The sequence below is a fragment of the Cygnus olor genome, chromosome 16, assembly GCF_009769625.2.
Source record: "Cygnus olor isolate bCygOlo1 chromosome 16, bCygOlo1.pri.v2, whole genome shotgun sequence".
NCBI classification, from domain to species: Eukaryota; Metazoa; Chordata; class Aves; order Anseriformes; family Anatidae; genus Cygnus; species Cygnus olor.
This window is the reverse complement of record NC_049184.1, coordinates 13,436,535-13,720,518: the sequence shown is the minus strand read 5'-3', so window position 1 is coordinate 13,720,518 and position 283,984 is coordinate 13,436,535. Positions and strand designations below refer to the sequence as shown.

The 283,984-nt window shown below is 48.5% G+C and overlaps 3 protein-coding genes and 3 long non-coding RNA genes across 11 annotated transcripts in view; 4 read left to right on the top strand and 2 right to left on the bottom strand.

Annotated features, from left to right (window-relative positions):
• Positions 1–2,827: 2,827 nt before the first annotated feature.
• NKAIN4 (sodium/potassium transporting ATPase interacting 4) lies at positions 2,828–52,209 on the top strand. 2 transcript variants are annotated; one of them, XR_005824797.1, is made up of 8 exons: positions 2,828–3,262; positions 26,932–27,069; positions 27,567–27,647; positions 35,635–35,832; positions 42,536–42,596; positions 45,808–45,892; positions 50,347–50,443; positions 50,896–52,209. XR_005824797.1 is itself a non-coding variant. In XM_040575635.1 (7 exons), exons 1-7 carry the CDS (start codon positions 3,209–3,211, stop codon positions 50,903–50,905), a joined length of 627 nt encoding a protein of 208 aa, XP_040431569.1. In that variant the 5' UTR covers positions 2,830–3,208; the 3' UTR covers positions 50,906–52,209. The 2 variants fall into 2 exon arrangements, 1 of the variants encoding a protein (XP_040431569.1); XM_040575635.1 differs by lacking the exon at positions 50,347–50,443 and having other exon boundaries at positions 2,830–3,262.
• Positions 52,210–54,525: 2,316 nt separating this feature from the next.
• BIRC7 (baculoviral IAP repeat containing 7) lies at positions 54,526–63,280 on the bottom strand. Of its 4 annotated transcripts, none has more exons than XM_040575630.1 (8): positions 63,112–63,280; positions 61,306–61,834; positions 58,465–58,564; positions 57,784–57,862; positions 57,641–57,686; positions 56,467–56,682; positions 55,500–55,571; positions 54,526–55,006 (listed from the first exon to the last, which is right to left on the bottom strand). In XM_040575630.1, the coding sequence occupies exons 2-8, from the start codon at positions 61,823–61,825 to the stop codon at positions 54,804–54,806; spliced, it is 1,236 nt and encodes a 411-aa protein (XP_040431564.1). In that variant the 5' UTR covers positions 61,826–61,834; positions 63,112–63,280; the 3' UTR covers positions 54,526–54,803. The 4 variants fall into 4 exon arrangements, with proteins under 4 accessions (XP_040431564.1, XP_040431565.1, XP_040431566.1 ...); XM_040575631.1 differs by having other exon boundaries at positions 54,526–55,003; XM_040575632.1 differs by lacking the exon at positions 56,467–56,682.
• A 9,408-nt stretch (positions 63,281–72,688) lies between these two features.
• YTHDF1 (YTH N6-methyladenosine RNA binding protein 1) lies at positions 72,689–87,481 on the top strand. 2 transcript variants are annotated; one of them, XM_040575629.1, is made up of 5 exons: positions 72,690–73,054; positions 73,386–73,410; positions 74,685–74,764; positions 79,008–80,534; positions 85,990–87,481. In XM_040575629.1, exons 1-5 carry the CDS (start codon positions 73,028–73,030, stop codon positions 86,014–86,016), a joined length of 1,686 nt encoding a protein of 561 aa, XP_040431563.1. In that variant the 5' UTR covers positions 72,690–73,027; the 3' UTR covers positions 86,017–87,481. The 2 variants fall into 2 exon arrangements, with proteins under 2 accessions (XP_040431562.1, XP_040431563.1); XM_040575628.1 differs by lacking the exon at positions 85,990–87,481 and having other exon boundaries at positions 72,689–73,054; positions 79,008–80,582.
• Positions 87,482–132,790: 45,309 nt separating this feature from the next.
• On the top strand, positions 132,791–269,296 carry LOC121079113. The gene is made up of 6 exons (XR_005824882.1): positions 132,791–132,882; positions 157,604–157,667; positions 225,842–225,913; positions 260,933–261,070; positions 265,634–265,785; positions 268,996–269,296. It is a non-coding gene; the product is annotated as an uncharacterized LOC121079113 (long non-coding RNA).
• Positions 181,084–184,521, bottom strand: LOC121079114. Its single transcript, XR_005824883.1, has 3 exons — positions 182,665–184,521; positions 181,886–182,210; positions 181,084–181,273 (listed from the first exon to the last, which is right to left on the bottom strand). It is a non-coding gene; the product is annotated as an uncharacterized LOC121079114 (long non-coding RNA).
• Positions 269,297–280,558: 11,262 nt separating the features above from the next.
• The window catches only part of LOC121079232, a 14,019-nt gene continuing 10,593 nt past the window's right edge, over positions 280,559–283,984 (top strand). Inside the window, exons 1-2 of the long non-coding RNA XR_005824947.1 lie at positions 280,559–280,660; positions 281,929–282,042. This is a non-coding gene — a long non-coding RNA (uncharacterized LOC121079232). The remainder of the gene's footprint in view (positions 280,661–281,928; positions 282,043–283,984) is intronic.

The window sequence follows — 283,984 nt, the reverse complement described above, 5'->3', positions numbered from 1 at the left end:
AAGCAGTCACCAGTCCTCTTGTCTCAGGTTAATTACCCCCACTTGGCACAACAAATTTCCCTCTCTGAAGGGATGGGACAGGGTTCCTGATTCAAGCACTGGCTGAGAATGGGGACATTCAGTCTCTGGAGCCTCGCGTGTACCTGGGGATAATTCCCAGCTGGACATCATCCCAGGAGGAGGCTGGAGGAAGACAAAAGGAACAACCAGGATCCCTTACACGTATTTGTGGCACCGCATTTGGAGAGCACTCATGCAGGAACTCAGATGGCTCCAGGGTGCTCACAGCTTTTAGCAGGTGCTGGCAGCTGCTGGGGCCGTGCCCAGCCAGGTGTCCCCGTGCTGTGGCCCATGGCACATCACCGGTGGCACAGCGCACATCAGGGGTGGCACTGTGTTATGTACCCCTCCAACGGCGCCTTGTTAATCCACCCACTAATTAAATATACCCAGTTAAGATCTAAACTCTGTGTGTTTTATTCACTTAGGTCCAAATTCAGCTAAGTTAATGTTTCATCACTGAGGCAAGGGGTTTTCTGGAGCTCTGCAGGAGGCTTTTTAATTGGCTTGCAAAGAATGACCAAAAAACCAGCCCTGTTGTCAGGAGGCTCAAACCTCACTCACCTCCACCGGTGTCCATCATCAGCCGAGGCTGAAGAGCAGCCTCCGACGTGGGAGCAGCCCCGCTAACCCCAACCACTGGGGTACCTGGATGTTTCAGGGCAGATCCCCTCTATGAGAGAGCCTCCTGCCGTACCAATGCCGAGAAATCACAAATGCAGATTGCACCACCAGGCGCTGGGAGCTCCAGGTCTCTCTTTGAGATACCATTACATTGTCACTGCAGTTTTGCCCTGCTTAAGAGGCTAAGATGATTTAGTGTTCGCCTTCAGATGCATGTGGAGTCCCAGCCCACACGTAGTTGCCTTTTCCTTGGCTTATCGAGATGAAAGTGCAGGGGGTGGGGAAATCCTGCTTATTTGTGTCAAACTTATTATTTCAGCAGCAATACCTTTGGCTGTTTCTCACAATGTCTCCTTTGTAGTATGGCTGTGCTGGAAAAGAGCTATGCTTAGGGGAGGTTTTTAGACGCAGGAGACAATAAAAGATGCAGAAAACCTTGACAAATGCCCCGAAGTCCAGGTAGTAACGTGCACAGCTGCAGCCCAGCCTTCTCCGTGCTGCTCCCAGCAGTCTCCAGAGCACATCACACCACTCCTGGAGGCCTTGAGCTCCTGCTCGGATGTCAGGCTGCCTGACCCTACAGTGCAGGGGGACATCCCTATGCAGTTCATAAGGAAAGGTGCACCTACATTCATTAAAAAATAAACTGGTCTTTGTTCCTACTGCCTCTGCCATCCCAAATCCACCTTCCTGGGAGGACAAATGCTGCCACAGCTTCTTCAGTCCACGGTTTTCTGGGGGAAGTAAATTGGTTTCTTCTCCGGGTGTACTCCTTTCACCTACAATAAAGTGTGTTTTATTGTGTCTGACTGCACTAATTGCTGCCCTCGTTATGCTCGGTGCACAGGTCAGATAATCAATTCACTTCACCATTTAAAACCAGTGGGACTTGTGATCATTTCAGAGTCTGTCTCCTAAGCTTAGGTATTCGCAGTTTGCTTGTTTGTTTGTTTTTCTCCCTGTGGCTGATTTGAATCACAATAACGTTGTTAATATCAGCTTTCTGGCATTCACAGCGCCTCAGGACTAACCCTGCGTCCTTCTGTTATAATCAAGCAGTGCTTCCCTCAACCCAGATGATAGAGCCTTTGTCATCTCAGCTGCCGTCTCCTTCTCCCACCACTGCAATAAGCAGCGTGGTGTTTGTTCAGAGGGACGTGGAGCCGATCCCTCCTGGTACCAAAGTCACGCTCTGCTTGGGAGGCAGGAGCAAACCCCGGTCTTGTGTCCGAGGAAGAAGGAGCAGTGGCAGAACAAACTTCATCACACGGCCACCGAAGTCGCTGGAGGCTGCAAAGAGAGCACGTCGCCGTCAGATGAGTCTCCCCCAAAGCTTCTTATCCTGCTGTGGCAGAGCTTAGTGCTAAGCAGGTCCCGCTCACAGCACACGTGTGTGCGCCCTGCTCCTGGGGCTGGCCAGGAGCCCGTGGCAGGAGGTGCCACGAGCCCGTGCCTCCCGGTCCCACTCCTCCTTCTGGGCAGGAGGCAGCGGGGAGGGCTCAGGGGGTGAAGGAGGTGGCTGGGTGCTTGTGGCTTCGCCGTGCCGTTTGCAGGTGAAGCAGACAGCCCTGCTTTTCTGCACTTGGGGCTGAGATGTCCCCGGGGAAGCTCTCCGTGCGGGAGGTGCTCCCCTGCGCACTTCTGCAGCCAGCCAGGTGGGATTCATGCACAAACCTGACTTTAAATACCCATAAATGTGCATTTTAAGGAATTCCTTGCTTTATCCCCCAGCCTGAGTTTGTCTTCCCCGTGCACTTTAGCTGACAAAGTTTATGGTAAGAACCTTTGTATTTTAGCTTAATTCGGGGTTTAATGATGCTGGGGCGAGTAAGCCAGTATCTGCACGGGGCGGAAGATGAGGAGAACACGTAGGAATGGGGGAAAATGTCCTGATTTGCATCTCCTAGGACGCCCTGCAGGCTCTGTGCCCTATACACAGCTCGCCTGCCCAGCACGCCCCCTGCCCCCGCACCCACCGGGCCGCCCTGTGCAGCGGGCTGCCCCACCGGGGCGACCCTGGCAATGATAATTATAATGCAAATAAATCCAGGGGGCACTCGCAAGGGGTCGGGGAGCTGCCGGGCCGCGGCGCTGCCGGGCTCAACCCCGGGGAGGGCTCTGAGGGGGGCGGCAGCAGCCGAAAGGGGGGGGGCTCGGGGGGCGCGTCCCAGCCCCGGCACCCGGCGGGACGGGAGCCTCCGGCGGGGCATCGCCCTTTTAAGCAGTGGTCCCGTTGCCTCCCCCCCTCCCCGGCTCCTGGAGGGGCTCCGGCAGCCTCTGAGACCTCCGTCCGTCTGTCCGTCCGCCCGTCCGTCCGTCCCTCCTCCTCCTCCCCTCCCGCCCTGCCCGGCTGCCAGCGGCGGCTGCGCTCCGTGCTGCGGGCGGGGGCGCGGGGAGCCGCAGGGCGGCGGTGGGGCTCTCCCTGTCCCTCTGTCGCCGTGTCCCCGTGTCCCCGTGTCCCTGTCCGTGTGTCTGTCCCTCTCCCTCTGTCCCTGTCCCTGCCCCGGGGCCGCGCTCCGGGACCATGGGATGCTGCACCGGGCGCTGCACCCTGATTTTCCTCTGCGCTCTGCAGCTGGTAAGTGCCGGAGCTCCGGGGGCTGCCCCAGCCGAGCCCCCACCTCGTGCCGGGACCGAACTTGGGGGATGCCGAGGGCTGCCCGGGCCGGGGAGGGGCCAGCCGGGCCGGGACGAAGCCCCCCGGTGCCCGGGGTCGGCAGGGGAAGGGGCGGCGGGGGCAGCCCGGGGCTCGCTGCGGAGCTTGTTGGTGCTTAAACCTCGGGGAAACGTGGGGTTGTTTGGTTTCTTGTTGGTTGCTTTGGGTTTGGTTGTTTTAGGTTTGGTTGCTTTGGGTTTGGTTGCTTTGGGTTTTTGGTTGCTTTGGGTTTTCGGTTGCTTTGGGTTTGGTTGCTTTGGGTTTGATTGCTTTGGGTTTGGTTGTTTTGGATTTGATTGCTTTAGGTTTGGTTGCTTGTTTGTTTGCTTGCTTGCTTTTTAACTCCTTGATGTGTAAGTTTGTGCTTATCGACTCCAACTACAAAACTCAGGCATCCCGGCGGGCTCGGTGGTGATGCTCAAAGGCAACGCGAACTTCAGCCGTGCCCAGACCCACCGGGACCCTCAGCTGCTGTTGAGGTGCCCGGGTCGCACCCTGCACGGGATGGGGCTGTGCAGGCTGCGAGGGAGCTATTTCAGCCAGCCTCAGGGTGGTGTGCTCATATACGACGTGCTTCAACATCTATTTATTTAGGAATAAGCTGTCCGGTGTGTTCCTAGTGGGGGTCCCCATCCCCGTCCCTCCGCACACGCCGGTGGCAAACAAAGGTCTGGCTGTGCCAAGCCCTGCGCACCCTGCCTGGACCCGAGGGTCCCCTTCTTGTCCATAGCTGAGGGGTTCCAGGGCTCCTCCAGCCTTAAAAAAGAAACGGCAGCGTTCGTGTACTTAATTTCATTTAGATCTCCCGAATTTGCTTGATTTTGGAGCGCTAGGGGTGTGCAGGGAATGGCAATCTTTCTTCTAAGTTGTTGAAGAGTAAGCTAGAGCCAAGGAGCGAATCCAGTTAAAACTCTTTGTGTTGGGATTGCTTGCTGTGACAGCAGCTTGTTTTCTGCCAAGAGGCAGCGAGCAGGCACTTGGCTGAAGGTGGGAGAGCCTCTCATGAGAAAAATGGGAACCTGCTAGTTTTCTGCCTTAAATCAGGGGAGCAGAGTAGGAATATCCCCGTGAACTGTGAGCTGCACAATCGCAAGATGTGGATGGAAGATTTGACTCAGAGTTAAACAAAACGCAGAATAGAAGTTTTTCGCACAAAGCGCCTCACTAGGCGTATTTATGAGCGAGTTGAATGGCCGGGGAGTGTATTTAGTCTCCTGGATTATTTCTTTTGATTTCTCACCCGTGATCACAGAAGAAAGAAGCTGTGCCCTGTATTACGTTAGAAATTGGCATCTCAACCCCGACTGTCTCTTAAACCCATCACTATGCCATCCCGCTTTGAGGCACACACTCGCATACACCGGAGGAAAAAAATGAAAAAGAAAAAGCCACGGGCTGCTGGTGCTGTTCTTATTCCTGACAAGCGTGGGAGTTTTTTCGTATCCAAGATACGGGGACAAAGAACCCCCAGCATTTTATTTTCCTTAAGACCCTCCTCCTGGAAGAAAAGAATCAGTTTGGCTCATTCTTAAGCAAGTTTGGATGCCTCAGCCGTGGCGATTTCCCATGGCACTCGCGGGGTGAATTGGTAGAGCTGGAAAAATGTGAACTATGGGGAGGGAATTCCTGGAGCTCTGCTCCGATGGGGGTGAGGTCGGGAGATCCTGGCTGGTTCCCAGCAAGTGCTTGGGCGAGGGTGAGATCCAGCCTGGTGCCTTTTTTTATTCATTTTATTTTAAGTGATGCTTGTCCGTAAGTCTTCGCATCATTTCCACATCACTACGGCCAAGTGACCTGCAGGACTCACTGCTGCTCAGAGTGGGCTCTGCTGAGACAAAACACTGAAGCAATCAGGCCAAGATCATCAATAAATTATAATGACGTGAACTTCCTTTGTTCCTCTCGTGTCTCTGCTCTGCTTCATTTGATACTTTGAACCCTTCATAGTCTTTCCTGCATGTTGCCAAGCTCTGTGCCTCCCAGGGCCGAAGTCCCGGGGCGAAATCTTGGCTCCTCTCTGGGCAGTAGATGTTTTTGCATCTAACTTAAACGGGCAGAGCATTGCAGCTGTGGCATTTCCCACTTCAGTTTTGCAGCACAGCCTTCGGTTTCTTTACATATTCTCATGTCAGTTCCTCCAGGCTTCACCGGGGCTTTTTATAAACAATGAATGGAAACATGAAATAACACCCCCCTCCTCAAAAATGAAATACAATTGGCTCGTGATGTGTTTTTTTTTTTTTGGCAGTTTGCTGTATTATTAGGTGCAAGTAGCTGAGTTAGCGTGGGGGGAAGTGTTTGCAAACTGCAGTTTCAATGTTTCCCTGGGGAAAAAGAAAAAAAAAAAAAAAAAGCAAAAAGCAGAAAACATGCCGCGTGCGCTCCCAAACAAAAAGTTTGTGATCCAGTGGCAGAGCAGAACAACATGTGAATTCAAGGACCTGCTACACAGCGCGAATACCAACGAGATCCTCAGCCCCCCACGGGCTGCGCGCTCACAGCAGAGAGGCGAGCGGAGCCGAACACGGCCGGCTGCAGAAAATCAGGGCTGGCTCCCCAGCGGTTTGCTAATCAAGAGGGGGAGAGGCGAGGCTGTAGTTTGAATAAATAATCCGCCGTGTTCCAATTTTAGGTTATTGTTTCCTCGCAACGTCCACCTTAGGCTCTTGCTCCTGGCTGGTCTGTGCTGGAGGGAGGCCACGAGGAGGTTGGGGCTCTCCTTCCCGCTGGTCCCGCTGTGCGTTGCTGTCCCAGATCCCACCCTTCTTCCCCATCCATCCCTGTCTTCAGCAGAAGCTGGGGTGAGCGGCCAGGCTGGGGCCACCCTGCAGAGGGGCTTGTCCTCAGCCCCAGCACAGAGGAGGGCCACGAGCACGGTGCGGGGCTGTGGTAGCCCGGAGCTTGAGGAGTAGGTTAATAGCTGCTGCAGCCTCCCACCCCAGTCCCAGCGGCAAAAGGGTAACGAGAAACACATGTCTGACCCCATCGCCGTGCTGGCCGGGCCTGCAGGGGGGTGCTCTGTCCTATTAATTTCCTCCAGTGTTGAAATTCCCAGGGGTTTTGTCACCGCTGGGTTCTAGCACCTCTCTTCCAGGTGCTAATGGCGCCTTCAGCACCTTTGCGCCCTCGCTAATCCTGACCAGCCAGAGCCCCAAGCAAGGCTGAAAAGAGACTGCAGGCCTCCTCATGAACAGAGCAGCACCCGGATCCTGCAAGGGAGCCCCTGCAGGGAGTTCAGGAACGTCCCTCGTAGAAATTAGGGTTGGAAGAGGCTTGTCAAGTGCAGGCTTCGTGTGGTTCGCAGCCAGCAGGGCCACGGGGCTGCAGCCTGGGTCACGGCGAGGAACCACAGCTGGGGCTCAGGCAATGAAATATTTTAAAAAATCCTTGATTTGCTTCTTTCCTCCCCGACAGTCTGAGATTGCACCCAAACAGAGTGTTTTCTAGAGTAATAAGTGATCGTGCGCTGAAGGCACTACGTGAATTTATTTCCACCAAGCTGAGCATGGAAAAATTCCCTCCCTCCCCATGCCCTGTCCCAATAAATCAAACAACTGCAGTTTCTTTACATTCTGTCCATGGATTGAGAGCTCAGATGCCAAGCAAAGCCTGGAGACAATTTTACAGATACATTATAAATCCCCCCAGAATAAGAGCTTCTAATGGAAAAAGTGACTAACACTTCAAATGAGCGCAGAACACGGCGCCCTGGGACGGGCCTGCAGATTGAGACTAACCAAAAGTAACTATATACCTTTATTTATTTATTTTCTTGTGCTCCTTTTCCCTCACTCCCCTCTCGGCAATGCCTTTTTAATCTCTTACAGAAGGGGGTGACCAATGCTGGAAAGTATTTGAAACCAGCACAGATCCTTCCCTAGCTGCTCCCTCGTAGCTGGAGCGGTCGTGGCGGCTTGGGCAAGACACGAGGCGATGGAGAGCACGCGAGGGGTCGGGGCAGAAGGGGAGCAGACGGGCACGTGGGGTTGCACAGAACATCGGGGAAGGCAGGATTTGGGGAAAAAAAAAAAAAAAAAGCTGAGTTAAAATGGGCAGATTCAAGCTGGTCAGTGCCCCTGGGTCTGCAGGAGGGAGGTTGGCAGAGCGTCTTCCTCTCCAAGAGGCAAGCGGGATGACGGTGTTGGCATTTTGGGGCTGCGGAGGTGGTTTTCTCTCCATCCCAGGGAGATTTTGAACGGGAGGCAGGGTGGGGAAAGCGAGGCCCGTCTCTCCCCCTCCGTCAGCTGCCTCCGGAGCCGGGGCAGTTGGATGCATCTCCTGGGGGAGCCCTGAGCCCGGGCAGCTGTGGCACGGCTGAGCACAAAGCGCTGAAGGCGAGAGCAGGTGCAGGGGGAAGCACGGTGTCCCTTTGCTCATCATGCTGATCAGGCCCACTCCAAAATTGCCTCGCGCTCACCCCAGCTGTTTATCTTCTCCAGGTTTTGTGCTTAGATTGTAATCCCTCTGGAGAAGGGACTGTCTTTTGTGCATACGCACAGCACCCAACACCGTGATGGCTTGATCCTTTCCCGAAGTCCTTGAACAATACTCCGGGCTAAATAATAACATAAGTCTAAGGCTATATTTGACAGATGCTGTCTTCTCCGTGTCTGTTCCAGACAAAGGAAAATTAAAGCTGTGCCAATAATAGAGCTCGTCAGCATTTTCCACTGATGCTGACTTTCAGTAGAAACCTGGGGATTTGACTAAATGAATATTTTCATGAGAAGTATCTGCTTTCCATAGACAATTCTGAGTTTTTCTCCAAAGTTTTGGCCAGAATATTTTGGCGAAAAATCAAAAATGTGCTGGCAAAAGCTTGCTGTGCTGGCGAACATTTTTAATTTTGGAGTTGTGGGGCTTTTCTTACAAAAAGTTGAATTTTTGCATGCGGAGATCTTTTTTTTTTTCTTCTTTTTCATGAACAACTGGAGTCAGTAACGCTGCAGCACAGTGGTCTGAGCCCAAAAGCAGCACAAGGCAAGCGGGGTTTGGGGTACACGCAGGGTGTTTGAGGCAGCCCACGTCCGTGTTCCCCATCGTGGTGGCACAGCCTGCACATGACTCACGGGAACCAAGTTTCTCTATGCCCTCCAACCAAACCCATCTAACACTTTCAGACCAGGACTGACATTTGGCAAATACCGAGCCAAAAAGCAGCTGAGGGCAGGGCTGGTGCTGAAGTCAACTCTTCTTGGAGCTGCGGGGCTTTATTTCGGCTGGCGTGCTGTGTTTGCCCGACCACGCTCTGCGGCTTTGCCTCCCCTTTTTTCTCTCCCCGAGCCCCAGGGCCACGCAAGAAGCAAAGGAGCTGGTTTTCCCCCAAAAGGGAGCCTCTCCCCTGCCTGGTGTGGGGCTGAGGGGCCGGGAGCGCTGAGCCTGCCAGGGGCCCTTCCCAGCGCGGAGCTGACGTTGCTCCATTGTGTGCTAATAATATACGGAAACGCGGGTCGTTTTGGCCGGGGTGCAGAATGGAGCCCTTCCAAGAATCTGCTCCAGGGGCCCTCCAGTAGGAACTCTTGGAGAATAAGCTGGATAACAAAGGCCAGATTGTGATCGCTTTTCCTCCAGGAAAACCCTGGAATTGCCTATCGCTTTCTGAGCACTTAAGAAAACGCGTATGATTTCGCGAGGTCTAAGTGCCCCAGCTGGAGCTTTCCCTTCTCCCATTAACAAAGCGTTGGGTTTGAGGTCAGTAGAATCGGACCTTTCCTTTTTATTAAAAAGCAGAGATAATTTGTGATTTAATGTCTTTGTGGTTGTGGGGTTCCCTTTGTCCCCATTCCTCCTGGGTTGGAGTAAATGTGATGAGCAGACCTGGCTGCATTGGTTGTGTCTACATTGAGGCTTGGTAGGAAGAACATTTTCAACAAAGTGGGAACTTTTTTTTTGTCTCAAAGGCAGTGCATTCTTTTTCCATTCCCCATATCTAAAACACGAGGGTTTAAAAAAAAAAAAAAAAAGTACATTTCTGGCCTGCAAACACTCTGGCATTTAGCAATGTTTGCTGAAGATGATGGGAGTTTTATTGTGCCAAACCCCAGCTGTTTTGAACTTTTCAGAAGTGTTTTCAAGCTTCTGTCAAAAAAAAATGAGAAGTCTCACCAAAAAGAAGTTTTGGTTTTGGTGTTTTTTCAGAATTTTGAGGTCTGAACTTTTTTGTCTTCCAAGTATCTCTGATGTCATCATGTTGGGAGCTCCGATGTACTTCCTAAGTACTGGGGCTTAAGGGGAGGACTTCTCAAAAAGAAAGCACAGGCTTTAGGGTTGCTGCAGTGCACTGGCTTGCTGAGTTGATTTGTTACCTGTTTATAGGACAATGTTTTTTGGTGTATTTGTTGTTGAAGGAAACTCGGTGAATAACACCCGGTAGAACTGCCAATCTGAGATATTTCACAGTCATTCAAAAATCATATTATGGCTCTTAAAGTTCACGAGATCTCAAAATAAGAATAAATGGCTCCTGCTTGGCTTGTTTATGGAGCTCTGATAAGGGTCACAATCTTATTTCATCTTCTTCTTGTCAGGGATAACAGTAACGGTTACAAAAGCAAGGATTAACAGCAGTACAAAGTAGAGAAGCAGCGCTAGTAAAGTAATAACAGGAAAGTGGGTATTAGCAGTAGGGATGAGAAAAACTGAAATCACTGAAGCCCCGTTGAGCTGGGGTTTCAGCAAGGCTGCTGCTGTTTCTTGCAGCGTACCAGAACCGATTTCCACGCTGAACGCATTGAAGCCGATGGTGATGTTCTCTGGCTTCTCGCTGGACTAGCTGACTTCTGGAAGTCCTCGTGAAGCGAAGAACAGAAGTTTTATTTCGCTTCGTGTTCCAAGTTTCACAGCCTAGAGAGGAGCGAGCGGCAGTTCTCTGCTGAGGGAAGGTCTGTAGATTGTCTCCTGACTTCCCTGCAGCTCATTAACATCGCGGTCTTTTCCAAGGGATGCTTTCTGGTCTCATTTCCGCACGGATTTAATTGCCATTTTCCTACTGTCTGCGTCTGGTTCTCAGCACAGCTGCTCCTGTGGCAGGACGTTCGACACAAATATGTTGTTTATCGGGGAAGCTCACAGCCCAGATTTTCTCTCAAAGGTGAGGATTTGTGGAAATGAGGAGAGAAGCTTCTCTAATCCCCCTTCCTCCTTCCTCCCGGATGCTGTTCGGGTGAATCTCGCTTTAGTAATTGAGGTGTCAGATTCCCTGACACCTTTGGGCTGAAAGGCTGACGGTGTGGAGGCAGTGACCTCCGCTGCCATCTGCCACAGCTTAATGAAAATATACTGTGGGAATCAAGACAACAGCTTGCCTTCGTCACCTGCTTGGAGGAGGCAGGCGTCAGGAGTCGCCTGTGCCAGCCTCCTCTGACACCTCTCAGCACCTGGCCAGCCCGGCGGGCAGCTGCCCGCCTGCTCCCTGCCCTCTCAGGCCGGCAAAACATCCGCTTTCTTCTGGATATTTTCTTCTCCGGTTCTTTCACGCAATGCTCAAAGCTCTGGAAAACCAGGAGCATCGTCATATTTTTTCTGCCCCAGTGAGGCAGGCACACAGATGCCGGTTTGCACAGGAATTGAATACCACTAAGGAAAGTTTGGTTAAAGTTCTCCTCAGAAGCTAAGTATACTTGATAAAAAATGAATCACAGTGCTCAGATGAATACACCATTACAGTGAATATAGGAAGCCTGGGACATTGCCTGCTGCGACTCCTTTTTGGGGACCAGGGACCTGTCCCTTGTCCCTGGTGGCCCTGACAACAGCCTTGGGCCCATTACAGTGCCTGGTGCTGAATTATATTTTCCAAGTGCTGTTCTCTGGAGACAGTTCATCTGGAAGCACCGTTTCAGCTGAACAGGGAAGGTGAGACAGAGGACACTAAAAGGAGGGGACGGAGTATTTTATTACCCACACAGAACTTATAAAATATTGAGTGTAACCTTGCATGGAGCTCTGTGTGGTGTGTCCATCCATCTCGGATAAACAGCCTCACCACAATTAACAGTTTGTCACTGTCTGTCCTCAGCTCCACCTGAAAATTATCTCCGTGGTAACCAGCGCTCACTCCCAGTACCAGGAAGGTTCACCCACATGGAGATCAGGAGAAACCCAAACCCTGGTCGTACCTGGTTTTGTTCATGCTTGCGAGGTTTGGACGTTATTTCTACAGCACTACAAGTTCAGCAGCGAGATGGTTTTTCTGCAGAGGATATGTGGCAGGGCCTCTCGTTATTGCCACGATGGTCCAGATACTCAGCAGCGCCTTGCTCCATGCCACGGGGCTTGTGAGCATCCTTGCTCCTCTTCAAAGATTCTGTACCCTTGACACAACATCAAGAGGGAAATCGTCCCATTTTTGTTAAGGCGTGAAGTCCAAATGCTCCAAGGAGAAGGACGCAGTCGTGGACACGCAAACCAAAACAAACCAAAACAAACAAGCCTTTGTCTGCTTCCCCAAAGGGAATTATTGAGTGAAGCTGGCTGGAGAAAAACTCCCCCTGAACCAAAGACCCCGTGACCCTCAGCAGGACAAGACAGGGCTGGCCTGGCCTGCCTGTGTGAGCTTTACTTACAGTCCTGGAAAGCAGCAGAGACCATACGTACGTGTTTACCAGCTACCAGGTCCAAAGAGGCAAGTTCATGGTCTTTCAGCTGATTAACCCTGAGAAGAAGGACTGACACATGAGCCCTCGGCCTTGGGTGGGCTGTGGCACTTCCCAGAACCCAAAACATGGGTTCTGGGAAACCCCAAACACCCCTGGTTCAACTGCAGGGCAGAGGAGCAGCTCTCACGGCGCTTCCCTGGGGGACGGCAAGAAGAATGGCGAGATCTCTAGCCAGATTTGGAGGCTCTGAGCGTTTAGATAGCACAAATATCCAAACTATTGGCTACTTACCCAAATCAAACCCAGTTCCTAATTTCCCATGGCTCCTGGTAATCCATCAGCAGCAGATTTCCGTGTGCGAGACGAGAACGGGCTCTGACAGGCGGCTGGCATCCGCACCTCCAGCAGACAACGCGCTTTTTGTGGGATCATTGTGGGAACAGCCATACACCTGCTTATATCGTATACGTACAGAATTAGGGGAGAAATCTGATTATCCTAATTACTCAGAAATGCTAAATATGTGCAGAATACAGTTTGGCTAATTAGGCTAGGAGACTGTTGGCTGTTCGGGTGTTGGGGGAGTGTAGCAGGAGTTCACGGTGGGTCTGTTTTGTGCCCTCTGCTTTCTGAGCACGTGGAGAAAAGAAGTGAGCATGGGGGTTTGGAGATGGCGTTGCCAGTCTTAAAACAAATTGCAAAGCTGGGAAAGGACAATTCTTTTTTTTTTTTTTTTTTAAATGTGTGCCACTTTTTAGGATTCTGGGTCTTTGAGTTTTCCATCTCATTATTTGGAGAGGAAAGATTCAAAGGAAGGATGGGGCTGCCTCACTGTGCCCACAGCTGGGGAGAGCCTGTGCACAGCACCTTCTCAGACGGATCTTTTCTGTGTGCTCTTCTCTCTGCACTTGTGCAGATTCACAAGTGCTCTCAGAAACCTGAGGCGAAAGTGCTGGCAGTTGGTTCTGGGAATGGTGCTGCTTCGTTTGCCTTTCATGGGCTCATTTGCACCACAGGAGCACACATTAGAAGAGGTCTTCTGGCCCCAAATGTGACGTCTCTTCCCAGAGGTGCTAGGCAGGGCAGTGGGAGGCTCTTGCTGAGTACATCCATCACTAAGGTGTCTAGATCCAGACAACCGGGCTGGTTCCTCCACCTCCATGCTGGGCTTACACCCAGGGACACCACGATGATGCACGGGAGGGCTGGTGGGCTGCAGGGTCCTGCAGGACCCGACACACACACCTTGCTGTGCTCCTTGGTCCTCCAGTCCCCACAAATCTCTGCCGTCAGAGCCCAAACCCAGATCTCCTGGATATAATCAGTGCACAAACTACAGGCTCATCCATCCTTGTGACCCACGCATGCTCATGTCTTTAAATAAACCCATGTGGCTTTCATTCCCTACCTAGCCAGAGACTACCATCTACCTTAAGCTTTTCTGGGAAGGTTAACTTTGCTGCTCTTAAGTCACCAGCCATATACTTTGGGTGCTCAGGATCAGTCGTGCTGCCAGATTAAAACAACATCAGCTGCGAAGTTGGCTAAGAGAAGTTACAGGAGTGCTCGAACTTCCAGGGCTGCCACTGAACTAGCTTAAAACTGGGTTGTGTGACAGCCTGAAAGAACAGATAGGGGGACAGAAAAACTCTGCCATGGCTTCAGACAACAAAGCCTGTGTCTCTCTTCTGATGAATAATGGCTCTTTGTTTTATTCCTCAGATGACAGGGCCGTTACAACTGCTGAGAACTATTCCAGCACTAAATATACGGCTGTGTAATAAAGGCTCTGCAATCTATGAACTGCGGCTGAATGGCTACTTGAGTGAATCATTTAAAGTACGATGAATTTCTGAAGCAGCTCATAGTGACAGGAGGCGGAGGGGCAGTAAACTCGTTTGCAGATCGCCCTGCCAGAGGATGCTTTCCTAGCGTGAGACGTAACCCAGGTTTCACGTCTGCCAAGTTTTTCCCTCGTGGTGGCTCCCATGGCCGTGTGAAGTTCCTCACTCGTTTTGGGCACCAACCTACAAAGGGCGTTTCAGATGGAGCCCCAGTGTTAGGCGGTGACACGCTACATGGATTTTCTAGCAGAAATCCTGGAAACCCAGGGCTGGCAGACCAAGTGGGAATGGGAACGCAGCAGCAAGTCCCTCATTCAGCTGTAACCCAGGGCTGAGCGCTCAGTGGGATTTTGTTGGGCCACATCAGAAAGTGATAGTCTAGAGGTGCTATGTTAAGCTGCTTCTTACCCCTGTGGTGTTTGCACGCTGGTAGGAGAGGTGATGCATGGATGCTGTTACCTCTTAAAGCAGTGGATTTCACCTCAGAGCCATGCCAGATTAAACTTCCCTGAAACAACCTAATGTAGCAACGAGGATTTGAATTTCCGTAATGTGGATTAGCACTTTTCTATTTTAGCTAATCCTTGCAGACAGACCTGCAAGCAAGAAGGTGAAAGCACGTGAGCGAGGAGATCGGAAAGTTTGCAGTGGAGGCAAGCCAGAGACGCTGCTGTTCCTGGGATGAGGAACCAGCTCGCACCCCCAAGGGGAGCAATACCGGCAGCAGGGAGGCAGGGCCAAGTGTGGAGGGAGCTTTTGTAAGAGATGTTAATAAAGGGCAAGTCTTTGTCCCCTTTCAGGGCTGGAGGAGGCAGAAGTGCTCACGGGTGCCCTGCTTCAGAGCTGCCGCCCCACGGCGCGGGGCTCAGCCCCGACAAGGTCACCAAACCTGCATGGCCGCGGCACGGCCGAGACTTGCTGCAAAAGAACCGAGCTGCCAAAGTGGCATCTATTGAGGGGGCTCGTTTAAAAGGAGAGGGAGAGAAAAAAAAAGAGAGAGAAGGAAAAGAGAAATTCAGCTCTGCTGTTGAATAAACCATGAGCTCAAGTCGGCAGGGGAGGGTAGGAGTCGCGCCGGGAGAGCAGGGCAGCGATGAGAGGAACGCGAACGTCGCGTGAGGAGCGCAGCCGAGGAGGGGCCTGGCGGTTGTGGGATGCTCCTGGACACTTAATTGGGGAGCGGGCTGGTGGGGGGCCAAAAGATGCCCCCAATAACACGGAGACACTTGGCCAGACTGCAAAAAAACCAAACAAATCGGGTAGCACAACAGACAAGAGAAATTATGCTCGTAAGATAAACCATGGCCGAGTGACGCTGCACAAACGGCCCCGCAGAAGAACGCCGCTGTTGTCTCAGCCGCCCTAATTGGGGGGCCGGGCAGCGGGTGGCGAAAACCCCGCGTTGCACATTTTCCCTTCCTAATGAGGACCATCCGCCCCCTCCCCCAAGAGCAAAATTCCCCCCAGTCCTATTTAGCAGCGGGCTGAAAGGCCTGGTTTCAGTCCGCTTTCCCCCAGCAAACTCATCCTGGCAGGAGCTGCATTAAGGAGGACGACTAGAAAATGATAATAAATTGAGGACTCGCTCCCGTTTCACCTTGTGACGAATCCATCCAGTGGGGGACTCGGGAAGGGTGATAAGAGGATGGATGGGGTTGCTGCTTTCCTTTTGACGCTTGGTCATGTGGAAAATAACCCCATTCCAGGCCTCGCTCAAAAGGGTTTTCCTTTTAAAATAATGCTTTTTAAAAGGCACCGAGTCCTTATTTACACCATTGGAAAGGCGGCAGCAGCTCGCCTCCATCAAAGGGAGTGTCATGGGTCTCATTTTATCATCTGCTTGGACTGAAACACCAAAACAAAGGGAATGCTGCACAAAAAGTAGTATGGTCAATGCCATTACTACACGTCAGAGAACTTGTTAAATCTTGTGGTTTTGTTTTTTAGCACAATGCTGTATTGCCAATAAATCCCCGATAAGGATCTTTTGTCTCATTGAACTCCTCTCAAGTACAGCGTAGCTGACACCTACAGGAACACACGGCATGGGGAATGGTGGGCACGAAAACCACGAGCTGACTGACTTCCACCACGGCTCCTTCTCACATTTTGAACCCAGCGCCCTCCGCCCAAGCACTTACTCCCAGCACTCGATCTGGTCGGCAGCAGAGAAGCACTCGGGCCCTATTTTGACTCCCCGGCAGACTGTGCTTCCCGAGGTGCTCACTCAAACCGTGAGAGAGGGAGGCTGCCCGTCAGCATCTCTTCGCCCAAACTGCCTAAACCTTCCACCATCTCCACTGTCCTTCACCCTCACTCGTTTAATCTATTTGAGCAGTTTATGGGACTCTGTTCTCCTGCTCTTATAGCTTAGAGAAAAGAGAGCTGGATCTCTGCTTCCCAATCCATAATGCCCACGGGGAGGTTGCAGCTGGGGAGGAAACCCAGGGGACCTGGCACCCAGGGAAACTCCAGGACCATGCTGCCGGGGCCGTGCATGGGTTTCAGCAGCGCTGAGACGTCGGTGATACCTCAGGAGTCCCCAGCCCTTGGGCTTTGCCTCCTGGAGTGGCTGGCAAAGCGAAGCATCTCTAGCGTACAGGTCTTGAGGGAGGCGAAGGAAGCTGGGTTTGTTACCTGCGATTACAAAAGTAATTAATCCGTGATTTAAGCAGGATTGATTTCCTCCCAGTGAAGCAATCGGAAGATGAAAGTCAATAGTGATCGATTCATTTTCTAGCTACTCTGTAGAAGTGAAGTTGTTTGTGGGGACTGTGGTTATTGGAAAATTCCTGCAAGACCCCAAAAGCCTCTGCCAGTCCCTATTTGTAGGAAAATGGTCGTTTGCCTGTTTGTTCCAATTTAAAACCCTTCCTATCAAAAGTGTTTTACTGAAACCAGAAGCTGGACTGTTAAATGGTTTTCATTTCCAAAATATTCTTTTCTTCCCGGTGCTTTCTCATTTCGTGCTTTGATGACAGGCCTGGAAGTTTACTAGCACGTTCTTTAGGGGAGAGTTGGTCAGTATGCGCTGATATGGATTTTGGAACTGGAAAATGGCTACATCTTTTCACAATACAATTTTTCAAGGGGAATTTTCCTTGTGTCTGCTTTTTAACTGAAATAAGCACATTTTCATGTTAGCTTTTTTTTTTTTTTTTTTTTTTTGGCAGAGCATAAACAACAGAGTGTTACTAGAGATGATTAAAACTCAGCTGTCTCAGTACGGGTGATTTTATACTGACGACAGCGTGCCTGAAGTGCAAGCGAATCACTTGGCACGCTTGTGGCCATACTCCTAAAACACCTCCAGCTTCTAATCTGTCTGAAAACTTCCTGCATATTGTCATGACGTGCAGAGGGAAAAGTCTCCGGGGTCAGTTTTGATATATAAATCCAATCACTTCTGCAGCATTAGCTCATCTGCTCTGTCCTGACTTCCCAGCTGTTTATTAGACTGAAGTTATATCCTCTGACCGCGGAGGGCAAGGTAAGAGTAATAACTGGAGCAGGCAGCAGTGCGGAGCCTGAACTGCCTCAGCATCCTTTGCTGGGACTTGCTGAGCATCAGGACCCTGCGACAGGGCTGAGTCTGGGGGGACGCAGGCCTGGAAGCGGGGTGAGCGCTCCGCTTTGTGAACTTGATGGTGAGGGGCAGGGTGAGGGTCTGGTGCTGCGACCAGCACAGGGAGGTTCCCAGCCTAAAATGACACCTCTTGTAACCCCTATGGGCATGCTGGCATCCAAGGAAAACCCTGTTACAATGTTGTTATGGTTCCTGCTGTTGCGTTAATATGAAATATTAAAGATTTTGTGCAAAATGAGGGCATTATTTCTAATTGCACTCCATAGGCAGGAAAACAGAAGGTTAACACCTCTGCTGCAGCACTTTGGGGGAGCAGAACGAACCGCAGGAGATGGATCCTGGTTTGTCCTGTTCTCTGTAGGAGCCAGGCTGGGTGTCAGAGCATCTGTACCCGACCTCTGCGTTGTTCCCATGGGCTTTTCCCTCCTGTTCCTTGGGCCCAGATCTCACGGGGCGCTGCCGCACGTGGCTCCAGCTGCACGGACACCACGCCTCGCGTTAGCGGATGCTGCAGCGCTGAACTGAGTGAGGGCTTCTGTCTTTCTCAAGGAGCTGCTGCGTGTGGCATTACAGCGAGGCAACAAGCATCACGTGTAGCTGCTGGCAGGTGGAATGGGAAAGCTGTAAAATCCTGGGAAATCCAGCCCTTTGGCTTCACATGTGTTTCCCCGACCCCACAACTTCACAGCTAGGCATTAGGAAGCAGAAGTGCTAAGAGGACTTCTCTGTGTCCTGGTGGGGGAGATAAAATCTTCATTGCCTCTCTGCTTTCCATGAGAAACAGATGCTCCATGAGAAAGGGTCCGCTTGTGCTGTAATTACCAGTGGAAATTTCTGGGTGGCCGTGCTGTCTCCCCTCCCGCTGCGGGATGACTGCAAATGGGCTTTTCTTCTCGGAGCGGAGTCGCAGCAAGACCATGTCAGCTCCCAATTTCCTAGATTATTAATAATAACAATATCATTTGCTTTCTCCCCTATTTCTCAGCCACCCTGCACTTCCCTTTTAATGAATTCCCTTCCCTGGCTGCAGACTCGGCAGTGACACCAGCCTGATTTGTAATGTAAATAGGCAGCCCAGCGTAAAGGCGACCTGCAAGAGCACTGCAGGGCTCTAATTATAATTTTCATTAAACTCCTTCTGTTTACGAATATCCAAGCAATCTGGCATTGCAGCAAGAGCAAGAGGAAATTAAAGCAACACTACCACTTAGCTACAGTGTCGGGGAGGGGGGGACCCAGCTGTTGAGCAGAAACTGAGACAGGGCGCTGCGCTTTCCTGCGGACAAAGTTGGGAAGAGTTATTCCTGCTCTGGCATCCTTCCCCTCCCGAGCTTTGCCTCGGCTGCAGAGCTAGCATGTGTTTTCCCTTCCGAGGCCCTGGCTGTGTTTTGTGCGTGATCCCTTCGTGACCTAATTAAGGGGCTGAGCTGCTCCAGCCCCCGAGCTGCGTGCAGGGGGACAGCGGCTGCTGGCGCGGCTGGAGCGGGACGGGGAGCGCAGGGAGCTCCGTGCAGCACCGCCGAGGCCCTGCTGGTGCTTTGCTGCCCTACGCGCACACCAGGAAACGTCCTCGTGTTCCCCTGGCTGGGGAAAGCAGCTTGAGGTGCTCCCAGAGAGGCATTTTTTCTTGCTTACAGCCCACACTAAGTTTTATTGAAGGGAAAGTGCTGCGGGTGCCAGGCATGAGTGAGATTTGTGCAGGGGACACCAAATGTGAACAATTTTGTCCCTTTAGCTGAAGGTGGGAGATGTTCTCTGAGTAATTCGGACACAGCGAGTCTTCTTCGGGCTGCATGCGGGCAGGATGGGGAAGAACTGAGCTTGGCTTTTCAAGCCTGAAGCAAGAGTTTCTTCCTCCTCTGGGAAACTGCCCGTACCATATTTAAGGCTATAAATCAACTCTGGGATAACCAGAGGGAAAATAAAATTGCAGTTTGCAATAAATGCCTATAAAATAGCAAGGATAGCAATAATTTTGTCTAAACTGTGTGAGTCCAACTGGTATCTCATGAGCTTTATACACCCTGGGAGTCTTGGTCCAACCCCTGAATGGCTTTGAAACCTTTCTAGTGCACCTGGGGCTCTGCAAGCTGTTCCCAAACCGCTGCTCCCACATCCAGGAGACTCCAGAGAGCTGCACCGTTAGCAGCCAGGCTGGGCAGTCCTGGCCCAAGCTGTGCATCCGAACAGCCTTGTGTCCTGGGCGGGTCCTGGCTATGGGACTGCTCCCTCCCTCCGGCAGCAAGATGCCACAGCAAGTTGAAATCTGTCTCTTTTAGCTGAGCAGACGATGCTTAAGGTAGCAAGTCAGAGGATATAGGGTCAGTCCCTACAGCTAACAGCCCCTTTGCTAATTTTCAAGTATTTGTATTTTTTCCCTCCATCCCTGCCAGGCAAACAAACCCAAACTTTGGGTAGCCTTCCTGGCTGAGCAGAGGCAGAGATCACACACCGTAATGCCCTGTTGGTAGGAAATAAATCTCTCTATTAGAAAATTAAATTCCTGCTGATCTCCAACACTGCTCTGCCTCACAGCCTTTATAGGGTTTAGACGGCTTCGTAAATGGTAGCAGACCTCCTGAGGGAAATGGCTGGGGAGTTAATGGCATGTCTTTAATATACTTCGCTCAACAGTGAAATTCGTGCTACTGGTGGGAGAAGGCTCCCCCCAGGCCCCTGCCCAGGGTTGTTGGTGTGAGGTGGGCTAGGGTGGGACTGCAAGTCCTGCAGCAGGAGAGGGGAACAAGGCTGCCACAAGCACAGAGCCCGGGGTAAGGCTGTGCCTTGCGGAGCAGCTGGCTGATGAAAATGTCAGACACTTGTTGAAGAAACTCATTATTTTTGCGTCTGTTGGAAGCAGTCACATCCCCTTTGTTCCAGTGCCCCCTCTCTGTTGCAAAGCTGGAGAGCCGAAGCAGAGCTCTGAAACTCCGCGAGGAGAAAAAGCTGGGGGCAGGGGGTCTTGTGGGCACAACAGATCAATCTAATTATGTTTGGAAAACTTAGGTTTGAGTGTTGACGTAGGTTACAAACCGAACGAGTTTGTCATTCTTGTCAGAGTGCTTTTTTGCCTGGCTCACAAAGGCACCTGCTTATTAATTTAGGCTGATTGCTAATCTTGGCAATCAGCAATCAGAACAGCGTGCAGTACTTAGATGCTATCGGGAGTCAGGAGCGCAGGGAACAGTGCCGCTCTGGTTTATGATGCTGCTGCTGTGCACAAACCTAGGCTCTAGGTGAAACCAAGAGGCTTCTGCACCGCCTCGGTGCCAGTCTCATCCCTTGTGCTCACCGAGGAGCGAGGATCGTGCCTCTCCTGGAATGCTAAGCAGCATTCAGGCATGCGGGGCTGAATAATCACAGATCTTCACAGCCAGGATATTTGTGAAAGGCATCGGTGCCGGAAAGCCACAGGGATGGAGGTCAGAGCAGTGGCACCCCTGAGCATCGCTGCCTGCTCGAGGAACGATGCTGGGAGGGGACAAAAGGGAGCAGAAAGGTGCCAGGCCGGGAGGAGGCGGGGAGGGCCCACGGCCGGGCTGTGTAGCAGCAGGACCCGACAGCAGGGCAGCTGTGCTGAGCCCTGCCGAGGGTTAAGGCTGCCCGGGCCCTGAGCAGGATGGTGACCCCACTCACAACAACGGTGACTTCTCCAGCCACCTTGCCTCTGGCAGGCATTTGTCTCCCAGGCCCTCAGAGTGACCGGTTCGCCTCGGAAACATAAGTGATTTAAAGATATAAGGTCCACTACCGGGGGGCCTCCCTAAGGTCTGTGTGAATAGAAGGGGTTCAAGGAAGGGGAGGAAACGGACCCAAGCGGGCAGAGAATGGGGCTTATTGTGCCCAGCGGCCAGCGGGACCGACCACGTGTGGGGGACAGAGTGACAAACAGAGACCTCCCGTGCAATTAGTCCCCTGACCTCTGCGCTTCGGCGAGGGATGCCGGGAAGGGAGTTGGGGATCACAAGGCCCCGAGGAAGGTTTCCTTGACAACACTTAGTGAAGAAAAATGAGATTTCGTGAAGGCAGCGTGGATCAGCACGTGAGATGCCGACTTCGGAAGAGACAAGGACGTGGCACCTAGCAAACGAGCCCCTCGGTCAGGGGGATGTGAAGCATCGGCTCAGTGAATTGCTCTTTTTCAGACAAACTCAATTAAACAGCTATTAAGACCATTAATATTTATTTAGAGATGCAGCCACTCTGGTAAAAGCAAGCTTATTGTTTAACTCAATAATTTTTCTACCCACAAAATCTTCACCTTGAATAAGCCCTGGCGTACAGCGGAGAAGTTTCTGCTCACTGCTGCTATTTTCATTGTACTGCAACGTGGGTTTAGGGTTCTTTAGATCTCGTCTTGTTTCACCATTTACAAAAACAAAGCAATTGTACAGAAAGACAATAGTGTAATAAGAATAATAATGCCAACAACAATAATAACAGCAACAACAATAAGCAGGGCAAGTGTCTGGCATTGCCAAACTTCAACTGTTCTGGAAGAACCAGGAAAAAAAAAAGTGTTCAAACCCCAAATAGATGCATTTTAAAATGAGACATTTGAGACTTTCTTAATTTCTTCCTGCTGTCTCAGCTAGCTGGACTCAAGCATTCATCGTTATGTGATGTCTCATAGGGACAGCAGTGCTGTGACTTTGCCCTGAACTCAAGCCATCAACCACTGCGTGGCCAAAATACCGCAGGAAATCAGCGCAAGTTTCCTCCTCAAGAAAAGGCCCGTGACCTTTCTCAGTGAAAGTCTTGGCCGCCCTGGTGGTGTTTGCACAGTAGACAAACAAAGAGCATCTTCTTAAAAAGCAAGGCCGGTTGGCAGGGAACCAAAAGCCAAGTCAACGAGTCGGAACTCAGCCAGGCAGGCCTGAAAATCCGAGGAGCGCGTTGCTGACCGAGGGGTGCAGCTCAGGCACTTTTGCAGTTCGGCTTGGCAAGAGAGCAAATATTGGGGGTTTATATCGCAATTTTGTCTGTGCCAAAGCTGTAGGTCCACACACAGAGATCCAGGGCGGCTGTGTACATCTCTGAACGAGGCAGTGCAGAGTTGGAGCGGTCCGTGAGGCTGTGTCCTTCTTGTGGTGAAAGTTATGGGAAGCACAATAGTTAAAAAGTGGCTTTTTTTATTGACCACATGGCAAATTGGCTGGGTTTCTGGGTAAAACATTCTTTCACATTTTGTATAGGGAATGTCTCCCGATTTTAGGGAAAATTCTGCCTCGTCAAAACCTGAAGCTACCAGGTATCACTCCTAAAAGTCAGCTCCTGAAAAGTCTAAACCTTTTCTGGAAGAGGAGGAGATTTTCTGACCAGCTCAAACCACAGCTATGGGCCCAATACAAAGGCAAACCTCAAACAAACTCCCAAGGCTACACAGCACTGGATTTTGGGAAGGTTTGTCTCCAGTCATGCATTTACAGTACAGAAAACTGAAACTGAGACGATCTGATGAATTTATGGAAGAAATCTTTCCCTTATTAAGACAGTACATAAAAACTTGCCTTGTCCCTGTCTAAGTAAACTGAGAAGAGCAAATCTAGCTGATGGCATTGTCTTGATAGAAGAGTGTAAAGGACAGGGAGTTAAGGGATTACGGGTAACTGACTTGTTCACCAGCACCTCTTTTTCCTTAGCACTATGGAGGCACAAAGGGAACAGGTTGGACTCCCCAGCTAACCAGCATGACAGAAACAACAGACGAAACAAAGATGAGGCAATCAGAAAGATTGGGAGGACCAGAATTTAAACAAGCACCCCCCCAGCCCACGTTAAATCACCCCAGAGCGTCCTGCTGGCAGCAACATCCGCCAGTGACACTGTGCTGCCAGAGCCATCGCAAACACAGCTGGAACAGTCGGAGCCCTCCGACAAGAAACGGTTCCACATTCGGAGATGTTTTCTAAGGCCGTTTTCCTATTCTGCAGGAGGGTCCGTCAGGCGATGCTCCCCTCCAGCTCGGGTACAGCATCTCCTCTCTGGTGAGGCTTTAATGGCTTGAAGCCCTTGAGCACGTCCCATCCTGCTGGCTCACAAAGCCCTTCTGTGTGTGTGAGCCATGTGATAGGACTCTCTGTAAGTTGCAGAACATCTTCTCTGCCTTTCTTATCTTTCCCAGCTGTATAAATGAATGATAGCCTGACAGAGAGCTTGAGCTCATTTTGTTTGCATGGCTAACAGTTGCTTCACGTGCTTATTTGCTGTTCCAGTTTCACTCGGATCAGCAGAAATGTGGTTTATTTCAGCAGAAGAAAGTCTGCCACTATCCTGATTTTAGTACCGCAACACGTAATTTAATTTAAGGAGTGAAAGGTAAAAATGTCTTGTGGTCTAGAAAAGGAAAAAGAGCAGAAGGAATACTATTTTTAATAAGAACAGTCATAAAGAAGAAAAAATTGTTCTCCCTGATGGAAAGGTCCTGTCAGCTTTGAATGGGTTGAAACCTGTTCCACAATCTGTGAAATTTCTCTTTACAACCAATATCTCCAGAATATAATGGGGTTTCTCAATAGAATAGTGTGAATCATCATAAAGAACGCTACAGCAAGGATATTACTCTGCAGAACCTTGGCAGCAGCAGCGAAAGCCGGCATTTCCCCTGCTCAGCAAGAGGATCCAAGAGGGGCTCAGTGGAGGGGTGCAGGTGCATCTGTACCCGTCGGCAGGGGCAAACCCTGGCCCTGCTGTTTCTGCCCAAGCTGAGGGAAGCAGGCGTGAAGGGTACGGCCGCATTCCCTGCATCTGCTGCTTTGTTACCAGCCCCAGACCGAGGCCAGCCTCGCACAAACATCAGCCCTGTTTACCTGCAAATCTCAGCAGCGTTTAACGGGTGTGCTTTGCACACAGAACTGTAGTGTAATGAGTAAAATGCTTGTTTGTCTGTTGGGTTTTAGCAAATGTTTTCTTAATTATCCTAGATTCCTAGGGGGACAGGGACAAGCCCAGGGTAACTTTGGGCTGCATTTCTGACAGCTGGGTTGCAGCCCGGGCTCACTATGTCAGTAATACAGAGCTGAGTTTCATCAGTAACATTTGAGCTTGTCATCAATACACATCTTCCAGAAAATCATTTTGCTTTGTGTAAATGAGGAAGCAGCTTGCCTGAGCGCTCACATCCCCCAGAAGCGTACCGCCCCAGCTCCTGCTCCCCTCAGCTGAACTGACGGGCACAGCAGCTCTCTGCACCGGCTGAATCCCCTCCGCAGCTCCCAGGCACACAAAAACATTTAAAAATGCAGGGTAAGGAGCAAAGGAAGGTAATTTGGGACAGAAACAACCTGGAGATGAGGGCAGTAAGGAGAAAGGAAGTGTGACGTGAAGCCGGTGGGCCAGCAACCTCTCCAGGAGCTGCACCACAACACCAAGTCAGCTGAGCTTGGCACGTCCTGCGAGAGCTCTGCTCACACTGGTTGCAGGGACCCAGCTAAATCATCTCCAGGGCAGTTGGGTACCTCTCAGGCCACGGAGCAGTGTTTTCCCTGGCCCAAACAAGCCAGGAAACATCAAGAAGATGTCGAAGGGCAGGCTGTCCCCTTTCATACAGCCCTAACGGAAAGAAGAAAACACTTCTCTAGAGGTGGATGCCTTGATTCTTGAGTGCGAGAACCCCAGGCAGACAGCACGGGTAGGAAGGATCTATCTTTATCCCCAGCTGAGTGCTGGTGCCCCCAGCAGCAGGGGGATGTTATCTCTGCAGGGCACAGCCCCGCGTGTCCCCGCAGCCAACCGAGGCAGCGCCGTGCCAGCTCCGGGCAGCACACGCTGCTGCACCACCGCACCGCACCAAGCCAATTAAATGCCTGATTGGATGAGGCGCTCACAGACAAGCGACCCGCTGCCAGCCAGTCAGACCTCCAGCTCCCCAAATATCGTTAAGGTATGTGCAGTAATCCCCTCCTCAAAGGTTAAGCTGTTAACCTGTTACAGCTGCTCCTGACGAGCTGCAGGCAATCTGTGCTGGGGTAGACGGGGCTGAGAGCGCCCTGGGCAGCGCCTGCCCTGGTCTGCCCGCGGCCATCCCACAGCACCCTCCAGGGGATTCAGACTGGTCAGAATGGGCCTCTTGCTTCAAAGGGAAGATAATTGTTTTGCAGAAGGCTCAGGAGACTGCCTCCGTTCCCTCCCCAGTCTCCTGCACCCCTTTGCTGATGAAGAGAGATGTCAGTGGGGGAAAGCTGCTCACTGCCACACCGACTCATCCCCCTTACCCAGGACTGATCCCCCTCACGCAGAGTTCTTTGAAAAAGAGATTTGGGTTGAAGTTCCAAGATAGTGTTGAGAACTGCAATACCTTCACAGCCCAGGAGAGACACGAAGGTGGTTTGCCCACTGATTTGGGAAGAAGGAGGAACGATGGTCATTCGGTAGATGTGGCTTCCCTCATCACATGCCTTGGCTGGGTCCTGCAGCCGCTCACATCCTTAAATGCTTTAAACCATTACAAAAGCCCCAGTGCTTGGCCCCCACCTGCCATCTAAAAGCCAAACCAGGAAAAGATTGGTTCACGTTTCATAGCTGATTACACATAGTAGACTAAGATCATCCAAGCTTAATGTCTAATTAGTAGTTAAATTGACTATCAATGGTAAATTGTAATGATTTATTTAAGTGAAAATAAATACGAAATGTCATAACGTAATTGCAGCATACTACGCTAATGAAACACACGTTTGAAATTCACAGGAAAAGATGCTCTTTGAAATCTGCTGGAAAAACCTGCAGGAACCATTTTGCCCCCTCCACTCACTGTTTCCCTTATAATATTTAAAGGCTGTGGGGATGTAAAGGCTAGCGTGCAGTTTTGTGTGTTTATTTTGCTCTTGCAGCTGCATGCCTAACACAGCTGTTCGGATCCAGATGAACAGTTGCTTGCCTGATACAATGGTTACAGAAGAAAAGCACATCTTTATGCAAATATGATATGAAAATCAGACCAAGCACCTCAACAGTAGCGGAGTTTTATTTCCAGAACATAGTACTAGCCTTGAACCAGGCTATTAGTGCTGGAGAGGAACGCTGTGTCCTCCCAAAAGCTGATGTGTTTGCAGAATTTCTTTGCTGGGTGGCAGCATTTTCTGCTGGGGGAAGGCAGAGGAGAGAATTCCCTCCTCCCTCTCACCTTGATGGATGTGTGCTGGAGAGCAGAAATCTGAGAGGTGTCAGGAATGATGGAGCGATGCTGACGGCTCTGATAAATGAGTTCTTGGACGTCCGGCTGCAGCCGTTTAAGGTGCTACTGTCTTGCTGTCACCTCTGCCCTCTGCCAGGGCAGCCTCCCCGTGGCAAAGCACACAGAAGAGAGGCTGTGCCACACGTAGGCACTCAAGCTCGCTGGTCCACATCAGCTTAGCCATCGGAGGGGAAAGGAGAGGCGCAAAGAAGGGCGGTTGTGGATACACGTCCTGTCCTACTGACCTGGTTCATGGGCAGTAAATTGCTTTGGGGTGGGAGTCACCACTTCAGCTGCTGCAGTGATTTGCTCAGGGAGCGCGTCAAAACCTTGACAATGAACTTCATGAGTCCAGAGGCTGTAACTCTCCTTTTTCTTCTCCTTTCCAGCTTGCTGCATTAGAGAGGCAAGTGTTTGATTTCCTGGGATACCAGTGGGCCCCCATCCTAGCCAACTTCCTCCACATCATCATCGTTATCCTTGGCCTGTTTGGCACTATTCAATACAGACCTCGCTACATAGTGGTGGTAAGTAATACCCGCTTTGTTCAGAGCCTTTCAAAGCCCTTCATAGCCTTTGCTCTGGTGGGATGCAGCAAGTGATGAGGAACTGAGGAAAGCCCTTGGGAAGTCAGGCACGAGCACTGCAAACAATTTTAGCAGGAGGTGCCTGGATGTGCGTAGGAACACATTGTTTGGTGTGCCGCACTTTTGTGCTTACTCCAGACTTGGAAGACTTCAGATATTTATTACTAGCACCAAAGTAACACCAGGCCACTGCGCAACAGAGAGGGAGAAAGAGATGTTGGACATAGCAGAAGCTCTTCCACTCGTTCCAAGGCTCTGTCCCTGTGTCTCTAATTAGGCAAGGGACCTTCTGCACATGAGAAACAGAGGGAAAGAAAATTGTTACGGTGCTGACTCAGTGCATTTCACTGTCCCCAGCTGGGTCACATATATATAAAGTAATTCCAGTGACTTCCTCATGTTTATTGCTTCTCTCTCCCCGTCCCGTTCCCTTCTAGTATGCCATCTGGACTGCAATTTGGGTCACCTGGAACATCTTCATCATCTGTTTTTACTTAGAAGTGGGAGGGCTCTCAAAGGTGAGTAGGGGCTCTGGGGGTAAGTGCCCAGGATTTTGCAGCAAAGCGCATGGTGCTTAGGGAGGTAGGAGGGGTGGCAGGCTGCTGTGGGGTTAAGGTGCTGGGAGCTGGCCCTGCCCTCCTGCATACCATGGGACTGCTTTTCTTACGGAGGGAGAAGCAGTGCTTATGGTGTGGAGGGCTAATGTGATTTCTGGAGTCCTTTGCTGGCCAGCTATAAGTGGCTGGGATAAGTCCTTGTCCGGGGGTGTTGTGAGTTAATATCTGTGAAGCTATTTGAGGCTGAAATAAGCTAAGTATTGCTGCCTGCTTATTGAGGACCGAGTCAGAAATAATCAAAATGGGAGGCAAGGCCTAAAATGAGCCTGGGCTGCAAGCAATGAAGTATGTAGTGTTGCTGTAGCTTAGCGGACTAAGAGCGATTATGGGCTGTGGGCTCACTTCAGAGCACTCCACATCTGGCCTAAATTCCCAGGTCATACATCTAAGTTGCAGTCATAATTGGAACCGCGCTATGTTTTTTATTAGGCCTGCAGCGAGTTGTGAGTGATGTTATAAATCCTTTGCAGATAAGAAAATGTAATTTCTTAATTCCTCAATTAATCTCCGTTTCCCCTCACAACTATCTTTAGGAACTTTGAGAGAGCTCTTGCCCAAAACAGCGATTACTCACGGGCTGGAAGCTCAGCCTGAGATGCTTTTGGTCTTGGCTGTGACCAACTGAAAAAAAGAAGCTTATCTAACCATTTTAAAGCTCCCTTCTGAGAAAACATTGGCTTGAAAAACTGCTCTGGGAGCTTCCCTGACAGCCAGTGTTTGCTCCCATCCAGCTGATATTTGCGTTTACTAATCCCAACCTGCCCTGTGTCGGGTGATTGCTGTTCTGCAATTCAAACGGCGTCACAAACTTCGCTTTCTCCACCACAGAGGAGCTTCATCTCGTAACCTTGCTCTGTGCTGGGGTTTGTTTCAGCAAAGCCAGCCCGTAAGGAAGCTTTACTTAGCCTGCGGGATGTCCCCTGTGATAGGGGACTTTTGGTAGGGCTGGGTTTCAGGAGGTACTGTTACCGACTCAGTGGACTTCTCTCTAGAGCTGCAATGAAAATGTCACGCTGCTGCTTTAGTGGCACCTGGGGGGTGGGAACAAAACCAAAGATTACTTGTGCTGGTTTGGTGGTAAAATCCTTTACAGCCTTTCCTCTATTCTTCATGTGTTACTTTCATTTAAAAAGGCTGTCTTGTAAGGAAAACTCGTGGTGCTGCTTTTCCTCCCCCCTCCCTGTATCTGAAGCTATTTGGGTCTTTGCAATGACAAAACAAGACCTCATTTCCACATAAGAAGAAAAGATGCGCTTGGAACAGGAATTAAAGTTTCTGTAGGACGGCGTGATGTTTCACAGGCTGGCTAGACGTGGGCAGCATTGTTCTCCTGCCGCATCTCGGGAAACCTGATCCTACACCAGCTGACATCTGTGGGTCTCATTGATCTCATCAGTCCTGGGATCAGGCCCCAGGAGGACACCCGGGCTGGGCTGGGAATGTGTAGAGCAGGCTCTGGGAGGGGGGCGAGTATCAGCTGGGATGGGGGCACTGGGAGCAGCAGGCGCCTTGGTGCCCTCGGGGCCTTGGCTTCTTGGGAAATCAAAGTTTGTAATGAGGCTGGCAGTAAGCAGGTAGATTCGGGATATTAGAAGAGCTTTGGAGCGATGCTGATGGAGCTGGTCAGGTAAATGCTAACTCGTTACCTGCTAGGCTAAGCATGAATAGGCTAGGGAGTGTTTCAGACAAGCGTTTTCACGCTTGCTGTGTTCCTGTGCAAGTCCCTCAAGGGGCTGGTAGTTCTGAGGGAGGTTTTTGGGTGCTGTTTGCTCCGGGATTCCTGGTGGGGCTGTGGGAGGGAGCAGACGGAGGGGGAGAGCAGCTTTTCTGCCTGCACCGGGCTCGCCCCGCAGTGCTCCTGACAAGGGCAGCCTGCCGGGGAGACCTGTCAGCAGCTGGCTGATTTATAATGATGAAATGCAGAGAGGGCACCGAGATGGAAAGAATGGAGTTTGTTAACTCGGCGGCTAGCAGTGACAGCCCAGCGCGACTGAGACAGGGGATAACTCAGGTGGGGTGAGAAAAGGGAGAAAGGACCCAAGGGTTTCTGCTGCAACAAGTTTAGGATGTGCCTGGAGAATGAGGAAATTATGATGATGGTTAGGTGCACTTATTGCAACTAATCCTCTCTGCTGTGATGCCTCTATCTGAATTCCCTGGTGAGAGAGTACAGGATGCAGGCAGGGGAACGCCAGGCAGTGTAGGGCTGGGGTGGGTGCGGACGCTTGTTTTTGTGCCTGGCTGATTGAATAAACAGAAAGCAGGGACACCGCAGCTGTGGAGTCTGGGAGATAAGGTCCTTTCTCAGCCCATAAACAAGTCAGCACAGGGGTTAAGAGACTGGCACAAACTGTGTCATCCATTGAACATGGGCTGTAGGTGCACAGTTGTTGAACAGCACTTTGTGGGGCTTGCTGTTTGCCTTCCTTTATCAAGCAACTGCTCCTCCACTGCCCCTTTCCTTCTTTGGGTCATCTGTCTGTCTCTTCCCACCCTCTACTTTCTCCTGTCTTTCACAACAATTCCTGAAGTGCTCCTTTGTTCTCCAGGTTCCTCCTGCAGCGCTCGCTCTCTCCTGGCCAAGGAAACCCTGAGGAAGGCTGTTCTGGCCAGCTGTGCTCAGGGTGATTATAACTACTCTGAATTTTTGTAATCCAAAGGGAAAATGTTCTTTCCTGCTCTGTGAATCTGTTCTCTACTTGTTGAAGAGCTGAACTGTCCTGATTTCTATTTTTCTACCCTGTCATTTTTTATTCTGCTATCTCTTCTTAGCAGGAATAAAGGAGTGTGAAAGATGGCACAGCAGAATTTCATTAGGTGGACAGACACAGATAGATCTGCACAAGTGGCTAAGAAAGCACTTCCCTAGCTGCTGGAAAGGCCTCCCTGAGCGTTAGCATATGCTAGCTTGGCTTTAAGTGCTTTGCCAGCGAGCAGGCAAGAGATACAGCAATCTGGATTTGAAAGGTTGCATCTCAGCGCCGGCAGCGAGATGGGGACGTGCTAGGAGAGGCTTCTGGCAGTGCTGCCTTGCTGGCTGTCCCTGCTCGGTTCTGAGCATGCCAGCATCTGGGAGAAACTCTGTCTGAGAGCTCCGTACTGCTCCGTATCACTGTGCTTGGTGGGATGTGTGGCTAGCCCACTCTCCAGACCGCTTGTCCTCCTTTTCTGGTTTGTTCCTCTTTTATCTCTTTTTTTGTTTTTTGGTTTTTTTGTCCATCTGGCCATTTAGTAAGGTGAGCTGCTGGAAGCTACCTCCTGAACATCCAGGCTGTGCTTGAAGTCATGTGTTAAGCTTCTCCCCTTCTCAGAGCAAAGCACACTCTCCTGCAGCACCACAGTATGAATTGTCAGTTGGAGTTAATAATTAAAATCCTGCTGGTAACACATATGTGCATCTGTCTGTCCAGCTGCCATGCTGATTGACTCTTCATCACGTACTTGAGAAGCGTTCGGAGACATCTGAGGAATTGTTGTCTATTCACATTATTCCTTTGTCTCTTCCCCCTGGAATTATTCATCTTGTAAGGGTGATTTTTCACCCCCCACTCCCTTTTTTTTTTCTCCCCACTCTCACCTCTACCCAGTGCTTTGATCTGAATTCAGAGCCATGGTGGTCTAAATTTCCTCAAGAAACATGAGGAAAAGGAAGTCCTTATCAGTCAGATGGGGTACGTGTGTCATTTGTATTCCAGAGACTCTGGGTGGCATCTTTGGGATAACTTTGTACCTGAACAAATAGTTAGGAGGCTGGTTAAATGCATGCCTAATCACAACTGTCCCTCAACTCCACCTGAATTTAGAAGCTGAAAGCCTGGGATTTGCCCTTTAAATGTGGTGGCATTGTCAACAAGTGTGCTGAGAAACGATGGAAGTGCTTCGCTGTGGTCTCAGGGTGATACAGCTATTCAGCACACATGACTAGGAGATAAACATTATATTTCCCATTTTGATAAGAAGTGTTTCCAACTTAAAAGACATTAAATTCTTCTGTCAAGCTCTGGGAGCTCTCATACAGTTTTCAACTCGTTCCCCAAGCTGTTATAATGCTGCCTTGCTTGATAATTAAGGAAATAATGGGGGGGATAATTCAGAAGGATGTTCACAAGAAGAAATCAAGCCACCTCTGATTTGTCCCTTAAAAATAATGTCAGAAAAGCTTTCAGAAAAAAATCTTTTAGAAAAATGAAGCTTTCTAAGCACAGCTGCCTCCCTGGGGGTCAGAGCTAGGTGTGAGTTTCCCCATGGGAAACGGTGGGGTGAGGCTGGGAGCAGAAAATGGACTCTAAGATGTAGGTACGACAGTTTTAGTGCTGTCGTCTTCCTTCTCACGCTGCTGGCAAATAGATAGCAACAAGGTGCTACAGCGGTTCCGAGCGAAGTGTGATTTCTGGCTGGCCTTCAACATCCTCCTGAGGAGGAGCTCGTATCGCTCTTTGCTCGTATTTCTCCAGAGGCTGAAGGTTAAGGAGGAAACGATAGCCCTTCAGCTAGCAGCCTGTCAAGGAACAAGGGGGAGTGTAGTTACACAGCTCGCTCGCTCTCCCGACAGCAGGGCTTGCTCACTTCTGGGACTCATTAGTATCTTTCAACCTGCGTACCACTTCTGAGGGTCTTTCGGTGTGTTTAGACTTCAAATGTTTTACAGAAAGGTCTTGGGAAACAGCTGTTTCCAAAATTTTCTCGTGGCTGATCCTTTTCTGATAGTTTTAGAGCAGTGTTCCTATTTCACAGTTACATTTATCTTCAACCACCTCCTCGCAAATGATGCTGGCAAACCACAGGAGACATCCTGGGATTGTTTTTCTGATCTCCCAGCAAGCACCGAACAACTGGAGGTCAATTAGCTGATTTTCCTGGATGCTCTTTCATTATGCCTCATCCACGCAGGTATCCTCGGAGGACCCCAGCCAGGGAGACGAGCAAAGGGACGGCATCGCTTTGCATGTCGAGAGCCTTTCGTTTGTGCTGCCCTTGTGCCCTGCAGAGCTGCAGCCAGATGTGTGTTCAGAGAGGTGCCTCTGCACTGTGAACCCGAGGGCATCCGCGGCCCCGCTGTGCAATCAGTATTCGTGTTCCGTCTGCGATGGCTGGCTCGTGTGTGCGAGTTGTGGGGGTACCTTCAGAATTCAAATGTGCTCCTTTTCTCCGCTCTGTTCCTAGCCGAGTATAATATTTTTGCGCAGAGCTGGAGTGTGACAATAGGCGAGCAGCAGTCACTGCTGCTCAGGACCTACTGTCCTTCTACCTGCCCACCTCCAGCCCAGCACTCATTCTGCTTTTTCAGGCTTCGTTCACAAACAAGTTCAGCTTCTGTGGTAAAGCTAAGTCAGAACCAATTCTGTAATGACTGATGGATGGTACAGAGGTTGAGGAAGGAGAGCAGCCTGCTCCCTATTTTGCCAAATACACACAGACGCCTCTGGAAGGAGCAGAGAAGAGCACTGGAGGGGCTCTTTGCATCAGCGAGGCAGAAGGTTTGGGAAAGCACCATCTGTGAGCTGGGAAAGGGAAGCCCTGGGGACCGGGGTAAAGAGTAGATCCTGTGGTGCCCCGTGGAATGGCTTTGTTACTGTGCTAACTGGGGAAAGCCCCAGGCAAAGAAAAAGGAATTGAGGTGTTTGGTTTTTTTTGAGATGATTCTTTCCTTCCCTAACTCCAGTGGTCTGTGAGAAGAGCGCAGCAGCTTGGAGGGCTGGCTGGCTGCGGGGGGAAGAGCTTTTGCTGGGGAAAATCCGTGTGTCAGAACACGCAGAGCGGGGAGAGAAAGAGCAAGCTTTGCAGAAAAGGTGCAATTTGGTTGATATATGGGATCTCTGTGGGCCACCGAAGAGCAATGCCCAGCAGAGGGAGCAAGCTCGAGACTCTTCTGGCAAAACTGCAAAAAGCTGCATGAGAAAACTCCAGCAATGTAGATGGCACAGCACCTTGCAGTGTGTTACCCTGGAGCTGCCAACCTAATTATTTCCCTTGGCCTTAAAAATGCAGACAGCTCCCTTTAAATTCCCAACTGTTAATAGTTTTCTCTATTGTCTTTCCTTTGCTATTCAGGCTGCTCTTGCTCTGGTGCCATCCTTCATCTCCATGCCCTCCTCCATCTACTGTAAAACACATCCCATCTGTTGTAGTGATTATGTCGGGAACTTGGCAGCTGCCTCCTCACTTAATTGTCCACATTTCTTAACGTGTGCTTCCTGCAGCATATTTTAATAACAGCTTTGCAAACTGTTTCTGAGTATCCGTGGTGCAGCGGAGGGTACCTACACAATGCGTGCGCTGGGGCGGTCGGTTTCTGTTCACGAGTTATCTGGCTGGCATTCAGATTTTCTGCTCTTGTAACTCAAGTTTGCCCCTGGATACAAATGTGGGTACACAGAAGTGTATCTGCAGGCTTACCTGGCTACGCTCCCTGTACTGGCAGCAGAGACAAGTCCTCTGTGCTGAGGGAAATGCAGAGCAGGAGCCTGGAGTAGCTGCTCTCATCCCGTGCTGCTCTCATCCTGTTGTTCCCTCTGGACTGCGGGGACCTCAGGCAGAGGAGCTGCCACGTTTGGATTCCTGTGTTAGGAGGTGTGAATACCCCAAGCTCTGACTGCTGCTATTCTGGGAGCTGCTTCTTTCCTGCAGGCAGCCTGCATGACCCTGGCGTGACCAGTGCCAAGTAGCACATGGATAGGTGCTAAAAGCTTTAGAACCAGTTGGCTGGGTGTGTGTATCCAATACGTATTTCTACCCTGTAGAGACTCATGGAGACTGTGCCTGATCCACTTTGTAATCTAACCTTCAGAATAAAACTTCCAGTCCCTTGTGGTTGATTCTGCATCAGAGTGACCCGGGAGGCCTGCTGGGGGCACCCAGCATTTAGCACTCCTCTGTGGAGTGGTGTGGCTGATCTTCCCTGACCCACCCTGCCAGCTCTGTTTGTATTTTGCCATCTGCAGGAAGGGCTTTGCCGTGTCCCATAAACTCAAAATCCCAAATCACTCTGGACACTCCAGCAGGTCCCATGCTTTTTTCAAGTGTGTTATTTTGAAAACAGCAGCCGGTTGCACACAATTCCTGCACTACTTGTGTGATGTTTCACCATGTAACCCCCACAATGGCATTATTTTTGAACTAGCAAAGCTAAGACCAAAACAAAAAAAGCCTCTCTTGAGGTAGAGTTCATAAGGAATTGCAGCAAAAGTGTTTATAAGAAGCTGCAGCCATCGCTGAGGTCAGCTCAGCTGGGTAACTTGACCTGAGGCTGTCAGTGCTAAGGTCAACATAAGAAGCAGAAACACCATATGTCGGGAGTGGAAGGAAATGGGACAGTTAGAAACAGTAGGGGAACTTGTTAGGTGGGTTAAAAGCTAGGAACACAGGAAAATCTGCTGGGTTTTGTAATTCACTTGGGGGTTATGAAGTTCACCTCCTTCATTTCTCTGCGTGGTTCCCATGCCTGTAGCACAAGATCCTGTGATGGGGTGCTCTGTGCTCTCGTTTGCCTTTTTCTTCTAGATTTGCAAGATTAATCTCCCAAACCTAAAGCTAGAGGGTGCTTTTGTGAGCACAGGAACCACTAGCAAAATGTTGATCTGCAGCCTAGAACCGCCTTTCTGCTTAGAAGCTGCTCAAACCTGCTTCCAAAATGTGCTCTGCTGTGGTGGAATAGCTTTTTCGGGTGTCGTAGGACTGCCTCAGAAACGGTTCCCACCATGGGAGCCTGTATGCAAAATACTTTTTAATAAAAAAGGTAACATCGATGTATTTTGATCAGTGCTAGCGTTTCTTGAGGGTGGGGATCTCAGAAGCTTTAGGTTTTCCATTGATTTTAATGACCCCCATCTGGCAGCATGTCAGATGCTCTCAGAGTAAGCAGAGATCTCTTTGCGACTCTTCTCTTTAGGACAGCGAACTCTTGACATTTAACATCTCCCGGCACCAGTCGTGGTGGAGTGAAAATGGTCCCGGCTGTGTGAGGAAGGAGGCTTCAATGTCTGGCATCAAAGGACTGGATAGCCATTCGTACGTCTCGGTGATAGGCTGTGCCCTGGAGTACCGGTACATCGAGGTCATGCACAGCTCCTTCCAGATCCTGATCGCGGTGAGTACGCTGCTGAGCCCACGGGGCAGCGACTGCGGAGGAGGTGCTCTTTGTCTTTTGCAGGCACAGAGGCTGGCCTACACTTTCCACCCCAGTTTGTATCATCTGATTGCAAAAGCCTCTGAAAACGTTTTTGTTTGTTTGCTTGTTCTCCTGTTCTTATGAATGGTATTGCTAGAGAGAACTGGAAATGCATAGCAGCAGCCCAACACGTGAGGTAATGCATCACACAACCAGCCAGCAACAAATCATCCTGCACCCCTGCTGGGGTGAGGAAATTCATGTTTTGATAGGGACAGAGACAATTCTGAGGACTTTTTCTGTTCCATGGGACTTCGTGCTGGGTGGGGGAGCATGTATGTGCGCATTTGTTGTGAAGAAACAAAATGGAAAAAATCCTTACCTCCAGAAAATGAAATAAATTTTAAGGAAGGAGAAAGCAGCAGGTTTTATTTCTGCTGACACCTAGGACGTGCACTAAATGGCTTTAAAAAGAAGGGTAACTTGCTTTGAATAAACGTTAAAGGGTTACAAATACAGAGAAATTCCAAGCTTCTGGAGTGCCAAGTACTTCTCTGCACATTTTTGGTACAACTTTCCACCGTCTTGATCCTGCATTTCCTGTTAATGGAGATGATCCATGTCACAGAGTGCAGGGAGCAGCGAGACTCAGGCTCTGCTCTTGCCGTGTCACAAAGCCAGGCAGGTAGAGGGGCTCCTACTTCCCGAGCTGGAAGGGCTCCATGGCCTGCTAATGTTTGAGTTTTCCTTCAGGGAAAAGCATCTGAACTAAAGTGTCTGTGAGTTGCTTCAATGCACGTGTACGAGGAAGGAAGACCAATGTATCCAAAAGATCAGAGCCTGTTTTCTTTTATAAAGAGCTGTTAGCTGGAGCGGGATTGACGCTGATCTGGTGCTGTTCCTGACTTTGGTGAAACAACTGACAGACTCTGAAGGCAGAACAGGTGGACCTGAAGTGCAGAAGTGTGTCACTGTTAGCATCCTTCTACACGTCTGAGCTGCCACAAGCACCAGGTCCCAGGCTCGAGGTCCAGCCAACAACTAGTCCTGACTTGGAGTGGGACAGAGCTTTGTTTCAGGGTGTCTTACTGACTTAGGCAGCTGGTCCCGAGCTCAGTGCTCACACTGCTACTCAGCAGTCTGTGTCCAGGAGTGTTTTCTGCTTCCCCGGGGCACAGGACAGTACTCCCTCTGCACCTGTAAAACACCACAAGGGGCCAGATGGGGACACAGGAGGGAACTATACGATAAAATATGATTTAGGTAAACATTTTCTCTATCCTTTTCCCCAAGACTTAACTCACAGTGGGTTTTTGCATCCTAAACCCTGGAAATGAGGCTAAAATATTTGTATGCAAGGAAGCCATATGGGCTGAGCTGTGCAGAGTGGAGTAAATTTCTACTTGTCCTGTAATAAAAGTAGAATATTGAAGCCCCAGGCCTGTAGCTCCTGCCAGCTCTGAAATGCTGTTGTAATTTTGTCATGTAGTGGGAAAAATAGAGCTTTTCCTCTCTGCTTTGCTGAGGTAAGGCAGAAAGAAGCCTTTTCGTATTCGCACTCAGACCTCGCCTGAAACCAGTCAGCCAGTTCTCTCCCTTCTTAGTCTCTGAGGGTCAAACACTTTGATCCCTGCCAGGATCTTTTTCTGTGCTCTTTATCTCATTTTAAGGCAGATTCTATTACGGGCTGCTGTACTTCCCAGAGCGCCAGGCAGGTACTGAGCAGCAGACTGGCAGAGAGGCCAGATTGATAGTACAAAAACCACGAGGAGGAGCTGAGGGCTCAGGGGATGCAGCCAGGGACATGACCTAGTTCCCTCCCTGTCTCCCACGCATTCGAGACCTCAGTAGTCAGCACCGTTTTAAGGGGGAGGGACAAGCAAAATTGTCCCATTCTGCTGGTTTTGCTTTGTTCAATTGTTTTTACAAGTTGTCGGGTAGTTTTTTTTTTTTCTTTTTTAAAAAAATTCCAGATAGAGTAGTGTGATATCCACGTTCTTTATGCAGTACCCAGCTGAGGAGACTTGTTTTCTGGAGGTTCCAATTCCTCGAGACTCCTGAGGACCTTTAGTGCACCGTGCTGTGTGCTTGGGGAAGGCTGAGCTCATCTCACTGGATTTCGTCATGCATGCCAAAGCAGAGGGAAAGCAAACCTTAGCCCATATGGCAACTGCAGCGCTGGCTGTCATCTTGACTCCTGCTGGCTATGTTATTCCACTCCTGGGCATACATTTGAGGAAGACGCATAAGGTCTCAGTCTGCTTTTGTTCAGAGCTTGTCTGTACCCCTTGAAGGCAAAAGCAGCTCCTTTAATCTGGAGCGGGATCAAACCTGGGTACCTCAGTCACCGCACATGAGACGAGTAGCTGTAGGGCCCAGAATGAAAATCTTGCTCAATGCTTTAGCACCGAAGACAGCGGAGGAAAAGCTCCAATTAGAACAAAACCTCTTAAAGTCTGTACTGGTATGGAAATGTAACTGTAAAACTAATCCTACCAACCTAATCAGGAAATGCAACAGCAGTCAGTGTCAAAAAATCTGCTTTGTTTTTATCTTACCAAGGATTCATCTTGCATCTCCCCAGCTTGCCAGCCAGCAGGGAGAGGAGTGATTTCTGGGTCTGAAATACCTGGCATAGCTCTGGGCCATCCATATGGTAGTTCTGGGAGTGGGGAGGTCTAGGCTTTTCCTCAGGCTCCGTTGAATGGGGTGGAAATTGGAAATATCTTCCCAACCGAGAGCTGCCTGTCTGCTGCTTTCGCTCAGACTGACAGGTTGGAAGGCTCCCAGGAAGGCGGCAGTGCAGGCTTTGACAGCAGATGTTATGTGAGAAGCAAGGCGCAAGAGATGCTTTGCTGTTGGCAGAAGCTAGATTTTCAGTGGTTGTAATTGCATCCAAAGAGTAAAGAAGGTCAGGGAATCAAAGGATTTTGCTCCATTTTGACTATCTGGTCACAATAGCTTTTTCACAGGCTGGCTTTTGCTTTCTTGTAGCTTGGGAATTGGTCAGAAGTCTTTTTATTCCACCCCCCCGTCTCTCAGTGAGAGCGCACATGCTTCATTAGCTCTGATTAGAAGTGAAACCTGGAGTACATCTGCCCTGGAGAAGGAGATTCTGCACATATTCTGTGTGGTGGAAAAAAAGCAATGGCAAGTTTCTCTTTTCCCTGGAGAGAAGAGTTGAAGAGCCCAGAATCTTCACCAGAACAGATGCAGATCAAAGCTAAGATTTTATACAAGCAGCAGTAACACCTTCTAAAATTTGCCTTCCCATCCTTCAAGTATTTTGTACACTTGCAGCCAGCTGGTCCCTTTCATTAGATCTTCCTGTAATTCAGTCTTTGTGCCTCCAGAGCTTTACCTCAGTGCTGCTCTTCCATGAACACTCTTCGACTCAGTATTTAAAAGTTAACTTCAGGTGACGGAGGAACTGGTTTGTTTCCTTGTTCTTTAGGAACACATACTGCCTTTCCTGCCCTGCTGCTCTGCCGGCACAATGCTTGGGACATCCCAGCTCCATCCTCTCGCTCCATCCTCTCCCTTGTTCGGCAGCGTGTGCGTTCCCAGGCTGTCTGACAGGCTGACTTAACACACCTGCCTGCAACATGTGTTCCTAATAAAAAGCTTAATCGGATACTTGCGCAGCCTGGAGGAAGCTGGTACTGAACATGCAGAACAAGTGGAGAAACAGCAGCAGAGGCTAAAGCCCGAGAACATTCTTTGGGGAATTAGAGCAACAGCTTAGTGTCATTTCACATCACTGACTTCTCCCCTCCTCTTCCACCTTTCCTATGTGGTTCACAAAGATCTAGGAATTACTGCTGTTTCCCTCGGATAGAAGAGCTTAAAGTCCTCTTACTGAAATCAGCAATAAAGACCATGTTTTGAGCAAGAGTGAAATTACTTCTGAATTCTTGGTCTTTGAAGCTTTCTGTTCTGTGTTAATGTGCTAACCATGGTGGTGTCTGGGGGCTTGACACATCTTCATCAAGAATGCAGTCAGAAGGGAACCACTGGTGTCTCTTGGAGTCTACTCACCGCGTGCTCCAGCAGACTCTTCCACTGAGAACGACTGGGCGATAGGAACGGCATTTCTCTCTAACTGCTTCATTCACAATTCATGCAGGAAGCAAGACGCAGGGAGTCCCAGGAGAGTTCACATCATCCCTGAGGTTATATGGTTAATTACAGTTTAGGTCAGCCAGCATAAAAATGTGCTCACATTTATCTTGTAGGTCTCTTCCCTCCTTTGCCACAGAAAATCTCCTGTTCTGGGCAGGCTGCAAGACTTGCAGAACTTATTTGAATTAAAAAAAAATATGTTCAATTGAATAAGCAATTTATTATTGATGAAACTCTTGTCAAGAAGGAATGGGTTATAGGGTAAATGCAAAGAAAATTTTAAACATCTGTCAGGTCACTTTGAAAGCTTTATCAGGAGATTAAAAACAAAACTCTCTGCTCCAATGGAGCTGGAATTAGGAGTTCCCTGACCCAGATATCAGGAATGGCAAACTTAGATAGGTTTTGTGTGCATATGTTATAGCATATAATAATAGTGGATGATTCATGCCATTTTGCATGGCTGTTAACCCGAAGTTCTTACTCTGGGGCATGACAGAAAATCTGGGGAAGGAGAAAGCCTTCCTCGAGCTCCTGTGGAATCAGAGCGTGCATTCAAGATGCATCTTCCCTGCTTGGGTATTTGTGTGTGTGTGTCAGCCCTGTGATTTGGCCTTATCTCTTGTGAAATAACCTTCAAACTCAAAAAATGCCAGAGCATTTCCATGCAGCAAAGGATGTGTGTAAGCACACTCCTACTGCGATCCTACAGTGAGGAAGCGGGTCTGCCCGTGGGCAAGTCCCAAAGTGGGCAGGTAAAACTAATTGGCTGCTGCACATGGCCTCGCAGCTTCCATCATGCTCGGAAGGGTTTTCTTCTGAGCGAAGTGCTTGTAGAAACTTTGTGTGAATACTGCTGGTTTTGGGAATGCCCAATGGGGGAAAGAGTGAGCCACGGAACTACCTCTCCTGTGCTGAGGTGCGGGGACATGTTTCCATAGGGCCCACCCAGAGCAAAGGAGGGAGCTGGCTCGTCTCTAGGATGATTACAGGAGATGTAAAGGAAACACAGGGTTTGATGATGCTACAAAAATATTCCATTCCCTTCCAACAAGGTCTCTTTTGTCTGGGAGAGCTGGAGAAATCAAGAATGCCTTATAACTCCCCAGTAGAAATCTCATTATCTTGCCTTTTGTTTTCTGGTGTGATGTATTTTTCTGTCATATTAAAAATGAATGGACTCTACTTTTCGAGCTTCACCATGCATCATTCTGCCTTCCCTTGGAGTGAGTCACTGTATGTTACATTCTAACTCTTGTTCAGGAAAATTGAGTTCACAGTGGAAAACAATTATGTCTCACAATAACTTTACTAATACGGTTACTGTCAACCAAGATCTCACTAAGTGGGGTGCTATGTAAAGATGTAAAATGAAGGATGGAGAGGATATTTGATTACCAGGAAGAAGGCAGAGCAAAATAAAACCTTGCTGAATCTAGAATGCTTAATTCCCATAGTACCAAAAGCTTTTTTCTCTTTTCAGGCTGGGTAACATCTTGCTACTGAAATTGAACACGGCAGTTCTGATACTTCAGAGCTCCTACAAAGCTCTATCAACTAAGCACAGACCCACTGGGCTACCATAAATTGCTTTTTTAACGTTCACTCTAGTTTTCTGCTCCAAACACTGCTCCGAGCAATGGGTTGACATGAGGGCCGTGCCACGCCAGGACGGCTGCTATTTGAGAGGCACCCCGTTGTGTTACTGCTCCTTCCTTGCATCCATCTACTTCCCAGGAGGTGGCAGTTTCCTGCTAGCCTCTGCAGTTTGTGAAGTAAGACCATCGCTACCGTCTTGTTTGTTTTTCACCATGCCCCAGCTCGTTTACTTTGCAGGCCCAATGCTTGATTACTCCATGCAGCAGTGTTTATTCTCCATAGAAAGACCTTTAGAAAATGAGGACCTAGAGTAAGACTGGGATTTCCTTCCAATGAACTTCAGATCTCCAAGCCTACGTTACAAAAGATCTCAGTGGCTCTGAACATTGCTGCAGTGCAGCACTGTTTTTATGGTTAGCTAAGTTTCTATCTCGTCTGCATAAAAACTGCTCACATCTTTTTGATTGCTCCTACACCAGTGTAATTTCTCTCCCCTTGCATTCCCCTTATCACAGGAATACAGAGCTGATGAGCTCTTATCCCTGAACCTCTGATAATTAAACCTATCCCTGCATGTCCTGTATGTAAAGGTCTATCTAAAACGTTCCATTGGGCAGTCTCCTGCAGCCCCATCACTTCTTACAGAGCATAAACTTAGCACAGTAGTTTTAGTATCAACAAAGCCAGCCCTTGTTCTTGCCAACCATCCTAGTGACAGCAGGTTGCAATCTGAAGGTGAGGATGGGTCTTTCAAGTTTTGAGCTTTGAGTCTGCTCCCAGCAGTGCCTTCCTCTAAGACTACACCTGTACTCCCCACCTCACAGCAAATATGACTTGGCTCCACTGTTACAGTAGTGCTGCCAAGTGGAGAATAAATATTGGCTGCTAACGTCATGCCAAGTGGGTTTTGACCGGCCGTGTAAGATTGATGCTGAAATGATTTATTCTCTCTGTTTTCCAGCTGGTGGGCTTTGTCTACGCCTGTTATGTTGTTAGTGTTTTTACAGAAGAAGAAGACAGCTGTAAGTATTTATTAACAGATCCCCTGGAAAGGGTTTATTAAATTTGCTTTCCATCTCAGATGTTCATCTATCAAGAACGAGTTGTCATCAGACTACTTTCCATCTCTCCATTTATGTGATGTGGTACTGCCTACCTTGCAAGGATCGGCTCTTTTTACTGTGTGATATTTCCCCTCAAGTCACTAAGTGTTACGTGCTGTAATCTGGCTACTCTTCCAACACAAAAAAGCTTGGTGTTAGCTACTCACTCAGGCTAGGCTTTAGAGAAACTGGGCAGCTTCTTCTGTTCTCAGGCTTCTATAGCTGAAGAGTAATGGCACTGAAATGTAAGCAGGAGAACCTACAGCAAATACAGCCGGGTACTCAACTGAGCCACCTGCTGAGTATCATGTGCCACAAGCTGAGGATAAAGCAGAGCATGAGATTTCTTGCCAGGAACCATCCTGACTGCTTAATTTAAAAGCAGAGGAAGCACCACATCTGAGTTACGGGAAGGGTGATGGAGCTGACTCTCATGTTTGGTGGACGACTCTCTCAAGTGTCATACATTCACTGTGACGTGTCAGAAAAAAAGCAAAAATTCAGAGAAGTCACAAGGATGGTTGGCTCTGTGGGATCTATCCAGACACCTGTAGCCTGCTCCTGAATTACTGCCCCTCTAAAACTCCCCTTGAGACCAATGCTTTTGCAAACAAAAGAATGCGTGCATAGGGTTCAAATAAATGTGAATTCTGCTTTCTTTGGCAGTGAGTTGCCTTTCTGTTTTTGACTTCTCTGAATGTTTAAATTGGAATATTCTTACTGAAATCAGTGGGTCTAGGCCAGTTTTCTCCAGGTAAGGATCTGATTCAAAGGTTTTATACCCAAATATCAATTCCTTAAGATTTTTGTCAGGTTTGTGCAAGTAGCTCTGTTGTTTTAAAGAGCAGCTGGCATGGATGTTAGCTGAAAAATAACAGCTTTGAGCTGACTATTTGAAAGTATGCGAAGAATGTTGATTTCATACGGGTGAGATGAGATGCATTGCTTATCTGACTTGTCCTCGCGTTTTGCTGTTGTTTCCTGTGCGGCTGAACTCATTCTGCTGGCTTTATTGATTATTTGCTCAGAGCTTGGAATTGCACTTAGTGAAGGTGCTGTATTATAAGTAATATTTTTAAATTACCCTATAGCTCTTCTGTTAGCTAAATAGCTTGAATTCTGAGCCTCTTTTGAATATTGCAAAGTAGTAACTTGACAGAGCTCATTTTTATGGGAGGGATCTGGTAGGAGAGGCAATCACATGGAAGGAAGCACTATCAAGAATCACAGAGCTGTTAATTCCAGGATACTTTTTCTTTTTTTCCTTCCACTGACAAATTCCTTTTTCCTCCCAGTTTCCCAGCTTGGAGTTAAAATGCCAGCTTGAATAATTAACAATGACAAACCATCAATATTTCACACTCACAGTGGTAGATCCTCCCAGTGACCCGAATAAATTTGAGCTGCGTTTTAATTTTCCCTTCCATTTGTGGTTTCTTTTAAATGTTCCTTTGATATGCAGCATGAAGTAGTTATAAGTGCTGAGGCACATTAATCAGGAAGCTCGTGCTAACGTGATTTTCATGAGAAAACACAGCAGTAGGGATCTACTAACACTGAACTGTGGGCAAGAATATTTTAGATGTCCCAATGCACTGAGATGTCTTGGTGGTAGCAACAATGAACAACCACAGTTCAGATTTTCTCTTTAAGAGACTTGGCTTTTGGGTGCTTCCACAGTTGGGTGCTGAGATGAGATGACTCGTTTGTTAAAGGTAATGGACAGTTACTGTAAATTGCATGTCATTAAGGAGGTTTCCTTCTTAACGCTGCACAATTGAGGTAATATAGTTAGCATCTGTTTTTTTAAAACTGCCAACTGTTTCAATTTTAAAATACTTGTTTTTTTTTAAGTGGATAAGTAAAGTTCGGTCTCACTGGTAGTGCTGGGAAGTATCCCCCCAGTTTGCTTAGAATCTCTACAGATTTCACCCGTTAACTCACAGTTGTTCCAGAACCACAGTGTCAGCATGAGGCTATCCATCAAGATGGAATTCGTGAGGGTACGTTGTCCTTGGGTTTCTAAACATATTTTTAGGTGTTTTTTTTTTCCCCACTTCCTATATGTTTAGGAAACATTTTTTCTATTGTTTGTTCATAAAAAAAATATTTAGCTAAAATCTAAAATTATAGTGCCACCTTCAGGAAAGGAAAACGAACAGGCATTTATATAGTTAATAACATTCCAGTTATATTTAAATGGCTTTTGGATGGGATAGCTTTCATACTTCCAAACAAGATGCTCTAACTTGGCACCAAGAGGAGGTCTAAGCTGGATATGTTTTAAAGGTTTTTGCAGGGCCTTCTAGGTTGATCACAAACCGCACCACATCATCCCCCCACTGACCCCGCTATGTTGGCCAAGCTCAGTAACGCAGGCTTGGCCTAATTTCAGGGGAACTAAGAGAGACTTGGAAAACTGTTCCATGGTTACTAAGGGGAATTGTCACTTAAAACATTCCTGGTTTAGTTACATTGCCCTTCTGTGAGTACTGGAGAAGGGAAGCATTGTTCCTACTTGTATACAATTAAAAGAAATGGAGTTGGCAGAGGGGACCTGAAAAATAGCAGAGCTGAAGACAATGGGGTATTTGCAGTTCTCCAAAGCTGCTGTAGTCTGTCTTGCAGGAAAGACAAGTGGGGCAAGAAAATTCCCACTTCAGTATATAACCTTCATGGGGACCGCTGCGCTGCCAAATTCTCTGCTGGCATTTACTCACAAGCCAGCCCCCAGCTTCCTTCTCTCAGCACATCGCTGAATGGCCGAGGCTTTGTCAGCTCCCTTCTCGCGTGAAGTCACGGCGTGGCAGCAATACCCGAGAAGGCTGAGGAAGGTCCTCTCGTTTTTCTGGAGCCTTGTTTGGTTCGGGTCTTTTGTTAGCTCTGTGCTTCGAGTTTTGCGTTAGCTGAATCTCCTCCTTGGCAGGCTTGCCCAGCCTCGGGGATCCATCCAGGAAAAGAGGTCTGTACAGGGAGAACTTCCCACCTGGCAATTCACACCTGAAGAATCATTTTTCTGTTCTCACTGATTTTTGTGTTATGCCATGACATGAACCGACTTTTCCTTTCATTTCCTTCCAACTTTCTGGCCATGTTTGTTTATTTATTTGAGTTCTGATTTTTTTTTCAGTTGATTTCATTGGTGGATTTGATCCATTTCCTCTCTACCATGTCAATGAAAAACCCACCAACCTTTTGTTCAAGCAGACATACCTGTAAGTATCGTCTCCTATGCTAAGAGGCTGTGCATGCCTCTGAGTTTGACGGCTCAGGGTTGCCATTGGTTTGGGGTTTTTCCTCCTCGCAGGTTGATTTCTCCAGCAGGTTTTTCAGGCACAGAAGGAACAAACAAGTTGCAGAACACCAGAAAGACCAGAAAGGGTGAAACTGCCTTTGCTCAGCCCCTGGTTGCCAGGGCAAAGCTTGGCTGATGGCAGTGAGGGTTGATAGGAAGCACTTGGGCCAGCTGTAGGATGCTATTGTATACAAGCTACTGGATGCCTTTCCTTGAAGAAAGCAAAGAGAGGCTTTTCAGCAGTGAATGCTGCCTGAGCAGGTACAGATAGGAGCTGTGAGGAAGCTGAGAATAAGTGTATGTTGAGAATAAGCCATAGGGACAGCAGAATATGATTCTCGATCCTAAAGTTAAATTATGGCACATCAGGCTCAATGACAGATCTCTACTGGGGTAAAATATATGCAGCTTCTAGTTATTTAAACCCTATCTCAGCTTTGTGGGCAGTCACGACTGAACTTAGACCTATGCATCCATGCAGTTTTGATCACTGGCCACGTCCGTGTCATCCTCCTGTAATGGCACCGTGACCTTTGACTCTCTTGTAACAGTCTCCCTCTGCATCTGCCTGTGCTTCTGGAGAGCCTGTAAGGGGCAAAGCTAACACACCAACAAATTAAAATGAGCGTTAATTTGTATGCAGGACAGGGCAAGTTTGCTCTTAAGGTTTCATTTGTGTTGGAATTCTGTTGCCTACAAGAACAGCAGTTTTGTGTGGCATCCCAAGAGCTCAGCTGAGAGGGGGGAGCAGAAAAGGGAGTCATCCTCAGCAGCTCCTCTCATGCCAGTGTAATAGAGACATTGTTGAATTCCAGCTTCTGCCCTCAGCTCCTCTCCTTCCACTGCTGACGGCACAAGAGTGCACTTCTACACAGTCCAGTCTAAAGCTGGTACTTATTGAGAATCTCAAACAAAGGCTAGCATTATCTGTTTAAAGCAGCAATAGGAGTGAATTTTTGGTGCTTCTTGCATCGAGCTGCAAGAAGGCAGTTCAATCTGCAGAAATTTTTAAAAGCAGCCGCCTAGGAAGGTTGTTTTGGGGAATAATATTAGTAGAGAGCTCCGCCAAAAAGAAAGATGTGAAGACAGGGGAGAAAAGTGGGGTTGAGAGAAGAAAAACTACCCCCAGATAAATCTGTAGATGTTGCCCTGTAACGTGGTATGGACTTACTGCGCACTGTCACTGCAGAACACAGCACAAGACCAGAAGAATAAGTCATTGCTGCAAAGCAGTTAAATTCCCTGTAACTTTGGGGGTGCAATAGCATTATTAGAAGGGATGCTACAGGAGATTAAATATTGATTTCCCTCTCATTTTGTCACAGTGGGATGGAACTTCCTATAGTCTGCAGAAGCCATGGAACTTCTGTAGGCAGCTCCCTGATTTATTAGCTTGACACAGCGGTGTGCTTTTACAGTATGGGGCTTGGGCTACTTTTTTTTTTCCTTAAAATGACAATTCTGTTTGTGAAAAAAAGCTAGCAATTATGAAGTTTTCTGTGTGGGGAGATTGTAATCCCCACTGAGAAGCTAGCAATGTAAAACTTCCTTACCAGGGTCTTAACAAGATGGTAAGCTAAAGTGCACAGCTAATTCCGTTCATTTCCATTGTTCAGACCATCATTCACACACTGATAGCTTCTGCCAGCACAATATAATATTTCTTTCCTGACTAACTAGAGGTGAAAACAGCTGCTAAGAACTAGATAAGGTGACCCTCTATAAATTTCACAGCAGCCAAACACTAATTTTTGTTTATTCCAGTCTAGCAATTGCCTCTCTTCCACATGCAGGAGTGGGAGTAGGAGTGGATATTTGGTTCTCAGCTAACGATGTTGTGGAGTTTTATAGTATGGGGCACTGAGGGCCAGATGCCCTTGTCCTGCTATGAAAGTCATTTAACGGTGGCTGAAAACATTTTATATCCTTCCAAGAAGATGCAAAACAACAAATACATCCAACTTGTTTCAAGTTAAATTTTTAGAGCAGCTAGGGGCCAGGAACATGTGCTTTGTTTTACCTCCTTTTTGTTGATGGAAGCCCTGAATGAAACCAAATACGTTTTACAACTGACTCAGAGCTAACTGCAGCTATGAACTTCTATTTTTAATTTTAGGATGGCATCGCCCCATTTGTCAGTAGTCAGTTTGTCCTGATGATGGTCTTGTCCTGTTGCCACAACTGTCTAACAGGATCGCTTTCATTCATTCCCTGTCTAATGGTATTATCCTTTGCACTCCAGTTTTACCTGTCCTTTTCTGATGAGATCACACTCCTTCCTCTCCTCTTGCTGTGTCCTCTCCCTTGTCTTGGCTTGCATATTTCCCTACTTTATCTCTACAAATTAGGGATTTCCATATTCTGAAGGATCCCCAGAACAGTGACATCGACCTAGACTGGTATGCATTGCTTAAGTCTGGGACCAGACCCATAGCTCCTGTATTGACCACCCAGCCTCTGAGTTAAGTAACTTTTAAATACACTGTCAAAATTCAAAGCAGAATATGTTCCTTGGTAATGTACTTCTGTGGTTATCAGCTGCTAAGTTCAGCATTGAAAAGCGTGCAACTTACTTCTGGCCTTCAGCTTCTACCCCCTGCACTGAAAGATGCTCTCACACGCCTTTCACATACCTTTACCTTGAATTAGGTTGAAAAAACATCTCCCAACGCTATTGCTGATAGCAGATACTTCCAGACCTAATCCAGTTATCACCCAGCTTTATCTCAAGCTGATCTCCTTCACTTCATTTGCAAGGAAGTTAACTGAATACCACACAAGTGATCAAAGCCAGGTGTTATTTCTCTTTGAAATAACAGACAGTTTTGTACTGTTGCTTACAACCACATGATTTTAAGTATTCTTCATCCTAATTAGCCTCTCCACCACCCTCACAGCAACACTGTTCTATAAATACAGTTATTTCAGGTTCCACAACTGTTTTCGTTGTGCATGTCATTGAATTTACGGGTGTTTGAATGTGATAACTCCTATTTCAAGTCTCCTATTTTAACTCCTATTTTAAGTCACAGGCTTAAGAAGGCCTCCTGGAAGCTTTTGTGTAGTAGAATACTCTCACCAACATGCTGCACTAATTAATAATGAAATATTAGACTACTTGATAGAAGTTAAATCTTTGATGTACGACTTTCTGGGTGAAAGTACTTAACCACAGGATAATAAACCAGTTATATTAAAGCCAAAGTAATTCCCAAGACCAAAAGAGAACATTCCCAATGAGATTTCAGGAAGGAAAGACTGAGCTCTCACCTTTCCTTGGCTAAAGATCAAATTCAGGCCCCGCCTGTTTCCACCACCATCTCCTCTTAGGCTTCATGGTAAAAGGCATCAGGGCTGCTTTTCTCGTTCATTTGCAGTAACAGAGCTCCCATTTGAAACAAGAGAGCTCTCACATGGTAACCGTGCAAGGGTTAACCACCAGCTTTGAAGTTTGACTAAAGCTGTTATCTCCAAGTACCCTGCAATGCCTGCCAAGACAGTAGGAGGTCCAAATCATTCGATAACTTGTCAGCACTTCCTGCCTGCTGCATCCATTCAGGCTTTTGACATCATTCTCTGAGTGTGTTTCACTACTGGGTGATCTCAGTTACAATACTGAATAGTCTCATAACATGATTCCGCACATAATTTATTGCGAAACCAAGAACTAGCTGGATGATGGGAAGTAGCCTCTACTTAAAATCTAGAGAGATAAGCAATAAATACAGCTCCCTGCCATGGAACACCACACTTACACAACCAGTAATGAATTGCACAGTTGTAAGGCTTCTGTCCACAACATGGGCACAACCTGGCACAACGAATACTCTATTAAAGCTCATAAGTTATTGATGTAACTTTAGTTATGGAGCCAGATTTCACTGACTTTGCTTCCCTTAGATCTACCACTGGAAAGGGCCAGAGAATAACCAAGGGTGTGACTTTTATCAGATGGAGCCACCGGGATTGACAGGGTAGCAACAGGAGGCATTGGTTGATTGAGGGGTCCAAGGCTCCGCATGGTAATTGCTTCCTTTAATATTCCCTCAACAGCTCTTCTGCAGTGCAGCCTGTCTGCTAGCCCCAGGCACGAAGCAGCTGTGAGCATGCTGAATTAGAGGACTAGACCCATACAACAGTCACCCACTTTAACTACATTGAAAGTGGGTTTTTCAGTAGATAAACTTGTACAAGTATGCAAATAGTATTCTTCAAAATCCAAACTGAAACACTGGGGGAGGGAGTGGGAAAAACTAAAACTCCTTTAGGGTTGATTTTTTCCTCTAAACTTTTTTTTAAAATGACCAAGATACCAAGCCCACTTTGGAAAAAGAGACACTACACACATCAAAATCCTTCTGCTTTTCTTTCTAGGTAGACTTCCCCCCCTTCCCCCCAACAAAAAAAAAAGCTGAATATCAACCTGAATTTGCAAACTGTTTTGATCAACCTGAAGCTGCATATTTAAGAGGTGATGTTCCAGCTGAAAGCTTTCACTCATCTTTAATGCTGGCTACAAAAGTAGATATGCTTATGCTGATGCTTCTGCACTGAAATTACAGTGATATGCTTTAAGAAGCTACTTTATTCCAGAGGTGGCCCTTAGCTTTTAAAATTCCTAACCAAGTTTTACACAGCTCCAAAGGCTGAAGATCCATGGATCTAACACTCCAGCTCATATCTACTCCTTTGTCTAACTGCAGTATATTCAGGTCTGGTATTTACATAACATTCCTTCCAGACTTGAAGACTTAATTAACCCTATTACCTCTGATCTCAGTCCTATTCCTCATCTGTAACCCATTATATTTACAATACCACAACAGGAAAAAAAACAAAACAATTTTGTCCTCATCTTTACAGTTTAACTCAAGTTTAATACTTGCTCCATGTTGATGCCCTGCCTCACTTTTTCCTCTACAGGCCTGCGTAAATAAAGAAGAGCCAGAGTATGGATAAATCTCGCACTCCAAAGGTGCTGCAGGAAACAATCCCCTGTGGCCTGGATCTACAGCAGAGGAAATGCAGGATGGAGAACTCCATTCCATTTTTTGTTCCTTGTCTTCTTTTCATATGCAATGAATGTACACCGAAGGATGACCACGCAGTCTGTTCTTAACTCTACAAGTGCCCTGATGAACCATTCCTACCGTAGCCTGGTGGTACTCGCCAACAGATGGCACCGGCCTGAAAACCTCAGGCAGAAGTTCACTAGGAGCCTCTCTCAAGAGATACAGTAGAAGTTGGAGCTGCTTCCTTCTGCCACGGATCCATAGAGAAGGAAACACTATAACACCCTGGGACATCTCATGTTTCGTAGTTAGTTTCTTCCCTTCTCCTTTCCCTTGTTCTGGAAAGAGCCTAAATCCCTTAACACAACCTCAAGTCTTCCCTGCCTGTATAGAACTAGGTAAGGGCTATTTTTATTTGAGTTGTTTAGGCTCCTTGCACACCCTCCACTTTTTTTTTAAGTTATAGATGAGAGGTCTTCCCCTTCTTCCCCTCACCCAGGACTCTCTTCCCCTGCTCTGCTCTTTATCAGTTATTCACTCCTTAGTAGTAAGAACTCGTCCTGATTTCAGTGTTCTGTGACTTAAATGCTATAAGTGCTAAACAGCTAAAAAACTAGTACAAGCACCAAATCTTTACTCAGCACAGAGCTTACCCCATTTCCACATGCCAAGCCATTCTCAGAGCAGCTGTAGCTTACTCTGGGTTTGCCCATCCACATTAAATTAACACTGGTGTAACTGTATGCACAACTGATACCTGCTGCAGGACCCTGGAAAACCCCCCTAATTCCTCCTGGATCACATTTTTGTTCCTGCTTTGTTCACCACACAGCCACGCTTCGGGCACAGGCCCAACAGCTTCCTGCTGGAAGGTATTTCTGTGATAGGATAATTTTGAGGGGAGGGAACAGGGACAAGGAAAGGGGCAATATAACTGTAATTAAGTTGCATTAATGAGTTGCAGCAACTAAAAAACATGTCAGTTTTGTTAACTAAATCTCCCAGCATGTTAAGTGTCAAGCAGAGAGAGTGCTTGTCCAGCCATTCATGGCATTCTTTGGCTGGTACATTCCACATGCTGTTGTAATTCTTTGTCTTGCCTAGTCTAAGGTTCCTTGGGATTTCTGAACAATGCTTCACAGAAGAGTCAAGCCAGAAGCCATGCTAGGGAAGGGAAGTGTGACGGGAGGATGAAAAGAAATAAAAACATTAAGTGCTAAAGTCAGAGACAAAAATGATGCACCTTTATTTGTCCCATTCTGAACAGGTCCAGGAAACAAAATGCTGTTCTATAAAATTAGAAGTGCTAATAGAATATACACAATTTATATGCAACGTGCATTCCAGATGCCCACCGCAACCTCACATTTCACGTTCTGATCAGGTGCAGATACAAGCAAAATTTCCTGAAGCTTTCTAAGGGTATTTTTCCTTCTTCTGGCCAGTACAAGCCACAGCTTCTGACTGAGCAGAACAGACAGCAGACAGTTGCTGCTTTGCCACTAGTTTCATCATCTGAGGAAGAGAAAACTCTGCCTGACAAAACATACTACCTCCACTTTCAGTGCTGTGCCACTGCCAGGTTAAAAAAAAGCAGAACACAAGTTACTACACCATTTAGACAAGTGGCATAGCAGTGTGGGTACACAGTTGCTTAGCACTTTCTCCACCTCTACTTTGACTCAACCCATTCCTGTATCACGCTTCCCTACTTGCCCCACTTGATGTTCCCTGAAGGGGTAATAAAAAAAAGCTCTCATCAAGATTTTTCCATTAAAACTTAAAGAAATGGAAGATGAATTTTAGAGGTCCCAGATAAACAATTAGAAAATACTGAATTTACACTTCCTAGTTTAATAAGAATCTTTTCCTCAGAGATTGTCCATCAGATGCCAGCATTCTTCACTGGCCCTGTTTGAGAACAATCAAACTCAGCACAAATGGTGGAGAAAACAATGTTTCAGCTCTGAAGAACTGAAGTGTTTCACTAGCCATTTAGCGAAGGAATTACTACACACAGGAGTTATTCTAAACGGTAGTGCAAAGTCAAAAAGGAATTCCTCAAGTTATTTTGTTGTCTGTATGTTTAATACTCTCATCTGACCGAGACTTAATGCCACAGTCACTACAAAAACTGAAAACACTTGCTAAATACTTTAACAAGACTAAGCACAGACCTATGCGCTTAATGGCATGCCTCTTGACTTTAAAATAGTGCAGTAAAGATTAATTATATACAAGTGTGATGACTGAATAGCTTCACAACAACTACCCTTTCAATTCTATGATGTACACAGGTAATTAAGTACCTTTTACTAGAAGTAAAACAAAGGTTCAGGTAAGTTTGCAATATTTACTACTGGCAACTGCCATAAAAAAAGTCACTCTGAAAAGACAAAGCAAGACAAGACACTACAGATCATACTCCACACTTAATTACCTCCTCTGGGTTTTGTTAGCAAAGACATTCATCCTTCATACTCACAGCCCTTCCTGCTGGTCTGCTTGCTAGACCTACTACTCTCGGAACTGCAAGACTACGCAACAATTGCATTGTTAGGGCAGAAACTCCCTGTTTGCATCTCCAGCATGCTGTGAGATTAAGGAGCAACTCAAAGTTTTGTTCAAGTGGGTTCTCTTACCAGAGGTTAGGAGTGCCCTCTGTTGGTGACAGGCATCGCTTGGGACTACTGCTAGTCAAACCAACTTGTCCCTTCAGAAACAGGTACATTTCCTCATAGAGCATGGCCCCACACCTGGAAGGGGTGGTAACACTACAATTTTCAAATTCAAATTTAAAAAAGGCCCAGAAATAGCTGGCCGGTTTAGCATCCTCTCATCCTGTTGATGCTCAGGCTAGATTCCAGCCACACTGAGCTGTTTTCCCTTCACAGATTAGCACGCTCACTTAAAACTAAAAACTTTTGCTGCTATTTTTAGTGGCAAAATAAAGCCAATAATAGCTTGAACCCAGATGCAATGCTTAATTTAGCACAGTGGTACAGCTCTGCTCACTACAAAAGCAGCTGGCTGGCAATAGACCCAACAGCTCCTCACAGTTCAAGAGTTTGAACTGCTCAGCTGGTAATTTCTCATCTTTGCCAAGCGCTGCATTAATATTTACCTGACACCTTAAAATGAAGGAGATGAGCCTTTGACCCTGTTCAGTACCCACGGTTGGAACTAAACAAGTGACTCCAGGGCCAGTGCTCCGGTCTCCACAGATGCGTTTAAGAAACAGGTATCAAATCTCAGTCATGTTCAGATGCAGAATTATTCCCACTTACACAGCTTCACATGCTTGGTCCTGATCCTCCCTCATCCTCCTCCCTTCTTGTGCAGTTCAGAGTCTGGAGGTCCCACGCAATATCTTCTGTGAATTCCCAAGGAAACTGGTGGATGGTATAAGGTTGTTTCTCCCACTCATGCTTCTGTAACTTGAATTTCCATTCTTCAGTGTTATCTACAACTTGATTCCACTCTGACATCATAGGACCCCCACCAGCAGGGCACATACTAGAATCAGATACTCAGACCTCTGTAAGATAAGCCTTTTATTCAGTGAAAGAACAGCTAATTTTAAAACATCTTTCCCCTGCAGTTAGCAAGCTATAGTACTGGCAAACCTTTCTTTTTTTGCTACATGATAGAATATTACATTTAAAATAAAAATCACCACTTTAGCCAGTGCCAGGAGGCACATTTAATAAGTTTTAGGCCAGGCTGCCCTGCAAATAAGACAGTACCAAACTACTTCTTTTCTTCCTCTCTTATGAGTGGACTGTATAGATTAGTGTTTCCTCTTTAGCACATCATAGCTCAGGACATGAAAGTCCTCACACTCTCCCGGATGACCGCTCTGCAGATAGGGCACAGTCTCAAGCTGAGGGCACATTCTCCACAAGCTACCAAGTGGCCACATGGAACAAACACAACAGACACATCTCTGTCCATGCACACTTTGCATATCCTTTCCTCTTGCAAGCGGCGGAGCTGTTCTTCTGTGCTCAGTGGAGGTTCTTCTTTACCAAAAAAAGAGAAAAGCCAAAGTGTTAGTATTATGACAGCTCCAGAATGCCAGTCCTGTCACCTTGGGAAGTCACAAAGCAATTTGCTCATCATTTTGTTCAGTGACTGACTGTGAAAGTGTCAGAAGTACCTTTCTCAGGCAAATTTCACTTAAGCTGAAAAGCTACAGCTATTGTAGACTCAATCTTACCTACTTAAGACAGCATATCTAATCATGCTGGACTGAGTAGGGACAGATGTCAGTATCTTTATACTGCAATATGTAACATCCCTGATTAAAAAACTATTTTAAAATAATAGCCTGCTTCACAAAGGAACCCTAATTCCTCAACATGGTCTCTATGTTCTGCCACCATTCAAGCTGCTACACATTCCTTCTCAGGATTAAAACCAACAAATACAACAACCACTGATGCCGTTACTATAAAAACTTATCCTGATTGTATCTAGGCAGTTTCTTCACCCACCACTGTCACCCCAGTGCACCTGATTCCTTTTGTTGCACAGACTGCACTTCTCCTCTTGAACGTGAGGTTTCAGTGTCTCTCTCAACAGCATCTGTATAACCACGAGAGAAGATGGCATTAAATGCTACCCCTTTCTGCCCTCTTCAGAGGGCACTGTTGAAAGAGATGTAACGTCCTTGATGTCAGTACCATTCAGTCAAGTAGTTCTCTACAGAACTGTTAACCTCATGCATTCAGCCTGGTCAAGCCAATGCTCTCTGGTGCTTACGCCACTATTTTTGTAAGGAGGTTAACGCATGCCCACATCTCCTCAGTGGTGGTTTATCTATCAGACAGCGGGAGTCAGCATCTGCTCACTCACTACTATGTAATCACTCACCTTTGAGGCATTTTATTTTTTGCCTTAGCTAAAGGGGTGGCAGACTGATACAGAGACAGGAGCTTTGGAAAGCAGGCTTGTACCAGAAAAAGTCTGTGGGAAAATACATCTTCAAATACACTTCACTTATCAGAGACTCCATAAAACAGGTAACACAAGACAGACAGATGAGAAAAATACGTATTATCCAAACAGAAGTATGGGTATTTTTGATGAAGTCCTTGATTCCATTTTAAATAGACTGAGAGTACACATTCATCCTAAAAGCCTTGCTTCACACAACTGCCTCTGTCCACCCATCTGCATCAACTGATATGAATTTGTGCGGAAACCCTACAACGTACATCTGCCACTGCAGTTACAGGTAGACAGCTTCAATACTTTCTGCTACGCCACAGCCTACTGGAGAGATGCAGTTACTGATACTACAGGAATCACAGCCCCTTATTCTTCAGCCTCTTCAGGCTTAGGTGCATGACTGCTCTTAATTCCAGCCTAGGAAGAGAGGAGGCAGACCCTCAGGACAGTCCCAACAGTGCTCAAGATCAAGTGAACAGGAGGTTAAACTTCCACCAAGACCATGGGTGGGCAAGTCAGTCAGGCATACCTCTGCTTTCCTTTGCATTGCTCTCTTCCCATTCTAGCTGGAGCAGATCAGAAATCAGTTCAGACTCAGAGAGGTAGTAAGTCCCAGTCAGCATGTATTTGTTCTCTACCAGGCTAACCACCCAGAGGGGGTCAAAGCCCATCTCCAGGACATTATGTGCTACGGAAAACTGATCCGGAGAAGGAAGAGACAGCAATTTCCAGTTCCTTAGAAGATCTGTAAAGCAGTGAGCAGATACTTTACCAAAAAAAAAGGGGGGGGAAATAACTGAGCAAAGAGCATGCCACTCTCTGAAGTCATTATACATAAAGTGGCATTAATTTCACAACGTTCCTCAAGTTATCTATATAGACAGACCAACATCAAGATTTACAGCTTTTACTTCCAACCATAACTCACAAGAAAATCATTGAAAGCAATTCCATAAGAGCCAGGAGACTAACTTCAGATGGTTTATTGAACAGTGTCAGTGAATAAAGCCTCCATGTCTGGCCCTAGTCCAGAATCTTGTTTTCATATCCCAGAACAGAAGCCTCAGAACTGCTTTCATGAAGATCAAGAAGAACTTCCAAGTGAAGTCTCTCTTCCCTCATAATCTAGCTCAACCATTCATCAGTTAATACAGAAGTGGGAAATTCAGCTGGCAGCCTGTTCAAAGGCATAAATCTTTCTTAAGCTCACCTAGTGGACAGGCTCTTCAAGAGAATGAGGGAATCAGTTTTCCACAGTTACACAAGCCAATTTCACCTACTTAAATTTTCAGCAGCAAATAACAGATAGTAATAGATCCCCAGAACCAATCTGGGACCTTCTAGCTGTTCTCCGGTCTACTGAGCACACTTCAAATGTTGCAGTCTGAACAACTCCAGACAGAAACAACAGAACCATCAGAGCACAGACAAGTCAAGGTAAGGTTAGGCAAGCAGCCAAAAGTCATGTGATCATCCAGACTAGCTAAATATTTTGTCTTAAGCAGGATAAAAGGTCTCAAGAGCAAGTACATATGCTTCTTGTGCTAGAGACCATTTCCTAAGAATAAAGAGAAACTGCTCCTGGAACATCAAAACACATCTCGAATCACCAAGTCTACAGAGTGCATAGAAACTGGGGTGAGGTGGAAGAAAGAGCAACACTTTTGACAGAAGACAAAACACCATGTAATTACAGCACCGACCTTGGGAAGCAGAGGAATCTTGTTCAGTCTGATCCCTGGAATATCCCTGAAAGTGTCACAAGATGGTCACAGAAGAGAAGCACACGTACCAGACTTCACCTAACAAACTCTCATTCACTACACACAAAATATTCATGACTCACTGGAGGTCGAGTGCTCGCAAAGGACTCCTGAACACTGTTAACAAATTCTCTCCCCCTTGACCGCAACAAAAATTCACACCTATAAGCAGAAAGTTTTGAATACATTAGTACAGGACATCTGAAGAGCTGGCTCTAAGACAACACTTGCAGAGAGACTCCAAACACACAAGCCACATTTTAGGGTGGGCAGAAGGGGAGAAACAGGAGTCAGCAGTTGAGAAGACATGATTAGGTTGGCAGGCCAGCCTTTGGTTCTCCCACACATGAGGAGGATAGCACAGACTAAGTGGCAGACCTAGAAACAAGTCTTCCATCTTGGCCCACTACTAAAGCCTGAAGATGGTCCCTTACCATGGAACTTTGGCCTTAAGGATTTGGAGCCTCCTCAATGTTTCAGAGATTTCCAGATGGTTACAGACTATAGCAACAGTTTATACAGTTAAACATGATGGAGCTTACTCAACTAGCTTCTCACCTGGCTCTAGCTAGGTAGAAAAACCTAGAAACTAAGCTAATAACAGGGCCTGGGAGCAGCACCCATTACTCATACACCTGTGACTGGCTGCCTTGTCCCTCAGCTGGTGGTGCTTCTGTCTTATGGAAGACAAAAAACACACTACAACACACCATGTGTCTTTTGGCCTTGCTACAAGGAAGATTTGTCAGCCAAGACCAAATTACCTTGGATGCCATTTGGCATGTTCCCTCCACGGGTCATGTCCGAAGGCCCAGTTCCTCATACTTCCATTACAGTAAAAACACCTCACCACATCCCCTTGTCCTGAAAGAGACATCAAACAGTGTATGAGATCTCATGCCACCTGATGCTCCCCTGACCCTAGATGAGAAGCTGGGGAGAGATTCAGCATAAAATCCCAGGCTCCAGGACAGACCAGGTGAGCACGTGACAGTTTATCAGCATTGTACAAGTTGTTTAGAGGCAGGAAATCTAAAGACAGTCAGAAATCCCAGAGCTGCAGCTGGTTGAGACGATTCCAGAGCTGGGTCACAAGCTAACAGCCCGCATGTGATCACCTAGCGCGCATGCACACACACCTGCCCAGTCCCCTCTTGCCTACATTTAGAGCACAGCTATAACCAGTTATACCTATAAACACACTATTTCTAACCATGATCTGCTGTAACCAGCAGACATACACAGCTGCTATCCCATAGGCATAAAGTTTTATGGAAATATGGTCCCGAGCTCCCCACCTTGCTACTGCGGGTCTCTTCACAATCTGAGAAGAGAAACCAAAGCCGAGCGCAGTTGAGAACTGCCTACAAATGCACTGCCCTAAGGATGATGAAAGTTTCAGTGGAGCCTGAACAGTTTCGGTAAGTTTGGGTCAGAGACGTGATCTTCCAAACATGAGGGCACCATTTGGCTTATTTTGAGCATTTGGTGTCACAGCTCTCCAGCTCGAGTGGCAGCAGAGGACTGCCGTCGCAGGCTGCTTCCTAACAGTGCCCAGGTGAGCCTTTGCGGGGGGCTCTTAAACAGCAGACCTGCAAGTGACAAATCAAGTCCAGCACAAGACAGGTTTTAGCTGCAGACAGTGCTTTACAGTTTATCCTGTGCTCCTGGCCAAGCTGGTCTCTTCTGTTCCTTGAAACTTAATAAAGATAGAAGCAGCAGCAGGCAAGCTGAAGTAGGCAATGCTCTTTTGCTACAGACATGCATGCTGCTTAGCCCCCACTGCTTCGCCTTGAGCAGACAGGTGCAGATTTTCAGTATTTAACTGCATTTACAGCAAGATTGAGGTTACAAAGCTTCAGTGAAAATCTTGCAGAAGTAGAAATACATTAGTAAACTTGTTTAACTCAAGCTAAACAGAACAGGTCAGTTATTTAGACAGACCTTCCTATGTGTACACCGCAGGTGCAGACTTGAGGTGCAGCCATCACAACATTTAGAGATGAAAGGAAAGGGCAGCCTTGCTAAGAAATAGTACTCAAATGGAGAGAGGCAATTCAGTTTCACTGCAACGATGAGAGCATGAGACATTCATGATAACCAGGATTTTTTTCATCAAAGAGGGAACTTTAGTCTGTAGACCCAGACTGCCACTTCCCTCCACATCTCAGTTACTGATGTGCAGATACGAAACCCATAGATGCCTTCATCACATGGAAGAAGGAACATTTCTAACACGAATATCACTATGTTAGATTGCAAAAAGAAAAGGATTCCCACCCACAGTATTTAATTACAGTCAATCATGAATATACTAGAAGGATTTCCTCCAACTGCCCAATCCAGGAAGCAGTACTTAGACTTGATACCTATTCAGCAAAGCTTGCAAGGAGGAGCAACTGAGGATATATATATATTCACATGGTAACAAGAAACACTGTATATTTTGCTCAAAAAAGCATCTTTTCTAGTTTGGTATTACAAGTCCAGTGTCCCTATGGACATGAGCTACAAATGGGTTATCTACCTACAAGTTTCCTTGAATTGCATTTTTGAGAAGAGAAGGCTGCAGTGCAAGACTGGGCTTACATGAAACACGGCATGCCAAGAAGTGCCTCAAATCCTTCTAAAAGTGCAAGTAATAAATAGGTTCAACACACACTAATTCCAGTAAAACATATGCTTAAAAACATGCCATTCTTCTATTCCTGCCAGTAAGGGGAAAGACAGCCTTACTAGTGGATTCATCAGTACCCGAAACCAGAGTCCAGCATACGAGGGTATTCTGCCCAAGCAGTACATAAAACAGCACGTGCAGAAGGAAGGATGTGGTTTCTAACTATACCAAGTGTACTTGCAAGTATCTGGGCAAGCAATAACATTAGAACAGTGACATCTTCAAAAGCTAACTTGAATAAGAGTTTTTAAAAACATAGCAGATTCCAAAGTCATTCCTTCAGCCAAAAAAAAAAGGCGCTAATTCATCAAGTTTCCTTTGGTGTCTAGGAGCTACAAGCTGGTATAAAGATATCAGCTGACATACACATTCATACCACCAGAACAGAGCCAGAAAACTTTCACCACCAAAACACTGGTAAATACTTCAGCATAAAGCTATGAGCAACATCTAAGGAAGGAACACCAACAGCCAGGCAGGCATTTTAAAGTGCTGCGGGATCCCAAATCAATAGCACCTTCCTGAAGGTGCTGTGTGACAGCAAGATGGAAATGCAACTGATTCAGCTTTACAGGGGACCACGCTTACTCTGCTAAAGCCCTCAGAGAAGCACGCTTTCCTCCCTATGTTAGGTTGACGTGCAGTGTGGATAGAACATTCACACTGTGCTGTTACCAAGCAATCTCAAGTACTCAGCTACAGCCCCTGCAGAGCTTTTGTTGTTTGCTCCTCTGAACGGTTCAGACAGGCAAAACTTGCATGAAACATGGTCAACTCCTCTCTCTAGCCAAGATTTCTGGTTTTGCATTTCCTCCAGCATTTGGTACAGTAAATTAAAATTTAGCTATGGGTTCGCAGGAAGAAATATACACAGCCATGCTTTTACAACACTACACAGACAGAAAGAGACTTTCTTGGGTGTTCCTACCTGTGTAAAAAAATCCTGCTCTAGCCAGTTGCTCAGGATGCATCTCACTACGTTGCGGCCAGTTCCGAAATGTTGACAGTCTCATCTCCTCTGTTACCATTTCTGGGTATGCTGCTTGATTGGGCAGGGCTGTCTCCTCAGTGTCTATCCACTGCAGGAGGCTGAGGATCTGCCCATCCACACAGTCAAATATTCCCTGGAGAGGAAGCAGTTGCTGGTTCTGAACAGCCTCACGGTAAATGAATTTACAGAAAGGGAAGAACTTCAGGTGCTCCACCATCGGGCAATCGCCAGGTTTCCAATCCTTCAGGATACCACCACAACAGAAGCACTGTACATGGTCTCCTGGACCCACAAAGAAAAACCCAGCCTTGGCCAAATCCCAGGCAGACACCGGTGAGCTGTCCAGCCACTGGGAAAAAGTCCTCAGTCTTCTTGCTTCGTCCCTCATGCTGGAATTGAAGAGCTGGAAGTGAGCAGTCCCGAGACAAACCTCCTCTGCTGGTACTGTGTCCGCCATGCCCTCGTTCTGAAAGAGAATGAGATAATCCAGAGCAGTCAGCTGGATTCCCGGGGTCAGGCAGCACTCACCCTGTGTTATTTGTCCTACATCCCCACCGCTCATCCCCACGCATATTCTGGAAAACTCGTGCTCTTGACAAAGCTGAGCTTGTTTCAGAATTGCAGCCTAATCGTAGATCCGGTGCTTGTGTACTTTGCTGCTAGAGTTTTGCTGAGTCCTTGCTAGTGTGCCTGAAGGGAAGAGACCTGCACTTTCTGATCCCCTCTGCCAGTTTATCGGAGAGATGCTTGCGGGAACAGAGAGTGGAGGGGGAGGGCAAAACCTATGCTACCTCCTGCTGAGCCAATCCAGCTTTCAGCCTCAGATCTGTGAGATAAATCCCCAATCATTTTGCTCAGCCTTCAAGCTATCATTCAAAAGACTGCGTTTTTGCCCCCTAAAAAGAAGACAACAGAGCAGAAAACAGCCACACCCAAGCAAACACTGAGACCACGTCCAGTTCACAGAACCAGACTATTCATAACCTTATTATGCCGATTAAACATAACAGAGGAATATCCCTCTTACAGAGTGCTCTCCAGGAAGCAGTCCAAAATAATTAAGTTCAGTTGCTAGGGAAAGGTGTCCTTAAATCAAGGAAAGATAAGGCACTTTCTGCCTGTGCTAGTTCTACACAAGGGGAAGTTAAAGTTAGTGAATGTCCTGTTATCCAAGCCCACATCCTACCTAAGGTAAAAGCCCTTCCCTGCAAAAGCTAGATTGCAACTCAACTACTGCTTCTAGTACTCTCTATACTGACTGTAAATAGACTTTCAAGGGTCATACAGTCACACAATCAAGAATCAGGATCAATTGAACTGATTGACACCTAGAAGGTGACCAACAGAACAGAGCACAGAATAAGCTTCACAGCAAAAGAAAAAGAGAGTTACTCCACCCAAAAACTTAACAGCTGAATCAAGTTGTTGAATCATTTTTTTTTTTTTTAAAGAAAGATGTGACATAGGAGAGAAAAAGATGTATATTTAGTTTTGGCTTACAGGGGAAAAAAACGCTATGGTTTGCCTACTTTAAATCTTCTACAAAGCATATAAATAGCTAATAACTCTCCACACCAACTCAATATATTAAGTAGCTATAGCACAAATAAGAGACAATACTTTCTCATTACCCTCTGCTTACACCTACTTAGCAACATACTTTTGAAGCCACGTTACAGCTAATATCAACAATTCTCTACAATTAGGGAAATAAAAATGCAAAAAAACATACACCTTGCTTACCTGTAGTAAATTATAAACCACTTCCAATAACTAAAGCTCTCCCAACCCAAATTCCAAGCAACACTCTCCTCTCCTCTCCTCTCCTCTGCCCCACAGAGACCTTTCCCCAAGAAAGCAGAAGCCCTTGCACAAGGCAAGTGATGCCACCTGGCACAGCGGCCATTTCTAAAGCATCTTTTTCCCCGATTGGTTGGGTTTGTATTGAAATTCTCTATTGGCCTAATGGCCCAAATTTCCTCAATGCAAGTCATCTGGCAAAGATGTGAAGTTGATTCTGAGGTTCTTCCAGAAAATAACTGCTTGAGCCTAAGAAACAAGTAAGTCTTGTGACCTGGTTAAAACCGAGCACAAAAAACCTAGCATAACAGTGGTCATAGCATCTTGACTTCACATAATGCTTGCAGTCCTGTTTTGCTGTAGTGGCTTTGCCGCTAGATCTGGAGGCTGAGCAGTCAGGGTGCGAGGTTCCTTCTCCTTGGTGCAGGGCTTCACAAGAACACCCAGCCCTTCTGCTCTGTCATCTCCTAGGGAAAACATCTTTTTGTCCTTTTTACATGACTTTTTTTTTTTTTTCCAGTTAGCAGCTATGACTTAGACAATCTTTGTGCTTATGAAGAAACAGAATGTGTTTTAGCACTCCTGGAGATGTACAGATAATCACTGAAATGTACACACACACGGTAATAACAGCAGTGGGTATGGCACTGTGGTGTTAAAAGGCTCTGCACTGCTATGGCTCTATCATACATTTCAAGTACAGCTGCGCTCAGCGTGCTCCTGATTTTGCAGGTATTAAAGCAGCCTTCCAATAGGCAATTAAGTGAAGTAGTTGCTTAGAGACTTGGAAGAGTCAGGCTGTCAAAGACTGTGCCCCGGTTTCCCTGTCCCTCAAATAAGGACTGCTGCATCTCCTACCTCAGAAACGTGGTCTAAGGATTAATTAGTCTGATTCTGATGTCCACTGAAAATCTTTGGACCCTGACAATATAATGGAGTCTAAGTAGACACAAATTACCTCCATAGCAAATGTCTAGCCATGTTAATACAGTTTTCCAAAGCCACATTGAAACAAGAATTTTATTATCAGCTGAATCAAGTGCAAACATCACTCGTGCATTGTGATCCTCTAGGGGAGTTGCTTTCAAACCACAGCAGCTGACACTGATCTGTGCCACGCCAGAAAAGCGTGGGAGCCTTGGGAACATGGATCGCTGCTGGAACTAAAAAGGTTCTCAGTAGGACTACTGATTTTCCTAAATTGCTGATGTTTTGTGCAATTATTTCTTCTTTAATTTTGATTTCATATAACAAACATAATCATATTCTAAAATGAGACTGCCAGAAATAAGTTACGACATACATCAAATACGCTGCGATGTCACACAGGGGCATGACAGCAGCTCCTCACAAAGTGCTTGCAGTAATGCTGTGACTATAATAGCATTACTCTGTCTTCTTCACCTTGCACTCACACACGTTTTGCACCTTACAATTTCCAAGAAAATGTACTATAAAATGAAAGATAATAGCAACAAGAACTTACTCAAGAGTGCTTGAATAGATTATGTTGCCCTTACTTTGGGGATAAGCACTAATTCTTTTGCTACCATCACATCTTTACAACTTGAAATCTTTCTATTCCTTTGCTTTCCTGTGGTCATAATTCAGAAGGAAGGGTTTTAAGGTCAGTTTTGAAAGGTGCAGTTACTTGAAAATGTGTTTGTCTCTACTAACTTCCTGCCTGAGAAGATGCATGCATCTTATTCTAAACTATGTATTTGAGAAAACATAAATTGCTTCTGTTAACATAAGAACACAGGTGTTTTATGCTCATAAAAATGATAAATTGGGAATTTTCTTCTAAGAATCTTCTAAGAAGATCCATGTCCTTTTCTTACAGGCAAGCCTATACAAATATTTTAATTAAACATTCTGTTGTTGAAACTTTTTTTAAATTAAATACACGTTTATGAAAATCCCTCGAGCAGTAGGGGGCAGTGCTTATATATGAAATTTACAGAATCTTTTAACGTGAAGGTGGTTCATTTAATTTGTCCACAATGAATTTATATGTAATTGCACATTATCTTCTGCTCCACATATCCTGTTCTTGAAGAATGTATCCTAAAAATGCAAGATACGGAGTTAAAAAAATGTCCCTCTTACAGAGGCTGTTTGGGGACTATTAATGGCTTATGGCAAATTACCTGGTGATAGACAAGAACGATCAGTTCTCATCTTACGACACATTTTACAAGCAATGAGCTGGTTTTGTACTGCTTGTAACTGCCTTGCTTCTAAAATGTGATCTCAGGAGGTACTGGGAACGTGGCATGCTCCTGGATCTGCTGACTTCACAGTCACACCCACCCGCAGCAGCAGTCTGCGAGTCAGGGATGCTTTCATGGAATGCTTAAAAAGTCTGACCACAGCACAGGGCAGCACCGATGCACCCACTGTCGTGTTGTTGTAGAGGTGTACTGAACTGCCAGGTCTGTTCAATTCCGCTTCTCCTAGGGGGAGCCCCTGGGGTGGCTGGGGCTATGGTTCCACGTTTAGTCTACATCAAGGGCAACTATCTCAAAATACATCACAGATATCCTCTGCCTCTATTTTAAAGATGGTGACATCGAACACAGGGAAGCTGAGTAACTTGTCAGATTTATGAGGTGCCTTGGGCAGTGTCAAGAACAAGTTCTTCATTTTTCTATATTGGCCTTTCCCTATCCTCCAAGCCTGTTAAAGGGGGAGAAGCTGTATATGAGTTCAGAGGAGCTGAAAGACAGCTTCTAAGTTAATTTACAAAATTTGACTGATTCTAGCAGTGATTATCTTTTCTTTTTTTTTTTTTTGGTAGTTGTTAATATAGTGTTCTTTTAACATCATGCAAGCTTCAAGACAGGTTTAAGGCTGGTTTTCTTTGGGGGACACTCACATAACAGATCCTGGAGGGAACATTTCACCAACAAAGGAAAGCTCATAAGGACTACTGACTGTAGAAGAAGAAGATGAAGTGACAGGAAGTATGATGCCGAGAGAAAAATAAGCCAGCATGCTCAAGGACAAGTGATGGGGTTTTATTTTAGCACATCAAAATTTTGAAAGCAAATAACATCTTCAGTAATGTGTTGTATGAAACTAAGACTGATCTTTTTTAGCAATCTGTATATATTTTTAGTTCCTTTTCAGAGGATTAAGATGTCCTACTGAGTTTTTGAGCTTGTCTTAAAATGAAGAGCATAATGAGCTAAAGACAAACAAATGTGGAAAACAGTAAGCATCAACCAGGAGGCCAGGACAGATCAGTGATAATGATCAACAGCATCACCACCATGTCCCTGTACGAGGAAGGCATTAAATTCTATGCTGCTGAGCTTGTTTCGGGGGTAACTGGAAGCCCATGCCAGGCAGTGATTTCAAGCACTCTAGGAAGAAATAAATGTAAACATAATTAATCAAAAATATATTTGCTAATATCAGCCTAATTTGGAAGGAAAGCAATCAAATACAAGGGCCAGAGTATAGCTGAAGACAGTATGAGAAAGAGCTCAGAAGGGCTGAAGTGACAGGAACCCTTGGAAAAACTCCAGCTGAGTTCAGTATCTCTAATCTTAAGGTTCTACACGTATGTAATGGGATAAAGCTGTTCTGCATGGTTTAGCTCAAGGAAGACTATTGTGCTTTCATTGCTCAGCTAAGAGAGAATCAAAAAATCCTGAGGAAGGAGGCTTTTGTAACGGGGAAAAACAGTGTATCAGTTGGCATTATCAAAGAAGCAAGGAGGCTGGGAACGTGAATTGAGATGCCATTGCTTGACATTGCAGCTGATCTGTAAAGGGGCAGGATATCAAGGAAACTTATAATTCCTGTTCTCATTTGTTCAGAACCACCCTTAACTGCTCCATGGAGACAAGCACCCATTTTTCAGAACAAAACAGGGCTCAGTTCAGACCTTGTGATATAACTGCTTTCTGGGCTGAGGCATTAAATTAGTTGCCATAGAAGTAGGTGACTGCTTCTTCTGTTTCTCCATTTAGGGTCTTGCTCTTCATCTTCTGGCTGCCTCTTCCTTATCTATTATCCTTGATCTCCCTTCACACTGAATGGCCAGCTGGAATCATCCTGCAGCAAAACACCTGCACTCTGCTGCTCTCATGAGAGCTGCTGGCAATGTATTTCCTGCACCAGTAAAACCTTTCAGGACGCCCGTCTGTCCAGCTGCTTTCCAGTGCAGCACTGAGGGACCACAGCAGGTTGCTTGCTATCTGTTGACACAAACTCCAAGGCATCCATAAAACAAATCCACTGCGGACAGGCAGCATGATCCAATTCAGTGAATAATGGCAAGGCACAGTGAAAAGTGGCTAGTCACACCAGAGACAAACACAAAGCCATTCCCCTAGGGCAAAGCTTAACAGTCTCCCTTTGCTTCTTCATTCAGCTCAAGGTCCTTTCGTTTGCCAAAAAACAAGTAGTGCCATATATCTAAAGGGATCTTCTCTGCTTATCACTGTCTCCCTTGCTGTGCTTTCCACCCGAAGACTGGTCATTTTTAATTCCTCACTGGATATTTCAACAATAATCAAAAACAAATTTAACACGTTAATAACATAATAAAAGCTTAATCCTTCTCTATGTTAACAAGCGTTAATTCAGGAAAGCTGAAAAAATGTTGCTATAAATACACTTACAATAAACTTACACTGCCAGAACTAATGCACAGGTAACAGATGCATGTTTTAAGTCATTTCCTAAGGATTCCAACCTTTTAATCTCCTCCCTGAATACTTTCTTTCAGCCCTAACTACCACAGCATCTGATTGCTTCAAAACTTTATGTATGGTAATAGTTAGGAACAGCTCAAATGTAGCTTGCAACACTATTCATGAAAAGTGCTTAGAATCAAACGCTATTTATATACCAGCCCACAGGAACAGAACACAGTACATATCAAAAGAAAAATCTGCACAGTACAGCAGATAGTCAAAAAAAATCAATTGAGGAACTGATAGTACTGTGGCTTGAAAGAAAAGCAAATTAACATTAGTGTTTCTGCCACAAGTCATTATTATGTTTTATACTGTTTCCTAAATTCATGATTTCAGTGTCCAGCCTATTACAAAAATATGTTATAGAAGATAGAGTGGGTTGAAAGCTGTTTAACACTTTTTCAAAAGCTATTTGTAGAAAACAATTGCTTTCTTACATTTCTAGATGGCTTTTGGAGATGAAAAAAAAAAGTTTCTTTTTCAGGGACCTCTTTTCCTCTTTTTTTTTTTCCTTTTTAATTGGTTTTCTGCTCCTGCTTGTCTTTGGCAATGAATACAAACATCGTCAAGAAAAAAAAAAAGAAAAAAAGGACAAAACCGGAACTCACCCATTATCACTTAGGGTTTTTTCTGATTCCCACAACATTCTGAAGTCTTACAAAAATCTGTAAGAATTCAACACTGCCTCAAACTGCATGAGCCATTTTATGTTTTCAGCAGAGCAATGCCATATCCAAAGAGCAAGCAGAGTGCTTAGAGGCCTGAGCAGCAGCACAGGGATTAAAAATACAACTTCGTTTCTGGAGAGAACTGGCTGGCTAAAAACAATTCCATGGTGAGCGTGGAAAGCATGAATGATAATCCTTTTCTTCCTTCCTTTCTGAGTAGGATATGGCTGTTTTTCCCAAAGATAGGCTGTGCTGCTTCTTCCTCTCTGCTTCTGCCTCTCCCTACCTCCTATTGTTTCCTGCTTCTTTCTGACTCTTACGCAGAGGAGCTTCACACTTGTGCTGTATTCCCTGGCATTCCATGGCAGGAGGTATAGGAACAAAAGATGTGTAGCCTCATCTAAACTGCATGGCATTGCTACTCCAAATTCTTCACAAAACTAACAAACTAACTAATAAAACTAACAAAACTTTTCAGAAGATATTGCTATCAGCTGGTGACTAATGTATGTTCCACCATTCAGCCATTAATTACCTTTAAAGAAGGATTTGTCAGACATTGTTATGACTTTAATAGAACACATTTTTTAATTGGTGGAAAATTAGCCATTAAGGAATACGGAACATCTAATTTTCCGACTAAATTCTGCTATAGTTTGGAACATGTTTTTATTGCACAGAGATGTGCCTAGCTGCCTATTACTTGGGCAACAGGCAGAAAGGTATATGCTTGAGCTATTCACACTAACAATCACCTATTTCTCCCATGCAAATTGACTCAGAATAGGTTTGCTTTGCCCTGTATCAATAATCAATAGCAAGAATGAAAGATAAGGAAGAAAGATGACAGACCAACGTGAAAGACACCGCAGAAAGATGAAGTGAAAAATGGGTGAGACAATTCAAAGAAGTAAACAAAGACTGACCTTATAAGTTAATGGAAACTACATAACAGCAACAAAGAGTTGCTGATGACAAAGAACGAGAGGGACACTTGTGATCAGTCATTGCTCAGTTGAGGTCCTTGCTACAGCTTTCCAAAGAAGTTGTCTTGCAGTGAACAGCATGTGATGAAGATGTCAGATGATATCTGTTCACAGGACACGCTCTTTGCATATCATTTTCCTTCTCATGTTTTCATAAAGCATGCCAGTGACATGAAAAATAGGAAAGAACAGATAGTACTTCTCTGTGTGACTGCCTTTATTTTACCCTAAAGTGATGGAAATTAAAGCTGGATCCTTGCTTTGGTTACATTCCACAGAGGTGTAGCAGAGAGGGAGATGATTCCAGCATGACAATGCTTGATTTTATCTCCCTGCTCATAGCAGGAAGGGCTGCATAAGATTCCTGTAAAATCCAATTTAAGAAAAAATCACCTTCTGTAATTTATACACCAACTCTTCCAAGATTTCAGAGTGTTAACAAAGGAAGAAAAAGGTATTGTTAAATATGTCTTCTATGAGAAGAACATACCACTGTGTTTGTCTCAACAAAGCCAAAACAAAAAAAAAATTGTGCTAGCCCACAGGTTACACTGCTACTCTCCAAGAGTATTCTGAGAAGAGAGAAAATTCAATTTAGCTGAAACCATTCTGAATATTGCGTCTTACCCATGTGCTTCAATTGAGACTCCTTACTGGTTTGTTTCTAAAAGATTGTGTACTTCTCAATGGACAGGCAAGATCATTCTTAAAGTCACCCGGAAGAAGCAGCAACTCACATTTTCCTAATGCAAAAGAAAAAAAAATCCCACAAACATGGATTTAGACAAACATATACATATATACTTGACATGCTCTGACTTTGAATCTAAAATAACAGGTATAGTCTAATAGCTTTAGTTCCCTATACCTTAGGGTGCTGAAACAAATACAGTTCTAACATTCTGCCTACATACACTCATGGCTAGGATGATTCATAGTCACATAGCTGCTATATCAAGACTAGTGAACATATACAATCACATGGACTTCACAGCAGTGCCCATCACCCAAGTATCCAGGACAAACCTTTTCTTCTTTCTGACAGATGTTCCCCACTCATGCCCTGCTGTTTGATTTTTCTCACGTTTGTTTCTGAAGCAATGTTTCCTGGATGGCCTTTCCAGCTCACCCAGGGACTCCGAAGAGCACACACCTACTAAATGTGTCCATAACATATACCATTTGGCAAACAATTAAAATGAAACATGCCAATTATTACTTTCAAGCTAAGACAAAGAATTCAAAGCATCTCCAGGTGCTGAGCATTAACGCAGTATTCTTTCTTACCTCTGATGACTGATCAGAAAAAGGACAAAAAGTGGACTGTACATTTCAGATATTTTATTGGAATAACAAATACAAACTCAAACTAACAATTCCTGAACTTCTAAAGACAGAGAAAACTTTGGTTTTAACTGTATCTAAAAGAAGGGATGGTTGCATTGTATCATTGTATAGTACCATTCATGAGGACTAAAATTTATCAATTTTACCCCCAAAATTAAGCATGAAAAGGTTACAAGAAAGGTTTGTAATCTCTGGAACTACTGTTTGGTATGTCAGTCTTAACTCTGAGCATTGTACAAGTTGGTACTAGGCCCAGTTTGGGCCTAGTTATTACCTCAAACAAGTACACAATATATTATACACATGTTGAGGACCTAATTCGGATTCATTTTTCTCTTAAATATGTTAATGTTGTGTGTATCTGGTAACCGTATATGGTGCATGTTTGTATGAAGAAACCTACACAAGAAGTATGTTCAAAGGCAAAAGAGACTTACCAAACTAAATCTCTGCAGGTATTTTGATACTTTCAAGAAAAAGTCAGGTTTCTGGACATTTATTTCCGTTCTCCAGATATCAGGCACCTATATAACATGTTACAGGACAGTTTCAGTAATACTGTTAATCAGTGAAAATTCTGTTACAACTCTTATTACTGCAGCAACTTCCAAAGAAGCCAGAATTATATTCTACAAATCTCTAATACCTTATAACATGTTTCCACTGTTCTGCAGAAGTGCTAAGATGAAACTTCTGTTTGTTTGTTTTTTGTGTGTGCATGTGTGGCTTAATAGGCTCCCAGTCCACCAGACTCCAATCAAGCAATGATTGAACTATCACTTACTAAGTTTGTAAGTCAACAGGGCAATAAGGCCTCTGGTCATTACAAAATTATAAACAATAAGATAGCAACACAGTGCTGAGTTCTGTCTCACCACAAAACATTTATGATTTGTTCATCAGAACTCAAATAGATATAAAGTGGATTATCATACAAGTTTCTGTATTATAATAAGTAATCTAACAAACTGCAGGGCCTTGGGGAGGGCATGGGCTGCCTTTTTGTTCTGTGCAGCACCAAAACATTGTATATTGACCAGAGGGTTCTGAGTGGGATCCTAAAAACTAACAAGAAGTTGCAACAGTTGTCATTGCATGTTCCACCCATTTAACAAAAAAAACAAAAACAAAAAGCAAGCAAGCAACCGAAAAAACTACTATGCACAAGCAGCAGCTGAAGTACAGCTGATAATGAGCCAGAACTCAAATACTGGAAGGGCATTGCTTTTATTTCACCTGATTTCTTGTTAAGGAAACACCAGGCCACCCTGAAAACTGCTAAAATCCAGCTTCAGCAGAAGCCAGCGCTGAGCAATTACAACTCAGCAGCCTTATTTGCCACTGTTTCATTTCTCTACCAAGCCCAACAGGGGTGGTGCCTGCCAACATCCCTCAAAAACCACCTGTGTGCTTCTGAACCCTGTGAAACCAGCATCAGCGATGCTAACGGGGGCAACATTTCACTCAGGTTTGGCACAGCAATAGCTGGAAGGGAAATAAAATGCATTGACCTGATAAAAATAAACGGAACGGGACCAGCCGCACCAGCAGCTAGGGTGATCGTGAGGGGCTACGTGAAGGGGATACAAGGTCGTGAGGGGCTACGAGGGGCCGTCTTTGGAGCCCTACACCCACCCATGCAGCCCAGGAGGCGCTCAGAGGCCCCGCCGCCATTTCCTCACGGCCCCAGCGGTGGGCGCGGGTGCCCGGGGGCCTGCGCGTACCGCGCATGCGCGACAGGTGCCGCCGCGCTCTGCGCGCCTTCCCCCCCCCTCCCAACCCGGCCGCGCGCTCCCGGCGTGCCTCGCGCTCTGTGGGCGCTGACGTCACCGCCGCCATTGGAGTCGGCGGCTCCGGCTCCGTGGCTGCAGCGGGGCGGCGGGGGCAGGGCCCGGGGGGATGTGAGGGGACGGGGCCGCCGCGGCACGGCTCGGTGAGGCACGGCACGGCTCGGCGAGGCACGGCTCCCTCCCCGCCGGCCCTTCGTCCGGTCCCTCCGTCCCCTGAGGAACCGCCGAGCGCGGGCCAGCGGCCCCCGTCCCTCCCCCTCGGCCCGCGGCCGCCGCCTGAGGGGAGAGGCCCCGCCGGGCCCTGCCCGCGCCTCCCGCCCGCTCCCGCTGCACCACGGCGGCCCCGTGCATGAATTATGTCTGCCACCAGCGTGGACCCTCAGGTAAGAGCCTCAGGCCCGGCTCGGGAGAGGCTCTCCAGCCGCCTCGTTCCCCCCCCCCCCCGCCCCCGGGCACGGTGCCTCGCCGCCGCCCCGGAGCGGTGGCCATGTCGGGGGGAGGCCCTGAGGCGCCTCAGCCCCAGCTCAGACAAACCCCAGCAGCGCCTGAGCAGGCCCTCAGCCCGCCCCCCTCACCTCGGCCCTCCCCCGTCAGCCCTGGGTTTTGCAGTGACGATGTAACCGTTTGTCTAAAATTAACTTTTTTCTTTCCCTCTCTCTCTCTCTTTTTTTTTTTTTCTTCTTCTTTACCCGATCGTGTGCCGTGGCTTTCCAGAGACCGAAAGGACAGGACAACAAAGGTGAGGATCGCGCGGAGATCTTGCCGTTGGAATTGTTACTGCAAGAGTTGGGTTATTTGCATACCTGTAGGTTAGCAGGAAGGTGTTGCAGTTAGGCTCTGGATAACAAAGGAAGCTGGGCCTTGCTGTAAAAATACATAACGGCTATTCATATGTATTTGCTTGCATCCTACTTGACGGTACAGAATTTACCATGCAAAAAAAATGCATTAGTACTAAGCATGTTTATAATAATGATCCTAATTTTCTTAAAATAACCCAATTCCATGCAAGATTACGAAGGTAAGCCTGTTCAAGATCGTATATATATATGTACTTTACATACTTTTGCTTAGTCTTCCATATGAATACAGTCCTGTTACTGGACTCCAGTTGACTGTGTATGGACTAGATGTCATAAGTAAGGCAAAAAACAACTATTTTTAAAATTTAAAATTTCTTAAATAACTGTTGGAAATGCCTTTTATAATAATAATACCTATGCTTCATTTGAATTTTAATTTCAAAAACAAGTTGTTCAAGAAAATACACTGATTTGTGCTATGATTGCTAGTAAGTGTGTAAATGTTTAGGTTTTAAACTAGCAATGTCTTCCATTTCATAAGTGCTTTTAAATTTATCTTAACTTGCCTTAAAAATCCAGCTGCCTCTACTCACAAGAAGTTTGACACTATTTCCTATGTTTGTATACACTCTTTTGCCTCCACTCTCCCTGGCAAACTTTACAGAAATATTTTTACAAATTCTCAAACTTGCTTGCTAAACACTGTGTTTTGTGTAGTTTTAGTTTAGTTTAGCTGTTCTGTGAAATAGTCGCTATAAGTAGGTGTTTGATAAGGCAAATATCTGTAACTGATGCATTTAGAAGATGAGACTTAAATTTTGCCTGAAAATGTCAGAATATCAGGGCACTAGCAGTCGTTATTTTATAATTAAATGTAACTTCATCTGATTTCATTTTAGCCAACTTAAATGAGAAGTAAACAACACATGCTGGGAAAGCTGTGAATTAGTTTGAGAGTTCTAATTATGTGCCAGAACACCTGATGTTGTTACCTATGTTTTTCGCAAACTTTTTGCGAAGAACTATTATTTCTTGGTTCAGAGGTAGTTCACAGGGGCTGTCTATTCCCTTACCTGTAGGAAAGTTTGGGTTACTAAACTTACTCGAGTTTAGTATGGCTTTTCATAAAATAACATGAAATGAAGCAGTTTACTGCGTTGTTTACTTGCTGCTAAGCAGTATTATAATGTGTTGTAACTTTTTTTCCTAGTACAAAATGGTTCATTACATCAGAAGGATACAGTTCATGACAACGATTTTGAACCTTACCTTTCTGGGCAGTCAAATCAGGTTAGTGGATTTTTAACCTTTTTTTTTTCTTGGGCATGTTCTTGGCACTCAGTTCATAGGATGTGTTAAGGGAGCAAATTCCTTAAATAGAAATGGAAAAAGAAGTGACTGGCATATAGTGTTACTTCGTAATACAAGTGCTTGTGCTCACCCAACTAATACTACTCTGCATATCCAGATGGCCACAAGTGAAAATGAAGTTAATGCTCCAACTAGTGTCTGCTGCTTGCTCCTCGGATTGCAGGTTATTGACATAGCTGAACTGTGACAAACTAGTCGTGCAGTTATCTGAAAGATGAGTTGTATGTGAGAGTCTGGAGGTTCTGCTTTTAGGGTCTCCTGCTTTGTCTTTTTAATTAATCCTGGAGATTGCCCTAGTGGAAATTTGGATATTGCTTTTGAGAAAAGATTGCAGAGAGATCCTGCTTGCTTTATACACTTAAGCAAATATTGCTCGTTTGTGTCCTCTGAAATATCTTAAGACTTAGAAATGTATTGTTTCAAGAATGAGGCCCTAAAATGCAAACTCTGAATATAATTTAGCTCATTATAATGTACATTAAATCAACATCCAGGACTTAAATAGCATTGCAATTGAAAATCTTCTAATACAAGTAATTTTGGACTTAAAATACAAACTTTTTAAAGCGAACAAAATGTTTAGAAAGCTGGAGATGCAAAAAGTTTTTTCACACAAAAATCTGCTTCAGTAAGAGGGAGGCATGGCAGAGGTACGTTATTATTTCTTAGCAGAAAAGATAAGTGGTAGGCTTTACAAAGTAAATCTGTAATTCAGCCTGAAGCTGATAAATGCCACTGTTTATACTGGTGACATCACTGAACTTGCTGGCAAAGGAACATTCATGTACATGCTTAAAAAAAGGAAGAGGATGAAAGAAAACATGTAACGTGCTGTTCTGTTTCATTTGAGAAAATTGTGATTTAATCTTGGCCAGTGGAGCAAACAACTTCAATTCTGGTGCTGCATACCGGGTACCTTCGAGGTGCATTAAGCCTTGCCTTAGGGCAGCCAGAGAAGAAACTGTGTTACAAGTTTTAGATCTTGCAGCTTTCTGAGAGCTGCTAACTGTAGCACAGTATAGGTATTCCTGAGCATATTTCCATCCAGGAAGCAATCTGGATACACCACTGTGGAAGGTGGGACAAATGCATTTAGGACAACATGGGCTGTGTTAGCTCTGCACCGTGTGGACTACCTGGTATGCAGGTTTGGTACGCAACATAGGCACATGCTCCAGACTTGCACGAAGTTAAAATTGTTCAAGAGGAAGCACGTTCTCTTCTCTGGAACTGTGCTGAAGAATGAATGAAGCACGTTCTCTCATGCTGTGGCAGGTATAAAAGCATGAAGTTTGTGGAAAAAATTAAGTAAAACTTCCTTGTGCAAAATTAGTTTTGAAAGAGGTCAAGGTTGTATCCTTTCTCTGATTTCTTGAAATCCCACTTCATTACATTTGCATGTAGTTTTTACTTATTTGAAAACAAGATGTCTTGTAACATGAACTGTACTGAGCATTTAACTCCATAAAAATCAAAGACTGTCTATTACAGTTAATTTCTAGGAAATATATATCTATATTGTTCTAGCTCTTAACAAGCCCAGTTATTAGGTTTAAAATGGAAAAATTACTATGGCATAGAACTTCCATAATTCTAATAAAGTCTAGATACATTAAAGCATAGCTACGTTGACTGGTACTTATGCTGTGACAAGAAGTTGGCATGCCGCAAGAACCGATTGTGTAGGTGGTCTTACAGCTCTAACTGGAAAGCGACGGTAACATTAAATAGGGCTGAGATTTTTGTACTGGACAGCCGTGTTTCTGAACAAAGTCTTATCTAGTTATTTACTCAGACTAATTCAGCCCTTTTAATTACTGTAAAATACAGGTAATGTACAAAAAAGACTCAAAACTGAATTATTTTTTAAAAATACTTTAGAAGTTAAACATTCTCCTGACACAAATGTGTATTTGACATCAAAGTTCAAATGTAGGTTGATAATACTGTGTTAAAATTAATACTTTAAAATTACAAATTAGTCTTTAAAATGAGTACTAAGCATGTTACATAATTAAATAAAATGTAATTGTCCTCCATCTTTCTGTTGGAAACTGCACCTCATTAGCGATGTCTTTTTTCTTTCCACAAAAAGGTCCAGTATCCAAATAGCAGTAGTTAATGCAGAACAAATTCCAGGTGTGATAACTGTTGTTAACTACACTAAAAGTACCTTTGAAGTGAAAAGGTAACTGAGTGTCTGATATTCATATACAAAGCTATGCTCAAAGCAAGGAAGGCATCCCCCATGTACTATCAGCCAGAACCAAAAGATTTTTTGTAAGTGACAGGGTATTACTAGCAGTGTGAGTACTTCAGGAGGAAGGATTCCTGTGCTAATTAATTCAGTGGTTTGTTTCTTTTAATAATAAGAAGGGTGCAGAAAGTTCCAGGACAAATTTGTTGCTTGCATGTACCACTGTGGCAGTGAAGGATTTCTGTCAGGGTTGATCTTACCTGCTCTGGCATAAAGCCAGACAAAGTAGATCGAATGCTTTGTAAAGATGTCTGCTGAAACTTTCCCTTAATCTTGTCAGAATCCTTGCGGAAACTTTGCGGACTGTTTACAGGAGGTGACAGTCTCAGGAATGGTTTAGAATCTTTAACAGAAATATTTTAGGATAAAACACCTGCCTTCTTTAGATTTATTCTTACTGGTCTTAAGAAGTTCTTTGTCTGTGGAATATGGAAAGATAAGTATCTCCTAAGAACAACTTATGTCTCCTCTTCCCTCCAACAACATGTTTTTACTTTTTAATTATATTAATAATTTCAGAATTAATACATTGATGTCAATCACAATGTAAATTCTCCCGGAAGAAGAATCATACGTCAAATATTGATTCTTTTGGTTTGGGAATCGTAGAGAATGTAATGTGTTTTAAAGGATCTTGTCGTGGGAAGGCAGATAGTATTCCTCTTGATAATGATGGATATAATTTGCACATAATGGGATCGTGAGCAGTGGCAGAAATGATGTCTTTTGAATCAGTAACATTGGATTCAGGCTGTTGAAATCTCAGTAGTGATTGCAGTAGCGTACGTAAGTCGTGGTGGCATTTTATGGTATCATTCTCTATATGGAAAGTAAGGATATTGCTTTGGGTGTCATGGAAGGGAGTCAATGAAAAATGAGGAATAAAACTGACTCTTTAATTTATCAATTGGGTATTATGCTCATCTACAGCAAGGAGTCTTCTTACTTCATTTTCTGAACAAGCTAAGAAATAATTGTATGTTTGGAAGAATGGAGGAGGCTTCTGAATCTAGTAATAAAAAATAGTTGAGAGGGAGAAAGGAAGGAAAAGCTAGAACTTTGGAGAAGGATTTGCTCATTTATAACAAGTCAGTCTTTTATTTCGTTTTATTTTATTTCATTTTTATTTGCCTGTTCGGAAGGGCAGTCTGAAGCAGTCTTGTACATTTGTAACTTTACTACTGAGGGAGGAAGAGACTTTCAGAAGCAGTTTGATAGGGTTTGTCACAAACACTTTGGGTGGCTTACTGGAATATGTCACGTGCTGTATCTGTACGTAGTCTCTAGCACGTCGTCTTAATCTCAGTTTCTAGTCATTAGGTCTACTTAAGTCAAACTTGGCACACTTCTTAGAATGTGATCTCACTCTGATCCTTTGTGTGTCAGAAGTAGCCTTTGCGTGTTTTACCACTTCAGGTATGGTTTGCTTGTTAGGAACTGTTGGCTCTTCAAAACAATCCCATAATAAGGACTGTGACTGTATTTTCTGTGTGCTGCCATATTAAAGCAATTTAATCTAAAACTTCTCCCATGCAGCTCTTTCTGGTAATCAAGATAAACTAAATATCCTTAATGGTATGAGACTCAAAATGTGTTGGTACATAAGTTTCTTTAAATATTTTGGAGTATTGGCAGATTAAGTAATTCTAGAAGAGGCCACAAAAGACCCCATAATAACGTAACTAAGATTATACAATTTCAGGTACTAACGTCACTGTGGAAAAACAGCACTGCAGCGTATTGTGAATGTCCAGATACTGACTCTTGGAGTGTGAACTGAGATCTTTAATTAGACGTTAATTACCTTGTCCCTATTGTTCTCTTCTGTTTGGTGATGTACAGTGTTGTGGCTATTTATAAACGAAGTTTTAGATATCTGAAGTTACCTTTTTTTTCCTTTAACAGAACAGTAGCTATCCATCAATGACTGATCCTTATCTGTCCAGTTATTATCCACCGTCGATTGGGTTTCCCTACTCTCTCAGTGAAGCACCATGGTCTACGGGAGGAGATCCTCCAATCCCATATCTTACCACCTATGGACAGCTCAGTAACGGAGATCATCATTTTATGCATGATGCTGTTTTTGGACAGCCTGGGGGTCTGGGAAATAATATCTATCAACACCGTTTTAACTTTTTCCCTGAAAATCCTGCCTTCTCAGCTTGGGGAACAAGTGGATCCCAAGGACAGCAGACTCAAAGTTCAGCATATGGGAGCAGTTACAGCTACCCGCCTAGTTCACTGGGTGGTACCATCGTGGACGGACAAACAGGATTTCATAATGACACATTAAATAAAGCTCCTGGAATGAACAGCATTGAGCAGGGAATGGTTGGACTTAAGATTGGCGGAGATGTTACAACTTCTGCTGTGAAAACAGTGGGTTCCGTTGTCAACAGTGCTGGGATGACAGGTGCTCTCTCTGGTAACGGTGGATCTAATGTAAACTTGCCAGTATCTAAACCAACCTCGTGGGCTGCTATAGCTAGCAAGCCTGCAAAACCACAGCCTAAAATGAAAACAAAAACTGGACCTGTGATTGGAGGAGCATTGCCTCCTCCGCCTATAAAGCATAATATGGACATAGGTACTTGGGACAATAAGGGTCCTGTGGCAAAAGTTCCTGCCCCCCAACAGATACCTTCTCCTCAGTCTGTTCCACAGCCACAGCAACAAATTGTTCAGCCTGTTCCAGCTCAACCTCCTCCATTGACTCAACCGCAGTATCAGAGCCCTCAGCAGCCGCCCCAAAATCGCTGGGTAGCGCCTCGCAACAGAAATGCAGCTTTTGGCCAAAGTGGAGGAACTGGTAACGACAGCAACTCAGCTGGCAGCACCCAGCCTAACCCTGTTCCCAGTGGTGAGTCCCATCCTGTTCTCGAAAAACTGAAAGCTGCTCACAGCTATAACCCTAAAGATTTTGAATGGAACCTTAAAAATGGACGTGTGTTCATAATAAAGAGTTATTCTGAGGATGATATTCATCGTTCCATTAAATATTCTATTTGGTGTAGTACGGAGCACGGCAACAAACGGCTGGACAGTGCTTTTCGGTCCATGAATAGTAAGGGCCCAGTCTACTTGCTATTCAGTGTCAACGGTAGTGGACACTTCTGTGGAGTTGCGGAGATGAAATCACCTGTGGACTACGGCACCAGTGCAGGTGTCTGGTCTCAGGACAAGTGGAAGGGGAAGTTTGATGTCAAGTGGATCTTTGTGAAGGATGTGCCCAACAACCAGCTCCGACACATCAGGCTGGAGAACAATGACAACAAACCTGTTACAAACTCCCGTGATACACAGGAGGTGCCCTTAGAAAAAGCAAAACAAGTGCTTAAAATTATTGCTACTTACAAGCACACGACCTCCATCTTTGATGACTTTTCTCATTATGAAAAGCGCCAAGAAGAGGAGGAGGTGGTGCGGAAGGTAAACTTATTAAAAAATTTATTTTATACACAGATATGGGGAAAATGAAATGTGAAGGCTGCTTTGGTGGAAAAAATGTAAGTAGGAATTCAAAATGTTTTTAATATATCTCAACTTGGTGATTTTATTTGTGTTTAACAACACCGAAAACAAACTGATGCTTATTTGTCTGTGACATGATTTCGTAGCAAATGCGTTTCAGAACAAAAGGTCAAGCAGTGGTGCAGGTAAAGGACGTCAATGTCCATGTTTTTAGTTATTTTTCTCTTAAAATGGTTAATAGATTAGGAACTAGTTTCTGTTTCAGAGTGCAGTTCTGTCAAAGGTGGCCACGCAAGCTTTTTGCCTTATAAATATGAGGTGTTTTAGTACTGCTTGACTGGAACCAGTCTATCAAAATCGATAAATGTGGCATTTGAAGTTTGTATATTACCTCTGAGAGCAAGAAGAGTCTAGTCTCATGTTGTTTGTTCAGTTGATCTCTGGAAAAGGAGTTGCATAAAATCGTTGGAGTAGTGCTGGAAAGGTTGTTTCTGCTGCTGAAGTCACATGTATTATTTGGGTAATTAAAGGCTTTTGGTTCCCAGGTCTAATCTGTCTACTAATTCTTGAAAAGAAATCTTGAGTGAGGATGTATGAAAAACTGGGGCAGTAACTGGGAAAGTGTGGTAAACTTTTTATATATGCTTTTATGGCCCCAAGTGTCAGCTGTCCTATGACCTCAGTTCCAAGAACGCATTTCTCCAGTTAGGCAGTCTGGAAGTAAAGGACTGACAAAATAATCGGTGTTGGGACAAAATATTTATGTAGTTACTAGTTGTGTAGTGCTTCAAGTTGTTTGATAGCGTTTCATACGCCTCTTTTGTATGGCATTTGAAATAAAGCATGGATTTGACAGGCTGGTTTAATGCAGCTCACTTGCTTCAACATCTTTTTGAAGCAAAAACTGACAACAGAATATGTATTTCTGGGCCTGAAAAGGAAGTTGCTGTTCTAAAGGTTTTATTGGCATTTAAAAATGGAGATAAAATTGCTTTAAACTGTGTTCTTAGAATGTACTCTTACATTTTGAGAGAGAAGGTGATCAGTGTATCAAGAACTTTCAGCTCAACCTTTCCTAGCCATCTGATACAACATGCCTGGCATATTTCAACACAGCAGGGGAGGAGAGCATAAGATTTGAAGTCTTTCTTCAGTACTCTCCACGGGCTTCCACAAGCTAAAACCTGAAAGCCGTTACCTCAACGCTTCATTTGTTCCGTAGACAATTAGCAATTCAATATTCAATGCAATGTGTATGTCGAAGAGCTGTTCCCATATGTGGGAGAGAATCCGAAGTGATCAGAGAGTGGTTGGAGTTGGAAGGGGCCTTCAAAGATACCTGGTTTCAACCCCATCTCCCGTGGCAGGGACCCCTTTGGGCAGCCTGGGCCAGAGCCTCACCACCCTCAAAGGGAAGAATTTCTAACTTGTATCTCCTCTGAATCTCTTTCAGTTTAGAGCCGTTGCCCTTGTCTTGTCACAACGGAGTGTGGTCTCTTATTCCAGACAATAAAAATTGTCTTGGAAAGTTGATCCCCGCCCTCCACCCCCTTGAATAAATGATTTTTAGAAGTCCGGTTGATTACTAGAAGAGTTTCTTTGCAGGATACACACACAATTAAACTTATTGTTTTGAAGTTCCTGCTATTGAAGTTGAATCCTCCCTAGTATGCCAAAATTATCCTTCCTATGAGATTTTTTGAAGAATCTTATTGCCAGTTAAGGTAACCCTTATGGCTCAAATGGCTTTTTCAAATGGTTGTCTGCATGTGTACCGTCTTAATTGGTTTACAAGTCGCCGTGTTTTTTATTCATCGTACTCTGTTTAGCAGTAAAATTGATAAACATTTGTGCTTCTGTTTCACCACTGTCATGCTTACAAAAGGCTAGACTTCTTAAAAAGCTGTTAATGGAGAGCTTGAACGTTTACTTCATTTATGCACAAATATTCAGAAGGGAAGAAGAACTTGATGTAATGTATTCAATGCGAGCCGCTAGCGTTCCAGGGTTTGGGTTTTTTGATGTCTGTGGTTTGTTGCTAGCCACTATTTCCTGAAGTAAATAAGGGGTGCAGTGTAAAGCTGTGCTGTGTGCTCTCTGAGTTTAACTCATCTAGGAACACCTGTGTTCCTTGAAATCATCAAATGAGGATTAGTTGGGTGTAATGTAATGCTGAATGAAAATCTCTGAAGTGCCAAGGAAACAACACTGGTCGTGCTGGTGAACAAGGGCTGTATCATGTAGATCGAAGTCCAGCTTCTGATTTGCCGTAGTAATAAGCTATTTTCTCCCAGTCCGATCTGGAACCTGAGAAATGAGGAAGCCAAAGAACTAGTGGTATGAAGTTTCTTCTGGCCCCTGCTTGTTTTCTCAGTCAGTTCCCTAGGCCACTACAGCATGACTGTGTCCGCAGGGAGCAACTTCCCTGGTCAAAGCTGGTGTTCTTAAGACGTAACGTTGCAACAAGTGAGAAAATCTTTAAAAGGAAAATCGGGTCTGATGTAGTCGTAAGGAACACTGCCTAGAAACAAGCTTGCATAGTCTTTACAAAACTGTCCTGCAGAGTTAAAAAGCTTGTAAAGAAAATAAACTTGTTGCAGATTTTTGGATAGTCACGGGCAACTCACGGTAGGACGGGATTGATTGAGTGTAAAACGCAGCTGTTCGGCCTCACCGCTGTGTGTTTCGCTAGATGGTCCCACATATTGTGCTAGGGCTGCTGTGCTCTCGCCTCTGATCTGTGTCACGGCAGTCAGCTAGTCCAAGGTCTGTCCCTTCGTGTTGTGTGGAAGAGCTCAGTAGCTTTATCTCAGAAAGTTCTTGGATCAACAACGTAGTGTTTCTTCTTTTGTGTGAGTACATACTGTAAAGTGTACGCTGGTGCACACTGACAGAAATACTCCTTGTCTTCTAGCACTGTGTAAAGATTTCCTTTCAGTATGCTTTCTGTGAACATGTTCATTGGCATAGAACTTTTAAGGATTGAATATTGTCCTTCCTCTGAAACTAGTTAAAAACATGGCTATTTTACAGTTGATACTAATTATTTTCTGACACAAAAATCGTGAATGCATTCATCCAACTGACCTGAACAAGTACAGCTTAGCAGGAAGATTACCAGCCACTTTATACTGGGGCGCAGGGAACAGAAGTTTGACGGGGTGGGTGTCTCCAGAATGGAAGTTACTGCAAGTTTGGTGGAAACCAGTCTTCCCTGTGCCTGATGCCAGTATGTATTAATGTCACCAATGAGAAGCAGCGTGCAACAGGAGCTCCCTTGTGAGATATCAGAACTCCCCTGGAGAAGAGAAATTATGAAGGCTCTGAATGGATCTTAGGAGCCAAAAGGAACAAAGCTTTTTTAGTACCTTACAAAGCTGCTTGTGCTTGCTTGCAGTAGTGCCAAATAGCAATGCAGGAGAGAACTTGAGTTAGATCTTCCAGAGATCTTCCAAAAAGCAGCCATGTTCAAGAGCATGAAGAATTGTTACATCAGGCTCCTCCCTGTCAATCTGTATGGATTCAGACCTTTTTAAAAAGGAAGACTCAGAGTAGCCCCTGAGAGGGGGAAAAAAAAGAGCAGCAAGGGAGCAGCAAGGTAGGAAGAACTGCTTAATAAATTTGCTCAATAGATAGTTCTCTTTGCTAAATTATAAAGCCTGAGCTGAGTGTCTGAGTAGATTGTGAAAGACGTATTTCTTTAAAAGTGGAATTATAAGAGTCTCTGGTTAGATACCCAAAAAAAGTTGCCAGAGATGACAGTGAGAATGGTTTACAGGGCACGGTAGGGCAATGAGGTTTAGTAAAGGTTATTTGCCACCTTAAGAGCGGAAGCGGGATAGAACTGCTTTCGTGGAAGTCTGAAAATGGCATTGATTTGGTTCAGCTTTAAATTCTCTTTCCAACCAGCTTTTGTTTGAAATGGCAGGCAGCAATCAGTTCTTTTCATCGAGAACATACTACACAGTTTGTTTTGCTGATTTGGTAAAACAACTTTCGTTAAGGTCTTAAATCTTAGGTTAAGAACTTATTCAAGGTTTTAGTTTACTTAATTTTTTTTTTTTGAAATTGAAGTATTATTCTGCCTGGATGCAGAAACCGGTATATTCCATTCATAAATGTAACAAATTGTATTGGCTACCTCAGCTGGTCACAGCAAAAAATCAGAAAACTTCCTTAAGGACTGGCACACTTGCAAATAATGTTTACACTGCAACAAGCGATTTGGAGGTAAACTTTATACAGAAAGATTCCACAGAACAAGTAAAATCTGAAATTCGGGAGTTGACACTTGTTTATGCTTAGGCAGTTTTACAGTTGTTTGTCTTGGCCTAGGATTTGGTGCTATACCAGCATATTAAAGTACAGTACACAGTGTCTTTATGTGCTTGTTTTGAAGTTTGCAGTCTATTTTAAACACCAGTAGGATGAAGCAGAAAGCAGTAAGACTGCACCTTTTCTGTTCATTCTGCATGGTGTCTTAGCTGGAAAAAATGCACTAGCTTCAAAATACAGCAGCTTATTCTGTCCGTTTTTTTTTTCTTGCAGTCATTTTGCTGTTCTGCACCTTCAGGGGCTCCTGAAGCAATTATTGAAGCTGTCCTCCCTACTTACTGCTGGGAGAACACAAGTTAGCTAGATGAAGACTTAAAATAATTGAGGCATTCCTGCAGATACCCCTTAGATTGTCTGTTTTCTGTATTTGTGGCTGGCAGAAACTTTTGAGACTTCAGACAGCTGCTTACTTCTGTACTACAATGTTTTCATAAGTTTTTTGGGTGGCTCTGTCTAGCTGTGCTGTTTTTTATCAGACCATGCAAAAAGCATGTAACTTTTCTTCCACAAAATGAATTTTTCCCCAATTCGTCAGGTATTTTACGGTGCCTTCCAGAATAGTTGAACAGGTAAAAAGACTGAGGAACAGAATTTCTGTAGAGATCACATCCTAGTCGTATTGAACATGACTAAACTCTTAAGTTTAGTCTTAACTCGTAAGTGCTTCAAAATTATACTGGTTCTGTGGAGTTCATTAATCTGCCATCTCCTTTCTGTTCTCGAATTGGCCGTGCTGTTATTGCAGTAGCTAAATTAATCCAGAAACCAGAACGTTGTAGGTCCTGTTTCTAGTTGGGAATGTTGCTATTCCGTACCTTCCTTGCTGTGACCTTCATCTGCTGTCAGCTTGAAGTGACTGTACAGGTATTCAGCTGTTCCACTTGAAGCTGTACTCTAAATTCTTACCGAATCCTTGGGTTTATCAGGTGTATATATATTTATAAAATGTAGTGGCAATTTTTTTGACAAAGCATGTCATTGTCTGGGATCACATCAGTGCTATTATACTACTGAAAATGCTTTTCCTTGTTCATTTCACTAAAATCTTTAACTATTTTCAACTTTTTTCTCTTTACAGGAACGTCAGAATCGAAACAAACAATAAGAATATACGTATACAGTTTGATATATATACTAGAACTGATATTAAATTCGACTGAGAAACAAAATTTATGTATTCTGGTGCTTTATCGTGGCATCAGGATAAACTAAAGCTTTCAGCTCCAATATATCTTCTCGTGCAGGGGAAATTAAGTTGTTGCATCTTTGTAGTTTATTTTTGCCCAAGTGGATCTGCATTAATTTGTATCTTTTTTCTATGTAAAATTCTGTAGAAATCATTAATAAAAGTGTGTCTCTTTTTATTTTTTTAAGTTGGTAAACAGTTATATTAACCTAATGTGGACCTATACACGAGCATACTAAAGTGTTAGTGCTTCCCAAAGACTTCATTTTGGCACAAATTATGTTCCTAGCCAGATATAGAGATTATGGAGAATACATGACAAATCTTCCTTTATCCTCTTCCCAAACCATGTTTCTTCATGGCAGATGTAAGAAACCATGCATTGATTTTTTTGTCATTTAAGAAAAAAAAAACAAAACAAAACTTCTTAGATACTGCACTTCGGAATTTTGAAATGAAAAATCTAAATTTCAGATCACTTTGTGCAGCTGCTATGCCTCTTTATTTAACTGTACAATTACACTTTTAAAATTGCTAATGCGCCATTGTTGTTTTTTTCTGTCTAGTAGAAGATCAAATTGTCAGTGAAGCTGTTTCTCTGGAAAATATTTCCCTTTCACATTCTGTTAACCAGTGCTTCAGTGTGCATTTGTTATACCATATCCTGCTGAGGGTGAGCGAGATGCTTTCTCTCAGCCATAATTCTGCTTTATGGTTTTTGTAGCTTAATAATTAATAATGTGATGCTATCAACATTGCAGGGGTTTTGGACAATGTGTTTAAACCTGTTTCAGCTTCAGGTGTTATTAGTTAATTGCAGATCATTTTTAATCCTTCCCTTCATTACTCCCTCCCACCCCCCAAGTCCTAATGCCATTTAAAGTTTTTATACCAATAATGCTGAGCTTTAACGTAGGAACTAATAGTATGGATAATATGATGGGTTATGCCTCAGATGTTTAAAATTGACAGTGTGTATGTCTAACTTTTTTCTGTTGGATGAGTAAAAAAACCTGTTTTAAGAAACTGAATTTGCTGTCATGTTTTTGTGGAGTGAGGGGACCGTCGGAGAACCTGTCACCAACTGGAGTTCCAATTAAGCATGGAAATGGTGCTCATGTCCGCTGCTCTAGCACACTGAATCTGCACGTGTTTATTGTAGAGGATCTTTTACTATATTAGAAAGCAAGTATCTTCTGAATACTATTTACTCCAAAAGGACCTCCAATTTAAATAAAGTTTAATCTGTATCATTTAGACTTGTATTTAGAACATATAACTCTGTCTCTGGACTGTTACTGCCTGTAAGGGGTAATGGACAGCATCGGATTAACTTTTTCCTCTAGGAGAATACAAGCCTTAATAAACAATACATATTTAGCAAGCTTGATGTCATTTTCGTTTTTTCCCTACTTTCAGTTGTTTTCCTATGTTAAAACAGCCCATTATGCAAGCTCGTGAATTGAATCTAATTGGAGAAGTGTTTTGCTCGTAATAACTCGGATGTTCGCTACCAGCACGCTTGATATTTGCAGAAGGGTTTCCTGGGACTCTGCAGAAGACACCTAAGCTGCTTTGAATGTTACTGTTCCTCAGAGGAAGTACGTGCACAAACGATGTTTGCTACTTGTGTTTTTCTTTCTCCTTGCATGGTAGAGGAGCTGAAGCAACAACTGGAAGTTGTCCTGTAGCCTTCAGGAGGTGTTATTGCGGACACGGGTCACTGGGATGAGAAAAGAACCTTCCAAATAGAGCTAAAGCTCTCTGAACTGTTCCTTTTGCAACAGTAGGCTGTATTTCACAACTCTAACTTCTGTAATTTGACTTTTTTTTTTAAAGATGCCTTTTTGAAGGAATTCTGCATTTTATAGACATGTTATCGCCTAATAAAAGGGCATGCTCTTAGTTTCTGCTGTGAAAGGAAAGATGTTTACAAGTGGTGATTCCAGAGCTAAAAGGAACGTTCAGCTCCATCTAGGCACTGAAGAGAAAAGTTAGTCACGCAACTTTCTTTTATGTCTTTAATTAGATATGAAAAAAATGTGTCTTTGCTCTGATTTAATACAGAGGGTGTAAATATTTTCTACCAGAGAGAGAACCTTGAGCTCAAACTGGTTTGGCGGTATTGTTAAGGAAAGTTGTGATGTGTCTCAACCTGCTGTCTGGCTTTGTGGTTAGCAGAAAAAATTTGTATCGGCTTCAGCACGCAGAGATTTCCCTTCCAGATACTGCAGCGTTGTGGCTGGGTTGTACAGCAATATCTTGAGTTAAAGTGGGGAGAAAATATTTCACCATGGATAAAATTCAGTGCTAGGAGATCTGAGCCACAGACTGCTAGTCGCGCTCATTTTCAATCAACTGTCCTTGCAGTTTAATGAGATACCTGACTTTTTGTTTGAGTGTTCAAATTATGCTGGGAGGGGAGGAAATCGTTCTTCTAGTGTTTGTTCTAAATAATGTCATAGTTCTGACTTATTCTTTCTTTAATCCAAGTAGTGTTTTTTACAAAAATTTGCCATTGTGTTTTTGGAATTTGTGCTTAAATTCTCTCCTTAAATGAGTACTTTTCTTTGATGTTTTTAGAATGTATGTGTGACGGTATCCCTGCTGCCTACCACTTTTAAGCCAAATGCAGCTGGTAGAAGCAGGTACCGATAGGTGAAATAATTCTTCCCTTCGGGTACCGGTCAGTGACTGCAGCACGTCCTACTGACATCCCACTGCCCTGAGGTGTACCTGTTCTATAGCTGTGTACGTTACATCACTAGGAAAAAGTTATTTTTCACAGGTAGTCACGCCAGAAGTGAGAGTACTGAGTACCTGGTCTTTGTGGGGATCCCCACAAAGTGGTTCTGAGTTGTGCTGGTAGAGAAAATGACCCCGTTAAAGTTACGCTGAGAGGCAGGGACGGAAACAGGCGGACAAAAGTAAACAAACTCAGCTTCAAGATTGCTCTGCCACAACACCACGTGCTTGTGAATTAAGGGCGGGGTTTGGTTTTTACTTCACTCGTTCTTGGGAGATGAAATAGAGGAATATAAAATTTAAACCCCACAATTTTTGCTTTCATCCTTTAAGGAACTGTTGATGTTAAAGAATGGGAGCAATTCTTCACAAGATACTTGATTTTTGTTTGGGGAACTTGCTCAACGATACTAATGGATTTACTTAAAGATGTCAGTGCGATCTCAGAGAAAAAGTTGTATTTATTTCTGAGCGTTAGACTGACCACAGAACACAGACAGGTTGTGCAAAGGACCCGTCTTTGCTTTTTCCACGTTACTAATAAAAAGTTAGCCAGGGAAGAGAGAAAATTCCAGTAAATGTGAGCATTAAAAAAAACTTACATCAAAGGAAAAATAACCTTTGTGATGTTACTGCCCTTTTCTTGTACACCTGTTGAGAATAGTAGTTGGGAGGAGTGAGGGAGGCTCACGTAATGCAGCAGATAAATGCAAAAACGGAGCACAAATAATATTGGGGTGGGAGGCGGGGGGTGTTTTGGTCTGATACTCCTTTTCCTTGTCTCTCAGCTACTCTGAACTCAGAATGTTGAACAATCTGTTTCACTTGGAAAAATCTCTGACTTTTTCCGATAGCAGAGCTCAGCATCTGCTCCTTCAAGGAGAAAGCTGTTTGCTATTTTGGGAAAAATGGGGGGTTTTCATTTGACTTTGCGATGCTGTCCGAGAATAACGCGAGTGTAGCCGTGGCTTTTCTGCGATAACCACTTGGTCAGCAGCCTGCCTCGTCCACAATTCTTTTGAGCAGTGACAGCTCTTTCTTGCCTATTTTAGAAGTGAGGGAATTGAGTCAAAACGTTGTCGTCTTGGTGTGCAACTTGCCAGAGAGATCCTGGATTTCCTGAGTTAGGTGCTTCAGTCCCGTGGACCGTTTGGCAGCTGCCGTCGGTGGCGCAGTACTGCTTCCGTTCACATCCGCTGGCACTAGGGTGAATGAAACTGCGTATTAATATTACTGACAGCGTTCCTGTCTTCAGAAAACTTCTGTGGGGAAAAAAAAAACCAAACAACTTCAAAATTGACTTGCATATTGCACTCGGATTGTTCCTGTGGTGGGTAATAGTTCTCATTTCCTAGCAAAAGAATAAGCAGGGCAGGGCTTTAGGAATTACAAGCGAGGCTTTAGTTCCCGGGTGTGCTGCTGGATTAATTTCCCTTTTTATGTAGGATCATTATTTCAGGGCACGTTTGTAATCCCTTGGGAATCCTCCATGAAAGCGTGCTGACTTGGCTTCCCTGTCATCTGAGTGCTTCCTGTAACGCCCCTGATCGGCCTTTTGTGAAGTTCCTTAGGTGAGCTACCAGCACTATGAAGATGACCTTGGAGAAGTGGTTTCTTCAACAAGCAGAACTTCACAGAGCTGGCACGTAAACTGCCTTTTAGTGACTCCTTTAATTTGGAGAGTGTAGGAGGCTTTATGCCATCTGTCTGTTTATAAGTTATTCAAGAAATTATTTTTACCTGCAAAGTTTCCATGACAACAGACGGTTGGCAAAGTCTTCACCAAATGCGTTTCTAATGTCCAACTGCTGCTACATCAGCAGGGTATGGCGTTTTGCTGTGCCTTCGGCACCGAAGGTAACGTGAAAGAGGTGTAAATGCTTGTTTTGCCAAAGCTGCGCTCCAGGTATTTTTAGAATACGAATGCAATGCGTTGGGCAGTAATACACAGCGCGAGCAACCTTGATTCTTCCCCTCCTTGAGTATATTGTGGGATGGGAGAATAGAAAGCAAGTGTTACCAGTAAATGACGTTGCCAATCTGTATGTACGTTATTAGAGGGCTTTTGCATCGTATGCGTCTTCTGTCCAGTCCCCCCGTTGAAGAATTACTGCATCGCTGTGCCCAGTTTCACAGCGCTGCTGTAACCCGCAGCACGGGAGCTTTGATTTCCGTGCCTTGCAGGGCAGTGAGCCTCTTGTGGATCTACGGGTCATAACGTGGCAATTCTGCCGGTGGTCATGCCTCAGTCTCTGCATCTCCCTGAAAGTTAGGGGTCTGCAAGCCCTCTGGAGAAGTTCAAAACCACTGATGCAGGGAGTGTTCTTGCTGCTGTTGGCTCGCCTGTAGCAACACGGTGCAGTTAGCTGAAAACATGGTGAAGGCAGAGATACAGAGCGCGATCTTGCAACTGTGCACTGCTGAAAAAGTCTTTAGCCTGCTTCTGATCAGAAGTGGGAGGTGGGGGTCATTAGGCTAGGGAGAAATAGAACAGATCAGTGGCTACACCGTGCTGAAGGTGCACTTTCTAATTAAAGACCACGTGCAGGGTAAGGGGACTGGCTAATCTGTCTTGGCTGCGGACAATCACGTGCCGGGCAGCAGGCCACTTGCCACGCCTGAAGTCAGCCTTCCAGCCGGGGATAAGGCGGCTCTCTGGGCAGAGCAGCTTCCTTTTCACCCCTACTGGGGTGAGATTTCTGGTTAAAAAGCACATTTTGAATTTAAGAAGATCTGGGGATTTATGGAGACTATTTGGCAATCTTATCCCTTCGGTGTGTATGGAAATCCTTTTCTCGTATAAATCTGTTCCATGTAAGTTTGTACAATACTGGCAGAATACAATTATGTGACTGCGCTTAGCCTAATTTTGAGGGGGAAGAACTCTTCACCGCTCTGTAACAAGCTGCTGCTTTTGTAACCTTGAAAACTGTCAGCAGAGGCTTTCGGCAACTTTAGATAAGCTGAATAACAGCAGCCCCAAAAACACTTCTGTGGGAGGGCAAGATACTTCGACGTTTTGGCCTGTGATAAATATGTCAGTGGCATTTATCCTTTAGCTGGTATGAAAAATTAGAAATCCGTAAGTGCAACTGTCTCGAGTAAATTTTCTAGACCCCTGATGCTGCCCTCCTACGAAGTCTCTCCGGTGCTGTGGGATGGAGGAAAGCTGCGATTTCCCATTCCTGCTGCTCAGCTCTGAGCCCGGACAAAGCCCCGAGGGCAGGGGCAGGTTGGGGCAGGTAGCAGAGCACTGCCGTCACGGAGGTTTTGGAGCTGTTCTGCTCAAAGGTTGCACAACTCACCCCTAAAGGAGGCACTGCGTTCTTCCCCGTAGGTGCGTGGGGAAGGGGGAAGCAGCCTGGGGGGCACTCGCAGAGGAGGGGAGGTGTTACAAAGGCACAAGTTACCCCTAGGGACCCCCTTTATGGGACGTTGTCAGTCTGAGATACCAAAGGGATCGTGTTCAAGGTTAGAAGCGTGGTGGGTTTTGCCTTTGATCCAAAAGGCGCTTTCTAAAAATGCCCCTTCAGATCTGGAAGGTGTGTGAGAGGGAGTTAGGGAACGGGGGGAGCACCGAGTCACGAGCAGAAGCACAAAGCCCTTTTTGGCAGCTGGGAGTGAAGAGAACTCCAAAAGATTTCCTGATGCTGAGCAAAGAGCAGCAGTAATGAGCTCCTATGGGAAATGTAATTTGCCCGCGGTGAGTAAAGTGCGAGCTGGGGAAGAAGAGTGGTTTTATGAGCCAGGTATCAAAACACTGGCTGTTGCTAATTCGGTTATTTCAGAACGTGTGATAGCGGAAGGTGAATATTAGGAGGAGGGTGTTCATAAAAGGCCGGCAGGGGGATTTTCAGACAGTTCTTTTAAAATTACAATTAATTGATTTGGATTAATTTGAAGTAATAAATACAGCCGGGGTGTGAACCTGCAGAAGATCACAAACAGCACAGGGGCTCCTCCGGAGAAGTTTCAAAGCCTCGCAGTGAAACGAGAGTGGTCAGGGAGACGCTGCCACCCCCAGAAACACGCAGGTGTCATCTGCTCCTGTGAATGTCACCTGGGGGGTGACCTGGGGGGGCACCCAGCTCCTCCTCAGCACCTCCTCCCGGGGCCCTAGAAGGCAGGAGGTGTTGAAGAGGGCAAGGGACAAGAAATAAAGTAGCTCTGAAGCACTGTTTTTCAGTTGTTTACAATGTGTGGGAGCGGTTACGTTAGGGACGAAGGGGCAAATTGCAGGAGGGGAGGGAAAAGAGGTGCTGTGCAGCGTGTAAGGTCATGGGCTTCACCAGCACGGCCGCAGTGAGGAGCCCACACGTGTTTTGCTGAGAGGCTCGTGGCTTTAACGCGTTGCCTCGGCTGGCGCTGGTACAAGGATAACGAAGGCGTTGGAATTACTCGCAGGGCCCCAGCTGTGCCCTTAGTCAGCCTGGTAAGGTTTGTCCAGAGGCAACACGCATCTGTCACGGGAACTGCAGCGAGCGCTGGGTCCGTTTAAAGGGTTAGTTACAGGAGCCATCGCATCACGGGGAAGGGGAACTGGTAGGCAGTGCCGCTGCCTCCGCTGTCCGCAGCTCCTGGAGGCATCCAGGGAACAACGAATGCTCTACAGACGGGGACCCTGCAGTCCTGGCCGGCTGAAACGGATCTTCTTGGTGAGCTGGTTTCATCATTTGCAGTGCAGTTAGTTTGCAGCTTTCTCAGGCTTAGCCCTTACAAGGCGCTTTTGCTTCCTCAGTAGAATAAGAAAATTCTGTACATAATAAGCTGGTTTTTTCCTTAAACAAAAAAAAAAATCAGACTCTGGAATAGATACTGAGATTTCTCCCACAATATGGTAGTTTTTATGTACATGGGCGTGTACATTATATGCCTATGCATGTATGTATCCTTGGAATAGAGGTACGATAATAATAATACTGGTGTTTTCTTTGTGTAAGTGAGAGGGCAGTAACTCAGCCCGTCTGTGAGCTGCAGGGTCGCAATGCCCCGGACACTGTGCTCGTTTCCACTAGCTGGCAGCCTCACCCCGCTGCTTACGAGCAGTGCATTTTTCAGCCAGGTCCCTCGCTGTCGGTCCTAAGGAAGCAGTGATAATAGAGAGAAATGTGGAATGATTAAAAAGGAAATAAAATTGCAGAGGAGGGAGGAGGCCTGGGAGGCACGGTGTGGTTTTTGGAGGTACAAAGCCAGGAAACCAGACCCTTTTTCACATTTTTAGAAAACTTCCATCGGTGAAGAGGTTCGGGGTGGTGCTCAGATATCTGTGGGGTGACGGCACATCCAGCGGTGGGTGACTACAGCCTGCCCGTGAGAATGGGATTTTGCAAGGCGCCTTTTCTGTCCTGGGTTTGCAAAACCGCGTCTTTTTACAATGTAAAAGCACTGATGAGGTTGGAAGGGTTTAATCCGATATTATCTTTTCTCTAGTAGTACAGCTGGCCGAAGACACTTCGGCTGTCACTGAGCTCTGTTCCTATCCCCGTTACAGTCCTGTCCATACATTTTTTGAGTGCATCACAAAGTCTTTTGGTGACCTCCCACGGAGCTCTGCGTCCTTCCCTGACAAGTAGGTTCGTTAACCTGTGTGCGCGCGTGCCCTCTGCTGCCTGGGGTCACTGTGGGTTTCTTTTTCCCTTGCGCCGATAATAGTAGGCTTGGTAATAGTAGCTCACAGATTTATGAACTTAAATCTTGGCTGTTCCAGTACAACGTGACTCTCAGAAAGCCTGGAACCCCTCTTTTAGGGCGTTAAAATCAACGTACCTAGAGCAGAGAGGCTTGGGAGGGTAACGACCAGACACTGAATTCGAGGAGTACAGCTAAAACCCTCGTCTCTAGCCCAACGCAACTAAGACTAGTCGTGAGAAAGCTAAACAAGCAGAGAAAGAAGAACAAACAGAACAACATGCTGAAGGTCTTACAGCACTCGTGGTGCATGGTGCTGCGTGCGCTCGCCTGCAGCTGTCCTGCTCTACCAGCACCCCCCCGCCTCGAGCTGTAGCCCGACTGCACGCGTTGGGTGGCAGTCAGACCTGTGCTTAGGGCACCGATTCAGTTACTGCGAGTCCGGCAAAACCAAAGCGGTGGTAAAGAAATGAATATCCCATTCCTCCCTCCCCTGAGCACAGCCCAGTGCATCCCACAGCTCCGACTCGGGATGTGAAGGCGGCGACTGGCTCCTTCAGGCAGACGCGGAGAAGAGATTTGCCTTTGTTTTCCGGTTACAGAGCCCTGCGAGGTTAGATGCTGTTCACCTGGAATTTTTTCCCATGTGCGTCATTTCCCGAACTCCCCCAAAGATCACAGGAGCACAGCGAGGTCCTTCCAGCCCTTGCCTACCGCTGCCGTTCACGTGCAGAGCGCCCGGAGGGCCTGGCGAGGGGAGTGCAGCTCCCAGCTAGCACCGGCTGGTGTAGCTCTTGCTCCAGCTTCCCACGGCGTGATCGCAGCCCTGCGACTGCTCCGGCCCCACGTCCGTGGGCTCTGCACGCACTGCTGGAGCCGCTTGTTCTCAAAGGGGCTTCTGCTTTTGTCAAAACACACAACAACCAAACGAGAGCACGACCGCAAGTACGAAAAACCACAACAACACTGGAGCAGGAAAATGAGGAAGAGAACAACAAGAAGCAGACTTGCAGCAGCTCCGTTAGGAAAAAGGAGAGAGTTGTTTGTCTGGGGGGTGAGGCATCGAGGAACGTGGTGTTCAGAGCCAAATTACAGCTCCTTGCCCTCGGGAGCTCTCCGTCTTACCCCGCTGCCTTTTGTTGTGCTCCAGCCGAGCTGGCCGTCCTGCTCCGTCCCAGGAACCGTTCCCTTCTGACACCGAAGGTTCCCATTAATACCTTCCCGCTCGCGTCTTTGTTTCTGGGCAATTTCCAGAGCATTAAGCCGCGGCACAGCCACTTATTCTGGGACTCCCCATCTCAGTCATTAGCTTCTTTTGCAAAGCCTTGCCCAGTGCATGCCGTAAGCCTAATTGTGCTCTGCCTGCGCCCTCCGCTTTGACTGCTGTAGCAGGTACAGCCTCAAAGCGCTCCATCAGGCTAACCACAAACGTGCCTAGCTGAAACCACCTCGGTCCCTATTACTCAAGCTGTGCTTTTGCATTTGATCTTTTAAATGCTTTGTAATGCGTACCCCTCCGTTGACGTGAAGCTAATTAGAATGTAACTTCCTGCAGCACTTCTACATCTTTCCCTGTAACGGTGCCAAAAGCTTGCCCGTCTCTGGGGTCCGCACCTGAATTTTGCCTGGAAGTGATGGTCTTCAAGGAGGTAGAGATTTGCACGGGGATTTTGGCAGCGTATGGTCCAGGCTTTGTCTAGCCGCTGCTTGCTGGCTGCGCTGGGAGCAGGGGGAGCTTCAGCTGGAAGGGGTTTGTGAGCCGAGGACCTGTGAGAGCTCCCCAGCAAAGCACAGGGCGAAGCGCGTACCCTGCAGGGGTTTTTTTTGTACAAAACACGTACACCTCTCTGTCAGCTAGCGTTTCCATACGGGAAGGAGTATAAGCTTTCCTGGAATCAGGTGGTGGGGGTGATTTGGGGGGTGCCACAGTGCAGGAGGGGGTCACAGAGCAGCCGGGGGCTGGGTACCGCACTTAGCCTGGGCTCGGCTGCGCACGGGGCAGCTCGGGCGGCCTCAGGGGCTGGCGGGTGGGGGGGACCAGGGAGCTCTGTACACAGGCACGGTGTGGCTGGGGCGTAAATGAGTGCTAGGAGGCAGAGCTCGTTGCTCAGCTGCGGATGAGCTCGGTGAAGCCAGTCGCGTTGTAACCTTCCACCCTTACAGGGGGGAAAGGGCTGCAGAAGGTCTGTTGTAGCGCGGCGCTAACTTGCAGAGCGGCAGGAAAGGTTATCCTCCTGACGTGCTTCCAGCCTTGTCTCAGGCACGAGATTTTGGGTCTCAGTCACGAGATTTTGGGTCTCAGACACGAGATTTTGGGTCTCAGACACGAGATTTTGGGTCTCAGGCATGAGCTTTTGGGTCTCAGACACGAGCTTTTGGGTCTCAGACACGGGTTCTTGGCTCTCAGACACGAGTTCTTGGCTAACACCAGTGCACCCGTGCAAGCGCTGGCCCTGGCACCCAGCCTGTACGACACAGGGCAGCACACGAGCAGGTCGTCCGGCGTTTTAGTACCCAGAGAGGGGTCAGGGCACGCAGGAAAGGCACGGGAGCTCCTACCTGCTGGCACGGAGGAGCCAGCCACCGCCTGCTGTGCATCTTGCTGCAGCAGCTCGCTGCCTGCGGATCCTGCAGCCCCTCGCGGGGGTGCGGAGCTGGTGCCGTGCCCGCTGCCCACCCCCGCCCCTCGCAGCCCCTTGCGCGCCGCCAGGTGGGCAGCAGGCACGGGTACAGAAGTGATGGGCAGCAGGCGGGGTGCCCAGCCCCAAGGCCCGAAGGATTTCGGCTGGGCTGAGCTGGCAAAGGTGGCTGGGAACAGGGAGGGTGGAGGGGAAAAGAGCCTGGGTTAGCGTCGCGGCTGTTTGTCTCTGGAAATGACAACGCAGAGAGGTGGATCTCACCTCCGAGAAACCAGGGACTGGAGGAAGCGGGCAGAATTCCCTCCCCGGTTCCCAGTGAAATTCAGTTCGAGCCCCAGCCTTGAAGCCAAATTTGTAGCTCGGTGCCTGGATAGATCCGGGATGGGGAATCGCTCACCGGCAGCCAAGTGGCAGCACCGGGAGCCTAAAGCAAACCCCGGGCACTTCACCCCTCTGCTCCCTGCCTCAGCCCCTGGCCCCGGCTCTGGTGCCCCCGGAGGACAAGTGGCAGTGGTGCCATCCTGCGGTCACCGGGGCCCCTGCAGGAACGCGAGCGGCTTCGTCCCGCTCTTGGGCAGGAGCTGGTTTGTCTCGGCTCTCTCACTGTAAAAGGGGTGAGGAAACCTGAGGAAGGCCTTGCCTGCTCAGGCCGGGCACCAGCTGCCTCTGGGGCAACTCAGAGGGGTCTGAGAGCATCGTGTGGAAGCAGCCCTGTGCTCCAGGAGTCCTACAGCCGAGGGCAAACAGCACGGGGAGAGCCGAGCTGTGCCGCGGGGGGCCGTCTTGCTAACGGAGGCACGGACGGGTTCCCTTGCCCTGCGGTGCCAAAGCTCTGACAGCCTGCACTGGGAAAGCACGCCCAGGAAGGTGTGCAGCTCGTGGAAAGGGGCCTATGAGCAGGTCAAAGGAAATAGCGGTCCCTCCGGGACGTCGCCTGGGGGTATCAGACCTCAGTAACGCTGTCGCTTGGATTTCAGCTGCCTTGGGACAAACCAGTAAGGAAATAATCCAAAGCAGGATCATTTCCATAGGCTCGATCTGAAGGTACAGCCAGGTCAGCACTCTGGAGCTGCCCCATCTTTCTGGCAAGCCCGGATCTTTCTGGCAAAACCCCCACGCCCTTGAATCTGACCACTTCTGCCGGGATGCCTCAGCCCTGTGCTCTGGGCAGGGCGGCGAGCCCGGCTTTCGTAGGCACCGCCTTCCGACACCGCCTCTCGAGCAGCGGTGCCTCTCCCGGCCTCTGCGGCGGCGCAGAAAACCCCCTTGGGCCTAGGACAGGGCATGGTGAGCGCTGGGTTTTAGTTCTTTGGCGGGCAGCAGACGCACGATGCCAGCTGGGTGCTCACCCTGCGCTTGGGACACCTGCGTAAGGCTGGGGCCCGGTGCTGCCATGGAAGTCCTGCCAGGTCCTTCCCCAGCGCCTCCCCCAGGCAGGGATTTCTCCTCCTTCCCAGGCTATTCAATGCTCCCCCGACCTTCCCTCTCTCTTCCTAGCACCTGAATCATTTCTGCTGGCTGAGCCCGTCCCTACGTGCACAGCTATGGAAAATGGGCCGTTCTCTCCCCTTCCAGCAGCCTTTTGGGCACTTGGCTGTTAATTTATTTCCCTTAACCTCCTTCTTCCTAGGCTTACCCACGCGTATCATCAACCTTCCCCTGGAGATGGGGCCTCTGCCTGTGGTTGTTTCTCTTTGTCCTATTTGCACCCGGTCCGTGTACCCCAAACCTCCTGGCTGGCAGCATAGGTCCCTCTGCCACGCGGCGACCCGAGAGCAGACGCGTGTGTTTTAATCTCTCTTTACTGACCGATGGCAGGACTCGTGTAGGATGAGGCACTCGTAAAGCTGTTCCCTGAGCAGTTGGCCTGCAGATAAGGATGGAGCTGGGTGCTTTGCGTGCGTCCGCAAGGAAGGGGTGCCTGGGGCGTGGAGGTAAATCTTCCTTCTCACCCCCGGCTCGCGTCCCGCTGTGCTTCCCCCTCGGGAGGGAACTGTGGCTCTCCTGGGTGTGGGGGAACCGTGTAGGGGAAATAAGATGGTGATTTGTGCCCGGTGGCGACTGTCATGTAATGGCCTGACCCAGCCCCGCGGTGCAAAGAGCAGCTCCTCTCCCCCGGGGCTTTTCCGTCAGGAAACCGGACTTGACTCGGCTAAAGCCACGGCTGCTCGGGGGCGCGTCTCGGGAAAATCCTCCTCTGAGTGAGGGCCTGGTGCCCGAGGGGACCCGCTGTCAGGGCCGCGTGACTGACCGTGGTGCTCTGGGGACCTTTCTCATCTCAGCGGCCTGCGGGGTGTGTGACCCCCCGCAGGAGGTGCCCCCAAGCCTCCGAGCCAGCGGGGGAATCGCCGCGGGATCACCGGCAGCCACGGCTCCCGAGCTGGCTTTGACACACGGAGGTGGGACCACATCCCTGAGACCGCGGGATCCCAGCTCTGAGCACAAAACGTGACGGAGGAGGCAGGGCAGGGGCGTTTTTACGGACACACGTGGGCTTCTGCGAAACAACCCCCTGCTCCCGGGCATTCGAGCCCTGGCGTGCCTGAACGAGGGGGTCAGTACACGAGGAGGAGACGAGCGAAGAGAGACCGTGGCCCGCTCCATGCCCAGCTGCAGCTGCTGGCACTTGCTGCCTTTGTGCTCCCATCTCCTGCGGTTCCAGGCCGTCGGGAGCGGCTCACTGCAGCACAGCGGCCTCCGAGCCCGTGGGGCCGTGGCCGTGGGGGGGGGGGGGGTGGGAAGCAGCCCCCCTTTGGCGTGCGGCAGCCCGTGGGGGCACGGCGGGGAGCGCGCTGGGGGCAGCTCTCCTGCGGAGCCTTGGGCAGCATTGGAGGGGGCTTTGTGTGCGCAGAAGAGGATCGAGCCTGCCACAGGGGATCTTGAATCCCCTCCGGGGTAAGAAGCAGGGGACCCGTAGGAAGCCCGGGGCAGTGGCGGCGTTTGAGCACGGAGCCGGTCCTGCTTGCCGAGGAGCCCCTCCGCAAAGCCGGAGAGGCCTCGGGTCCGGGAGGAGCAGCTGGCACCGGCTCAGCGCGATCAGGCTTTCCTCCGTCCCCTTGGCCCCCCAGTTTTGGGGACCAGGCCCGCTCTGCCCCGGCAGCTCCCCGCTACCTGCGTTCCTCCGGAGCTGTCCTCGGCTTCTCGGCGGCCCCTGGAGGGAGCCAGCAGCTCTCCTGCCGCACTGCAGACTGCCTCGGGGCGCCTCGCTCCCTCCTGTCTTTAACGGCAGCCGAGGCCGCTTTGGGTTTACTGGGCTCTGGCTGCCCGCCCTCGGCTTCTTACCCCTCGCCACCTGCTCTGCAAAGAACCGGGGGCTCGTTCCGGAGCAGGACTGCCCCGTGGCTGGCAACTCGCCCCAAGGGTGCGCGGAAGAGGCCGGGGCGGTGCAGGTGTCCCGTCCCCCAGCGGTGAACACATCACCACATCGCCCCTGGCTTAGGGTGGGGCGAAATGAGGTCAGAACGGTCCTGGGACCTCGCCGTGCTTGATGGACGAGGGAGCAAGGCGGCCTCCGACACCTTGGTACTTGCGCTGCTCTACCGGGGAAGAGGGAGGGGGGCAAATCCAGCGTCTCTTAAAGATCTCTGTGTCTCTAGAGCCCTCCTGATGGAGCTGGGGCTGCCTGCGCCTCGCAGCCTCTCGCCCTCCGAGCTTCTGCAGCGACGCAGGACCTGGCCTCGCTGGAGCAGCGCTCGGGATCGGGTCCGCGGGAGAGGAGCGGGTCGCTGCACCGCTGGAAGGAGCCGTATGGGCATCGTGTGCTTCCTCCCTCCTGCCTCTTCCCGGGGCCGGAGGCGAGCCCCATCCTCAACTGCTTGCTTGTGCGACGGATCTGCTGCAGGGCGGCCCCGCGAGCCGGGGGCAGCTACCTTCCTCACCGCCACGCAGCCGTCCCCGAGGCCCGCGTCCTCTGCTTCTTCCCTTTCCTCGTCCCGCTTCCCCCGGGGGCCCTCCCTAAAAGCGCCCGGATTTTACAGGCGAGCGTGAAATCAGGCGATCCCGCAAGGTGCGGCGAGGCTTTTCTCGCCCCTCTCCTAAACAAGGAAAACGCTCTGCTAGCGGCACCTCCGTCGCAGGCAAGGTCGCGTGTCCCACGTCAAACACTGCAGGGATGGAGGATGGAGCTGGCTACGGGCTCGCTTCCTTGGACAGACGCAGTGCTGATAAAAGCGGAGCAGAGATGAGGAGGGGAGGGGGCGCGGAGAGTTGGGGGTGTGCGGCTGAATCCGGCTACGCGGCTTTTCGCAGCCCAGAAATTAAAATCTTCCCTTGCCCAAGTCCGGCTCTCGGGAGGCTCGGGGCTCGGGGCTCGGCGTGGCTTTAGGAAGCTGAAAACAACGAGTCTTACAACAGAGATTTATTGAGGTCTGAAGCCTAACCTAGGAGCCGTCGGGGGCTCTTGCGGCCCCCCGAAACCGCCGAAGGGGACGCGCCCCGCCTTGCGGGCTGCGGTGACAGAGCCGGGGGGGGGGCACCGGAGGCGGCTGTGATGCTGCAGCCCCCCCGCCTCGCCGGACCTGGCTGCTTTTGGGAGAAAGCAGGCTCGAGACGTAGCTCTGCGAGGCGCTGAGCTGCACCGGGGCTGTTGGGGAGGTCGGGCAGGCCGGGCCCACGGCCCCGTGCTGCGGCCCCGCAGCGTGCGGCGAGCCCCCCCCCCCCCCCCCCTCCCCGCCCCGTTGCGGGGCTGCGGGGAACGATTGCGAAACAGCGGGGCAAATGTAAAATAAAGCAACCCCCCCCCCCCCCCCCCGCCACTGCAAAAAACGATGGGAATACCCATAAAAAAAAAAAAAAAAGCAACCTCCGGAGGGGGCGGCTTATTCGGGGAGCTCGGGGACCACGGTGCTGGCCCTTTGGGGGGGGGGGGGGTCCCGCAGCACAGGAGCGGGCCCCTCGCTGTGCAGCCGGGGGTTGTTGGGTGTCCCCCCCCCCCCCGGGACCTCAGCCCCCGCCTCTGCCCGCCGGGTCCCGCGGCTGCTGCTGCCCTTTGTGCTCCGGGGCCGAGCGGAGCGGGGCCCCCCCCCCCCCCCCCCCCCCCGTGCCCTCCCCGCCGCCCCCCGGCCGCAGCTGCCGGGCATTGTTCGCGCCGCTCGTCCGGGGGGCGAGGATGCTCCCGGGAGCGCATTGGGTGTAATTAGGGATGGGGGGGGGGTTGGGGGGGTTGGGGTTGGGGGGGGGGGGGGGTTTATGTCCCCGATTTCCATGAAAATGAAGCTGTGAGGCTCCTCTCTTGGCATTCACCGCGTGCCTTAATTGTATGGACATTAAATCAAGGTCCGCTGTGAACACGCAGAGAGGGGCTCGGGCTCGGCCCCAGCTCGGAGCAGGGCGGGCGGAGGCTGGGGGGGGGGGCTGGGGGGGGCAGGAGGAGGCTGGGGGGTGCTGGGGGGGCAGGAGGAGGCTGGGGGGGGGGGGGGGGCTGGGGGGCAGGCGGAGGCTGGGGGCAGGCGGAGGCTGGCGGTGCAGAGGCCGCCCCGGTGGGCTCCCCATCCACCGGAGGGGGATGCGGGGATGTTGGGGGGTTGGGGGGGGCGGGGGCAGCAGGAAGCATGGCCCCCCCCCTTCCCTCCCCAAAACCCCGGGGCTCGGCGGCCCCGCGGAGGCTCCCCCCGGGGGTTCCCGCAGCTGCGGCGCGGCCCCGCGGGCGGGCGGACGGACGGACAGACGGCCGCATCCCCGGCTCCGAGCCCTCCCAGCCGAACCCAGCAAACGCCCCCCCCCCCCCCCCCCGCCTCCAAACCCTCCGCCGTGCCCCCCCCCCCCTCCTCCCCCCGGGGGTTGCTGCTCCCACCGGGCCGCCGCCGTCCCTTGCCCCGGCAGCCCCCCGGGTCGGAGGGGGGGGTGTGGGGGGGGTGGGGGGTCCCGGCTGTGTGTCGGGGGAGCCCGCAGCCCCCCCCCCCGCCTCCCGGGGTCGGGAGGGGGAAAGGCAAAGCCCCCCCCGGCCCGCGCTGCCTCCGCTCGGCCGGCGGAGGGGGCCGAGAGCATCCCCCCCCCCCCCCCCCCCCCCCCGCCCCAGCTCCGCCGGGGGTTGGTGCAAGCATCGCTCCACTTCGGCAAAAATACGAATGCGGGAAAAAAATGGAAAAAAAAAATTTAAAAGGATAAAAAAAAAAAAAAAAGAAAGAAAGGAAGAAAATTGAGAAGGATCGGGAGCAATTGGAGCGGGTTCGGTGGTCGCTGCCGGACTCGGAGGCGTTTTAGGAATTCAGGACGGTTTCCCTCTAGATACCGCGTCTGAAAATCCTCACCCCCTCCCCTGCCTCCCCTTCCTTTTTGTCCAAAAGAAATAAGAAATAAAAAATAATAAAAAAAATCACGAGCCCGTTAAGGTCGCTTGCAAAAGGGGCGGAAAAAAAAAAAAATAAAAAAAATCCTGCTGCTCTTCCAAGTTAGCAGCGGAGCCGGGGCCGCTCTCCCCCCGCTGCCGCCCCAGCCCCGTCGCTGCAGCTCGGCACGGCCAGCCCGGGGCAGATTTACCCGCTCCGCTGGAAGCAGCGCTCGGTGGCTCCGGCGGCACAAACTCTGCTGCCTCGCTCAGATCCAGTGCAAACGCCCTCCCGTGGCTCAGGATGCTTGTTTTTGTGTAGGCAAGCCGGAGATGAATGAGAAAGGCGCCTAGGCTCTCGTTAGCTTTGGATTTCAGACTTTCTTTTCTCTTTCTCTCTCTCCTTTTTTTTTTTTTTCCTTTTCTCTCTCTCTTTTTTTTTTTTTTTCCTCTCTCTCCTCCTGCCCTGGAACAATGCAGAAGGACCCCATCAGAGTGAAAACCAGGCTCCCGCTAGGCTTTAAAAGCAAGATGAACTTGGCGCACCACCCATCTTTCTCTTCTCTTCTCTTCTCCAAAGCTCTTTAAAGGGGTTTTGAGGCGTCTCTCTCAATTTATCCCTTTTCTCTTGATCTTCCTAGCAGAGGGGTTTGGGGTCTAGTCCTGGCTGTTTCAGCTGATCTCATCCAGGCTAAGGGATTAGAGCTTCTTCTCCGCATCCCGGCTCTCAGCACATCTGCTGATTGGGTTCAGCACAAGAGGATTACATTGGGACCCAATGACGTCACCGCCAGGACATAAGTTCTCCTCCATTAACCAAATCCTCATCAGCAAGATGTCCTTGAAACTGGAGGAGGAACATTCAGGACTCCATCGCCAGCCCGTCCCCACCTTCCTCCCGGGCGGGCTGCCGGGCTTTTCGGAAAATATTGTTTAAGCTTTGAGCACTTGCAGCTGCATCAATAACGTGCTGCTCCGGGCTGGCGGACCGAGGCGGTGTAGCAGAGCGCGCACCCTATAAATAGGGTTCTGCACCTAAACTGTTAATCAGAGGAGCTTTATATATTCCGTTGCTTTTTCTTTTTTTCTCTTTTTTTTTTTTTTTTTTTTTTTGTTGGGAAGGGAGGGGGTGGAGGGGCAGAGGGGGAGGGGAAAGCTGCATCCTACAGTTGTATTTCCAAGCTCAGAAAGACATCAGTGATAATTCTCTGTAAAGCTGACACGGATGTGATTTTAAATCGTGGTTTTTTCTTTTCCTTTTTTTCCCCCATTTTTTCATTTTTCATTTTTTCATTTTTTTTTTTTTTAGAAATGTGTAGGATTTCGGCCCCGTTCTCTCGGAGAAGAGACAATGTGCCCCGCGTTATATAAAGCAAGAGGTTCCCCGTAAGCACACAATGCGAATTTTACATCTGCACTTTTAACGCCAGCTTGCTCCTAACGCTGCACGAGCGCGGCCCCACGGCGACGAGGACCTGCCTAGCCGAAAGGAAACGCTTCCCACTTCCAAACGGCGAACTGCGGGAGCGTTTTTGGAGTTAAGCCCTTCCACCCTGGCCGTCGTAGCAGCGCCTCCGGCCCGGGGCCTGCCCCAGGCCCCGCGGCCCCGCTGCGAGCCCCCGCCGCATCGCGCCCGTCCCGCCGGGTGGGGGGCACGCGGCCCTGGGTTGGCTGCGGCTCTTGTTGGCTCAGCTCACAGACCTCGTCACCTTACAATGCAAAGGGGCAGCGGGATTTGTTTATTTATCTGGGGTCGCCGAATTTCATCTCTGGGGAGAGAAAAAGGGGCTGGCGAGCAGCAGGCTGGGTCCCGCTAGCAGGTTTTGCTCGGAAGCCTCGCGCGTGTTTCATTTTCCAGCAGCAAGCCGCTGCCTCGCTGCTCATTTTCCGTCCCCCCCTCCAAACACGCGCACCCCGAAAATGCGGCCGCGCGCACGCACGCACTCACACCGATTTGGGGATGGAGGCTGCAGGGCTGGGGCTTTCCGCACGCCCCTGCTCCTTGCCCAGAGTAACTTTTATGGCCAGCGGCGCGAGGCGCATTTGCTGGCAGAGCTTTCAGGCGAGGATTTATTCGCGTCTGTGCAGTCCCACAGCCCCTGGCACTTCCCTCCTCAGGCAGGGGCAAGGCGGGGGGAGGCAGGAGGCGATCTTGGTGGCGGGCGCCTTGTCGTGGCCCTGGAAATCTCCCCCAGCCCCAGAAACAATTGTTTTCTGGATGGCGTCTCCCTTCCCCAGAGCCACCCCAGGCTCCCGGGAGGGGAAAGCGGCCTCCAAACAACATCTCCTGAGGAGCAGCCGGTGGGCCGTGTTTGGGTAGCGGCGAGCAAGCAGCAATGCTCTGCAGCGAGGTGCACCATCACCTCCCCAGCTCAAGAGCCATGTTTAGCAGGCAGCCTCGGCGCCGCGAGCCTTCGCCCTGTCTGCGTGCGGTTTTCGCCTTCCCTTTCGTAGCGCCGCAGTGCCCGCCACAGGCACCGAGCAGGGGGGAATGGGGATTTGGCGTTGCGCAGCGAGGGGAATTTTCCCCTCGCTTTCCCTCTTCCGAAACGCCTTCGTTTTGTTTTATTGTTTCAAACCTGCTTCGTTAGAGCCCGTTCCATATTGACCTATTTACCCCGACAGACCGCCACTCCCGACCCGGTATCGATCGAATGGAAAACAAGGCGACCGAGTGCAGCCTCCCGAGGGCCCCCCGCCCTGCTCCGCACCCCCCGGGGACCCCTGGGCCTCCTTTTCCCCCAGCCTCCAGCCCGGACAGCTCTTGAGGCCGGCCCCAAATGGGGCTCGGTCCCCGTGGGGTGCCCCTGCCCGGACCGGGGATGTGCGGGGACGCGAAGCAGCCTCACCCTTGGCCTCTCCATCGGCCTCCCCTTGGCCTCCCCCCCCGGCCTCCCCCTCTCCCTGCCCCGCTGCCTCCGCCGCCTCCCGGCCTTCGCTGTCCATGGTATTGAAGGCGCCGAAGGGAGGCTCGGCTCCGGCCTCCTCGGGGCAGGAGGTGCCGGGGGGGTCCCTCCAGCCCCCCGCAGCCCCCCGGAGGCTCGGGGACTTTCGGCTGCGGTTCAACCCCGCTCCCCTCTGGCCTCCCCCCGGGGGGCCGCGCGGTGCTCCCGGGGCTGAGCGGGGACCGAGCGGCGTCGGGGGGGCCGCGGTGCTGCTCGGCGGGGCGTCAGCTCTGCTGGAGAGAGCCCCCAGCCCTGGCTCAGCCCCGAGAAAGTTCGCAGGACAATAAATTCCCCCGACGGCTCCCCCCTGGCCCCGCAGCCTCCTCCGGGGTCGCCGGCTCTACAAGCGGGCTGCCCCTCGGCCTCTGCGCTGCCAGCGAGACATTTTGTGCGGAGCTCGGCCCTTCCTTAGTCTCCAACGCAGCATTTCCACGGCCCGGAAGAAAACAGTCAGATGGTTTGCAAAGGGCCCTTTCCTTTTTTTTTTTTTTTTTTTTTTTTTTTTTGGCTTTTTCGTTTCTTTCTTCTTCTCCCCCTTCCTTCGCTCTCTGCCTTTTTAAACCTACCACCTACCGTTCCCTGAACAAAGGGATCCCGGAGACAAGCAACATGCCTCCACTTTCCTGCCATTTCCAAGCCCCGGCCCCGCCATGCGTAGACGACCGCGTTACAGAAATACACGAGACTGAACCCAAAATCGACTGCGGCGCAACAAAACCGCCGCAAACGCAGGGCCCCGGCCTGGCCCCCGTGCCACGCGCGCACGCACCGCTCGCGCAGCACCCCTTCGCCTCCCCAAAAATGCCCCCCCCCCCCCCCCCCATCGCTGCCGTATCGGGGCCGCCTTTGTCTCTTCGGCACCGGGCTGCGGCCCAGGTAGCGGGGCAGCACCCAGCACCAGCCCCAGCGCCGCCTCCGAGCCGACCCGCGGCCGGGCAGAAAGCGAAATCTCCTTAAAACGAGGCCCAGCTCTGCCTCCGCATCCCCCCGAGAGGGTTTTTTTTTATAGGCTCTGGGCCTCCGCTTTCTGCCCCAGAAATCCCAGAAAGGGACCGGCGGAGTTTGGTCCCTGCCACGATTTCAGGCATTCTTCTACAGTTCTCCCATTTCTCCTTTTTTTTCTTTTTTTTTTTTCCTTGGAAAGCAAATCATTTTCTTAGAAAGTAATTACACTTACAAGAGGTTTGGGAACGAGATCTTTCTATCACGTCTCCTCTCCCTCTTTTTCTCTCTCTCTGTCTCCTTTTGGTCTTCTCGGCTGCTGCAGGGTGGTGGTGGTGGCGTGTTATTTTTTTTTTCTTTTTTTTTTTTTTGCGGATCTGTAATAAAAAAAATAAATAAATAACTCGCCTCCCTCCCCTCTTCCCCGAGAAGTACACAATTTGCTGATTTGCAAAGCCTCTCCCCATGTGTAAGAAAGCCGCCTGCTCTCCCCACGACTCGCTTTCCTGGCCTCCCAGCTCCTTGAGAAAGGAGGAGGGCCTTGTGCATTACAATTCCATTCAGCCTCATTCATTCTGCCTCTTTCTAACGGTCTTTGGGCAGCAAATCCACACCGACGGGGGGTCAGAGCCCCCTCCTCGCGCCCCCCCCGGCCGCAAGCGCACACAATAGCCGTCAGCTAACGGCACAGCAGCAACTTTGAAACATTCAGCCTTCTGAAGCGAAGAATGCCCGCGGCTCCCCAGCCCCCACCCCTGCCACTTGTTCCTGGGCTTGACATTTAAAAAACGTATAATGATCTTAATTTAAAAAAAAAAAAAAAAAAAATGAAGAAGGAGACGGAAAAAAAAAATAAATACCGGCACATGGTTTCACAGGGCAGAATCGTGGTGTCGGGAATTTCCCGGGTTGCTCCGTCCCGTAGCTGATTACCTGCTGCCCCTCTCCTTGCTGGAACAAGGCTTTTTTTTGGATTTCCTTTTTGCTTTCCCCGGAGGTGGTTGGTTGGTTGGATCAACCGGCGGCACGGATTCCAGCCTGGTTTTGCCCAGCCGCGAAGGCACGGCCGAGGGCCGGGAGCTGCCGGGGGGGGGGGGGGTCCCGGTGGCTGCGTGGGTGCGCAGCACACGGCCCCATGTCCCGCTCTGTCCCCGTGCCTGGCCGTGCTGCCCTAGGGACTTGGCGATGGTTTTTCTGGGGGTCTGAGACCCACAGGGCTCTGTTCTTCCCCAGGATGAGGGGCGCAGCGGGGAGCAGCGAGCAAGCAGCAGCCAGGGTGAGGGGCGAGGGCCGAGCTGGTGTCCCCAGCCTGCCGGGCGCAGTTGCAGTTCCTCCTCTGCTTTTTGCTGTGAGGCTCGTCTGCTTTCTCCTCTTCCCGCCTGCCGAGCGGCGAGGCCCTGCTCAGCATCCCGAAGCCTCTCCTCACCCCCTTCCCTTCCCTTCCCTTCCCTTCCCTTCCCTTCCCTTCCCTTCCCTTCCCTTCCCTTCCCTTCCCTTCCCTTCCCTTCCCTTCCCTTCCCTTCCCTTCCCTTCCCTTCCCTTCCCTTCCCTTCCCTTCCCTTCCCTTCCCTTCCCTTCCCTTCCCTTCCCTTCCCTTCCCTTCCCTTCCCTTCCCTTCCCTTCCCGGGGAGCCCCCCAGCTCCCAGCAGTGCTCCCCCAAACCCCAGGACGTTGTGCAGGGAGGGTTTTGTCTGCGGGTGGGAGGAGGGATGGCCCCGTGGCACCGAGTCCCCACCGCTGTCCCCGCTGGGATCACGGTGTCCCCGGTTTAGGGCTTCAGCAGTGACAGAGGGGGGTCAGCGGGATCAGTGCCCTCCATGTCCCCCGCTCCCCACCAGCTCCCTGCGACCCCAGGCCCTGCTGAGTCCCGGGGCCAAGGCTGGGGACCCGTCCCCTCCCTGGTGGACTGGGACAAACCTGGGGCTGCTCCATCCCTCAGGGGCCAGCCTGGCTCTGCTCCTGAGAGGGAAAGGTCCCGGGAGGAGCGGGCAGGCACCTCTGGACCTGCTTTGGGCTCGGGTTTGGGTTTGGGTTTTGGGAAGACGTGTGCCGTCGGGTCAGGGCTCCGCCATCCCCCCTCGCTCCCACCCTGGGATTTAGCCGAGCTGGTAGCAGGAGGGGAAGGCCACAGCTTCCCTCCACGTATTTCAGGGAAAAGGCCGGTCCTAGAGGCAGCCTGTGGCTACTGCAATCCTTTTAATACAATTAAAAATCAATGACACTCGGTGCACGCCCGCAAATAAACATCGCCCCTCTGCCTCCCTGCTCCCCTGCCCACCCCCTCCACCGGCCGGTGGGGAAGGCATCTCCTCCAGAGCCTGTTCATTACTGCTCTACTTAGGTGGGGAATTGCTTAACCGCTCTCTCTCCAGTAAATCATATTAACTCCAAGCACAGCTATTTATAAAATGTTCCGCAGCCCAAGAGGACGGCATCCAGATCACTCGAAGAAAATTAGGCGATTAGGCGTGCATAATCCCAGCCCGGCGCGGCTCCGTACAAAGCCTCGCCAGCCTCCTGCCTCCAGCCAGCCCCCGGCATTCAAGAAATCACCGGGTTTGTCGAAGGCCCGGCCCGGGCCCGATCCCAGGCAGGGACGGGGAAATGACCTTCCGCCGGGCAGAGCGCTCCCCGCCGGCTTCTGATGGCAGCGAGACGAAGGCCGGCTCGGGGAGGGCTCCTCTCGCGGCCCCGCTGCTGCACGAGGGCCCCTCCGAGCACCTGAAGCTCTCCGGGCCGAGCTTCTCCCCCCTCCTCCTTTTGCGACCCATTAAACGTCTTCCATACGTTTCCTCTTCACCTTGTCAAGGCCAGTTGCTCTACGACTGCTGGTTTCCCAGGCAAATCACACCAATTTCGGAGCTGATGTTGAAGGTCCGCATCGGCTCAGCAGGGGTCCCAGCGAAGCACTCATCCGTGGAGCCGGAGGTCAGGCTCTGTCCTGCCTCGCCAGCTGAATTATTATGATTTTTTTATTTTTAAGGCCGTGTCGCTCTTTGACCATTTACAGATCTGCTGGCGACGAGGATAACAACCACCACCAAAGGCAGGGCGTCCTCGCTGCGAACGCGCTTCTCGAGCCTGCCCGGGGCTGAACGGATGCTGAATCGTTGCGGCTCTTCGTTTCCCCCTAAACCCTCCAAGCGAGAGGTTTTTAGCGGGGCGCACGTGTGCAGCACCCCATTACCCCCGAGAGCCTCGCCCTCAGCACCGGGAGCTGCGGGCACCCGCTGCACAGCGCCTCGGGGTCTGTCCGTGCACGTCCAAGTTTGCACTCCCGTTTCCAAAACCTTGTTTGCTAAAGGATACCTGGGTGCCACGTCTGTGCCTTGGCCCGGGAGCGCGGGCACACCTACACGCGTGCACCAGGCGCGTTCGTGCACGGGCAGGCGTGCAAGTGCACTTCCCTGCAGCCCCGGGGACTCCACCGTGGAGGTTAGAAATAAAATAAACCGGGCTCCCGCTTTTCCCCTCTCAGGCTCTTTTTCCCTTTTCCCATTTCCCCTCTGCCAGCTTCAGCATTTTTAATTAAATTAGGAGCCTCAATGATGTTTTGCTAACTGCAGCTCCCCGCTTCCTCGTGGAGTAGCTGGCGGAAAGGTATAATTTTGCAAACAGTTTCTTTAAGAGCTGGGCCTGAAGTGCCATCAGCGGCGTGTGTGAATGGAAAAAGAAACACCTCCACAAAAGAGGGGATTGTTCGCGGAGGACAATCCGAAGGGGGCCCGCTAAGGCCTGTCCTTTACAATAACGACGGAGGGCGATGATTTGAATGCAGGGGGCCCTACTTTCAAATCTGGACAAAACCAAAATGGTAATAAGGGTTGAATCCCTCACTGGTCAAAGCAGTGGGCAGCAACTGGTCTCTTTAACTCCCCCCACCCCCTCCTTCCCCCGAAGCGGACCCCAAACGAGAGGAACTCTCCTCCTCTGTAACTTTATTTCCTTGATTAGCTCTAAAAAAAAAAAAAAAAAAAAAAAAAAATTAAATAAATAATCGCCCGGGCGGGCTCGGGGGAAGTTTTTTCGGGCGGTTTGAAGGGCGAGGAGGGCTCCTCTTCTGCAGGTGCCGTGGGGACGCGCCTGGCGGCGGGCAGGTAAGCGCCGGGGGGGCTTCTCTTCTCCTACCATCCTCGGGGGCTTCCGAGGGCTTCCGAGGGCTGCCGAGGCAGGGGCTGGGAGGAATTGGGGTACGGCCCTTGCCGGGCAGGGGCTGGGCGCACGGCGGCTCCGCGGGGACGTTGTGGTGGTGGCTGCGGCCGCCCTGCCTCCAGATGTTGCCTCGTTTCGCGGGGCCACTTCGTCTGCTGGCACCGCTCGCAGCTTCCTCGCCGCCGAGCCAATTAAACCCTCGCGTTCGAGGGGGGCGCGGGGGGGAATTAATAATTACAGGGCGATGTTTAAATACCGCTCGCCGCTTCTTTGATGGGATTTCTGCGAAACGTTGGGAAAGGGGCTCTGCAAAACCGGGCGCAGGCTCTGGCCGCACCGAGGGCTGCGGGAGGCGGGGGGGGGGTCTGGCCGCTGACCGGCCTTGCCCGCCGGGCGGAGGGCACGAAGGCTGTCCCCTCGCCGGGGACACCGCCAGCTGCTGCCACACCCAAGCCCCCCACCCCATCCCTCCGGCTTTGCTCCCCGCGCAGCCCCCAGCTCAGCCCAGCCAGGGCTCCTTATCCCATCCGCGGGGCGTACAGGAGCTGCCCCCCAGCACAGCACCCGCACCCCCACGGCCCTGTGCACCCTATTGCCCTGCATGGACCTCGCAGCCCCCCACTGCTCCCCACCTCCTGCTTGGGGCAGCCCCAGCCCGCTCGGAGCCCCCACGGGGGATGCAGAAAGGGGGCAGCCCCCCACATACCCGCAGCCCCGCTCCCACTCGTGCCACGCTGCCCGCTCCCCAGGGACAGCTTTTTAGCTCCACTCGCGTGGCGTTGCCGAACGCGCCGGGCTCCCCTTGTGCGTGGGTGTGATGCGTGTGTGTAAACGGGGCGGCACCTCCGTCGACACAGCCCGGCCGCACGCCCGCTTGTGCCCTGCCTGCCCGCGGCGCCCCGCGCGCTCCAGACCTTCCCAGCCGCGTCCGTACAGCCTGCGGGGTCTGCTCACTTCGATGCGCGTGGAGCGTGCGTCTGCTTTACGGAGACGTTTCGCGGAACAGGTTTTGAGGCTGACATAGCTCCCGTGAGCAGCGAGGACATCCCCGCTGCCGGCTGGCTGGCCGGCCACATGCGCTCTGCACCCGCCTGTGTGTCTCCGTGGCAGCCCCAGCTCCAGTTTTGGCCGGGTACCCCTTACTTTCCCCCGTGGGAGTTGAGCAGCATTTGTGCTGGCTCCTTCCCCTGCTGCGGAGCCGTGAGCGACCCGGGGAGAGCCGGGGCTGGGGCTGCGGCACCGCTCCGGCACCCGCTGCGGCCGGGCAGGGGCTGCCCAGTGCCCCCCGCCCGCCAAACCCGCGCCCCCCCAAGGTTTGTAACCTCAGCACGTGTAAGCAGTCCTGCCCTTGCTGGGAGGCCAGCATAGCGTTGGGCAGTGCCACCAGGCATACTATAGCAAGTCCCTTTTCATTGAAAAAAATGCACAGAATTGCTTAAATTTTCGCTAGTGGGGAATGTGCTTATCCCCAGCCTTCCCTAGGAAAGCAATCCGCCGTGTGGGTGCTTCGGGGAGATTGTTTTACTCTAAGGAAAGGGAAAAAAAAAAGGTATTGTCGTCATGCGTTTACCACCATCCTTTAAAAAATCCGCCCGTCTCTCTAAGGAAGGTCCCAGTGAAGGCAGAAGGCACCTTCCCGCCTGCCTCCTGCAGGTGCTCTGCTCACCAAGCCACCGCTGAAGGGACAAGCACACGTTTTTGCGTGCTGGATGTCACTGCCGTCCCCTTTCCCTCTTCCTTTATTTACCAGAAGTGCTTTGAGAAGGAAAAAAAGATTTCCCTCCTCCCCTCACCCCGCGAGTTTCACCTCTCCTTAAATATTTGCCCTAAAAATATTGCTCTCTAATAGAGGAAGGAGCCTGTTTGCCTAAAGGAGGCTTTCCAAACAATTTCAGCAGCGTGTAAACAGCCGGGCAGCATCCGTGCCGGGTCCAGGCACCGCTCCGAGCCGCTGCCGCAGCCGCTGCGCCGCAGCATCCTCGGCGAGCCCCCGCGCTGCGGCTTCAGCGGGGAGAGACCGAGTGCAGATACCTGCAAAGAGCACTCGGGCAGACATCCCTGCCCTCGATTCCTCTGTGCCAAACGTGACGTCCACCGAGACGAAGGCAGCTCGGAGTTCATTACGGGGGGGGGAAGCTGCTGCATCTTTGCTGCTGCAGCATCGGATCCTTGCTTTCCGCAGCGGAGTTTTGGGGGGGATGCGTGCGCTCGGCGTGCGTCGCACCGGCGCTCCGGCACGGCTCTGCCAGGCTATCCCAGAGCATCGGTCCCGTCCTTTTGGGATTCTGGTAGTGCTTTCAATCTCGGAGCCTTATTGCACGAAGTTTGGTGCAGTAGTTGCTAGAGGGAAGAGCGTGTTTGTGCGCACAAGGCTGCTGGGGTAACGCTGCGTGAGCTGCGGTTACGGGGTTCTGTCGGTCCTGCTCGCCCCCTGAAACGTGCTGATATCTCGCTTTAACGCCGAGATTTAAGGCGGGGGAATAATGCAAAATAATCCCTTGCACGGGGAGAGTCGGTACAATGAAAAACGCAACCCCAAATATTCCTAGTTGAGACAAAACAAGAGCATACTCAACAACGTCTAGTTAAAAATAAAGAGGAAATCTGCTAATGCAATGACTGAGTTGCTGTTGTAGGCATCGAAGCACCCCCATGCTTTGAGGTAACTTTATTTCCGTCAGTCTTTTTAAAGAGCACAACATAAAAAAAAAAATCCCTTACCATCCCGCCTCCCTGAAACCCTGCCATTTTCCTCATTAATTTTGTAATTAATCGGTTAAGAAGTTCTGACTTCTTGGATTAAAGGGACGGGGAAATGCAATTCCGCCCAGCCCGATTTTAATGCGCGGTTGTGAAATTGCTCTTTGGAGCCTCCTGCCCCAGCTCCGTGCCCACGCCGAGGTGAGCGGGCGGCGGGCACGGGAACCCCCCCGGGACCCACACAGGGACCCACAGCCAGGAGGTGAAGGCATTTTCTCCCCCTTTTACCACTCAAGAACATCAGGACTGGGGGGTCCGAAGGGGTCTCCCACCCCCGGGGCTCCCCTTGCCTCCCTGGGGCCGCCCCCATCCCTTCCTGCTGCCTCGGGGCTCAAGGAGGATCCCCCCACCCGCTCCCACCGCCTGGTTCTCCCCGACTCAGGGCGCGGCCAGTCTGCCAAAATAGAGGGAGAGGGCCCCCCCTGCTCCCTGAGCGCCCCCTCTGCCTGTCCCGTCCCCTCCTGTCCTGTCCCCAGCTTGCACAGCTCCCCTCCAGCTGGCGGTCCCTGCCACCGCTCCCCGGCACTTGGCAGCTGGGGCCTGCGGATGGAGAAGGGCTGCAGCCCGGGACGGAGGCACCGCAGAGCCCACCCACCGCCAGGCGTCCGGGGACAGGAGGAGGTGAAGTGGCAGAGCGTGGGGTCCCGAGGAGAGCCAGCTTCTCCCCGCCACCCATAAAGAGGCACGAGGGCGCTGGCACCCCAGCGGCTTTTTCCTCCGGGTGAGCCCCGAGTGCCAGCCAGCTGCCGTGTCCCCAGCGTGGCAGCCAGCGGCCTGGTGACCTGCTCCAAGCCCTCTCCTCTAAAGGCTCTCACCGTCTGTCCTTCCCCTGGGCCACGCACGTCCGCAGGACAGGCAGCGCGGGGCAGGGAGCAGCGCAGAGCCCGCCGCAGCGTTCCCCCGGGACGCAGCTCCGGGGAGGCAGGAAGCAAGTGAAACGGCGCGAGCCGATTTTGGGCAATGCTCACTTTGCAATTAGACACGTCCGATGGAATATTTTTCTACCTCTGCCTTTGATCTTTTGAAAACTCGACAGCTCTCTAAATGCCGTTCCTCTATTTGCAGCCATTTTGCATTTCTGGTGCAATTAATGTGCAGCAGCGTTCCCTTCCCTTCTCCTTCTCCTTCCAGTTCTTCCCCGAACAAACGGGCACACTCTGTCTACACCGTCCCCCTAAGATTAATTTCTTCTTTCTCCTCGTGTCATCACTGACACACCAGAATTAAATAAAAGAAGGTATTTTGTTGGTCATTTGAGGACATTCTGTAAACCCGATGCCCTGAACCTACCGCTCAAGATCTGTTACTAATCTGTAAAACTGGCAAAACTTGCACACAGAAGTGGATGCTTTATGCTAATTATTTAGTAAAGATTTTTTTTTTCAGTAGTGCAGCAAATCTCCGGAGTTTCTGCATTTGGTTTGCACTTAAAGGGCTCGGTGTAAATGTAGGCAGCACATTAAAGCGCATCTCCTCGGAGGACGGGGAGCGGGATGGGGTCTGTCCCTCCCACCTCCGTGCCAGGTACCGGTGACCTTGGAGCAAACCAAGGCTCCTTCACGTGGCGTTGGGTGTTTGGGTGGTGCTGTTACTGCTCGTGGTTCAGCGTGGTGCCTCCGTGCACCCGTCTGTCCCCAGGCCCCTTGGTGTCGATGTGGTAAAAGACGGCACCGGGCATGGGGCAGGGAGCATTTGCCCAGCTCTCAGAAGAGCAAGCAGACCATCGAATTTCCCTTTCAACGACTCGTCTCAAGGCTTTTCTGTCGCTGGGTTTGTTTGCACCAGCGTGCAACCTCACCCCTTCCCTCCTCCTGTTGCCCCAAAGCCTCTGCCAAGGCACCTGGGGACATCCACAGCCCTGCCAGGCTTCCCAGAGCATCACTCCCTTCTCCCTCCGAGAAGGATGAGCAGAGACCTCGCCCTGCTTCATTCCCTCCCTGCGTTCTCTTTCCATTGCCCCGATCTCTGCTCGTCCTTTCCTGTCCCCTGGCAGTCCCAGCCCTCCCTTGGCAAATCCCCCCTGGGAGCAAGCTGTTCTCGGGGGCATGGAGGTGAAAATCCACCCGGAGACCGTAACACCCACCGTCAGCTATTTCTTCTCCCAAAGACGCTCTGCTCCATAAGACACAGGAGGTAGAGACGGGCATGGCAAAGGCATTTTCTCACTCGGGGTAAGTCCCTGTCCTACTCCTCAGGACAGAGACTGTTTCATACGGTGCATGTTTGCATAGACAAGGCATGGGCCATGCTGCTTTTTCCCCCATATTTCCACTTTTCTGTCTCCTGCTGTGCCACGGTATCACCCGTACTAGGGACACGTAGAGTTTCATATACCTTTTTTTCCTTCCCGTGCATGTCTGACTTGCTTTCGGGGGGTTACGGTTTTAGACTTATTGTTTATTATTCATAGCATTAATAATAGGTGTCAGCTTGCTATAGTAATTAAATAATTAAGAAACTCATTCCGTTTGGTCAGCCAGAATGCCTCATATGGCAGAAATATGCTTTATAATGCAACGAACTAAATATGTACGTAGCTGGGAACTAACTGTTAGGTTTAGCTACCCATAAAGTTAAATATGTGCATTTCTTACCCAGCCAGATCCTCCACAGACTCATAAAACAAGTGATACAGTGATCTGCTCTTAAGATGCTCTAAAAGCTTGGAGGAATTTGTTAAGAGTGCTCCTTCTGCAGGCTCTTGTTCCCGTGAATCAGCGCTGAGATTCGTTGTTTGCCTTTCCGTCCTCTGCTCTGGGCTTTTCCAAGCCTGGCGTCGCCTCCTGTTGGGAACTGGGCACCCGTTTGCGACGCTGCTTTGTGGGAGACGCTGCTTTTTGGAAAAAGGATCGTTGCCCTCATGCTGTAACAATTTGGGCATTGCCAAATGCTCCTCGTGCTGCCATGACCCACCCCATCAGCTCCACGGGGGTCACTCTGCCCGGGCAGGTGACCGGACCAGCACCGCCCCCCCCGTGGCTCAGCACCTTCCACTTTGGAAGCAGCCGAGCCCAGCCTGGCTGAGGGAGCATCTCCCCGCTCACCCGTCCCTCCCTGGCTCCCCCCTGGGGAGCAGACGCGGTTTCACTATGGCACCGCGAGTTCCCGAGGCTGGCAGCAGTAGAGGCCCTTCCTGCACTGAGTCACGGCCAATGCCCGAGGGATTTCTGCCCCTCGGATAAAGAGCAGAGGATGAAGACTGTGCGAATAAAACCAAAGGTGCTGGAGGTCCGGTGGCCGCCTTCTGTGCCTCCAGGTCAGGTGTAGCTGAGGAAGCCAGAGCTCTGCACCCCTGCACGTCCCCGCTGCCCTTCTGAGGAAGAAGGGAGCTGAGCTGAATTCGTGGCCTCTTCAGTTTGCTCCTTTACCATTACCCGACAGTAGCAGGCCAGCACAAAGTTCATGATTTTATTGCCTGATTTCATTCCTGGACTTCTTTCCATCAGCTCCCGTTGCTCCCGGCATGTATGATCGTTTGCTTGTGCATTGGCAGAGCCAAATCCCGAGCGGTGCAGAGCTGGCCGTGGCCGTCACTCACCCACTCGCTCTCAGCCCAACACGGTGGCCGGGTAAAACAGCAGCAATCGCTTCTCCGACCTCAGTGAAATTCAGCTCCTTCGGTAGTTATGGCACACCTGAGGACAAGATCCAAAACCCCCTAAGTAAACGTAGATACCCTGGAAATCTGCAGGGCGAAACCAGAAGGTGCTGAGCAGGACACAAGTGGTGGAGGGCCAGGTATCCGTGCAGCTAATGCCTTCTTCCACCTCGATGATACAAACTCCTAAAAGGTCAAGAAATAAGTGATTGATTGGAGGCAAAGTAAATAGCAAAGGAAAGTAAAAGTTCGATCACACAGAGGTGAGCTTATTTGTTTCTTTGTCTTTTCTCTCTCCCCTCTGTGCCTGAAGGACAAACTTTGGCCACACACCGGCGTTCGGTACAGGTGGGCTGAAAGCCTGTGGAAGGGAACCGCGAAACCATAAGAACAGAGCCAGCAACATTTCGCCAACTACTCCTTTGTTTAAAAAAGGGGGAGAGCGTTACTTTATTGTGTGTGATTTCAACAAACCTCATTTCTGTACTTAAATATACAAACCCGGTGAGACGTCTGCGCCCAGGAAAGGTCAGGCCTGGAAGATTTTTCTAAATTCCTCGGTAGAAATTTGTGTGACCCGGTCCAGTAGTTTTAAAAGCCAGCAATAGGAAAATGAAAACAAACTGTTGATGTCCTAGAACACGTATGTATAAGGGATCTGATGATATAGCTCCAAGGTCATAAATGCTTGGAATATTAAAATAAACAGCAGAGCTCTCGAGTTAATGAAAAGCCGGTTAGGCCAATAAAAATCTAAAAGAACACATATGAGCAAACATCCATCTTTTCAGTCCATCGAGTGAGTGCTGTTTACAGTTTTAACAGATTTTAGGGCCGGTTCCTGTTGGAGTGGGCAGTAAACAAGTGAATCAGATGGTCGCGGCCCAGGCTGGATTCCTAAGTCACGCAGAGCAGCCTCCAACAGCCCTGGCTAACTGCTGGGCATCCTCGGGAACGTGGAGGTGCTGTGAGTGCACGGGGATGTGGGGCGTACGGGGATTTGGGATGTACGTGGCTCTATTCACACGCCTTGCACCCTCTGCACAGCCCGGGCAAAGGGCTGGTTGCACACAAAGGAAATACAAATATATAACAAAGAGAGCCCAGCACCAGCTCTGAAGGTAGAGCTCCAAATCCCCTCGGTGCGGTCAGTATCCAGCACTGGCCGGGGGCTGGAGCCTCCCTGCACGGCCTAGGTCCGAGCCCATGTGCTGAGATGATTGCAGGCCAGTTAACGTTATCCCCTGCCCCTTCTTTTATTTTGCTCCGTCAGAAGACATGCTCTGAGCACGTCTTTTATCCGACAAAGAGCTTGTGCCCAGGTTCAGTGTTCACCTCTGCGGTGTTTCGTCCATCTCGCCCGCTTCGCGCTCCACCCCTCGCCGACCCGTGAGCTGCCGAGAGCGTTGAGTTTCACCCTGAGCATACACGGGGAAGGGAGGAAGGCTGCACTTTGCATTTTAAATCCCGAAAACATATTTTAAGGGCTCTGCTTCTGTCTGTTCTCCAGTTCTTGAGAAAAAACTCAGCTAAGGAAAGATTTTGGTAGGAACCCAAAAGTGACATTCGCCTGCCTTTTCCAGGTAATGCATATGCATGCATGCAAAACTCAGGCATTGGTTGTTTCTGCCTCAGGATTAAAAGCTATGGCATGAACAGAAATAGAAGCCCATCTTTACAAAATTGCTTTTAAAAATCCCATATGCCGGTTGCATACCCTGCAAAGATGTAGAGCCCGGGTGGTGGTGAGGAGATGGGGCTGCCAGCCAGGAGCATGAGCAACCAGCTCGGCTTCCCTTTGTCCTCGGGTCAGTTCTGCTTCCCCGCTCTGATTTCCCATCCCTAGGAGCAGGGAGGTTAATCTTAGGTGTCTCTGGTGTCTCAGAATAATCCTCAACAGGGACAACTCTGACTGGGGGTTGACCCCAGGTTTGCCCCAGCGTCCTGAATTCCTGCAAACGCCCCTTTATGTTTGGCATCACAGGAAACAGCGGGAGAGCCCTGCAAACTGACCCTAAACCCAGGGTTAGGTTTAAAGGTGTGGGCAGCCCATCAGCAGCAGGAATTGGGTCTGAAGAAGACATGCAGGATGGCTTCTTGCGATAGAGAAGAGGTTCAGGCTGCTTTGGAAGAGCACTGCCCTACGACTGCCGTAAAGTGGCCGACACAGCACCGACTTGTGCTGGTAGGGAAGCAGCAGCTCAGAGCTGGCTGCTCTCGGCCCCGCTCCGAGCGACTTCTGGGGAGAATAAATCTCTTATCCTTTCAAAATAAACGAGAGAGCTTCACAACGCCAGGGCCGCTTAAATTTACGGCGAAATATCGCCGGGAAGCGATTCGCCCTCCGATTTGTGTTCCCAGGCTTCTCCCCGTGGCGTGGCGCCGAGTCCGGCCCCGGCGAGGCTGAGCTCACGAGCAGAAAACGAACACGGCGTCCAGAGCCGAGGACTCAGCCTTGCTTTGCCCAAAGCCTCAAGCTGTGCCTTCGGTGGGGTCGGGCCCTACGAGACCTCTCCCTTCGCTGCACGCCGGGGCTGGGGCTGGGCTGCTCCGTCTGCCACTGGGGACCCTTTGTTCGCCACAAAAGAGGAACCGGGAGCGCCGCGAGCAGCGCTGCGCTGCAGGACGGTCGCAGCAGCTGAGGGGGTTCTCGTTTTGGTCAAGTGCAATTGAAAAAAAAAAAAAAACACAAAAAAAACCAACCACGAGGGCTAAACGAACCGCGGGAACCTCGTGGATGAAATACGGAAATAATTCCGGGGGGAAGCAGGTAGAATTTGTAGTCGGGAGATGGGCAGTAGCAGGGTGGTTTGCTCTCGCCCTTGCCCGGATGATGCTGCAGCATTTTGGGGCGTGTTTTCCCCTTTCAGGGCAGCAAGGAAAGAATTTTTGTGGGTTGTTTTGGGAGGTCTGGGGACTGCCATTTTCCTTCCCTTCAAAGATCCCATTGGAAATGACAGGAGCCTTCCCGATGATTTTCCTAGCCCTGCATTAATCTATCTGATTTGGTTTTGCCTGAATGAAAAACGAGGCGTTCCCTGCTTGTTTCTAGCAAAATTCTCCAGTCTGCCTTTGTAGCTATATTTTTGAAAAATCAGCTTTTAATCTGAGAAAACGTTTCAGTGGGATGCTTTCACTATGGAAATCTGCATTGCCTTTAAAGGTGTTAGTAGGATTCTTAATAGCAGAAGTTTTTTATTTCCCCAAACTTTCACAATATTTAAAGCCAATCAGAGGACGTGGGACTGGGGAGGGGTAATTGCAAAGGTCCTCTGCGCAAACAATTTGAAACAGGCTCATGATTTGGTGAGGATCTCAGCTCTCCGAGGTGCGGGCTGGAGCCTCCTTCCCCTGGGATTAGCCGGGGCGTCGCTGCTGCCTCGGTGGCGATGTGAACCAGCGCCTTTCTGCCTCGCTTTTGAAGGCAGTTTGGAGGACGAGTGCCCGGACCCAAAATGTGTGAAGCTGCACAGCCCTGGAAAAATTAGGAATGACGTTAGCAGCAGCTAAGAGAGTGAGCGCCTGTCTGTGATCCTCTGGTGAAAGCCAGGCGAGGGGAGCACAAATGGGACCGCACAGAAAGTGAGCAGGAGGCTGCGGCGTTTTCTCTATATTTTTATTTTCAGACTCGGAGATCTAAAATGGTTTGAAGTTTTTCCTGTAATTGTGAGCAGGCTCAAAGGATCCCGAGGCTCCAGCAGAAGGTGGTCCTTTCCTTGGGGTAGATCGAGGGGCAGACAGAAAGCAGCGGCTAAGGAAGTTTTGCAGCATGAGAGCCTGAAAGGAAGATGCACGTGAAAAAGGCTTCGCACTCTCTTCCCTCTCTCCTTCCTTTCATTGGGATGATTTCTATTTTATTTGTGGATGTTGAAGAAAATAGCTTACTATTTTTCTGGAGCAAAAAAATAAACAAACAGAAATTAGAGCTGATTTGAGCTAAGAAATCAACATTTGAAAACTCAGCTGAACTTGCCCATTCCCCCTCCTGTTATTCTGCATAAGCCGGATCCATTTTTCCCCCTGAAATCAGCTGTGAAGGAGAACTTCCGCTGATTTCAATAGGAACAAGCTAGAACATGTTATATTTAAATATTTGAATCCTCAGCTGTGCTACCAAGGCATGTCAATCTGTCTTAATACTTTATTTCAGGTCATTATATTAACAAAACTCAATGACATGCTGTAACAAAATTGCATTACATGCTATCTCTGTGTTTTGAGCTATCGTACTCTGCACTGGCGTTCCTTCTCCGTAAGTGAATGACTGTATGTGATCTATTTGTCTAACCCCATTTTGAATACGTTACAGTTTTTATCCTTAAAGGGAAAAGAAAACCACAACCTGGAACAACAAAAACAAACACGTTTCTTAGTGCGTGAGTCCAGATTCTCTCAGATCTGTCCTCAAATCATGCAGAGAGAAAGAGCAAACGCTCTTGGGTTGGATATAGGCTGCCAGACGTGATAGCACACAGCACCAAGGGCTAGTTCAGCCAAAAGGGAGCCCAAATTAGTGACTGGTATTAGGAATAAGCTGGTCATGCGGCACAAACATGATCCTGTAATTATATCCCTTCCTGCTTCGGGCGCGATTGATGCACAGTGTATATGTGGAGGCACACAAAGCAAAACAACCTCGCTCGCAGAGTTAACTTTGTAAATCTAGCTGTGGTGGGGCACTGAGCACGCAGGCTGCAGTCCGTGGGGCAGCAGCAGCTCTTCGTAGCGCTGGGATGCCCGAATGGGACGCCCGCACGGCTGCAAGGAGGGCAAAGCCACCAAGGGAACAAATAAAAACCCTACCCAAGTGCGGAGCTCAGTCCCTCCCTTATTTAGAGACAGAGGGTCGGCTTCCAGCGCCGGAGCTGCTCCGACACCGGGCGTCTGCTGAGTCAGGTCCTGCTGCACGCCCGGCCCACGGCACGCTGCGGCTGCTGCCAAAAGTGCATGGGAACTGTTTCGGGCACGAGGGCATAATCTGCAGTGACGGGACCGGGGCTGCTGGCTGCGTATCGGGGCGCGGGGGCTCTGCGGAGCGGGCTCCGCGGAGCCTTTTTCTTCTCTACCGGATGACTTAACCCTTCCAGCTTTCTGACAGCTGAATAAATAGGGAAATGAAGCGGGGCTTAATCTAGTGTCCACCCCCCCCCCCCCCCACTCCCCGCAAAGGCCCTGTATTAAAGAACTTAAGGAACTAATTGCTTCTGTAGTGTTATTGCTGCCCTGCGACTGCTGACAGGCTCCCGGAGGTTTGCGCTCAGCCTCGCTTCCTTATTTTGTTAGCATTTGCTATATTTCCATATTAAAACAGCCAGGCTGGGGGGAAAAAAAAATGGAAAAAGAAAAGGAAAAGAAAAAGAGCGACTCATTAAAACTGCATCATGTCACCCCGCTGAACTTCCCATCCCTCCACTTCGCCCTTCAATCAGCGGCAGGGATAACAACTAGATGTGAGAGCTACTCCGAACGGGCGGCGGGTAGCGCTGCCTAAAGCAGCCGAGCCCCGGCTCAGCCGCTGCACGTTGGTAATCGATGAGGCTCGGATCGCCAAATAAAGCTCTCCTAGCAGGGCAGGAATTGTGGGGCTGTGCCCCTTCTGTTTTTCTGGTTCTGATTTTTTTTTTTTTGGTGCCTTCCCATCTAGCACGGCTGCATCAGTGAGTGGCGCATCCCAAACCTGCTGCCATCCCTGCCCCTTGGTCCCGGCACATCCCAGCCCCGCTGCCATCCCTGCCCCTTGGTCCCGGCACATCCCGGCCCCGCTGCCATCCCTGCCCCTTGGTCCTGGCACATCCCAAACGTGCTGCCATCCCTGCCCCTTGGTCCTGGCACATCCCGGCCCCGCTGCCATCCCTGCCCCTTGGTCCTGGCACATCCCAGCCCCGCTGCCATCCCTGCCCCTTGGTCCCGGCACATCCCGGCCCCGCTGCCATCCCTGCCCCTTGGTCCTGGCACATCCCAGCCCCGCTGCCATCCCTGTCCCTTGGTCCCGGCACATCCCGGCCCCGCTGCCATCCCTGCCCCTTGGTCCTGGCACATCCCAGCCCCGCTGCCATCCCTGTCCCTTGGTCCTGGCACATCCCGGCCCCGCTGCCATCCCTGCCCCTTGGTCCTGGCACATCCCAGCCCCGCTGCCATCCCTGCCCCTTGGTCCCGGCACATCCCGGCCCCGCTGCCATCCCTGCCCCTTCGGGCCACCGAGGAGGGGCTCTCGGCCAGGGCAGCAGCAACGCTCGGCTTCACTCAGCCAGAAAATTTGGTATTAGGACTGGGAGAAAAGGTCACCTTGGAGGATCAGAGATGGAGAGTTAAAAGAAAGGGGATGGGAGTGGGAGAGAGGGAGGAGGAATGGGGGGAGGCTGAGAAGGGAAGGGGGAAGGGGACGTAGGATTTCTAAGCAGGCCTGACCCGGGAGGATAAAATATCCTGTTTTCATTGGTTCAAATGAACCATTAGGGAGAGAGTAATTTGTTGACCTTTTTGCTGCCTTATCATGAGATGAACAGCCTTAACATGGGCTTCACGTTTGCCTTAACCCTACCGTAAATCATAGAAGAATCGATTTTTTTCCCCCAAATAAATAACTAAATAAAAACCAGCCTGTATTTGGAGATGATTTAGCAGAGCAAGCCCAGGTGGATATGCACATTGGTTAGACTCTGCAGACGGCATCCGCCGCCTTTCTTATTTGCTTTTGTTCCCTTTTGGGCAAGCGAGGGGGAACTGGGGTGTGCAAAGGCTCCGTTTCCTTCGGGAATTAATAGCGGAGGGCAGTGATTTTCCTCTTATTTCCATCAGGCCGGGTCGTCAGCGGGTCCAGTGGGGTCAGTTCACATTCCCCTAAAGCCCATCTCCTTCCCCAGCTCCCGCAGACGGTCTGGCATGATTTTGGCCTAAGAAAGGCCAAGTCCTCCGGGCTCCGTTCATCCCTCCCTGGCCCATCTCTGCGCCGGGGAAGGCAGCAGGAGGAGCAAAGCACTGCCCGAGCGTTCCCTTTGGCGCCTGGTGCTTTGGAGCAGGTTGGTGCTGCAGTGAAGTTCACACCTGGGGAAGCCTGCACGCTGAACAGCACCAAGAGAAACGCCCAATATATTGCAGCAGAGCCAAGCGTTGTCAGGAAAAAAGCTTTCCCTATGCACAGGTTGGGTTGAGAAGATCGGTCCGAGGGCTTCTTGCGGTTGCGGTCGGGGGTGAGGGGAGATCCTGCCAGACAGTTCCTGTGCTTCGAGGAAATTCAGGCTCAGCCTCAGTCCTTAGCCTCAGCTCACGTCCAGCTGGGCAGCTCAATGGCTCCGATCTGCCTGTAGAGTTTTGTTCAACTTCCCTCGTCGTATTTTGCTGTCTCTCCCTGGCGCACCAGGGAAAACGTGACACACGCTGCAAAAATTGACCAACTCCAACTAGAAAATGACTTTAAATTGTAGCGTAGCTGGGATTTTTCACTTTGCAACACAGGTGTGTTTTGTGCTTCCATCGAATCCCTTATTATGGGAAATTTAGGTACGGAGCAGAAGCATCTGGCCTTCAAAGAACTCCCAAATTGCCACGGGATGTTATGATAAAGCTGCTTTTATGTGACTGATCTTCTCCATTCGTCCTTTGCTCTCCAGGTAACAGCTTGGAAAATGTCACCTTTCCGTAGGTAAAGAGAATGCCGTTCTGTGTAGGGCTTGTGATAGGGACTTTTATTATAATCACCCTACACGAGATGCAGATCTCTAAGTAGCCAGCAAATTCTTGTCGAACGAACCCAAATCAGGGAGGTCAAATGTTCTCGTGGAGGAGGAGAGAGAAAGACGACTTCTGCGCCTCTTCTTGAATACAGCATCTTCTGCGATTGTTCAGGAAGATATTTAACATGACTTCTAGCGGCAGGCTGGGTAACAATACACCCGCCTGTGCCAGGCTAAAAATAAGCGCCGGAGCTGCGTTTGTACTACGCTGTGAAGTATGGGATCGCTGGGAGAGATTTCAAACTCACTTTCTTGCTTTATGGCTCGCATTAATTACACTTTTCCTACAACTCTCTAACATATTGGATGTCAGGTTTTCTTCCTCGGTTGCATGTTCACCTTGGTGTTTGGAAGGTCTTGCTGGATTTTCAGCGTCAGTGCCGCTATTATGAAGGGGGATTTTTTTTACATTAAGTGTTTAAAGGAGTTACCTTCACGATAAATTATAAACCAAAGAATAAATATACGGAAAAGGGTTTCATAAAACCCGATGGCAATGCTGCATATTCCGTAATTTAGGCAAAACCGGTAAAAAATCATTTATAGAGCTTTATTTTAAAGTTGCTCCAATGCAGTGCTTGAAAAATAAACGTTACAACATGCTGCTGTATGAAAGTAAAAATGTATTAGTTAACCCAGCTTCTAAACCGGAGTGCAATTTCTTTACAGAACGTGAAGGAAACGTGTGTTTAAAGTGGGAAAAAAGAAAGAAATCCCAGAGGAAATTAGGGGGAGAAAAATCCCTTCTAACAAGCTTTGCTTTCTGTTTGGGTTTTAAGCTGATAGCGTCCTCGTGTCGGACTTCAAAGTGAGCGTGTGTGTGCGTGCGAGATACGTGTGTTAGCGAAATCCTGCTCGGGCATCACCCAAAACATCGGTTTGTAGGAATCGCTGTGTTTCTCCCCATTTTTCAGCCTGGAAGCCTTACCTGCCCTAACTGACTCCCCCAGAGCCGGGCACTGAGCTGGACTTGCACCCACAGCAGCACCTTCTGCTGCCCCCCTCTAGCCCCACCACCCCGCAAGCCCCCCAGCTGGTTTGGGGATGTTCCTTGTGGGTTATTCCCTGCTGGGAGCCAGCAAACCTGACATGTCTGCTGGTGCTGGTGGGGCTGCAGAGCGCTTCTGGGGTGAAATCTGTGCCTTTCTGACACCTCAAGGGGGCTTTCAGCCCTCCTCATGCAGCCCTGGTGCCCCAGGACACTGGCCAAGGGACAGGGACAGCCAGGGCTCAAGCTGCTGCTGGGGTGCAAGCCAGCAAAGGTACCCAAACCCCCTAGGCTGTAGGATCAAGGTTCTGGCCAAGCTTCTGCTAGCAATGCAGATGTAGTCGGAGGGACTCAGGAGCTGTACAAATCTGGGGTAGGGTGGGGAGGAGAAGCTGCAGCTCCTGGATCCCAGGGCGTTGCCCACCCACGGTCTCCGTAACGTACCGGTGCAGAGGATTTCCTCTCCAGACAGTTGTGAAATTCACTGCTGAGAATTTTTTATTAAGCACCTTGAAATTTATGCAGCAAATACCCATTGCTAGCGGTGAAAAGGAAGTGAGACACCTTGCACGTGTGGCCACTGGTGGCCTGGGAGCACTGGTGGAGGAGAGGAGGCGATGCTGATGACAGAACTGAGGCATCAGTGGTGGGGACATGGGGTAAAATCCCCAGTTCGGACTTTGTGATCCCTCCCAGGCTCACCTCGGCTGCTGCTCCTCAGGCACCAGCCAGGGGCAGCCCCTGGCTGCTGGAAACCGTGCCAGAAAAATCCCAGGTCTCACAAAACCCAACAGGGCTGGGGGCATCCACCGCCCCTTTCCCGCTCCCTCCGTTATCTGCCCATGGAAGATGCTCGGGGTTGGCTGGCAGAAGCTATATTTCGATAACAAGAACGAAACGAACATGTGTACACAGTTGTTTTCCCTGCCTGGGGTCCGTGTAGTTCTTCTGGAAGGTTAATAAATGGTATGCAAATCCTCTTAAATGGCCGTGTTTACACCAGAGCTTAGTGGCTCCAGCCATGTCCTCTACTTTTAACTCCCAAAGTTTTACTGCAAAAAGAATTTGCTTCCCCACGCTCTTTAGAGCTCTCCCAGGTTTTGTTCTCGCTTTTCTTCAGCGGTCTGCTCTTGTGAACGTAAAGGACATCACCGGAGGAAAAAAAATAAAATAAAAAATTTGCCTGTTGAAAAAAAAAAAAAGAAAAAAAGATGTTTTGCTTAAAGACAGGAGGCTACTGTAGTGTAAAATGAATGATTAATAAGGATGAGAAAAACCTAGTTCAACAGGGCAAATGCTCAATAACAGCTCGTTTAATCACTGGCAGATTAGCTGCAAATGCGAAGTGCCTGCTGCAGCACTGTGCTAACTGCTCTGGGAAGTGTTGGCTATTCCTTTAATGACAGCATAACCTTTCATTGTGCATTTATTTTAAAAAAGCCCGGCCTTAAATATCTGAGCGTTTGATTTCTTTCTTTCTCCTCCTTTTTTTATTTTTTTTTTTTTTATTTTTTGGCTTCTCCTGCCCTCGATGAATTTTCCAATGCGGGGACAGGCTGTGAGTTGTGTCACCTCTGCAAATATCGCCGGGCTGGAGCCGTGTCTTTGGGGGAGAATCCGATTTCAGAAGGTACAGGCTCTGGCAACCACTGACTTCTCTCTCTTGATTTCATTTTCTGGCAGCATCGATGCTGTCCTTGCGTAATTGTCCTTACGAGAACCAAGAACACCAAAGCAAGTGCATTTATTTGCCACCACGAGGAGAGCTGTCTAGCTTGGAGAGAGGCATTGATGGAGGATGTTCCCTTGATCGATATATTCATTATAAACAGAGGACCGGATTCATTAAGGGCGCCTTTAAAAAAATGTAATTATTTCTCTTGCTAATTGTCCAAGGGATCACTGGCTGTATGCAGATTGTCTCTCCTGTTTGTGCCGAGGAGGGAGGCAGCAGCCGTGCTGGCGGGCAGCGGGGGGACGGAGGCAGGGGCAGGCAGGAGCCCCCCTCGCTGCCCTCCACGAGCGGGTCCCCGCGCCCCCAGCACCCCCCCGGCTGCCCACGTGCAGGTGAGTTTTGTCATTACAGGATAAGCGAGAGGCGATTTCCTTGATAACCCGTTAATTGTGGAGTTTCCGCTCAAACCCACAACACAAAGAAAAACAGAGTTTGAAAAAGGGCTGAGAGAGCAGCGGGGGGAAATATAAACCCCAGCCCGCAGTAAGGGTCAGAATCCTTCCCCTTTGCCTTCATCTTTTTGTTAGCTGGCATCACCGCGCAGTGTTCTCAAGTAGCAGGGCTGTTTACCAAGGAAGCGTACTCCTCAGCCGTGCTCATCAGTCTGTCCCTCCCGGCACACGTTTGACCAGCTCTCCTGGCAATGGTGCCTTCTGCCACGGTGGAGTTCTGCAGATCACCTCTCACGTCGCCGAAGAGATGGAAACAAAGTCGCGTGTGCAGGAATTGGATCGTTTGAGCCGGTTTTAAGCTCATTTCAATTAACTTGGTAAACTGTGGGCGGTAAGCTGCCCCTGTCTGGAGTCACCTTTGCTGCCAGGAAGGGATGCGGGACGCACGAAGTCCACCAGAGCTTCAGCTGTACCCCGATAACCGTACGGCGATGAGAGGCTGGTAACGCACACTGTCATTATCTTTAGCACTTTATATATATATTTGGCTTTCGTGGCAGAAATGTTCCCGTGGCTGTTGTAAGCGAGGCATCACCTGAGTAACAGATTTTCTGACGCTTCCTCTTGCTTCTCGAATTCGGAGCGCGAGGTGTGAGCGCGCTGGGCTCCGGGAGGCGCTGGGAAGGCTGCGGGAGGCACGGGAGAATCGCAGCAGCTATCAGGAGGTCTCACAGGCACCGGGAGCTTTGGTCTTCCCCACTTGCAGGTGGGACAGCATCACAAAGTCAGCTCGTAGATGTGTGGCAGCGTTGGTCCCCGGCAGGACAAGGCTTTCCAAAGCAGGTGGTGGCCCTCGGAGCACACGTACGTGGTCTGCAGCCTCCTGGATCTGCAGAAGCCATCAAACCAGCTCCTCAGCGGTGCAATTCTTTTTTTATTATTATTATTTTTTCTGGCACAACCCTTTTTTTTTCCTTAATTTTTAATTTGAAAGGGGATGTGAAAATCGGGGTACATGCTCTTTGCTTTCCCTGGGACTGCCCTTTGTTCCAGCGGGAGGTGTCACAGACACATGGCTTGGGTGGCCTTGTACAAGAAGTAGTAGCAGGGCTGTCAGGAGCAGGAGGCAAGGAGCGCTGCTGGGCACGAGGACGCGCAGCTTCAGGTTCCGCCTGGCTGATGGCTCTCTGCGGGGAATGTACAGAAACTACAAAAAAAAAAAAAAAAAAAGCCTAGGGATGATGCCATTGAGTTTTTGACGCACAGTCACTGAGCTTTTTGCTGGACACACAGACCTCATTGCCCCTTTTTCTAGCATCTGTGCGTGCTTTCGGTGCCCCTCCACCAGCAGAGCTGTGCTATTAACTGCTGGGTCTGCCCGGGTGAGGAGCGGGGAGGGCGATCGATAACCGATATGTATTTCGTAAACCCTTAGCCAAGGTCAGCAAACGAACGCGGGGACGGACACAGAGTGCCCTCCTGCTGAGTCCCGGGGTCTCGGGGGGATACTCATTGCTATTGGGGTGCAGGTGGTATTTCTGCTTCTCTGTTTTAATTCAGTTGCTCCCTGAAGAATCCTTATGGGCTTTGGAGCCCTTCTGGCCGCACCTTTTATCAGCTCACACTATCCATCTGTGGCACTGCGCTGGCCTTTCGCGCGACCTTGATCTTGCCCTACCACTAATCTGTGCAGGCGATTCCAGCCCCGCAGCCATTTATCCCTTCAGCATTGTGGAGGTGATTGTGCTTGCACCAAGACGGGAGCAGCACGAGCAGCTCCTGCTGCTACAGGGATGTCCATGGCAGAGGGAGGCAGGTGGGCACGTTTAACTAATGAATTTCGGCGGAGTCTTTTAGCCAGGCATCGAGAACCAACGTTGGAGGTCATCTGAAATGCGTGGCTGCGGTGCTGGGTGCCTTATGCAGGTGAGGCCATTCAAGCTAAAGTGGTGCAGCCAAGTTTATAAAGTCACTAAGAGGAGCTGCTGGTCCTTGAGCCACCCAGGTCTTTGTGCCCCTGAAGCTAAAAGGTAATAGTTCTGACTTCAATTCTTTTCTTTTCTTTTTTTTTTTAATCCTAAACTCTTGTTTAGGGGAATTGCTCGTTGGGCTAATTCAGCAGGTGCTGGAGCGGCCAAAACGTGGATTGCGTAGTTGGATTAGTTTGGTTATTTGAGAAACTGCCACCCTAAATAAGAGATCACCACCGTGCACTGGTGATTAGGCCCTCGTGCTGCTCTGCTCAGATTAAAAGCCCTGTTTCTCTCCCTGTCAAACGCTGTAAGGAAGGAACTTCATCTCTGTAAACCAGCCAGTTTAAGTATTTGAACACTAAGTGGAAGTTTCTGGTGATCAAAGTAATTTCCTTGAATAATGTATTCATACATAAACCTGAAAGAAATGTCATAATTGCAATAAGGTGTCTCTGGGGAGTTTGGTTATCATGATATAATCACATCCCTGGAGAGCGAGAGGCACGAGGCATAGCCTTGTGCTTAATAACACCCCAAGGGTGTGATTATCTCATAGCAATCGCACCCTCATTGTGCCATGTGGCCTCGAGAGCTGCAATGGGGATGGAAATGCACAAAAATTCAGTAGAGACAACAAAAACATGGAAACCTTGGCTATTTGGACACAAGTTTCTACATTTTTTTTTTTTTTAGATGAAAAGAAAAAAGCTAGGAGCAGCATGACAAACAGCAGAGAGTGAAGCTGTTTTCTTGCAGAGCAAGGAAGAATGGGCTGCAGTATCTGTCCTCAGCCATCTGCTGCGCCTTGTCCTGCCTTCCCTTTATTTTTTTTTTTTAATTCCACCAAGTTGAATTAATGTGGTAGGGCTCGTTCTGACGCGGCGCGGATCTGACAGTGCGTTGGCAAAGTGGCACGCTGCCTGCGGTACCTGGGCACGGGAGGCAGATTGCTTCCTCGCGGGGAGGATGGGAGCGGAGCAGCTCCCTGCCACCCAGCCTCTCCCAGCCTCCTTCCTCCCAGAAGGGAGGGCGCGAGGCTCGTGCTTTGGTGGGAGAGAAAATGGGATGCTGCTTTCGATCCTATTTGAGATCCAGATTTAGGGCCCTGCTGTCCCTGGAGGATGCCCTGAAGCCAGGGACCTCGCTGCTTGGTGTGGTTCTGCTGGAGCATCTCACAGAGAGAGGAGAGGTTTCCTTACAACGGCCAAGCCTTAAAGCTGCATTATTTTTTGTGCGGTCTCTGTTGGTTTCCACGGGGCTGGGGTGCAAAGGGACGATGCTAACGGGGTTTCAGGTCCTTGCCCTGCTGTTGTTCCCCGTTTGCACACGTGGTGTGGGCAGCACAACCCTGAGCCTGTTCAGAAGGCAGGGGAGGGCTGCTGGGTGTGGGTGGGACAGTTGGGTGCAATATTAAAGGAGAATCACCGAGCTTTGGCTGCGTTGAACAGTGAGGGCAAGAGGAGAAGGTAACAAATTCCCTGCTCCGCCCTGCCCTTTGGCTTCGGAGGGAGTCTGCTCATGCAGCTCCTGGGCGTGATTCCTGGGATCTGCTCCCGCATCTTGCCCTGAGGCTGAGCTGTGCCCCTCAGGACAGGGGGCAGCAGTGAAAGTGGAGAAATTAGGGTTAGGTGCTGCCCCTCATGCTCAGGCACCATCCGTCTGAAATACAGCCCTAAGGGCCTGCTGCTCTAGGGTTTGATTAGAGGCATGCGTATTCACTAGGGACAGGCAACATCTAGCTTGCCTTTTTTTGTCCCTTTGATTAAAAGAGAGCCACAATTCGACTTTTTTTGGATAACGTCGGGGTAAAGCAGTCACCCAGAAAAAGGGGGCTTATAGCTTTCCTCCCCAGCTCAACGTGCTAAACCTTTGTGTGCACAGAAGAGGCACCTCCTATGTTCACAGCGTGCTGCAGGAAATATATCATGTTTATAGCTGTAACAACAAAAAAAAAAAGGCTGTTTAAATCTAGCGTCTGCTCTCCAAGGTTTGCAAAATCAGACTTCTTTGGGAGGCAAATTGTTAATATTTTAATGAAAGCTGGGTGGTCGTTACGTAAGTGTGGGGAAAAAATGATATTTTATCGCGTTCTTTGTAGTTTGCGATGACTTGCATGTATGGCTGGGAGGATAAGGCCCAAAATTCCAGCCGAGCCCCCATGAAGCAGTTTCAGGCTGTTCTGACTGTGGTCTAACAAAATCCCGACTGTTTTGTAGCACAGACCCTCCCGGCTGTAGTGCCCCCCATCATGGCTTCCTTCAGCTCTCAATGGCTGCAGCGGATGAGGCAGGTGAGCAGGCAGAGATGGCATCTCCCTTCTGAACAGTTACTTCTGCAGCTTGCCTCCTCAGGAGCCTTTTCTAGAGACTTTTAATTTGGCTTCGGGAAAAACACTCCGCAAGCGTGTCCAGAGAAAAATCCTGGAGTGAGATGAGACTAAAACGAATTTGGGAGGTTGGGTGCTCATTGCCTAGGCTGCTGATTAGATTTCTACAACGCTTTCTTAAATCCAACAGCCCCCAAGGTGCAACTAGCATGCTTTATGTTTTTATGGAGGCTCGGCAATTTCCACAAATTGAAAAATTATTTTAAGCTCTCAGAACACGCTGGGATGATGAAATGAGTAAATTCTGTGCATTTCCGATGGCACTTTTTCATTCTTGCACATGGTAGGCTTATTTTTGTTTACTGTTAGCTGATGTCAATGAGTTCCGAGATGGGTTGTTCATTGTTAAACTAACAAAAAGTATATTTGATCTGAGGGGAAAATGCCTGTGAATGCAGATCTAGTACACAGGAAGGCAGGGGAGCAGCCGGTCAGGCTGACCGCTCTCGACAATGTCTCTTTAAGAAAGCTCTGTACTCTCTTGCAATATTAAAGTTGCTAAGGTAACTGTGCATTTTTTTAGAGCACAGCAAAGTAAATAGGTACATGACCTGTATAAATTCTCAGTGCATAAATTACTAGAGCCCTCGAGCTAGAGTAACTTATACGCTTCCTTATTTCCAAACGATGTTTTAGCTTCTCTGCATGTCTAATGCACAAGAATTTGATGTGCACAGTTCATGCTGCAGAACATCCTCCAGAAATCCCAAGGCATGGGTTTTGGTGCAACGAGGGGCCAACAGAGCTTAGCGGGACCTCAAGGAGAGAAGTGGCCGAGTGGTCTTCAGCTCTCCGGGCTTGCAGTCCAGAAGGTCTCACCAGCTCATCTGTGTGCAAGAGTTGGCGTGATCCACATCCACACGTGGGCTCTTGCTGGAAACCTGGGTCTTCTGCCTGCAGCTTTGCCTGACCACGTCCCTGGGTGCAATTCCTGGAGCTGGTTGACATAGGCCGGCTGGTCCAGAAACAGCAAGCCCTTAGTGAGTCCTCCAGCGTGTGCACAGACATGGTTTACATCACCCAAAGCAGCGCTGTTCAGCGGCAGCTCCGCACAGCACCTCTCGTGCACCGCTCGGGTTGTGAGAGCCCAAATGATCTCAGGAAAACTGAGGTTGAACAGCTTCTGCTTTGATGCCAAATCCTGCAGCCCACATCCTTGCCCTTCATCCGTCCTCTTTTGCTCAGTGTGTTTTTGCAGCATCCCCGAGTGCGGCGTGGCTGGAGGGGATAGCGCAGCCTGGCTGGCTTCGTGCAGACCGTACGCGTGGCGTCGGAGCGGTGCTGGATGTTTGGGTCCTGCTGTCTTATGACAAAAGGAGTCGTGCTCCTGACTGAGGTTTCTTGCACAGAAATACGTGCGTGTACATCACGTAACACGTGTACAGTGACTTTTCAAGCTGTGTCAGCCCTGCTGCACAGATGCTGCAGGAATAGCTTGACTGCTTGCAGCAGACCCAGTTGCTGCGTGCGGTGCGCTGAGATGGTCAGTGTGCACGGGGGTCACTGCTCTGGGATTTTTGGGAAAATCCCAGAGCAGTGGGGGGAAAAAATCCCCCACAGGGAAGGCAGGGCTGGCAGCACCAGGGCCATGGGCTCCTGGTCAACAATCCCATCTGCTGGGGGATCGCTGCTCGGAAAGGGCTGGGAGGATGTGGCATCCGACTGCGGTGTGCAAGGCAGTGTTTTCGTGCTTACCTGTGGACGTGGATGGGTCTCTGAGTAAAGAAAGGCTTCTGCAAGGTAGCAGCTTACCTCCCCCTTACACACACCTTAATTTCTATTTCTGATGCCAGTTACTCGGGGCCTGGCTGAGCTCTGAAGCTGAATCAGCTCCTGTTGAAACAGTCCCCGTGGATGTGAGCTCGGAAGAAGAATTTAACTTCCTCCCTTCCTTTGGTTCCTGGGTCTGTTCTTCTCTCTCAGCCAGAGACATGCATCTCTGGAGACTTCTCACACGGAGTAGGAGGATGTGAGCAGCCTGGCGCTCACAGACCTGAGCGGTGGCTGGGGGCAGGGGAGCGGAGGCCAATTTGGAGGGCTGCTGCTCCCCGGGCACCGGGGCTCGGTGCTCAGGGAGGCTCAGTTGTGCTGAGGACACAGGTCCCAGACCAGGTCTGCCATCCCCTGCCTGTTGGCTCTTCCTCGTGTGCTGCAGCTTTACAAGATCAGCAGGAGCTCACCGGCGGCTGGGCGAAATGATCTGAGCACAAGTCCCACCAGAAAAATGGGGAGCTCGGTTTCAGGCACTGGGAAGGGCTGGGCATTTAAGTAGGGACCATTTTAGGAGCAGGAGGCTGACGGAAGCGCCGTGGGGAGAAGTCCGATACCGTGGCTGGATCGCTATGGCCTTCGCCCGAATTGCCTGCCCTTGTCTTATCTTTAAGACAGAAAGGAGCTGATCTGGAAAAGTTCCCTCTGCTCCAGCAGGGACGGAGCCGGTGGGTTCTGGTACGGTCACACTGCGACTCAGTGGGAGACGCTGGGGAAGTTATGCAGCGATTTTTTTTTTTCTCCAGCAAAGCGCCAGGAGGTGGGAGCGCTCCTTCCCTCAGCCTTCAAGGAGAGCGAGCTGCTGGCTTGTGACTCCTCGCCGCAGTGCAGAGCCCTCTCCTTTCCTCAGGGCAGGAGCCCCGCAAGCAGCCGACTTGGGATCGAGCAGGGGGTCTGAGCAGCGGCTGCTCTGCTTTGTCCCCAACCCCGGGGGCTGGATCCTGGCCGTGGGGCTCCCAAATGCTGCGGTGCGCGGTCCCGCTGGCCCCTTGCTCTCTGCAAGCCGGGGTTGTGCCTTGAGCGGCTTTTTTTTTTTTTTTTTTTCCTTCATGCACTATATTCAGGAGGAGATGGACTGCGCTGGCACAGCTCCAGAGGCAATCCTCTCCTTGCCAGGAAGCCAGATGCATGGTCACATTGCCTGCCTCTCCCTGGCAAGGCTGGGAGAGCTTCAGCAGGTGTGAGCGAACAGCATGCGGGAGCCGCAGGTTGGGCGCAGGCTGCCTCGGAGGGGCCGCCAGAGCCGCGCCGTGCCGCGGAGCCCCCGGCCGGGCACTGCTGCAACAAACCAAACCCCTGGTGGGGGATCCTCCCCAGCCCTGTCCTCCCTGGGCTTTAACCGGAGCAAGGAGGCAGCAGGATGGAGAGGTTTTCCCCCGCCTTCCTCCCCCCCCCCCACCCCGAGCCTTCCACCTCCTCAGCAATGTTGCGGCGAGAGCGGGGACTCGCAGTCAGCAGACTGCAGTGACAGATGGCAGGTCATAAGCCCTCGCGCTAATCTAACACCGCAAAAGGAAATAGGGCTGGGGGTGATTCAGCTGCTAGGCCTCAAAGCGAGAGCATGCCGGGATAGCGCGCTCCTCTGACACGTCCTTGAAGGATGCTGCGTCCCCCAGGACCGCGGGGGACAGAAGCAAAGCGGCGACGAAGCACAAATCCGTTTGCAGAATGAGGGGAATGCCGCAAAACCTGGGCGATGTGCTCGTAGTCGTTCGGAGTAACTGGATTTCTGGCAGCAAGATGCAAGTGTCACTAGTAGAAAGCTCTGTGAGGAACGATTTGGGATCCAGAGCTGAAGCTACCTGGGCACGGTCATCGTCCCAACCTCGGTTGTCCCCTGGCCAGAGCTGCCAGCACCCGTAAACGTTTCTGCCAAGCTGTCTCTGCGTGGATCTGAAAGGAAGCTGAATCCATGCAGTTCAGCGCAGCGCTCTGGAAGCACTCACGTGGCAGGAGGAATTTCCTGGCGTTTATAAGCTGCAAGTTGCATTTAGAGCTGATGTGTTTTGTTGAAGGAAGAGCACAGGCTGCAGCCCCAGCCGCCTGTATGCTACAGATGCTCCTGGGCTGCATAGTCCTGGTGGAGCCAGTGCGGCTCTTGTCTACAGGATGTCATTTATTGATTAAGGAGGGGACAAATGAGACCTTGGAATGCCTCAGGTTAGGACCCACGGGCCAAGTTTGCTGCGAAAAAGTCTTAGCTCAGCTGACATGGGTGGAGCTATGGGCGTTGTGGTCCCGTCTCCTGGGTCTGCGTGGGAAGACCTGGTTCATGCACAGCTGGTAGCTGTTGGGGCAGCTCCTGTTAGCCTCGCTCAGCCACTGCTGATGTCACCCTAAAAAAGAGGGGGAAAATCAGTTTATTATGAAAACAGGTTCCTGTAGAGGGAGTTTTGGGGACTTTTAAAATGCAAATGCACCGGGAAGATGGGTGCTGCTGTCTGTGGCGTGGAACGCAAAAGCTGATAGGAGAGTTTGCGTGGGATGAAAGAAAAGCCATGTGGGGTGCAGAACAGCCCATTGGGAGGCCAAGGGAGTAGAGAAGAGCTGGCTCATTGGTTTGGCCTCGAGGTGGAGCTCTCTGGAGACTTCACACGGCCACAACTGACGGAAGGAGTTGGTGTGCCGAGGAGCAGCTTCCCTCCCCTTCAGGTGCCGAGGGAATGGTGTGGCCACGGTGACAAAAAGCAGCGTGTGGCTGGGGCACAGCGAAAGGTCTGGGGGGACCAAGAGGCTTCTCCCAGCCCCAGGGAGGTCTGTGAGCTGTGCGGCCCCATTTCACATCGCTCCCTCCCAAGGGGCCCTGCGGCATCGCTAATGACCTGCTGGTCGATCCGGTGGGAGAGGGCCACTTAAAGTGTAAAACCCCCAAGGGATGACTAAATGGGCTTATGACAGCCTCCTGGAGAAGAGCTACCCTTCCTGAAATCCAGCGTAGAGCAACCTTCACACCCGAGAGCTACGTCCGGAGGGCGGGTTTCAGTTACGGCTCGGTTTGTTCTGGGGAAATCAGGTGCTCCCCAGCGGTCACCTCCTGAGAAATAAAGGGGTGCACGAGGAGGTGCTCGGTGCCCTCCAGCACGCCCACTCCACTGCTGGAATACCGAAATAAATAGCATAAATCTGTATAGTTATACTGGAAAACCAAGGTAGAAGGGAGATAGGTGAAAAAACGTCGAGTGCGGGGTCCTGTTTTTAGAGTCCTTCCCATGTAAGTGCACCCAAGGCGCTGGAGGTGAAGGAGCTGCTCGCTTCAGCCGTGTGATGATGATAATAAGCGGGAGAGGTAGTGGCGAAGCCGGAGGAACGAGCCTGGGCGAGGGAGCTCCCACTGTGTAAGTCGCTCTGTGCAATTCCCCCGGCTCTCCTTATCTCCCCGTGCCTCTGGTTGGCACGTCAGCCAGACAAAGGGCTTGCCGCAACTTGGCCTAGCGGCTGGGGAAATGGTTTAAAAATTTCCAGCAACTGCAACAATTAAGGGAGCTTTCGAGCCAGGGAGAATAGCCGTCCCCTTAGGATTCCTATCACCGAAGGATAACATTTCCAGGCTTTGTCCAGCAAGAGATGTCACTTCATTTACAGAGATCCCCACAATGTCGAGGTATATTGGATATTGCTTATTATATGCGAAAGACTATCGGGAGTCATCTCGGCCGGGCTAATTGTTCCTGGGATCGGGGCCGGTGGCATTTTAATTTCGGTAGTGGTGGTGGCTGGAGAAGTTTCCCAGAATTGTAAAAGATGAAAGGGTGAGGTTTTTAGAAACAGTAATTGCCCTGATTCAGGGGGTTTATGAAGTCGACCGCATCCCTGAGAAAGAGGGCATCGTGGGCTGGGACTGGCTGCTGCCAGCTGCCCTTCTTGGGATGGAGATGGGATGGGAACCAGCAACTTCGACAAGAAATGGATGGGTTCCCCGACAGCCACGTTGACGTTATCACATTCTTCGATGTTTGTTTATACGGCTGGCAAAAAAAAAAAAAAAAAAAAAAACATTGCCCAATTTTGTGTCACTGCTGACCTTCCAGTCTTCCTAGGGTGCTTCCCTTCCCCTCCTGCTCTAGGTTGAGCTGCACGGAGGGCGCCGCGCCTTCAGCTCGTGTCCTTTGGCTGGGGGAAAGGGGAAGGGGTGGGGGGAGAGGCAGCGAAATGGCTCCGCCGTGCTGTATAAATAGTTGCTTTATTACCATAAAAAAAAAAATGCACTCTAAAGATTTTTAGGATCAAAACATACCAAAGAAAATGTAAAACAAAATTAAAATGAAGCCAAGTATTCACATTGTCAGCAGTTATTTTGTCACTGCAAAGCATCTCCTCAAAGGAATATTGTGCGGCGCAGCAGCAGCTGAATGAAGCACGCGGCTCCGGCGCTCGCTTGAAAGGGAAGAGCGGGGACATCTTCAAACCCCGGTAATGGATCCCTGGGGCTCCTCGCCAGTCTCGTGGTGGCACTGACATTCCCTGTGAAGTCAGAGGCTGGCAGGTTGTTAAAACTTCCTGGTTTTAACTGCATCAAGTGTTGCTGCGGTTTGTTGGACGTATAAAATCGCTTCTCCACCTCCTTTTTTTTTTTTTGAAAAAAAATAATCCAGATATCAATAAGGAACTTGAGAGAGGAAAACACTATAATTATAGCCAAAAAGCTGGCACGGTGCCTGCTGTATAAACCCGTTATTTTGGTAGCATAGAACTCGGTACTGGAATAATTCTCTGGGTGGAAACTTGGCAAACATGATCTCAGCCTGTGAGCTAATCTTTTCTTTTTCCTCCTGTAATAACATTTTTTTCCTTCTCCGCAGATTTAGCCGTTTGAAAATTGTGCATCCTATTACCGAGATTGTGTATGCACAAATGACCTATGTTATGGGCCTCTGGGGTGATGTGAATGGAGACAAGAGATCTGCATGTTAGATTAAAATCCCTTTGCTGGAAAATTGGTGCCCTGTAGATTCAAATACAATTAGCCTCGATCTGAACCGCTGCCGTGGTGGGGACTGGCTGTGGTGGAGGGCGATGGGGGGACTGGGCTCCAGGGGACCCCAGGAAGGGTTTGGGGATCAGGTGTGTAGCGTGGTGGGGAACGTTTCTGGTTCAGTTCCTCACTGCTAGGTGCAGCTGCCTGGCAGCTCTTGGTGTCCTAGAGCAAACTGGTCTCGTGAAATAACCGCCCCAATGCTTGCATAGATGGGAGGATCGGGCCCCTTTGTGACATGGAGGCAGTTATACCTGCCTATTGTAAAAGGCTTCACGAGCCACGCACGAACCCCAGGCTTTATTATTAGCCCCTGTTTTAAGAGGGACGAGACAGCAGAGCACCTCTGTGAAAGTGCAAAGAGCTCAGATGATGCCGGAGAAACAAATTTCTCATTTTGGCCTACACCTGTGCTGAAGGAACAGCTCGCCTCTGCTCGCAGGTCCTGGGAGCTGCGGATGCTGTGGGAAGAGAGCTGGGCATGCATTGAAATTCCCGTCAGCCTGCCATAAACATCTTTCTAAATGAATACAAAAAGGTCAAATCTCTTCCTGCTGCTCTCGCTGCACCCAGAGCGCCTCGCGGCCCTGGCAGCAGGGGCCAGTCCCGAAGTGCTGCGGCAGCCCGGGGGGCACGGCCGGCCCAGCGGGGCTTCGAAACCGCCCCGTCATTAGTTCCACTTCCCTGCAGCAGAAAGGGGACTGCGGCCGCCTTTGAAATCTTCTCACCAGAAAGTGGGATGTGCGGTTTGCTGATGCGCTAATTTTCAGAGAGCGGTCCCTCGATGGGGGATTTTGTTTGTGGGCTTGGAAAAGGCACTCAAAGAGTCGGAGCAGGCTGAGGCCAGAGTTGCTCTGCGAATGCTGGCGTTCACTTAGGGCGGCCTGCAAACCTGCCTGTGGCTCCCGGCCTTTTACATGGCTGCAGAGAGGCAAAAGTTCCTCCAGGTCACGCAGGTGCTTGAATTCCGCCCCCGCTCCCGAGGCTGTGCCGGACGCAGGCTGCAGCGGTGTGCACGAGGCAGGGTGGCTTGGTGGGCAGGTGTGAGCAGCGTTGGTGCTGGCAATCAAATCCTTTTGATACCTTGTTCTGTATTGTTAAAGCTGTGGTTTGAGGTGAAGAGCCTTACCTTGGAGGCACCTGCCTGCTCGCAGGACGTGTGAAGGGGTGATTATTTTTAGCCGGTGTTGATTGCTGCTGGAGTGAGCGAGCCCTCGGTGTTCTGTACCAGAGATCGTCCCCTGGGGTGGCCGCTTACATTTTGCTGACTGCTGAGAGCAGCTCCTGCTCCTTTTGGGGACTTGGGATCAGAGACTTGGATCCTGCTCCCAAGACGACGTGCCTGCGGTCACACTCCGCTCTTCTCTGCGGTGATGCTGAAGTGGCAGCGACCGGTGGGCACCCGAGCAGCGACCTGTACCTGAGCAGCGACCTGTCCTCGTGTTTCTTTGGCAGAGCTGCCGGGACAGCAGCCAGCTTGGACCCTCACCACGTAGCGGTGTTTTCATGGCTCGGTCGAAGCGGATGTGCCCCGCTGATGCCTCCTCTGCCGCAGCTCTCAGCGGGCTCCTTGGCTCCGTCCCAGCACCACGTGAAGGTGGCTGCAGAGCTGCTGGATGAGCGCAGGCTCCCATCTGGCCGGTCTGGCATGGGGCAGAGCGCAGGTTTTGCCCTTTGTCTTTGTGGGTGGGGGGCAGCGTGCAGGGCTTCCCCCTGATCCTCCTCCACCTGCAGGAATAAGCTCAGAGAGTCTGGAAGAGATGGTCTCACGGTGGGGAGACCTAAAACGATGGTGCTGCTGTTCAGCAGCTTGATGTTGTTCTGCCCCACCTTAAAAACCCACTGTTTACCTTCCTTTGGTACAAACCCATGGGGTTTGTAACCAATTTTCAGTGCGGGTCTTGGGAATGACAGCTTGAGATGGGTTTGGTCCTTGAGAGCAGGTCCTTGAGAAATGACCCTGACCCTCTCCATCACACTCCAGCTGTGAGCAGCGATGGAGAGGCCCGAGCTCAGCCTGGCCCCAAGGCAGCTGCCAGCAAAAGGCCTTTAAAAGCCTGAGGCTGGGCTGATGGTTGTGCACGGTGACACCTGGATGGGACGCCCCCTGCATGTGGTCATGGATCGTGGTCATCAGAAATGGGCCTCCGAGCTCCTGCTCAAAAATCACAAGGGCCCAAGAGGAAGGGAACTCAGTGTGCTGTGCTCTCTTTTTTCAGCGCTTGTTTTTAACCTTTGGAAATTACGGTTTGTGCCATGAAACTTCTTAGGAACAGAGGGAAGAACATCCTGGAAACAAAACTTGGATGTTAACCTAAGAAACCCAGGTGTTTCTGCTGCGAGGGGAAGGTGTCGTGGTGGGGTCTCCATCCATGGAAACGGGTCTGCATCTTTCATCTCTGCTACCTCCAAGGGACTAAAAAAATAAAAAGCCACAACCCTGGAATATTTTATCTTGTTCCACAGGACCCTAGCAGATCTCTCCCCTGGGCCCATAAATCCTTTCCTGACTGTCACTGCTGCTCCCGAGCTCCGGCGCGGCGCACGGGGAGAGCGAGCTTTGTTCCTCCGCCACGCAGAGGACGTGCCGCAAATAATTTAAGGGGCCGTTTTTCTTTTTCGATGACATTAAATATTCTTTACTTTAAGGAAAAAAAAAAAATCATCCACACCACTTGGTGTAAAGCAATATATCCAGAAGAAGGGCAGATGCTGCTTAATAAAAGGCACGGCGCTCGCGTCTGCCCTCCTGAACCTCCTCGCGGCGAGGCTGCTGCAGGGTGGCTCCTTGACCAGCAGCGAGCTCCTCGACGGGCCAGAGCTCCTAAGGATGTGCTTCGTACCTGCAACTCCACTGCGGGGAAAGGGAAATTCTGAGTTGACCGAAACCTTCTGGAATTTGGGGTTTTGCCCGACCTATTCTGGCGTCTTCCTGTCCGCTGCGTAAATCTTGCGCTTGTGGCCCGGGCTGAGGTTGTGGGAGGCTGGGAGCAGCCCGGGGAAGGGTGGGGTCCCTTGGGGCTTGCTCTGCTTTGGTTGGGGGCAATGGCTGAGCCCGAGGAGGGGATTTCAGTAGCAGTGGATGAGAAGCTCCTGAGAAGGGAGTGTTCAAGGCTGGGGGAGAAGTCCTCCTGCTCTTACAGTAACCAGATTTGACCAGGAAAGCAGTGGAAGAAAACTCTGATGGAAGATTTTATCAGGCCTCTCTCAATGTAGAGGCACGCAATAAGCTGTCTGCAATAAACTCACAGCAGTGAAAAGTAAGAGGAATATGCAACGGGGAAAAATCTGATTTCTGACCCACTTCACCCCCCTCTCCTCTGTTTCTTCCTTTTGCTTTCCCTGCTACAAAACCAAAATTAGAAAAAATAATATATAGGGAAATGGCATCCAGAAAAATGTTATGGGAAGGAAAAGAGTGAGTCAGGAATGGAGTAACACCACTCAAATTGATTTTCAAAGACCCTAAAAATATTCTCGTGATTCAAGCAGCTGAAACTTAAGGACACCGTGGACTCAGGAGCAGGTTATTTTCCAGTCCCTCACTCTGTCAGACCCCAAACGACCCTTCTCAAAAACCTATTCCTCTAACCTTTCCGTGCCTTTAATGGAAAGTTTGCCACTTGCTTATCTCATTCCTCCTTTGAGCTGTCAAAGGCACCTTGACTTGCTTCTAAAACTTCCTGCCAGTGCTCAGGTATACGTGTGCCTCTTACTGCACGTGTCGAGAGTTTGGAAACGAGTCTGGAGAGTGGAGAAATCTTGTGATTTCTAACTAAATGTAATGGTTGCTTACAAATCCAGCTACAGCATTGAGCCTTCTGTTTTTATTTTTTTTTTTTCATTTGTATTCTGGGAGTTTTGTTATTGCCTAACACCTTATTTATAATTTGTAAGCAATTAATTTTGGGGTATCTGAACACTTGCATTTCTGGTGTAGGTGGGATGAGGATGACTTGCAGATCCCAGCTTTTATTTGGCAGCTTCTTGTTCCCTGTAAGAGTTTGACCTCAAACAGCCAGGAAGCTGATTTTAGAGCAGCAGAGAAAGAATTTCAGAGCTAACCTGAACTCGGTCAATGCAAAATTATACATGCCTCTGCAATGTAAAGACTGCAGCGTGCCCTCAAGTTTAACTGTGCCTGTTCCAAAGAGGTGCTCGTGGCAACTTGGTACGGCGAGGAGCTGAAAGTTGTCAGCTTGCTGCTTTGGTCTTTGCCACTTTTGTACGAATTTTCCTGAATGGCATCATGTGTTTGTGTGTTTTTGTAGGTGCGTCGCAGCGTGTTTGATGTGGGCGCATCACGCATCTGCCTCGTGTAGCTCCCGTCTATCCCTTGTTAATTACATCGCTCTGGTGACATAATAAACACCGAGCGAGTTGTGAATAGATTATTTATGATGCCACCTGAACTCTAAGTAATTATAGCTGTGTAATTTAGCTTCCCCCTATTTCATTTTATATATAATGTAATATTTCAAAATATTCCCGTGCACATCTATCTTTAGCGCTGTGTTTGAATGAACAAATTGTGATTCTCTTTCAAAGGTAATATATCAGCAGTGCCCTTAAGGGAGGGCGCTGTAGCTCTGTCAAGAACGATCCATAAACTAATTTGCACATAAACAGGGACAATGGATACTTACACCTAACACACACCTTCGTTCACAGCAGATAATACCCTACTTACCTGCCTGGGTGTATTTAAGTCTAATGTTCCGCTGTCAAAGCGCTGAAGGAAGGCGTGCAATAAGTCTCAGCCTAGTGGTTTTTAATACGGGACCTTTCCCGTAATTTTAGCTGTTGGGGTAAAATTAGTATTGGGCAACAAATATCTTGTGGTAAATGGGATGGAAGTGCTAATGCTTACAGTTGTGGGGGTAACGTTGCTTCGGGGGGAGTGTTGTTTGCTGGTTGTTGGTGTTTGCTTACGGGCTGCAAGGATCCGGCTTCCAAACCTGCAGCAGCCTGGTGCTTTGGGGACGGGACCTTTGAATGTCACAGCAGCTCGTCGAGGAGGCTGAGGTGGTGCTGACAGATCAGGAGAGGCCCCTGCCCAGCCCGTGTGTCCCCCTGCTGCAGGGGCTGCCCCCTCTGCCCTCACTGATGGGCCCCGAATGCTCACCGTGGGCTCTCCCCACCCCACTCCCACCTCTTTCCCCTCGTGCTTGCTTGCCCCTGGACAGGTGGCCCCGACTGCCCCTTGCCTCAGTTTCCCCAGCTGTAGATGCGCTAAAACAGCGCTTTGTAAACTGAGGGGGGTTACGTGATTCGGTACGGGGACGGGTTGCTGCTCAAAGGTGCTAAGCAGGAAGCTACAGACTTGACTCAGCGTGAGAACATCGATTAGGAGTCAGGAAATCGGCCAAAAATATTTGTGGGTTGGTTTCTCCAAGTGCTTTGAGATCTTCATACGAGAGACCGCGTAAATGCACTGTATCATTACATTATATCCTTGAAAAACCCATCTGGTATGATTTCGCCCTCTTTTTTGTTCCTTTGAGCCCTGCGGGCTCATTCTTCGTCCTCCCTGCCCCAAAGCCGTGGCTGATGGCAGTGCCCTTGAGCGGTGAGCAGCGCCGCTGGCCGCCCTGCTGCGAAACCCGTCGCACCCAGGGCTTCCCCAGCACCGAGGGCGTGCGCAGGTTTATGGCGATCAAAAGGTACTTAAGAGAGTCAGAATCTTCTTTTTTTTTTTTTCTTTTTCTTTTTTTTCTTCTTTTTAATTAAAAATGTCGGGATTCAAACTTTACACGGGATTTGCACTGGCTCCGGTCCCCAGTTGGCATGTGTGAGGCGGCACCCGGGAGATTCGAGGTTTCCATGACATCATCCGGTAACTGTGAGCCTATCAGTTAATTAAATACTATATCCATGTATTCTAGTTAATTGATGCTTCCTTTACATGGTTTATTGTGCTGCAAACTGGTATTGCTTCTGTCTCACTGAGCAAACACAGAGAGGGAGAGAGAGCAAGAGCCGCCGGGATGCTCCAGCTCGCCGCGCAGCCGGGGGAGCGGGGGATGCTGGCACGCCGTGCCCGCCGCGTCCTGCAGCATCCCCGGGGGCCACCCATCCATGGGGCTTCGTGGTGGCACTATGGGTGCCGTGGGCATCTCTTATGGACGAGCCGAGCCGGGCAAGGCTTGCAGTTTCCCCCGTCCAGGTTTGCGTTGAGCTGCTGAGGGCAGGGTCCTGCAGGTGGGTGCGCAGAGGAGGGATTTTGGTGGGACCTGCTGCGTTTCTGCAGTGCAGAAGTGCGGTGTCCTGCAGGAACGTGGCTGAGCCCAGGGCAGGCTCTGGGATGTGGCTGCACCTCCTGCCTTAGGGGAGGGGAAAAGACATCACCTCCGTGGTTTTAGCACATGGAAATATCTTAAGTCAGGAAATCCAGCGTGGCTGGGAGTTGGTAACGTGACGTGGTCTGGCAGCAGGAGCTGACTGCTGCCCTCCAGCATCACACCTCGGGCTCCTGCAGCTTTCCCCAGGGGTTCAGTCCCGGGGGTAACAGCAAGCCCGCGTTGCCTGCTGTGGTCAGCCCAGCTGCAGACCAGGGCACGGCACCAGGCTTGCCTAAAAGATGAGCACTGAGCTAAGCGGTGTGCCCAGAGCCAGCGTGACCTTCTGCACCCACTGTGTTAGAGCGGGGAGACAAAGCTTCACGGTCCCCACAGAACCAGCACCTGATGGCTGCCTCTTCCCCCTGGCCCAGCCAGCTCCTGGGGGCAAAATCCAGTCCTCGTCCCTCGGCCGTGGCCCAGGGCACGCACACACCTTCTCGTTCTTCTCAAGCTTGACTCCACTGCAGCTGCTAGGAGGAAGGACGATATTTTCGGTTAAGGGATTGCAATCCAGAATGCAATTTCTGCAGCTTCTTCCTAGGAGTGTGGTTGTCTCATAGTCTGGGACTGACAGATCTCTGGTCTCCTGCTCTGACCTTCTGCTGTCCGGGGGCGATGTGTGTGCTGGTGGGGGGGGAAGGGGTGAAGCAGGACTTGAGGGAGCTTAATTCACAGAAGATTTGACAAACCCCAATTTCAGCTCGGGCTCCACATGTGGAACTTCAAGACACATCTGCATGCTGCTGTGGGGATGTGTCCGTGCTGATAGAGGAGATCCTAAAATGCAAGACAGTCCAGTTGGCAGGAGGAGCGTTTCTTCCCTTTAACTCCCAAGGAAATGCTATTCCAGAGGCTTCAGAGGAGCATATTCAAAGAGGAAGGAGTGGTATCCTATACAGACTGACCACTGGCTATCTTCTCTCCCTCCTTTTTTTATGCCCTTTCGCTCTCTTCCCTCTTCTTTCTCACCAAATGTAAAAATTCTCCCAAGAGAAGCTGGGATGCTGCACGTGTGCTGAGAACCTTTCCCAAGGGTGACCTTGTAGGGTTTCCACCCTCTCTCAGCAGCTTCCAGGCTGTCCTTTGTCAAGCAGGCAGTTCTTGTCCTCCTGCAGCTCCACGCTTCTGCAGGGGGGAGGAAACACCACGAGATTTGCCCTCTCCAAAAGCTTTGCTTCTCAGCGCTGCTCTGGCCTTCTTCCAAAAGGCGGAGTGGCCCCGGCGCTCCGAGCAGCCGCTGCAGGTGGAGTCGGGTCCAGACGAGGGGGTCAAGGCAACAAATTTGCATCCCATTGCGGTAATCCCCCTCCGAATGATCACCTCTGATCCTGCCACCCTGCTAAGTGCTGTGGTGGTGGTGCACTTTGGAAAATGGTGCTGTCTTCTGTTAAAGGCAGGTATTTTTTTCTGTAATTCTCTTTAGTGTTGCCTTTCGAGGCCCCTCTATGTGGCTCCTTTCACTTCTAATTACTGCACTAGGAGATTACAGTGTGGTGCTGGCGACAGAGAGAGAGGAAGGGGGAGGAATGGGATGGTGGAGAGGGAAAGATTTCTGCGGTAATTTGCATTTAAAGCTGGCACTCAGCATTATATCTCCCTGTTCACCCATTGTCTATAAACATTTTAGCTCTTCCTTCTGCCTCATCAGAATGAATTAAGCATTTTCATTGCACCACCAGCCTAATTAGAGTCATTTACTATGTTGACACAAAGGGTTTTTTTTATGAGCATCTCAGCTTTAATACACTACAGCAACATTGGAAACCTCCGATCAAAAGGTAAATGTTTGGGGGTCAGAGATATTTTTCAACATTCTCCCAAGAATACAAACAAGTTCCCGGGGAGGTGACGCGCGCGCTCGCGGCCCCGCTGGGACGCCGGCGAGTTTGCACGGGGAAGGAGGGTGCTCGTGCGCTCCTCCTGCCTCCTGGTTGCACTTGTTGAAGGGGGATGGCTCAGTGCAGGGCTGGCTTTGTGCTCTGCAGGCGCTGAGCGGCGCGGAGCATTCGTTGGGTGGCATCGAAGGGCGGAGGGGGAGGACTCGGTGTGGCCCGTCAGCTCAGAGCTGGGCTGCTCGGGTTCTGGTGGGTCTGAGGGTGTGGAGCCCGTTCGATCTGTGGCACACCTCGGTGCTGGGTGCTCCACGTGGGCATCCTGCAGCCTGGGACGTGGAGGTTTCGGGTGGCTCTGGGTGCTCTGCTTTATTATTAAAAATTATTACTGCCCTGTAGTTATTAACCCAGAAGAGAGCGTTCCCTCCTGTGCCCCGATAGTTCGGTGTCTTTAAGAGGTTTTAGAGAGGGAAGCGGCCAGAAGCTTCGCAGAGATCCGAGCGCGGTCACAACATCGGCACCTTTGTGCTGGATGAATGTCACGCCTCCCAAATCTGCCCCAGTTCTTAGGGATCTGTACATATACAGAATTGCAAATATTTTTTGCTAGCTTACAAGAGCCACGTGCACAGGTCTGTACTCCTTGGTTCGGCTTTGGAGCCCTTTTGAAAATGGCTGTGACATTTCACGCCTTTATGGTGGCTGATTTCTGCCTGGGTTCCTCCTACAGAGCTGTGCTTGCCCAAGGCAAGGAGGCGCCCTCCTGGTACAGGAACCTGGATGTGCACAGGAATCTTTGCAAGAGGCTCGATCCTCAAAGTTTTGAACAAGGAATGTCCCCGGGTGATCTGCTTGTTCGCGTTTCTCACAGTCAGCAGTGCTGCTATTGCGAGGAAACCTGAATTGCCTTTTTACCAGAAATTTTGTGGATCAGGAAAGCTGTTTGTGGTCTCTACTCAATAAAAGCAATGGTTTATGGAGCCACGTTCAAAATATTTTGATGTCCACTTTTCAATGTCTATATTTCGTAATGAAGATTAAAGGAAATTTGTTGTCAAAATACCCCATAATCTTTCCAATTGTTTGTTATTCCTCAGGAAAGAGATGCAAATGGAAGTTTCTCCTATTCAGAAATTTCACAGGTTTCTTTGAGTGGACCACACTGACCTTAGGAGCCTCGTGACACTTTGTCCTTCTCTTTAAGGCTCTCATCTCACACCCCGTGCCTAAACCAGTATTCCGGCTTTGTTATACAATCGTCGTCTTCCTTCACGGGTCTCAAGAAAAGCCTCAAAACATCCTGTGAGCGTTATGTCGGGAGGTCAACGCGGTAATTTTTTAATACTCTTGACCTGATGAGGGCCAAACTCCTCATTAGTAGTAGCAGACAATGTGATGCGCGGCATATTTGTGTTTGAGATTTTTCAGTAAGATTTGTGAGAAATGGGGCAATAGTCACTAGCTGTGCATGTTTTGATGAGGTTGAGTGTTCTGGAAGAGCATGGGACTACATGCAACATACATACAACTACAAGGAACTTTAAACCTAAAATGTAGCAAGTCAAAGGCTAGGCTATTCTAAAATAACTTCTGGGGGGGAGGACTTGGAAGGGCTTGAACAATTTTTTTTCCCTTATGCTATTACATCAAAGATTTTTGCACTGCAGCAGATAAAATGCAGCTCACTCCAGGCCATTTCAGATCACAAAGTCTCTTAAGTAATCTGGTTTTTAAATATGTAGGGCAAACACGGCCAAGTGTTGTGCCTACACTTGTACCAACTCCTATTTATTAATCATTTATAAAAAAAAAAAAGTTCACATGTGCAGAAAAAATATATAAAATGAGGTGAAGAGGTTTGGTCTTCTGCATCTTTAATTTTCTTCCGAGCATTTTTATTCTTCCTGCAGATGAATAAAATAAAAGCGGAAGCTGTGCTGGGTGTCTTCAGCCTCTAGGTGCAGCCTTGACCTAGCAAGATGCAGAAGGTGGGGAGGGATGAGCTGAGGCCGTGCAGAACCAGCAAGCCCAGGTCGGGAACAAGAACTTCATTCATGCCTTCTGGACTTTTAAGGAGCTTTGGTTTTTTTTTCCCCTATGTAAAAGCAGCCTTAAAAGCAGATTTTGCTCGGCCTGCAGGAACGGCAGACATTTCTTGCTGATTTTACTGTTTGCTGTTTGCGGCAGCACACATTTTCGTAGCTGTAGGTGCTCTTATGCTCAGGAAAAGGGAGCAGACCATCATAACCTTCTGGGCTCCCCATGCTGCCGGATCCTAGCCCAGCCCCTGCCCTGCCTCCCCTGTCCCATGCAGGTCTCACTGCTGCTGCCCCAAAGCGTGGGGAGAGAGGAGGGGACCCATAAACTGGGCACACCGCGTAGAAAAGCAGGAACTTATAAATACGTTTATCTTTCTCTCCTCTTTGTGAGAACTGTTGTTACCGTACACAGTGAGTAAACGCCACCACCCCACCTTTCCCCCTCCTTTCATGCCGTGGAAGAGCTTTTGGCGCATCCCCGTGCACGCGTGTGTCCGCGCATAGGCTCACAGAGGCTGGCCGCAAGCTCGTTCTCTTCTGGGAAATTAAATACTTATTTCCATAATCCTGCCAGGCCTGGCTAAAGCCTCGTGCTTCCCCTGAACTCCTTAACCCCCTTGCTGGGCTAGATGTGGCTGTGGCCTGCGTTTTCCAACTCCTGGCCTGGTCGGGGCCAAATTGCAGCCAGAGCAAATAGTTCCTGCGACGTGGAAGAGCAGCAGGATGGGCTTAGAGGGAGGGCTGGATCGTAAAAATACATCCCTGAGATCACCAAAGCCTCAGGCATCTCCAGCTACATATGCACCCAGTAATTATTCCACAGACTGCAAGAACAGTGAAGTGTTGCTTCAATTTACGCATTCGCTGGCCTCTCTGCATTTGTTTCGTAGTCAGAGACTAATGGCTCGGGCACCGGACTGGAACCCAGGAGACCTAATTTATTTCAGGCTACGCTACCAGCCTGCTGGGGAGCTCTGACCGAGCCTTTCTCCTCCCTCTGCTGTTCCTTCCCCTCTGTAAATCAGAGCTGGCGACGGCCAACTTGTTTGTAAAGTTTCCGATAAAAGGCACCGAGCGAGATTTGAGTATTAATAACGTAGCCTAGCGCTATGAAAAATTGATTTTAGCCACCGGATCATTAGCAGAGCCGGTTGCTCACTGTGATATTTAAGTGCTAGTTGTAGGGAGAAGAATTGCCGTTTCCTTTTCTTTCTCTTTTAACCGGCCTAAGTGCTCTGAACGGCCACCGAGCCAAAATCCGGATGCCATCGCAGCGCGCCCGAGGAGGGGGAAGATCGAGGGAGCAAGGCCGGGGGCTGCAGGGGAGGGGAAGGTGTTGGAGGGGGAATGTTGGATGGGAAAATAGAGCAGAGTGGGCAGATTGGAGAGCGACAGATTGTGAAAGCGGGGGAGAGGGAGGGAGGTGGGGGAAGCGATCCTATTAGAAATACCATGTGTGTGCGCGGGGAGGAAGGGCCGCGGCGTGCGCTGTAATATTATTCAAGCAATCACATGTATCGTGTGTTAGATAACTCTTCTGGTTGGTTAGCACCGCCAGGGCTGTAAACGTATGTGCTTTAATCCCAGACGCATCCCGGTTCAATCCCAAACGCACCGGGCTTTTCCTGAACCGCTCGGAGGGAGCGAGGAGAGGGAAAGTTGGGGCTCGCCGCTGCTCCCGGCTCGGCCGGGCTGGAAGCAAAGGGCGAGGAATTTATCTGCTGCTGCCCAGGGAAAATGGCTCCTGCCTTGACACGAGGAGCATGGGGGCGGCCCGGGGGGAGCTGGGTGCGAAATAGCCTCCGAGAAACCGCGGCACGTCTGCAGCGGATTAGGGACCCCCAAACACTCTGCCTAAAGGGGTGGGAATCAAACCGAAAGGGTCTGAATTAAGCAGGCCGAGCACGAGAAATGTCGAAATGGGGCTCCAAACCCTGTGCTGACACCATCGGCCTTAATTTCCCCCCGAGTGCAGGAATAAAAATTCATAGAGACATGATGAAAGGCTGGGAGTATCAGACGGGAACCCGGAGACTTAACCCTGAATTCACTGCGAGGGGCTTGTGGTCGGGATATTTACATTGTGCAGAAGCGAATTTTGGGTTTCTGTTTTCACATTTATTTTTTTTAAAGTTGACAGAATGTTTCTTGAGTCTTAGACGTGAGCTAAGTGCTGTTTATTAGCATTTATCCCTGTGTGTATGCATGCGCACACATGCGCATCCTTGAGGATTTTTTCGCAGCATCATTCAGATACGAGCGCGGTAATTGTGTAGTTCTTACGCCTGTGTAGATTCTGAGATAAAATGCTTTTCGCAGCTCAGGGATGCAAATTTGACCCAGAATTAAATTATTTTTAAAATCTTCCTCTGAGTAGAAAAGAGAATTAGATTCGCAGGGAAGGGAGATGGGGAGAATTGGCAAATTGCGGGCAGGTGCTGGGCAAGCTCCCTCCCTCCGAATCTGTTAATGCATCTTAATCCTGACCTGCATGCCCTGCCCGGCTGGTGCTGTGGCCTCTCCTGACCAGGAATTGCAAAGGCTGCTGAGGCGCGTGGCAGCTTGCGTGGGGGTTTTTTGTCGCCGTTCATTTTTCCTGTACTCTAGGCAAACCTCAGCGAGGTTGCTGACTGTGTTTCATTTGTGACCCAGTTACAATCTGAATCCGATTCTCTGTTTTTTTAAACAAAATCATTCTCCTTTTGTTTGTGTGCGCACCTCTGCGTTTGCATGTTGCCCCCAGTTAAACTGCGAAGGAGATTTTGAGTGCGCACAGACGAAAATGTCTGATTTTGAAAAAGAGCCCACGATGTATTTTGTTTTGATTAAACGTGGCAGCTGAACACGGTCCCCTTCCCCTTCTTTTGCCGTTCTTTTAATTTGTAAACAGGTGATTATTTGTTGTGGCGTTCCTCAGATTTGGGGGAGTTACACGTGAACCCTGTGGAGCTCGGTGTTGCTATGCACAGTGCTGATTTCGATGGCAGAAACGCAAAGCCCTGAAAGGAAGGCAGCATCTCCGCGAGCCGGGCACACGCACACCGAGTCCTGCCTGCACTTTTCATCCTCCGTCAGCATTATCCGGCGCGGGGGGAAATCGGAACGACGTGCAGGGTCCGAGCAGGTGCAAAACACTGGGCTGCAAATGCAAAGATTAAAAGTTGGGGTAATGGTGTTAATGGGAGGAGGATGTACGTGCAGCGAGGTTGCAGAGGAACTGTTTGTAATGCTCCCCCAGTACAGCTTCCAGAGGAAAGTATTGCAATTCTCAGTTTTCCACGTTTTAGTGGTGTGCTGGAAAAGCAACTCTGTGCTTTTAAAAGTATCTAAATATAAAAACCTAAATAAGTGCATCCTCTAGCCAAATAACAGAGAAATCTGGGTGTCTGCGGAGCTTATAGAATGAGATTTGGTTATATATTTTTGGCTTGCAGTTCAAAATAATTCAGTTCCTCATTCGGTTATGCTCTGCCTCACTCCATGCCTCTTCTGCTTCCTTTTTCCCCCTCTAATCTTTTTGGTTCAAACCCACCCTTCCCTCCCCAGTTTGGCCAGCACGTATTTGGGTCGCTAGCCTCGAATTGTGACTTTTGCTCCTGAGAAGAGAGGAGCAGGACTGCCAGTTCGGGTTTGCCTGGATGTAACTGAATTTACCGGGTACTGAACGTGCAATGTTGGAAGCCAGCTCCGTGCCTTCCCTCTGTAGGCTCTGCCTGCCTCGGCACCTTTTTATTTCAATTGCTGACAAAGATACAAGCCCAAGTGCTGGGTGATTACGTTCAGGTTTTCCACTCTACCCATCGGGGTATTACTTACAGCTCCTAATGACTCCCCTCCAGGAGATTCCTCGCTATCACAGAAATGCATCTTTCTCTGAAAGTCCTGTATACATAATACAAGAACCGGAGAAATTTGAACGTGATGAAAATGAATGTATTTTCCCAGGTCAGGTTGTAAGTGCTGAGCTCACAAATGTTGATTTTTGGCCTACAATTTTTCATTTATTTTTAATTTAATCACATGTTTTAGTTTGCAGGCACATTCTGAAAAATGGTCTTTATAAAATATGCAGTCCCCATCACAGCCTTATTACATCACTACTGCGCTGGGAGAAAGACATCTCTCGGAATTGAAAACCATTTTAATGAATTGTTGTTTTATTTTAGGATCCCTTTAGGTTTCCTAGAACATTCGGTCTGAGTCGTCCATCTGAAGAAATCCCGCTCTAACAAATCAGAATAAAAAAATATTCCCCAGCCCTTGGCCAGGCTCGCAGCAGCCCTCTGTTATAAAACAAAGGGCTGCGCTGATGGGGGGGAATCCCACTGTGAAGTAGAAAATCAGCATTATTGCTTAGCCGTGGATTTTGAATTACATCGCACGTGAGATTTAAAAACTTGATGGGAATCTGTGACCTTCTGGCTTACCTACCGCTGCAGCGGAAGACGGTGACCCTAGAAGAGCATGATTTACTGGGGAAATAAAGGAAGCCGTAAAATCTGAATAGGACGGGTTATTGTCAGTAAAAGGCACAAAGACCAAAAAAAAAAAAATCTGAACCCTAATTGCCAGCGTAAGAAAATATAGAGGAGGAAAGAGGGAGATGAAGGGCAGAACAAGAGCATCCCCAGTGGCAAAATGGTTAAAAGAGAAGACTGAAACCCAGGAAAAAATCAAGCAGTCAAGTAGTTAATTGACTTTGCTTTAATCAGCCCAATGAATATTCATTAGTGTGCTGGTCCTAATCATGGGGGCCATGTTGTCCGCATTTAGCAAGCGCACGCTCAGCATCATGCATGCCTCAACAGCTTCCCTTCCTCTCGGCGCTGACATTAAATTTCGGGGCTTTGCGCCTTCCCAGCTCGCAGCGAGCGGGGATTGGCCCAGCTGCTCGCCTCCGAAATGCCATAGCAACCCCTGGCCCGTCGCCTTGGCAACGTGGGGTTTTTTTTTCTGTAAGGGCCTGAGCCAGTAATCCATAGGCTTAATGTAGAAAATATGCCTTTGTGGGGCATGTGGATATAGATATAGGGACGCGAGGGAGAGATTGAATGGGCGGCAGGCGTGCGTGCCTTCCATTGTGTGCCCCTGCCGCGGCCGTGGGGCACGGGACCTCCTCCTCCTCCTCGAGCTCTGCTTTGGGTTATGGATTTTGCACTTTTTTCCCTTAAAAAAAAAAAAAAAAAAAAAAAGCTACAACAAAGCCAGCAAAACGCACCGGCTCTCCGGCTGTGTTCGTTTGCAGCCCCATCCGAAGGGAGGAGAAATGTTGCCCTTCGCCATAATTCCCCCCTCGGAAGGACGCGGCGAGTGCTTTAAGAGATATAGGAGCCGGTTATTCACATCGAGCGAGGTTCCTCCTCCTGGAGGAGGTGGGTCTGGAAATGAGCTGCCCCATAAATCAATGGAGAATTGCAGGCAGGGAACCGGAGTCCCGCAGCGCTGAGCGCGGCTGCGGCCGCTCTTTGCTCCCGGCGGGGTCGGGTGCCCCGAGAGCGGCTCCCAACACCCCTGGGTGCTGCGGGGCAGAAGGTGCTGGGCCGGTCCTGTGCTCCTGGGGCAGCCCACGCTTCTGTAATCCTCACAGCAAGGTGCTCAGCAGTGTTGGACTCTGTTCTCAGCTTTAAAAATAAAATTAAAACCAACCAACCAAAGAAAAAAAAACCAACCCGCTACATTCCGAAAGCCAGCAAAGAGTTTTGGGGCTGGGAAATCCAAACAGTTAATGCTAGCTTGTAAATAAAGCGCAGAAATTAAAAAAAAATAAAGTAATGCTGACCTCGTGTGACATCGTCTCCAGCGGAACAAAACAAAACAGCTGCAGGGGAAAAGGCCCAAAATAGCCCGTCCTCGGCGGGCTCGGCTGCAGCATGCGAGGGGCTCCGCGAGGCTCTCGGTGTGCAGATGGAAGCTGCACAGGAACCCAGGAATAGAACTGCAGAAGGTTAAGCAATGGGTACTTTAAAAAAAAAAAAAAGCATTAATAATTTTTAATACTCCCTTCTATCGCGCTTTTTTATAGCTCTTAAGATAGAACAGAAGTGGCTACAAGTGAAAAACTAATTCAGAAGCTGTGAAAGGAATCGGGTTTGGTCTCTACAAGAGTTTTTTTTAATGCTTCTATTATCGTTATCTTAAATTATTCAGAAGTGTCATTTTGAGCTCACGGTGCAGGCACATGGTTTCACAGAAGCACGTGCAGAAGGATCCTCTTCATTTCACAGGCCAAGGCAGAGCAGGGGAGAGGTGGCCGTGCTCCTGCCCCGTGGCAGCAGGTCTCGCACCCCAGGAGCACGGTGGGCAGCAGCACCTGGGTTTGTAGGATCAGCAGGATCCTACGCAATTTTCACAATCCTACGCAAGTTTCACGACGATGCTAAAAACAGGAATATTTAGGGCTGGTTTCCAGGGCAGTTGTAGGGCAGCACAGGAGGGAGCGAACTTCATTTTTCCCAATTCTCCTGGGCTGAACAGCACCAAAAGCGCGTTAGGTGTGAGAGCTCAGGGCTGGGTTGACCGATGGTCCAAAGGCCGGCTGCGGCCACGGTGGGTGGGAAAGTGCTCCTCTGCATCTGCACGTCCCGAGAGGAGGTTAACCAGCCACCCCTTCCCCGTCGAGCAGAACTACTGCGCTTTTCACCATTTTCAGTGTGAAAGGCAGAAATCTGCCGCCCACAACCACATGTGGAAGTTGAAGGCTGGGGGCTTGGGCTCCGAGGTCTTCAGCAGCTCCCACCCCGCTCGAGCACCCTGGGGCAGCTCTGGCAGGGAGAGACGGGGCTGGGATGGGGTTTTAGTTTTTTTTTTTTTTTTTTTTTAATAAGATGAAATCCACACAGAACTGTAGCTGCAAGAGCAGAGAGGAGAGAGGGGAATGGTGCAATACGTGAATTGAGGAAGGCTGCTTTAAATCAGCTCCATCGGCGGGTGGGTGAAGATCATTTCAGCCCGTGAAGCATCGAGGCAGAAGGGCTCGTAGGATCCAAGGGCGGCAGAGCGCTGGTGTGAGACAAAGAGCTGCTGGGGAGGGAGGGAGGGGGCAGGAGAAGCAGGTTAACAAATATTTACAGTGGTATTTTCAAACAAATTAATTTGGGGAATTCTGTCTTTCTTAGAAGAGGTGTTTTGGGAAACCCCTCAAAAAGGAAGGTCAGAACTCTGCAGCTCCTTCACTGTGCGTTTGACATTGGGTTGAGTAGTTGAGAACTGGAGACGTTTGCCCTGACTGGTACGGGCAATTGTCCTAGAAGTTGGGCTGATGGTACCTGGAAATTCATCTTCTGTTAATCCCAAGTTGTTTTATTGTCCTGTCGGGGAGCGTAAAGCATGCCCTGAGTTTGGTGATAAACTAAGCAGGTGAACGTGATGGGTTATCAAGGAGCAGCTCCGGGACCACCCTCAGTTTCCAATATGGTAAATGGGGAGGAAGGAAGGGGGCTGGAGGAGAGGAACAACCCTACAAGTGGCTTCGCATTAGAGCTTGAACAATTTCCATCAAAAATGAGGATAGACTTAGAAAGATTTCGTTTTCAGAGATTAATCTGATCAGTTGTAATGCTAAGCAAAAATCAAAATAATCCTTAAAACAAGTAGAGCTTTTTAAAAACGGCATGCTAATGTAATTTCTTCTTTTCATTCATTCTTACAATACCTTTTTTTTTTTTTTCCTAGCTACAAAAATCCCCGTGAAGCAGCCCCTGTTGGGAAAAAGAACCCCCCCAAGCCAAAATCCAAGGTAAGCGTTGATTAATATGTTTTCTTCATTCTGAAGTTGTCAGTGAGGCAGGTTGCTTTAAATGGATTCTAACACCGGCCTGCAACAGCACTGCATCCGCTGGGCCACGGAGCCAGTGTCTGCACAGAAACATGCTTTTTTTTTATCAGTGGTGCAAAACCAGGAAATATTCCCCTCTAGGTACACCCGTTAAAGGTAGGCACACCACGCGGGGCACAGATTTGGTCTGACTACTCCTTCGGCACAAAGGCTGCTCAGAAAAGCGCAAGGCGTCGGTGCTGGCACCATTTCACATCCGGTGCCTTCAGTGAAGCCAGGAGCAGAGCAGGCAGGGAGCTGGGGTGAAGGGGCAGCTCGGCTCGCTGCCTCGCACAGCCTCCATCCAACCCTTACCCACGCAACCTGCCACACTTCTGCATCAGGGCAGCGTGCAGGCTGATGATGGAAAAATCCCTTCTCTTGTGCAATTGTGTATTTTCTCATCTGTATTTTTGTTACTGGCAGATAGGGTGGGAAGAGGAAAGGATGGGGAGGAAAATTAGCACAAGATCATGCAAACAAAATGAGGAGGGATGGAGAAGAAGAAAACAGATGCTAATTCCTGAAGCTGCCCCTTGCAAGCAGAGGTCAGGAGCCCTTAGGAGGCTTGAGCGTGGCAAGTCCACGTCAGGATCCTAAAGCCCAAACTCGAGCAGGTTTCTCCTCCAAGGAGGGCTCATCCCCTGACTTGATTCATCAATATCCAGCGACGTGCTTCTGCAAGCAGAGCGCTGCTGCAGCGGCCGTTGCGCCTCTGGGTGTTTTGCTCTCAAATCCTGGGGGCATCAGCCAGACGGGCAGCTGATGCTGTTCTTCCTGAGCAGTGCCGGTACCAGTTGCAGTCAGAGCCCAGTTTGGGAATGGGCAATGGTTTAGTCTGTCCCAAATTCAGCCGTAGCATGCTCTGAGCAGAGGCAGAACCAAAGGAGTTCTCTTCTGCTTGCAAACCGTGGCAGTGCTTCAACAACCTTGTGTTTGGTGGCTTCCTGCTGGAACTGGAAGGAGGCCAGGCACTTGTCTTACATTTACTAATTTAGGAAGTTCTCCAGAGGCTGAGGTTTTGGAGAGGTTTGGGTTTGGGTTTTGGTTTAGAGGGATTGACTTTTTAATGAGGACCCAGCTACTATGCAGCTAGCTGCGAAATCTTGAATCGGGAAGAATAGGTTTTGTTACACTGTTCGGCAGAACAATGATTTTGGAAAACAAAACCGCAGCAAAGAGAAAGAAAACCGCAACAAACAAAATAATATTTATTTCTGCCATGGCAGCTCTGTGAACTGAAAATGGGATGTTTTGTTTTGCTGGGCTCGTACGCAGAACGTGATTGTACCCAGTTCCAGACAAAAATGTGCCTGGGCTTTGGAAAGGGGAAGAGGAGGGTGGGAAGCTCCATGTCTGCGGAATCACTGATGCAGGAAGATGCAAGTGCTGTGTTGTGTCTAGTTGCATCATGTGTGAATCCATCAGCGACTTAAAGAAACAGCAAACGCAGTGCAACCTCTGACTGTGGTTTTTCCATCTGCTTGCTGATCCGCCGGTGATGAGCATTCAGTTTTGCCATCTCGTACCTTCAAGAAGTCCGTGTGGGAGCTCACAGTGATTTATTTTAGCTGAAAAAATACCCAGCAGTATCTGCAAACTTTTGTGAAAAAGCCTTGATTACGTTGTTACACCGGCACGCTGGCATCCTCGTATCATGAGAAGTGATGTTTAGATTTGGGGGTGACTTTCTTAGCAGAGAGCGTTTTAAAGATGCTGCTGTATCTGACATTAGGTTCATCTGACATGAATCTGGCATTATCTGACATTAGGTCAGATAATAACTACGGGTGGAAAAGTAGGGGCTTCAGCTTCTCACGTGGATCTCGGCTGTCGGTTTCTGGTGTGGGACCTGGGTCCATAAGGTGCTGATTGCGAGGTCAAAGCTACTCTGAAACTGTTGTCTGAGGTCAGTGCTAGCACGAGCTGTCCTCCTAAATCCTCATACATGGGCTCAGTGTTTTACTCTAACCAACTCCTTCTCTCTTGCGTTGCTAATTGAATCTCAGGAGAGCTTCTGCCTCCACAAGGAGCCTGCCAGCCCCGTACCAGCTCTCACAAACACGTCCTGACCCGCTCAGGGACTGGCCGGTTTCATTTTTAGCCTAGTTTAAGGCAAGCAGCTCTGGGCCACCCCATGCAGCGTGTAGGTGTGTCTGTCTGTCAGCTCCCATAATATTTGTCTAGGCTGTCAGCTAATTTCTACCAGTTGTAACAGAGGCAGAAGCCTTGGCTATATTTAATCCCTACCAGTTTCCCAGCACGGGCAGTGCGGGAGAGGAGACCCCATCACTGCTCCCCCCGCGGGGACGGGAACTGCACAGCTCCTGTAAGACCCCAGAGCCCCCAAAGTGCTGCCTGCCTCAGCAGGATGGGGTTGGAAAAATGGAGCAGGAGCACCACCAGTTCTTTTGTTCATCATTCGTTCGCTCGGTCACCGAAGGATTTATTTTTTCAGACGAGCCACGGAGAGGTGGAAACCAACGAGGTGTTTCTGGGAGCTGTGGCTCGTGTCATGCAGGGTGGGTTTTGGCAGGTGGAGGCTCCGTGCACGTGTGCTGGAAGTCGGGTCCTTCTTTTCTGACCTGTCTCATGATCACCTTTCCCAGGCAATGCAGCACGTTCGTTTGTAATGATTATAACATTCCTTTTAAAATGAAACGCAGCCTTAATCACGGTGGGTGGTTTCAGTGGCCGTGCAGGAACACCCATGGTTCCACTGACCCCAGCGAGGGAAGGGGCAGCGCCGCAGCAGCCCTGAGTGTGCTGCAGTGACTAGGGCCTGTACTCGGCAGCGATGGCAGGACCACGAACACGAGGCAGCAGCATTGCAATGCCAGGAGGCGCTGATGCCTGCACGGACGAGGGCTTGGGCAAGGCAAGAAAGAAGCCGCAGAACTGCACCGCTACCCCAGCGGTCCCACAGCAGCTACACATCCACTCCTTTGTGCTACCATTTGTGCGCACGAGTTTATTACTAGAGCAGGACTGTTGTGCTCGCAAAGGCTACCCTCAATGGCAGTAATTTGGTTTTGTCATGGTAATACAACGCCGATACACTGCAGACACAAAAGTGAGTTCTGCATGGCTTGGCAAAGAGGTTTTCACATAGCTGCTGGGTGAGTCCATTGGTTTCTCAATGTTCCTAAACAGGAATGGGTCAATGGTAATTTTTAGGAAGGCAGATGCCCCTTGCTGAGCTTGTCTGACTATAAAGTGCTGCACAAGACATGCAACGTACATAGCATCCTCAGCCCTCAGTGTAACTTGCAGGCTGTTAAAACTGCACAGCAGGAACGAGGGCTCTTTTAATCCGCTGAATTTGTTGTTTAGCATGACCTGAATAATCCAGTAGGGCTAACGTGATCTTCAGCACTTGTACTCAACTGCCTGTTATCCTTCTTGAAGCTGCAGGACATCAAAAATATCTGACTGGTTTGGACCGAAGGCAGTTGCTTGGATAGTGTCTGTGTGCAATTTGTTTTTCAGAGCCATTGTTCCAGGCTGTGCTATTCCCGATGCCACTAAGTCTCTGTTTCTGTGTCAACTTTTGGGTAGGATCTGCCTCGAACATGCTGCTCCTTCTGTTGACCACATCGTTACTTCCTTTATTTTTTTTTTCTTTGGTGGGAAATTAAAAAGCAGAGGAGGGCAGAGCCTGAGCCCTGTGGAAAGTTAAAAAAGTGTCAGAGAGTGCCTAGCAGGAGGCAGACTCTTTCCTCCAGATTGCAGGGCATGTGAGGGCAGAGCCTTGATCGGTGTAAAGTGCATAGATGAGAAACTGTTCTCATTCACCCAAATTTACAGCAGCTATAGGGACGTTTAAATTCTTCCCCCAGGTCAGCAGCCGCATGGCAGCAGCAGCACAGGACTGGTGGGGTCATGGACATGAAGCACGGGACCAAACCACCAAAACCCCCTTCCCTGGGGCTGGTGGTCTTGGTGGGCAGGCTCTGGTTATGTCTTTCCCCATGAGATAAGCAGCCGAGGCGTGTGTTCTTCCTCCCAGCCTGCCTCTAGAAGTGATGGCGTGGGAAGGGGAGGTGTGGTGTGGGGAAGAGGCTCCCGTTACTCTGGGTCTGCGTGGTTGTCTGTCATGTTGCCTTCCTGGCCCTTTCTGTCACTAATGTTAAGAGCTTGTCTGGGGTTATGAGAAAAAATGATGTTGATAAGGGAAACTTTCAAACCCGGCATCCTTAAGAGGGCATCCAAATGCTACACCGTACAAAGGGATAGAAATTAGCTCTAAATGCAGCTGCCTTTACCTGCTTTATGGAAGAGAAACATATTTTAAAAGGATATATTTTTTTTGTAATCATGCTGGCTTTATCATTTGCAGAAGGATGTCTCCGAACAATACCCTGGAAAATTACAATTGTCAGGCAGAGCAGAGGTCCTGTTCTCGCCTCCCACCCCTGCCGCTCCGCTTTTCCTGGGCATAGCAGCACTGAACAAGGCAGAGGATAAAGCACTATTTAACCATCAAAAGGCAGTGCCAGCCAACCATGGCACCGACTTTCGGCTCCCGAGCGTGCCAATAATGAAGTTTTTAAAGGGAGGACCGTGCACAAAAGCCGGAGCGGAAACCATCCTGTGTGGTCCGGCGAACGTACACGCTCTCCTCCCGGGGCTTCTCAATGGCACGAGGGCTGCCGCCGAGCGGGCAAAGCCCTTCTCGAAGCTTGAAGGGCTCCCGGAGCTTTTCAGCTCGTTGCAGGATCCTCTGAAACCCTCCGCATCCTCCTCCCCTTGGCACGGCGGAGTCGATAAAATCAGATCAAGGCTTAGCGTTCCTAAACAAAAGGGAGTGGTTAAATGGGCTTTTAAGCACTGGAACCTGTCCAGCTCGTTGGGAGGCCGGAGAGGCGGGGGCGCGGGGGGCCACGGGAGATGCCAAGCCGGGAGTGGAGTGCCACTTGTGAGCAAAGTTGTCGGGAAGTCATTTGGTTGCCCGCGCGTTGCGCGCTCGCGTGCGTGTGCCGAGCAGCTTGGCAGGCGCCTGTGCCCACGAAGGCGGGCTGGGGGCCGGGGGGAGGCTGCTCTGGAGAGGCGCCAGTTGTTCCATGGGCTTTCTGCCATCGGGATTTTTTTTTTTTTCCCTCCCCCTCCCCGTTTCCCCATCCCAGCCCCCAAACGCACGCGAACAGGCTGGCAGGAAGAGCATGCTGAAAAGGATCTGACAGTTTGAACAACACTCGATGACTTAGTTTGTTTTCCCTGACTTTGCGCCAGCAAGCAGGTCTGCGGATGAAAGGCTTTATTAGGCTTTTAAAGCCACTGCCACCGGTCTTTCTTTGACCTGAGGTACTTGAGTAGAAATGAAAACAACGTGTAACTTTCACGGAGTTGAAAGACTGCCCAAATGGAAGAATAACGGTTTACAAGAGACCCAAAGCATCACAAAACGCTTCCCAGGGGGAAGCGCGGCGGAGCGGAGCAGGGGGAGAACCCGTCCCGGGCAGAGGGAGAGGATGCTTGGTCCTGCTGATCCAGCTCATTAGGACGTTACGAAACGATTGCATCCAGCAGGTGTCAGAGCCAGGCATCAGCTTTCTGGGTGTCCAGTGGAGGAAAGTGCTGAAAATTTACATTTCCTGCCCAGAGGCCATAAAAACACAGGTGGTTCCCCAGCTTCCATGCAGCGTTTGGACCTGCCGGCAGCGCCGTGCATGCAGAGGCAGGCGGTGGTGGCATCGACAGGGAGAAATAGGGCAGCTGGGTCCTCCTCCTCCTCCCGCGCTGGGTGCCGGAGAGTCTAAAAAGGGTCAGAGCTGGTTCCGAGTATTACCTAAATTATCCCCTCCTCGGTCCTCAGGGGTGGAGTGAGAATTTCTCATTAACTTTCCGTATGACTGCTTTGCTCCTCAAGGAGCTCGGCTGAGGGGTTTTAGCAAGGAAACCGAGAATTAGGCTTTGCCTATGATATAAATAAATAAAAATAAACAAGCCCCTCGGTGAGGGAAGAGAAAGCATCAAAGACACTGCAGGTGCCAGCAGGCGTGGTGCGATGGATGCTAGAAATACGTAGCCGTGTGTGAAGGAGCCCCCCACTCGGAAAAGTAATAATAAAAAAAAAAAAAAAAAAAGGTGTTGAATCATCCTTTTTCCTTCCAAAACCTCATAGAAGGAAAGAGATGGCAAGCCAGGTTTGTAGAACTGAAATAGTTTCTCAAAACTGGAGACCAGATGACTGAGAAACAACTAGTGCGGATGCTGGCTTATCAGCCTTGGAAAAGACTCACCGAAAGTGCAACTGCAGCTGGTTGAGCCTCGGTAGGCTGGGGAAGGAGGCTTCGTGCTCACAAGCCATGGCCAAGAAGTTTTTCTGGAGCTCTCTACAGGCCTGACCCTTCCTCAGACCGACAATAAATGCTGTGGTCAGCAGAGACCATGAGTCCAGCAGCTCTGGGACAGGATGGGGCGGTCACAGGAGGACATCTCCTAGGGAAAATCCCTGGGAACCACCGGGACTCACCGCGCTTCTGCTCTATAAAAACCTTGCTCTGCTGATAGCACGGACAGACGAGGGCTTTGGCGAGGCCCCGTTGAGCTGTCACCGAGGTGAGTGTGACAACAGCCACTTCTGCTGAGCCACCCCAGTGCAGCTTTGCTTCCCTTGCCTGCAGGCAGGGTTCCCGGCGGGCTGGAGCTGAGCGCTGGTGCCACAGGAGCGAGACGAGCCACGGACCGACCAGCAATGAGCAGCAAAACGCACCCGGGGAGCTGGTGCGATGTCTCCCTCGTGTCTGCTATGGGTCATCCCTGTAGGTGTGCCTCGGCAGGGCCTGGGGGCTTGGTGGGACCGGCACCGGTTGGAACCGACATGGGAACCCCAAGGGTCTGGAGGGCAGAGGGGGCTTCGGGGCAGGACGGTGGGGGAAAGCTGAATTTCCTCCTGTCCCTTTCGCATCGGGTCCCGGCATGATGTGGAGGAGCGCGGACACGTCTGCGCTTCTTGTTCCCTTCCTATAGGACTGCATGTTCTGAATGATCCTGTTACTGTACGTGTCTGCTGAGCCATATGGAGGCTGCGAGGCTTCAGGAGTGTTTGGGGAATATAACGTCAGGAACTGATCATCTCGGCAGCTCTTCCTTCTTATTATCACATCGCTTTTGCTGCCATCCCCACTTAGTCCCTCGAAGCTATTCCCTGGGAAGCCGGTGTTTCCCCTCTGCCTTTGGATACGTTCTTCATGGGGTAGGAAGGCTTTGGAGGCGCTGTCTGAGGCTGGTTGTGATCAGGTAACGCTTTGTAGAGCCCGTTCTGCTGTCAGGCTGCCTGCGAGGCTCTGTAGCACTGAATAACTCGGCCTCTGTGGCCAGAAAGATTCATTTTTTGCCCGCAGACAAAGGTGAGATAACCCCACTGTGAGAAGCGGCTCCGGCGTGGGGTGGTGCTGCTCAGCCACCAGCATTATTTTGCAAATTGCTTTTCTAGCCTTTGATTCCAGCAAGGCAACTTGCAGAACACGCAGGGGGCAGATCGGATCTCCAAGCACTAGCCGGCGCCTCCTTCCGTCGGGACACGGGTGGCTGCTGTTTGCTTTCTTTCTACACCTCTGCTTCTCCTGACCTCCTTCCAGAAAGCCCACTGGCAGTTGTTTGACAGTTTCGCCGGCGAGCCGGGCAGCGGGCACTTTTCCATACTGTGTGTTTTTCTTCTCCCGTGCTCCAAGAGCCTGTTCTTCCCCTGCACCTGTGGAGCTCGTTAATCTCCGCGGAAGATTCAGTTCCTTGACTGCAATCCAAGCCTGCACCATCTGAGGCAAATTGCCTCCTCCTGCCCTTGGGATGATCCTGATCGTATCCTTCGGGCTGGCTCAGCCCTGCACAAGCAAGGATTGCTCACAAAGCTGGCCGTGGATCGCAAACGGGGGGGGGTCATCTTGAAAATTTTTAATTTTTCCAATGCCCGAGGGGTGAAGTCGGGGCTCCACGCACCTCCTCCCTCCTCACACAGGACCCGTAACATGCAGAGCCTCCTAGGACCAAAAATGAGGATCCCCCCTGTTGGCTGACACAGAATTAGGGTACCACAGGGATAACACCACCACCAAGGGTCTTTATTGACATTGGGGTTTGCAGCTTCGATGCTGGACCAGGCCATCTCGGCTGGGTGGCTGGATGCCCACCTCCCTGCAGCCTCCATCCAGCCTGCAGCAGGTTAGGACAGTTTCTGTTCATGGAGTGGCTTTTTTACGCACAAAGCAAGAAGCACAAGGCCCACGTTAAGGGTTTGTGTCCCCGTGACGGGGTGAATGCGACGTAACTCGCTGGGAAGCCTTTACGGCCCAGCTCCTGCAGCCTGGAGCATGGCCGGCCTGCCTTCAGTGCCCTTTGAATCTTTTTTAGCCCCTGGAGTTTTCTCAAGCCCTGTGATATATTCCGTGATCCACCAGCCCCTGTGCGCTGTGCCGAGGGTAAATGCCAGCAGTTTTAGCATTATGCATGGTGTGCACCCAGCTCGTCCCTCCGTGGGCTGGTCATTTGCATATGAAATCTCGCTTTAAACAGCAGCAATCTCAGGGGCTGATTTTATTGTCCTTGCTGCCTGGTCTCAGGCACGGTGCCCTTTGGGACAGCCGGACTTGCTGCTTATTTCTGGTGATCTCTGGGGCCCCGTCATCACTCCTCACCTACCTGTGTCTCACACCAGCAGTCTGTCTGGGCCCCGACCCCACCTCTAGGAGGACCAGGAGACACTGCTCTTTGCCATCTTTTCCAACCGTATCTATTTCTCTGGCCCGATGTTGGGGTTCTCTGATGGGGCAGGGAAGGGAAACCACGTCCCAGGGCGCGAGGCTGACCCCTGCAAGTCCTTGGCATGCTGGGGACCAAACCAAGGGTGGCGCTGGGGAAAGAACGGGACTTTCGGAAGCAGCGCCAGCCTCGCACCTCCAAAGCAAGAGAGACCAGCCAGTGAAGTGGGTATTTTGTTGGAGTGCTTCTTGGTGTTTCTAAGAGGATTGCTTTTAAATAAAAAGGTTTGTAAACAAACAGGTTTGCTTTTGCAGCAAGTCCCTTTGAACGTACAGCTTTTTTTTTGATAATGAAACCGCTTTGTGCACGTCCCCCTCCCATAGCACGGCTTCGATTTTCTTTTAAATTTAAATTTCCCTTCCAGGAAATAAATGTACCTGATTATTTCCAAGTAGCTTTTCTGCTAGTCCTTGCAAAGTTGTCTGTATGCGTACATCTATTTTTTTTTTAAGTCTCTCTTCTTTTCCCCAAATATGTGCGCTGATCTTCTGTGTTCTTTTAATGTCCTCCAGGAGATTTCCATTCCTCGCATCAAGTCTTCCTAAATTGTCTCTTTAATCCCCAGGTTCTTAGTGCTTGGCAATGCTACTTGTTCTGAAGTGCCGTGATGGGAAGGTGGAGAGTTTTTTTTCCCCCTCATTAGCTGCTTTTAACATTCACCTCCTTTGTTTGTGTATCTTCTTTAGATTCCCTTCCCTTTGTGGGCAGGGCTTTGCTCTTCTGAGGTGTTAATAAGCCTCTGGCAGAGACGACATCTGTGGCAGAGGACATTAAGTTCTGAAAAACATACTTCTTGTGTTATGAGGCCTGTTACCTCATCTGAGCAGCAACTACGGCTTTTAAAGAGCAAGGACAAAGGAAACACTGGCTTAGGGCTGCTCCGTGGTGGGTGTGTTTTTTTCAGTATCAAGACTCGAGCTCAAAGTGTTTGTATGGGAGAGGGGGGAAAGAGACAGCCGAGGGGAGGAACACAGAGGAAAACTTGTGAAGGGGAAAAGGAAAAAGAGAAGAGGCTATTTAAAAATACTGTGCATCGCTAAAACCAACACCTAGTGAAGGATAAAGGCTTTGCAGTGCGTACACGCGAGCCATCCATCTGTTCCTCCCTTTCATCCGATCCTATAGTCATGGGTATCAGAAGGAGGAATAAGAGCGGGTAAAGCCTCCCCATCAGAGGCATGTCAGATGTTCCACGCTGAACGAGATCAAACCGGGGATTTGCAGCCTGTGGGATGCAAAAAGATGTCACGGAGGGATGAGTGCTCTTCCCTTCCCATCCCGGCAAACGGGAGGCGAGCGCTTTGGGCAGCACGGAGAGCGCCGGCGTTGCCCGTGTGACGGGACGCGAATGTCTCCCCTTCCCATTCTGCCCTCCTTTAAATTTCTCATGATTTACCCGGGGACGTTATTTTTGCAATATTTTCTTTACTTTCATGTTGTTCCACGGGATGTTGTAGCGGGAACACAACCATGTGCTTTCTGGCCTGTGAAAGCCGGCCTGACGTGCCACACGAGGTGACAGCCTATTTTTAAATGACGGGATCAATTACATGCCAGCCCGCTGAGCACCTCCTTGGCTATCAAATAGTTCTGCGGCAGCGTTTTCATAGTCATCAGCATCTCAAGAGCTGAATGAAGCAAAAAGCTTCATTGCACAGCGTGCAGATCTTGATCTCCCCACCTCCAGGTGCCGGTGCGTGGACGAGAAGTCCTTGCCACAGCCCGGGGGACCGACTGATGGCAGCCAGGTGACAGACGGGGGTCTGTGGCGGCACGCAGCTCTCGGCAGCAGTGGGGGGCTCGGAGGGGGCCTCCTTGCTGCTGCTGCTGCTTCTGCTCATCAAAATCCATCCCCTGCCCGTGGGACCGACCTCGAGGAGCCCGGGGTCTGTCCTCAAGCAGCGCCCGCCCTTCGCCTGGGGGCTGCCGCCTGCTCCCCAAGGACACCTTCCCTGCAGTTTCCTTTCGGAACAGCTGAAAGGCATCCAAACCTCTGTGTGGAAGCTGAAATGAAAAACTGGCTGGCACACGTTTTCGCCGTGGAACTAGGTGACTTCTGCGCCTGCAGATTGACGGCATCGCTGCTGCTGGCATGACAAGTCTCTGCGTGCTGTAACCCTGGCACCAATCAGTGCCACGGCTGCAAGGTAGCCTCCTCTTTCACTGCTCTCACTAGCTCCTTCCCTTGCCTGCTTGGGAAGAGGAGCTATTTATGGACCCGGACAAGGTGACCTCCATATGGCAGATTCTGCCACTCACCGTGGGGACTCGAGCTAGGCACATGCTCCTCGGGCAAGGCAGAGGCGCACACTCAAGCGGCGGCCGCCCGCAAATGTGTGTTGCTTTCAGAGCAGCAGAGCGCTGTTGGCTTTTGTCGTGTCTGTTTGTTTGTTTGTTTGTTTTCTTAAAGAGGAAGTAAACAATCAAAAAGCAAAGATTTCTGCCCTGTCCTGTGCATTTAGGGAAAATGAATGCATTCATGCGGGCTGCATCTCTGTAATGTTCTAAACTTTAATTTGGAATACTGCGAAAAGAAAGAGTATAAATATTTGTTCATATAATCCCCATCACTACGCACCCCTGGAAGGGAAGAGCTTAATTCCTGTGCAGCGGTAACTCTTTCTGTAGCACCAATCCCCAATTTGTTCGCACTCGGGGGGATTGTACAAAAGCTCTGCGTCGGGCACAGCAGCGCGGGAGTGAGGATGGTGACCCAAATCCTTACAGAAAAGGAGAGGCTGACGGGGAGCTGAGGAAGGACGAGGAGCAGGAGGAAAGATGGGGAAAGCCCCGGGATGGAGCAGACGTGCCAGGGGGAGGCTGCTCTATGCCCGCAGCCCCCAGCTGATGCAGGTTCCCCGAGGCTGCTGCGGGCCGGTTTCAGCTGTGCAGGCAGCAGTGAAGTCACTCGGTGGCCAAAGTCAGAGGAGCTCTGCTCCCCGCAGCCCCAGCCAAATAAAAGAGCAGGTTATCACTATCCTTTGCACACAGTGTCCTAGAAAACGTAGGCGAGTCCGAGCGCTGCCATCTTCGTGCCAGTTTCTGCTGTGCAGCTTGCGTGGTGCAGCCCTCGTGGCATGAAGACACTTGCACAGGTGTAGCCAGCCGCCAGCACTCTTTTCCACATGCATCTCAATAATTGTCACTATCACAGTAACAAAATTGTGATCTGAGTGAAGAATTGGTATTAATTATATCAGAGCTGGAAGGGAGTGTGTGCTCCCAGCCCTCGTTTCTAATTTTGGGGCCCTGACTTCCCATGAGCTGCGGCGTTCGCTGCGCAGCCCTCGGGTGCAGGTTTTGACCAGAGGCAGCACGTGCTGAAGGGTCGCAGTGGCACAGAATGGCTTTAAAGCATATGTATGTAACCTGTGAGGTGAAGAAGAACAAATTGTGCCCCGCGTGCCATTGCCCCCCCGTTGGATTTCCTCAAGGCAGTGCAGTTCATGCACAGCTTCCCCAGTGCGAAAACGTGTGGTCTGGGTTGGGGCAGGACAGGGGCAGCACACAGAAAGGCGAGGCGTTGTCCCACTACTTGTGGCAAGTCATATTTGGAGCTGCTTGAATAATTCATGGCAGACCTTAACTATTTCTTTTTACCTGATACTTATTTAAAGGCAATTTTTCTCATTTTGTGACAATATTTGCTTATGCACTTTGGTATATGACAATAGAGGTAAAGCATAAGAAGAATCACCTCCTTTTAATACCGATCATGGAACTTTATTGAAACAAGCAAAACCGTAAAGGCTCAACAGTTCCTGTTTTATTGGACGTCTGCGGAGATGAGCGCTAACATCGTCTCCAGCCTGTTCTGCTCAGCTCCTCGCTCGTATGCTCGTCACAAGCAGGTATCATCCTCATAAATCCCCTCCTCAGGCAGCGATGAGAGTAAACACAGCGGATGTGTATTTTGCAGTCAGCAGGAATCTGCTGCTAGAGATCTGCAGAGTTTCACAAGGAGCATACATTAAAATATTGAAGAGTTTGTTTTAAAGGATATGCTGAAATCCACCTTTCTGGCGCTGCATAAGTTAATACCATCAATATTCTAAATGTGTTTGTGACTCTGAATGCCTTATTTCGAATGGGAGGGATGTCTCAGGCTGGGTTTTCAGCTCTCTGATGGTGCGGATGCAGGTGAAAATCCATGTTTCACTAATCCTGGCCATCGTCGGTGCCGCGAGGCAGCGAACCAGGCACAGTCCCTGCCTGGGGAGGCTGCAGCCCCCGCGACCTCCCAGCTCCCAGCGCAGGCTGTAGGTGCCTCATTACAGCAGCCGTGTTCAGAAACTCTGCTCTGGGCCACGATCCAATGTCTACTGGAAGGAGGAAAACAAAAACCTCCTGTTGACATCACTTTCAGTAGGTTTTACATCGGCCCTGACATGTTTTTCTATTCAGCATATTTTTTTTTTTCCTCCTGAATTCCCTTTCCCCCCCCTCTGTCTTTCCCTCATCCTCTTTCAAACTGGGAGTCACCTTCGGTCCTGCCTTCCAAGCTCTGCGTTTCGCTGAATTTCTCACAGAGCACAAATAGATCTGGAGGATGAGGTCCTGCTGTGTGACCTGCTGGTGGTTACTTCCTTACGTAATTTATTTTAGTCGTTTTTATATTTTTGCATTGGGATTTGTGTCTAAAAGCAACTCTCCTAAGCTCTAGATGCTCGCTAGCCCTGCCCGGCAGCCTGCCAGTTCCAACCAGCCCAAAATATATCACCTTACTTGGCTTGGGGGCATTTTTGTATCTTTAAAAGTTAATCCAGCTCTAAGCTGGATTAACCATGGAACATCCCTTTAACCAAAGGCACGTAAGGTCAGGGCAGAGCTATGTGGATATCCCAGGCTGGTAACCACAGGAGTCGTTTTTTGTCCTAAATAGGACCAGGGGTGATTTATTTCAGTGGGTTTTTTTCCTGCTGGGCTGAGGGAGGAGCAGGTGAGTGGGAAAAGGGCTAGACTCAAGGAGACAACATGAGATCTGGCTAGGGTATTGCACGAGCAGGAGCTTTCAGTTCAGAGCCTGTAAAAAAATTAAATAAAGAAGCAGAGGGCCTGGGGTTGCTGTTTCCGTCAGCGGGATCTTGGCTGGACTTGGTCGAAATGCTGCGGGCTGGAGATGGGCTGGGAGCAGCGCAGGGGGTTGTGGCACCATCCAGCAGAACACACATAGGAAATTCAGGCAGCTCGAAATCTGCGGTTTGGGGGCTGTTATTTTTCTTTCGAAACATTTTTCTCTTCCTTTTCCTCTCTTGAAGACCAGAAATCAATGCCTTTAAAGGATCCCCGATGGATAGGCTGCTGCAGTGCTCTCTTTATTTGTCTCTTTCGGAGCTTTCCACCGTTCCTCCCGCTCCGAGGTGGCTGGAGCAGAGAGGTGCGGGGCCAACCTTCGCCACTCCTGCCCCAGCCTGCCCCTACGTGGGTGTTTGCATGGTCCAAGGCTAAGGGCTCCTACCAGGACAGGGTGTTTTAGGGATCTGGATGGATGGGGGACTTCAGCTCAACCGGCAGGTGTAAAGCAATGCTTGGTTAGCCTCTGTCTTTGGAGAAAAAGACGGATTTGGTCTCCCTTTCTCCACCAAAAACCATTTCATACATTCCCTCTGAGTCTCCCTGGCCAAGCCTTTTGGCTGCTTGGTGCTTTAATAAGGCTATAAAAAGCAAATAATATAACAGAAACACTGTAAATTTCTTACAGTGGGGGATTTATCTTTGTCTTTCTGATGCTCCCCAAATGCGGGACAGCGAGGCTGGCTGAGATCCGGCTGCACACTGCAGCTCCATCCAGGCAGTCAGACCCTTCAGTTTTATAGATTGTGTGCTGTAAATTGTCGTGGTATGGAACTTGGGTTTGAGCGTAAAACACCTTACAGCTTGGGCTGTTCTGTAGGAATTATATCTGAAACACATGGAGATAAATTCAGCTATCTATATGTACCTCGCGATAGTTACTGCTGCTGAAGCGTCTGTATCGAGCATCTCAGCATGTTTATCAATGATGGATGAATCACTGATATTTTTAATACCAGTTCCCCAAAATACTGAACCGAATGTGTTAGGCAGCCAGATCATCAACGTCAGGACAAGTGCTTCTTTGTTACCTATAAAAACCCATGCTACAAGATACGTTAGCTGTAAATTCTTAACAGATGGGGCTGTAACAGGCTGCTAGAGAGCATCTCCTCTGCTGTGGGGACACACTGCTGAAATACCGCCACGTGGCTGTCTGAGCCCCAGCAAAAAGCAGGCGAGCTGCTGGAGGAGGCTGTCGTCTGTCCTGCTGCTGGTGTCCTGCTTGTCACCGAGAGGTGCTGGCAAGCGGCTGCCCCCTGCTACACTTCCCCGGCTCCTCAGCATGATTACAGAGGTACGGGCACCGTGATGAGAGTTTCCTCTTGTTGAACATGCGCCTTTGGTGTCCCAAGCATTTTACGAGTGATTTGGGGTTGTGAGCACCACGTAGAAGAGGCTTTCATTCAGGTCATGGGCATCCGTGGTACATTAAGGACACCATTCTGTGTATTTTTCCCCTCTCTTCCACATTTTCAAATGATGGAGCCCTGGTGAGAGTGAATGAGTCTTTATGCAGGCCATGGCTGTGACTGCAGCTCTGTTTGCGCTATCGTACCTTTTGTAGGCATATACCGACCAGTGGCATAGAGCATGCAGGGTTAGATGAATGTATATAAACCCCCAAACATACACAAATATCCATAGGTGCACTCATATACTTGTATAATGAGCAAACCTATTTAACTGTAGGAGGAATTTGGGGGTGGCTCAGTTTCCCAGAAAAAGATCTAAAACTTTTAAACATGGCAAAATAATTACAAAATCAAGCCGTAGAACTGCTTTTACACAGAGGTGGTGTGTTTCATTAACCCCGCATACCCCCTTGGAACAACCCCATATTCCCCTTGAATTAAGAATGGGCTCCCACCCGCATCATGTTTGATAAGTCAACAAATGTTTATTCCTGTTTCTGTTTTGGTTTTAAATGCTTTAGTCTTAATCTTGTGTCCATCCCCTCCCACCGAACGACTGGAGGTCTCCTGAAGCCTTGTAATCATTGCTCCGTAATCCCATAATGAAAAGCAGGATTACCTGCAGTCTTACACGTGCAGGACCTATCTTTGCCTGATGTTACCCGTGTGGAGGTGTCAGCTCACCTACGCAGGAGGGACACGGACGCTGTCCTGGTTTCCTACAGTGCCTTCACCCCATGTCAGTTGCCCTGCCGTGGCAGTCCGAAGGATTTCAGCCTATGGTTTTATCAGATAATTTGCCCTCAAGCTGAATAATAAGGACCATAAGGAGAAGTTTTAAAATGCTGATCAAAATCAATTAATAATAAAAAAAGAATTGACAGTGTATTTTTCCCCAAACCCATGGGACTAGCATCCACAGGTCAGCTGTGCATCAACCTTTAAAGGAGAGGATTTCGTATTTAGGGCTCACCCCAAGCACTGGGTTTGGGCCCTGCTGTAGGTGCAGATTGAACTTGCTCCTAGCTGCACTCCTCGTGCCGGCAGAGAAGCAGCAGGATGAGAGATGGGCCCCCTGTGCGCCTTGTGAATAATTCAGGTGCCTCCAAACTGCACGAGGGAATATCATGTTGGGCTTTTTACATAACACCTAATCAACCCTCGGCACGCAGTGCCACGGGAGTTTAATGAGATTCCGAAAAGAGCCATCTCCAAACATTTGTGGATTGAGCCCGTGTGTGTAAAATAAGTAATTTTGTGTAGGGGTGTGTTGGTGTGTACATACAAATGCAGAAACGTAATAAAATAGTTGGGGAAGGTATGTTCGTGAGCACTGTAAGAGAATAGGGATTCAATGAATTCAGGACGACCTGGCTGCTCTGCTTTTTTTTTTTTTTTTTTTTTTTAAAGTGATCTTCTGAATCTTCAGGATGTCCTTGTTTATTTTCTTTGATTGTGCTTTGATTTAAACTTCTGGGCTCATTAAATGCCATAAAAAGAAACATTTACATAATTTACAAGCTCTTTATATGAACATTTTAATAAAAGAATACACCTTTAAATCAAATCACAAAGGCATATGACATCTTTGAAGGAGAAACTTATATTCCCAAACACAATAAACATTCTTCTATTACTATGTTAATTTGGAAAACAGGTCATGGGAAATTAAATTGCTTAAAATAGGTCACCAATTATAACTCTGCATTCTATTTAAGCAAATGCATCTCTGAAATCTTTATTAGTTTATTTTAATTAAAGGCAGAAAAATATTCAGTGTTAAATTATTGCCATTTGTATGTTTTTACATTGATATGGACACACATTTATTATGCAGTGTAAAATGCTGCACATCTTTTTCATTATGATGCCCGTATTGTTCTTAGTTACTTTACCCATAATGTAAGCCTCTAATAATGCTGTGGTTTAAACATAAAAGGAAGGGAGCCCAAATGAAGTAATGGTGCAAATTTAATTTGGCCATTTATAAAAGGAAAAGCAAAAGCAAATGCTGTTTGTATCTGAAAAAAAAAATAATAATATTGACCTCCTCCCAACTGTTAGGCCGTACAAAAGGCCTGACTTCCATTTGCATCAGGTGTTTGTGGGCAGCATTGCGGCTCATATTATGGTCCCAAATTAAATAGGGCAGGGTGCAGGCCCCCTCCATGTTCTCTCACAACGTTCATTAATACTAATGGCTGTAATTGTATGAGCCTGGAGCGAGTTGGCTGTCCGCCAGTCGCTTCCTCTGAAAAGTTCAAGGCAGGGAAGGGACACCGTCCCCAAATCGCAGGGGGCCTGATGCGGCACCAGCATCTGCAGCCCTGTGCCAGCGGGACTTGGGCAGGTGGACTTGTTATGTGTATAAGAAAGGGGATTTTGGACGTCTGCTAACCAGTGGGGTGTTGGCGGTGGTTTTTGTGGAACAGCAGGAGCGGCTGTGCGGGGTTTTGGGGTGACATTAAGGAACTGGTCACAAGCTTGAATTCAGGGCCTGTTCGCCTGCTGAACGTGGTTGCCCAGCCCGGCTGGAGAAGGCCTCTCAGCTTCATGGAGCTGAGTGGGATGGTTCGCCCAGGCGCCCCAGGGGAAGTTTATTCTCTAATCCTTCCCAACGAGGATGGTGAGGGGCTTGGGCACTCCTAAGAGCTGGCAAAGAAATATAAATATGCTTTTACCTTTAAGCTGTTGGCTCAAATTCTGCTTCTGTCCATTCTCAGTGGTCTCTGGACCCCAAAATCTCACCCCTACTTATGGGGCCATTTGCCAGCCCTTCTGCAAGCCCTGGCCCAGCAGCAGCTGGATGAGGCCCTCCTGAAGGTGAGGCCAGACCAGCGCCTCCACCCTTAGCTCCAGACCACCCTGCTCAGTCGTCTGCAACAGAGACCTGCCAGGGCCATGCAGACCAGGATTGTGGTTTGGGTTTCTTGGCATAGATAGAGTCATCTATAGATTTCTCGTGCACAATTGCTTTTCTTCTCTTAGCTGCTCAAAGCACGTCCTTAAAAGAGGCTCAGGAGATCTTTAAGTCTAAACAATGAAAGACCTGTAACTTACCCAGGAGACCGACAACAGCTCTCAAGGGTAAGCCACATTAATTATGTATTTGAGCATTTGTACTGTATGCATTTAGACAGCATCCGTGGTATTTACTGAACGGCTTGTAATGGCTGCGAAGCGGTTGTGATGATCTAGGGTAAACAGGAGGACTGGAGGTGAGACGGGCGGACGCAGCGGCGGTGGCAGCACCAGGCATCACCTCCCTCACCAGGCCGAACGGTGCCCACCGCACGCAGCTTGGTGGTCTCGGGATGGTGTAAACTCCAATGATGGCAGCAGAAAGCCATGTAATTCTGCTGTTAAGGTCCTCGGGTTGTTTTGTAGCCACAATCTACCCTTTCAAACCCAGTAAGCGGTGTTGAGTCTGGTGGCTGCAAAGAAAGGAGTGCTTATGTGTGCCGGTGTTGTCAAGACGTGGGTCATTTTGCCTTCCGTGCCACAGTGCTTTCCCTGCAGAAACACGAGCGTTTCACAGAGGACTGCTGCCAAACCCCTCTGTCTCCTTCAGCAGGAGCAGGCAGAGCAGCACGGGGGAGGCAGCGCCCCGCAGGCCCCGCAGGCCCAGCACCCTGAGCCCACCCCAGCTGGGTGCCAGCAGCTCCGTGGCCGCTCCCAGACCGGGGCCGGGGGCTCTGCGGGACTCAGGACAAAGCCACCCCCCTCCAGCCCCTCTGTGTCACAGGAGGAGAGGTATGTTTTTGGCTCCTCCCTGCCTTTTTGCACTATGTGGTGTTTCCAAAAGAGATGCCTGCCTCCTACACGCCTCTAATATTCATTGAGATGCAGTGCTGTAAATATGAACTGGAAGGGTTTATGAGGTAACTTTTATTAGTGACTATGTAGCTATTATATCAGGGAGCAGTAAAATAGAACAAGTGAATTTTAAAAAAAAAAGGAGATCCATCAAGCACTTTTGTTGATTCTCTTCTGGAATCAGATTTGCTGAAGCTACATAAAAGTGCGTTATTACCTCTCCAGAATGGTGTGTATGCATTTCCCCCTCCCTCGTACAGCTGGAAGCTCTTCCTGGTTTGCAATAAAGCTATAACTTAGCAAGTTGCAGGCGTTATTGATCACGTTTATCATCTCCATTTCTCTCTGCGGACCTGATCCTCCTCCCGTTAGAGCCAGGGAGCGCTTTCAATTTGTCTGCAGCTTTGATTCTGGTACCTGAGGTATTTGCACAGGTGGAAGGGGTCCCCTGTCACAGGGGTTGCCGGTGAAAGTTAAGAGTAATGGGTTGCAGGATTGGGTCCAAAGACAAGAATCGTTCTCTGAAGTCCTGAATCAAGCAAATATTTCTTTCAAACCAGCGACGAAACACACGTCAACATGTCACCATGGTCACTGGGATTTAAGCATGTGCTTAAAATTAAGAATTATCTCAAAAATGGATAGTTTCCACTGTGTTCTTACATGCTTTCTTGAAATGCTGTTGGATCTGTTAAATTTTACACTGAAATCATAAAAAATTCTTTTGATATATTTAACACAAAATACAATTAACTGAACATGTTCACCAAGTCCACCGCTTCAAATCAGTGCTTCTGTGGAAAGGGTATTTGGTTTGTTTTAACTCCGGAGGTATCAGATCTGGTTTGGGGTTTGGATCTTATTGTAGGCGCTTCAAAATGAAAAAGTTCAAATTATACAACTGTGCAAACAGCATTACTATAATCTGCATAAAGATGGGTCCGGAAGAGCTGTGGTATTAGCAATTCATTAATATGCAATGAAAAGCTTATTTGCACTTTGTCTAAAAGTAACAGTAACTTCGGTTTGCCTCTCATTTGCATAAATGATACAGCACAAGACTAAACCACTCCAATGATCGCCCCTAATAGGATAATCATTTACAGATTTTATGTATAGGCTACTGAACTGTCCATTTAGGCACATTTAAGTGAACATACAATATACAGCGAGCAGGATCATGCTAAGGAATGTGCTAATTTACTGATTCGAGTTTCCCCGGCAGCGTTTACAGGGGTCGTTTTTCATGAACTACTGTAGTCACTTAAATCATAATATTTCATAATAAACATCAGAGCCTACTGTACGGTGGGGATCATAAAAAAGCAACAAAGCTGCCCCATACTCACATTTGCCTTCAGCTTGGACCGCTGCCTGGCTGGAGGAGCGCTCTCCCTGATTTTCCGTCGTGAGAATTTTAAACATATTTACAGCTTCATACCAGCAAAGCTCGGCATAAAATGGAGCCCGCGAAACCCACGTTAATGACCAAAATGGTCTTCCCTAGAGGTGCACTTGCCCTCTAGAAAATAAATCCTAGCCTCTAGTAGATAAACAGCCCCGGCTGCTCACAGCAACCCTGCTGCTGAGCGCGGCAGCGCGGTTCTGGGGAAAGCAGCCTCCTAAAGCTGCCCCCGGCGCGCTGCTCCGAAGAGGTTGTGTTAAGCTCTGCTCCTAATCCTTCTGCTCCGGGGGATTGGACCCACTGGGCTGCCAGCCCTGCCAGAACGGATCCTCTTCACCCAAAACATTAAATCGTTAGGTTTTTAAGCTAAATGTGCTTAATTTTTATTCTAACTCTGTTCTTAAGCCCAGCCAGCTTCCCCGGGGCTGTGCGTCTGCTGAAAGCAGAGCCTGTCCCTGACATGTGCTGGATGGGAGAGGATGCTCGGGCCTGAAGCGGGCTTTAGGTGTAGGCAGCAGCTGTAGGGAGATGAACTGAGGGCCTTCCCTTTCTCTTTTGTAACAGAAATACCATTATGGTTGAAGGCACAAACCAACCCAGATGGGTTTGGCAGCTTAGCCTGTGAAGTGCCCGTTGGCAAGATCCCGGCCTTCTCCTCGGGTGCTGGTCCCGGCGCTGGTTGCACCCCTGCATCCCAGCCCTTCTGCGCTTCCTCTCCCAGCAAGGATCCTTTCAAATGAGAGGTAGTCTTCTAAACGAGCCAAGATCCTTTTAAAACAAAGCGCCTTTTAAAGGAGACATCAGAAACAAGAGAAATCCCACTGATCTTTCTCAGTGCAGTTTCCCATGTGTGTTTGTAGAGTGAAGCTTCAAGGGCTGTGAAAAGCCAGCTCCAAACACCTGAAGGTAGCGGCTCCATCTTCCCTCCTCGCCTTCCCTCCCCTCGCTCCAGCAATATTGCAGCTTCTGAGCTCGATCCCGAGCAGCGCTTGCCACCCGTCAATGCTGGGGGCTCCAGAGCTGCTGATGGGGCCAACTGCCTCCTTTTGAGCCAGGTTGTCCTTCCCGAGAGGGTTTTTACTGATGCAGATCCACTGATTTGTGGGGGTTTGACTGCTGAGTTGCACGCGAGAGCCTAATCAAGCCTAAATGTCTCTAACTTTTATAACACTGGCAACCTCTCTGCAGATGAACTCTGATCTGAAATATTCATTTTGGTGGCACGTCTTAATTGCGTTGCAATTATTTCTGAAGTTACTGTGAGTGCTTTTCCTTTGCTGCCTCTACATTTTCCATAGACTCTTACAGCATTCTTTAAATCAAATGGTGCTCAGATACCATGGTGATGGTTGACCTTGTTATTATGGGTGACCTCTTTCTTTTGGCATCGGACAGCAATGGCTGACAATAGAGAAGAGCATTTGCTGCTTCTGTGTCAGGATATACTGGGGTGTTTTACAGTCCGCATGCGAGATGTTGGGTGCAGATTAAACTGCGGATTTTAAATCATAAAGCACGAAGAATAAAAAAGTCAAACGTGTAAATGCCATTATCAGAGGCTCAGCTGATTTCTTGACACTGCCATCAGCATCCCTGACATCATGAATTCCAGTTACAGGGAAAACAGATTACACCATTTTTGCAGGGGTGGAATATGTAACTGCTGAGAAAGCAATGTGATTTCCTGCCTAGGCTTTGTGTGTGCAGGCACGTTCTGGGTGGGGAAGGGTTAGAGATTCACATCTTTTGCCTCGGTTGCATAAATGTCTTGATTTAGTCTTGTAGGGAAAAAAAAAAAAAAAAAAGGTAGGAAATGCAGCCTGCAAACATGATCTCATAGGGGTGCCTGTCAATTCATTTTTCAAAATAATGTATGTACATGTGCGCACACACAAACACACGGAGAGATGCTTCCCTTCGGACTCCAAGATTTTCATTACTTTATGCACAACAGCCCCGGTCAAGCTCAGGAGAATAACTTGTCAAAAGCTATGGTATGGATGGAGCTATAAACCCCTAAAAATCTACATTAAAAACAAAACAAACAAACAAAAAAACCAACAAAAACGAAATTATAGTCCAATTTCTGGTGATTTTATTTGACCGTGAAGAGGGTTTGGAATTTGCAGCCTGAACCTCGGCAACTGTGAGCTGGAGAGCAACTGTCAGGCTGGCTCCCCAGCAGCAGTGCCACTCCCGCCCTGAATGTTTAAACATCCTCAAAACCAAATGAATTTTTCATCTATCACTTCGGCAAACAATCTGGCTCCTGTGTGCTGAGGGGATGAATAGCCACGCGTGTGGGATCTTAATGGAAGAAGACAAGAAGGCATGGAGCAATGCTTTTTAAAGAGCACGAGAGGAGCCCACCTCGCCGGCGTTTCAGGAGTTAGATGTCAAGAATCACGTTCTGCAGCAGCATGACTTAATAAATGCCCCTTTGCCTTCTCCTGCGATGCCGTCTCCTCCGCTGACAAAGGGTTTTTCACTCGGCATCGTTGTTAGATGCAGGTTGAGGCTGCAGGAGGCTGCTCTGGGCTTTGGGAAGAGATGGAAGGAGGCTGTGCTGAAGCCTGCTGGGCTGCTGCGGCTCTGCCCGTGGCCCGTGCGGCACGAGGGGCTCAGGCTGAGCACGCCAACACCCAGCTCACCTGGCGAAGGTGCCTGGGAGATGGACCAGCTCCCAGCACTCTTCTGCTGCTCAGACACGGGCAGACGAGGACATTTAGAGAAATGAAAGCGACCCTTTGCAGTCCTTACTGCACCCATCGCTTTGCTCTCCGTCGTGGTGGCTAAGCGCCTGCTTGGCCAGCTATTGGACTGCTTGTAAAAACAGCAGTTTTCCCATCTAATTTCTTTTATTTTTCTATTTCTTTATTCTGTTGTTTTTTTTCCTGATCCCCACTCCCCCACTCAGCACACCGTATGTATTTAAAGACAAGTTGCTGGGTCGGTGTGACTCTTCAGACCTGATCCAGTTGTTGGCCTGATTCGGAAGTCCTGCACGCTCACAGTGGTTGTCCGCCTGCGGTCAGCTCCTTTGCTGTGATTCCAGGGTCCTGTTATGAGATCAGGTATTGAGACTAAACTTAACGAAGCTCCTGATAGCTGATGATGCATTTAGAGGTAGGACAAATGTGGCATTCAAGTAATAATAATGTATTATCCAGGGAAAAAAAACGTGGGTTAGAATTAAATGAAAACGAGTCATTTTTACATTAAATTTTAGGAAAATAAATCACTTTTTAAAAAGTTCTGCAAAAAGATTTCAACTTTTTGGAGTTTTTTTTTCTCCCCTTTTGCTCTTCATGCCAAGAGGGGTTCAGAGGAAAAAGAGGATGCGGAGTGAAAAATTTAGAAAGTGAAATATTGTAGAAATTTTTAATTCAAAACTTATTTTGGGGAAAGATTGTTTCCTTTTGAAAAGGCTTGCAGGAGATGTTTTAATTTACGCCATCCCACACGGAAACAGATGCTGGGCTGATTCATCCCTGGTCAGCGGCGCCAGAGCTGGCAGTATGCAAGTGCTGGAGGTCCCAGTGATGCTGTCAAGGAGTTTTGAGGGGTTTACTCTGTAAAACAGGTCAAAATACAACTTAGTAATTACAAGCTTTCAACTCCCCGAAGCCCCAGTGTCCCCTTCTCCCAAATATTTATCAATATCTCAGCACCCGGGGCAACCTTGGACGTTGTTATCCCACCGTGAGGCTTCTAAAGGTGATGAGGAGCAATGGCTATGCTTGCTGCTATTTCCTTGAGTGTTTTCCTTCGCCAAGGAGGACAGGAGAAGCTCATGAAGTTTGAAGATGATGGAGATGTAGTGATGGATGTGTCTCTGGCTTGCCCGATCTGCAGAAGGCGCTCGGATGCTGTGCGTGGGGTTAAGCCCAGCTGATGTAGGCGAGGTTTGGGTCCAGGGAGGCCACTGGGCTGAGCTGGCCCCACAAAGAGTTTGCCTCAATGCTTGGGAAACCATCTGTGTATTAAAGACGCACACTGCAAAAAAAAAAAACACCTGAAAATCCGAGTGTGTGACATTAATATCCACTTGTAATTTTGTTTTTATGGTTTCACAACCAGATGCTACCTGTCTGTAACTGCAGACAGCGCGTTGCAGAGCAAGGAGGGATCTCCTTGGTATGTAATAGCTGGCCAGAATTAGGCAATAGCTTTGCCCCACCCGCAGCACCCTCAGTGGTTTCCTACAGTACTCAGTACAGTCATCGGTATGTGCGGTGCATTAGTTAAGTTAATTACAACAGCACAGAGATTCATTGCAAATTGTTCCTAGTTAAAACTGAAAATTCACTGGAACAAGGAGTGCTAATTATATTCCACTTGTTACTGCTGTGTCTAGTTAATATTCCAACAGCTGCTTTGGCAAGATAATGATGGCTCCAGCAGAAATTACTGAACAAATAGATTTTTAAATCAGTAACAACATATTTACCAGGATTTTTTTTTCCCTCTTCATACACAAAGTTAAGCCCTGCCAGAGTTGAGCATTCATATTCACTGAAAAGTAGAGATAAAAAAAAAAAATCAACATTGCCATTCTTGTGTTAATTTGGCACACTTCAAAAAAAAAAAAAAAAAAGCTAAGCAAAAAAATATTATCGATAAATAAATGTTTCCGTCCTCTTCCAGGGATATAGTGCTCTTCTCAGGCTCACAAAATCCAGCGTAGCTTTTGGTTGGCCGTGCTCAGCTCATTGCATGGTGGTGAGGGACCACGAGGAGCGTTTTGGGAGCTGGTGCCCATCGCTGGGCTGTTTCTGCGGGCGTGCTGGAGGCTGGGCGGCTGCTCTCCCCGAGCTGCTCCCCGGCTGTCGCTGCTGAGTGTGTGAGTGGATTTGTAGCTTGCAGGAGTGCCAGCACGGCTCTCCCCTCCTACCCTTACTAATGGTGTTTAGGCGTTCACTGGGGGCTTGGGAGGGGTGGTTTCCAGTGGCAGCTTCTAGCACAAGGCTCCGGAGTAACCTGGAGCGAAACCTTTCCTTGCCCATGGACCTTCAAGGAGTGAACCCACCTGCTGCACAAGCCATCACGCAGATCTTGCTCTTCCTCTGCAGCCTGAAAAATGAAGTTAGAGGTTCGTCAGGGCCTGTGAGGCAGAGCAGTGGCCCCATTAGCACCGCAGCCCCGCGGCAGGGTAAGGCAGGAGCCTCCTTCTCTGCTGCTTGGGCTCTGCTTTGGCACCGCCGTGGTAACCGCAGCACCCGCAGCACGGGGACACTTCTACGCAACGCTTCGGGTGGCATCCAGCACCCCAGCACCTGTGGCCTGAAGCAAATCATTTCTGTCTGAGAGAGCAGCAGGAGACCCGGGGCTTTCTCATGCGGACATCTCTGCCCATGCAGGAGCTCAGAGTCTCCAGCAACCGGACTCGGAGAAGTTCATCAGCTGCAGCTCAGGCCAGGGCTGCAGCCACGCAGCGATGCACAGCCGCTTCCCAGTCGTTCGCAGAGGTTCGGGACGTGCACACCTTCAGCCAGCATCTGTGGTTGGCTCTACCCAAGTCAACTCAGCTCAAAACTGTGCAGATTTCTGCCAGCAGAAAAGCCTGGCCTTACAGCAGCCTGCAGGACACCAGCACCCCCCTGCCCTCTGAGCAGCGGGGACACAGCGAGGTGGAGCGAACCACCTCGTGTCACACTAAGGAGGTGACCTAAGCGAGGCGAGAGCTCACTTTTGTCCCCTCTCCCATCTCGTGCTCTTATCTCTGGGGACGCACAGTAACCCATGTGTGTGAGAAGATCCAGGACATTTTTAATGAATTGTGAACAAGAAGTTCAGCTGGTGCTGGATGTTTAAAATCAGAGGCAAAACAAACATGTGAGAGTGTCTGGGGTTCTTTTTAATGGATAGCACAGCTTCTGGTTTATTATTACTGCTATTACAGTTTGCAGCTGCAAAATGATCTGAAATTTCAATAGCAGCATGCCTCTTCATGCTGCTCCAGGAACGTATAGGCTCAGTTGTACAAATCGACGTGCACCTCTCATCCAACCAGGCTGGAGCTCTGGATCACACCATTTTATAATTCATCTCCCGAAAAGGGGAAGAGATACACTTTAACACCTCATCTAGCAAGGGGGAATGTTTAGCAGTGCTACCACTGAGCGAGCCTCTACTTTTCAAGGCAGGGCGTACCGCAGGGCTGTCCTGCTGGAATCACTTACATTTTCAATTAGTTTTCTTCAGAGAGAGGATTTTCTTCCCACTTAGTCATAACACCGGGATGTGTTAAATAAATTCACTCTGGGTTGTTCCCTGTCTGGCAAAATAATTTGCGAATCAAGGTGGGGGAAAAAAAATCTAGTTAGCAGCAATTGAACAGACAAAGTGGGGTGACCAGGAACTCCGGGCTGCGGAGCCAACGTTGATATATGTCCTATGGTGTCTTATGGGAGGTTTCTAATTGCAATATGAGTTTTGTGCAGTAACCTACTGGGAGAAGGGGAGAACGCAATTGCTTATCAGTTTATCATTACAACCTTTTATTAAGTTTTTTTTTTTTTAATTAAAATGGAGCGACAAATGTACACTCTTATCCCTATAAGCAATCTTATCTAGTGTGACTGCTGCTATATTAGTGAACTAAATCCTCTTGATTACATTGGATGTGATCTTATGAAGTATGACAGCTTTACATATTAATAATAGGAACCGTCTGAATAGGCTGTCGCATGACCCTCTTCTCCGTGACTCTCCACCAGCACAGCTTTAATCTATTTATCTCAGTCGCTTTCCAAGATAAGCTGTTGTGCTCTCAGGAAGTGCAGTTGCCCCCATTTCGCAGCTGGGGAGCAGAAACACAGAGGCCAGGAAAGAGCTTGGACCAAAACGCCAGCTCCAGCGCTTTGCCCTCGGCCCCTTTTTGTCCTCCTGAGCTCAGGCCGAATCTCCCGGTGCTCCTGGCACCAAATTTCTGCTTGCACGAATCGAGCACCCGCTGTGTCTGGCAGCTGTGCAGCACCAGGGGCGAGGGGCTCGTCCTTCGGGTGCCTCGCCTGGACGAGGGGGTGCCCAAAATGGGTGAGCGCCTCTGTGCACCTGGGCAGCTACTTCCAGACAGCTGGGATGACCAAATAGGAAAGTGGGCCTGAATAATAGGTCTGAAAGGGGACAGCGTACATCCAACATTACCGTCACCAAAGTGGGCTTTACATGATGTAGCTGCAAGCTTTTCCATTGGAATATTTTTGACTGCCGTTGCTTTAACTGAAAAGAAAATGAAGCTCGGTGGCATGATGAGAGTGATGAAGGATGGAGAGGGCTCTTGTCTGTCAGCTCGCTTCTCTCCTACTTTCCCCAACTCTGAATTAGGATCCCCTTTAGGCCAAGGGAAAGCAGGGTTACTCTGCAGCCCCTCAGCTGCTGTAAATCTCTGCAACTGCACCGAGGTGCGGAGGTGCAGGAACCATCCCCTTCCAGCTTAGCCCTACAGCAAAACCCACACACACCGCCCTGCGGTTCCCATCAGTGGCCCAAATTCTGACACCCTAGGGTTTGCTCCGATAATCACCCCCCTATTAGCACTAGCCCTATTCTCATCATGCCCTCGAGTCATAACCGCGGCTAGAAGCAGCCTCTGAAATCATCATGCCCTCGAATCGTAACCATGGCTAGCAGCAGTCCGAAACCCTGCACACCGACATCAAGCCAAAGATGTTGTTACAGCTTCCAGGGCTGCGCCAAAGCCTCTGCCCGCTCAGCTTCATGTGGCAGCGTTGTGCCCCTAATGCCTGATTTTCATTTCGTTGGAAGTTTGGGGAGGTTGCGCTCTGTTTTATCCCTGCAGGTAGTGGTGCCGTGCTTCACAACTTCCATTCGCTGCTCTTCATGGCGTTTTTGAAGGGGACCTAATTACTACTTCTGTATTAATTTGGTTTTGTTACTTCTAAGTTCACCTCCTTAACAGGAGGGTTCTGCTGTAATAATAATATTTTATTAACTGGGGGCAGGCAACTAAAAGAAATAGTGTTATTTCCCTAGAAATTCCTTTGCTGTTACGGTGGTATTCCACTGATGTTTTTATAATTTTTATGAATCCTTTCAACTGGGCTAGTTCAGTGGACCCGCGGAGTACCTGGAGGATCAGACTGGTCTTTGTAGGCTAAAACACGTGAGCAGCGAGGTTTGTTTTCTGTGCAAGGAAGAAGATGCTCTAGAAAATGTGCCAGACAGTCCAGAGAAGAAAAAAATAACTCAGTCCTGCAGTACCCAGGGAAACGGGAAATACTGATGCCCAGTGGCTCACGTGGGTCTTGGTGGATAAATTCATTTAAGGAAAAGTGGGCGTTAAATAAATATAACAGTAAGTCTATTGTACGCAGATTTGAAAATATCTCTCTGTCTGCGTTAAAAAAACATTATCAAAATGGGAAGGTCATTGTAAACGAACAAGTCCAAAGAAATGTTTTTAATACTTGGCATAAAGTTGCTTCAGAACGGAGGCTGTTTCCTTCGCTGACACTTGCTCAGCTGTAACAAATAACAGCCCCACTGTTAATCTAAAGGGCCTCAGATGCCCCAGCCAAACGGTTGACGTGAGTAATGGTTATGGCCCCACGTAATACACCAGGATCATAAACAGTTAATCTTCACCAAAAGGGAGAGTGAAATATTGTTTGATATCATTTTTAATAAAGAGAATAAATTAGGCTTTAAATATCATAGCACATCTTTAAACGCTGGTTACAGCTCGTGCACGCAGAGCGAATTAGCAACTGAATAAGTGTGGCAGGGGTTATCGGCTGAATTATTACCTCCCGGTCCACTTTGCATTATCCTGGCCGCTGTGTCCATGGCAGCTAGCAAGCTGGCCACCTGCTTTCGATGGCTGTACAGATACCCAGCTTTGTCTGACGCATTAAAATGGTGGTTTTAATCTTGTAGTTAATTCCTAATTCCACCAGTAACGTCGGTCACGTGCGGGAGGAGTGCATTGTTCCCGTCTGTTTACTTATTGATATTTGAGGTTTTGATGATGTCCAATCTCCCTGCGATGGCAAATTTAACTCTTCGGCTCTGGCCTGGAAATGCAACACCCGCGGGGGTTCGTTATTCGCCGTAACCCAACATTGGCAAACAAAAAAGGAAGGGGTTAAAATGAAATGCAGTGCGCACGTCCCTTCCCTCTGGCTGTGCATCAGATTGAATTCCAAGAAAGATTGATGGTGGGCTTTAAAATTAATTGCAAGTACAATTGTTATTATTAATACACTTGCGTATAGATCTAATAGAGCTGCGCAAGTCCTAGGAATAACTGTGCTATGAGAAGGGAAATCAGATGTAAATGCCTAGCTTGGTTCTATTTACCAAATAATGCCCACCTTTGTTGTAATGCCGCCTTCGAGAGCAAGAAATAGTCATTAGATGCAATGAGGCTGATTACGGTGGGGTTTAAGGCAATCCACGAGAAACAACCACTGGCAGCCCCCACGGCAGCACTGGAGGGAAGGGCTGCTGCTGCTCCTTGCACTGGGGCGCGATTTGTTGCTCCCTGCTCTGTCCCTGGCTTTAAGATCCCCAAAGTCCCGGTGGGCGACCGCTGTCAGCGCCTCCCTCTGTAGGGCAGCGAGCACTTGGTGACCTCGCCTTGCAGAGCATGGCCAACAAGCCAGCGTGCAAACTAATACAGAACTCCAGTATTAAAGCCATCAAGGTATGTTCCCCTTTCTTTTCTAAACCGAGGGACAAACACTGCTGGGTAAACCCAAGACATCCCCCTGGAAGCCGCAGCTAGCCCAGCACGAGGACAGGATCCTGCCCTGCGCCCCCTGCTCCCGCTCGTCCCCCGGCACAAGCCCGTCGGCGAGGAGCAGCTCCACCACCACCCAGCCTGTGCTGGCATCGAGGGCAAAGCACTGCCTCCTTTCCTAACTCCTGCTCTTCGCACGCCCCGTTAATTGCGCCATCCGAAGCGTATTTCCCGAAATATGCACATTTCTGCTGAAGAGAATCCTACATTTTGCTCTGTATGGTTATAAAAGGGGCAGAACGTGAGAAGATCGGGAAAAAATAGAACCGTACCAGTTTTCTTTGTCAGGAGTTATTTGGTCTTTTTATATTTGAGGGGGAGGGGGAAACCCTAAACTTTGCATTTCAATGGATTTTTTTTTATTATTATAAATCCATCTGTGCGCGCACACACACACACACAAAGTCTTTTCTGTTCCGTGCAAGGCACAATTTAAGGCAGCGCTCAGAAAGAAAAGGCAGAACAAATGTTATTGTTATTCCCAATATACAGATGTTTATTCTTATCTTTCCCCCCCCTTTTCTTTCTTTATTTCTACCACTGTCTTTTCGGTGACATCATAAGTAGGACTTGTCTCTTTATCGCCTTGCAGAGACTTTTGTTTCCTGGGACAGGAGCCTATTATGTCGTCACACGCTGGAACAGAATAATCTCCCCCCTCGCTTGGAAGTCTTAATAGAAGACAATGAAAGGAACCATATTGTTTTCTGCTGGCACCAAATAAAGGAAGCAAGGGAATCTGAAGCGGGGAAAAATTACACGAGAGAAGCAGTCACTCTGACATTTGGCTTTCTAAATTAATGTTTGGGGTAACGAGGGAGAGGGTTTCCACACTTAACAGGCAGGGAAGGACGTTTTAGTTACCAGGTCAGGCACCGGGCTGTGGCACGGCAGGTGAAAGGCCCTGGCTCTGGAAGGAGCCGGGCACGCTGCGGGAGCGCTCTGCTCCATGCACTGCCGTACCCAGCCTCCGGTGCCTACCCTCAGCATGAGGTGCCCCTTTGCGGGCTGAGGTTGCCCAGCCCCAGCCACCAGACAGAGCCCCCTGGGCTGCTCCAGTGCTGGTGCGAGCTCTCCAGCTGTGCTGTGGCTCCTCGTGGCTGGAGGAGTGGGATTTTGGAGACGTGGGGACCCTTCTTGCTTCCAGGTCCTTCCCTGGAGCGCAAGAGCTGGCACAGCCTTACCTCAAGGGAACATCTGAAAAACCTGGAATTATTTTGACTGCGCCTGTCTCTTTCACACAGATACAAACCTCCATCTGAATCTAACTGTATTCCTGCTGCAGGACACAACCATCCCCTCCAGCTTTGGGGATGCTCTCTTCTTTGACTTTCCAGGAGGGCTCAGACCCTCGGGGTGGGAACAAGCCCTGGAAGATGCTCCAGCTCCAAAGGGCAATGCCCACCTACAGGCTGGGTGCCCGGTGAAGGAGAAGTTTGTGTAAGCTGTGATGATGAATCTGCTTTATCTCCTAGCTCACTCCACCTTCTCTCTCCCTTTGGTTAGACAGAGATGCTTTCTTGTGAGAGGAGGGTGATGCTTCAGGACAGGGTTTTGGGTAGGCAGGATTTTGTCTTCCTGTGTGCACATAGACTAGAACTGCTGAAACAAAACCAATTCTTTCTTTTTTTTTTCTTTTTACACCTTATCTATATATAGGAGACAAGTACATAATCCCCTTACTTACTGTAACACTGTGCAGCAAAGAAGGCAATGTAATAATATCTTATTGGGAATTCAGTGCTCTTCCTGCCGGGGCTGCCTCTTTGGGAGTTACCGTATCTAATGAGTTATCTCTTTTTATCTCCGATTCTCAGGCACGGTGAAGTGCTTGAAAGGAAAGATAATGTATACAAAATAAATTTACATTGAACTAATACTGTGACACGAGAGTGAGCCTCGAATCCCTTTTAGGAACCAAAACCCATAGGAAGAATGTCAGCGAGCACAGGGCCAAATTTTCTAGGATAGGCTTTGCCACAGCTGGAGGGACCTTGCTGTGAGCAGGGCATCAGCTGGGAAGGAGAGAGACCCGTGTGCTGCTCCTGCTCCTGCCATCGACCCGCTCACCGACCTTACCTTCCTGCCTTGTTTCATCTCTCTAGCTAAAAATACCAGCTCACCTAAATTGCCGCTTTTGCCGCTTGCTCTCTTGAAGCAGGGTGGTTCTTCGGCACTCAGAGATCTCAGCTCTCACACAGACCCCCAGCTCCCAAAGCTCCCAAAGTGGGGGTTCTGCATTTTCCTTTGCTTTCTTTCTTTTAAATTGTAAGGAATTGCTCATATTTACAGATTGCATTGAAAATCTCCTCCTAGGCAGCCCCATCAACACTGAAACTCATCCCTTTAAGAAAAGCGATCCCCGAGGAATTTTAAGGTTCTGTCTAAAGCAGCAGAGCACTCCGATACAGGAGCAGATTCATGTTTTCCATTGAGGTAAACATTTTCCAGCAAGCTGTGTACACTCCTGGATCAAATAATGTGTTCATGCATAGCTCTTAGAGAAAGCGGAGTCTTTTATCTTAGGTAATCTCTCCTAAATTGGCCTTAGCTCTGCTACAACTGTGAATGATGGCAGAAGCAAGCCGGATGACTTGGAGCAGGTTGTGTGCCTTGCATGCATTCAGTGCACATTTCTGGCCTGCAGAAGATGGCCACAGATGCTTTTCCAGAGGCAAAGCTTCAAGGAACAAGGCCTCTCTCTTTAACCACAAGTTTTGTTTCTCTCGTCTCCCCACCCTGCCCTAACAAGTGACGTTTTTCATCCCCTTCATGCCTCCAGCCTGAGTTCTGAACATGTTTCCCATGGGGGCAGCTTCCACTTGCTGGGACGTGCACCTGTGTGATGCCATTGCTTCCATCTGGTGCCTGCCCCACTGCTCGGGAACTCTCCTTGCCCTTGTAATGGTGCAGTAAAATCTGTTCTCAGAATGCCAGAAAGGCAGAAATCCTTGTGATGCTTCAGTAAAGCCCTCCCCGAGGGCGTGCTAGAGCAGGACTGTCCAGTTCTGCCATCTCAGAAGCTGAGAAGCTGTTGAATAGGTGGTAAACCTTACACAGGGAGGAAAAGGCGTGCTGAGACTGGACAATTTCTCTCAAGGTGCAGTGATGTAAAAGCATGGATGCACGTTGTAATCTCCATGTGGTGTGTTCCTCGGACATCTCCAGCAGTGCCCGCCACAGGCCTGTCCCTTTTGCATGTAAAGCCCGCTCGTTATTTTGTACATGCACACACGTTACAAGTAGTGACAGCAGAAGTGACCTGAATCCCTCTTAAAACAAGTCCTTCATAGTTGGGGGCATAAATACAAATGTCCTTCACTGATTTTTGGACAGGTTTCTCATAAAAGAAGCCCGCATGCCCTGTCTGAACACCTCCCTGTCTTATTCATTCTCTGCAATATCCGTACAGGATTGTGATTTCCAGCACTTGTGGTCTAGGTCGGACTAGCAGGAAGCCCAGCTCCAGATCTGATACATTCGTTATAATCTGATTTTTCCAGAAGTGTTCCTGGCATCTCACATAATCCTAGGGAAGTGCCACTGTGTAACCCACACCCAGCCTGCCGAGTGCTGCTGAAAATCTGGCTCTGCTGATACACACGTTTATTTGAACACCTGGTGGTCTTTGACTCTTAATTTTTATAAAGACTCTGGGGGACTCCCTCAGTGTCCCCATCCTTTTTCTCCTTCAGTTTACTAACCATGAATCTCTGCCTCCATCCTCTTTCCATCTACAAAGCCTGCCCCTCTGAGAGAGGTTCTTATAGACAAGAAGGTCCTGGGTCAGAACACCCTGAAATAATATACCTTGGCCAGACAGAAAGTTTAAAAAAAAAAAAAAAGAAGCAGAAAAAAAGGCAATTTGGACTCCGAGTAGATAGAAGGTGTTTTACTGGGCGTTCGCAGAAAGTGTCCTCTTTAGCCTGACCGAGGTTGAGATGTATTTGCCTTTTCTGAAGTGGTTCACTCACTCCTTTGTATCAACTACCAACTGTGTCCTTAATTTCACTGAAGTAGAAAAGATGTTGCTAAGATCAGCTTTTGGTCTGTATCATTAAAGCTTTTTAAAAAGCAATTAAATTGCATGCTATTGTGAGGAAAGGTGTAGAGCAGAAATCACCCTGTAGTGTTGTCGTGCCATAATGATTAATGAGTGGCTTTTTCTTCCCTCTGCCTCTTTAAAGTGGTGCTGACTCCTGAAAGGGTGGGTTTTAGGCTGAGAAAAATATTGACAATGGTCTGTGCTCTGGCAGTGGCATTAGCATGTTGTTAGACTGCCGATAACGTCCCAGCCAGGCTCCTCTTTCGCATTTTTGGCCCGTGGAGAAGCAAGCGCACGGTGCGGCTCTGGAGATGTCACTGCCGGGAGATGTGTGCCAGAGCCCCTGTGTCCATACCAGCACGTCCCAGTGCTCACTGCCACCCCACAGCCCTGGTGTTGGGGCTCACCAGAAAGCTGAAATGTGGGTGAGAGCAGGATCGCTGCTTTTCCCCCAAAGATGCACAGTTTCAGTTAAAATTAGCAGATATGGGCTAGCTACTCAAGTTACGCAAGTCAAAATATTGGTGATAAGAATTAAGCCATAGATGAGGGAGACCAAGGTTAAACTATATGGACTCCCAACCTCACTTCTAATGTGCTGCCTTGACTTCATTAGTTTCACCTTAGAAAACCCAAACTTGCCTTTCTTGCACACTCTGTATTCCAGACTCACGTTTGGATCCAGGGCTGAACCGAGATCCGAGCCCAAACAAATCATCTCCACTCTTGTTGATTCGATCCAGTGGAGACTGTGACATTTAACTTTTCCTTATGGTAGCTGAGGAAACTCCCACAAGCTGATGTCCTACCAACTGCCTTTTGTGCTCGCGCCGCGACAGGCTTGGCTCGGGGATAAGAACATTCCACCCTCGTCTTCAACTGCAGAGCCAGTTTGGGTTGTTTTCAGGGCAAAGTGTGGTCTCCAGATGCGCCTGTTCTAATCTGAACAGCTAGCGGGGACTGGCAGTTGGTTTTACGTTGGGTGTTCCTGGAAATGAAGAGCAGGAAGCGCTGTCCAGATCTAGCTCTGGAGTAGAGTTGCCACCTTCTTATATCTCAGCTCAATCTGCCTGAAAACTGCCGTGTTCTTCTGCTCCTGCCTCTTTCCAGAAAGCCAATTCGTGGATAAATTATGCACCGTGATTGGGACATAACCCTTGGCTACTGCTTCAGACATTTATCCTCTCGCAGACCGAGTGATGCTACTCGCAGACATTAACTTCCCCGGCTGTCTGGTGCCACCCCGCGGGTCGGAGCGACGATACGAGCGCTCCCTGATCCACCCTGGACCAAACCATCCAGGTGAGCTCACGCTGCAGGTGGGAGATGGAGATGGATGAGCGCACAGAGCTGCTTAGGGAGCACTCACACGCGGCCGGTGTCGGCTGAAAGGAAAGCTGGAGGCTGGTAACATCTTCACTCAGGGCTGTGATTCGCAAAAAGGAATATCGTTTTGTACTCGATCTTGCGCTCTCAGCTACTTTGAGAATGTTACTGCACGAGGACAAGCCGGTGCATCACACAAGGTGTGGGGATGAAGCCCAATACCAACGGCACAAACACTGCCTTGCGATAGTGAGCGTCCGTAAATCCGTGGATGTGGCTTTCCAGGAAAGTGCCCCGCAGCGAGTGCTTCTCAGAATCACTTTGCCTCCTCTCTCTTTTGATTTTGTTCTTGAAATTAGAGAGATTATCTCAAGGATGGTGTCTGAAAGGAGAACGAGGTGGGATTGTTTTTGTACAGGGAGTGTGGAGGGAGCTATCAGGAGGATGATATCGGGGTTTAAAGGGGGGTTAATGACGGTAAAAAAAGGGGGGTTAATGACGGTATTTTGCTGTGGATGGTGGTGGCTGAGAAGAGCTATTCATGGAAGAGCAAAGACTCGAAATATCTAACTGTTGGTGAAAGACCAGAAGAAAACAAAGAGCTTTGAGAGGAAAATCTTTGTCTGGAAATGATATATGGGCCTGTGGAGGAAGGCCGGCCTCCAGAAGAACCGATGGGGATTATCAAAACCAGGGGAAAGATATCACAAAAGGTGGAGAAAAGCATTGCCAGCTCATGGTAGAGATTTATGGATCTGTTATGAATCACATTGACCTTATGAACCACCTTTCTCTCTTCCCGGCACCTCCTCTGCCCTTCCCCTCGATGTCCTTTCGTTATTAAAAATGCATGTTTCCGTCCTCAATTTCATACATGGGAACACAGTGACAATCAGTCCCATTAGTCTTGGGAGCTCCCAAGACATCGGAAGCGGGTTCGAACGATGAACAGAGGACACCAGAGGGATTTCTTTGTGCCAACTGCAGCTGTCCATGCTCCTAGAAGCGCAGTCCTTGAGCAGCAGCTCTTCCCTGCCTCTGCTCGGGGTCTTGCCTTGCTCTTGGCCCCGAGGAAGATAAAATCCCCCGGTCTTGGACAGCAGGCATTGCTGTGGCTGTGCAGGGAGCCCAGCCTGGGATTAGTTATCCATTTGGGATGCCCTTCCCAAATGTCAGGTTGGCAGTCCACGTCGGCAGTCCTGGAGGACAGGGGAGGTCTCTCCTGCCTGAAAAAGGGAGTACAGAAAATGTGAGAACAAGTTAACATTGGCAAGAGTTAGGAGGAAGGCAGGAGTGGGGGAATGCCTAGGATCTCTCAGAGACACTCAGAAGAAAACTCATTTCCAGCTGCTTTCCTTCAGGCAGGTAAAATATGGGGAATCTCCTCTTTCTAGCACATTTTTGAATTGCCTGTTGAGGAAATTGTGGTTTTCCACCCCCATTACTTTACTGGTAACTATCACTCATAACACAAATATACAAAATAAATTAATTAAGAAAAAACTTGTAATGATTTTTTCCCTGCTTAAGTTTTCAATTACAGCAGCTATCTCATACTCATTAGAAAGACATGAGCCCATATTCATTAAATGCAAAACTAACTTTCCAACAGCAAAAAGGCTTGGGTGAAGAGGGTAATGATTTAATTTTCTTCATTTCAGAGAATTACGTCTCTTATCCTGGGGCAATACGTCTGTAAATGCAGACAAAGTGCTGTTTCAGACTCAGTTTAAATTACTAATTTGGTGCAGCTACTTGGTAGGAAAGCCTGAGTAAGGGCCAGGCCACCATTTTGTCTTTTACACTCAACTATTGCAAGCTAAAGTCTAAAAATATTGAGAAGTCCAGATAATATTTTCAAAAGTGGCCATCTTCAGAATAATATTTAAATATATCCTTCTCTACTCATCCATACAAATCTTAGCCCATAAAGACACTTCTCTACCCGAAATTTCACATGGATGTCTGGTGCGACGTTCAAAGCTTTGGGCATTTAGCTGCTGCTAAAGATGTTCAAGAGCTTTCAGAATCCCCAGGGTGGCCATATCCACCTTCAGGTACACAAATATTTTTAGAATTGCTGTAAAAATTCACTTCTGAGTGCGTAGATGTGGCCAGTCCTTCGCTGTTGAAGAATAAATTGCTTCAGTGGCAAACAAACCTTTTTTAATTGTAGTAAGGAATTCTTGCACTCGCCTAAGTACAGCTGGAATTTAGTTCTGTTATTTTTTAGTGGGAACTGTGCATCTAGATTTGTTAGGCTTTTTTTTTTTTTTTTTTTAATCTCAGTACTAGGGGACCAAAAAAGAACTATTTTTTCTTCTAAAATTCTGCAAAATCATATACTATGTTCTGCATGTAAGCAATGGAAATGGAAAGTTTGCAGCAGGCAGAATTTCGCCCACGAGAAAAAAATAAAAACACAAGTCAGAATCTCCTGAAGGCACCTTGTTTTGTTGTTTTCATAAGCACAGACTGGGTGAGAAGACGCACTTCCATTTTGTGTGCAAAGTTGGCTGTGAAAGTGAGGTTCACTGAAACAGCAATATCAAAATATAACAACAAATTCCAGAAATGTACATCTCTACCATTATGGCAAGATAATATTTTAAAACAAAAGATTATTAGCTATGTACTTGGTATCTCACCTAGTGTACGTGAGGAAACGTGTCCCCTTTCCTCCCTTGTTCTGAACCATCCTAAGCAGAGCAAAGAGGGCGGCTGTTTCCAGCTCAGGGCAGTGGCTTTGCAGCGCCCGTCGGTATTGTTCATTAAGAGGTGAAAGTCGTCATGCAGTGCACCAAGGAGAAATGTCAAAAAAAATCTACTCGTTTTGCCTTTGATAGGTCTTGCCCCAAGTCTTGAGCATGAATTTCTGTCTTCTGGATGACTGAGGAGCAAAGTACCTTAGACTTGATGTAGGAAATGATTTTAAAACAAAGAAACCAAAGAAATCTCAGATATACACATCTCTAGTACAACTAATGTGCTAAAAAACTAATTTGTTTGTTTAAAAAAAATAAATATACATTGAATTGTGTGGGTGACGTGTTTACCATCATGATTATTCAGGGTACAGGGAGGTACTGCTGGAAGAGCTGCCCAGAAGCTGGGGCTGTTGGCCTGGAGTGCTCTCCTCATGCATTACAGTCTCGCAGGGAGGCTGAACAATTGCATTTCTGGAAAACACATTTTTATCAGTAGCCACTGCAGATGCAGAAAACACTGATTGAAGCGTGGGCCATGCCCCAGGGTCCCAGAACTGGTAACCTGCACAGAGTGTATGCCTCCTCTGTATTTAGCCATGAGATACCTCTGATAACTCAACACCAGGGGATACAGGTTTGTTGTCTGCTCGGTAGCCCTCTTTTCTAGCACAACTTACACGCACACGCATCTTTGACACAGTACGGATCAGATTTGCCCCATCCTCCAGAAGCTGTGATGAGGAAGGTTACCAGTTGATGTGGCCAAGCCTATAGGCGCTGCCTGAGCTGGTGCCTGCCTACCTGCAGGTCCTCAGGGACACGTCCGAGGTATGGCTATTTCCCTGTCCTTACCCCGGGTTTAGATTCATCCCCCATGGTCAGCAGTAGTAGCTGCTCAAGTTACTTGGAAAATGAAGAATTTCAAAACTCTTTTTCACGAGATGTTTTTGGAAGGCTGGTTTTATAAACTGAATCAATCACGAGTTGAAGTTTTAATGGAAATGTCACAATTATTTCTGCAAGAAAACGGTGCCCAGTGTCACAAACTCCTGCTAAGAACCCATTTGCGTTCAGACAAAACCTTTCCTGAGAGCGTCCTGGGCAGCTCCCCAGATCAGATTCTTCCCACCCTGTAACGCTCTATTTTTATCCATTCCCTGTCCAAACTAATGAAACAGCTGCATTTTTAGCAACCGCTCTCTCCACCCCAGAGACAGCCGCATTGCATGGGAGGGAGCAGCGATTTGTACAGGCAGTGCCACTTACACAGCCTCGCTGCAGCCTTTGATGGGGGCACGCCTGAATGCCAGCTCAGGACAGCAGCACAAGCAGCGTTTTGACAAGCCTCTATATTGAACAACACCTGAGCAGATATTGCTTTCAAGCTAAGTTTTTCCTCGCCTGAAGTTTCCCACTCTGTTTAATAAAGGAGAGAAGCGCCGGGTTGCTCTTTGGCTGGCGGTGACTGCAGGGCTCTGCAGAGCGCGGCGCAGCGCGAGAGCAAAATGTTCTGAGCCGCAGCTCAAAAGCTGCTCGAGTTCCCTTTGGAAAGCTGGGTACAGGCGTGACGGGCGGCTCAGGCTCCAAAATAACTGCACTTTGAGCCAGTCTGCAAGCCCTGGCTGTGAAGTCAGCCACCCAGCAGGGACCGGGTCCGAGCGGGGCAGGGGCAGCGTTAGATCATTTGCACTTTTCCTTCTGTAGCCGCCGAGATAAAGTACCCTCACGCCGCTCTAAGCCTCTCGCAGGCCAGCTGAGCCAGGCAGCCGGGGCAGGATTTGCTTCAGTTTGCAGAAACCTTTGCAAACAATAGAATTAAAGCCTCGTCCACATCCCAGGCGCGTGGCCCGGGCTTCATCTGTTCCACGCCATTAAGCTGGCACCTCGCAGTTCGAACGAGGCCGTTCTGTGCAGAGGAGGCTTCCTCGAAGCACACCAGGATGCTTCTCGGGGACCACGATTTCCCAAATAAAATTTTCAGGTTGGATTTAGGCAGGATCACATTCACATTTAAAGGCCAGTGCCTGAGTTGCAGCAAAATGCCTGGGTTTGGTTCCCTGGGGAGGAAGGTGCCCAGTGGAGGATGTTGTCCCCTGCAAGGATGAGCATGAAGGATGTCGTGGGGGCAGAGGGAGAGCTCGAGGGACTGCACGGCTCAGCTCCCTGCTCTCTCACAGCCTCCCCATGGCCTCAGCTTCCCCGTGGAGGTCCAGATCACAGCTGTCGCTTGCTGTGTTGGAAAACACCTCCCCAAAAAGCTTTTTTAGAGGAAGCACAGCTAAATTTTCAGGCTGTCTGCTCCTCCCAGCAAAATGAGAATAGTGAGGGGTCAGAGCACCGTCCATCCAAAAGGCTGCCAAGGAGCCGTGCCTGAAGGATGTGGGAGTGCAGGGGACTGGGTTTGGGGGAGATGATGCAAGGAGCGGGGCACCTCCATCCAGCCTGAAAGAATAGACCCGTGCAGGTCTCGAGGAGGCAGTAACTGCAGCGCACAGCACCTGCTCCCTGCTCGCAGCAGGCACAGGACCATCCTGCGCCCACGTTTCTAGCAGGAATTACAGCAGCAGCTTTCCCAGCTTTCCCTTCCTGAATAGGAGCCACTCTCCCAGCCCAGTTTGCAAATCCCCCCTTGTACTTGAAGGGCTTTAGCCAGCACCGAGCCTGCAGGCTTTGTGGCTCCAGGAGCATCTCCTGATTTCTGCAGAGGGGACGGAGCCCAGCGGGGAAGGAGGCAGGCAGGGAGAGCCACCAGCCGCAGCTCCAGCCTCATTTCCAGCCTCTTGCTGGCAGCTTCCCGTCACTTCCCAATCACAGCAATCTCGACATAACCTTGGAGAAGAGTCAAGCGAGAAATCCCGAGGCAGCCCGCAAACACACGGGGAGAAGGAAGGGGTGGAGGGGAGGAAGGAATCCGCTCAGCACCTTTCCTGCTCGTCCTGGGCTGCAGCAACGAAGCGGTGCTGGGAGGAGGGGCAGCACCCAGAACTTCCTTAGAAGTTATTTTGTATGATTCAGGGTAGTCAGCTGGCATTTATTGTAGCCTAAAGCGTGAAATAAATTCTGGCCTATAGGCCGGTGACTAGAGGATGGGTGATTTCTCCTTGTTAGAAACGTGCCCTCGTGCCTGCAGTAACGCGGTTTTCTCTGAGGGCTGTGTGCCTGTCGTAAATCTCAGCAGCAGCAGTGCAAGAGCAGCAGCAAGTACACTTTTTTTCCTTTTTTTTGCTGCATTTTTGGAATTGAGATCAAATTTCAGCTGTGCTTGTTATGGATTATTACTGTGCCATGGGGGGTGGGGGGGTTGGGATTTACAGGGAAGTCCTGCAGGACCAAACCAAAGCAGCACCTGAAAGGCTGCCAGAGTCTGAACCACACTATTTAATTCCAGGTATCTCTGTTCCCATCACCAGATCGACTCCTGAGCTAACTTCTAATTAACACCTGAGAATATTTAAGAGTATAAATGGTGAGTCCCGGATCTTGCAATTGATACAAACAGGAGAGCTGCTACCCGAGGCTGGAAACCCAAAGGGTATCCCCAGGTGTCAGCCGGACCCCACGCTGCTGCACTTGCCAGGAGCCACAGGGTGTCCCAAATTAATTCTGTAACACAAGCACAGGAGCTACACGGACGTGTTGCCTTGTCACGTTGGGCTGGTTCTGCACTAACATCTTTCTTTCAGGCTCGTCCGAAGCCTCAACGCTCCGCATGATTTTAAGTGCAATGATTTTTCTGTCAAAAAAAATAAACTTTGCTCTCAAAATAATTAGCACATCATCACAAGCCTCATCTTGAGTGAAAGAATGGAGTTATCTGGGTTATTTTTAAATAGCACAACAATATATGCTGGGGAAAAAAAATCGCGTAAATTATTTATGCTATTTACACCATTCTGCTGAACAGAGTCTTCAAAAACATGTTTTTAAAAAATGGCATTATTAATTGAACGGGTTTTGAAGAGGGTTTTTTGAAGTTTCTGGTGAGCTGGTTAAATACTGAAAATGACCCCAAAACACATCACGGAGCTCCTTGTTGTCTCCCTGGGTGTTGGGTCTCGTGCAGGGTTTGGACCTTTCAGAGAGCGGATCCAGGGCAGTCAGACTTCAATAATGCGGGGAACCAGCCATCTGGCCCCAAACAAATGGCCTTCCAGCCTGGTCCTCCGATTTTCTCCTGCGAGCAGCCCAAACGGACCTAGCCATGCGTGGAGGAAGATGCCCCGCATGTGACCGGCACCCTGGAAAACCTCGTGCCGGGAGGTGACAGCCCCGTGGGCTGGGGAACGGGCTTAACCCCGTCAGTGGGGTCTGGAGGCTTCGGCACGAGGTTTCCTGGCGAAAACACTCATTTCAAAACTCAAAGCTCGTCCCTTGGGTTCGCAAAGCGAAGCTGCTCCGTGCGTCCCGGGGGACGGGCGCGGGGGCACCTCCGTCCGTGCCAGCCCGCGCGCTGCCCGCCGCCGCCGCGCCCCGGCTCGGGGTGAGATCAGGCCCCAGCTCTGCGACGGAGCCTGACCCTTTGTTTCGGCGGTGTCTCTGTTGGTGACAGATGGTGATGCTGTCCTGGTGAATTTGTTACCTTCTCGATGACATGCAATATGTCTGCATCCTGACAGTGAGAGGAGAGACTCCAGCTGTCCCTCCAGTAATTGACAGCAAGGAGCTGTTTTCACTTCTGACAGAGCTAAGAAGCATTAGCATCATATTGGCTACTAGGAGGAGTTTTATTATTATGTTTATCATCTGAGCAAAGTCATTGTGATGTGGGTTTTTTTACAACTTCACTCCTGCACCCGCCTGGGCTTCCCTTCGCAAACCGTCACATGCTCCAGCGGAACAGAAAGGGAAGAAACGCCGCCCGAGCCTCCCCGCTCCCACGAGCTCCTCTCCCGCTGATCCCCACGGCACAATCCCACCTCCTTCCTTCAGGAGCCGTGGGGGAGGCAGGGAAAAGGCAGGATTATTTTAGGATAATGAAAGTGCAGAAACTAGGTCACCGGGGTTGGTCGGAAAGAGACGCTGCACCGCGTCCTGCATCCCCGAGTTGCCGCTCGCTGTCGGAGCATGGATCAGATCCTGTGCAATTTGGGAGAAAGAAAGAAAACGGTTGTGTTTTTCCGTGGGTTTTAGTTTCTGCTGGCTGGCATTCTGGATGATTTATGTCTGGTTTGCTTCCCTTCCACGCTTCCTCTCTCACACACGCACCCCTCGCTAGCAATAAAGGGCACCTCGCCCGCACCCTCATGGATTCGGCAGCAGCGCTCACTCTATAATAAGTCCGTAATAAGATTGGGGGAGTAAAATCAACTCCGAGCCCATAAGTCACAAAGACATCCCTACAACCAAGATTCCTCCCTAAATTAGATTTGAGCTGACCTAAAACAAAGGTTGGGGCTCATTCCAGATCTAACAATAGCCAAGCTACCGAGACAAGCAGTCGCTTCCTAAGGAGCCGAGCATTTCCCATTAGTCCTACGAGCTGCAGTTCCCTGCACGAAAACCACGCACCGGCACACGGCTGAAATGCTATCAGAGGAAATAAGCCATCGCCATGAAATTCATTCAGGGTTTTTACATGACCGTATCCATTGTCCTCTGCGTGTCACCCAGCCGCAGAGGGACGGGGCGCGCCTGCTCGTGGGCCGCTTTTATGTTTGCCCGGCACCTGCAGCCGCGGGTTGCTGCTCCTGTTCCGCGGGGTGCTGATAGCAGAGACGGGCATTTCATGCCGGATTAAGGCAAATCTAAGCATGAGAATTCAAATACGGCCCGGCAGAGCAATTTGCTAAGGAAGATTTCACCTGGCAGGGTAACCGGCCCAGCGCTGCACACTTCTGTGGTTTCTGGTCGGCTGTGGGCACGGCCGCAGCGCTCGCCCAGCACCTGGAGCAAGGCAGGCGGGAGCAATGAATGGTGCATGCTGCACCGGCAGCTTTACCTCTGCAGGGGGAACCTGAACTTCAGCTAGTTCTGCCCACAGATCGCTTGTTCAGCTCTCATTTCAAACTATTTCAAAACCAGGTGTCATATTTGAATACTCTAATCCCACTGTTTTCACTGTTTGTGAGACTTTAGAAACTTCCCATGAATTTTTCAAATCTCCAAAGAGACTTCTGTGGATTCCTAAAGAAAAATAATCTGAACGAATAAAATACAGGGGTTCTGCCGAGTTTGCCAGAAGTCCTTCAAAGTTTATTCGATGGTAATTCTGGATCTTGCTTTAAAGAAACTTGTCTTCAACTCTTGTGTCCACAACCAGCTGCTCAGTGAAATCAAATCCACAAATTTTTAAATGCAGGAAGTATTTTTCAACTCTGATTTATGATTAATCCAGGCACTTTAACAATGGCTGCTACAATATTTTGCCAGCATTCAAATCAGAATTGATTTTTAAGTCTCACTGAATAACTTTGGTGAAGGGTCCTCTTCCCAGGTAGCTTTATATATGCAAGGATAGCACTCTGTTGCGAGGCTGTTTGTGCTGACTAAATTCTGAACGTATCGATCCAAACACATAGCACCGACCTCAGAAATTAGCTAGCTCGGGAGCAGCATCAAACTCCCAAACTCTTATCAGTGTTGACACAAGCGTGTGCCAAAAGCCAAGCGGAGCTGGTGCTGCTCCTGGTGTGGGGCCAAGAGCTTGACTCATACCTTGGCCCGGAGTCTGGAGGAGGGCAAATTTTACTTCCCGTTTGTTTCATTCAGTAATTCCCTAGATCCAAAGCTTTCTGCAAAAGAGAGGCCCATCCCCGTATCTGCGTGCGCTGCTGCGAGTTCACAGCGCGTCAGCGAGCACTGCTGCAGAAGTGGTGCAGGGGCCAGGAGTGGGATCCGCCAGGGATGGAGAGCCCCTAGAAAACCTTCTGTCCTGTGTAGGGGGGAAGTAGGGAGATGCCAGCAACACACCTACCGTGCCATGGGAAGCGCTGAGGGGTGTGCCTGGCCCTGTGTGGTGACTGCAGATCGGTGCCGTGGAGCCCAGCAAACCCCGTGGCTCTCCTCTCCCTTTTGGAGCACCCCAAGAAGCCACGTGCTGTTATGTCCCAGTATTACCACCATTAAATTATTCCTGTTCCCTTCTATGTGTGATACGCACTGCATGTCCCCAATTCTGAAAGAGAGTGAGGGAGAGGGCACGGGACCGCGAGCAAGGGGGAATCCTCTGCGTAACCAGTATTTGTCAGAAACAGGAGTAATTGCTGCTCTTTGGTGTGATTTATTGAGGTACCAAAGGTTAATAACAATGCCACTCAGTCAGTTTATTCTATTCATTTTCATGTCATTACAACGTATCAGGCACAGTGCGTGTTGCAGCTGGGGTAAGGGCTGGGGCTCCCCGGAGCGAGGCGTCCACCGCGGCCCCTTGCTGGGGAGGGAGGGGGCTTGGAGCTGCGAGCGTCTTCCGCGGGCTGTCGCAGGAATATCTCAAGTCTCAGAGGCCTGAGATTTTAGGCAAACAGAGAAGGAGGTAGCGTGAGCAGGAGTTAAGATGGGCCCAACGTAGCGGAGCCGTGCTTTGCCGGAAGCACGTAGGAGTGAGGGCAAGGGTGGGCAGAGAGGGGGTGGAAAGCAGCCTGCGACAGCAGCTATCCCCACGGGATGCCCGAGGGACAGGGCTTGATGTGGGAAGAGGTGGATAATGCAAAGGAGCCGTCTGTCATGCAAATGTGGTGGTGAGAGAAGAAATCCTGGGTGAGCTCCCCTGCTCTCCAGCACCATGCTGCTGCCCCGGCCCGGGGGCAGCCTCCTGCAGGGGCAGAAGCAGGGGCAGGTTGGGTTATTTTGTTGTTTTCTTCAGGATTTGGCAAAAGCCAAAAACCACAACTAAAAATTCTGAAAATCAAAGAGGCTGGTGCTACCAATTAACGAGGCTCTGTCCGTTAATTAGGCTGTGGCAACCCAAACCCTCACCCCGCCTCCGTGGATTTGAAACACATTCAGTGAGCCTTCGTTTACCAGCAGCATTCCCTGAAACCTTCCTGCCCCTGCCATCATCTTTTACTGCAAACAGTTATTTAGGTGATTACGGTATCTTTCCTGGGCTTGCAGAAAGAACTTGGGAACGTAATGGTAGTGTGATTCCCCACTTCTCGGGGCTCGGCGTTGCTGCTCCGCTGTGCGCGAGGTGCTGCAGGAGGCGCAAAGTGCCTGCATTTCCAGAGGAAAACCGAGCACAGCTTCCAGCAAACTCGGCCATTTCCAGAAAGCACGTGATATAAGAAATAGAGCAGACCCTTTTCCCCCACACTGAGCATCAGTGGCTGCATGGGGCTTGGCCCCTCACAGCTCTCCTGCCCCCTCCATGGGCTCAGCTCCATCCTTCTGTTCACTTCCACCCAAGCACCTGGAGTCTGCAAATCTCCATGGCTCCAAGTCTTCACAGGCTGCTCTTTGTATGAGAGAGGGTTAAAGAAAACCCAACATCTTGCTACAGATCATCCCTCCCTTCCACCCACTTCGGCGCTGGCAGTCTCACTCTGTTCTTTCATCCAAGTGGGCATCAGCACCAGCCCCACATTCAGAAGTGTCAAGAGGTGTTGATGCACACCGCATACGGCAGTCGGCTGCTTTTGCCCACCCCGGAGACTAAATGCCTCGCACCTCCGCTCGGCTGCTGGGACTTGGCTGGCTTTCAGATTTTAATTTTTAGAAGGACTTTGAATTTTTTCCAGCTTGCTCTCTGCTGCTTTTCACTGCTCGCTCAGTCAGGTACCTGGGCTGCTTTGTTCTCGGAAGCGCGCTGATAAATTAGCAGTCGCCAGCTATGGTGAGCGGCGCTTTTCTACGGTGTTTCACCCAATCTCGGTTCTTGTTTTAAGGCATGAGATGGATGGCGAAGGACAGCAATGCCTCAAAGTGCTAGATTAACAGGAGTCTCTGTCTAATTGCTCCTGCTGTAGGTTTGGGGAGAGGAGGAGAAGTGCTGGAAAGCAGGGAAGGGAAAGGCAAGCCTTCACCCAAGGCAGTCAAAACCCTAATGCCGGGGGGCAGCATCAGCTGCGTCGTCACACCCCCCAGCTGCCCAAGCGAGGTGGTCTCGTTCAGAAATCTGCCTGCTGCACGTTCCCCCAGAGCCCTGCAGCAACTTTTGGTCTCAAAAGACTTTTTGGTGTGGGTGAAAGTTTCTTCAGATATTTTTGGACTACCTTGAAAGTCCTTGAGCATCTTCTTGAGGTTTTCTAACCCTCTGGGGACGGGCCATCAGGGTGCGTGCTTATTGATGTCTCACAGACGTGACAGCAGCCCAGGAGGGATACTGGAGCTAGTTAGTGCCCGGCTTGGGACTGAGAGCTGTGTGCAGACCCAAAACGCAGCCAGGAGTGGTCAGTATATGGCCCAGGAAAGGGATCTGTGTTATTACAGGTATATAAGCTAGCTCATTTAAATCATCTCTAAGTCTTTGCTTCTTTGAGGCAGTGGCAGCACTTCAGGACCAGATCCATGACACACCGGTAGGATTCGGCTGCCTGAACATGGGTGTCTCATGTTCAGAGGGGTGGATGAAGGAGCATAGAGAGCACGGATCCTTGAGCTGGGCCAGCAGAGCTCGGTTTGCTCCCACACCCTGAGAGAAGGAGAATAACCCGTCTGCTTCTGGCTCTCCTGCCCTCCAAAGCTGGCCAGAAACGCCTGCCCCCAGCCCCAGACCTTCTTCTTCTCTTCGATGCGTGCACCTTGCTCACCGGGGCTAAACGCCTGATTTTGTTTCCAGAGGATGTTGGGAGTATATGGATATACAGGGGTGGGGGGGGGGGGATGTTTCTGGGGAAATATCCTTGAAAAGGAATACATCTGGGTGAAAAGGGGAGAAGCACAAACGGAGGGTGGGGTTTCTGAGTCGTTTGACTGCCTGTGGCACCATGAAGCTTCCCCCTTGGGCTTCTCCCCACCTCTCCAGAGGAAGGAGACCTCCTTTTCCTTTAACCTCACAGCAACTCGCATCCTCCAAAACCTACCCGTGGGCATACGTCTGCCTTTCCCTCAGCGGGGAAGTAAACCACCTCCCTCCTCCCCTCCAACCCCGCAGGCCTCGCCTTGGAACAGGACCCGGGCCTGGAGCAGGCCGCATCCCGCTGACCCCAGCCCCGCTCGCGCATGGCTGGCTTCCCCCCGGGGCCTCCCCCCTTGTGCACCATCAAGGTCTTTCTTCTCCGTAGCAAGGTTAGGCTCTATATGTCTTAACCATATGCCCCGAGTGAGGAATTCATTAGCATTCATTACGCATTCATAAGAAACAAATGGGCAGGGGAGTGGGAGGTATTGCAATTCGTCTCAGCTGCTCCTTCACACCCGGCCTGCCGGGGGGGGGGTGAGGCCCCCGCCAAGCGCCCGCGCTGGGCCCCCGCCAGCCCCTGCCGCCCCCCCGGCGGCCCTCGCCCGGCCGCCGCACGCCTTGCACGCGCGTTGCACGCCGTCGCCTGATTTACAAGTTCGCCGCCGCCTGCACGAGCTCCCCGTCGGTTCATTTAACTCTACAACATAAGCTGATTACAGAGGGAAATGGCTGGAGCATAAATCTGGCTTCTTTCTTTCCTTTTTTTTTTTTTTTTTCTGGCTTCTTTTTTTTTTTTTTTCTCTCCCCCAACCCCAGTGTGACACCTCGCTCCCCTCCCCTGCCTCACGTCCCATTTGTTCCGCACGCGGCGAGGCCAAGGCAGGCGGCTACGGGCACCGGCGTCCTCTGGGTCCTGAGATCCCTGCAAGGAAAGGGGAAAAGGAAATCAGGATGGTTTTAAAGCTCAGCGAGGAGGGTTTGCTATTTCAGAGGCACGGGAAGCGAGTCGGCTCAGTCTTAGCTGTAATTAGTATCGGGGTGAGAGTCTGGGTCAAAATGAAGTCAGACAATCAGTGTTTTTAAGACATTGTCGTAGGCTAAAGTCCTACGGCACGGGGCAGGAGAGCCCCTGGCCCAGCTCTTGGCTCCCCCTGGCACTAGAAAGCCCTGGCTTCAGAGGCACCAGCACTACAGCAATAGTAATTATTGGCTATTTTTTATTTGACCCCTTGAGAGCACATCTGGAGGACGCCGGCTGCAGGCAGGACAATGGCGATACGGGCTCTGCTTTGTGATACAGGAGGTCCAGGCCTGGGGCCAGCATCCCCCCGGCAGGTGACCCTTAAAAGTGGTGGGGACCATCAGGGACAGGCCGTCTGGAGGGAGAGATGATGTCTAAAAATCTCCTGAAGAGACAGAAACACAATGTGCTTAGGGTCTCTCTGGGATTTGGGGTCCAGGTGCTCTTGGGAGGAGGTTCTCAACCCCCCTAGTTTTTCAGCTTGTCATTTCGGAACAGCCTGGACCCATTTTGGTCTCCTTTGACAAAGCCCAGCCCCTGGAGCAGGAGCACGCTGCTAGCACTGCCACCTGCTATACTGTCATTTTTTTCCTTAAATCGATTGATAAGTCTAAAAAACCAACCCAGGGAAAATTTTATGTCTCATCTAAAATGTTCAGTGATAAATTCCTGGTGTCTTTGGCATCCGAGCATCATCTGGGACCCCTGCAAGGTGAAAGACAGCTCTTGGCTGGGGCCGTTTCCGCTCGTTGCTGTGCTGGTGTGAAGCCCAACTTGCCTCCTGGTGGAAGGTCTCATTACAGCAAGGAGCTATCAGAAAAAGCAGGGCACGAGCTGCAAACACCATCAGACAAGCCTGACGGGGTGAGGGGTGCCTGGCGTGGTGTTAAACCCGAGCCAAGAAGCCACTGCATGGCCCAGCAAACCCCTAAAACCAAAGCAAGCAAAATAAAAGAGCCCATGGCCCTGTGAACCTGTGCATGTCTGCTAAGGACTCCTCCAGGCAGTAAGTCGTGTGATGTAGGATGCCTCGTTATATTAGCAAAAATATCCCGATGGGTTTTTATCCTGCAGAAGGAGGGCTGTAGCCAAGCACGCAGAGGAAGACTTCTTCCCTTGTCACCCAGATGTATTTCTTTTCAAGGGTATTTCCCCCAGAACATCCCCCCCACACCTGAGGAAGACTGTGCGTGCAGCTCAGGGCCCCGGTGGGTTACAGGGCCCTCCTGCAAAGCTCCAAGAGGTGTTCGAGTGGGTGAGAAGACCCAGGGCAGAGGTTTTCCTCACAGAACCGCTGCAGCACGGGCACAGCCATGTAGCGTTCCCTGTTCCTGTCCCCCTGCCCTCCTCATTGGTGATTCCTCTCCGTTTTTGCTAATCACCTGCCTTGGCCACGGCTGCCCACGACAGAGGTGGGGAGCATTTGTGCTCCCCTTGAGCACTGGCATCTTCCGACCTAGGAGCTGCCATTGAGGCAAGATCCTGGAGGGCTCCACAAGCACGGGTAGTGAGCAGAAATTCCAGGCTATGAAAATTCAGCCTAAGAAAAATTCAGCGTAGGAACAGCCGTATCCCAGACGCTCTTCCCTTGAAGTCAGGGCTTCTCTTGCTTGCCCTTCTTTTGCATAAAACAAACTTCATCTGTGGCCTGGAGGGAACGGGAAAGGGCTGGTGACTTCACAAACCTACAAACCTCCAAGCAGTGCTCAGCTCGGGAGCACCACTGCTACCCAAAAGGGCAGCGAGGCAGGGAGCAGGCGTCTCCTCTGCAACCAGCACAGCCACTCGCCAACCACACGGCGACTCCGAGCCGTGTGGCCCCCTCATTAGCAGGCTAACATCAAGGACTTCCATGCAGCAAAATTAACTATTTTTCGTAGGATGTTCAACAAAAGAAGAGATACTAATGAGGTTAGTTAAAGGGTGGCCCTCTTTCATTAGCTCTGCTGGGCTAAGTCTGCCAGTGAGGAACTATCAAGAAGATTGCTTTTTTTAATTACTCTGTTAATTGATATAAAACAAAAAGGACGCAGATTAGTTGCATGCAATTAGCAAATTAATTCTTGGCAATTACAGACTTAATAATGGAGTACTTTTGCTGCTGCATGTTGGATTCCGTGGCCTATATTCATTGCCTGTATGAGCTGAATAATTTATTTTTTTATTTATTTTCGGAAAAGAACAAGAGTTAAATATAGGCATGCACATGTTTCTTTGGAATCCTCTCCATGGCACGACGGGGAAGGTAAGGTGCCTTTTTCACCTTTGGCACAGCGGTGCCTCGTAGCTTCTGTACCATCTTTTTAACACCAAAACCTAAGGGAGGGGAGGCAGCGCTGCCAGGCAGATGCCCTCCTGCCCAGCTCTGCCTCCTGTGCTCACCATTTCAGTGAGACAAGAAGTTAGGCACAAGTTTCCGTTTCTTTCCAAATGGGGCCGATGGGCAGGAATATTGGAAATCAGGTCCTTAGGGTCTAACCTCGATCTGGGCCTCTTCCCAGGCTGCAGCACTCTGGCAGAGCGAGCAAGCTGAAAAATACCCCAATTATCCTTGGAAAGTCACCATTTTGGGGTGGTCGCTATTAAGTGATTAAGCAGAATAATGACAAATTCCCTTTGTGATATAGAGCCATGAGACGGCAGCCAGGTGATGCTCTTCTCTTCCCTGGGCACTGCAGGAGGAGGAGGAGAAGGAGGAGGAGGAAGGAAGGCAGACAGCAGGACATCTGTCTGACCTGTCTGTTGTCCTCGGGTGGGCAGGATGGAGGGGTGCAGACAGCGGTGTGTCCCCACAATCAGCACTGACACTGAATAAATCACTGTGTTTGACTCCGGAATGGGTAAATTTTAAGTTATTTAGCACTCAGATTGAGTGTCACCAGGATGACCGCTCTGCAAAACCACCCGTTGGGTTACGGCATTTGGGGAGAGAAGGAGAGATCCAGGCAGGTGGAAATTCTCCCTCTGAAATCAGATTCTGATCCTTTCTGGGTGTGCAACGTGGCAGAGCCCCTCTGCTCTGCAGTCGGGCCCCCAAACATGTCCCCTCGAGCAGCTGAGAGACCGTACTCTGCTGGAAAATTGCAGTGACTCCATACATGAAAATAGTATGGTGTGGACACTCCGTAAGGGACTGTCAGGCAGGCGAGATCATCCGCTGTGCCCGGCTCTCTGCTTCACGTGAGTTCTCGGTATTGACAGGGAGGAAGACACCTGCAAAGGGAACAGATCAGACTTGCTTTTAACGGACTCTTAAACAAGGAAATAATCCAACAGCCGATAATTAGATAGTTTTCTTGCAACTTTCCAAGCGCAGAGCTCATTTCCAAAGCCTCCTTTGGTTTCCCCACAAGCTGGGGCTTTGCACTGGGGTGAGGACCGTGGGGCTCCCCACGCCCAGTAGCACCCAGTAAGGTTGTCCTCTCTCCCCCATCCAAAGCAGGGCAAGGAGAGCTGGCTGAAATCTCTGTTTTCCCCTCTGCAAGGAAATTTGGACCTGGGAGGCTGCTTGATGGAGGGTTTTGGAGAAGGGAAGGCAGTTTGCTGCATTGTGCTGTAATTTTGCCGTGTTTTCCCTTTCCTCCTCTCACTTGTCTCTAGTGCATGGCAAAGCCCAGCTAGTGTTTAGAATCTATTCCTTTCCATTTATAAAGCTTTTTGAGGGGAATTATTCCATGTAACTGTCCTCTTTTCACTCACGATTGCTTTCCTGCAAAAACATGTGCCTTGCTTTAAATTCTCTCTCTCTTTTTTTTTTTTTTTTCAAATGAGACATCTTGTTTATTTTTTCCCCTGTCTTTTCTCCCCCCTTACTGCGGCTGCTTCTCCTGCTGGTGCTGCATTGCTGGTTGCCAGAGAAATGTTTTTCTTTCACTTTTATTGTAATTTATTGATTTTTTTTTCCCCCTTATGGGCTCAGAACCTTTTGCTTCTACCAAGCGAGGCAGTAGGCATTATCAGCCCTACCATATACAGTTTATCCATACATTACATTAATGAGGGCATGTGCATGTCAAATGCAGTCAGTAAGACCATGAGAAAACCCGAACCATGAAGCAGAAACCAGCACCGTTGCCTGTCTGACCTCTCCCTCTCTTCCCACACATGCCGACTGCTTTTCTCACTCCTCGGAGGGGTTCTGCAGCCCCAGCCCTGCCTGCCGCCCTCTCTGGGTGCTCAGGGTGGAAATGGGTGGAAATCTGCTGGGTTCACTCACTGCTTCCTCCCCCAAGGCTCTGGGGAGGAAAGCTGTGTGCATTCACTCTGAGCAGCCTTTCTTCCCAGAGTTTGCACCATCTCCTCTGTTTCTGATGTGCCTTGTCCCCAGAAAACACTCATGGGCCTTCAGAAGAACGTCAGTTATTATTTTGGGTGAACTTCCATGGAACTGGAGGAATTCATTTCTTCCCCAGCCCTTCCTCAGTGTGCCATGGAGCTCTGCCCTCCTTTCCACTTCAGTTTCCACTCCCTTTTGCACAGGGCAATCCCCCCACACAAAGATCTCCGTGTGATGATCTGGGCGGGTACGATCTTCCCCCTTACAATCATTTCAGTCCTGATTATTGCATGTAAAGTTATCTCACAGGTGCCATTGGCTCCAGAGTTGCACGGGCCGAGCTCTTACACAATCCAGATTTTGGGGGACTGACTTCTGCTAAATCCATCCCGTAGTACCCATCTCTTCTGAACTGACTCGCAGCTTTTGGAGGCCTCTGTTTGGCCTCCAAAATGTAATGGCTAACTCATCTCAGCCTGCTTTTTTCCCGGTGTTCACTGAAGTGAGAAATGCAAAGCTTGGTCAAAGGTTCCTATGGAGGGGTCGCCTCTCTGCCCAGGTCCCCCCTGCTGCCCGTCCCTGTCACCTCCGGTCTCTTGGCACAACGTCGGCGGTGGTGTTGGGGTTGTGTTGTATCTGTTCGTGCTAATGTTTAGGACAAAACTCTTCCATGAGTAGGTTTTGACTTTTTAAGCTGAGAAAAGTATTTGTGGAGCAGAGGGGTGCTCCAGGCCTGGGTCTCCTTGGCACAGTCATAGTAACAATTACATACATATGTTGTTTTTTTCCGGACTTTTTTCTACGCTGATTGCAGCAGGACTAAAGGAAAAAGCAAAAACAAACCAAAACAAAAGCCAATGTTCTAAGTATCATCATTTTTGTTCCAGTTTTTTTCCCCTACACAGACCTTCAGGGACAGAATTTACTAATTCATCAAGACACACATTAGTCTTCATGAGTAGAGGTTCAAGAAGCTGTGTCGAATCCTCCAAGTTTTTCTTACACCTACAACCACATTTCGTCGATAAATTCATTATCTAGACAGTACACAGAACTAAAATTGGACCGGCAGCTGACAGCCTGGGGACTGAGCTGGGACTGCCGGAGCTGGCAGCATTTGCTAACGGACTTAAAGACAGACACCCTCCTCTGAACCGGGAGAGCCTGGCACGTTTTGTGGGGTCAGGCGAAACAGGACCAACCCCAAATGCTTCCCAAAGGGTTTCCTTTGAAACGGCAAGATGCCTTGGGTTCAGGTGTCTGAAAGCTTGCACAGCTCAGGCTGTGTTGTTTGCTTTTTCACAGTCAATAGGCAATCGTACATGACAACAAAATATTGGATCTCGCCTGCAGCGCTGCGTAGCCTTTTTCTTTAATGTGCTGGCACCGAGAAAGAAACTTCCCCAAGTTGTGCGAATCGCTGCTGGTCAAACGAGAACCTCGCTGTAGCATGAAATGCGAAGTGGCACCTCGGGTACAGCTAATGGAGCCATCGCAGTCCTCAAAGTTACTTAAGGCACCGTAAAGGGATGCGTTCCTTCGCGTTCAGCCTCTCAGGGACGTGTTTCATTGCTTGTCCCTTTGGGCTCGTTGTTAATCGTCGGGCACTGGGGCTGCAGGCACGTACGAGCACGCTCGGAGGAAGCCCGGACAATGCATCACGTCAGGTGGGGCTAATGCTGAGCTCGCTGTGACCTTGAACACCGCAGATGTACACAGAGCAGGATCTCAGGGATCAGCTGGCAGGGCAAGGGTTCAGCTCAGGCCAGGCGCCGGAGCACTGCTGGAGCAGGATTGGTGCTGGTGAACCCCACACCGCTTCTTGGTGCGCGCGGGTGCGGCAGAACCAGCCGCCGCAGGGTGCAGGGGGACGAGGGAGGGGTAAGCCCAACGCAGGCAGCCTCTGCCCCCAGCCTGGTGCAGAGCTCGGCCCCAAGCCTGGCTTGGGCAGCCAGTGCTGAGGATGGAGTCCAGGCACAGTCCCAGAGTGAGATCCAGGCTGAGCCAGCAGCAGTGGGCTTGGGTTGGCTTCTTCAGAGCCCACCTGTGGAATAACGAGAAGGGTTTAATGGTGGAAATGAAGGCAGAAACATCACCACACTTTCAAGGTAATGAGTTAGGACCCCACCCCTGGAGCTAATTAAAACAGCGGAAGCCTTGTTTTAGTAATAATCTAAATCTTAGATACCATAGCAAATGTGTGCCTATATATAATTATTATTATTATTATTATTATTATTATTATTGGTGTGTGTGGCTTTGCTTTTAAGTTCTGTGAGTGAGCAGGGAGGAGACGAGTGTGCGTGTTCCCCCGTGGTGGAAGAAGCTGCTCCCAGCTTTTTCCTTGACTGTGCAGATGGGGCAGTTCCTACAGGAGCCAGCACAATCCTGCTGTTCCCTAGGTACAGCCACCAGACATGGAGATAGCTCAGAGCTCTGGGTTTTTAGCCTGGTCCATGATGGGCAGATACTTTAAAAATAGTCATCAAACTAAGAGGAGAAGAATAAGTAGCTCATCTCTCTCGAGAAAGGGGTTGGCTCCCACTCCAGGTAGGTTGCTTCTAACCTCATCTGTGCTGCTCATTCTCCCCAGCTGAGCCAGAGATTTCCTTTCCCGTATTTCTAAATGGATTGAGGAACCTCCTGAGGCACGTGTGAGGTGAAGATGTGTAAGAAAAACCTCAATTTAGTATTCTAATAAGAATTAGGTATCCAGATCTCTCAGACAGCTTTGCAAATATCAGCCTTGAGGCACAAAGGGATCTTCCCCTTAACTCAGGGGCACGGCACGCCCCGTGGATCAGGCACAGAAATGCTCCAGCATTCCCCGCTCCCAGAAAATTTTGGTTTTCTCCCTCCAAGGCTTTTCATTTTGTTTATGCCATGAAATATGGAGCTCTGAAAAAAATCGTGGTCCTTTAGAAAGCTGAAAAATACTGGCAGAAAGGTAGATGTTATGTGTCCTAATAGGGGAAAGGAAGAGACCTTTCTCTGCTGGCTTTTTTTTTTGGGGGGGGGGGAAGTATGCTCAAATACTGAGCACGGAAAGATGTGCACATGCAAACCCTCTAGCCTCCTCACATGTATTCACAAGGGGTTCAAATTAAACTCCAAATCGTGCTACTGTGATCTGTACAGATTAGAAGCGGACTTAGATTGCAATTAAGTCAAGGGAAGTCAAGAGCTTAGATAGCAATTATCATTTTTTCCTATTTGGAAGAACCAAATGGAAAAAAAAAAAAAAAGGAAAAGAAAATACATTATATCTGTGCATAAGCACTAATAAATTGTCATTAAACAGTTCCGTCCTTATTGTACAAAGGGAGATAAATATGAAATATTTGTATTTAGCAACACAATTTATAAAAGCTGCGCTATCTTGCCTTGGTGCTGTTGCACAATCAAATGCAGTTAGGGATTTTGCAGCCAACCATTTTTTTAATCACTGAAGCACTTCATTTTTAGTAAATCCAACCCTAATTTTTGTTATCCCCTGCTGGGCTTTACTTGGGGGAAAAAAAAAAAAAAGTTTAATTTCATTGAGATCCCCTCTAAATCATCTCTGCTCTTAATGCCTTCCAGCCTTCTGCAGCCTGCCTGCCTGCTTTGCACGGAGCATACAGCAAGCAGTAATCAGCAGCTCTACCCGAGTCTTGCATTAAATGTCATCTTTGTGCCTTGAGATTTTTCTTGTGCTTCTGCAAAGTGTGTAACAGGATGCAGCCCACATAGGAACAGAGATGCAGCAGCAAAATAGCGTTCATTATCGGAGGGAAGTAGGTAAATGATAAGAGATGATTTAGAGATCCTGAATGTAAAATGTATGATCCAGACGCGCAGAAATGGACTGCTCCTAGACTATCAGGAGTTGAAGGTCACACCACATGTCATTGCAAAGGTAATTTTCTCTAGATTTTGAAATAGGATCTCAGATTTGACCTATGCCCTCTGTGTCAAGAACATCTGGGCATCCTTAATACATCTATTCCTTTTCCTTTTTTTCCTTTTTCTTTTGTTCCCGGTGCTATAGGACAGAGTCTGGTTTTGAGGACAGAAAAAGACCTACCGATTTTCAGTATTTGCATTGCCATGCACTCGCCTGCGACCCTGGATCAGTCATTTCATGCCTTTTAGTCCTTCCTTGTCAGGAAGAGGGGTTTGGTATAGAAATGCCTAGATATCGCATGTGTAGGTCTCAGTACTTAATTAATTAATGCTTGCAAGTTATTTTGTGATCCTCACATGAAGAAAGTTACTCACAGCGCATTCAAAAGTACTTCCATTGGTTTAACAGGTTTGGGATTGAGAGTTGTTTCCCATAAATAAAACGACTTTTTATGTATCTGTAGGAATTGAAGTGCGATCCCACTGCGTACAGAATGGCATGAATAATTCTGAATGCCTTTATTGGATACTTTTCGCTGCCTTTGGAAATCAGAATTAAAATGTCCATCTCTTAACTTCTGCTCTGGTTGAGCTCAGCGAGAAATTCAGGTGTTTAGTGCATCTGCAAGCCAGACCATCATTTGCTGAGGCCAAGCATCCAAAAGCATAGTTCTCTTTGAAACATATTTGCCTATCTGTTTTATTTTCGCTCATCTTTAGACTGGAAAAAAGCGAGACATATCTATACAGACTAAAGGGAAAAAGGAGGAATGGAAAGCAGAAAAACAGCTGCCAGGCTGTTCCTGCACAAGTTTTCTGGGTACTATAAGGCACCCTCTCTTTGTGACTTACGTCCCAATATCTGTTTCTGTGCAGAAGTCCAGCTCTTCAGAATACTCTGGTTCCTTACTTCCCAGGAAATCTTTAAGAACAAGAGGCCAGGGTTGTTGTAAGTTTTCCCAGAGCTCCAAAGGTCTCTGTGTATGAAGAAGCACTAAAAATCTGCAGGCACAAGATGGTCGTTGGGCAGCGTTTGTCCCCCTCAAGTTCTCTCACCCCCTTCAGACCCCTTCCCAGGGCAGGAGGACTTCATGTGTAATGGCATAAAATGGCTTTTAAGATTCTCCAGTGGCCATCAGAGGATGATGATCTTGTTTCCCTGTGCCCAACTTGCAAACGGGGGCTTTGCTTGCAGTGTGCATTTCACAGCATTTGCAGTGCTGCGGGGCAAAGAGGGTGACTGTCCCTAAAAAGTGTTCTCCCTAAGGCAACAGCGGCGTTTTGGGAGCAGGAAGCTCACTGAACTATTGTTGTTTCAGACTGAAAATAGCACTTCATTTCTGCTTTCGCATCAGCCTTACCTGGGTCCTACCCAAACAAGCACAAGCCTGGAGAAGCTCCGGAGCAGCTTGTGTGCTGCTCTGGGGATGCTCCTCCTGTCATCCCATGGCCATCCCTCTCCTTCCAGCTCCTGGTTATCTCCTCCTCGTGACCGGAGCTAATCAGCTGGACGGCCAGGATGCGAGTCGGAAGCACAAAAGGATTGAAATCCCTTTCCCTCCTTCAGGAAAGCCTTTCCTGGGTGCTTCTGTGTGCCCCGGGGCAGAGCGTAGCGGGTTGTGCCTGGTACCAGGGGCACAGCAGCGATTTACAGGCAGGGACTTGGGGCTCACGTCACACTCGTGGCTAAACCTCCTGTCTAAGGTGAACTTAAAAACAAAGTCGTCTTGCAAATGGTTCCCCCAGCAGGTTGAGACACGCTGTTGAGGATAATGTTAACTCCCTGCAGTCTCAGAGAGACAGGGAGAAAGCAGCTTATTTCCATATCTTAATTAAAATTTCCATTAATCCCATCTGAGGCCTCCTAACTTCAAAAACTTGGACAAAAAAAACCAACACTTACTTCTGATAAATATTTTAGACTAATTGTTCTGAGGTAGCAGACATCTCTTGCTGGTGAATATCAACTAGCTGTGGGTCTCGCACACGACTTAAGGCGAACCGCCAGGGTTTTGTTTGTTTGTCCTCCCCAAATTACCGAGCGCATTAAATGCCAGAGATAGGCAGCACATCGAGCAAATGTGCTGGGCTGAGCCCACGTATGATTGCTGTGATTGCACAGAAACGCGGCTGTGCAGTTTTGAGGCTGCTTTTGTGCCTTGCACGTGCCTCGCTGTGGGTTCACAGCCCTGGGGCCTCCTGGACACTCGGGCCTGTCCTGCACAGGAGCTGCTGGGCAAAGGAGCTGATAAATCAGGACAAGGCCTCTGAATGATGCTGTGCAATGTTGCTGTTGTCTATGACAGTGGGTGGTTGTGTAAAAAAACAGGTGAAAAGCAGGGAAGCAAAACTCACCAGTGCATTTCCCCAGGCATTCAGCTCCCAAACCACCAGCCTGGAGGTTATGATCTTTGAAGGGAGCTGTGGGATTTGTGATGTGCTTAAGGATGGAGATGCTCAGGTTATGGAGTAGTGGAGCACTCAGGATAGGACCTAGCATTGCCTGGCCCTTCTGCCCCATCCCAGGAGCCAAGGGCTCCTGTTTTCCTCATGTGCAAAGCCTCTGTGTGGGTTGGAAAAGCCACTGCTCCCTTGGGCATTTTTTCAGGAACCCAGATGAGTTCAGGACTTTTCCCTCTGTGGAGGAAGTAAAGGTTTCTGCTCTTTTAACCCTAGACCACCAGCAATACCTAAACACCCTCCCTTAATCCCACAGCAGAAAAGCACAGTTAGTGGCAGCTGCAGTCACCTATCTGGTCACAGGAGGTGGCTGAGAAAAGCAGCAAGATTTAGAATAGGTAAAAGAAAAAAAAAAAAAGAAAAAAAAAACAGATAAAGGATTTGGGTTTGCCATTTAAAATTCTGCCTCTGCCCCATTCCCAACCAACAGTGTTTTGGTCTGGGTTGGGGAGGCTGGAGCAGCATTGTCTGTGCTTATGGCCAAAATAAAATTTACTATTTTGAATAGTTTATTATTATTATTATTATTATTATTATTATTATTATTATACTGAGCACCCAAGCAAAGAATTGACAACAGGACTTGGGGACCACTTGAGAGCAGGATTCCGCAGCCGCTACCCTTCAGCCACTCTCTCTCCTCAAAAAAACTCTCTCTCTCTGCCCAAAAGTGGACTGATTTGGGATAAGAAAATACCGATTTAGGTCCTGCAGAATGTGGATGTGTTTGGGAATTGCACTAAAGTGGGCATCAGGGGGTCAGCCAGAGCACGGGTCAGCCAGGTCTTCTGATGGGGCGAGGCTGGGAATTTGCCTGCAGCCTCCCGTAGTGGGGACGCGAAGGGGACGAGCTCCTCTCCAGCCCTGCACTCGTGTAAGGGGCAGCCAAGGAGATGAGCAGCCGTAATTAACCCGTGGTGCCGAGCCCTCGTGCCCCGGAGGTAACATCCTCGAAATGAACTGAACATCGAGAGCGGCAAGCGGCGAGGGATGGCGTGACAGATCCTCGGTGGCCGCAGATCTCCTCGGAGTGACAGAAAACGAGACGCAGATCACGGGGAAGGGAGGAGGGAGAGCTGGGGAGGTGGGGGAGGAAGGGGCGAAAACAAACGCTCCGAAAATGAGCCTAAAATCTGCCTGGTTGCTAGGGAAGTGGGACTCCTGGTAGGTAATTTCCATCCGTACCTGTATTTATAACAGTATGAAGATACGCTTTATAATCTGTGTAATAAAGAACCTCATCAGCAACTTCTCAAAGAAACTTGTTATTACGGAGAATGACACTCTAATTGCCTCCAGACATTTAGCTTGTCTAGTGAGTGAAGTAACCTGATAAGCTATTGAGCTATTAAGTGATGTAGAATCAATTAATGTAGTTAGATAAGAAAGTAATACCCTACCTGGGTAAACTAAGTAATATGTGTCAAAGTAGTCACTATTTATTCAGGTCCAGAAAAGCAGGCTAGACCCGTGTAATCCCCAGTAACTTTCTGACCAAAGAAAAGTAGTTTTCAAAAGATTGTTTGTGAAAGGAATAAGGACAAATACAGAATTCATTATAACGTTCATTTTCTGAAGAATGTTTTTCATGACAACAGCTGAACTGCAACACTGCAGAGATGTTTGGTTGTGGACACTAACTTCGTGGGTCTTGGAAAAGAAGAGATGAGGGGAAAATGCTTCTTGAGTTGCCAGGCACGGATGGGACTGCTGTAGGACTCAGATAACTGGGTGTAACTGCTGGCATCACCTCTTGCACATGCAGGCTTGCACACACAGCAGCAAACAACGTGCACATCGCTGCTGATGTCCCAGTAACAGGCTCATACAGCGTGGTGACACCGGGCTCTTAGCTAGGGCGGCTGATGTGGGGACAAGGGGCAGGCGGGGACGGGTCGCGGTGCCGTGTGTAGGTACACGCAAGAAATGCGTGAGGTCTGGTTCCAGCTCCAGTTCATTTTGTCCCTGTCTGACCCAGCTTCGGGTGTGATTATCCGCAGTGTGTTACAGCACGGGAAGGTGGGGTGGGTAAGGCATTCTCCCTGTCCGTCTCGCTGCTGCGGCAGGTTCCCTGTCCCGATGCTTTGTCTCTCCGGTCGGGGAGCGCGGGGGAAGGTTAATGAATCTTAAACCGTCTGCAAGTGGCACCGTGTAGCTCCAAGAAAGCAACTTGTAGTCTGATCGGGGTCTTCCTGCAGGAGCTTGCTCTCACCCAGGCCTCCAGCCCGTGCAGTTCCGCGCAGGATTGCGCACCCCACTGCAGTGCTAGGAGTGCATGGTGCAGGGATTAGGACAGAGCCTAGGACCATCCTAGACTTTCTCCCAGGATCAGATCCATCATGGAAAGAGTGTCGTTATGGGCCTATGAGACTTCTTGCTCGGGTGAGGGTCCCACAGTGCTGTGCCAGGGGTGGCACACACCTCCAGGTCCCGCTGGGATGGTTGGCAGCATGACAGCCTGCCGTGCTTAGGTAGCAAACCTCCTTAAAGTGCTTCCAAAAATCCTCAGCATGGCTATTTGTGACTTTGGAAACAATCCTTCAGAAATTTGGGTCTAAAACTGTGGGGGAAATGTCAAATTCCTGCTGGAAGCTTCATGGTGTATAACATTATGGATGATCTTGTTACAGAAGGATACTTGGGAAAAAAGCTAAATGTTTACATCCCTAAAATGTCTTCCTTCCAGCCCATTACACGAGGTGTAACCACCTGGTAAACCTGATATTCTTTCCGTTTGAAAAGATCTGCAAAGGACCACAGCAGCTCCCTCTGGACCACAGGACAGCAGTAAAAAAGACCCATCAGCTGTGTTAAATTCAGTAAAACCAAAATAACAGCAGTGCCTATTTCAGTGCGTCAGCTCTGGCATTCAGATGTGGTAGAGGAGTTGAAATTTTGTTTCTGATCTCCTTTAAACAAGAACAACTTCCAGCCATCTGAACTGATTTGCTTAATGCGCTGCTCAGCATTCACAGCGCAAATTGAATTGTTAGCCTCTCTGTCTTTGCATTTGAATGTTTTGATTCCAATATTGCCAGCGGAGCCACCTTCCCTAACTGAATTGTTCTCACCGGTAATGTTGATGCTTCGCACTCCCACTCAATTGATGTCATTGTGGCTACCGACAAGAAGGTGCCTGTTAGAGCAAGCGGGTTGAGACCGGATAAGAGGGGAGAATGACAAATCAGAAATATCTCATTTTTCTTATTCCACAAAATCCTTTTCGCCAATTTCCCGTTATTCGCTCCCTGCATTTATGACAGCACCGGGCTCGCAGTTGCTTTGCACAACTTCTGGGCTGCCTCTCACTGAAGCCGTACAGGGGTTAACCCACTTGGCTCCAGCACCCCAAGGCTTTGGCTACAGCCCCCCAAGGGTCGGGCTGTGCTCGCCCCGGAGCTGCCCACACCGAGCTGCGTGCTACCAGGGCTGAGGCTGCTCAGGACTCAGCTTGGACGTGTCTGCGCCTTTGCATACAGCAGGGAAACATCCATCAGGAACGTTTCATCAGCCTCGTGATACTTGTGTGCCTGCACAGGCTTCGTGCACGGTGCTGGGAGAGGATCTGCACCCCAGGGGCAGACTGGCCCCGCTGCTGGAAGGCAGCACCCTGGTGTGGCTGAGCTTCTCCCGGGTCATCTCTGGGCCCTTATGGTGCCACGGTAGCTCCAATATATATATCTATTTATATACATTGTTTTGCAGTAAATGGACCTGAAACAGCAGAGGAATGTGCAGCAGCCTGGCAGCTAAGGACTTCCAGAGAGCAGATAAAGGCCTGGGCTGTGGGGGGAGATGGAGGCTGCGAGATCTCCCGGTGGTTTAGGGCTGCTCTGCATGGTGGGATTTCAACGTGCATCTCTGGTGCAGATGTTGGCTGTGCCTGGGCCTCTGTGAGCTGGACCTTGCTAGGAAACCAGCGGAGACCGTGGGGGCCAGAGCCTCGGGGTGCAGGAGGGGGCAGCCCAAGTGCCACCGCAGGCAGAGCCATGGAGAGGCGAGAAGCAGCAGGAGGGGCTTTGCGAGGGAAATCTAAGCGCTGTACAGACAGCATGGACGACTGAGAAAGGGATTTGGGCTCTAACAGAAGCGAATTCATCACTAGATCTCAGCAAAGTTTCGGAGACCTGTTATTAGAGCAAGGGAAATGCAAGGCTCCTCTCCGGGACCCTTCGTGTGTAGCGGCTGTGACCGACACGGTGCGCAGCCCTTCCCGGAGTCTGATGTTTCCTACATAGACAGTTGCCAGGGGAAATTTTGCTTACACCATAATTTTCCATTTGCTGCCAGCCTTCAGACAGATGAGTGCAAACTGTTCTTTCTGCAACTCAGGAGATAATTTTGCAGTCAGTGTGAACACTGTGAACCTTCTAATTTTTTTTTCTTTAATAACAGTTTGGCAAATCAAAGTGTCTGTTCAGTTAGTCAGTAAAAACACCTAGGAACCATGGAAAAAAATTCACAGGCATAGAGATGAACTCTGAGCTGGCTGTGGCTCGGATTAGATATCCTCAGAGATTAGGGGTATTGACCATTTTTTAGTTTAACTGGTCTGCATTGAAAAAGAAGTGCCAAAGATGACTATGGAGGGAAGAAATTAACACACACATACGTCTTCTGAGTACTCTTATTTACAGAAATCCCTTTGTTACATTTTCCAATGTTATGTAAAGAATGATCATCAAGATAAATTCAGTAATCTAGCTAAATACTTTCTACTGGGAGGAGGTCAAATAGAGAGAAAAGGAAAAAAAAAATCAGGACAGAGAATATTTGTGCTTTCTAGGGTGGAAGATGGGGAGACACGATTTCCTTTTTAGTTTTTTAAATAATTTCCATCTTAACCCAGCGAAGATGTTGGTGGGACAGCATGTAGGAGGTAAGGATTTCACCAGAGAATGATTTTTAATTAGTTTAAAAAAAAAAAAAAGAAAAGGTAAATTTTGAGACATTCACCCAGCCTGGTGTATAATCAATAAATAACAGCAATAAACTCTCCCCCTCTACTCCTGCCTTACACATAGAGAAGTACATACAAGCCCAGGTTAGGAAAACCACACTTCCTTTTGTTCTCTTTGTTCCCTTTGTTCACCATGCGGTAATGAAAAACGACAGCCATATTTATCGTAACGTTCCTCCAGGAATGCAGAGATAATTACCTGCCCTTAGCACGGGAGAGGAAAACGAGGGCGAGCCACGGCCCCGTCCAGCTCGCCGCAACCCACCCGAGCGCTTGCGGGAACGGCGAGGTGGAGGAGCTGGGAGCAGAGGAGCTCTGCTGCATGGCGAGGGTGTCTGGAGGGCTCAGATTTTTGTTGCTCGCAAAATAACACTTCTGGAGAGCTCACATGCCTCTGTTAAAGGGAGATCGTTTTGAATTCCTCTCCCATTTCTAAAGAAAAGGCTTCTGCATGTTCAGTTGAGGTAGGCTTTACTTTATCAGTGATATCCCTGTTCTCAGGTGGGCTCTGGCAGGGTCTGCCCAGACAGACCTGACTTCAGCCCTGGCCGTTTTAGCAGCCAGCGAGTCATTCTTTTCCCATTGCAGGAAACTCAGCCTTCATCCTATGTGTTATTAAGAGGGGACATGGTGTTTCTGAAAAGTACTGGATTAATAGCCACTGCGACTGAAAACCGCTAATCTGCACCAACACAGGAACCTTGCTGGTGCCAAAGGAGTGCGTGAGACCTCCTCCTGCTCACCTTGCTCGTGTGAACGGTCCCAGCGAGCTCAACTGCATGCTCCAGCCTGGGCAAGGAGAAGGGGGACGCGAGCGTGCATCAGTTCCCACCGTGCTGATATCCCCATGGTGGGACCCCCCTGCGAGGAGAGCTCCTGCTTTCCTCTGCTTTTTGGGGGAACCCCCTGGCTGAGCACGTCCCCATTTCAAAGACCCAGTGCAGAATACCGGGGGGCTCTGCAGCTTTTACTCTTTTTTCATCCCAATAGGAGCAAGGACAATCTGTCCCAGCAAGGGCCTCTCACGTAACTAGGTGCCTCCCTACGGTTTTTTATGATTATTTTATAATACATGTTTCTCTTTAATGGGAATTTAAAAACAAAACCTATTTAGCCTTTAATAAGAAAAATCTTTCCATATCTTAATATTTTTGTCCTCTGCATTTATTTCCTCAAGTAGCTGGGATTTTTCAGGCTGATTATTTTTTAAGGTATTAAAAATATAATCCACACAATATATTAAAATATAATTAAAAGTGTTATCATATTTTCAGCAGCATGCTATGCCTAGGGAGATTTTACAAGTGCAAATAATGTTTCTGCCTCGCCCACGCTAGAGAGGGGGAGCAACTGACCACTGGTAACCCTTTTACTGATAGGAAAATGGAAACAAAAAGAGAAGGAGAGGGTTTTGATGCTTCCAGGTGTTTCGGTGACCTCCCAACTATTTTCTTTCTGATCCAGAAAGTCTCCCAGCAGTGCAGCAAAAGGAGATAAGAATTAAGTTCATAACCTGGGTTGCCACGGTCTTCGGACTGTGATGAAGAAGCTGCGTGATGGGGATGCAGGCGGTGGAGCTGCTCGCGGGAGAGCCGTGCAGCTTGTCCAGGGCACAGCAGCTTCTGCTGGGGGCTTCTGGGGCTGGGAAAGGGGGGCAAAGCAGCCCTGCCAGGGGGAATGCACGGCTTTGTGAGGCTGTGCATCCGGGGGAGTCCTTCTGGAGACCTCTCTGTGCTCACAAGGGCTCCCTCACCACTGCTACGTGACCCAGCACTTAACTTTCCCAAAGCGGGGTGGCCAGTTGCTGGAGAAACCCTGATATTGCGGGCTGTGGTTGTGCCAGCTGTACATCTGGATGGCTTCACAGCAGGAACCAACACTAGGAGCTGACATCCTGGCTCCTTTTCCATGCTCCAGAGCCCGATGGTTTGCAGGAACACAGCATAAGGCAGGCAGAATGGATGTGAATTGGGGGCTTGAACCCCCAACCCCCCTGGCCACCCCCCTTCTACATCTCCTGGCTCTCCAGCAATGGGAAAGCAATTGAAAATAAATACAAGCAAAGCGCCCAAGTGTTTTAGGAACCCATTTCTCTTTATTCCTCCTTTCCTCTTTTTCTCTGTAGCCCCAGGAACTACTTATGATTCTAGAGCTCATTTTTCAACAGGCCTTAAATAAGTGTTTAATGGGATTTATAAAACACCTGAGCAGGTTAGGCAGGTTATAATTCCCACTGATTTCACTGACCTCTCTGTAGATGGGACACAGGATCTGTATCGCACGGACTTCCTTGAAAACATTATTCAAAGCATGCCGGAAAATGCTGGTTGTGTTAGGTTGGTGGGTTTAGTCCTGGGAGGTGCCAGCAGTGGGACTGGTGCACAGAAATATAAATAAATATTAGGGTGTCTTAGTGCCTGCCTGTGTGTCTGTGTGCATAGTCTTTATTGGCGACTGGAAACCTACTGCCCGCTCTTCGGTTTTCCATTTTAGCTGGCCTATTATCAGAGATTTCTGGAGTGTGAGTTTCATAAGTAGAGGTTATCATACATTGCAGGCCATCTCTCCTGCTGGGGAGCAAAATGAAGGTTTGATAATGAGATCGCCCAAAGGCAGATAAGAGCTCTAGCTTGCTGAACAGTCCCTCAAGGTTTCCTGTGATGGCAAGAAGGAGGGAATGCAATTTATTATCCTTCCCTCCTTGTACCTTCCCATTGTCTGAGAAGTCAAAGCAACGAACTATGCACGTTCAAAATAAATAAATTAATAATTAGAGTGGGCGAGCCGGTTTGCCGTTATTTTGCTCTGAAGAAGGAGGTCTGTGATTTGCTCTTACACCATGAACAAAGTCTCTGAACTCCAAATCCTGAAATCCCACTTAAAGGACTGGCTCTCCCCCCCTCTCCCCACCAGGATGGATATTCTAAAATTGAGTCAAGTGCTTTATCTCAATAGACGTGGGAGGATGGCTCTGTAACCGCTGCCGATAACCTCCCCATCTCCGATACGGTTTGCTTTCCTTTCATGCTAAACACTACAAAGTGCATTGCAGTAAAGCGAAAGGTCAGGCTTAAGCCATAAAACATGGAAGAATCCGAGCTGAAGTTGCCACATCATTAAGTCGCAGCGTCTTCATGCTTATGTCTCCTAGCACATATGGTATATAAAATCACCTAGTGTTTCACAACCCTCTTAAATAATTAGGCACAACAGGGTTTGCTGGGTGACCACCTGGATAAAGTCAAAACAGTGGCATCTGCATCAGCCAGATGGGAGTCTGCTGCCATCAGGAAATGGACAGCCGACTGCCACTCGAGTGAACCAAAACCGCCAACTTCCAGATAAGAAAGCGAAAGGACAGGTCAGGAGACAGCGATAAATGTGTCTTCTTTCAATTTTCAGGTTACCGAGTCCCTGCTGAAGCCGAAGGGGATGGATGCTGTTCGCCCCAGCCTGAGAAGCAGCAGGGAGGAGGTAAGGTGAATCTGTACGTGATCAGCAAGCCGTGCACCTGGCAGAGATATCCCGAGCGCTGGTTGAACAAAGGCTTATATTTTTATTTGTTTCTGTCATTTGAAAGAAAAGAGCCGGGAGAGAGAGAATATTAGCAATTTAGTGTGAGGCTCCGTTAGATCAAATCAGCGCCGATGATAGTCACTTATTTCCTCCATTTCATAATGATTTACTCTATAAATTAACGTACGCCTATTGAAACACCCTCGGCGATTCAGTTCTGGGTGCCACGGCGATGTGTGATGGGAAAGAGGCCTGAACCCCCCATCGGGTGGCTCTCGGTGCTGTCCGTGTGCTGCGTGTGTGCCAACACTACGGGAACGGGGGGCCACATGAGAACGCAGGCAGATATTATGCAAACATATACCGGCTTAAGTATCAATCTGTCACCGGCGTAACTCATGTAATGGCCTCACCGAAGTCATCACGGAGCAGTATGCATCACGGCGTGTTAAACATCCATCACGGGTGGAGGTTTGGAGAAGCCAGGAGGAAGCCGTAAGAAGCTCCCAACATCCAGAGCTGGAAGATGCTCACACGTAAGGTTTTCGCTCCAGCAAGTCCCTAGCAGAGGGTTCCTTTTTCTCACTCCTTCCACTCCAAAAAAAGATGATTCTGAAATAAATTGCTCACAGCTTTAAGAAGAAAGGGAAGAAAATCCACTTGAGCTTGTATGTATGAAGCAACAGGAAAGCTAACTGCAGCAATTAAACTAAACTAAAATCTCTCTCATAAACATCCACACAGACACAAATACTGCTTGTGGGGGGGAAGCTGTAGCCTGCCTGTGCTACACCGTGGTGATGGGGTGTGATCCCTTCTCTTTACCTTCAGAGGTCACTTGGCATGATTTTATGGTACAAAAGTGGAGGGGGATGTAGCCTAGAGCATGTAGTACACACCTGGGAAAGGCGCATTGCTGTTTCCTGGGAGGTTAATTCTGTCCAGAGCCAGATGAGTGAATCTGAATCCGTGTCCAACTTCAGCTGATCCTCATCTGGGTTGTGTATTAGCCTGTCCGTAGCCCAGCTCAGTTCTTCCTCCAGCACAAACTTATCCCAGGTAATAATAACCAGGATTCTTCTGTCCCTGCTTTTGTAGGGGGTCATTCCTCTTTGTGACCAGCAAGGCCCCGTTCAGGACAGGGTGAGATACCTGTGGGACAAGTTACTGAGGTTAAGATCTTCCCCTGCTCTGCATTTTTTGGTTACTTTTCAGAGAGCGATGGCTTAGCCATCTCAGGCCGAGTGTCTGGCATGGGCAGGTGGGGATATTTCATTGTTCACTGCAGACTTGGCTATTTTGTACATTTTGCAGCCAATCCAATGGATTGGAAAAGGACTCTGTTTAAGGGTTAAGCAGTTGGTGCTCCATAACAGGTACGGGAGGTGACACAAATCTGAAGTAATCCAAAGCGATTGGCTTGGTCTCCGGTCAGCTCGGTGCTGTAGCCAGGGATAAATGCAAGTGCACAGATTTCTGAAGGGAGTTTACCCACTGCTTGCTGCTCAGCCTGAGCACTCAGCAGTGCATTTACTCACTTTTTTGTGTACTAAAGCAGTACTGATACAGCTCACAGCATCCTCAAGCTGTTGTACAGAGGGTCAGGAAAGAGGCTTAATAGACTGAAGGTGCCTGAATGCAGCGTTACAGTAAGTAACCGACTCTTTAAAAGGAGAGACTGGTAAAAGAAAAAGCTCAGGGAACAAACACTGGATCTGTTGTGCTGTTACCATTTAACCTGCATTCACTGCCAATTGAAATGCACTTTACATTACTTCAGTCAGATACTTCAAGGGAAATCCTGGAGATGGGAGCACTTAAGCAAGAGCACTTCTGGTGGTAATGTGTGTATTTGAAAGCCTGGCAATTGGGAAGGTTGTGAATGCAGCAGTGTATCCAAATATAGCTGTAGATTGTTATATGTAAACGGCAAGACTCATTCTGATATTCCTGCTCCTATCCTGCCCTTCTTTCCTGCAAAATGGTGTGATTCCTCCATCTGTCAGCATCTCCAGTATGTGTCTTTGCATGTAACAATGTTCGCCTGTGCACATTATCCCACTTGGCAGCTCAGTGAGAATGGCAGGTGTAGTATCAGGTTATAAAAAGCCCAAAGGAGACGTTAGGGAAAGGGTCTTTGAGGAAAGCGTTGCTGCTTCTGCAGAACTGCCTGCTCCACACAGGCCCACGGAGGAAGCCAGAAGTGTCAGATAAAGCCATGTGTGCCGCCGAGGGCAGGCAGAGGGTGTGCAAGGCTGGTGTCTGCTTCGGGTTTGTCGGGTCACGCATCATCAAGAGGATTAGCGGGTGAAGGTGTAAAGGTAGAGCAGCTGCAGCCCTTGCGTGGGGGCTTTCAGTCTGTGCAGAGACATGAGGCTAGGTGAAGGTGCAAGAGAACACCAGTGAGGGGCAAAGAATGCAGGTGAGACCCCACAGGTACTTAATGTTGTTTAGGGTCGATCTTCTGCAGCTCACCGTGTCCCATAACAGGCCCAGGACCAAGTGGGACATGTAAAGTGCACCATATGGCAGGGGCAGTCTGGAAGGAAGGGGCAGCATGTGGCAAATCCCAGTGACCTGAGGAAAAAGATAGCATCCAAAATTTCCTGGTTAACTTTCTCAGACAAATGATGCTGCTGCCTTGGCTTCTGTGTTTGGGTACAACCCAGTCTCTGACTTCATCGTCACAGGGGCCAAAAGTTTAAAAGAAAGAATCCTTCTGGTTCTTGGCAAGAAACTTCTCTTTATGGGTGGGTTCATAAAAAGAAACAGAGAATATCTGGCTAGAGAAGTGAGCATGATGTCTTGGAGCCAGGAAGAGGAACCACAGTCACTCTTCCCTAGACACAAATGGGAAGGCTGTGAGAACACACTGACCTTTATTCAGCGCAATTAAATGCTGTACAAATAAATAGCTAATTCTGTTTAGCAGTGTTGCTGCTTTTATCTCCCTGTGACATTAACCAGGTAAAATTCCCCTTTGTTGATCTGACCATGTGTTGACACATTTAGGACTTCAGCAGGCAAAGGAAATGTCCTCTTTGCTCTTCCCCTGAATGTCTCCTCCTTGGTTTAAATGCTCACGTAGGATTTGGAAAGGCAGCCACAGGGCAGGGACTGCTCCCTTTCCAAAATGCAGGGAGTGGGGTGAATCAGAGGGCAGGCTGAGCACTGCTGGGTCCAAGCACCCCAGCATCTGGGATGGTTCCTGCTTCGCAGGTGGAAAGTCAGAGCAGTGGCTGCCCCGACAGCGCACATGATGAACCTCCTCCAAATAAGAGACATGTTCAGGGAGTAGCATCTCTTCAAATGTATTACAAGCAGGCTGGTAGCTCTACCTCCTATTAATTTTGCTTGACTGGTAAAAACCATTGTTAAGAGTCCGGTTCACTATATACAGATTGTATCTGTGGGTTTTGAAAGTATAAAGGGGTCTTTGTGCCATTCACTTGTCTAACCATGGGGCTGAATTCTTCCTCTTTTTCAAAGAGCCCACCCCAACCTGCATGGCACGCTGATGTCCAGGCTGGAGCACGCTCAGCCCCTGGTAATGGCACAGCTCCAAGCTACTCAGGTGATTCTCTCAAGATCTGAGCTGCTAAAAATCAAAAAATCAAAAATAAAAAATAAAAAATAAATCTCTACTGAGCATGTGCAAATAGTAATTCCTCTTATGTGTATAACATGGCCAAATTTGAACAGATTTTCACAGGAACTTCAAAAGGCAAAAGGCATATTCCCAGCATAAAATTCTTCCTCATCCCCCTGTAATAGTCAGAAATGTAACAGAGCAGATTGTTATTAATTTTTTAATATGGGAAAAACTGCTTGGTTGTTTTTTTTTCTCCTCAGAAATCTCTAATCTGCGTTAATTGATTTTTTTTTCAGCATTCACCCTCATGAAATTTCAGGCCAAATCATAAAATCCCAACAAAATGGGCATGGCAGCAGCCCTGTACTACAGGCAGTTGTCTCTGAAGACCCAGATCAGTTTATAGCCATTTCTACCTTCACCACAGAGATCCTACATGAAGTGCTTACATTTCTGGGGTAATTAATAGATGCAAGCTGCTCATTTTGGGGTGCCAGGGACACTTTGGGGTATCAGCTGCTCTTAGTGGGGTGCTGAGCTCCCTCAGCCGCCCAGGCAGTGTGACAGAGCAAGCACCTTGGGATGGAAAATATCCAGTTCTGCATCATCAAAAATTGTGTACAGCAAATTAGCGCGTTTTGGTGAACTTTCTGCTTGTGACTCAGCACTTTCATCTGTAAAATGGCAATAATGTCACCCTTCTCCTAAATTAATGCTAAACTGATGAATGCCATAGGCAAGGCTGAGGAGAAATTAGTCATTGCCCCCAGAGCAGAGTTTGAGTAGTTTGCTGGAAATAAAATATTGAATAGGTGCTCTTTAAAGCTGCTCCATACTCGTGCAGATGGAAATTTTGGAAAATAAATGGCAAAGCATAAAGATCATGTGGTCGTGTATACGCCCAAAGGAATCAAGTTGAGATCATTCAGGTAAATGTAATTTGACATTTCCAGTCTATGTATTACACAAAGATTGTGCATATACCATCTTTATGCTTCATGGTCCCCCTGAATTCCTCATTTTAGTACCATAAGCTCAGCAAGAACAGCCTCTGGTGGAACAGTATTGCTCCTGGGCCTTCCTTGTTCGGGACTTCCCCCCTCTTCCTCCTCAGACCAAGCTGCTGGCTGGAGCCTGAGCTTGGGAGAGTTTTGTAATAAAACTAATGAAAGGGACACCCTCGACTTTCAGATCTTATGACAAGCACTAGGCACATTCAGCAGATTTATAATTTTCCCCTCCTTCCATAATCTCAGCTTCAAAGACTCAGCTTATCCTTATCTCGGCCCAGAGGCCTGCATTAAGCCTGGTGTGCTCCCAGAGCCAGCCCAGCCGTGAGTTCCTCCTTCAAGCTGCCCCAAAGGGCCATGGTTTGCATGTGGCCACTGTAGGAGATGTCAGAGGTGCTCACTGCACTTCCAGCAACCCTTTTTTCTTTTTTCCTCTGCATTTCTGCACCCCTCTGCACCACGCCGGGGCTGGACGTGCGCTCCCTGTCAGACGACGCTGGGAAGGCCTCAATGCCGGCACTCGTTCAGTGCTCAGCAACTTCCCACTGCCTGCCATGAACAGTTGTTATTGGTGCTAATTAATCTACAGAGGTATTAATTGCAAAAGGAAACGCTTGCTGGAAAGGCACGCCTGTCTCCTACCCTTTCCAGGAGGAGCGTCCTGAGATCCTGACGCGGGCCCTGTGAATAGCCACCAGGAATGAGCAGCTGGAGAAAAGAGTTTAATAACTCCTCTGCAAAGCTGATAAATAGCCCAGAATTAACGTCACATCTGATAAACACATCCATGTATATTTATAGATGCACATGCATAAATATATATGAGCCCTATGATCAGATGTGTCCCAGCTTTTGGGTCCTTCCACACCCCCAAGGAGTCCAGGTCTGTATTGCTAACATCTCCCTGGCTTCGCCCACCCCCGTGTTTTTTCACCCTGAAATGGAAACCTGGCTATTTCTTGCTCTTCGGGGTGGCATCCCCCAGCCACTCCAGTTTTCTGCCTGTCCCACATGCAGCTCCTGATCCAGCACAGCCAGCCAGCCCCACCTGGCTGATAAAGGTGAAAACTATCATGAAAATCATCATAGGGTTATGATTCAAGTTCGCATTTTAAAGTTGAACTTACGGTGTAAAAATGCTGGCCCAGTGACCAAGGAGAACTCAGGAAACAATAGGTATTTTTGGTAACTGCAGCATATTGGAAAAAGACATGCAAATTCCCTAGTAGAAGCTTGTTGCTGCTGCACAAGCAAAGTAGCTTTGTTACCATTTTATTTATAATTTCAACCAGATACAACCTATTAATTATTTGTAGCATGTTCAAGAGTAAACACGCACTCCAGGGGGAAGTGAATGCTGTTTAAAGTTCATCTCTTTCTGGCTCCCTTTCCCTGTACACAAATGTCCTCCCTGCTTCTCCTGCTGCCTGGGAGCCCAGCAAGGCCATGGTGCAAACAGGAATCTGCCTTCGTTTGCTCTTTTATCTGCAGCTCAAAGGTAAAAATATTTTTCCTGTTTGTAGTCTGATGTTCCTTGCTTAAAACAAGAAAAGCAAGAGTATGTTGCTACCTTGGCAGCAGTCTCTCCATGCGGGTCTCTCAAATATGCTAGCAATCAGATGGGCAAATCTGTGGGCAGGATTCCTCCTTATTCACATCCCCAAAGCTGCAAAACTTTGGAATTAATTTTATTTTTAATTTCGTAAAATAAAATTAAGACTTCAAGTAGGAAACATTTGAGGACAAGTTTCAGCTCGGAGCACTTTATTATGGCTGATTTCTAATCCTCGGTGCATAAGAAGGATTAGGCTGAGAACACTGACATCACCTTAAATATAGCAGCACGAACATGCCGCTGTAATAAATCTTTTCAGCCTTTAATTTCAATTCGGGAAAAACGTTGGTCGAAAATATCTTTTTTCCCAGTAACCTTCCCCTGGCTCAGATGTGCCCATGCCCCCGGATACCATCTGCCGCTGCCTTGATAGTCATCAGCGTGCCGAGGTGCTCGCCCCACCGACACAGCACGCCTCGACAACACTTTCTGCTGGTCCAAAAAGAGTGGCAAAATGGTGGTTTTACCTGTTGCAGTCACCATATAGGGATAATGGGTAAGGAAGTGTCTGATTAAGCTGTCACAAAAAATAAAACTGATTTATAAAACCTGGACTTGGGCTAGGAAAATTCCCCCCTTGCACTTTTTGAGAAGGCATCGCGAAGGTGAAGTCTCGGTGCACTGCTCCAGGCTGTGCGCGGCAGGAGGATGGGGCACCAGCCAAGTAGCCAGGAAGGGCAGATTTGATTTATAAGTGAAGCATCAGCAGATGTCTTAAAAGGTCCCCGGAGGGTTTGCAATACTCTGGAAGAGCTGAGAGTAATAAAATGGAATAAAATCGATTGCAGAGGAAAGTTTCTATCCTGCCTGCCACACCTAGAGGAGAACGTGCACGGCTGCTTGCGGGCAGAAGTGGCTGCAGCCAGGGTCTGGGTGCTCTCCTCCCCAAAAAGCAGCAAGCTGGGGCTGATCCAGCCCAAGCTGAGGTCTGATTACCTTCACAGGGAGGGCACCTGCTTCTCTGGATATCAGAAACCTCTTTCCTGGCATTCCAGTATCGCTCCGCACTGCTGTGATTGCACAGGGAGGTTAATTGTAGCTCTTTTGTCTGGGAGATACCATGGGACTGCAGAAATGCTCAGAGGCTCGCACAGTGACTAGAGCAAAGATAATATCCAGGTTCCTTGCAGAAATGTCAGGAGTTGAGAAATCGGTCTATGAATAAAACAATTATGTGTTTGCAGGATATTTGATGGTTATTTTTTATGAATTACCATAATAGGTGTCATAAATGGAGTGCTACAGAGCCAGCTCCTACAGGCCCTAGATAGCACCAGTTCTGGCCTGCAAGTGACGTGCCAGTAGCATCGTCTCTGGCAAGAGATGTGAAATGTTAAAGCACCCGTTTCGCTAGCAAAAAAAATCCCAGCTCCAATATCAGCCATCTTTTACCACATATGGAGTATTATCACCAAGCGTGGCTGGGAGCACCCGAAGATTCGAGGCTGCCCTGATAACACACCTAACATCCAAGATATGTGCAAGACAAACGTGTAACGGCACCGCTGATCGCCGCTTTGGCAGCCAGCGTTAATGGTACGGTTTCGTGGAAAAGCGCAATTCACAGCATTTGTGGGTGAACATATGCAAATCAGCATATAAATCAGGCTGATGAAGCTGCAGCAGCCACCACAAACCCAAAATAAGTGTCTCTTTCTCCCTTTAGGCTAACACTCGCGCTAGCTGCAGTAACAGCTGCACGAGCCTGATGGGACCCAAGAAGGCCATTAGAGCGCGGCGCTGTGGTTTCCAGCACAGTGGACTGAATGCAAAACCCTCCTTGCAAATTTGTGGTCTTGCTAATTTTTTTTTGGTGGTGGTGGTTTGATCAGCGTTGTGCTGTTGCATATGTTTTCCCAAAAGGGTCCGTACTGGGCTGTTACCTACACGGAGGGGGAAATATGACTTTTTGTCTTGTAATTCCTAGCTTGAAATTAACACTGCAGCCATTTTAAACAGACTCCGATTAGAGCTGGTAAAACCTTTGGCTCAGCCTGATCGGTCTCAAAGGCTGTCGAGCTGAAAGGAATTACAATGCAGAGAAAATTATTTAGAAAAGAAATTGCTACTTTGCAATTTAACTTTGCTACAGGGATAAAGTTTTAAGAAAAGATTAGCAGCTTGGGTGTCTTTTGTCTTGGGAGCCTGAGGTCCAACTCATTAGAGAGAAACGATTTCCAGAAAATATCGAACACCCACCTTTGGAAAATCTGCTCTCTGCAGGTAGCTCAAGATGGGCCAGTCTGTTTGAAAGGCTCAGCTTAGCCTTTAAGATAGATAGATAGACAAAATAAGTAGATAAATAACTAAATAAATAAAAGACTAAACCATGTATAAGGGAATAACTGTGATGCTCCACATGCAGGAAGGTAAAAAGATGCTTGAACAAAGGGAAGTCACTGGTGTAAAAGCAGTGATGATGCTGATGTTAGAAGGAAATAAAGTGGAAATAAATATTATTGTGGGCTAATAACAGAAAGCACTGGGTTGTGGTAAAACAAGGGGTGAGGGTGGCTGACATTCATCAGCTATGTAGACGGAGACAAGCAGGTCTCCGTGATGTTGGGATCTGTTGCTGCTGGTGCTGAAATCACACAAGTTTGGTGATCTCTCTTTGTGCTCTAAACCCAGCTGGCTTCCTTGTGAGATGATCGCTTTGATGCAGTTGGGATTCTGTCGCTTTAAGAAGGAGAAGTTAACGAATGTAAAGTCTTAGGTGGGCATTTCATCTTTTAATGTAAATTTAACTAAATAAATAGTCAGGAATAAAAACAGGGACTTGGTGCCACTTCAAGAGCTGAATAAAATGCTGAACCTAACTAAAACCCACCAATGGTGAAAAATAAGCTAGGATTTAAAAATTAATCCCATTATTGTGCTCTAAAACATTATTAATAGGTGTAGGGGTTTTGGCAAATCCAGTTATTTTAATACTATCTTTTCTCCTAAATATTTCATAGCCAGTTTTTATTTCCTTTATTCAATAGTCATTTCAGAAGACAGATAAACTCCCTATTAGCGGGGTTCAGAAGCAGACGACCTGCCAGGTCTGGCGATGGAGATTTAAAAAAGCATCTGTGGGAATTAGCAGCCATGGCAAGGAGTAGAGAGCACCTTCAGGTTGGGCACCTCTGCGCCATCCCATGTCTGCCGTCCCCAGCACACGGCTCTGCATTACGGCACTACGATAACATGGCATTTGCAGGATGATAATATCATGCTGATCAATTCATAACCACAGAAGGCCGGATTCTGTAATCCCCATGCGCGCGGAATAATAACCGCACTTTGCAAGTAGTCCCATTCATTCCAGCGGGACTCTCTTGTAATCAATATATTTGTTTCCAAATTATAGTGCTATTGGTCCAACTTGATCTTTATTCCCGTTAACCAGTAACATGTGCAGAAGGCCTGGAAACGATGCCACGGCGATGGCTGCTCTAGTCCCAGTCCCATTGTTCGAAGGCTCCAGCCCTCGGCGGCATTGTTCAAGCTGCCAATTCTCTCCGAGCGCTCCCAGCAGATGTTGGGGGGAGGGAGCAATTTATTTATTTTTTTAAGAAGTTCGCCTCTTTAAGGACCAGCCCAGATGAGAGATTAATTCTGTTTGCTCTCCCCTGCACTGTGTTTTGTCTATTTAAGTTGGAAAATATTTAGAGAGGAAAATGTGTTTTCTTGCTGTTCGAAATAATAATAATTTGCCAGTGGAAATTTATTGCTGACTTCAAAGGGAGCCCTAAATTTGCTGATAGTAAATTAAGGGCAATCCTGCTTTCACTACAGTCAGCGCTGCTATTCTTGTGGGGTTTCATGGCTGCTGATTTGAATGCAGAGCTGTCCGTAATGTGACATTTCCATTCTGCAAGCATCCCCTGAAGTTCAGGATTTGTTTTGTCAGCAGTGGAACAAAAATAAAAGAATTTTTGGCCAGTTATTGAAGACATACATTTGTATCAAAATACTAGCTTTCAACTCAAAACCTAGCTAATGTAAGAAGGTTTCTTAGATTTGGGACTGTTGAATCCCCTAAATAACTAGCAGAGTGCCTCAGGCCGTAACCTGGTCATGGGGCAGTGGTCTCCCTCTTGTGAAAGGTTCAAGCTCCTTCTCAAGAACAGTTCTGCCCTCAGATCTCCTGTTTGATGATCTGCTGGACTCCAAATCAAGTGATGGAGTGCGACACTTCTCTCTTTTCCGTTCTCTCACATGTACATCAGAAATAAATTGGGATCTCCCCAAAAGTCTGGTAGATATGGATTTATCTCTATGGAACATTTTTACCGTAACTGTCCATCCTGTTTTGGTGATGTTTCATGAAGACGATGATGTCCCAGGCATTTCAGCTTCAGTGAAGGTGAAGGTGTGGAGCACCTCAAGGAATGAAGCCTACGAGGTCACCATGGGGAGCTCATCTCCTGCACCTGGAGCTTCACATCCCATCCAAAGGGACCTTCTTGGCTTAGCTCCCTCCCTAACACTAACCTTATAGCTGAACATTTAACCAGAAAGAAAACAAAAAAATTAATCCGTGCCATGTCTTGATTAGGGATTAGAAATGTTAACCGGCCAGTGCCTTTTTCTGCAGGGGTATGCAGCCCTATACCTTTAATTAGAGTAGCCTGTGGTACTTGCCATAAAGCTGATAAGTAATAAATAGCTGCCTTTGTCACATGCAAGTTCAGCATTGTGAAACGGCACACGGACGGCTTTAAAAAGCCTTTGATTAAACCCAGCACTACAGTAAATCTACAAACACAGAGGAAAGAAAAGAAGCTATTTAGTCTGTGCCAGTTCCCGGCATTAAGTATGCAAATTTCTCGGTGTCTTCAGCTCCCAAGAACAGCAGGCGCTGAATGCAGCAGCAGCAGCAAGCGGCACGACATCATTCATTTCAATCATTAAAACAAAAGCGGGATAAATCGCTACCTAATTTGTAAAATATGCTTATCATATAGGCTCTTTGGTCTTTAAGAAAAGCACCAGCTGAATGAGAATCACTGAATTATTCTGGAGAAAAAAAATGCTTGAATCAATTCAGGTTTTCCCCCTTCTCCCATTGATTGTTCTTTTCTTTCTCCTTTCCTTTCCTTTCCTTTCCTTGCCTTGCCTTGCCTTGCCTTGCCTCTCCTTGCCTTGCCTCTCCTTGCCTTGCCTTGCCTTGCCTTGCCTTGCCTTGCCTTGCCTTCCTTTTTCCTATTTCCCTTTCCCTTTCCCTCTCCCTTTCCCTTTTCCTTTCCCATTTTTGCTCTAACCAACCTGTAGCCTTCCCTCAAGCTCCCCAAGCCACTGGCAACCACTGGCAACCGCCACCCCCCAGCTCAAGGGTGTTCACCTGCCCCGTGATGGTGCACGAGGCTTTATCTCCATCCCCAGTGCTCAGACACCATCACTCTTTTCTCAACAGCGAGGATTACTGGTACAAGGGGAGCATCATCATTGAAACCCTAAGCAGGTTAAACTCTACCACACCTGCATGCAGAGTGCCCTGTGGATAACTTATTTTCCCAATCAGGCTGCTCTTTTAGCATGAACCACTCCAGCTCCTCCTTGCCTTGTGCCTTTTGGGGTGCAGGGGACGGGGCGCTGTCGCTGAGGCTGCCCCTTTAACCTGTCCTCGCCTCCGTGCACGCTCTGCCTCCTCTCCCCAATGCGTGTACGAAGGGAAGCAGGGCCAACAACCCTGCTCTTCTCTGGAAAGTGCCCTTCGATGCTTTACCAGCTGTTCAGCCATTCAGCGGCTGCAGGAGTGCCTCTGGCAGTGCAGCTCCCCACTGTTGTTCTGCTGGGGTGTCAGCAGATGGAGCAGACCGCGGTTATTGGAGCCGGGTGCGGAGGCTGTCAGAAGCCGTACGCTGCCTGGCATATGCGAATAGATCCCAGGCATCTGGTTGTGCCTTGCTCTGGCCACGTTAAAAAATATTCAGAGAAAGCCATCGGTGAGGGAGAGCCACTGGTTGGAGCTCGGGTGTCACTGTGCCGCAGGTGCCACGCGGTTCCCAATTTGGGAGATCAGCCAGGGCAAGGGATTTCCCCCAGAAGCGGCTGTAGGGTGGCAAAAAATGCCCAGGGTCAGGCGTGGCTGTGAAATGCCACCAGGGCTGGGGGCACGGCGTTGTCACCAGAGCCGTGGCAGTGCTGCTGCTGCTGGGAGAAGCAGGGACAAAACGAGACACCTGAGGCGCTGCATGCCTTTTTGGTTCATTTTCAGCCTCAGCTCAGTTTGTTGCAGGCAGGACACTCCAGAAAGGGACATTCAGTGTTAGCACATCTCCAGCATCCGTCAGGGCAGCCGCTTGGCACGTGCTCTGTGAGCAGATGAACAAGCCAAGTGCATGAAGGACCCGGCCCATATCAGTGGGGTTGGCTTTTGGGAGTAAAGCCTGTAGGTAACCCATGAGCTGGCCGATGCAGCGCAGAACAACCCCACTCTTCTTCTATGGGGCAAGCTGAGAAAATTTTCTTTCCCTCACCAACAATGCCTCACACTGCAGAACAGCCACCCCAAGAGCTTTCCTTGCTTCCCTGCTGGAGATGAGATGGGTTCTTCTCTCCTCCCCTCTGCTCTGCTTCTCTCTGGCTCTTTGGAGTGGGACCACAGCATGCTCGGTGGCACAGCGAGGGGATGGTGCAGCAAGCCTCCTGCCCTTGGCCCAGCAGCCCTCCGGCATGCCGGCCACGTCAGCACCTTCCCTCGCTCCTGCCTGCTCCTGCACCTCATCCTTGGCTCCTTTTCCAACATCAGAAGGAATTAAGATGGGAGGAGGGAGACAAATAACATCCTGAATTTTGTGCCTTCTACTGAGGCTGGCAGTGAGCGAACAGCTTTTTGGGAGCACGCTGCATCAGGCGTGCTGGCACTGGGCTTCCCAGCCACGCTGGTTATTTCTAACCAGCAAAGCGCATCCTCGCGGAAGCTCTCGTGCTCCCCAGGGTCACAGAGCAGCTTTTGACGTCCAGAAGGACCTGGAGAAAGAAGCTGAAACCCAGATTCCTTCCCCGCCTTTGGTTGTGGTGTCCTCACCGCTTAGGGCCTTGCAGAAACTTCGGCAGCGCAAGCTGTTCGCACGACGTTGTTGTATAAATATGTTTTATGTATAAATATGCATTTGAATCCATGTTTGGACTCAAACCTGTCTGTTCATCCAGCTGTCGAGTCACCTCTGCAAACAGCAGGGTCCTTCATGACAGATTGAAACCAAGAAAACCGCTGCCTGTTCCGCAAAACACAGTTAATTTGTTAAAGAGATGGGGACTTGGCGGAATTAATAAGATGTGCTGGGGAAGAGAGCCGCTCGCTGAAGATGCTGGGTCCCAGTTACGAGTGCAGTTTGCAGCTTGCTGCTAATCCTGCAATTAAAGCTACAGTAGCAGCATATCACAAAAATGGGATTTGCATAATTTGAAATTTGAGGAAAATCTCTAAATACTTTAATTTTGATAGAAACTGTTTCCACTGCTGACATGTGTCTACACCTATAATTTCAGTTGATAAATTGCTGTAATTTCTCCTCCATTTCATGTTCTTTCTAACATTAATTGTCAGTTGTAGAGTAAAACAGTAGAAAGAGGGAGAGGGAGACGGAGAGGGAGAGAGAGGGAGAGAATAGTGTCATTGTGCTTTTGTGGTGTGAATAGCCCTCTGAGGACTGATTATCTTCCACACAGATGCAAATAAAAAAACAAGGGAGAGGGAGACCTCTTGGCTTGCACAAAACTACCGCGATGGGCACCTCCATCCCAGGGTGAGATAGAGAAGCAAGGAGCTAAAGCCCCACGCAGGGACCCCAGAGTGGAGGTTGCTGGAAGGATGGACAGACAGACAGGGAGCTGCAAGGCCCAGGGGTTGCACGCTGTGCTCCTGCTCCTGTCCCAGGCCAGGTCCCCATGTCACAGCAACAAGGGACCCCGGGCAGGTTTTTGGGCCAGGTGACGAGGAGGAGGGTGCCCACGTCCATGGGGATAACGTTGAGCATTGAGTCCCGCAGCACCAGCACCATCCGGGCTCTGCTTCCCGTCCCACCTCCCCAAACACCACTTTTCAAGCCACCTTTTAAATAAAAGACCCTTTCAAACAGAGGAGTAGCGATACTAAATTATTCTATTAATTTATTATTCATGATGAAAAATTATTCTAATAAACTGTGAAAAATTATTCTAATAACATTCCAGCCTATTAATATTCTGCAGACGAGCAGTTAAACTCACTTCCTGTGGCTGCTCCCCTCCTTAGCGCTGATCTATTTCTTGCAGAGTTTATTGAAATTAAAATCTGCTTCTTTGGAAATGTGCTGCATTTAACAAAGCCGGCAGGGGGTGGGGGGAAGAGCTGCGAGCTGGGAGAGGGAAGGGGGCACCCGCTTCTGCTGCTGCCAGAGCAAGGGGGAGCCCGAGGCGGGGAGAGAAGAGCGTGCATGGCGTGGTCTGGGGGGTTGTAGCTCTGGGGGCTGGTCCCCCTTAAACTTTTGCAGCCAGTGTATTGTCCCAAAATCTTTCAGTGTGGGGAGAAGGCTCCTTGCTTGTCCTCATCCCTCGGCTGGTGTCCTGCAGGCTTCACACCTGCACCTACCTGCAAACCCTGAGCTGGAGTCTCTTCTTGCGCCTGTTCCTCGTTGCAAAAAAAAACAAAACCCAAGGAGCTGCCCTGCCATAACCCAAACGTGACCCTCCGTGGGGACAAACAGAGCTCGCAGCCAAATGAGGGACGAGGCTGGGGACCCGGCTGCCACCCGCACCTCGGGGCCGGCATCCTGCCTCCCCTCCTCCCGCAGCCGCCCCGCGCGCTGGCACCACGCGCTCGCCAGGCTTCGTGCCAGAGATATTTTCCTAATGGTTCCTCTGCCTGCTCCGCTCGCTGCTCTGCTCGCCTGCCAGCTGGCTGCTGTGGGCCCCCGCGCCTGCAGGCAGCTGGGGAGGGGTTTCATGGGTATGCGGGGCTTGGGAGCGCTGCGTACAGGTGGCAGGGCATCCCTGGCACCCGCTGCGGGCCTCCCAGTGGGGTCTAGGGTGCTTTTGCGGTCCCCACACAGGATCCAGCATGAAGAGATGCTGGAGGCTGTGATGGGGGAGTTTCTGGTCCCCAGAGCTTGCTCCTGGGGAAAAAAAAAAATATATATATATATATATATATAATATATATATATATATGTCCATGGATGTTGCTTTTCCCAGAGCTTCTCTGATCATCCTTGGGTTCAGTCTGTGCAATATCTGTTCCGTACCACAGCCAGGTCTTCTTCTGACCTTTTCTTTTTCTCATCTTTTTTCCGACTGCCTCTACAAACCCAACAATTCCTTGCACAAATATATGGGCTTCCACCCGCACCTCCCCATCTGGCACGTGTCGTTATGCCAATTGCATGGCAAATTAGATGCACAAGTGTGCGTTAAATGTTTCCGTGACTCCAAGTCCTAATAAAAAAGCTAACCTCCAGGTGACATTATTATAGCTTTAACAAGTAGAGTGCCTAAGTAAAAGGACTTCATCTCAAAGGACTTTGACTGAAGCCATCTCCTTCTTTGTGTGTTCCTCCCTCGCAGCATGGGTAATTAAAGGACCAGCTCCAGCTCAGAAGATTCCTCAGCTTTTGCGTTTGAGGATAGCTCTCACTCTATTTTTTCCCTCTTCTCTGATGGCATATATTAGATCAAGCCATTAAGCAACATCCTCTGTTTCTCCTGAGAATATTCATCAATAATTATGAAAAGGACTTCCTCCGGGGTGCCCCCACCTTGCCCAGGAATATCACCACATGGCACCGCCCTGTTGGAATAATTCTGGCATTGGTTTTTATTTCTGAAATTCATTTAATGCAGTTTTTCTCTCTCTCTGGGATCGTGGAGGCCCTGCATTGTTCTGGGTTTAGAAGCAGACAGTTGGCCAAAGCTGAGGTTTTATCTGCTCCAGAGGGGAAAAGCATTTACATCAAATAAAGCACAAGTGGAAACTCCTTAATACAGATTGACTGCAGTGGTGTACAACCAACTTACCTCAATTACACAGCTGAATTGATGCATGTTTCTTTTTGCCCCAGTACAATATACTTATTTAACAGGTTTGCATGAAGGCAACTGAAATACTCTAAACAAAGCTTCTTAATAATGGGCTCCTTGGCCAAAACACACCCAGCACAGCCTATGAAGGGGCACTGCAAGTACGAGCAGCTTCTCTGAGCGACTGTCCTGCTCTTGTTGAACAGGCGATGGACAAAACCTCCAAAAAATAATTCAGCAAATAAAGGATTGGATGCGGGCGATGTGGTCAGAACTGCAGGATTAGGATAGGGGCCCACGTGTACAACCTTGCTGAGGCTGAAAGGAATTGGTGCTGGCCTAACTCTATTTGTACACACCAATCTTCTTTGCCCTGACAGTTTTCTAGATTTTATCAGGCTATCAGCGTTGTAAACCTTGCCTTGCCCCCTCGCAGCATGCCTTGTTGCAAGGGGATTTTCGGGAAAGTCACTCCGTCAATTACACCCAGGGAAATTAAGGTAGACACTACCTTAAGCTCCATTCGCCTCCTACAGCTTATTTCTTCCTTCTCTGAGAAGTTAATCAAGAGGTTTAATTCATTCACATTGGTAAAGGCTTTGCAGACAGCCTGGAACATGTACAGGCACCCAGTCCTGCCCCACACGGCCACAGCTTCGGTCCGCCCTGCGGCTGGGCTTGAGGCAAGAGGGGTGCAAGAACTAATAAGCTCTCATCCCTCAGTTCCTGTATCTATCCCCATCTAATAAGCCCTCGTTACTCAGTTCCCATCCCTCATTGCCCGTGGTACTGCCCAAGCCACTGTTCCACAGCCGTCCCCATCTCTCACCCACTGCGAAACATATCCCACGGGTCCCACCTCCTCCCTGCATCAGGATCAGGCACATTCATCTCTGCATTTTTGTGAGGCTGTTGCTTTGGTGTTACTTTTTCCAAGCGTGCTTTTAGCTATTGCAAGGTGAGCGTCAGCCCCCGGGACGATTATGGCAGCGGCGAAGGGCAGAACCCCGCTTTGGTGCCCGTCACTTCCCTCTTGGTGTCTGATGGTTATCTCCTCCCTGTTCCTACCCATCGGTGCATCCCTCAGCTAAAGTGCTGTTCCTCACATCACAAAACCCACTGTAGTCCTGTCTTTGTTAGGAAGATAAGCTACAGCAGGAAGGCAGCAAAAAAAAAATATTCCTCTAGCGAGTTATATCTTTTTCTCCCAAGGAATATCACACAGCTTGGACAGCTACTGTAATGCTAATGTACAAATCAAAACTCTGAGGAGTGAAATAGAAACATCCAACCATATTAAATAAGTTTGTGTGTTTGAAAGCTTGCAAAAATCTAGATATTAAATTGATGTCCTGGCACTTGTGCAGTGTAACAGGCAGATTCAATTAAAAGAAGAAAATATGTCCAGCCTGTAGTGTGGGCTAAGCAGCAATAAAAAAGCAAATCAATTTTGCAGGAGTTTCAAAGCCTGGTGCAGATTTCCAGAAGGCAGAAGCCAAAAATATATTTATTAAAAAAGACCCTAGGGGCTCAACAGTGTCATTTTAACCAAACTACTGCACCCTCAATATGATGAACTGTCACTATATTTTGAGAAAGACTTTGTAAATAATCCATTTATATGTATAGATATAGCATGTTATTTATGTATAGATAAATGCATAGGTTTATGTTGCACATATTCAATGTCATTAATTATTTGATAGAGATGCAATAGAATACTGCAAAAAATGTGGATTGTGCCAACTTTTAGTCATTGTGTTCTCAGATATGTAAACTAACATTAGCATGTGGATTTCTATGCAGTATTAAATTAGGGTGTTGCATTTATATATGTACATATACATGCTTTTATGAGCGTGCGTGCATATAGTATATGTATGTGTATGTTGGTAAGCTTACACACATTGCCATGCATATGTTGATGGATTATTTGCAAAATATTTCGGGCACAGGTATATCAAAACTGCTGGTTCGGGGTTCTGAAGTTGATCCTTGCTGTTGCTTTCTCTAAGTGAAAGCTCAAATGTGTAAGATGTTGATGAGAGTTTCTCCAGCCAGCCCAACACAGAACCAAGATGGGCAGCCCCAGCTTCCCGGCCTTCCTCCAGCAGCACACAGCAGCCTGCAGAAATCAAAGGCTGGGTGAGTCCCCACCACCATTTAACCTCCTTGTCCTATCCCAGCAAAAATTCCAGGCTTGAAGCACAGTTGTGACCCCACTGAAATCACCTGCCAAGCTCCTGGATCAATCAAAGAAGGATTTCCTCCTATATATATATGTATATTTATATATAAATATATATATGTGTGAAGGGACCCATTAGGCCTTTGGATCACTAGTTAGCAGGACCAAATCTTAAAATCAAGAACAGCAAATCCCACTGCTAGCCGTGGAGGTAGCCTGCGCCAGGTTAATCCCCGACAACTTCTGACTCTTCATCTACTTCTTGCGACAGCAGGGAGGCTCCGCCACCCAGCGAGCTTCGTGTGCTTGCGTGGGGGATTTTTGCTGTCTCTTTTCTTGCCCCTGCTTTCTTTTTGTTGCAGTTGGTGCTAGAAACAGGTGATCATAAAGCGTTACACCGCGTTCAGCAGCAAACTGAGAAAAAATCATTTTCTCTTGTTACACTGAGCCGCAGATTTATTTCCCTGAAGAAACCCAAGTGTGACTGCAAAGGTAAAAAGGTGGGGGAGCAGCATGGTGGTGATGATTAAGGTGTCCTCCCACAAAATAAGTAACTCATCCCAACCTGCCGACACCTTCCTGGGGTCTGCATCGTGCCCTGAGCCACGGCAGCATCTCTGTGTGTGACCACGGGGAAGGGGCTCGGCAGAGCAGACCCCGAGTGCTGGGGACAACGTGGGCCCAGTGGGCACGAGGGCTGTGGGTTTTGTTCAAAACACAGACAAACGCAAACAGGGAAAAGAAGCCCTGCAAAGCCAAATTTGTTTCCAAATCTATTTACGTTTTGCAAGGCTCAAGATCACCTTGAACCATCTTTAGTGTTTCCTTGCCTTTTTCCTTTGAAGTTGCAGGTTCTACATAAGCACATAAGCCTTTCAGGAAAATTTAAAAAAAAAAAAAAAGAGGAAAAAAGGAGGTGTATGAAGAAGCTATTTGTGATATGTATTTTTTAATACTGACATTTTAAAAGGTTGAAATGTTATGGCGTCTTTTGCAAAGTTATGCCATTTAAACAAGATAACATGGCATTTTACCATTAAAGAAAAGACCTTCTTTTTTACTAGTACCTTTGAACAGTTTATCATTTTGCAATTATATCCTTCAGCTATGTAGCTCTCTGTTCATTTTCAAATGGACGACAACTTCTCTTCTAATTGTGCTTATGATGCCAATTAGCATTGGGTTTTTCTGCTTTTATTAATAAACAGCCTTTCTAAGAGCACTGTGGCTGTCCTAAATATTTTTTCTCCTATATGGGATTCAGGAAGAAATTGTAATTAATTCCTCTTTCAGTGAAAAAGCAAAGCTATTTTTAAATTGCATGCCTGATTGAATTAACAAACTGTTAGACAATTAACAGTCTTTATTTTTTTTTATTTTTGTGTTCTTTAAAATGCAGATTCAATTTAATACTGTTTTTGCCTTCATCCTTTTCATGTGTCCTAATTGTTAGCTAAGTAGCAACAGGACTGTGTGTTATCGGCCAAGGCAGGTGTCAGGTTTAATATTATTAAAGATGCAATTATTCCTTTCTCAAGCACAGCTTGTCAGTTTAGCTCATCAACGTATATATCAATACATTTTTAAAAGAAAAAAAATGTATATCTCTGTTTCCCATCCATAATTACCTCCCTGGGTTCTTGCCCCTTGTTTTGGAGCTGTGTCTCTAACCTCAGTACATGAGTCCTAGAGAATATAATGAGGTCTGGCAGATAGTCCAGCTGCAGAGCCAAATTCTCCAACTTGGGAGCGGATGTCCAAAAATTCAGCCTGCAGGAATCACAGGAGCTCTCCTGTGTCATCTCCTGGAGCTGCTGCTGGACATGAGGGCACTGGGAAAGTTGTAAGAGAAAATGTTTGTGACGCCCACACCCGTGGAAGGGACGACGCCACCTTCCCGGCTTGCGACTTTCACTTTTGGGCTTTTCTCCAAACACCATCACGACTAAATTGCCTGGAGAAAGCACAGGATGGAGACACCAATCACTAAGAACATGGTTCAAAGTTAACCAAAATTGTTCACTGAGTATGGCTGGAATTCATAAACTGTTTTAGCAGGCAAAGGTGAAAACACCAAAACGGGGTATTTTCCAGAAATTTCCTAAATGATACACTTTCAGAGTTTCAAAGTGATGTTGTCTTTTCAACTGTGCCTGGTTTTATTTTAAGGGAAGGTTTGGGAATTGGATGTCTCACTTTGCATTGAACAAAGTGTTCTATTTGACCCACGGTGAAGTACACGTGCACACATCCCTGCAATTTGTCCAGTGTTCAAAAAATCAATTATTTCAGAGCTTGCACAGTGCCCCTTGAGGGAAATTGTTCCCTGACCATTCCTGGTCAGATGAACCACGTCCTGAAGGTATATAAGACACGAACAGACAACAGTTTAACAGCTCAGGTTATGGTTTGTTCACACATCTTCTTCCAGCATCAGCACACCAAAGGCATTTTTGCTGACACTTTCCTTCCCTATCAGTCTCCAACAAGCTCCCTCTCGAGGCAGGTGCCCAGAGGATCCACAGCCCGCATTTACTGCCACCAGGCCTGCGTCTTGCAGTTCAGCATGAGCCTGATGCATGCTGCCAAGCCAGCTTCCATTTCCCCTGGAAATTTGCAGATTTGCTTTGCTGTGGGACCTAACTTTCAGCCAAAGAGCTTCAGAGCAGACCAAGGGGAGTTTTTTGGGTTTAGAAACATGTATAAATCAAAACGTGCCGTTTCACTGAAATTGGAATATTTATGGGAAGTACAGTTTCTTCAGTTTTCTTTCAGAATGGCGGGACTAAAAACTGTTTTCAGCAAGTAAAAATTCAATTCAAAAAAAAGTCCAAGAGCCCCTGCAGCCCACCACCATGCCGTGCTGCACACCCGCTGCGAGCAGAGCCATGAGAGAGGGGCTCAGGGCTCGGGGCTGGGGGCTTGAGCTCAGCTCTGCAGGTGCGGGTGTCCTGGTGTAACAACAACCGACCCAGGGTCCTCGTCCTGCCTGCCCACGTCCTGTGAGCACCCCAGGGACCATGCTCATGGGGCATAACATGAGGGGGAAGAGAGGGTAGGGAAAGGCATGGGAAGGAAGGGGAACGGCTGGAGATTTCCATTTAATTTTTATTTGGTTCAATATCAATTCTCAACAAGAGGTTTTTTAATGGGGAATTTCACCCAGCTTTCATGTGGGATCAGGATCTGGCGGGGTGGTAGAAACTATGACTGTAATTAGGAGGGCCACACATTCATCTCAAGCTTAAATTCTGGCTTAATTCGCTTCTCAATCCAGGACAAATCAGAAATAATTTAATCTCTATTAATACATTTCACAGGCCTGTGAATCTGATGGAATAGCACAGCCCTTCCAGCCGTCCATCCCCTGTTAAATAGGAGATGTTACTTGTGCCGTGGCAGTGCTGAGGATGGGAAATGGGAGCTCATGAGATCAAAGTGACGGAGCTGTGCGCTTTAATTTTTTTGAGAGAATAAGGAAAGAAGAAAGAGAGCAACTTCTTTAGTGAGAGCCTTTTAATATCGGCATGGCAACTTGGGAAAATTCACCTTAGTGCAAGAAGAAACCTTTGTTGGTCCCACTATCATTATAGACCAGGAGGAAGATAAGTGCCCGGCAGGAGCATGCTGAGGGGAAGGCTCCAGGGCTCCCCCCACGTGCTGCCCAGGCTGGGGACATTTCTATGCGCTGGCCGGCTGGCCAAATCCTTCACCTCTGCCACCTAGCACCCCTGCTCTCCACCTGTGCAAGGAGCGAGGAACACCCCTGAAGCCTAGAAGTGGCTCAGTTTTATCACGTAAGTCACTTCAGCAGGTGGAACAAGGGGACCCATGTCTGGTAACAGAGTCTGTGTCCTGGGAGAGAAGTGGAGAGGTCACAAAGGAGGGGACCTGCTGCCTGCTGACCCGCTGAGCTCGCTGAGACCTCTGCAAGTGCCTCTGAGAAAGAACTTGGATGAGCTGGAGCCCCTGAGACACGGACAGCATTCATTCCTGTGGGAGTTATGCAGCTAAATCCTTTCCTCCCCTTTGAAAATCTCCACCTGTGAACTTTGGGTCTGAAATTTGCTGTCACGAGGCGGTCGTGTTCCTGTTCTGCTCTGAGAGCCATTGCATTATATTAGCAATAGCATTTGATTGTTGCACTTTGATATAACTGAATAGGTAATCAGACCACTCTTTATTTTAGCCTGAGGATATGCCTTTGATTTGTAGAGGTTGGCCATTTCTTATCTGAGTTTGAAAATGGGATTATTTAAATGTGTATTGATGTTTTTCATGTGGTCTAACTGTGCGGTTCAACATGGTAATTCAACTCATAGCTCTACCAGATTGTTATCTAATCTGATAAGATATGAACAGCACAAAGCCGAGATGATGAAACAATCAGGATTGTTGACTCACTGGGGTCCTGCTAAATCCAGTCTGCTTTCATACTTAATTATCCTGTCAAGTTCCTCGAATCTTCGCTACTCCAGCACTGTGATGGTGAGAACAGTGGTAGTGACACCACTTGGTGAATACATAACTTGATCAAAATAATTTCAGCAGATACAATGGCTATTTATGCCTCAACCACAATATGAAAAGCTGCTGATTCAAATACCCTAGACTGCAAAATTGGCCCTCTTAGCATTTCTGAGATCACTGAAGGCCATTATTAGAGGCTCCAGAAGTTAATGTTTTGCTAACATGAGCTGCCACCAGACTGCTTCATCCCAGAGGGGAAAGAGGAGTGAGAGGAAATTCTGCCTTCCTGGGTGCAAGGCTACACAGGCTCGTGTGGCTGCTTGCAGCCAGCCCGTACACTGACCCTGAAAACTTTGCTAGAATCTATAGCCCACTCCTCCCAGCGCCGCCTATGGCATATTTTATTGCTCCTATTACTGCTACTTTTATTAAAAGATAATTAAGCTGTATTAATTACATCTAAAACATATAATCTAAAAGATGTATTAATTACATCTAAAAAATAAATTTTAGGGGTTTCTCCCCCTTGCTAATAGCTTGAGTTTCAGTCTGTTTTTCTCAATAGTCTAAAGGAGTACTCACACGAATAAGGGTTGTAAAGGTACCTCTAACAGGTCAAAGCAGGTGTTTCAGGTATTCAAGAAAACAAGCATTAAGGATCAAGCAGAAACAGTGGACATATTTCAAGGATCTGAACTGAAATCGTACTCCTTTGCATTTTACATGAGTTTTTGCTTTTAATTTGGGGTCAGCATTTTGAAATCGGGCAGTATTTCATCACAGACTAACCTGGGTACAAAGGAGGTCCTTTGACAGTGATGCTTTCAATGGTCAGAGAAGGAAAAAAAGGCCTATAAATGTCCACGGAAATCCCAAAAATCGAAATATCGCTGTGTCAAGCATCTTTTGCTGATTGACTCACCGGCAGGTTCACCTGTGGATGCAGCTGGAGCAGTCGTTTAGAGCTTTGTTATGGTGTAGAGCAGCCAGTCAAGCATCCTTGTATGTAAAATCGACACTGAAATACCCAGATGCTGAAAGATGCTGCTTTATCCACTACGTGTGTTTTAATGGGAAAACCACTACTTTAATTAAAAGCACTATCAGCAGTGAGACTGAGTGATTTAGATCAAAACAGTTAATGTTGTCTTTGAAAGGCAGCCCCAGGTAGAAATGCCAAATTTTCAGAGACCGGAGCACCTTGCCATGAAGGCAGGCACCTACCCCACTGCTCAGCATCTAGGCTGTGGAAACTTTTGGTCCCAAATGGTACAAGAGCCTTAATCCTCTAATCTTTCCCGTTGGTCCTCTTGAAAATTGTAGCTATTATGTTTAAATTAATTATGCTATTTTTTGTCAAAATTGAAGAGTGCCGTGCGAGAAAGAGAGCTTTCCCCAGCCCCTGAGCACACGGGGTGACAGGAGGCCCTGCCCTGTTCTTTCACAGAGGCTGTAATTAGCATGGGAAGGAAAGACCAACTGTTGTTGGAAAATGTTAATGCTAAAGGTCTCGTTTCAGCCCATGTCTCTTGTACAAGCCCATGTCTCTCATGCAAACTGATGGAAAAAAAAATGGTGCCTTTTCTGCTGTGGCAGAAACTAACAGAGCTCTGGGAAACCAGCAGAGCTCTGAGAAACCAAAAGGATTTTATCAACAGCTGCTCTATGAAAAATAAGGTGATGGGGGTACCTCCCTGCTTGGGCATGCGTTAGGCTCACCCTCCTCTTGAGGGTGTCACCGCCGATGGGACCCCACCTTAAGTTTGTCCATAAAGCTCTGAAAGCTTTCCCAATGCCCCAGACAGACAGAAAGCTGAGCAGACAGCTGCTGCAGCTTCCAGAGGGTTTTATTTCTCCGTGCTGTCTCTGGGGATTAAAGCCTAGAGACCCAGCTCAGCACACGCATGTGACATGGTTTCCCAGCTAGCTGAGGAGAGGCGCGTGAGGGGACGGGGCTGGAGACGGGCTTTTCTCCACTTGTCTCCCTTCCCGGCACAGACAGCAGGCTTTGAAAGCGTGGGGCCTGGATCCCAGATGTTTTCTCAGGTTGGAAGTGAGGAGACGTTTCTTCTCAGAAAGAGCAGTCAGGCATTGAGACGGGTTGCCCAGGGAGGTGGTAGTGTCACCGTCCCTGGGGGTGTTCGAAGAAAGGTTGGACGTGGTGCTTAGGGACATGGTTTTGTGGGTGGTGGTGGTGGTAGCAGGACGGTTGGACCAGATGATCTTGGAGGGCTTTTCCAATCCCAATGATTCTAGGATTCCGTGTTTTTTCTGTAACAAGACCTCCACAGCCCGTGCCCACTCAGGATCCATCCCTCCCACCTCCCTGACCCGCAGACAGGTGCAGAGCTTTGGACCTATGGGGCCACCCTGGTGCTTGGGCAGGCCAAACCTTGCTCACCAGAAAAACGAGGAGAATTTAGGGTCCTCTGTAAACCCCAGAGGACCCTCATCAGGCCCTCGGCCACCCCAAGCTCCTCTGTGCAGCTGCCTGCCACGGACCCCCATCCTGCAGACCCGGGGATGACCCCGAGTCCCATCCACTCCTGGGCTTGCTGATGAGGCTCAGAATGCCTAAAACCAGGTTAATTTGTAGGAAAGTGACAGAAATAAATTGCTGGCACTTTTGTGTGCTGATAAGTTTAACCTTTTTTTTTCCCTGAGCGGCTAAATTGCCAATCATCCGGAAACACACCAGAGTTCACCCATTACATAAAGGAAGCTGTTAGTCTCATTTAAAACAATATTGACCTTTTTCCCGTCCTTTCCATCTTGACTAAATTACAGGGTACATTTTTCGAAATGTGGCTTTTGTCTGACTGTAACCAGGTGACCCTGATTTTTTCCTCCCCTCCCTACCCCCCTTACAGCTTTCAACCTTTCCTTTCTTCTTCTGCCACAGTTCTTAGCTTAACCACTGAGATTTTCAAATCCAGAGATATTTAAGAAAGAGTTTGTGTGATTCACATATTTTCCGGTTACAAAAATCCACACCTGGAGTCTGAGGAAAGCTTCCCTGGTGCACCCTGTGGGGGTAGTGGGGGCGTTTTGAGAATGACTGGGAAGCGTCTCTGCTCTGCCAAAGTCAGGTAAGTGAGTCTGTGGGAGCTCCCAGTTTCACTCCAAATTAACTTCAGATTCAGCAATGCCAATAGATTAGCTTCTGGGATCAAAAATGCTCCTGTTAATAAAAAATCTTATTTATTCCTTGTTTTTAGCTTTAGATCAGGCCGCGAGTACACATAGCTCCCATGTAAAATTAACCTAACCCATTCTGAGAGATTTTCCCTGCATAGAAACATATTTTTAGTTCATCTCAGATGTCAGCTGCTGAGAACATCACAGTACAAGTGTGAAGCTCCATTGTTTTTCTTATACCCCAGTCCTCTGACAGCCGCATGGCCTTACAGATATATTCTACTTGTGCTTCCTTCCTTATCTCCTGAAGCAATACAAAGAGACAAAGTCTCCCTGCTGAGGCTCCCTTCCTCCTGAGCTGGTGCCCATTGGCCTCTTGGCATCGATGGCATTTCACAAAGGGGGCTGAAGCCCCAGCTGGGGCAAATAGCAGTACTAGGGGAGGCTTGGTTGGACCAGCTGAGGCTCAGAACCACCCCCTGCACAATTGTGAGCATGCTGATGGCACTTGTTTCTTGCATTAGGTTGCATTTCTGGATGAAAACTAAACATATTCCCGTGTACATTCTGCTAGTTCTTGGCTCATGCAAAAATGTCGTCTAATGCCAAACTTTTCCGAAAATTAATAAGAGCTTAATCTAATTCGGAACCATGTTGTTTTTTTATAAAATGTTCTTTTTTTAAAACAGTAAAATGGTTTTTGTTGTTGTGGTGGTGGTTTTTTTTTTTATCCCACTGAACACTCTTCTGTATCTCAGGTGCTTCTTGCAGGAATCCTGAGACATGGGAAGCTTTGGGGTTCCCTGACAAGGGAAACAGAGGTGTTTCCATTAAACCTGGGAAATTCAGGCTTCCTATGTGGAAGCATTTATCCCACTGGTTTGGTGCCACAGCACTGAGAGCCTGGAGAGTGCAGGCTCAGCTTTAACCCCATCTCTTCAATATTTGATTAATCTGAATTGGTGACTCTGAAAATGGCTTGAAATGTTTAGTCGTCTTCTGCGGGAAAGAGACATTCAGGAGCCAGAGTGCCTTTCAGATCAAACTGCCAGCAGAGAAAATCATTTCTTCAGGTTGCTTCCTGATACAATGCTCAGTCCGTCTGTGAAAATATTTGGGTTGCGTTCCCAGGATTTGATTGACTCTCCTACCAACACCAAAGTTTTAATAAGCTTTGAAGGGATGAGTTATTCCAGCTCCCACATCCCTGCTCTGTGACCAGGCCTTGGGAGGAGAGGCACCGCAGGTGCAGCTGCTCTGACGGCCACCAGAGTCATGGGAGAAAAAATCTCCAGGCTTAATGCAGGCAGGATCCTGCCCTGAGCCAGCGCTGCCCCCTCTCCTCCTCCCCATCCTGGGAGAGCAGCAGCCCAAAGCCGTCTCCCTCCTCCCCAGGGCAGAAGCGTCAAATTTGCCCTTGGGATTGGCAGAGCTGCAAAGATGCTGCTTTGCCACAGCTTTTGGGGGTCGCATTTAATTTTAGTAATCCTGGTGGAAAAGATTTCCCATCTTTCAGTTCTACTTTGGAGCACAGGACCCAAACATCCTTTTATAAGCACGTGATGCAATGAGAGGCACCCCGGGCTTGTACAGAGATAGGAATTAAATAATCCTACCTGCCGTACGCAGCTGCGTGGTCTTTAGGTTATCTGGTTTTACACAGCGGTAGTATGTGACTGCATGTAAAATTGCCCCACGTAATTATTCAATCTCATGACAACTATTCAGTTTGCAAAGCAAAAATAATCATGTGATTACCCTGTAATTAGCTGATAGTTACTAATCAATTGCATCTGCAGTTCGCCTTCCACTGAGGGCTTGGGGTGGTTTGTGGGAAGGGCGCGGTGCCCGCCCCGAGCAGCTCACAGGGTGCAGCCTTGGGGTGCTCAGCCACTGGCAGGGAGACGGGGGAAGAGCCAGGGGACAAAATCCTTCACTGGGGCTGGATGGCAGGAGTCAGGCACCTCATGTACCGGCCACGGCTTTGGAGGGCTCAAAGTAGGACGTGCACAATCTAGTTTGGGGGATTGGCACAGAACGGGGGGCTGCAAACGTGGTGGAATGAGGTCTGGGTGCAAATAACAAATATATTCCCAAAGCATTTTGATATCCCTGTTGTCACTCGTCTTCTCAAGGCTTAGTACAGCCAGGGCTTCTTCTTTCACAGGGATGCAGTTTGCACGGCAATAAGCACAAAGTAGTATATATGCAAAAAATGCTAGTGTATTTGTTGGCAATGTGTGTCCGCTCTTCTGGTGCATGGATGGAAAGAGGCCAGTGGAGTCACCTGTCCCTTCACCCTTAGAAACACAGGCTGGGGCTAGAATATTGGTGTTTGATGAGAAAATGGGATCATCCAGTACCTTTGCAGAATGGCAAACCTCTGGTGCAGCCTCTGACCTCTGGACATGCACTCGTGAAACCCTCCCAGAGCATCCTGGGCTTGAGCCTGAACGTTTATGGCTGTTTAGGAAGGGATGATTTGCAAAATCAGGAGCAGTGCTGGGAAAACCGAAGGGAGAAATGAGGCTACAGAGGGGTTTTAGAGAGGGATGAGTGCTGAGGTTACAAACCGGGCTGGCAAGGAGGGAATGGAAGTGCTCCAGGGAGCAAGAAGGGGAGGTTGAGGGACTTGCGGAGAGAAGGACGAGGCCAGGAGCCTTGTGATGGCCAGTGGGGCCGCACGGGGGGGGGCTGCAGCCCTGGGAAGGGCTGTAGGGCTGGGTGCATGTGCACCAGCACATCAGTCCTCCTCGCCAGGACGTCAACCCTCCTCGCCAACGCGCTGCCTGCCTCCCTTCCTCCCTTCCTATCACCCGAACCTCCTATTAAGAAAGATCCTGACAACACCATAAAAATGTCTTGTGTCGACTGAAAATTCATTGTTCACTAAAAGCTAATCAAAGCGCGGGTAAACACAATGGCCCCCTTTCCCCGAGCCTGACGTTTCATTTACACAAGAGCTCAAGCAGTCGCACCGGCGCTCTGCCACGCAGCCGTCAAGCATTGATTGTGCTATTCAGCAGGATGGCTCAATAATTACAGCCCCCGATCTCCAAACCACACCAAAGAGCAGGCTTACCACTGCTAGCCTTTGTTACTAATTGTCCTTCAGGATACTTGAGATGAATTACTGTGGCTTACATTTTCCTGTTTTTCCTTTGTCTTCTATTGGGTAAAAAAAAAAAAAAAAAGGAGAAATCTTTCCACTTAGTGGAGCTGGACAGATCAGACAAGTGTAGCGTTGCCTGTTGACAGCACTTCATAAGAAAACCCTCTGACTGCAAACTGTCTCATTGACATGTTCGGCTTGACACGTCAGATTGATTTTTGATTGTTTTACACAGCTCACTTGTGCATGTTTTCATTATCGAGGCTGGGCAGTTTTCATACTCACACTTACGAAATGTTAGAGCTATTAATATAATTTGATAGCATCTATACCGCGTCTAATTGTGACAAGTAATCCAAAAAATTAAGCCTCTTTCGCCAAAGCTCTCCAAAATGGATTGCACTTCTCATCACTCTTTTGCTTTGTTTGGTTTGGGGCTGCTTGAAACGGTAGCAAATTTTTTTTGTTCTAACTTCTTAATGCTGGTAGCTGAGGACAGAACTAGGGCCAAATGTTCTAAGTTCAGGACAGAAGAGAGTGATCAGTGCCAGATCCAAACTTCTTCTCCATGACTTGAGCTGGGTCAGCTCCCGACCCGCAGCCTGCGAGGTGACGGCGTGCCTGGGGAAAGGACTCTTTGTCCAGCATGGCTCACACGCAGACAGGTCGGATCAATGCCTGTGGTTCGTTTATTAAATCTGCGGCCTCGGGCTGCAAAACTGCCCGTGCCGGACTCAGGAGCGCGTGTCCACTGAGCAGCCGAGGATGCTTGCTGCGGGAGGGTCGCTTTCTACTTCCTCGGTGGGGAGCCCCCATGCCAGGGTGATGGCCTCCTTCAGCACATCCCCTGTGTCCCCAGATGTCCCCGCAGCCACCTGGGCTCTCCTATTCCCCCTGCTCACCCTCCAGGTCCTGCTCCACCACTTCCCTTTCTTTTTTTCATCTCTCTCTTATGACACCAGTTCGTCAGAAGCCTCTGTGATCTTCCAGCAACCACAGAAAGGAGCTTGGATGTTGCTTGGTCTTTTCCATAAAATCGTTGCTTTTCCACCGATGGCCCAAATCAGAGTTTTTGCACAGTGGTAGCCTGGTGCCAGCCCAAACAGCCCCAGAAATTTAGGAGGAACTTTCCTTCCTAAGGCAGCTGAAGGCACAGGCTGAGTAGCACGACTGCTCCGGGTAGCTGGCCTCTGTAGAGAATAAGCTCCTTCTGCTAGTCCTGTTTAGCAGAGTTATTCCTTGAACAGAATACCACCCGTACTGTCTTCACCTTTTTTTTAAAAAGCCGTATGTAAAGGGAGGAATGAAGCCATCCAAGGTGAATTTTATAAGTAGCCCACGGTTCATATGCAAAATAGTTTTGCTGCTGCAGTTGCATTATCAGCGTGCCTGGCTGGGCCGATCAGCACTCAGAGAGCTGAGCAGCACACACTGACCACTGTTCCCTGTTTCATAAGATTGCCCTTTTTTCACCAGTCACAGGAGAAAAAAGTAATAATTCCCCATCACTTTTTCCCCCACTTTTTCCCAATAAACAAAATTCAGTATGCGCTGGTGCCACCTGTCATTTTTCTTTCATGATTACCCTGATTTCCATCAGTGGGGCAGGCACAGGGAAGGTCCACTGGTGAACAAATGCCCTTCTTGGCTGTCTCTTTGTAAAGCAGCACGGCCCTAAATGGTGTGTAAGCACTCGCCCGCGACTGTGTGCTCTCTTCATAACCCTTCCACTCGAGCAAAGTGATTGTCTGAACTGAAATCGCTTCACGGAGATGATTAAATTAGTTCCTACATGCCAGAGATGTACAGAGGTCTTGACATTTATATTTGGGTACTAGAGGCTGACATTCAAATGTAGTCGTGTTTGAAAACAGCATAATTTAAAAAGCAGCGCAAAATCCACTAATAGAACAGGGCAATGGCGAGGGCGATGCTTTCCTTTGGCTGGGGCCGTGCAAAGCCATCACTTGCCAGCGTTGTGCTGGGGTGGGCAGGATCTGGCGTGTCCCCAGGGTGGCAGCACCCCTGGGTGCTTGGGGACATGAGGAGCCCAGGGAAGGCAGCAGGAACCTAGCACCCGGTGGGTGAGGTGTCTATGGTCACATTGCATTGCCGTGACGTAGCACAATCCTCTATTTCTTCCCACCAGCTGAAGGCCACGTGCGGTTGGGATGTCAAACCAACAAGCACGCAGAGGCTAAATCTCCAAAAAGGCAAAGCAAACGATTGTGCTCCCAGTGAGCCCAGCCAGCAAGAAGCGACGATGCATATGCAGGCAGCTTATTCCGAATTCACCCCGGCACCCCTGTAAAGAGCGTCTGACCTGACATTACTCTCTGTATTATGTGATGTGGATGCAATAGGCTGTTCATTGCCATCATTTAGAAACCAAAATTATATGGTTTTTATCATTCTTAACACAATTACACAATTATTTAACTTGTATTTTAAAGACCTGTATCAAATCCAAACCCCACTGTTTTATCATGGCTTGGATACCCAAGCAGACACTCTCTTTTGCCTGGAAATGTAAATTTCTGCTTTAACACAGAGCTGCATTGCCACTTCTCAGTGTTGTTTTGAATGAGTGAATGCAAATGATATTATTCAATTTGCAGAAGCAGTTTCATTCATGATGTGACATTAGCATCTGGTACCTAAAGGAAACATTCTTCACCAACTAAAATAAAAAAAGTCTGATTGATAAATTCCTGTGAGCAAGTCCTCCACGATGCCAGCAGCGAAGCAGCCCAGTGGTTTCCTTCTTTTGCATCAAAACCTGAGTGTTTCTGCTGGGATATTCTTGGTTTTCCCGGGATGTCCCTCAAATGGGAGGGAAAAAAGTACTTCAAAGGTCCGGTTTCAAAACAGGCATTATCTCTAGGATAGAGGATTAATATTATTCCGTGGTAGCTGCTGATAAAGCTTTGAAGAACTTGATTTTTTGTAATGTGTCAGCAGTAAAGAAAGAGGTCCGTCCATCGTGTGGCTTTGCACGTGGAGGCTGGGGCACACGAGCATGCAAAACGCCATGGCAGGAAGAGCAAGCCTGTGCTAATCACGCGTGCCCGCATTTGTCTCATGTCTGCACGCATTTGTTATCCTCGCCTGCAATATTGATGACCGAGGACTGAGCTCAGCACACATGCGTCTTTCTCCCCAGATCCATTTTCCTCACCTTGCACTTCTGAAAAATGCTCGGATTTTTTTGTTTCTTTTCTCGTTTTCAACCATGTGAATGAAATACCCTTGTATTAGTTCCAATTCCTTTTCCCAGCTGGAAAAAAAATATCCAAACAGCAAAGAGAGGACATGGGCAGGCCACTGCGATCAATAGCAGATAGGGCTGGGAGACGTTGTGGCTGCTGATAGCAGGTCAGTAGAGTGGAATATATTGTGAGTGCTAAGTGAGAGCATTTGATTATGCAGGGAAAACCTCATTTTAAAGGGGCAGGATAAAACCACGTTAAGAATTAAGATCAGTCTTCAAAATAGGGAAAATGACTCACATCTCTAGGACAACTGGTATCTCTTTTTTTTTGGAAAAAAGCCTCTTAATTAACTGGGGAAATATTGGCATAAGAATAAGCCAGAATATACATATGTACACATGGGTGTGTGCACATATACATAATACACTTAATTTATTATGCATGTGCCAGAGTGTGTATATGTGTGTGTGTACGTATGATAAGAATAATGAGCTATAACAAAAATGAGGGGACAATTATTCTGATCTTTTGTAACCCATCTCAACTGCACAAATTATCATCCTGAGCAGTCTGAAACAGAAAACTAAGCATACTAAACTATAGGGAGGCATATTTAAAAAATAAATTAAGGAATAAAATGCACAGAGACAGAGTGCCATGTTTTGTTATGTCATTCCCTGCCTGCCTTTCTTCAGGAGAGAGATTTCAAATTAAATTCAAAGACTCTACTTTTAAATAAACAATGAAAATGAAAATAGGCATCCTTGTTAAAATATATATCTATTTCCTCTCTTATTTTTTTAAAGTAATGCAGTGCTGTGCGATCATACAAAAAGAAAAAAAAAAAAAAAAAAAAGAGGGCATTAGGTATTAGGATTCCAAGCGGGATAGTACATCTTTAATGATACATATGATAATTAAAGAATACAATAAACACAATTAGCATATGTTTTAAACAGTTTATTAGTGAAGCTTACCATAAAATCAGAATATAGAGAGCTCCAGGGTTTGTTGGGATAACAGCTTCTAATCCTCAGAGTCATAAAATCCTTGGCTTGGAAGAAATGGGCATCTTTAAAATGATTGAATCAGCAGGCCTCGAGTGAAAACGCACAAATTAGCAAACTCCAGCAGTCGGGCACTGTGCAATGCTGCAAGGCGCCAGGGTGAAGTCATCGCTGACACTGCCCCAGCAGTCGGATGGGGCACAGCGGGGACGTGGGGCTGCTGTGGACATCCGAGGAGATAATGATTTAACTCCTTGCACACCAGGGATACCCCCAACATTTTTTAAAAATAAATAAATTGAAAAGTCCCCATTATTTTGCAAATGGTCACTATGGGGAAAAATGTGTAAATAGAGTGTGGGCCTGAAGGAGATCTCTGACTTAAAGGAGAAGGGGGCTTTGTGGGGCTCCTTTCTCCCTTGCAGCCTCTGAGGGCACCATGGCAAGGCAGCGGTGGTGGCTGGGGTCTGCAGGGGGGATCCGGCCCCGTTCGAGGGGCTCCCAGCCCCCTGCATGGCTGGAGCTGGTTTAAAGGCCGAATACCTAACCTTTTTAGCCAGGGTTCTTGCAGCAGGCAACAGAAAAACAACCCTCTTTTCAGTGTCCCTGTGTACTCCTGCTCAGCCTTTTTTCCCTTTTGGAGCTGTCCGTGAGCTCCCTTTCCCTCTCCCCTTACTCCCTTCTGCTTCAGAGCCGTGTGAGAATTTTTTTTTATTATTTTATTTTTTTCTGCTAATGACTAACATATAAGCTCTTTGCCTCCATCGCTCTACTGTAGAGATAATTTCTTCCCTCTTCTGTTATTTGTTGGTTTGTTTGGAGGGGGCAGGAGGGGTTTGATCCTCCCGCTCAGATATTTTAGGGTAAGAGCAGCCAGGAAGGCTCGGGTAAGTCGGTGTGGGCTGCGAGGAGCGAAGCGCTGCCGCGTTTCTTGAAGGAAAGGGGCAAATTGTCAACTTCATAATGAATCCTCATCAGACGTGACGACTTCCAGCTCCACAGCGAGGGAGAAGAATAGCAGGCGGGCGGTGGTTGAACTCATCCTTACGGGGAAATCAGAGTGTTTGGGTCCTGAAATTAGATCCGAAGGCAGCCAAACATCTCCGTAAAAATGGGAGCTTAGCTAAAATGAAGGCATTTCAAGTTCGCTCAGCACCAGGTCTAATCTGACCAGATTCAGTCGCAGCTCAGCACAGGGCATTGCTTTTTCTGCAGCATGGCAGGACTGGGGGCACCGCACTGCTCTGCCTGCTAAATCGGGTGCTTGGGAGCAAAATCTTCTGAGTCATCTTAGACATGCAAGGAATACTGAAAACACACAGCGCGTTGTGCAAGGAGGCAGTACGTTTCTTCACGTTTCATTGGAGTTTGTAGTTTAATTTGCCTTAACTTCTACCGCAGACCTCAGGTCCAGAAAGACCCGGTAGCTTGGCAGAAACGCAATGCACAGCGTGAGGCACTTCTTGCCCCGAATGTATTAGCCTAAATTCAAATTTGGAGGAGAAATGAAGGCCTAAAAAGATGAAGTGACTTCCCCAAGGTCAAACAGCAGGACAGTGGCAAAGGCAGGAATATAAACATGAATTATATTGTCACTCTGCCAGAGGAAAAGGTTGAAATGCAGCTCATTTTTTTTTCCGTAGTTTAGACTCGGCTTGATGTATTTGACCTCTACTCAGCTGGCCAAGGTCCAGGGAAAGAAACATGAAAAACAGTAGTCGGTGTCTGCTCTGGGGAGAGAGGTCAAGGCAAACGGACGTGTGTAATGGGCTAACTCAATGGTAAGCAAGCACGGGTGGGTCGGGGCTGCTCCATCGACTTCAGCAGGTTTGGGTCACGATTGGAAGGAGAAAGGCATTTGGCCCAGCACTGTGGGAGAAGGGGAGAAAATGTAACTGCACCCCTTTTTTGTGGTGAGGCTCTCACGCTGCCGGATAACCGGGGGTGCTTGCAGATGGTGGCAGGACCCGAATTGTGGCTCCGTCTCCAGCTTCTAGCAGAGGAATTCAGCATCCAGTGGAGCCTTCGCAGCCAATCGACAGGGAAGCACGGAGTAAAAGCGGGCTCGGGGGCTGCTTAGGATGGCTCTTTCAGCCTGTAAGACCCTCACCGAGGACTTGTCCTTACCTGGAAAATGTTCTGCAGATCTCCATCCCTCAGCTGGCTTTGCAGGCTGCTTTTGGGGCAGAGCTGATGGCCTGCGGCCTGTACCGCCCTATGCAGCCCTCTGATGGTGGCACCTAAGGCCCAGGCATGTTAAAGAGCAATAAATGTGCCATAATAGATAATAAATGTGCCATAATGGGTGTCCCCCAGCTGAGCAGGCAGCGGTGGGGGGTTTGAGTCTCGCTATGTTGTGCCTGATCCCAGCCACGTGCCCTGCAATCGCCACAGTGCCACCAGGGTAAAACTGCAGCCCTCGGGCTCAGGGTAGGTTCAAGAAACAAGGAGCTGCTCTAGGGAGAATGAACCTGGAATAAAATTAAAAACAAAATTCAGAAAGTATCAAGTACCCTGCTCTGCTCTCGCCGTGATAAAGGCCATGACATTTTCTAAACCTGGGATTTGAAAGAAAACATTTTAAATAATAATTTGTTCACCGCTCTCTTTTTCATTCAGGTGCAAGCATTAACTCGATTTATTATTTTTTTAACCAGCTAAAAAAGTGCCACAAGCATTTTTGCCATCAGTACTTGCATTTTGAATGTAAGGTCAATTTAGCATATGCAAAATATTTTCCTGTTCATTTTCCTCTACAATTTTATATTTATTAGTGAGAAACCCAGAAATGGTGGATATTGAATTCAGCTAAAAACTAATTCTGCACTGAATATTTGACTAAGGCATTGACTTTAAACTGTTATTTATTTTTACAAGTAATCCAAAAATAATGCTGCAGGGTTTATTACCTAGCCCATATCACACATAATTTGACATTTGAATATGAGGGCTCACATGTACGTTAAAACAGAGAGAAAATACGCACAGAAAATTTTCAAGACTACTTAAGAATAAAAATAAAAAATCAGAAAATTATTACGTGCCCCAAGTACACTGCAAATTGAAAAACTGACAGTGGTGGGTAGCCAGTACACTGACATTTATTTGCTCAGCTCCTCTGCACAGACTTTTAGGATATTCTATCATGGTTTAATGTCTCTCAGCAAAGAATGTGCTATAAAAAAAAAAAAGCAATGCAGCTGATAAAATTAATGAAACAAATCATTGTTGAAAAGCATTTGGTGAGGTGTGAATTTGAAAGCTAGTTTCCTAATACAATATTTGTAAAATAAACAGAAATTAATATCCATTAATATTAACATAATTATCTTAACTGAGAACGTTGAACTGTTGCCTGTTTTGTGCTTTTCAACTGCAGCATCTCACTACAACTGTTTTTGTAGCTGGGGAATAATCTGCTTGTGTATGCTGTAATGACACAAGAAATAAAACATAATAAAAGGAATAAAATGTGAATTCCCATCTCAGCAAAGAGTAATTCCACAACACATATATTTTTGGTGGCTTTCCCAGAAGGTGAACACTTCTGCATGGCTTTATTTCCTAGCCCCGCTTTCACTGCGACACAGAGCCTGGTTTATAGGAGAAGCTCACTCTGGTTAACACAAAAACCTTTCTCCAGCTCTTAAAACAACTCCAAGTGCTCCTAAATCTCCTAGAGGCCCCCACCCATCCCTGCAGCCCCCATCCAGACGGGCTCCAGGGCCGTGAGCTCCTGCTGCTGCAGTGGTCCAAGCAAAAGGTGGGATGCCCACCTGGGAGCATCCCTGCTGCTGGTGGCCCTCGGGTGCCCATCACACCACCGAGGAGTTCCCAGGTGGGAATCTCCACTTTGGCATTCACAGTGGAAGTGAATTCAAATCTTCCCAGCTCCATGCACTGCCGCCTTTCAGGCCAGCTAAAATCTGAAAAAATATGGCGTTTTCCGTGAGAAAGGGTTTATTTTTAGTTCTGCAGCTACCGCAGTGGCTCGCTAGTGAAACCAGGCACTACGTGGACGGAAATAAAAAAAACAAAACCTCATAAAGACAAATCACAGACAGCAAAAGGGAATTTGTTCTTTAAATCATTGAAGCAATATGGCACACGACCACATCCCTGTAGTCAATCAGATTGGAGGTTGCTGGATGCAAACACCGTCGTGCTACATGGTGCCAAAGGCTGGAGGGACGAGTGGTCTCGGGCAGCCCAGGACACACCAGACCCATCCTTCTGCCTTTCAGACATCTCCGTTACAAAATCCAAGAGCAGCCACCTGTAGCACAAGAAAGCCGAGCAGGCAGGATGGGGACAGTTCCAGCTTTGGCTTCAGGAAGATTTCTAATTTGCAGTTTGTTAGGTCCCACATTAGTGTTTGCTGCCTGCCCACACATTGTGGGGAACATATGCTTTAGATGGGATCCTTTCTCTGAAGCGAGATGAAGCGCTGAAGATTTTCTAAGCAAATAGCCCCTTCTAAAAACCTTTCCTTGTCCATCCCAAGCCCCATAGAGCAGGTGTGAGTGAGTGTCCATCCAGCACATCACCTGTACCAGCTGTGGCAGGTATCCCCAGGGTCTGACCCAGAGGGACCAGGGTTGTGTCAATAACTCACTTCTTGGCTGAGCCACCTCATTAATTTGGCCTTAACCAAAACATTCTGTCCATCCTGAAAATAAATAAATGAATAAATAAATAGATTACTCTTTCCTAAACCTTTGTTAACCAATTCTATTGTGCCTATCAAGCGCAGATTGATTTTAATTGTTGTCTTGGGGAACCAAATATACGAAACGTTCCTTTTTGGAAGTGGGGAAATGCAACTTTTTCCAGTCTCCGTTCCAGCCTGCCACGTTGCCATATTTACCACGGCGCTAACAGTTGTCAGAGATTATCTGGCTGAGTCACAGCTTTTACGGGCTCGACTCCGGTACTAGAGACGCGAAGCAGCTCCTCTGAAACCCAAGGTTTATGTTGGCATCAGTGAGATCAGAATTCGCCCTTCTGTTTACCATTTAGCTGAATCACCCCATCACAGACCAACTGTCATCTGTCACTCCATACTTTTAATGGTACATTGCACTGATGTTGTCTATTTTTTCCCCTTTCTAGCAGCCCTGTCACTCTGGTATGTGCTAATCTCTTCTTCCAGGCTTCTGTTGGTTCTCTTAATGACTACGCAACTGCAGTTTAGTTTCCAAAAAAAAAAAAAAAAAAAAGAAAAAGGAGAGATTTTGGGGAGTTAGAGACAAAATCAGCTTTGCCACTTTGGGAAGTGCCTCCCAAGATGCGCTGTGCTCCTACCATGGAAGGCACACATTTAGCTGGGGAACAGAGCAGACAGGATGCATCTCACCACCTGTGTGTGTGGTGGATAATTAGTTAACTTTAAATTTTCTCTCTGTTCTTAACGATAGGGCATCCCCACAGCTCCATGTCCCTACGACCAGGGGACCAGAAATCCTTACCCAGTGCTTGGCTTCCTCGGGTCCGGTGGTGATGGCACTTTGGTGCTTGTTAACCCCTGCAGTTACAAGGGGCTCACAAGGCACTGGCAAGCACGTTCGTGCAGCATTTATCACCCGGTTCAATCTCCAGGCTTTTTTAGAGGAGCTTTTCTAGCATCTGCAAAGCGAATGTGTTCTTTTTCTGGGGGGATAAATTGCAACAACATCGGAAGGGCAGTGCCTTGCAAAAGGCAATGCAACTATGGGAGGAACTGCCAACAGAGGGCAATATCGAATATTTCAATATTTGAATACTGTTTCCTGTCCTTAGGGAGGTGTATGTGGGTGTGCGGTTGAATTTAAGCTACATCAATCATCACGGAGTCTTTCCACCCATCCTCCATTTGGTACACTTAGATTGTTCATCTAAGAATAGTACGTGGCATTTTTTTTTACCAAACATCTACAAAAAGTCCCCAACTTTGTTTGTGACCTTTCCAAAATTACCCACATGCATGTGAAACAAGCCTTAACACCGAGCCATGAATTTTGTGCAAACTGTCACTTAGCTGTGGTGTGTAATGCTTGCATACGTTAACCCACGTGGGGGTCCACACATCCCTGTACTGGCAAAGGGTTTTGTCCCTGCAAAATGCACGTAAATGTACACACCGTTTCGATGAGTCAAAGTTCAGGACAAAAATTGGTTTGCTCGTTCAGTTGCTGTGTGTGTGACATGTAGTATACATAACTTGTAGAGGTCCATCTGGTAAGAGAAATAATATTGTGTCATTGCATAATATGTGTCTGGTTATGGGCGTATTTCTCTGCACTCCTTCTTTGTCATGATTCCATGGTTTAATTTAAATACGTGTTTCACGTCTCTCCATATTTCAGGTTTATTACAGAGTATGAAAAGCAGGAAGCTTTCTGCTCACTTCATACATCTCCTCTGCAGAGCCAGCCATCAGAAGCCAGCACAGACTCCAGACTGATTATTGTTACACATGATCTATGGAGCAGATAAATTACAGCTTGATTTTTATAAGGTATGTTGAGCCTGCAGGCTTCAGCAGAAACAAAAACAAAACAAAACACAAAACCTTGCTTTAACTAGTAATTTGAGGAAATATGACAAACCTGACATGGAAGTCACAGAGCAAATAAATATGCACATCCATCATTTTGTAAAATAATGCCTTCGCTGGAGAGACCTCTGCTTGCTGCAGTCTGCACTGTGAAATTTCTTTGTGGTTTACCAGTCTCAGATCTGTTATATGAAGGATCAAGTTAGTTATATTTGAAGGAAAGAATTGTATGCGTATAAGAACCAGTGTCATACAGTAAATTAGCGCACATATCAATCTGTGTGAATCAAAACTAAGTTGATGTTAGGACATATTATAGTATTCCTGGAATGTTTAGATGTGTTTTTTCTTCAAAATATGATTGCTAAAACACCAATCTGAGAGTCTTTTCTTTTATTGCAAAATAAGCCAGTTCCTAGAAATAAAATCACCTGATGGCTATCGCAGATACAAAATCCCACTTTGCACAAAATCCAACAAAAGGCAGTTTCAGGGTCATCTGAGCACAATAGTTTTGTTGGTGCACTGGAAAGAAATTCTGTAAGAAATTCTCACTTCAGGAATTGGATTTTTTTTTTTTTTAGCTTGCTAATATTTGGAAGGTTTTGTGTGATGCTGAGGAATGCCCTCAGTGCCCTTTGTGTGAGGGCTGCCTTGTCAACAGTCCCCTCCCTGTGGAGTCAGGGACTGCAGTTATCACAGGGTTCGTGCTCACCGCACCACACAACAAAATGGGAAGTGTTTTAAGATGAGGCTGAAGCACTGGCACCTACGGGAATGTTGCCTTTGACATTTGGAGGAGGATTTTACTTGGCAAGTTTAAGGGCTAAGTCTAACAATTTATGTCAAACTGCCCCTGGAGAAAGCACAAAACAGAACCAAATGTTCCAGTCCTAAATAAGTGCCTTCGTCAGAGCCACGAGCACTTTCGTGCTCCCTTCCTGATCCAAGGAGCCCCAGATTTTTCTCCCTTTCCTGTGATGGTTCTTGAGCAGGCAGGATGGAGAGGAGCCAGGTCACCACCAGACACACATACACTTGCTCACGTCCAAAATGTTCACCAGCCGAGAGGAGACGCTGTGCCACAGTGGGCCTGGGTCCTCCTGGGCTCTGGCAGGACCTAGATCTCCAGTACCTTGTGCCTGGTCTCCACCACATTCTGAGAAATCACAATTGACATTGTTCAGAAAAGAGTTCAAGAGCCTCTCTGTGCAAGGACCCAACAGGGCAGGGGCAGAAACCACAAACCAAGCAGCTCAGCCGCCCCAAAACTGCTGCAGCTTTGAGGATACATATAGTTATTGCTGTAGGTATCAGAAAGCTTTGACGTAAGTTGGACTGGCAACAAGTGGAGGATTTCAGGTTAAGAGATCCGGATGTAGGGCCCACATGCCTTTATTATATGTGGTCCTCATATCCTGCCGGGGAGGTCTGCAGAGACCTGCCTGTATTGGACCACAGGCCTTCTACCCAACAGACTGTCCTACATATACAGCAAGGTGGTGATCTGAAAAGTAACTCTGACACCTACAGACAGCTCTTTTGGTCTGATCTTGGAGTTTTGGTCCACAAATATGAACCTTTGCTTTGGTCTGATCCTGCAGTGCTGGTCAAGCCAGGGAAATGTTATTTGAGCCACTTGGAGCACAGCTTATTTGAAGAGACTACGGTCTATTCCACTGTCTTCCAAGTCACACCTTTGCAGTTTAAAAGCGAAACGCATGTTCACTACTCTTAGCACTGCAAAGCCAAAATAGCGGTTTGTGCTTCATCCATAAAATTGCCAGCTAAATTTTAATTCTGGAATCATTACTCTAGGTGTTTGTCAAGAAAGATGTACAAAGCAGACTGAACATGCTTAGCATTTCATACACCAGGTTGAGCTGCAGGAATGACAGGTTGAAAAATCTTGTTTGAACTCACAGACTGAAACCATTTAATATAGAAGTCACTGGTGGACTATAAATATGGAAAACCAACGTGCCGTATTTTTATAGAATCCCCCTTCTGAATATCTTTTAAACATATTATTATTTCAGAGCAGCTGTAGAACCTAAGCTCTCCCATTTTTGCTTTGAACATCTACTGTTCTTCGATGAGCGGACCTTCAAAATGTGCACCAAATGTGTGCACAACACACAATTCATTTGAATGTGCACTTGTATTAACTGACCCTGCAAAAGCCAACTGTGTTCATTTAGGCTAGGAATTACCCAATTTGCTCACATAATCTCAGCAATTACATGTTCATCTTGTTTAAATATCAGACCTATGGTGTCATTTACGTAGTATCTGATCTTTCTAGTTAACCTCAAAGATATTAATCTTTATTAAAGGGGGTGAGAGGTAAAGAGGGGGAAGAGACGCTGGTGACAAATATTTTGACAGCTAGGAAAAGTCATTTATAAAGGGAGCATCAGTAAACATTAGGAGTGGCATACTGATATCAGCAGCAAGTAAATGGTTGGCCAAGACCGCATAAGGTATTACACCCTAAATAATGGCAACCATTTTTTTTTCCTAAGGTTGATCTTTTATATTTTTAAAAGAGAAATTTACTATGATGCATCCTATGGTAAAATGCCAGAAATTTGACTGAGATTTACTTAAAGTGACAGCAGTGCCCCATTTTGTCCAAGAAAGATGATTACTAAATGTCACGTCTATCTACTCTCATGTGGATCACTTATTTGACATGTTCGTGTCTAAGCTTTGCTGTGCTTTGCAACATGTTTTCTGCTGCTCTGAGACGATTTGGAATCTTTGCGGTGAAAACGTGAGCTGGCCAGAGGCGGTTCATTAAAATAAATAAATAATAATGCTGGGATTTGTTCCTCTGCGTCTCAAAGGTGTCAGGCCAGAAGCAGGCATCAAAAGCCCTTACAAGAACAGACCACGAGCGTATGCTTCTGGTCAGGCTGCGAGAAGGCCGTAACTGGCTGGATGCTCTTGCCATCTCAGCTGGAGTAAAAGCACAGGAAAAAGAAAATGCTGACATTTAAACACAGAAAATAACCTCCTGAAATTTGCTCTTTTTTTGTTGTTGTTGTTTGTTTGTAATTTTTGTTCTGTGTTTGTTTTTTGTTGTCTTATTGGTGGTGGTGGTTATTTTTTTTAGAAATTTGTCTTCAGAACCATATTATTTCTTTCTTTCTTCCCCACATTTCTCAGTTCCTGGAGCAGGGCAGACGTGAAACCTACACGGACTGGCAGAGCCGCAGCAAGGGCTCCTGCAGCCAGGACTCCCATTTCCATCACCTGCTTTGCCGAGCCTCGGAAGTGACCTAAGGCAAGTGTAATGGAAAGCAAGGTGGAAGGCTTTTTGCACAAAATGGAATGGTAGCAATGAATAATTAATGGTATTTTACCTACTTTGCCATTTTAGCTTGTCTTTCTTAGTCGTTTTTGCCTTCCAGCCCAAATGCTTGTCTCTAGGTTGATACACTAATGCATGCATGTGTGAGAGATCAAAATGTGGTGGCTTGAAGAGTCAGGAATTAAAACAGGTGCTAGAAGTGAGGATCCCACCAGACCCAACTGTTTGTAATATCCCCTGCTGTCCAGAGAGAGGTGAATCCTTAGCACAGAACCAGGGTGCTCTTCCTCCCATGCTCTTAGAAATTTCTATCAACCCCACTCAAATACAGCAGTACATGAACAAAGAGAGAGCTAAAGAACTGAATGCAAGGACTTTATGAAAATTAAAATTACACACCTTTCTGTCCACTTCAGCAGCCAACCTGGGCAGACACCCATTTATTTACAAATGTCCAGGTGCAAATTCTTTTGTCACAGAATACTGCAACAACGCTGAGTAAGGGTTTATTTGTTGACTGCGCTGTGCTGTCTGTGCAGTTATAACCTCAGCCAGGTTCTCATGGTCAGTCCATCCCAAACTCACAGCAGCTCTATAAAATTTCAAGTTTTTTCTTGTAGATGTTCTTTGGGATGCCCAGCTAACACATCAGCACTCCTTTAAGTCACAGTTTAACTCCCAGAAAACCAGCAGGAGCAACAAACACAGCTCTAAATGTATCCTACATAATATGAAAAGAGGGGGTTTTATCATATGGTAGAAGATTAAAGCCTCTCTAAATGAAAGTAGAATGTGTAACTGAATACAAGGTTTCTAAATAGGTGGCACATGTCAGCCGGCATTACAACAGTGTCTTTAGGTGAGCCTTTGATATAGACCGTTAAATAGTTCAGTGAGATAGATGTGACCATGAGAGGGTTTCGCAGCCTTGATTTGTTTTCCAGCTAAAATAAATCTGAACAGTATAGGCTTAAATTATCTGTGATTTTTCTGTCTTTAAAAGGACACATAAAAGCTCACGAGATCGCTGCACAACCTGGGAAAAAAAAGAAAAAAAAGAAAAAAAGAGAGAGAGAGAGAAGAGGAAAAAACAGAAAAACTATGAAAGATTCATTTTAATGGAATCCAGGTTTAGCTGTTTCATATTTAATAGTATTTAATATTTCATTTACTACTGGGGACTCACCTTTTTCAGAAGAATGTAAGATTCGAGGCACCATCATGCATTAAGATTTTATGTCTGACTGTAGCAATGCTGTAGAGGTTGGCGTTGGAGCTGCTCAGCCTGATGCAGAGCCTGCAAGCACCCAGCTCTCTTGCTTTTTTCCTACAGCCAAAATAGGAGCCGAAGCCCCAGAAAGTGGTGGGGTAGAGCTGCGAATCCTAGCAACAGGCGGAGAGAGAGAACTGTACGTTTCTTCAAGTCCTCCAAGTGCTGGTGCCTTCTGGTGCAGGATTTATGGGAAGCAGCAGAGCTGGAGAGGGCACGGACACCCAGAGATGTCCAGTGGGGTGGGTGAGCTATCACAGCGTGGGGAAAGAGCAAACAAAGCCACACTCAAGTTTATATAGTCATCATTATTGCACTTTCTTTCATGATAATGCACTATCTATTGATGGTGGGGTGGTTTTTTTGTTGTGTTTCTTTTTTTTTTTTTTTCAATTTTCTGAGCTTTTAATCTTTTTTAAGCTCTTCTCGGTGGTAATGCGGGCATTTCTTTTTAAGTGAGTGCTGAATTTTTGCACTCTAATGTGTGATCACAGGGCTCTGTGAGAAAACCCATCATTCTGTGGTGCACAAGCAAATCATGAGCATCAAGAGCTATCCCCTGCGTTTTGCAGAAAGGAAATTTAGGCCTCGGAGGACCCCTGCCCAGGCCCACAGCTGGATGGGAGCTGCCCTGAGCTCAGTTCCACATGGTGCACGAGGACATGTGGGTGCTGGCAGTGTGGAAATGTCCCCAGAGGGTCCTGGTTCTCCACCCTGCCCCAGTGCAAAGAGCAGATAGGTCTTTTATCAGTCTTGCTAAGGATAAGAGTGACCCCACTGACTTCAGAAATACCCATAGCATTGCCTGAGAATCTGGGCAGCTGCCATGTAGCACAGATTTGTGCATGGCATGGGAAGGCACAGCCTTGTTTCATGAGGGACTGCCATCAGGTGGCACCTTCAGAGCCCTGAGTACACATTTTCTGGAAGGAGAGGCTCCTGTTAAATATGCAGCAGCTCTTGTCTTTACAGTATTCAACCAGGTATTCTTCCTGAAGAGTCCTGATCCAGTTATTCCTGAAGAGTTCTGATACAGTTTGGCCCCTCTCTGTGGGTATTCCTCAGAGCCTGAAGCTCTCAGATAATCTGAAAGTCTCTCATGACACCACCATAGCAAGGTGGTTTTCAGTCATCTAACATTTCACTGGCTTCCACAACAGACCAAATATAAAAAGGAACCTCCAGACTTCATAGTCCCATCAACCCATTCAGAAATGTATCATTTTCCCAGCTGATGCCAGTTTGTTAGATTTTGCTACCAGTTGTCCTGCTGGGAGAAGCTTTCCAACTCTTAGGAGTTTTTCCTGGATGCAACGTGTGGGAAGAAGGACGTTTAGAAGAGCGGGGATGCAGAGCATTTCGTGGTGCAACACAGACTACTGCTTCTGTTAAAAGATTAATTTTGTAGCAAGTAACACCAGTGGGCTGTTGCCTTGGACTGGACCAGATTCTGCAAGGATGAAGCACAAACTCAGACAGACAGTTGCAGCAGAAGAGAAGGATTTGGTTCCTAGCAGCTGGCACCAAAGCAGAAGAAGGGTGCTGTGAGACCTTCTTTTTGGGGGCATGTTCAAAATACACCCCCCTCCTGGAGCTGCTAGCTTCAAGATTATCTAAAAAAGTGTTTAGCCAGAAGAGGGCAAGCAGCTTTTTGCTAGCAATTTCTCTTTCAGATCTCATCTTAGGGGCTCTGGCATTTGCATAACTTCCCACAGAAACCGAATCAATGGTTGACATGACGGAACAGAATCTCAGGCGTGATTTAGCATTAGTCAGCCACTAGTCATAAGCATACTGTCATCCCCCTATAGCTGACATCTTAATATAGTTGGCCCCATGCACTCACATGCTCGGCAGCAGCAGATTCTTGTGCTGTGACCATGCTCGAACTGTTTAACACAGGCTTGCACATTAAAACATCCCAAACACTCTCGTCTGATACAATCAATTTTCAGTGCATTTTCCTTTCAGGTAAGAAGGGAATTTTAAGTCCTCTTAAATAATTGAAGATACTACTGATACAATCAAAAGTCAAGCTCCCCAAGATGAAAATGTCTAGATGATGAATAAGTTAATGGAACTAAAATCCCAGTCGTAGCTGATTAGGGGACCAGGAGAGTTTATCAGAGATGGGAATGTACAAGCCCAGTCACAGCCTGACCTTGTAACGAATGAGATCTGAAAAGCAATTAATTGAGAAATTATCAGGGAAAAAACGAAGTTGTATGGTTGGTTAGGTAAAGCAATATGTCAATGGGCCTGGGATTGATTTGGCTGGAATACCTCAAGGTCTCTGTTCTGATGATTCAGGACTTGAAGGAACTGGCCCGAGCCAAGCAATAAAAATAAAACAGGGTCAGCAGAGGGAGTCATCAGTCAGCACGGTGGATCAGTGTTCATGCATTATTTAGCTGATAGTTAAGGGAAGTTATCAAACAAGAACAGGCTTTAATCCCAACTTTTTCCCCAGGGGGAGAGGAATTGAAGGGAGAGAAAGGAAAATGCTCCACTATGCAAGTGCTCACTGTCCTCAGATGAAACACTGAGCTGGGAGAGGGCTGGTGGGAGCAAGTGGTGGCTGGTCCTACTGGCACACGTGGCTGCAGCGAGGCAGTTAGAAAGACCCCACTGACTCTCAGTCTTCAGGCGCCGTCCCTGAATCCCAGAAGTCAACACTGTGACATCTTCTTCCCTTGAGTTTCCTTCCTCCCTTTGCCTGCCAGCTGACTTTCTGATGTGTGTTAGAGCCCAGGCATATATACAGGCAGTTATGAAACCCCTGCTCTGTTGTGGTTTGACAGCGGGCATCATTTTTCTGCTATATCTTATTCCTTCCTCTTGCCAACAAGCCATACAGGACTTCGACTCCACCTCCTGCAGATATGCATACATCCCCCGGGCCACTAATGCTGACCTCCTGCCCATTTGTACCTTGGCTATATCAATCCACGCTCCCACCAGCCTCCCACGTGCTATGCATTTGAGAATCTATTGCTGAAAGCAAGACATTATCATGTTGATCTGACCTGCAAAACATGGCTGGAAACAGAGTTCCTCCTCTCCACAAGATGCTTTAGGGTCTGAGTATGAACCAGCCTGAATGAGAATGTAGTATCCTGGAGCTCAAGAGAACAGCACAACAAAACAAATGATATGTATAAAGTCTTCTGGAAGGATCAGTGGGCTGGGTGAGAATAGCTGTCTCTTTGCTTGTCTTATGACAATTCACCAAATAACACTAAAACATGTCTCCTCTCTGAAGACAGGAGAAAACCTCCGCAGAACCAGCCAGCACATGTTTCGTGGCAGGAGCAGGGCCTCAGACACCACAAACAGTTCCTTTTTAGGAGCTCAAGATCCTGAGAAGCTGCAGAAAATTCGGGCTGGAGGTTTGCTAGAAAGCTAGCTTTCCCATTGGGACAATATTTTAAGTTCTGGGTTTTTTTTTAGTTTTGGTGTTGATTTTTTTTTTTTTGAGAAAGGTTTTCTACATAGTTCAGATTTGTTACTGGGTCTTTTTGTCATTTCCTTAACAAAATCTAAATGACAACCGCCTCCGCAGCTGAAAATAGGAGCATCATTAACATAGCTATAGTGGGGTGAGAGGGAAAGGTTTGGCGGATAAATATAAAATGTCCAGTGATGCAGATATAGGCTGGGTGCGTTAATGTCAAGGCTAAGGAGGGCTGCCTGGAGATAACAACATGAGGAAAAATTAAAGCAGGGAGAGAAGCTCCCGTACCCCCTGACAGCAGTGATGGAGGAGTTGTACTGGACTCTGCTCCCCGTGGGTTCCCCGTGGTGGGGAGGACGGCCAAGGGGACCTGGTTCAGTTGTGGGTGTCTTGTTGGGGGGGATCCGAAATGGGGAGTTGGAGGAGTGGGAAAGGGAACTAAAGTGGTTCGTGAGAACTAGTTTCCTTGCTGAGGTTGATCTTTGACTGCAGGGAATGGTCAGGTCCAAGAGCACCACAGATGGAGAGCTAAAAACCCCACTAATGGAAATCAGAACAGGGCAGTCATTTTAGCCAGTTAAATCCTAGAGCAACTCCAATATTACACTGCAAGTAGCCACTGCTGCTCCTTTATCACAAACACGGGTTTTTAGAAGGAAATTCCAGCAGCAGCTTGGAGATAAAGGAGCGACTTTATCCCCCTGCCTGTGGACATATCTCAGCATGCACTCGTTTCTGGGGCTCACTGCATGTCATGCTCCACGTAATGCGTTTTCCAGTTGTCCTGACCCGAGAGTTTTGCATTCAAGGAACAGATCCCCCAGGTGAATTGATCAGGAGGTAATAATAACTGATGCCCAGGCTGGGAGCTGCTGAGCCAGCAGATCCATCCTGCAGTGCTCAGAGGGCTACATTTCAGGGCAGCAGAAATGCAGTCTCCTTTACTTGAGGACCAGAAGGAAACAGCAATATATTTCTAGCCTGTTTTATTGAAATGGACGAATAAACATGAAGTCTAAGAAGCAGGACTTTGCAAACTAAGTAGCAGTGCCCAGCGGGAGGGTCGTGAAGCAGGATATTATTTGTGAATAAAGCCAAAAGACGCATAGTTTCTGTCATCCCAGCACGTCTTCTTGGTGCCGGGCAGGAGAGGAGGCCTGATCTGCACAGGGGATGTGGAGACACCTGGAGCACTTTCTAGAGCAATGTACCACCTTACCTCTCTGAGCATTTCCATAGAGCTGAATTCTACACATTTTAAAACCAGGAGTTAAATCTTGTACTCCAGGATCATTTCAAAGCCAGGCTCACATCCACTACTGACTATTAACAGGGGATCACTGAGAAAGGAAAATGGGATTCACCACACTGTAGCAGCACGGTCTTTTGTCCTTTGCTTCCTTTTGGGGATTGCATCATTCTTCACCTCCGAGGCTGTGCTTCTTTGCAGTCTCAGTCCTGCATCGGGGAGTTTATGAGGTGGTGGTGGATATGTTGGCATGCCCTGGCACTAATCACACATTATCACCTTATGATAATTATCAAAGCTCATTCAGAAGAAATCCTCTTTGGAGAAGGTCCTTGGGCTGCCCTCTGCTCTGCAAAGTGCACAGGGTGCTCCCCAAACAGGGCACAAGCACAAAGATTGCCGACAGTAAAATCAGTGAAATCCAAAATGTGACAATTTACTGCATGAAGCGACTAGCTAGATACTATCACCGTGACAATAAATTCATGTTTTTATGGTAGGAATCACAAAACATTTGTAGATACATATAAAAATTTGGTCTCGAGGAATTCTGTGATCCTCAGCTGCTCTGTGTGCACACTTCATAGCTGGCTGCCTGATCTTGCTAATACGGGCACGTACGTTTGCAAGCTGTGCAGCTAGAAGAATCCAGAGACCAATTCTATGCATGACTTCTTCTTAACTTAAATATACTGCTACCTGAGATTAACTTAAATGTACTGCTACCTGAGAGTCGTTTGTTCTCTGAATGCCGCTAGAAATAAGACAACAAAGGCAAAAAGTGGTGCCCTGGTGCAAACAGGGGTATTTGTGACTTTTGAGTTGCACCTCTTCACAGAAGGGGTGCTGGATTGCATCTGATCTCACGTAGGTGGGAAATCATTCAAGCAGGTAGGCTCCAGGTGTCAAAGAGGACCCTTAGTTCAAGATATTTTGTATTTGGCTCACACAGAGCTGGTACAGGGTTAGTAATTCTGTAAATCTCCCATTTGGCTTTTTTGTTGTTGTTGCAAAGGGTTAACAGACACTGAAAAACATTTCTAGGATGAAGTGCTAAGATTTAGTGCAGTGAATTAATTCTTAAATTAGAGCAGGGGATTTGCACATGATTTCTAAGGGAAATTATCTTCTGGGTAAAATTAATACAGGAGATGTTTCAACATCTGGGATGGCATTATTATGAGCAATGATTACCCAGACATTGCCAAAAGAAAGGGAGCACATCAGACTCTTTCTTTCCCTAACCAAAATAAGCTGCTCACCCTGAAGGAAGACGACTATTTGCAAAAGCACTGGCTTATTTGGAAACGCACACGAAGTATTACCCTCTATCTGAAAAAAAACTGTATGCCCGATGAGGGGTGGTAGGGAAACAAAACTGCAGGCAGCGAGGGTGCCCTGTAACACTTGGGCGCTGGCCGTCAGTCTGTCTTGCCTTCGAGCTCTTCATCAAGGAAGGCGCTTAATGCGGTGCTACAGCTGTCCAGGTGTTTCACGTTGGGAGGTTAAAGAGGAGAGGCGCTGGCAGATGTGACCTGGAAAATCTCAGCCTGTATCTCCTTGGCATCCCGCACAGCCCCGCTCGTCCCACCCAGAGGGGCAGCGAGAAGCAGCCCAGCGCTGCAGCTCCCTTCAGCACTGCTCGATCCCTGCCTCGCATCTAACTAGGGCGCGGAGGAAAGCCAAAGCAAGACCTGCTCGAGTTAGTTTGTCAAAACAATCACACTCCAGGAGGAGCTTATAAATATTTATTTTGCTTCAGAGTATTGCGTTTTGTAACGAAAAGGGGGAAAGGCGCTTGAGTGGGAAAAAGACCACTGGCATGCAGGCTCCTGCTCCTTTCATAGGAAAAAACACCGATGTTTAATTTAAAAGGGCATAAATATAAGACAAATGCCTCTTTACTTTTGTGCTAGTAGCTGGCTATTAAATTGCATCACAAGCACTACGTGTGGGACTGGGAGAGTGCGTGGTTATTTCTGCCTCCTAAGCCAGAGTGCGAGTCTCAAGGTAATTACTTGGGATCCAAGTATAATTACCAACTGATCTGCAGGAACATACACAGCAGTGACATCTTTTCAAGGCAGCATTAGAGCCTGATGATAACACAGCATCATTAACACAGCTTAGCACTCCCGTCCGTGGCTGTGGGCCATGGCTTTCCCTGGGAGCAGCTCCGGGTTGGGGCACGAGAGCAGCGATCTGCCGGGAGCCACCCGAGACCCTGCCTCCAGTGGCTGCATGTGAGCAGAGCAGTGCCGATCGTGTCCACAGCAAACAGGACGTCCTGATGGTGCAAAATTAAGCCAGAAAATATATTTTCTCCAATATATTTCTCTTTCTAGTATGTCTGCAATCTACCCTTACTTTTTCCTCTGCAAAGCTCTGAACGCCCCAAGCAGGAGGGTGCTGCGTCCCGCCGATACCCCTGGGGTCACTGCCTCTTTGTTTAGCTTTGTTCTGGTTCCCTCTGCTTCGCTGTGACAGCATCATGCTAAAATTTTGGAATATTTTCTCTTCAGCTCACACTTCATCCATCCCCTTTTGGAAGACAGCAGGTATAGGGATTCTCTTGTCTTTATTCTTTTATCTTTTTTTTCCAAGGCTGCAAGCATCACAGTAAACAACCCATTTATTCTGATGGTCTTGAAAGCTTTCCTTACAACTCCAGGAAGGTCAGAGAAAAGCTTCAGAAAGAGAAAAGGAAAATAAAACGTCCTTTCTTTAGAAAAATGCCTGGTTTGTTACCACATCTTCCCAGCAATACAGTTCTCCAGAGACAACACAAATAATAGACTAACTTTAGAAATTAAGACATGCTAACGAAAAACAAAATACATTTTTATTTTATCTTCTTCAGGTGCCTTTATTCGCATCGGTTCTAGATCATGAATGCAAACAGATGAAAAGATGACAAAACACAGCTTGACATAATTTCCCCTAAGAAGTGTGGGACATGAGATTATACAAATAAGCAAGGCAATGTCTCCCAGTTCCTGCAGGTAGCAATGCATTCGCACACGGTTCAGGTTCAGTGATGTTAAAGCGAGATTGACAGGGTAACTAACCCCAGAAGGAGGTTTTCCATCTCGGGCAGCCCTGCTAAACCATGCCTGATACTTGGAATGAGCTCAGTTGCACAGAGATATCTTTTTTTTTTTTTTTCCCTGGTTTTGCTTATGCACTGGTTTTATCAGAGCAGCTCCGCAGATGTCAGTGAGACAAATTTTGTTTTCAGTTACATCAGTGTAAATCACAACTGATCCAGTGAACTCAGATATCCCCACGTAACAGCGATATCCTTGACATTAAGAGTTTGGTGCCACGGTATTATGACAGCTTTAAACCCCTCCATGAAGAAACAAAGTCAGGATCAGCACTGTCCTGGAACGCATTACAAAGCATGTTTGTTATTGCAAAGAAGACAGCATTTGCCTTGGCTGTGAAAAAGAAAACCACATCTCTAACAGCTAAGATTTCATCTCCGCAATTTATCCAATGAGATTTCCAATCCTCTTGCGCAGATACCCTGCTGCTAACATAGCAGTCAAGATCAGAGCACTTAATCAATCATTCACTGAGGACAAATATGCGTAATCTAAATTAGAACAAACCAAGGCATATTTTACATGACAGCCGTACAGATTTTTAAGAAAAAGCATTGGCAAGAAAATTGCATGAAAACAGCGTTGTCTTGTGTTTATGCTTAAAGTGGTAGGTTTCCGAAGAGCTTCTGCAGAACAAGGTAGCTCTGAATATACTGGGGCAAATTCTGCTCTCACTGATTTTGCTTCTGCATTTTCATTAACAAGCTAGGGCTGGATTTGGCCCCTCTGGCTCTGAAGCAGGAAGCGTGCTGCAGACCTCAGTGCGACGTAGACAGCTTCTTAAAAACCTTTCATATTTCATGATCGCTGTCGATTCTCTTATGATCAGCGTTGGTTCAAGCTCTCATGAATCAAAAATCAGTTCATGGCATGCGTCTTAGAGCAATCTATTTGTCTGCAGGTAGCAAAGTGAAACGGCACTTTGAAGAATAAAACCCCTTTGCCTTCAGAGCGACGCATGGGCGGCAGGGGAGGCTGGAGCACCAGACGGGAGCTTAGACCTCCTATTCAGGCTCAGCCCTGGGCATGCTGGGTGACCTTGTGTTCTCCTGTTTTCTTCTGGGTGAGCTATTATTTATCCATGATAATAAAGTACAGGATTCTTTAACTACAACTCATGGTTTAATCCATTGTTGCGAGTGGCACAAGCTCCCTTTGAAAAAAAATACAAAAATAAAAGAAATCAGAGGCATTAAAGGGAGCAAAGAGCTGAGCTTCTTTAACTGAAGCCACTCAACTTTCATCAGAGGTCAGGCCCTTGTAGCCCTGACTCTGCAGGTGAGATCTCCACGGAGGACCATCCTGGCAATGGCCTTTGAGAGGGGATGGATGCCCCACAGCCCACAGCGCATCAGCCCTGGGCACCCTCCTGGGCACAAGGTACCGAGCAGACAGGCAGCAGGAGGGCTTGGGCCCAGCATAGGGCCTCTGAGCAACACCTCAAGTGAGGGCTTTTGCAAAAATGCTGAAAATATCCTTGCAAGCATCCCTTTCCTACTGCCGTCTGCAGTGAGCTCTGCATAGTTCCTGTCCCAGTTCTTCCTCTGCTTCTCCAGAAGGAGCAAATGCTCCCACAAAAGTCTACACATCACCAAAACGTCCCGTAAGCCATTTATTGCTGTGTTTTTGGTACTTTTGCATAAGCATTTTAGTCCCTGTGTGAGATCTAGCACGCAGCAGAGCTCATTTCCCCTCCTCTGTCTCCAGGTTTCGGAGGCACTGGCCAGGTTTTCCAGGGACAAGTGTCCAGTCGTCAGGTTCTTCTTCCAAGCAGCTCAGGGAGGCAATGCTTTGCTGTCAGTACTGCCGACGTTGGTGGGTTTATTCAAACTGGTAGGGAAATGTTGGTAGAATCAATGACCCGATATTGCTTGAATTAAAGGCAATGGTAAATGACCCGGAAATGCCTGCAAAAACAAATTCAGGGCAACAACGAGGGCCTTGGAATATCTTACCGTGAGAGCCGAAGCAGGAATTCATATGCTACCTTTTATTTTTGTGTCTGAAGGTCAGATACAGATTTTAGTAAGGTCTCCAAGCAGGAGAACTGAGTCTCAGCTTCAAAGATCAGAGCTGAATGTGAATTTCCTTTGTGTCTCAGGAAAAGATAGAGCCTTCATTTTGGTCTAAGCCCATCTCAGGACTGAGAGAACCCTTGCTTCTCCAAAGCCTCCTGGAGTTAAACCAAATACCTTCCCATTAGCACAGAGACACTCTGTAAAATGTGAAAATCCTCTCTTTCTTTTGCCTCCAGTAAATGAAGAACCTCTGCCCCTTCCCATCCAGCCTGGATATGTTTTTAAAGTGTTGACTTCTTCCTTGTTTGCATCAGTTTCAGTCCGCCAGCTCCTGACAGCTTGAATCAAATGTCTGCCCAAACCTAGATGGCCCAAGGAGCTGGCATGGCTGAGGCACAGCTTGGAGCAGCTGGAGCGATGTGGTGAGCATCACATCGAGGATTCACCGGCCTGATTTATGAGGTACCCCTGACAGCCCGGTGACTGGAGGAAGCACGAGTCCAAGCTGACACCATCTCCCCAGGAAAAAAAAATTGCCATGTCCTTGTCAGCGCCGGGCCCTCACCTGACTGTCTTCCTCCCTCCATTTCACGAGGTTTTTGTGCAGGCTGGAGCCAAGCATCCGGAGCAGAGAGGACAAAAAGGATCCACAGGCATGAGCCACCTGGAGCGATGCTTCTACTTTCTCCATAAAATTTGGGGAAATCTCTTTGAACCACAGTTTAAACTGAGATGCTCGGTTAATCCCCCTGCTAAAGCACCTCAGCGCATGCCCTGGCTTATTTTTTTAACTTAGCTTTGTATTTTCAGCTGCTCAGGTTTCATCTCAGTCACTTGAGCAGGAGGCTCTGTGTGAAGGTGCGCGAGGATGGACAGGAGCATCCAAATGGAGGCCCCCAGATGCGAGCGTTTCTCCCTTAACCTTCCTGCACCATCGGGAATAATAATTCCTCGCAGGGCTGTTGCACAGCTTGATTCATTAAGGCTTATGAAGAGCTTTTAGCTCCTGCACTGGAAGGCTCTGTGCGAGTTATTTTGGACTGCTCAGGTGTTAGGAGCCGAGGCACTGCAGCAGGAATACAAATAAATCAAGAAGCGAAGCTGCCCCCTTCCCGCATGCAGCCCCTGCCCCCCACTGTTCTCCATCACTGCTGGTGTCAAACAGTTAATTTACAAGCCCAGCACTTTACAAAGCCCCTGGAGCACCAATTGTCCCTTTCTCATGGAACATCAGCTCCTCAAAAAAGCCAGCTGAGTCTCCGGGGTCACCCCACTCCTGCCCTTCCTAAGCCCCTATCCAAAACCACACGAATATTTATTTCAAGTAAGTCCATTCCAGCATCATCCCTGTACAGCATGATGCTGGAAGTGCTGAAATAACCCTGGAGGAAGGGGTGGATGCAGTCAGGGCTCTGATCTGTGCCCTGCGCCTCATTGGAGAGGCAATATTCAATCGGCAAAGGTGACCCAGATACCCCACAGGGGCGCAGCCTGCCCACGAGAAGCTGCAGCAAGGCAGCATCCCCATTCCACAGCCGGGTAGAGACAGAGCAGCTCTCAGGCCAGCAGGACAAACTGAGAGAGCACTGGGAAAAGAAGCAGGCTTGTGGCTTGGAAAGGTAAAGGCGGTGTAAGTCTCACATGGCATTTTTTTTTTCCTCCCTCCCTCTGTCTCCCTCCCCTCCTCCAGTCTGTTGCACCGGAGCTGTCGGCCATGCTGTTCCAGTTCAGGGGCTCCTGCAACAGAAAAGATCAGCTGTTGGAGAACCCATGGAAAGCCCTGGGGGAGAGCCATGGCCGCAAGGTAATCAGCAGGCAAAGTTATTACCATTATGCTGCTAATTAATTCCCAGCTCATTACGTTTCCTGTGGCTAATTTGTACTCGCCGCTGATTTGATTAAACTCATCTCTATGCTAATAAATGTGTTTTCCATTTGTTTTAGCGACTGGAGGAAGAGAGCCCGGTATTTACATATTTTGACGTTTATCAAATAAAACGCGGCGCCTGAATTAATTCTGCTCTGATTTATAAGTGGAGGGGAAGGGGAGTGCCGGGACGCCGGGGGTCAGGCACGAACCGTGCGTGCGCGGCGGGGTGCGCCGGGGGGGCTGCAAGGATGCGCGGGGATGCTCGTCCCCAGCGGTCCCCATCCTGCCCGAGGATGGGGCCCTGCAGGGTCCTGTGGGCACAGCCAGCAGCCACCCCGCTGCAGGGTTATGGCCACATGGATGGAAACCCGAGTGCCCTCTCAGCCCGTCCTGGCCACCTTCACCATCATCGTGGCCACCGCGTCACCTCGCTGGCACCCTGCTGCCGTTGGTGTCCCCTTCTGGCTAAGTTCTGAGGCACGGGGATCTGGTTTGCTGGCACGTTGGATGGTCCCCACACACCTCCCCGAGTGGATTTTTCTTTGTCTTTCAGAAATTGCTCCAAGTGAAGAGGAGATTTGCGCTGCAGCACCTGATTATGAGCAGGGACTTCGTTTCCAAGTTCCCTGTGGCAGGACTCGCCACAGCAACATTGGGCTCTCCGTGTCCTCATCAGGCCCATCCAAGCTGTAGTGCATATGCAATCTGTACATTTTAGGCACCCATTTTTCTCCTCTCTCCCCACATTAAATGGCAGGGAAGAAAGCTGCCGTCTAAACCCTAGAGTAATCTTTGGGGCAGATCTTTAGCAACTGCAACTCCATTGGAAACAGTCGTCCTATTCCCCATAATTAGCTGGTGCAGTATCATTCTGCTCTTTATCTGGGCCAAACCCTAACAGGAAAACACTCTGAGAGTGTCATTCAGTGGAAGTCATGCTTTTAAATCACTCAAAGGTTTGTGAAACCCAGCTATTCCTTTTCCTTGGAAAACTGATCATTATCACTGAGTAAATCCCCTGTACCTACATGTGTGTGTCCATGTGCATCATATTGTGTTTGTGCACATACACATTTGTCACCAAGCTGGAGGCCAAACCTCTGAGTGGGCTGAGATTTTTATTTTTATTTTTTTATTATTTTTTTTTGCTGGACATTTGGCTTAACCCCATAGGGATTTTTCCCTGTACTTTCTTGCTTTTGCTGGTCTCTCTGCCAGCCCTGTGCTGGGCTGGGCTTTGCGACGGCACCCCAGGCCAGCAGCCCTGGTGCAGCCCGCAGCTTCCCATGGCTCTCACAGCAGAAGTTTCCCAGCAAAGAGGGGCCCTGCCGATGCCACTCCTCGCTCTGGCACTGCGATACCTTCCACCGCCACTGCCTCACCCCAGGCAGTCTGGAAACAGCTTGATTGCTTAAGTAACAATTAACCGCCTCGTCTTTTGGGAGTGCTTCTGGTGTGCCATGCTCAGCCCCTGCCCCGGAGAGTGTGCTCCCTGCCGTGTTACCCAAACTGCCGCCCCTCAGCTCCGTGCTGCTCCTGCACGCATGGAAGGGCACCACCGAGCCCACCCTGTGGCCACGATGAGGCTTTTCCCTGCCCCATCCCCATCTCCCCCGCCCATCGTGCTGTCCCCAGCCCACTACCTTCTCCCCATCCCACCGCCCTGCCTCCTCCTTTAAGCTCCTGCACAGCTTTCTGCGCAGCACAGGACTACCTCTCTGCCACCTCGCCCAGTTTTTTCCAGTGTCACAGGGATCTAGGTCTGCTTTGCCTCTGTAGCAGAGGGGTCCCCAAGGATTATGTCTGCATGACAGGGGTGGGAATGGTTTTAAGAGCAAGTGCAGAGGGCACTGTGGCCAGCCACTGTCTCCTATCC

Excerpts from the sequence above, each read along its gene's own strand:
- NKAIN4 (XM_040575635.1), top strand. The coding sequence starts at position 3,209 with ATGGGATGCTGCACCGGGCGCTGCACCCTGATTTTCCTCTGCGCTCTG. Across the intron at positions 3,263-26,931 it reads TCCTCTGCGCTCTGCAGCTG|CTTGCTGCATTAGAGAGGCA; the intron begins GTAAGTGCCGGA and ends TCTCCTTTCCAG. Across the intron at positions 27,070-27,566 it reads GACCTCGCTACATAGTGGTG|TATGCCATCTGGACTGCAAT; the intron begins GTAAGTAATACC and ends GTTCCCTTCTAG.
- BIRC7 (XM_040575630.1), bottom strand. The coding sequence starts at position 61,825 with ATGGCGGACACAGTACCAGCAGAGGAGGTTTGTCTCGGGACTGCTCAC. Across the intron at positions 55,572-56,466 it reads CAATGCAAAGGAAAGCAGAG|ATGCTGTTGAGAGAGACACT; the intron begins GTATGCCTGACT and ends GTGGTTATACAG. Across the intron at positions 55,007-55,499 it reads TGTGCAACAAAAGGAATCAG|AAGAACCTCCACTGAGCACA; the intron begins GTGCACTGGGGT and ends TTTTTGGTAAAG.
- YTHDF1 (XM_040575628.1), top strand. The coding sequence starts at position 73,028 with ATGTCTGCCACCAGCGTGGACCCTCAG. Across the intron at positions 73,411-74,684 it reads GAAAGGACAGGACAACAAAG|TACAAAATGGTTCATTACAT; the intron begins GTGAGGATCGCG and ends TTTTTTTCCTAG. Across the intron at positions 74,765-79,007 it reads TTTCTGGGCAGTCAAATCAG|AACAGTAGCTATCCATCAAT; the intron begins GTTAGTGGATTT and ends TTCCTTTAACAG.